Source organism: Sciurus vulgaris (assembly GCF_902686455.1).
Source record: "Sciurus vulgaris genome assembly, chromosome: 15".
In the NCBI taxonomy this organism is placed as follows: Eukaryota; Metazoa; Chordata; class Mammalia; order Rodentia; family Sciuridae; genus Sciurus; species Sciurus vulgaris.
In genome coordinates this window covers 63,565,958-63,835,151 of record NC_136476.1, presented here as the reverse complement: position 1 = coordinate 63,835,151, position 269,194 = coordinate 63,565,958, and the positions used below count along the sequence as shown (strand labels likewise).

Genomic DNA, 269,194 nt, shown 5'->3' with positions numbered 1-269,194 from the left:
GAGAGACACAATTCATGAAATAGAATCAACAGGACTTAGGGAGCAATTGTACCTGAACCAATTGCATCCGAGCCTAGAAGAAACTGGGAAGGGTGGCTCAGCAGTTGGCAGCTTGGAAAACTTCATCTCTCATGGCTTATCCACATGAGCCTCTGGACTACATAAGCCATCTTAAGGGAACAGCTTGAGCAGGAGGCAATTCTGTCAACAAATGTGGAATCATTTTCTGCTTAGCCTATGTGAGAGTCTGAACTAAGAGGTATCCAAAACCCATTTTGGGTCAGCAACCCATGTGGACTTTGACTCTCAGTTAGTCTCTCTGACGTGAGGTCTTTCTATCTCAAAATGTCAGAGGCTGAACTGTGTGGCTAGCTCTCATCTTCACAAGGAGAGTTTGTCTGCACAGCGGTGGCTTGCAACTTAATATTTTGCATAAAAATTCATGAGGTGCGGTATCCATTTCAGCTATGTTATAAAGTAGTAAAAGGGAGAGAGAGGGAGGAAAAGAGAGAGTTCAGCCCAGCACTCAGAGAGGGTTCATTCTGAGTGATGATTGCAAGCCATCCTTGGAAATTACAGATGCTACTTGGTTCACTATTATTTTGCAGCATCTCCAGTAATCTTCCGTGATCATTTATAACAGCATGTCTGATGACTTTCAAAACGTAACGGGAAAGGGTACTTCTGTGAAGCATGTCCACTCAAAGGGAAAATCAATCTTGGCTGCTGAGGGAGTGAACTTTGTACCACCACGATTAGACAGTTAGAGATTTCAACATATAAAAATAGGAATGGCAGGGGTCCAGTCTTCCAACGTATATGTGTGGATAATGTGTGTTGCAGTTGCTTGAACAGTTTAGGATTTCTCCTTTCATCCAAACAAAACACAACATGTGTCAAGAATCCAAATTGGCACACTCCAATAGAAAATAATCATGAACTCCATAGTAACTACTAATGTTTACATAATGCCTTTACAGTTTGCTAAGTACTTGTCACACACCTGAGCTGCTAATCATCAAAAATACCTCACACTTCCCAACCTTCTTTTCTTCTCTGACAATCATTCCTATTGCCTGCAATGTTCTCCCACAGCATCTGTGCTCCCAGCCTTCAAGGGCAAGCCCAAAGCTTTCCTCCCTGTAAAATTCTCTCTGGTTATTTTAACTCTTACAAGTGAGCAATAGGTTGCATTGTGCAAAGATCTCAGAAAGGCAGTAGAGTGTGGTAAAAAGTCAGCCATATTCAGAATCACAAGACTTGAGTTCAAATGCGAACTTCACAGCTTATTAGCCATCTGACCTAGGTCCTTCATTTAACCTCAAAATAAGAGTCAAGTGTTATCTAATGTATATGGTTTTCATTTAGATCAAAAGATGAAGTTGTGGCTTAGTGATAGAGTGCTTGCCTAGCATGTGGGAGGCTCTGGGTTCAATCCTCAGCACAATGGTAAAAGATTCATTGACAACTTAAAAATATTTAACAAAAAAGAGTTGATCTATATAAACCTGTTTTGTAATTCTAATGGATTAGATACATATCAAATGTTAGTATTTTACTATATTTACCTCAGAGGATTATTATAAAAGCTAAATAATTTATGTAAAACACTTAACTCGGTGCCTGGCATATGATAAATACCCAACTAATAAGAATCATTATATAAAATTATTAATTCAAAAGATACATGAATTAGGCACTATAGGCACAGCACTGTAATGTCTATGACACATCACTGATCTTCTGAATACTTCATTATGAAATTATTTTAAAATATTGGTATAACGTAGTACAACACAATGATTAGGAGCACTGGTTTGGAAATAAAAGTTAAGCCTAATCCTAATCTTTGTGTCCTGGGCAAGTAACTTAACCTGTCCTTGCCTCAGTTTTCTTTTCTACACAAAGACAAGAACAAAAGAACCTTAAATATGGGATCATCACAAACAGCAAATAAACTGACCTATGGAAAAAGCTAAGAGCAGTGTTTCCCATATAGAAATAGCTTAGTATAGGTTAAGTATTATTATAATATTTTAGTGTAACTTACCTCATAAATATTTTTCTTATGAACCAAGAAAAAAATGTAATAGAGATTAAATCAATTATTCTTTGAATGCCACTCCACTGCTTCTAATTGACCTCTGTGTCTCCATTCTTGTCACCTCCCAATGCACCCGCCACACTTCAGCCAGTCAGCTTTCTAAGGCATCAAGCTGATCATGTTAAAAACTTGCAAAGGATCCTTAACATGCTTTATGAGGCTTCTTATTACATGGCTTTAACTGCCTCTGCCTTGGCTGATTTTCCAGTCCATCTTGGGGCAGAGCCATGGAGGTGACCTGGGAGAGATTACCCCATTCTCTCCAATAACATCTAGGAGCCACACATTCACATTTTCAATGCAGTTAATGGATAGCTTATCAGTTTTACACCAAGGTTTTAGGCAAATTCAGCTTCAATCCAAGTTCTCTAGTTCTTTCTTCCAACTGGAATGCTGTCCAAAGATTTCTTCTATGTAGAAATTCTGAAGTCAGAACACTTAACTGCCTGCCCAATCAAAACAAGGCAATTCCTTTCATCTGTCCAAGAGAGTTTCTTTCCCTGGAATTTCACATGCCCCACCAACCACCACCAAAGCCATTTATCATTTTTAGATTCAACTCAATTTTCATCTCCTCTCAGAAGACCCTCGGGACTTACCAGGCAAATTCAGGCATCCACAATTGCTTTGCCCTTAGAGATGTACATACTGATGTGCTTCCCAAAGCAGGGTTTGACCCATGGTTGTTATGGCCTGGTGCAGTCCACTATCTGGTAAATAATAACCATTAGTCTCTGTTAATATTTGAATAGTTATAATATTCATAAGGAGACACTGACCAACAGAATCATGAAAATCAAAAGGTACTCAATGGCGTCAGCAATGATGAATTATTGGTCAATGCTAGATTCTGTGGTTTAGTTTCTTTCTAATAGTAGTGAAACTTTCCAAAAAGCAAAATAACCATTTTACAGTAACATTGTTAACACCCCTATTTTTAAAATGTTGAAGGTCTGTAAAATTCTCATCTCTGTGATGGGTGCTGGAGATACAGGAATTTTAAATAAATTGCCAGATTTATTTAAAGACAGAAGTGTCTTATGGTCTGAAAGAAGAGGAGGACAAGAAGATCATGTCTGATTTACTGAGTAACCAACCATGTTATCTCAGAACTATATCTGGCATAGTGTATAATATCTCATTTTTAATCTTACAACAGTTTAATATGTTAATTATTTTCACCTCCATTTTATAGATGAAGAAACCAAGTCTTAGGAAAGCTAAATAACTTGCCCAAAAGTCAGAACCTGGGAAATGAGGATTCAAATCCACATCTGACAATTTCCAGAACCTGCTGTAATATCAATTCCAGAAATAATGTTTACATTGCTGACATGTCATTTCTGGTCCTAGGGAGCTCTCAGTCTAGACACATATGAAAAGTACCAAGATAAAAGCAAGATGCATTTGAGGGCATTCTGAGCTTATTTCTTAGCCTCCAGTCCACTTCTTTTTAAGAAATACAAGCTTTATTCCTACGACTGCTCTTATGACACTTGTCCCAGATCCAAGTTATACATGTCCTCTTCCCTCAAGTCATCCTGTACATTGCTTCTACATAAATCACCTTAACACACCATGTAAATTTTGGTAAGGTTGGATAGATCAACTTGGGCAAAGTAGTGAAGGACCTTAAGAACTCAGATTAAGAAAATATCTTTCTATTCTGGTATTGCATAAAATGTTTCTAAGCACAAAAACAATATATGTGCATTAAGGTTTTAGAATCTAAATGTATCCGCAGTATAAAGTTAGAGACTAGCTTGAAGAGAATATTGTGTTATGACAGTGAAAGAAAGGAAGAAAGAAAGAAAGAAAGAAAGAAAGAAAGAAAGAAAGAAAGAAAGAAAGAAAGAAAGAAAGAAAGAAAGAAAGAAAGACTAGAGAATGGGTATTAGAAGTGGAAAGAGTAAGTACATTTAAAAGGAGGATAAAAAAAAATGTTGTAAATGTTGAGGTAATATGTAGAAAAGCAAAAATGGAAACCAAGACTGGTTTCTAGACTAAGGTGAATAATATGGCTTTTATTGCTTTTCCTAAGGTGATGGAAGACAGGTCGTTGGTCTGTCTGCACATAAATTGGCATCATAATAGGAAGCTGGAAGACAGGCCAGTGGAAACCAGTCAAGAGAGCAAGAGGGGGTCAGATCTTTAGGGTTGTCAGGGTAGGGTTCAAGGATAGAATTTAAGGATAAAGCCCTGAAACATTAACTCCATTCAGAAGATTCAGCGACTCTGTTACTAAACATCTGCTGAGCACCACCTAGGTGCCACATACTTTGCAGTGTCCATGGGGGTATAGCAGTGAGTAAAAATTCTAATCCTCCTGCAGTTCCCAAAAAGGCAGTCTGAGAAGGCATAGCCAGAGAGGTAGGAAAAGGCAGGATGCTACAATTAATCAGGAATTCAATTTTTAAAATTTCAAAAAAAGAATTGGCCAACCACATTGACTTACAATCTACCCTTCTTACAAGACACTCGAAAAAATTTTAAAAAGGTACAACAATGGGGAAAAAAATCTCTGGAGACCATACTTGGAATATTAGACCTACCCATCAGAAAGGCTGAAAGTGATTAAAAACAAAACAGCAGGTCTCTAAAATCACTCTAGGATGGATAATTATAGGGCTATTGAGGCCTCTCAAATGTCCCAAAAGTAGGATAGGACAATAGCCAGCAGGGAACAAAAGAGAGAGACTGAGGAAATCCACAGTGTGGCATATTTCAAGCAGGTTTTGAAAAAGGAATGTGTATATTCTAACAGGAATTTAATCCATATGTTCCAGATTCTTTTACATTCTATGAAATGTCAGCACATAAGAGCTCTTTGATGTCCAGAGATCTTTCCAATTCTTTTTATGAGACTTGTTAAGCTATATCACTTGCAAATTGGAAGTTGTGTTTCACCCAGAGTAAACAAGCTCATACACCAGCAACCCAGACTTTGGGTCAAGGAAGGAGACACAAACCCCTCAGTAAACATGTAGAATGGAAAAATGATTTCCTTCCTTTTCTTGTGTTGCCCACATGGGAGGGTATATGAACCAGTTAAGCAGAAAACAGAACTATAAAAAAAGGGCAGAGTCTTTAAGTCCAGCTGCTATATGCAGAGATGGTAAGGGGAGAGTAATCAGAAAAGGAAAAAAAAAAAAAATACCTGATAGGAGAACACATGAAGCAATAATACAGTGAATTATTTTTAACAAATATGAAGGAAAAATATTTTATCTAACATTTGGACCATAAATTGTTTCATCGTCAGAAAGTCAGGAAGAACTATAAAGACTCTCCCATCACAACAGTGCAGGAAAAGAGGCATTTTGTATTAAGAATTTTACAAAACAAGTTGTTCTGTAAGAATATTCTACCTCTAACATTTCCGTGGATTTGTGCAATAGCAAATAAGAACAGAAATCATTTAAGGAATAGAAATAACAAGAAGAAACCTTCACTATATAGATTGAACTTCAGCAATTCCATTCATAAGGATTAAGAACTGTGAAATCAGTATTGAGAATCTTCCAGGCAACTCCTGTTCCTTCTTTGTAACCAAAACAGAAACAAATAGATGCAGCTGCAAGATTGGCTCAGCCATCAACAGCATGAGGGTAGCAAGAAGCATTGGTGATGTATTATTTTGCATTATAATTTATCTAATTTCATTTAACCAAATTTTTCTTTCTACAGGACATTAGATGTTACTAAGCTCTTTCACAGGTCACTTCTGGGATTTTATGCTTTACTGGGAAGAAATATTTGTTATTTTTTAATGTTCCACTTTCATCCATGAAGGGTAGACCCTGACAAATAAAAGGCCCATTTCTTATCAAACAGATACCTAAATATACCAAAGAGCTAAGGCAGATCTAAACTGCTTAGCATAAGTGATGAGCATTGAGGATAGGAAATCTGGGAAAGGGAAGAGAAGAATCAGTGAGATTGGGGAAGAGGTGGATTTCGAAGAAACCTCTTTGATAACAAAGATGTATTTTGGGAACTTTACCTGATTTACCTACTGTGCACAATTTGGTGAGACCCTGTGATCCTATTTCAAGTAGAATCCAACAAAGAATAAATTTTGGTGTCAAAATGGGCAGAGAACAGACAAAGAGTCAGGTTAGGCAGATACTAGGGACTGAGACCATCTGGCTTGTATTTGGAAAGAAAAACATCTCTTCCTACCAATTATTCCTGACCCAATCCATAACTCTGATAGGTAGAAAGATGCACAGGAATTGTAAAAGTAGACATCACAACCCAGTGGGAGCTGTCTCACTGAAAAATGCTGAAACTCATATCAGTGATGTTGAAATTCTTGCCTAATCCAGAATATCACCAGGGAGATCTGGCACCTAACACAGGTCTTGATACATAATGACTTCATGAACGTTGAAACAAATGAGCCACAAAAATAATCAATCAGATGTGAACTGACAAGGGACAATGGGGTCCACAAAGAATCAGATCTACAGATGCAAGAGAACAAGATGAGAACAATAAAAAAGAACCCCATTGCCTTGCTTCTGAAAGTGCATTGGATGAGCAGTATATGTTACCTGGAAGCTGGTAAGAAATGGAGAAACCCAAACTCTACACCAGTCCCCAGAATTTGGATTTGTGTTTTAATGAAGTTCCCAAGTGATTAGTAAACCCATTGAAAGTTCAGGAAACACTGATCTAAACCAGAGCTGGTAAAGCAACACACTGGCCAAGCAGTATCGCCATCAAAGTGAGAAGGGATTGGTAATTATCTCAGACCACCCTGTGGAGATGCCTGTATTTTACTCATCTGTCACTCTGAAGGGTAAACTCTGCCTCCCACAAGTCTCCTTTTGTCTTCATAAATTTCTAAATAAAGAAGAATTTATTTGAATACTATATAAGATGATAACACAGAGATGTATAAATATCGATAAAGAAATGATATAGATAATATGTAGATATGGATAGGAATATGGATATAGAAATGAATAAATATGTTATTTCCCATTCTGTTAGATTCAATACATATTTGCAGTGGTCAGATTAGCAACTTAAAAGAATATACATGTCCATTTGCCCTACACTGGATATTTTGCACACCTTATCTTTTTTAACAGTGATAACAGAAATAACAATAAGAACTATGGGTGTTGAATGCTTATAGGCACAGTTCTCATGGTTTACACATTTGATCCTCTTAAGAGCCTTATAACATAGATTCTCTTCTTACTCTTATTTAATCCTCCAACTCTGTAACACGGGTTTTTTATGGCCACAATACAGTTACAGATATATGAGGAAAACAGCAAATAAACCACAAGCAGTTCTTGCATTCACACCAAGAATCCCTGTCTCCAATATCTACAGTCTCCACTATACTGCGTGGCCCAACAGTAACCAGTAAGAATGCAGATGTATACATCTCTCCTTGAGCAATGGCATTAGGTGCAGCCTATTGCTGATAGATGGGTCACACTAAAGCATCAACCCCAAATATTCTAAAATCAGATTCATTAAAGCTTGAAGTTGTTTTCCATGTTGGTGTGCAAGGTGATGGGAACAGAAGTTGCAGTGAAATGATTGTCTCAAGACAAAACAGAAAGTGGGCTATGCCTACTCCTCCTGGGTATGGGCCATCATCTGCAGATGGACACAATCTCTCTCACTGTCTCTGGGTGGTCTTCACTCAACTTGGGTACCAGTTCCCTATTTGCCCTCCCTGGAGTGTGTGATCAGCTCTCCCTCTAAGGATTATTATTTCTAAGAATGCATCTTCTTATAGCTGCTTTTTTGTCCCAGGTCCTCTGCTCAGATCCTGGAAGTGCAGAAGAGAAGGACATAACTCATGAAATCCTAGATTATTAAAGGCAGAAAATCTTATAAGAGGATACACCAGATGCAAAAGAGGTACAGGGTCCTGTAGCCTGGTGCTAGGTTCCTTCAGTGTTCCATATTCCTGTTCCCCTGTCTTTGAAATGGGGTATATTTTACCTTAGCTAAAAGTAGTGTTGAGTACATTAATCAGGGTAGAACCCAGAAAAGTGCCAAATACAGAAATTGTTTTTATTCAAACCTCATTGTTTTCCATTCTTTATGTCAGAAGCATTGATTCCTCAAGGAATGCACATCACTCTGAAAAGGAGTTGTGCAAACTACAACTCAAATGATTGTACAAGTGATTCTTGTACAATCACTAGCTTCGATAAAAGATTTTTTTAAAGAAAAAAATGATGAATGCATACTGGTTTTCCATGGATGTATAACAAAATGGGCACAAACTGGGTGACTTAAGAAAATATACAGTTATTGTCTAATGACTTTCGAGGCTAGAGGTCTAAAATCAAGGGTGGGACATGCATCCTCTGAAACCGGTAGAGGAAACCCTTCCTCCTGACTTCTGGTGGTTTTCTGGAAATCTCTGGCACTCCTTGGTTTGTAAGCGCATAACACCAGTCTCTGCCTTGGTCATTTGTCTCAAGGTGTTCCCTCTGTGCACCTCTGCTTGCACATGGCTATTTCACAAGGTCCCAGTCATCTAGGATTAGAGGTCTACCCTACTGCAGTATGACCTCTTCTCTTACCTAATTGCATCTGGCAATGATCTTATTTCCAGATACTGTTACATTCTAAGGTACTAGGTATTAGGACTTCAACAAGTTTTTGTTGGGGGAATACAGTTTTATTAGGGGTGATATCAAGTACTATGGAACAGAACAATTACACTATTTCAAAATGCCTACAATTCTCAAAAACCCATTCCCTCAAATGGGTTAGAGATCCCTGACTACATTCAGTTTGCACAGACCCAATAGTTGCTCTGCCACCCAATGATGGAAGGAAGGATGACACAGGAGTAAGAACAGTTCAGATGTTGGCATCAAAAGGACCTGAATTCTAATGCCATATTCAACATTTTACATACCCAAGATTTGGGGCATGTCCATCCATTTATCTCAGCTTCAGTTTCCTCATCCTTAAATATTGATCAACCATTAATCACAGCAAATATTGTGGGTACCCCACTCACATTCCTTTGAGTCCTCCTCCTACCAACACTGGCCCTCCTTTGCCTAAGCATTTGTCTGCAAGAGCTCACAGCAAATGATAAGCTACAAGTACCAGAGAATTTACATACTCCAGAGTATGTCCCAGTGAGTGATATAAAATACCTCAGTTCCCTCACATCTTGTATGGATGACTCAGAGATGCTTATTCTATACTAGCCCCCCGAGTTTCCCAACAAGATTAAGCCCTGGCTAACTACAGGGTTAACTTTCTTGATAGCATACCTTTAATTGGAAGATTTCCCTCCCCTGCTCACTACTCACCCATAAATGTCTCCTGGGATCATCTTCCAAATAAATGACTTGCATTTGAATCTTTCTCTCAGGGCCTGCCTCTAGGAAAGCCAAACGAGGATGATACAATATACCTTGCAGAATTATTTTAACGGTTAGAAATCATGAGGGTTAGAAAGGTGGTATGTGGTAGGCATCCACTAAATAAATAGTTTCCATGAAAATAAACAAAGGCATTTCTATTTAAGAGTGATTGTAATATTTGAGAAGAACAGTGATACAGCAAGCTATTTTATGCTACTGTACTCATACAGTATTATAATTAAACTGCTTTTCCATGAGGATTAAATTGAACTTTTCTTCTAGGGAAAAAGAAATGAGAAAATGAAAAGAAAGGAAAGAAAGGAAGAGAGTAGAGGAGAAGAGAGAAAAGTTGTTTTCTTTTTGCTTATACGAATTCTGCTTTCATCACTCACTAATTGTATGATATTGGACAAGTTTCTAAAGCTAATATTAACTACCATGGAAAGCTGTAAGTGGTGGATATATAAATTCTTGGAAACATACATATCTCTATGCCTCAGTGTCTTCATCTGACCAGTTCAGGGTCACATGTATATCTGTGATGGAGCCAGAAGTTGAACCCAAGCATCTAAAGCCAACATATTTAACCACGTGTTGCTGCTTCCCTCATATGAAGCACATTTAATCACCCAGCTGGGACCTGCATTTAAATCATTCAAACATGAAATTTTTAAGGAATAAGATGCCTTTGCATTGAAGTTAATGTAGTTTCTGAGGTTTCTATAGCAACAAAAATCTAAAATCACCTCTGGTGGTATTACTTACAACAGAAAAGAGACGTTCCCGCTGACCCTTTATCAAATAATTTGTTTTGTCAAGACAGGTCTAGCCACATGGAATAGTATCCAAGAATCATGCTATGGATTCTCAAAGATATGATTGCTCACTGGCTGTGGTGGTCTACATTGATACAGCAAATAACATTTTGAATGCTTATTATATGCTGGACCAAGACATTATAATATTATTGTTATTTTTTCCAAGGAACCTGAGGTCCAGTAGAAGAAACTTGGGAACTTCTAATGCTAGAATCCCACTGTATGTTCAGTGATAACTGACAGCTGAGCATCAAAGGCAATAGAAGCAAGAAGGTAAAACACAATGGCTGAAGAATCAAAGAAACTTCCCACAGGAGTAAAAACTATGCCTGGATTATCCCAATGGATGGCAAGCCAATCACTGACAAATACCACGTTGGTTTTTCTCCTTTCTTGTCTCTCATTCCTCATTGAGCTTCCCAGGATTACCTGTTAAATAAACCACCTGCACCTGGAGGGTTTGTCTGAGGGTCTGCTTACAAAGAAACCTACTCTATGACAACATCAATCAGGTTGATTCATTGAGTTCCTTGGGGACATAATTTATAGTTAACTCAAGTTGAGGGGCCCAGCAGGATCCATTAAAACAAGCTTACCTGCATTATAGGATTCAGGGTGAAAATTACCAGCAGAGTGAGAGACTACCCAAAAATCACCACAGATATCTCTAGTGGTCTTTCCTCCTTCTTCTAGGGTGAGAATTTGATTAGTTTTGAGTTTATAGTATATACAAGAGCAAAACTTAAATGTATGTCTCCTACATTCTTCTGCATCGCTCTGTAAGGACGCTCTCCTTCACTTTCACAAGCTGAGTTACCAGTCTCGGTGGTGTCCGGCTGCCTTCCCAGGTTGTGAGGAGGGACTGCCATTAAGCGCATTTGCAATGAATTGTTGCTAGAATCATGACTCCCCATCCCCTGTGCCTCTCATAGAGTTCTCCACAGCAAGTGTACCCCTTTCACAGTGTTAGGAAAGGTTTTGCATCCTGCAGGTGAGTGAAATACTCTTCTATTTGGGCCATAAGTTCCATGATGTGGATCATGTCTTCTTTTTCACTCTTGCCATCACAAGTTCAAGTTCAAACATGAGTTTATCTATGATTGAAATATGCTGGTTTTCACAGTGACTCAACTTGTGTTCTGTCATCAAACTTCATTTTTTACTCCTTTTAATTTTTTTGTTCTTACTTTGGTCCTTTATCTCTAGTTTATGACTTTTTTATGACAAGTGATCTTATAATCAACTAGCTTCAAATCTTTTGTGAAATCTAGTTTAAAAAATATATATATTGAGTCTGTAAATGCAATGGTATTTTCAACTGCAGGGACAGGACAATGAATAGACAGGCATAGTCCCTAGCACCATAGAACTTACTTTTGGAAACAATGTGATAGAACAGAAATAGATGCATTTATTATGTGGTCTACTTTATGTTGATGAAAGGGACTCATTTTCCTCCAACAGAGAAAAATGAATGATGTACTATATTTTTTCATTTTTATCTTTTCTATGAAGACCCTTGGATTGTGTTTAATGGTCAATTCCAATAATTTATCTCAGGATCCTAAGGCAATTAGGTATCCATTTTTTTCTGCATTATTTCTATTTTTTTTTTCCATTTTTCCAAATTGTATCCTATTCTATATGGTTTGAATTTGTAGTCCATCATACATTATTTTATGTAACTTCTTATATTAACAAATCAGGGCTTTAACAAAAGCCCTGAAATTTCATCCTTTACATTGTATGGTGTTTTTCAAATCAGTTTATTTTATTTTTGGTAAATTGATTCATTTTAGTCACAAATTGGTCTGATGGCCAGCAAATCAGAGCCAGGTCATAAGTATATTGAGGTAATAGGTAATGGAAAACAGAGGAAGATGGCAGCATCTCTTTCCTTCAAAGTAAGTGTCCCTTCAGATGGAGCACTTTATTCAAGTGTGGAATCCAGACCTTCAGTTGACTCAGATGACCAGACAAAGAGTAGCTGGAAAGGTGAAAATTCTCAAAACCAAGCCTTCAAAGGAACAGACAAAACAACTGGGGAAATTTCACTTAGAGAAAAAAATGCTTGGGAGAGATATTCAAGAAGAAGCAAAACATTTGTCATGCATGGCCTTGGAGGATCTAAGGAGGAACAAGGAATGGACGCTTCATCTGTGAACATGAACAAACTTCTGACCCATAGGTGTCATGGAACCACACAAGCCAACAAGTTGCAGCTCCCTGTGACCCAGCCTGGCTCCTATGCTGGCTTTTTGTTTCCTGCAACAAGTTTCAGAAAACCAGTCTGTTTTTTTATTATTTTATTTTATTTTTTAAAGCTTTGAGAGGTAATGAGTTTCCCATCCTTGAAATTATGCAAGCAAAAGTCAGGCAAGTACTGGGTGAGGATGTTGGAGACAAAATTTTGTGTCTTTCCCAGGTGTCTCTCAAAAATCTGGGATCTGAAAATAGGAGCGTCAAGAGGAGGAAGCTCCTCCCAGGATTCTCCGTCTGTGCCTCTCTGCTCACACCCTGCAGAAGCCTTCCCAGTTTTTGTAAGTACATTCCTCTCACCTCCATTTCCAGCGCATTTCTCACATGAGGTGGAACAGATGCTGGGGTAACACTAGCTAAAAATAAAAGCAACGATGGGGGGGAGAAAAAAAAAACTATATTATAACAAATATCTCAGCAAAAATTTTCTATCCTGAGTGGATTTGGCAGCAAAAGAACAGCTGCCACCTCTTTGGAGGTTCTTCCTTCTCTCACTTTTATAACCTGATTATTATGCCAATCAGATTTGTGTAATCAGGAGCAAGGGACATCAACCTCATAAAGCATATACAATGTAGCCTCTCAGAATAAAGAAGAATTTTGCGAATTGGTCTCTTTGCTCTTTTTTTAATTTCAATTGCATCGAGAATCCAGCTTGTCAAAGAGAACCAGAGATCCTTCCCATCTGTCAGCCCTTCAGGCCTGTAAGTAGCACACGGGTATTCTCGCCCTCACTCCAGTGGGCCAGCATCATCACAGGGGACTCTGTGCTAGGGGATGTGGTACCCACGGAAGTCTCTACAGACTCACCCCTGAAATGAGCACTGATACTCTCTGGTTTTCTCCAACCATTCAAACCAGAACTGACATACTGGAAAAGCAGGCCAGACCGGTCTCTGAATATTAATGAATCAGGCAACAATTATGGGGTCTTTGGACATTCACACAACAAACAGTAATAAAGTGCTGTTAGGTCCAAGCCAGTGCCTAAAAAATATCAAGGTCAATAAGGATAGCAGCTACTCTACAGAAGCTGAGAATCAGAAAGAAATGTTATACACACAAGTAAGAAAAAGGAAAAATAAAAAGTGGTAAGGACCCTGGATAATAAAATGACCAGGATCTCAGAGCATGGAAATAATATTTCCATACTGTGGGCCAGAGGAGACACACATTTAAAAGGAGGAGGTACATTTTGGAAGAAAGTGTCACTGGGGGCAGGTCTTAGAAAATGGACAAGATTTGAATAGATAGACAGGAAGCCAGTGGTGCTGAAGGGTGAGAGAGGAAAGGGGAAGCACAGAACATGTGCTCTGAGGGTTAATGAAGGAAACCAAATTAACTACAGCTAGGGAAGAGGGGAGGAAAGGGAAGAGGGGAGGCTGGAGCCAAAGAACAGAACAGAACTCCCAGCAACGACTTTTTGTGATTCCCTGATTCCATAACTGAATGGGAAACCCCAGAGCTAGCACTCTTCCCTGCTGGCTAATCAATGCTGTTCATTCCTATCTTCCCAATCCTGCCAAGGACAAAACAAAACAAGCAACAACAGAGCGGTCCTAAGGTCAGCTCTAGTGTATAGATGCTGTAATACTCTGTACCCTTTAAGCTTCTGCTACATGAAATCTGTAAAGTCCATCAAAATAGTTCAGCAAACAAATACAGGTACTTAGATGCACATGACAGAATGTGTGTATTGAGCACATCTGGACAAATGTTGACAGTTGTTGGGTCTAAGTGAGGGGTATACATATATGTTCATTAGTCTAGTCTTCCTGCTCTTTGCAATTATGAAAAAGGTCTTAGAATGGCAAAAATAAACAAATCCCGAGGTACCGACCTAAGAATCATCCAAGGACCTCTTGGTCAGCAGGGTCTGGCTGAGTTCTCACAAGCCTGAAATCTGTGTGTAAACCAACCCCACGTCCATGCTGCGCTCAGATTGGGAGTCGCTGGGATCCTTAGTCACCTCCCTGTGATGCCCGCGGTGCCACTGCAGACTTAATAGGCAACAAAACGTAAGCGTGTGTGGGAAGTGAAAAGAGCAGAGCAGTTTGCCATTTGTTCATTTTCACAAGTTTTAGGCGCTTTTAATGGCAAAAATATTCTTGGGGTTAAGAACCAGCTTGTTTGGTAAGCTGCAATTAGCGTGAACTGGGTCTCCTTGGCTTCTGGAAAAAGGATAAATATAGATGTCGATATTTTCTGTGGGAAGACAGAGTCCTAAGCTTTTATTTTAGAATCTCAAAGAAAAAAAAAAAATGCCCTTGTAAGGGGCAGCCCATCCAGAAAGGGTGGCCTTAGTCTGGATTCACTGTGAGCTCAGTGTGGAAATGCTGCTTGTTGTGGTCTGTGGGCTCAAGAGTCCAGGGCCCAGAAATGCACTCTATAATGCCCCTACAGGAACTCTGCTGGAGAAGAGGAAAGCAGACCAGATAGCTCAGGTTTGGTCCCTGCTCTGCTGCTTACTGGCTGGGGAGCTCTAGCCTCCCTGTCTGCACCTCAGTTTCTTCATCTGTAAAATAGAAATGATGATAAATATATGTGAAGCATGTAGTAGGATCAGGCACCAAGTATATGTATATATATATGGTAGCTTTTATATATGTAATTTATTTTATTTATAATATAATATACTTATATTATAAATAAGTATATATTTATATATATGGTAGTATATATATATATATATATATATATATATATATATATATATGGTAGCTTTTGTTCTTATTTCATGTTCTAAAAAATTAAAAGGCAAATTAAATCAACCTACAGTCAACCCTCAGTAAATACAGATTCCATATCTGTGATATCTATGGATTCAACCAAGCATGGATCAAAGATATTCCAAAACAAATGTTTCTATATTGAACATGTACAGACATATTTTATGATCATTATTGCCTCAACAATGCAGTTTAACAACTATTTACATAGCATTTACATTCAATTAGGCATTATATGTAATCTACAGATGATTTGAAGTGTATGGGAAGATGTCATAGATTGTTTATAAATATTTTACACAAGGGACACAGGCATCTGCAGATTTTGCTCTCATGGGTGATGGGTGGCCTGAAAGCAACCCCCTGTGGATATCAAGGGATGATGTACTATAAACTAGCCCACAGACCTTATTTGGATTTCACAAATTTCCTCACTGCTGCTCTTTTTTATGATCCTGGATCCTATTCAGGATCCCACACTGCATTAGGTTGTCATGTCTCCTTAGACTTCTCCAATCTGGGACAGTTCCTTGGTCTTTCTTTGTCTTTTATAACCTTGACATTTTTAAAGAAGACTGGCAGAATGTTCCTCAATTTCCATTTGTTCAATGTTTTTGATAAGTACATTAAGATTATGTATTTTAGGCAATAATATCACAGAAGTGATACTGTACCCTTCTCAGTACCTCATATCAGGAGATACATGAATCCAATATGTCTAAGTACTGGTGGTGTTAATTTTTATTACTAGGTTAAAGCAGTGTCTGCCACGTTGCTCCATTTGGAAAGCTACTAGTATTTTCCCATATGGTAATTAATAAGTATGTTATATGGAGATACTTTGAGACTTTGCAAATGTTCTGTTTCTTATCACACTTGAGCTAAGTGATTTTAAGATATATCAGTGATTCTTCCTTCCATAATTATTAATGTGGTATTTGCCTGATGGTGATCTATTCCCAGCATACCTACTACACTTACTAACAGGAATTCTACTTCAAGAGAGAGCTTTTTCTGTTTGTTTATTCAATTATTTATGTAAATATAACTCATGAAAACTAATTTTATTTTATGGGTTAAAAAACATTGCTTTATTTATTTGTTGTTGCTCAAAACCCCAAGATTTGGCCACTGAAGCTAGCTTGAGTTGGCTTCTGAATCCTTTTGGTAATTGTATTATGGTTAGGACAGATGTTCATGTCAGGGGAAAGAGAGTAAAGGGCTTATATTTTCTATACTACAACTTTTCTATAATCTAAAATTATTTCAATTTTTTTAAAAATTAAAGTTAAAAAGACTTAAAAGGACATTGAAGAGAGCTTCTGGCATGCTGGAATGCTCTGTCTTCATCAGAGTTCAGGCCACATAGGTGAGCTCCATTTGTGAAAATCCATCAAGCAGTATATTTGAATGAATTTTCATTCATTGTGTATATGTTTTGCTTTAGTAAAATGCTTATAAAAGGATGTAATAGAAATTTGAAAATGTTGTTTGAAGATAATTTAGCTGTAAAATATATGATAACAGGAAATAGTACACAGGAATTTCTATAAAAGGGCCTGGCAAGTTCCAGACCATCTTCACAAGCTTCAGGGAAATCCTCAGCCAAGAGCAGCTTCAATCGGCCCTCCCCTCTCAATCCTACTCAGACCCCTGCTTCTGCTGCATCTTCTGAGTTACTTGAATTTCCAAAACACTAAGAAACCTTGGTTTCATCCAGGTTGACCAGAGCTGAAATACTAATGATCAGGTCTCAGTCTGTTTCAATCTCTGTGTTCTATTTCCTTATTAACTATCCAAACAATCTCTTTTGCAGTATATCATCTTTCAAAAATGTGCATCATCTGCTCTGGTTATTGACCATCCTTACTGATAACTTCAGTTAATCGCTCCTTCTCCTATGTTGCCACAGCCCTCTGTACATGCCTCCATTCAAACACACATTGTATTTTTCCTATAGATTATGAAACTCCTCAAAAGAAGGAAATTAGTCTTCCCATATCTGTGTCTCCAGTACCATCCCTGGGCCTTTTCATGTAAGTACCAACTTCTCAGGGTAGGCAAACGAGAGGACCAGAAGAGGGTGTTGATGACATGATTGTCACAACCTTTCATCACATAACATTGAAATTGACATGGCATCATTTTGTCACATGCTATTGATTAGAAGCAAGGCACTAGGACTATCTCATATACTCATGAAGAGGGGAATATGTGAGGGTGTGACACTAAGAAGCAAGGATCACTGGGACCATGCCAGAAGATGCCTATCATGAATGAGACTAAGAGAAGGTGATAGAGTAGAGGTACCTTTAAAAATGCATTCTAGAAACTCTTGGTTTCTCTGCTTCTTCATTTGTATTGGCCCCTATGTACATTTAAATATGACTTATTGTTTTGTTCTGATAGAAGTAAATATGTGTTTGGGGGGTTCAGAATGATTGTGCTATATAACAAATTTCTCAAAAACTGTTTCTGTGAATTCCTTTCTTCTTATATGACACCATTTCTCAGAAGCACACATTTCACCTATTAATTATTAATAATCATGTCAACAAAAATAATAACATAATAGATAATAACTAAAATTCAGAATGTGTGTGTTTTGGTTTCTGTTCTGCTCCCTTGCTCTTAGCTGAAGGCCATTTTCTCCCTACTTTGTTTTCTCCAAAGCACAAATAAAAGTGCAAAAAAACCCACCTAAAATAAATATAAGATATAAATTTTTGTGTAGGTGCATTTATACTTCTGAAGACTGTACTTGCCTAGGGTTGGAGAAAAAGGAATGAGAAAATAGAAGAGAGACTGAAACTACAGTGGAAGGAGTGGACAAATGTAAGAGACAGGTAGAAGGAGGGCCTACAACTTGAGAGCCAAGTGGAACTCAGCACTAATTTCTTTCAGGCATGAAAACTCCTTGTCTATTGCCTGAGGCATTTGTAAGCTACCTAACCTAACCAGTCAACAACTAACTCTTTTTAGCTGGGGTGGCAGTTTTTTATAATTTTAATAGCACCAAAAGTCTTAACTAACATTTACGAAACATTTTCTTACCTTTTTTATCTGGATAGGATTATTTCATGCTCCTGTAAAGTTGGGTCAGTAGCCCTCTTCCATCCTATTGATACGCCATCTGGAAGACACGGTATTCAGATCAGCAGAGAAGGAGAAAGAGAGAAGAGGTGTATTGACTCCTAATGGTCTTAATCCAAAGGGGTTGACATCAGTTCTGCTCATAGTTCATTGTCCAGAAGTACTCAGGTGTTGGGGGCTGTGCCATGTTGGCGGTGCTGGGATGGTGCGTGATCACATCGGCAGTGATGAGGTTAATTGACATAAGCACACTCAGGTGATTTTCTTGTCCACGCACACAATGTATGAGCATGTGTTCTCCAGCACTAATTGCCTGCTCGGAGTGTCTTGCCTAATCTTTGCGTAAGAGGCGTGGCCCTGCTCTCGGCCTCCTGGAGGTGATATAAGCATAGGCGGAGTGAGACAGAGACACAGCAGCCATTAACAGAAGAGCAGTAGCAGAAGACTCGGGGCACGGCAGTAGCCATTAGCAAAAAAGCAGCTAGACGCAGGGCAGCAGCCAGAGGGAAAAACACACGGCAGTAGCTAGTAGGGACATACGCAACAGCAGCCATTAGCAGAAAAGCCAGAAGAAAGAACACAGAAGCGAGTAGGGGCAGCTGCGGAAGGCAGATCGCGGAACGGAGAACTGAGATGCATCACTAGGGCACCGTGGGTGGACGTACCCTTAGTTCACAGGATGCAGGACTTTAAGGCATAGCAACTCTCTTCCTCTGGGCTCTAAGCAGTCTGTCCTTCTCTCAAAGTCTCTCTTAAGCAAAGTCTCTCTCTCTCTCCTCTCAAAGCAAGTAAACCTCATTTCCTCTATCCTCTATAAATAAGCAAGAAAGCAGTGCACTAAAGAGAAAGGTAGAAGTGCCTCAGTTTCCACTCTACCACCCATAAGACCCGTGCAAGTTGTTGCTGCAGGCGGTGACAAATATCCATGGATTTTTGGAACCGCAAAGAGCCAGTGACACTCAGGTGGTCATAACCTGAGACTACAAAGTGGGTGTTGAATGCGGAAGAGGAACATGGATATGGATGGACGCCACCCCATCAGCCCATATGATCCTCAGAGCATTGTGGAGGTTCTAGCGGTTAAACAACATATCAGAAATCACACATTAATGAGTGATTTTTATGGCCGGTTATTTTTCCATATTCTGTACTTTTTAATATCTCAGATTTTTCTTTTATTTAGATTACCTTCTATTTCATAAATCTCTACATAAAAAAAAAAAAAAAGGTGCAGAGCCCAACATGGTGGCACAGCTACTCAGGAGACTGAGGCAGAAGGATGAGGAGCTCAAGGCCGGCCTGGGCAACTTAGCCAGACCCCATCTGGAAAAAAAAAAGTGCCCATCAACTCCACAGGTAATGTCATTCTTACCCAAGCTCACGGGGGCTGTTATTAGAAACCATTCTTGTGAGCCCAAAGGAACTTATTATGATCTAAATATGGTACCATTCATTTGCAGATAGTAAAAGGAATTCATAGCTGAAGACCCCAATCTATACAAGAAATAAAAATATCCAAGGTTTCAAAGAGAAGGAAATATTTTTTTATGAAAAAAAATTTAAAACATTTTCCTGGACCATCAATCACCATGACACAGGCTTTAATTATTCAAAAAGAAATTTTATTTCTGGAATCAAAGATTTGGCTCTTTCTTCACAAGGTACACGTTTTGAGACATTCCCCTTTATTGAGTGCTCTGTAAGATTTTTCTCTGATCCTATTAGAATTTAACAGTCACTGAGATAAATTGGTACCCAAGCCTCAGAATAGGAAGGCTCTTATAATCAATTTTTCAGCAAGACCATCCTAACCCACAAATCAGATCATGTCACTCCTCTGCTCAAAAAAAATCATCTTTGGTTTCCTTGGTGGGCATTGCTGGCAGACTACTCAGTCACCATTCTTTACCCATCTTCCTGAAAAACTGCCTGATTTTGTTCAGGCTTCAGGCAGATCTGTGTTCAGGAAAAGTACATCCCTCCCCAAATTCCAGGATATGATTCAAGATGTCCTTTTGTCAATTTTTCCCCATTCGGATGCTTGCTTTTCCCACCCCACTATATCCATCTAGGAGCGAACATGTTATATAGGTTTGATCAAGGATGTGTAAGGTGAAGTTTCTGGAGGAAACCTCCAGAAAAGCTGGCATGGACTCATAAGGAGAGTTTTCTGGAACTACCTCTTGCCCTTCCTTCCTCCCTTGAAAGTGGCTTTGTGGGAGTTGATATTTAAAGCTGCAACATCCATAATGTAACCTGTGGCAAAATTTGCTAACTAATCAGCAAATCTCATTCCTCTTCCTCCTAAGGTCACAATACTCTCCATTTCCCATTTTCCCTTGCAGTTAGATGTAACTGAATTCTATTCCATAGAGTACGGCAGAAAGTATTATATCAAGTTTGCAGGGCTAACATGGAAAAAGTTCTCATGTCTGATCCTCCCTATTCTTTCCCTTCCCAGCTGGATGAAAATCAGTAGTCTTGAAAGATGTATTGAAGCTGGTGGAGAAGAAGAAAACCATTTGAAGAAAAGCCACTTCCTTATCAGGAAAGCTGTGTGGATTTTACAGAAGGGAGATATAAACCGTAGTTATATTATGCCACTTAAAATTGAGGGAGTCATCTATTATAGCAGCTAACATTACATTAATTATACATGACCATAAGGCAAAAAGCCCAAGAATGTAAAGTCGGCATAATGAGAACACACAGAAAGAATGGGAAGATCTTGAGTCTTTGCAGACACTGTGTTGAGATGCTGCACCAACCTACAATGATCTAACTCTCTACTACACATCTTGCTCGATGAGAAAATGCAAATGTCTTTGTTGTTTAAGCCACCATCAGTTAGAAAGTCTATTACTTGCCCCCTTAATTATTCCTAGTTGATAAACTACACATATCTTAAGGAAAAAATATGAGCCAAGTTCTCTGTCAATATGACTCCGATCAATTTCAAACTCCCCTCAGCGATGCTCTGTATCTCAAGGATCCTTACCTCATATGGAACTAGAATCTGTTCCCTGATTTATCAAGGACCATCATGCTTCTTTGATAGTGTTCATCCCTGTCGGGATTGTTCTTCCTCCTTTCTCCACTGAAGTCCTTAAGAATCTCAGCTCAAACAGTCCTTCATGCACTCTCCCCTGACTCCAGCATACAGAATTAACTTACTTCTTCAACTGTGTTGCAAAGAACCTTGAAAGAACCTCTAGCATGTGCTCAGAGGCTTAACTACCTGCATATTCCCTTGCCTGCCTCCCTCACTAGATCCAAAGGGCAGAGAGCATAATTCTTCTGCTTACCCAGGTCTTAGTACATTCCCTAGTACGTGGAAGATTCTTGATAAATACTCACTGAATGGAAAAGAATCATCAAATGATAAATTGGTGATTTTTTTTCAGATTTGATAGAATCCTTGAAGATTAACCTGTCCATAGCCCTCATTTCTTAGATGAAAAAGAATGATACCCTGAAATCACCAAGAATTTAGTGCCAGAACTGGTATAGAACATAAACCTTCTGATTTTCAGGCCACTAAGATTTTTTTTTTTTCCATCTCCCAGTTTCTAGGCTGAAGCTATTTTTTAGTTTGACCGCTTCATTCAACTCTGGTGACATGACCTTCCCTCAGCTCTAGCTTTAACAGTCATAGAAATAATTTTCCATAAATCCTAGTATGAGCACCAGGAGGAAAAGAGAAATGTCAGAAAGTAAAAAGAATATATCCTAGCTTGGAAATCAATCATTCCTAGAATCACACTAACCTAGCAAACCTTGCCTCATCAAAGACAACCTGACTTGCAATCCAGGTCCCCTCATACTGGGCCCCCAAGCCATCCCTGACCTTCAGCCAGGAAAGCCGGTTCTTGATTCCTGCATGACCCTGACCAGTCTCCTGGAGGGAGATAATCGATCTCTGCTCTCTGGCCAACAACCACCCTCCGGTCTCCTATATCAGACTGAAAAGAATATACATAAACATAATAATGACACATAATCTAACCAAAATGTGCCTAAAGACTCCTGCTGACTCATCCATTCCAGATTGAAGCCCTGGAATACTAAGTTCAGCTACTAAGCTCAGTGCAGATGTTCTTTACCTCTCCAATCTGCCTGATATCAAATTCAAGTAGGAGGAACTCATTCAAGGTGGGGAAGGCAAGGGGTCGGTGGCAGTCTTCTGCAAGAGATTTGACCATACGTTCTACGAAAATTTATTGAGCCTCTGCAATGTGCTCCTGACATCAAAGGTGTGGTCCTACACAAGATAGACAAACTTTGGCCTCTTTGGATCCTCTGTTTTAGAAAGGGAGGCAGACATTTAATAAGTAATCAATTGATCACATAATACAATTTCAGGAAATATCGGGTACCATGAAGAAAAATACAGAATAGTCAGGGAAATCCAGGGCTAGAGATGGGCAAATGTCTACTCTAAATTGGGTGGCAAATAAAGACCTTTGACATAGACCTAAGATTAGTAAGGGAGCAGGCCATGAAAAATATCTTAGGGTGACCATTTATAACTGGGATGGTTTCCATTTACTAACACTTACTGACACAATTGTTAATAACAATTCATTATACACTTTAAATTACCCCCACTTAAAAATTAAACTATGAGTTTAGAAATAAATTATGCCATATTGCCCTAACACTCTGGGGGAATTGAATTTAAGGCAGAGAAAACGGTGAGCACAATGGCCCTGAAGTGGGAATAGGCTGGAGAGTTTGGAAAAGAGCAGAAGACTGACTGGGGTATGGTGAAATTATGGTGAAGAAAAGGGAATAAGAGATAAATAAATAATGGGCAAGTAAAACTAGTAGAGTTTTTCAGGTCATGGTAAGGAATTTTTGTGTTTTTCTAAACATATGGGAACGCTCTTATATGGGAAGTCTTTAGAGGGATTGGGGCCAGGGAGTCAGAAAAACTAATTAATATATTTAAAAGATCCACTCTGGGTTTTGTAGAAAGAACAGACTGTAGAAACAAGAGGGACAGAGAACCCAAATTGGAAGTTTCCTCATTACTCTGGCAGTCACTCAACACAATTCTTCTGACACCATCTGTTATGGTTCAGATGTGAGGTGTCCCCCAAGAGCTCACATGTGAGGCAATGCAGGAAGGTTCAGAGGAGAAAGGATTGGGTGGTAAGAGTCTTAACCCAATCAGTGAATCAATCCCTGATGGGGTTAATTGAAGTGGTAGAGTATGGCTAGAGGAGGTGGGAATTGGGACATGGCTATGAGGTATATATATGGAGACTGGAGTCTCTCTCTCTGCTTCCTGATCACCGTGATATGAGCTGCTTCCCTCTACCACCCTCACCTGCCACGATATTCAGCCTCACCTTGAGTCCTGAGGAATGGAGCCTTCTATGGACCAAGACCTCTGAAACCATGAGCCCCCAAATAAACCTTTCTCCTCTACAATTGTTCTGATCAGATCCTTTAGTCACAGCAGCAAAACAGCTGACTAAAACGCCATCTAGAAGATTCCTTTCCATACACCAAATAGTCACTTCTCCATCAGACAGTGACTAAAGGTCCTATAATTTAACTCAATCCTGACACTGTCAACTTGGAGATACAATCAGACCCTACCAGTCGAGGGCTCAGTCCCACAAAACTGTTCTCACTTCTGATGTCAATTTCAAGGCCCAGCTTATAACTTGTGTTTCTGACTGACCCGTTGTAAATTGGGTTTCCCACTACCCCCTCTTTGGGTTTAATTAATTTGCTGGAGTGGCTCACAGAACTCAAGAAAATATTTATGTTTACCCATTTGGTATAAAGAATATTACAAAGGATACAGATGTACAACCAAATGGAAGAGAGGCATAGGGCCATATCAGAGAAGGGGCATGGACGTACCATGCCCTTGCTGAACACATCATCCTCCAGAAATGGCCACATGCTTAGCAATCTGGAAGCTCTTCAGTTGTCCTTTTGGTGTGCCCTTTCTTCCTTGCGGTGCTGGTGATCAACCCCAGGGTTTTGCACATGCTAGACAAGAACTTTAGCACTGAGCTTTACCTCCAGCACTCTCCTTTCGAGTTTTCATGGAGGTCCCATTATAGAGCCATGATTGATTAAATCCTTGACCATTGGTGATCAACTAAATATTCAGCCCCTCTGCTTTCCCCAGAGCTCAGGGATAGGGCTGAAACTTCCAACTGACTAATCATATGTTTGGTTCCCCTGGCAACCAGCACCCATTTGAGGCTATCCAGGAGCCCACCAAGAGTTGCCTCATTAGAACTAAAGATCTACAGGAAAATCCCAGGGATTTAAGAGCTCTGTGTCAGATCCTCCTATCACTCCATAAATTACAAAGGCCTTGGGGCTCTGTGTCAGGAAGCAGGAGACAAAGACCAAATATTAGAACTGGGAGCAGAGAGCAAATATGCATTTCTTATTTTATCATAATATCACAGGCAGCTATTGCAGTTATCTGGGTGAAAAAAAAAAAGATGATGGTTTGGACTATGGTGGTGAAATGTGATCAGATATGGGGAAATTTAAAGGTAAAGCCAACTGGTAGATTAGGTATGGGGTGTGAGATATATAGAGGAATCAAAGATTCTCCAGGGCTTTGGACGTGAACAGTGGCAATAGGTACAGTTGAGAAAGAGCAGGTTGGGATGGGAGAAAGTGGAAAGTGTGAGTTCTGGATGTACTGTGTTAATCTAGAAAATTCCATCAGATTCTCCAATGGAGATGTTAGGTAACCACAGTCTATACTAGTCTTCAACTCATAGTCCAAAGAGATAAATGTGGGAGCTAATAGTATATAGATGGTATAAGTATACACTCACCTTATGGAAATTTTTCTCGTGAATTTTTTGTTTGCCATGCCCTTGTTGTCAATGATTATTATTTCTTTTCCACCTATTAGTTTCCTTCTGTAACATCATTTATTTGTATGTTAACTCTCTTGAATCTTTCCTCCAGCAACTCAGCTTTTCCTTCAAAATTTTCCTTTTTATCTTTCTGCTGAAATGTTGTTTAAAAAAACATGGCTAGTACCTTGCTTCACATACACTGGATCAACCTCAGATGTCAACTGCAAGAGCTATGGACAATTTCATGTGTGTGCTCAGACTTACTTTGTGATGACAACTGTCCACTTCAACCACTGATTCACATCTTGGAATGCAGAAGAGTCATTGACTTCAGGGACATCCCTCAATCCACGGGGAATGGGAGACTAATTCTTCAGCCTTCTGGACTTCAGGAGCTCCCTTATGGTGTTCCCTGGAAGCTCATGTGTGAAACAATGAAAGTTTAGAGGTGAAATGATTGAGTTATGAAAGCGGTAACCTAATCAGTGCATTAATCCCCTGATAGGGATTAACTGAGTGGTAACTATAAACAGGCATGGTGTGGCTGTAGAAGGAGGGTCATTGGGGGCATGCCTTTGGGTTTTATATTTGGTCTGTGGTAAGGAGTCAGTCTGTCTGTCTGTCTCTCTCTCTCTCTCTCTTTCTCTCTCTCTCTCTCTTTTTCCCTGCCTCTGCCCTGCCTTCCTGGTGCCATGTCCTGGTGCCACTTTCCTCCACCTCACTCTTCAGCCATGATGTTCTGCCTCACCTTGGGTTCTGAGGAAAAGAGTCAGCCATCTATGACCTGAGATCTTTGAAACCATGATCCCCAAAATAAACTTGTCCTCCTTTGAAATTGCTCAGGTTTTTTGGTCATAGAATTTCACTTCCGAGAACATTCTAGATACTCTCAGGAGGTCCCAGTGGTTTTGTTGCCCATAGCAATAATTTCAATCATGCATCCATACTTGGATCAGGTTTTACTTGTTCCCTGTCTTGTTCTCTTTACTCTTTCACTCTTGCTTCCTGGAGTCATCTCCAAAACACTCTGCCTGCACTTAAGTCTTTGTCTCAGGTTTTGATTTGGGATGACCATGGAGCAGGAAAAAACAAAACCAAGAAAATGTTCTAAGAGATTCTTGTGTTTACTTCTGCACATCAGTTAAATCACTAACTTGAACCTCAACAGTGATAATCCTCTCCTTTTAACTCAAATAGTGAAGGTTTTAGCTAAAAAAAAAAAAAAAAAAAAAAAAAAAAAAAAAACTCTCAAGGTCCAAGAAGAATACATTGTGTTTTGTACCCTCTCTTGTGTTCTCCCTCTCTCTCTCTCCCCTCTTCTCTCAAGATGATTATCTATCTTCTCAAGCATATCCATCTTCCCATTTGTGTCCTCGTTGTTTAACCTGACCCACTTCTCTGTTTTTAGGACCCATCAAACTGAAATTCTATGATATCCTGTGACAGGAACCAGTTTAAGGTCAGGATATCAGCCCCACCTGGTACTGCTAGGAAGCCTCTCTGCGCTCAGTTCTACTTGAACTCTTGCAACTAGAGAAAAGGGAAGACGTCTACCTCCCCCCACCCATAACACACACATCTTCACCTTCTTCTTAAGTCTTTTGTAGGTTAGGCAAATGAGCACACTCCCTAGCATTAGATTTCATTTTAATCCAAATATCTCTGAAAACCAGTGTCTTCCCAGACCCAAGACTTTACTGTTCTCATCTTTAATCTCTGAGGCTGCTCTCTGGGTGACTGCCCAGCACTGAGGAGAAGCTCCTTCCAGTTCCCATCCAGGGAACTTGGCAGAGCCTGAGGCTTACTGAAAGATCTGGGATCCCACTTGGCTCCAAAAGAGCAAATTTGCCTGCTATCAGAGTGGAGGGCAATAGAGTAATGCTTAACCTGCTTAACCACCATGTTACCAGAATTGCCTTCTCTTAGTTACAGGTGGTTAAACTTTGGACTGAAGAAATCATCAAGGAAGTGAATACACATAAAAAGGGTTCAGGGCAGGGTTCTGTGTCATGTAAGCCTTAGAGGGCAGGAGAAGTAGAGAACTGACCACTAATACAATTCAAATCAAGTTTTAAATAAAATGCCTCTAACGAAATTATATTTTGTTGATAACAATGCAGTGAGGCAGTACTGAGAATAGTGTGGGAAGAGAGAACATTGTTGATACGGATGTGACTCTTCAATTTTAGGTAGTACACGACAGAAAAGGAGAAAAACAAAACTGCTTACATCAGTGAAATTAATTCAAGTACTTTTCTTTGGCAGAAAGTGCAGATCAACTGCAGTATGGAGTCCCCCGAGGTTCAATAAGAGTACAGTGAAGGGCTGGGGTCGTGGTTCAGAGGTAGAGCACTTGCCTAGCATGTGTGAGGCACTGGGTTCCATTCTCAGCACCATATAAAAATAAATAAAATAAAGGTATTCTGTCCATCTACAACTAAAATAAATATTAAAAAATAAGAAAAGAAAATACTAAAAAGTATAGTGAAAGGAAATAGAGACCTGAATGGCAAAGATTTAAAAATCCAATTTTAGGTCTGGGGTTGAGGCTTAGTGGTAGAGCACTTGCCTAGCATGTGTGAGGCACAGGGTTCGATTCCCAGCACTGCATGTAAATAAGTAAAGGTCCATTAATGACTAAAAAATATTTTTAAATAAATAAAAATAAAAATCCATGTTTACTACTGATTTTTATTGTATTACAAGAGCTGGATAACAGAGTTTAATCAGTTGTTTAGCTCTGGTTGTTCAATAAACCACAACACTAACTCTTTTTATAACTTTCTCTGTGGACACAGATACAAACCAGTGACTTATGGATTACATACTGCTGAGGCTTAAATAAAGAGTGTATACAGCTCCAAATCTGTGGATATAATGATTTATAAAAATTGCCAACTTTTAATTTAAAATCTCTTATTTCAGTTTTCAAGCCCTGAAAACTCCCTATTAGCATATATAATAATTCCTATTAACCAGGTGTTCTATGATAGCTCAGTAACAACAAACAGAGGGACTTATCCTAACCAGACTTTTGAATTCTCTTTGATGTGTAACCTATGTGAAGCAGTAGGTTAAATATAGGTCTTATGAATAAAAAAAAAAAAAAAAAAAAAAAGTACAGCTAAATGAAGAGTACATTGGCCAAGCAACTGGGGAAATAGAGCCTGTGTCCTATGAAAGAGACGAAACACATCTCTTTCATAGCCATTTACAAGATTCTGTAAACACAAAGAAATCCCAGAAAACACAGGTAACTAAAGATAGGAATACAGGTACTCCCAATACTCCTGTGACTATCAGGAAGAGAGACCAAATATGTGGTTGCAGGGTAGAGAAACCAGAAGTTCATATGGAATTCAAACAGCTATAAAAGCCTACTTTTTAGACCAAACACTCTACTTATGGGATATCTACTATTTCATGTTTATTAAGCTTCTTAAAAGTCTTGTAAGGATGCTTACTCTGTATCTCTGATAATGACAGGGGAACTAGGAAAGGCGAATATGCTTCCCAAAAATGTCCCATGAAAATATTTGCTCAGAAGAATTCATTAAAATGGGAATGGCCAGGCATATTAGGTAATAATAATAAAAAAATCCTATGGAACTTGCCAGTTTAAAGTCATCTTCACATAGCTGGTTTAATGCATCTTTAAAACAGTTCTGTGTGAACGATAAGGCAGGTATCATTAATATTCCCATTTTATAAGTGAGGAAATTAAGGCTCAGAGAAGTTAAATGACTCATTCAAGGTTGCTTGCGAAGTGGAAGAACTGGGGCTAAAACCCAGGGCTGGCGGCTGCCTCTGCTGAGGAAGGCAGGGAAGGAAGGGTAATGACTTTTAATTGAAATGTCTACCAGGAGTGCCATGAGCTAAGCTGGGTAACGGCCGCCCCGACTCAGGCTGGGCCGGCATCAGGCCAAGAGCAGCCTGTTTCCCAAGCATTCCTTCACTTGTTCAAGAGATCATGAAAATTAAATTGGGCTATAACCAGGCCTTAATTCCCCACCCTTGATGTGAGGAGCCATATTTGTCTCATTAGCCAAGGTCATAAACTCCAGCAGGAGGGAGAAAAGGAGGCAGAGGATAAAAGTGAGGAAAGGAAGGGGAGAGCTCCATCTGAAGAAGCAGGAAGTCAGCAGAGAGGGTGAGAGGCCAGGCGCAGGACAAGTGCATCTCATTAGAGCAGGAGCACACCCCCCCTGGCATTACCATAATTACATTTTAAGCTTACATAGCTCTTCCTGGTCGTTTCCAAACAATCTGTATGCTCTCATTTGATCCTCATTACCTCCCTAGGAGGCAGGCAGTGCAGAGAGGATCAACCACATTTTGCTAGGGAAGGGATGAGGCTCTGAGACATTAAGAGACTTGTCCAATTGGCAGATCCAGGGCCAGTAAAATCTGTGGTTTTGACTCCTACTCCATAAACAGAAGGCCATTGTCCAAATCCCCCTGAGCCAGGCTGAGACAGAGAGCTCCAGTATTCTTTTGGACATAAGGTGCTGCCTCTCTCTCCTGCACCTTTTGATACACAGACACATTCAATGAAATTTTTTTTTTTTTTTCTGAAACATAGCAGGGGGTTGAGTCTGAAAGTTCTCTTACCAAATGTCAGAACTCCAGTGGACTGTTCCTCTTCTTTAGCTGTATTGAAGTATGAATTGAACTGATGGATTCATTGAGTAGGTCATCAGTAGGTATTTTGAGATCTGTACCATAATAGTATAGAAATTGGAGAAACTTGATCTAAATTGAGCAGGAAAGTCTTGGCTTCAAATTACATTTCTTGGACACTAGCCTTCCAGAGAAAAGAAATGTAGTAATTGACTATCTCCAAAGAATAAAGTTTCTCAAACTTTTGGAAACAAAATGAGATGCCATACAATGATCTGGACTATCAAATCAGGAAGTCTGCATTCAGACTTCCTGATGAAGTCAGGAATTGCTTATTACATTATATAGCACAGCACATTAATTAAGGGTGCAGATTTGGGCTGAGGTGTGGGGAGGATGGGAGGGAATAGGGAAGCACTGAGGAATGACAGCTAACCAATTATAACTATGTCCATTTATGAATATACCACAATGAATTGTGTGTGTGTATGTGTGCATATATATACACATACATTAATTGAAATAATAATAATAAAAGGAAGATCAGTAAAATAGAGCAAGCAGATCAGAGGGGAGAGAAGGGGAGGGAAAGAGAAGTTACCAGGGAACAAGACTGATTGAATGATGTTACATACATGTACAAATATGGCATAATAAATCTCACTATTATGTATAACTATAATGCAACAATAAACTTTAAAAAAATAAAGAGCGTAGATTTTGGATACAAATAGATCCAGGTCCACATTCTGTTCTTATCACCTTACAAAAGTTACAGTGAATTTCAAGACTTTAAATCCCATCATCTATGGAGTAAGGATGATGATGTCTGCCTTGTTGGATTGTGCTCAGCAAACGACAGCTATTGTTTTTAAGGAATATTTATTCTTCTATTTATTCCATTTTGTTGTATTGGTACTACTTTGACAAATGCTTCCAAATTTGCCCACTTAAGTTGTAAGTACAGACTATAATTTGTTCAATATACATGATACTAGGAAACTTCTGTATAATTATATTGGAAAACAATTGGATTTTATTAAAATAGGTTTCAAGAATTCAGAAGGAAAACAAACTAACAAATGTCTTTTAAAAGAAATACTTAAGAATATAGTTGCGATTTTTAGTTGTAGGCAAATCTTAAGCTATCCATGTTTAAGTAGTTCTTTATTCTATAATACAGCATTTTATAATCATAATATATAAAATTTTATTTGTTTGTAATAAGATTGGCCCATGTTCATATTTTTTAAATATTAGAAAAAAATGTCAGTTTGTCAACACATGATGAAGTACAGTTTTACATTTCCTTGGAGTGCGTTGGGGCAGAGGGGTCTTTCAATAGTTAGAGGGTAGACAACTTTCATGGTTGGCAGAATTTCCGTGTGTCTTCTAAGAAAATGCATTAAATGACTTCACATGGAGGAAATTATAATATGATCAGACCCCAAAGTCTCAATTCTTGGGGCAATTGTAAAGGAATAACAAGTGACTTTTACCTTTCTACACCTAGGTCATGAGATGTGATTGCATTGTCTAGGCAGAAACTAGATGTTAGAGCCAAGTCACCAAGTGTTCTTTGGAGATTCAGCTAAATATTACTGCTTCTTTCCCTGGGAAAATTATCTTTAAAGCATACAAATACAATGATTCTAGAGTAAGAGTGTCTGAATTTGAATCTCAAATATGACTAGTAGCCAACATTTATCCAAGGCAACTTTCTAAAAACTGTTATCAGCTTAACTACTCTTATCAGATACTCCTATTATTCCTACTTTCAAAGTGAGGGAACTGAGGTATGGAAAGTCAACCAACTTGCCCAGGGTCACATGGAAATTGTTGGAGCTGGAATCCAACCTGGCTCCACACTCATCTTTTCCTTTAAGGTCAACTGCTTACCACCAGTGTGGTTCTGGGCCAGTTACTCAGCCTCTATAGTCTTCATTTGCTACACGGAGATAATGATGCCTCATTAAAGTATAACAAACATGTAAAACTGTTAAATGATTAACAAAGATAATGCCTCTGTTTTTCCAAGCACAGTGTCTGGCACATAGTAAATGCTCAACTATTGTTACTTATTTACAATATTGTCTTCTTGGTAAGGGAGGGACCATATTTTATTTATTTATCCATATAAACCGCTAAGCGAGTCATCTAACTTTTCTGTTTTTTTGTTTGTTTGTTTTGTTTTTGCGGTGCTGGGGATTGAACCCAGAGCCCTGTGCTTGTAAGGCAAGCACTTTACCAACTGAGCTATCTCCCCAGTCCCAAGAGACTTCAATTCTTAAGCTGTGAAATGGGATAATAATACCAATGTCACAAATTTATTTTAGTCCATAAAAGACCCTCAAAAAACACTTGATGAATTAGTAGACTCTCTTTCTGTAGTACTCAGCACAGTTCCACATGGAAATAGGTACTACGATAAAAGCTTGATCATGGCAATCCATAATGTGAAAATGATAATATTGTCTTCTCCTCATCCCTTGGGATGAGATAATCTCAAGGAGTGAGATTGTTTATAAATCCAAGGGGTTGCTATTAATGATCATCATCACAATAAATCTGATGTTGGAGAAAGGGGAACTCACCATGCATGGCTCCATAAAGGAAGCCTCTCAAGACTCTTTCAATGACAAGTGGCAGCTAGTGCCTGCAGCTTTGAAGCCAAGGAACTATGGAAGGAGGAGAAAGAAATCAGAAACTACGGTCAGCTAGTCACTCAGACGGGGTCGTCTCTTCCATGGTCTCCTGCATCTCACACAGCTCACACCAGGTGCCCCTTCTGTATCAGCATCTCCTGAGCATCTGGGTACACCAGAGCTTGGGTTCTGATCACCAGTTTCACAGGTCCAGGGACTCAAACACTCCACATATCCAGAACTCATCTGCTGCTGGGAGGCACTCCCCTGCAGGAAAGTCTCAGAGAACCAGGCAAACTGGGAGCCCATTTCTCATGGTCACCTGAAACAAAGTCATCTGTTCAGGGAGCCACAGTTGCAGCCCCAAAGGGAAAAGTCTGGGAAAAGTCTTGTAAGGACAAAATTGACATCATCTCACAATGGCCAAGGACATACAGATCTGGATAGGAAGCCCATCTGCCTTGCTTAGATTTGGGGTAATAACATTTGTAATCTCCAATTCCAGTAAACAGAAGCATCTCAGAGAGGACCTTTAAGAGTTAAATGCCTGGCACAGCAACTGGCACACATGAAGCCTTCAGGTAATGACAGCAATCCTCATTGTGGCTATTGTGCTGTGAATGTTTTGATTTTGATTATTGCAAGAAAGAATGTGTGGCAGAGTCAGGTTAGTGTGAAGGAAAGGGAGCAGATGGGTCAACTGTTCAGATGAAGGTCCCCTCATATGTTCCAGAATTTGGTCATCAGTGTGCCAAGAGGGAATCTCAATTCTGGGTCCTCAACAGAATTGTATCAGGCTAGACAAACCTCCTCAACTCAGAAGATGCTGACACAGAAACCAGACACAAACATATTCATTTGCAGAGTTTTATTTTCATTTCTAGTGCACAGGAACCCAAGTTAGCCTTTGCAAGATGACTTGGTGGCATGAGATCACACAGAAGTGGAGGGGCCAACAGGGTATTTACCCAAGTGCATCCAAAAGTTAGCATTTGCCTGGTCTCTGTCTCTCTGTCTTTGTCTCTTATCATTTTCAATAGACTTCACAACCTAAGTGATCTGCTTACTTGATATTCGTGTCTACCAAAATAATGTCTCCTTCTAGTGCACAGGATTAAAGTCTCACTCCCCTTTTCCCAAAATCTGCATAGAACAGTTCCCTTTGTGTAGTAAAGATTTTAAAGGCCAACAAATCTGGATCAGATACCCTACTCTACCTCTGAAAAACTGGGTGATCTTGGAAGCTTCACTCATCTCTGAACTGCAGTTAGCTGAGTCTGTAAAATAGTGACAAGGATCTCTTCATCACAGACTGTCATAAGGCCTAATAAGAATGTATGTAAAACAAAATAGAGCATTGCTATAGTAGCTACTATTTCAGTTCTATTAAACCCACTCTTTCTTCCCTTTGTGTGAATCTAGAGCCATCCTATGTCCATTCCTGGGTTCTCTCTGTCACCCAGATACATAAGGTCTCAGAGGCTGGACATCTCAAAGATGGCTCAGTTCATTGATTTTTTTGCTAATTTGTATAGATTTTATCTTTAGAGGGTGACCTCATTACCTAGTTCTAAGAACACCTCACGGTAGCTGATTTCTGAAGGGAAAAAAATTCTAAAGGCCCAGAGGGTTGCCAAGGACTAAATATTCTGCAAATACCAAGCAGCTTTGGATTTCATAAAGTATAAACATTTCTATTTTTCTGCCCAGAGAATTTTCTTTTTCCCTGAGCCAGCCCCACTTTCAAGAGACAATTTCTTTCCATTGCTTCTCTTTGTCATGCAGCCAGCATTAATGAGAGCATTCATGGGCTTTACAGTGATGTCACATTTTACTTTGGGCCATTCTTCATCTGCTATAAAATCTTTGGATAAAATGTCTCCGATAGCATTTTTCTCAGTGTCTTTGAACAGTCACTTTCTTTTTATTTCCAAATGTGCAGATGAGTTCTGTTCAATGAGGAAACACATTAGCAGAAAACTTTCTATTCCCTCTAGGTCGCGTGCAACTCTTCCTATGTTTTTAATCTTCGCTGAGCTCCAAAACCAACTGTGTTGAGTGATGTGAATACCAGGTTTCTCATTTCAGTGAGATGACTGGATTGGAGTTGCAAAGATTAATAAAAAGAAAAAAATCCACACCGAAAAAAATCACCAGTTTGGGGGAAAAGAAAAGGAGATCATGATAAAGATTAAGAAGGTAATTCAAAAAAGGAAAAACATAAAGTATTTCCATCTTACCTAGAGTAGTGAAAAAACTACGGTATAAACAGGGCAATGCCAACCTGCTCTTTAATAACACTGGAGATAAGGAACACAGACTCCAAATGCAAAGTGTATCTGCAGAGAAATGCAAGGTTGGGGCTTGGGATTCAGATCAGACAGAGAGAAGGGTTGTTGATTTAAGTGGCATGGGAAAATGGAGATAGTATTGCTTAAAGCAGCAACCAATGTTGTTTGTTTGGGATACAAGCTAGAGAATATTATTATGGCAGAGAAAAGAAGTTATCTCTTGTGAATTGTCTTGAATTATGGGGGGAGCGAGAGAAGCTCACAGCATATGACATTCAGAATTGCAATTTCTAAGCAGAGCGCCATGTCTGATATATCATTTATTGTCTCTGTCTCCATCCTTCCAAAGCCGCATTAAGGACAGATGTGAACTTCACTTCCCTGGGTCTCCATTTTCACGTTGATTTGGAGGACATTTATTTTTCCTTCAGAACAGAATCATATTTTTCCCCCTCTCAGAAGGTTTAGTTCGTCACTAAATATTCAGGTCTGGGAAGCAATTTTCTTTTCTCTTTGTGCATGATTTGTCTCTCTCTGGAACTGAGTCCCTTTGGTTGAAAGTGAGAATCTATACAAATAAAGGGCACAGGTGAAGAGAGATAAATAAAGGGGTGTGTGAGTGGAGGGGAAGGTTTTTCAAGTTGTGATGGAAACTGGCACTTGAGTCTTCCCATTCTAGCTGATTTTACAGGAAGGGAGAGACAATGCTGGTATCTGATCCTGCTGGCTTAGAAGATTCAAAAGCAGATTCAATTACCACCCAGCACTCTCCTGCTTCCCGCTGGAAAACACTGTACATATGTGCAGATTCTCATGGTCGGTCTTTTCAGATGGGGTCTCCCCACCATTCTCACCACATTTGAGGTGGAAATGACATGGTATGCTGGACAGACCTTTCAAAGTCATGGATCCAATGACTTTTAGAACTGGAGCGGATCCACATACCTATTTATTTGGTAGATGGAGAAACTGGAGTCTCAGAAGTTAACCGACGGTCCAACTGACAGCCTTCTCACAAACAGCTGCATATGTGCACATATTTTCTATAGCAAACTGGAACTCTTCTTTTTTTCTGCATGGATGTGGGCATCACCCACTTAGCCTCTGGTCTTTGCCCTGGGTACTGGACACACCATGCTGTTCTTCCTTATTCAGGACTTACAACCTTCCAGAAGCACTCTAAGGGTGCAGGGGACAGTTGTGGTCACCCTCATAAGCCTGTTACACTGCAGCCACTGGTAATCTTAGGGAAAATGTCTTCTCTGTTCCAACTGCTGGGCATTCAGCACAAAGGCACAAGCCACTTCTCATAGTCTGAGGCTTTTACAAGCAAAGGCCAGAAATGTCTGTTGCCTTCAGATAATGTGCACTTTCAGTCCTGCAACTGAAGTTCTAGAGAAAAGAGATTACAAATCACAAATTAATATCTCAATAAAGAATTCCGCTGTACTCGCCAAGTATGTCCCTACTCCAGGGACCTGTTTGTGCTGTGCGTTCTCCCAGGGGTACTCTGCCCTTTCTCCAAAACCACCTTGCTGTTTCAAGTCTGCCGTCCTCCAGAAGCACTCCTTGACCACCTCACAGGACTCCTAAGTGTCTGGGTGTCTGCCACCGACTTCGTTATTAAAAACTTAGTTATTTCTTTCTCCAATGGTATCCTTAATCCCTTAGCGGTAGGCACTGCATCTTTGACTCTTTTGTATTCCTCAAATTATCTAATAAAATAGCTGTCACATAGCTCAGAGTAAAGTTGGGGTTTGAATCTTGAGCAAATTATTTCACCTCTTTGAAACATGGTAATAACCTCACATGTGGTCGGTTGTATTTTTTCTCAATAGCTTTTCATCATAATTTTATTGTTTTTCTTCTGATGGTATAAATGACACATTCTCATTGTAAAAAATTCAAGACCTACACGATACCATAAAAAGAGAAAGTAAAGGTCACATGAAATTCCACCTTCTTTATGTAAGCATCATTAGCATTTTCTTGGACATCTTTCACATTCTCTTTATGACTATATATATTATACACACATGACCCTATTTGTATAAAATGACTTCACATTTTATGCAATTATATGTAAAGTCATTTTCTATAAATAGGGTTATTGCATACATACCTTCTTTAAAAGTGGAGAATATTCAAGATTATTTGCTAAAGTAACAACTAACATTAGTTGAACAAAAAATATTAGGGTTGAACCTGAGCTTCAATAAATACTCTTAAATGAATGAATAATTTTTTTCCCATAGAACATGGAAAACAAAGCAAGAGATATCCCCTATACCATCTTCCTGTCTCTAGGCAAGACTCCAATAATACTACTCCATTTAATCTAGCCCGAGGCCCAAAATATGCGGCACAAAAGACAAATGAGCATTCTAATTGGAAATCCAATACCCTACACTAAGATTAGATTTCTTCGGCCCACTACTGCTTGTGGATGTGCGATGTATTCTCAGTTTACCGGCTGGAAGCAGTGAAAGGGATGAGCAAGCTATACACATTGGGTAAAATGTTTCCTGGAACTAAAGCTACATCTGACTGATGTGATTCCTCCCTGGAGATCTTATAGAGGAGACTCCAGCCTCCAGGACCCGGGAAGAACTCAGCTTTCCCTGAAATCATCCTGCTCTCATTTAGGCCTGCTTCCCCTTGTTCTAGCCCTGGTGGAGAGAGAACAGTCATTAAGTCAGCCTCCTTTCCTACTGCCTCCCCCGCCCTGGCCACACACACGCCTTTCTGCAGGCCTAATAATTTTGATTTCCCTTCCTCTGCAGGCCCTTTAATCACCTTTTGTGGCTGTGCTCTGAATACTCCCTACGCTACATCCCTTTTAAGGGTAGGTCAACCCCCCAGACTCCTCCTGCCTTCAGCCGTACTGAAAGAAGCAAATATTTTACCACCCAGCTCCCTCCTTAAACATGAGACATGGCCATATCTCATCCATTAGAAATGAAGTTAAAACCAACGGTAGGAAACAGAGTCGCCTTTTAAAAGTGCTCATTTTAAAACCAGACTCAGCTCTATGAGAAATTCTGTTTCCCTGATGAGCAGTTGTGATCATGGGATCTTTCCCATTCCATGACAACATCCACTGCCTGGCGCGCTCCTCCTGGCTTCACCCCCATCCCGCGCAGAGGCTGGAGTCCACGTGTGAGTTACCAGGATCCGGCACTGCTCATTTGTGATACCAGCAGCATGACTAATAGATTACAAACGTCTCTTCTTCCATGGACAAATCTGCTGGAATCGGATACCGCCTACAGCACATCACACCCCTGCTGTCCTGCTCACAGACACAAACATTGTGACCACCGCCTAGAAGGTGTGTGTTTGCATTGGAGACACTGATCATCCCGATGGCCCTGATTGGCAGTGACCTGGGCTTCCCTCACGGAAAGGCACAGGCACCCGAGGCTAGAACCATGAATTTTTCATGTTACCCTATTTTTCATTGGCATTTATCACTATTTGAAGTGAAATTATTTATTTTCTTACTTCTTGTCTGCCTCTCTTACTGGATAGTAAAAGGGAGGCCCCGTTGCACTCATTACTAAAATTAACCCCCTCACCTCCTCCCAGTCTCTGCCAATGTCTAACTTTCTCAGTGAGAAACATACCAAATTGCAAAGCCCCTGACAGACACTACCCCTGGCATTCCTGATCCTTTTTACCCTGCTTGATTTTTTCTTTTCATAGTTTCTATCAACTTTTAACATAGTATATAATTAACTATGTATAATAAATATCATTGCTTGTCTGTTTCCCCCTGTGAGCTGAAATTCTTGTCTGTTTTGTTCACAGATATATCATCGAAGCCTGGAAGAATGACTGGCACATAGAAGGTGTTTGATAAATATTTGTCAAATGACTGGGCATGTTGGCACATGCCTATAATACTAGGTACTCAGGAGACTAAAGCAGGAGGATTGCAAGTTTGAGGCCAGACTTGGCAACTTACCCCGTCTCAAAATTTAAAAATTTTATAAAGATCTGGGAAAGTGGCTCAGTGATAGTGTTTGCCTAGCATACCCAAGGTCCAAGATTCAACATGCACACACACTATTACCAAATGAACAAAAATTCACTTAATCCCTGGCTCCTACAATAGTTCTAGCATGTAATAGCTGCTCAATAAATAGTTCTTGGGTCTATGGTTCTGGCAGTAGGAACTTTTGCTTTTCCCCAGGTTTCAAAGCATTTTCTCTAATGTTGAAGCACTTGACCTTCTGATATCTTTCACCCATCTTCCTAATTCTCACATTAATGGCATATGTTAGGAACTAAACAAATGTTTGACACATTACTAACCAATTAATGAGTGATTGAATTGGTTTATTCATTGCTACATGAACAATGATTGGCACCCACATTTACCACTCTTATTTATTCCCCTATCATCATTGACACTAACTTATTCTATTTATAGTTCAATTCAGCAAAAATTTCCTGAATACCTTCTCTATTTCAATCACTGTACTAGATACTAAGGATGACCAACATCATCAACACTAACAAGTGTTATTGAATACTTATTCACTGCCTATTACTATGCTAAGCACCTCATATGAATGATCCCACTTAATTCTCATAATAAATATATGAGACAGAATTACTGTTATACCCATTTTATAGATAGAAACACTTAAGTCTTCACTGGTAACTTGTTCAAAGTCAGACAGACAGTAAACCATGACGATAAGTAGGCAAAGCCTGGATCCTTATCCAGGCAGCCTTAACACAGTGCCCAAACTACCCAAAGACAAAGAACAATCAGATGTTACTTTTTTTCCAAAGGAAGTTGGGTGTATTGGGGGACTAAAAACATTTTCAAAAGTTTTGAAATCATTCATCTTTTAGTCCCCAAAGCTAACATGGAATATAGTCTGGAATAAGTAAGGAATACATTTTTTTAAAAGAATAAATGATACCAAGCATTAAAAGAGGCAGAAGTACAAGAGGGAAACAGTTCTAACTGAAGGATGCAGGAAACAATCCAGGACAACCAGAGTATTTAAACGAGACCTGAAAGGCCATGCAGCAATCTAGAAGATAAGAGAGCCATTCTTAGCAGAGGATGTATTAGTTATCTCTTGCTGTGTAACAAATTACTTCCCACACTTGTAGGTTAAAGCAAAAACAGGCATTCACTATCCTTATATTTCTATGGAACTGGAATAGAGGAGCAAACTTGCTGGCAGTTTTAACTTGGGATCTCTTCTGAGGTCTCAGTTAAGACGCTGGCTGGGGCTGCAGTCATTTGAAGGCTTGACTGGCAAGAAGTTCCTCCTTCACGGTGACTCACCTATCTTGCTGGAAATATGGGCTGCTAATTGGGGAAGTTTCTCCCCACATGGGCCTGTCCGCAGGCTGCTGGCATGTCCTGATGGCATACTGATTGGCTTTCCCCAGCATAAACTATCAAAAAGAGAAAGAGAGGACCAGGCAGAAGCTATCTTCTCAATGACCTAGTCTGAGAAGCCATACAGCATCTCTTCTGCCACATTCCTTTCACTAGAGGCTACTTCATACGTCTGATTCACATTCAAGGGGCAGGAATTAGTCTCCACTCCTGAAGAGAGGAGTGTCAAGAATTTGCAGAAATATTTTAAAACTACCCCTAAGGTATCCTGTGAGAAAGCACAGGGCAAGTTATCCAATGTTCTAGTGAATGGACTTCTACAACCTGGTGACCTTTCATTTTCAGTTTTTCACATCACCCCATCTATCTCTTATACTTTGATCTTTTGATTTTTGTCATTTTGCAGAGGGACTCTTTCAATATTTCTTACTCAGTTCATCCATTTCTCTATTTTATTTAAATATAATTATATACTATATGTTTAGCACTGGAAATACAAAAATAAAAAAGACATGACTCTTGATTTCAAGCAGTTTGCAGTCTATTTGATAATCACATATGTAATCCCTATAATGATCAATGACCAATAAGAGTTACATACAAAGTGCTATGATAACATAGAAGAGACTACATTTCTTCATGAAAGGGACCTTGTTTGGTGCATTAAGGATCTTGGACTTCATTTTCTATGCAATAAAGTTTTTGAAAGAGGTGTGTGCCAAGATTCAGATCTATATCTTGTTTTGTTTTGCAGCACTAGGATTTGAACCCAGGGCCTCACATTTACTAGGCAAGCACTCTACCACTGAGTTACATCCCCAGCAAAATCTGTATCTTAAGAAGACAATTTTGATGTCAGTAGAGAGGATGGCATTGGTTGAAGCTATGTTAACTATAATATATGGAATGAAAAGAACAAAATACAAATAACAGATATGTCTTGAGTAGAATTGCCAGGACCTGGTTATTAATTACATAGGCAGAAAAGAGTTTGAGACTAACTTCTAGATTTCTGGAAGGTATATGATGGTCTCTTTAACTAAGATAGGAAATATTAGGAGGAGGATACAGTTTGAATTGTCTTTAGATACATAGTTGAAGGATGTGTCACACAGTTGGTTGGAAATATGCAACTGAAGTTCCAAAACAGTCTCAATTGGAAATACACATTTTGGAAATCTAAACTTCTACTATTGAAGGCAATTACTAAAGAGCTTATAAAGTGAAAAAGATGGCCAAAAAATGAGACCTGAAGGCCGACCAACACATAGACAGTGGTGAAGAAAGAGGAAGAAGAAAAAAGTGATAAAATGGCCAAAGGAGCAAGAAGACAGCTAGAAAAGATTGACACGTTCACCAAAAGTGAGCAAATGAAGTGCAGCAGAGATGGAGTGTTATTTTTATAGGGAGGAGAAGTGAAGCAGGATCCATATCATTCCATTCTAATAGAGTTATGTTCTCTGGATTGTATTCTGAGCCCAATTTAAAAAAAAAAAAAAAAAAGAAGAATTTTCACTTTCCCTTTAGGTTTTGCAGCTGCTTCCACCAGAGCATGTCAGAAAGGGAAAGCTGCTTTAAAGGGCCAGGGGGAGACCTAAAACAAACACAGCATGTCAACTTCAAGGTAGAATACCAGAGACCCTGAGGATCTGGTCTTACCTCTTGCTTATTACATTCAACGGACCAAATGGCCCTTTGATTCTCGATGGGGTAGCTGGTCAAAAATTCATAATGTTTTCAAGGTAAGAAAAGTCAACTAATTATTAATGAAGGCAACCAAAGAGGAATGGAGTGTATGTTTATTTTGGTTTATGGAAACCTTCACTTCATGACATAGCATGAAGCTATGAGTATAAAATCTTAGATTTATAATATTTTTCATCATGGCAATATTTTCATCATTTATCAAGACATACCTAAGGAGGATAAGAATCTAAACATAAATTTCCACATTGTAGACTAAAGGACAAACCTTGGAGTTCCAAAAGGCAGAGGCATACCATCAAATGGCTCTGTAATTAGCTCTCTAGTGGGTGAATCTGGGCATTTTAGCAGAGCTTTATCAATCAATCTCAGGGATCAGAAAGAACACAGAGTCATAAACAAACTCTAAAGAATATAAGATCCAGCACAAGGAGGTCTTACCAAGAGGCAATTCTTTTTCCCCCTTAGTGAAAATATGAAAAACATATAGAAAATTTGAAAAACAGAAAAGAATACTATCCCTGGTTCCAGTATCCTTACATAATAATCATTATCTATGTGGGTGCTTATTTTTAATACAAATGGAAAGCACAACAATTGATTACATTCTTTTATTTTGAAAATATTGACCAAGCATTTCTCCACGTGCCAGTCTTTTTTAGATGCTGGCAAATCAAACAAACTCCATCCTGGCCTTCTGTCCCTCACATTCTAAAGGGAGAACAGACATTGAACAACTAAGTACCTAATTATTTGGCCACAGCTGAGACTGATGTCATGAAAAATAAGCATAGGATATTAAAAAGGCACCCTGTAGGATCCTGATGGCTTGCTGAAGCCTTGGTACCCAAATGTCTCCAAGTTCCCTATATTTTGAAGGACCTCTTCCCTTTGCAACCTGAATAAAACTCAAGGTCCTTGTTAGACTAGACATCCTTTCTCCACATGAATATCCCAGAGAAGTTGTAGGGCAGATGCTTCCAAGTCACCTGTATGCTACTGGCCCAAGTTCCACCTAAATTACCTTGGGCTTCTCCATGGGTACTTCCATGCAGCTCCAGCTGGCTGTGTTGATTTCCCCGTCATCATAAGAGGGACCCTTATTCTCCAAGAGAGCCTTTATACAACATTTACTCTTAGTCATTTGTACAGCACTAAAATCTGGGGATGGGTGAGTGGAGGGAAGGAGAAAGAGGAAAAGCAAGGGGAATCTTGGACATTAGACACCATTGCATCAGCCACCACACACCTCGTTGGAGGGAATCTCCCACCAGGATGCTCCTTTCCATCTTCCTCGGTCCTCCATTTACACAAAACCAGGTCCTCACTTCCACTCCCTCTCCTCTTCCCAACACCAATGTTCTTTACAAACCACTGATCAGGGATGCTCAGTGGCCAAAAATGATTATGCAGCTGAAAAACCTCTAACATTCACACTGTCCTGAAGAAAAGCTTAGTTGCCTTAACACTGCCTTATCACACCATCTCACATTATCTTGAGCAGAAGCTCCATTAATATGGAGTCTCCTAAAAAAATATTGCATTTCTTCTTGAGAATCATTCCTCAACACCCCTAGGATGCAGAAGTGGATCCAACCAATTTTTATTATTGTTTAATAGTCTTTTCTCTTTCAGCTACAACAGTTCATCACTGGGGGACAATGAACTCTTTGACAGCTGGGGAGTGGTGTGATCAAGTTACAAATTCCAAATGTCCTTTTGTTCTAAACCCTGGGCAAAGACGGAGGCACAAATATTCCTGACCTAAAGTTACATTTGTATGTGGAAAATAAAATGAAAGCAACCTAAAGGCCTAGCAATAGAGAAAGGGCCAAATGAATTATAGTAAATAACTTGATGGAATATTATAAAGCCATTAAAATGATGTGCATTGGGACTTTGGGCAATAAAGGAAAATGGATAAGTTACAATATTAAGTCAAACAGTGCAGGATTCGAAGTTTAATATATAATTGAATATCAGTTGTTCGAATCATATGTAATTCTAAGTCCTGACAAACTAGAAAAGCAACTAGATCCACTGGCTCTCTCCTAGCCCCAAAAACAATCACAGAGAAACTAAATAAGAAAGAGGAAATTAAGTACCTGAGGAGCTATCTAATGCTTCCCCTAAGGAGCCAGAAGAACGTGATACCCTTAGTGGAAAAGGGGACGGGGAAGTGGTATGATTTTAGGCAACATATGCCAGATCTAGCTTAGGTAAGTTGGAAGATAACTTTTATACTGTGCTCCTACCTCCCCAGCCATGGTCTTGAAGAGATAGTGACGTATCCCATTACCCCTGTGAGAGAAAAATCATGGCATCAGAGAGACAATACCAAAGCCCTGCAGGAGTGAAGGGTCACAGAACAAAGGCAGATAAGGGTGAGCAGCCCTTCCTGATCCACTTTCAGGACTGAGGGGTTAAATTCAAGACTGGCTTCCAAAATGTTTGAGTTTTTAATCTACAATAAAAAAATATATTTTTCTCAATATACCCTTTGAGATGTTTATGTGTGTGTGTGTGGAGAAAGAGAGAGAGAGAGAGAGCTGAAACAAATGTTTCACCAAACAGTACCTAGATTTATGGACTATGATGTACTCTGGTAATCATGGTGGAAGATTTGGGAAATTTTAATACCTCCCCTCTAAAGCTAATAGATCAAAAAGGTTAAAAAGTAGTAAGATATATGGAATATTTAAATAACAATTTTTTAAAAAACCCTATTTTTCGATATGGAGAGACTTTTCAACATTATAAAGGATACATTTCCTTTTCAAACACATATACAACATTTACATAGAGCTACCACGCACTGGGCTACAAATAGTCAGTATCACACAGACCACAATGCAATAAAATCTTAAGTTCGAACCAAAGGAATCATATACAGAATTCTGTATCACCTTAGTCACAACTGCCTTCACAGTTTCCAGGATCCACAGACTACAGGAGAAAAGGATGATCAAAAATTAAGGGAAAAGATCAGCATAGTTCCCATCAGGGAACAGGAGGGGATTGACATGCTACCCTATCAAGTCACCTTGGCAGTTCTTCGCATGGCGAGCTGTACTTGCTTTCTGCCTACATGTGTGTGGTTTCAGTCCTGAGAACATCTATCTATCCCAACTCAGGATATTTCTATTCAAGTCACACACTCTTCCTCACATGTTATATAGCAGAGTCTTTGTCGCTCTGATATTTACATATGATGCATATGTTTGTGTGTGTGTGTGTGTGTGTGTGTGTGTGTGTGGCCTGCATCTAGAAATCTGCATATCTTCCAATGACCCCCCGCCATGCACCTCTTCCCTCTGAGTACCCATGGAGCCTGGAAGAAGACCTGGCTTAGGGAACGGCTGGGGGTCTTCAGAGTTCTAACCAACATATTCTGGATCTAACCCTACATATAGTTATAGGTATGGTGACCAAACATTTTTTTCAACCAATCCAGAAGCAGCTCCAGATGAGAAATCCACATTGCAGACATGGTCTAGAAACAATTCCAGGGAACTGGAAACTTTCCTCATCACCCTGGTCAGAGGCAAATGTGGCTGGAAAAAGCCACTGTGGGCAACATTTGATTGTTCCCTGAAAACATTTTTTTATGAATTTCAAGAATTTTTTCTGGCTACTTTTTTTTAATAATTTGATCATTTAAACAAGAATGGACTGAAATTACAATTTCCAGGCTGGCTTAGTGTGGTTATTGAGATTTTGTCAATATATTTTGATTAAAGGTAGAAGTGATTTCTCTGAATCCTGTTAGGAAAAAAAAGTGATATTATTTATGAGAAGAAAAAAAATAAAGGATATAAGTTTTTATTTGCATCAATAATAGAGCCAAGGGGATGCCAGGGAATTAGAGAAAGCATGGATCTCCTCTCCCATAGAGGCCTTGAGACCATGACTAAAATGATCTGGTACCTTGTAGGCTCAAATATGCTGCCTCGACCCAGAGGAAGAAAGAAAGAAAAGATTGCCTCACTGACTAGTACGTCCAGCAGAGAGGAACAAGACAGTCCCCTGCCAAGGCAGCAGGCTCAGCGAAGACCTCATGGTCACTGGTCCATGAAAGAGCTCATCTCTGATGGTAAGACTCAGGATAGGAGACATCAAGACTTCTAGGACATGCTTATGCCTGGCCTTTTGCTCTCTGGATCCCAATGGCAACACTTTAGTCTCTGGCCACCTTTCTGTGTCACTTGGAGTGTGTAAGGTTCCCACCAGGGGGGATCTTTGCAGCTCAGTCCCCCATAAACTCTCCTGCATCTGAAGTTGTTGCCTAATACGAAAGTGCCTCCACTGTGGGTAAAAGGTAAAGCTTCTACCTGAAGTTCATGTGCAGGCATAGGGCACCTACAGTCTCAGGGCTGCATATAGCCTTCCCACAAGAGCTATAGAACAGGACAAAAAAAATAGCAAGTTTCTTCCACTGTGTAAATGCTGCTTTCAAACATGGCTTGGAAAGTCACAAGAATGCAGACAGAGGGAGGGAACCCTGGGCCTTCACCCACAGTGGAGACTTTTTCAATACCCTGCACACTTAAGGGCCAAAGAACAAAAGGGTTGTCAGTAAATGTTTATTTAATAAGATCAAGAGATCAATTATAAAAAATCTGAAATTTAACAATTATCAAAATCAGTTTTCCAGGGTTTTTGTTAGTAGCCTACATAAGGATAAACTTCTTTTCCCCTTATGTTCCCCTCCTCTCTGGAAGGAGGTTTTTGGAATTGTTTGTATTTCATGTATCTAAATATATGTCAAATGCTCTAAGTATGAAAAGTTTATTGATTATAATATAACTCCTTCATTTAAAAAAAATAATCTCAAGCATCTCACGTATCTGAAAACTAAGCCACGTGGTACTAAATAGCCCTTGAGTTTAAAAGACACCAGAAGAGAAATGAGAAAATGCTTAGAACCACATAGCAATGAAATACAATATGCCAATATTTATGCACAGAGCTAAAGAAGTATTCAGAAGTTTACAGCTTGGGATCCACTTTGTCAGGAAGGAATGGATACATATAAAAAGGTAAGCTTTTAACTTGAGAAGTTAAAAACAAAAAAAGAAACCAGAACCTGTGGTCCAAGAAGCTGAGAAGAAATAAATAGTGAAAAGTGTGTGTATAAATCAATAAAACAGGTTAAGTAAAAGAGAAAACAAATCTGGTTCTTTGAAAAAATTTAATAAGATAGACTTTTAGAAGACAGACAAGGTAAAAAGAAGAGATTTTAAATAATCAAACAGAAGAATAATATCTACATGAAATTTTTTAAACATATATATTTCATATATGTGTATATGTATGTATAAATATATATTATTAGGTTGCTTAGGGCCTCACTAAATTGCTGAGGCTGACTTTGAACTTGCAATCTTCCTGTCTCAGCTTCTAAGCTCGGAAATTATAGGCGTGAGTCACTGTGCCGGGTCAATAAAAGTATCTCTAAAAGTTGTAAAGTAGTATTATGAATAATCATTGCTTAAGCAATTTGAAATGTAAACATAATGAATATACTTCTGCAAAAATAATCATGAAATGCCGAAGTTCTGCAACAAGAAATAGAAAATTTGACTCCACCAGTAAGCAAAAAGAACAGGCCAGTCACAATGGTGCATGCCTATAATCTTAGCTAATTGGGAACCTTAGGCAGGAGGGATCACAATTTAGAAAGGCTCTATCTTTACAAAAAAAATAAAGTTCTGAGGATGTAGTTCAGTGGTACAACAGCACTTCTGGGTTCAATTCCCAGTACTCAAATACAAACAAACAAACAATAAGCAAAAAGAAGATAAAATGACAAAGAAGTTAAAAAGATTTTACTGGAAAAAAAATCCAGGTTCACAAAAATTTATTGATTATTCCTACCACATTTTCAAGAAATAGATAATTCCTTACAAATTCTTCCACAAAATAGATTAAGTGAGCCAACTATCTAGACTACTTTAATAAGGTTAGTGTAATTAATGTTGATTACCAAAGAAAACTTGGTGACATGTTCAATTAAAACATTTAGACAGACTTTATCATGTGCCAGGTACTCTTCTAAATGCTTTCCATATTTTAGTGTATTTATTGTTCACATCATTCTACCAATTAGGCATCATTAAGATCAATTCCATTATAAACCTATAAAGATGAGGAAAGTTAAGCCAGAAAGGTATATTGCTTCCCTGGGTCATACAACTTATAAGTGGCCAAACGGGAAGTAAAATTCAGAGAATTCAATTCAAAAAAAAAAAAAAAAAATGCACTCTTAAGCACTGTGCCCTACTTACAAAGAAAGAAAATTGAGAGCCAGTTCACATCCTAGAAGCAAAAACACTAGCTAATCATACCCTACACTTTCCAAAACAAAATACATCGTGATCAGCAAGGTTCACCCCAAGTATGCAAAGATGGTTCACTATAAAAAAAATTTCAAGAAAATATAACACATAATAGACTAAGTGAGAAAAATATTGGCTGCAACAAACATAATAATGTTTATCACCAATTTATGACACAAAGTTCTCACCATACTACAGATAGAAAAAAATCATTAATTAACATTGAAAATATTTAATCTGAAAACACCATTTTTGTTTTTGTTATTAGAGAAAACTTAAGGGCAACAACAATACAAAAACAGCTGCGACTGTTTACAGCAATTGTATAGGTCATGACCAATGAAGTAAGAAAAGACATAAGAGGTGTGGGGACCAGAAGGAAAGTAATGAAATAGTCCATACTTAAAATGCTGTGATCATCTACACAGAACAAAAACAATGAAATCATTAAAATAAAATAATTGTAAGAGTCCAAGGAGGTTACTAAATACAAAGTGGACATATTAAAAATAAATAGCATATTTCTTCTCCAGAAATTGCCAAATAGAAAATGTAATCAAACATAAGATACTGTTTGATATAACAAGAAAACCATACTTATCAAAGAATGAGTTTAGGTGCACAAATGCCTTCATGGAGGTATTTTTAATGTGTGTTTTCAGGGATATTTACTAAGATCTGGATAAATAGAGAGAAAACCCATAATCTTGGATAATAATACTTTATGCAAAAATTACCAGTTTTTTCCTAAAATTTGCCTGAAAGTGAAAATGAAAAACTACTTTTAGTTAGGTGTTTGAGGAACCAAATTTATTCCAGAATTTTAGAGGAAAAATGCCTATGAGTAACTACTAAGTCAACTTTGAAAAAGTTGAGTAAAGAGTGGAGACTTGTTTTCCAGATATTAAGTTCAACTACAAAGCCATTGCAATAAAATCAGCACATAACAAGAACAAACAAACCAATGGAACAGATTAGAGAGCTCTGAAACAGAGCCATGGATTTACAGGCAACCTGATATATAATAAAGGTAGCTCTACAAATCCATATAGAAAGTCCTGGTGGAAAATATTTTATATGAAAACTCACTGTATATGTTTTCACTGGTATTTGCTATGGCATGACTATATGTGTCCCTCCAAAATTCATCTATTGAAACTTAAACTTCAAAGTGATGGTAATAAGAGTTGGGCTTCTTGGGAAGTAGATAAGTCAAGAGGATGGAGCCTCATGAATACATTAGTAGTCTTATAAAAGAGGTTGGAGGGAGTGCCCATGTGCCCCGGGTGTGCCCTTTACCCTTCTGCCAGGACACAGTTTTTGCCTGTCTAGAGTACATAGTATTCAAGGCGCCACCTTGGAAGCAGAGATTGGGCCCCTGCTGGATACTAAATCAACAGTACCTTGGTCTTGAATTTTCCAGCCTCCATAACTGTGAGTAGTAAATGCATGCCATTTATGAATTGCCCAGTCTATGATATTTTGTTATATTAGCAAGAATGGACTACATATTCAAAATAGCTAGTCCAATATATGAAGGGGAAATACAAACTGGATCTCTGCTTTACGTTGCAGAAGGATTAAAGATGTAGAAGAGAAAGATAGCTTATTACAAGATAATGTAGAATGCTTTTATGCCCAGGGGCAAGGACTTCTAAAACAAAACTCTGAACATTTAATTCATAAGAGAGGAGAAAAAAATGTTTGGATACCCTTGATAATATTAACAGACAGATAACAGTTGGGAGGAAATATTTTTGTTGTCTAAAAACAAGAAAAAAATAATAGCTAGTGTTCATAGGTTGGATATTGAAGGAATTCCTAAAATCAATTATGAAAGAAGAGGAACTCTAGCCAGAAAATGAGACAAAGATATGAACTAGCAATATCAGAAGAAGAAATCCAACAGGCAAACAAGTACATAAAAATATGCTCAAACTTGTTTGTATTTATAGAAATGTAAGTTAAAATAACAAGGAAGTATTACTGTAAACCCTCCAGATCAGCAGAAATTGGAAAGCTGGCTGGTACCAAATGTTGGAATGGATAAGACATCTACAAGGGAGCTGGGAGTATACATAAGGACAGACACTCTGGTGTGCAATCTGACAGGGCTTGGATTGAATGTACATATGTCCTTTGGCCCAGCAGTTCCACTCCTGGGTTTATATCTTATAAAACAATCACACATTGATAAAAGAACATGTTCAAGAATATACCATTGAATTGTTTGTAACAGCAATGAATTGGAAGCTATTTAGCTGCAAGAACATTCATCACTGCAAGAAGTTAAGTAAAATGTATAGGATGCATATTATAGAATACTAAGCATTATTTTGAAGCATCAAACTATATATACACAAAGCAACATGGACAGGTGTAAAGATACAGTAGTGAGTGAAAAGAGAGGATGCAGCAAGGATCATTGTTGATGAGGTGCTATGGATTAAGGAATCTGATTCATTAACGTTTTTGCATCAGAAAGCCTAAATGGTCAAGTGCATATTTTAAAACATACAGTTTTAACATTTGTGTGTTCTGATAAACACACAATTAAATACTATTTAACTGTACACAATTAAAAACAGTCATTGAAGAGTAGGCAGTTCTTACGTAATGATGAACGACCTCCGAAATACACAAAATGAAATAGACAAGATATAAAATGAAGCATATAGCATGCTACTTATGTGTTATGCATATCTATCTTTGCATATGTATATACTCATAAATATATACATGTATATTTAGGGAGAAAGAAAAGAAAAATAAGATCCTGGTATCAAGCGTTGCCTCTGGGATGGGAAATTGAGTTGCTAAGGGATAGATAGGAGAGAAATTTGCCTTTTATTCTATGCCCTTCGGTAACTTTTTAAAATATTTCTGTTTGCATATATTGCTTAATCAAAATAAACAAACAATATTTACAAGAATGAGGCTAAACTACATTTATACACTGAAACAAAATATTAGTCATTTGCCCAGATGTCTTCCCTTCCAGACTGAGGCTAAAGATTCCTTATAGTCATCTTTGTACCTTCTAAAACTGTTCCTGCCACATTATAGAGCTCACTAACTGTTGAAAGAGGGAAGGATGGGAAAGACAAAAGGAGGAAGGAAATAACAATATGCTGGGTGAGATACTGATTGGTACTAGTTTCTTCACATCTTTCTGTAATTTTCACATTTCCAAAAATCATCCATTTTTAATAAAATAAGTAACACAATAGAGGATGAGCAGACTGATAACCAGGAGGAAGTCCAGACAGGAAATGATGAGAAGCCTAACCAGGCTCTGCCCTGACCTTTTCTCTAATGCTTGCCTGAGGCTGCCCCTCCCATTATCTTGAATGTGCACCCTCATCTGAGTGGATGTAGGGAGCAGACCAGGTGCCACAAGAACACTAGTCTAAGTTGTCTGTGGTTTCTTCTTCGTCTCCCCTTTTTCAGCCAAAGTTTGGGTTGTTCTGATTACCTTCTAGAAGTAAAGAAAGGCAGGTGCCCAGCACCCATGCGGTCTGACACTGGGCTCCCCATCTGTCTCTCTAGCATCTCCCAGGCTGTTCTTAAAGGCTCCAGCCTTTAAACATCCATTTGACCTCCCTCTCCTCCAAGTCTTTTTCTTTCCATTTCTTGACCCTCCATTCCATCTTCACTTTCCAGCTGCTCTCCAAGGCTTCACCTTTTCGAGTACCTTTTATGTGTTAAATATTGGACTCTGTTGCTGGGTTCCAGTGAATGTTGCTTAAAACACAAAAGGTTAAGCAGAGAGCAACTTTATTGATTAAACATCCATTTTCTTTCCTTTTGTTTTTGTAAGAGCTCTTGATGTTGCCTCTGATTGACAGCCCCACCTGCACACCTCTGGCCCCAGATTCCCCTTGGTAATGTCACTGAGAGCTACAGAGCAGCTCACCCACTCCACACAAGCCACAGATCCTTCATGTACAGCTTTCAAAGGAAAGGATTAAAAAAAAAAAAAAAGAAAGAAAGAAAGAAAGAAATGTAGCTCTTCTCTCTTTATCTTTCTTTCTCCACTCCTTAGACAATATTTCCAGAAGTCCCTGTTGAATGAAGAAAAGTAAAATGGAGAGAGGAAGAAAAAGCTTTCAGCAATGACCCCTCCCTTTTATTTGCAATTCTTCAGCTAGCTAGCAAGCCTTTGAATATGCTTTCAAGAAGGTGACAACCTTGCTAAATTAGCTTTTCCTTCTCACCTCTCACAATGTGACCTAAAGATTCCGTATTGCAAGACTAACAAAATTACACCCATTAACAAGCTCGGCATGAGAGGCATGGTACCATGGAGGCTCTGCCCTGTTGCCGGCTCATGATAATGACTACATCAGCTGGCTTTGACTCTTTCCTGCTCTCCCCTAAAAGTGTAATATTGCAAATAATAGGGTACCACATTGCCATTAGAGAAGAGGATAAGCCTCCCAAGCAAAGAAGCCAAATGTCCAGTTACTAATACACAGCCAACAATAAATGAGGTCAAACAACTCAAAAAATTCATCTCCATCTCCCCAGAGCTCTATTCACACCGTCAAGGAAAGCCTGTGCGTAAGTATCAGGTCCTGAGATGATCACTAGAGCTAGCGGGACTAACCAGGTGTCCCCTGGTGCAGAGCACTGTTTCAGCAACATCCTCCATGTGGCTCCTTCTCCAGGTTTCACCCCCTCCCTCCACTCCCCTCAGCTAGAGCAGCCATCTTCGAACAAAGGTAACAAATACTTAAAACTCATCACTTCCTATTCTATTAAATTCTACTATTATCTATACCTTGTGCTTATTGTCATCTGTTGATTCTATGTGATGGAAATATTCTGAGGGCGTTACTGTGTATCTCTTCCAATTCAATATTAAATGATGACATGCTGGTAGCTCAAAATCAGCCATAGAACACTTACACCACAGAAATTGGCACATACCAGAGATCAAGGCTTGATTTATTGTTCTACTGATTATCAAGACCAGGGCTCAGCAACATATGGCTCAATGGATAAATCCAACTTTCAGTTTATTTTTGTATGATTCAAAAGCTGAAGGTAGACTTTTGGTTTTTAAAAGGTTATAAAAGGAGAAATATTTGAAGGAAGAAAGAAGAGGAGGGGGGTAAGAACAGTCTGCCTTTTCTGTAAAGGACCAGATAGCATATATTTTAGTCTTCATGGCCTCTATGTCACAACTGTATAACTTTGTCATGGTAGTGTCAAAGGCGTGACTTTGCTTCGATAAAATTTTACTTATAAGAATAGGTAGTGGGTCAAATTTTTTTTTTATTGTAAACAAATGGGATACATGTTGTTTCAGTTTGTACATGGAGTAACAGCATACCATTTGCATATTCATATATTTACATAGAGTAATGATGTTTGATTCGTTCCGTTATTTTTTTCCTTCCCCCCCACCCCTCCCACTTCTCTTTTCCCTCTATACAGTCCCTCCTTCCTCCATTCTTGTCCCCCTCCCACCCCCCCATTAAGTGTCATCATCCGTTTATCAGTGAGATCATTCCTCTTTTGGATTTTTGAGATTGGCTTATCTCCCTTAACATGATATTCTCCAATTTCATCCTGCAAATGCCATAATTTTATTATTCTTTATAGCTGAGTAATATTCCATTGTATATATATATACCACAGTTTCTTTATCCATTCATCAATTGAAGGGCATCTAGGTTGGTTCCACAGTCTGGCTATTGTGAATTGAGCTGCTATGAACATTGATGTGGCTGTATCTCTATAGTATGCTGATTTTAAGTCCTTTGGGTACAGGCCGAGGAGTGGGATAGCTGGGTCAAATGGTAGGTCCATTCCAAGTTTTCTAAGGAATCTCCACACTGCTTTCCAGAGTGGCTGCACTAATTTGCAACCCCACCAGCAATGTATGAGTGTACCTTTTTCCAGTAGTGGATCAAATTTGACTGAGAAGACATGATTTGCCAATCCCTGATCAAGAGTTAAGAAGCATTCTGAGAGAATCAATTGGCTAAATGGAATTGACAATTAACAGTATACTGCATTTCATTGTGATTTGTAAATCTGTGCTACAGATCCTTCAGATGAGTAAAATTTATAATAAAAAATCACATACAGATACATTTTCATTGGTTAACAGTGGTTAAATGTTTAACAGCAATGTGGTCATTGCTCAAAACCTCTTCCTTTACCAAGTCGGTAACTTGTACTACCCTCTCTTCTCAGAAAATCTTTGCTGAATGCTTACAACATGCAGACACAAGAGAGAAGAATTAGAGAGATGGGGTCCCTACTCGCCAAGAGCTCACAGTCCAGAACAAATCACCAGTGAGCACCAGATAATGGTGCAGTACAGAAAAACAAGTACAGAACACAAATGGCAAAGAGATTGAAGAAAACAGTGTTCATTTTTCCAGGAATTCCATAGAGAGAAGCTAAACCAACCCATACAGCAACCCCATGAAGCCGGTGTGATCTCCATATCACACATGGGCAAACGAGTTACAGAGGTTTAGCTAACTTGCCTGAGGTCAGAAAGCAGGCAAAAGCAGAATTAAGGTTCAAAGTCAAGGCTGTTTTGACACTAAAAATATTGTCCCTTCAACCCACTACCAATTAACCCCTTGATTATGAAAATAAGCTTATCGTATTCATATCTTCATATATTGCAAAATGTCTCTCCTGTGTTCTTTTCTTAATAGATTCCCTGCCTCTCTAGTATCTCTGCTTTTAAGTTTATTATTTCTCCAAAAGTCAACCAGTAAAAGTTAATTTTAAAAATTTTGAAGGACATATGTCTCTGAATGGAGCTTTAAAGTGGAAACAGTGGTGATTTTAAACTGTGACCAAACTAAAAACTCCAGCATTAAATAACATTAGCATATGCAGATGTTTGCTCCTTATGGAGACAGTTCTTTGAGAATCAGAGTCAATCACTGTGTCCCCAGTGTCTAGCGGAGGTCTGTGGGTCAAAGCATTTGAGGGACCGAACCTGAGTAGGGACTGCAGAGCCAAAGTCCAAGCACATTCACATGCCTATCGCCCACAGACCAGGCAGTGGAGCTGTCTTTAGAGACAGAGGAGCCCCAAAGCTCAGCTACCTGAATCTCCACACTAGCTTCAGTGGGAGACTGTGTGATGCAAAGTTGATACATTTATCTGTTCACAGAGATCTAAAGAAACTCAACATTTTCTTAAATATACAGAAAAGGAAATTTCATAATCTCCCTTGGAAATTTCTTCTAGAGCAGAAGCTCTTAAATTTTGATGTGAATCAGAATCACCTGGGGAACTTGTTAAAAGCATCTTTTCCTGGTCCACTCCCAGATGGTCTGATTTACTAGGTCTCCAACCAGAACTGAAACCCTTGGTGAAGAATCTTCTAGAGTTTCTCAGTTCCTGTGGTGAATAATTTCTTCCGTTGTGCCTAACAAATTGATATGCTACAGATCCACGAACTCCTTAATCTGCAATTCTGAAATCTAAACATCTTTACATAACTCATCCGGCAGCAAAACCTGTTGTGAACTTAACTTACTCGTTTGGAGATAAAACCTGACCTGAACTCACTAGAAACTTTAAGTCTTTGATTATCTAACTTTGTGTGAATATTCAAACACTTTACTATGGAAATATTGACATGATGATTTCAAGGTATCAATCTGTACCCCATGGGAGTGTCCCAAAATATATAATATGTGCTCTATGATTTCCTCAAATCAAAAATATTTGACTTCAGAAATGTATTTAGCTCCAATTCAGATACGGAACTGTGGACCTAAATGAAACTCCTTGTAATTTCAGTTATTCCTCAGGAGCAGGGGGCCTCTTAAGCATTTTTCCTTTGAGCTACCTCAGAAGGCAAGAGGCAGAAATTCAGCACATTGCAGTGAGTACAGGCACCCCTGACCACCTGTCATCTCCAGGACTACACCCTAGCCCAGGTAAGACCAGCTCTTGTTTTCTGAATCTCCACACGTTCATTACATGAAAACAATCAAGACCCCTCACGAGTCCATAGATGCTTTTGAGATTTCCTTTGGTGTAAGCCCTTACCACTCGGTCCCTTTTCAGCAGGCCCAGGGCAGAATTATCCAAGAATCTCAGGAAGTTTAATGGATAATAGGGTTGAACTGTGGAGACTGAACTATAAACAAGCTAGTAGCACTCTCAGGAAGGAAAAAAAAAAACAGAAAAGGCATGAGAGTCAAACCAGAAGATGTCTAGATTATCAGGTGCTGTATGATTTGGACGTGAGGTGTCCCCCAAAAGCTCACATGTGAGACAATGCAGGAAGATTCAGAGAGATTAACTGAAGTGCTAGGGTGTGGCTGGAGATTGGAATTGTGTGGCTGGAGATTGGAATTGGGGCGTGGCTGTGGGGTATATATTTTGTATCTGGAGAGTGGAGTCTCTCCCTCTCGCTCTGCTTCTTGATGATGTGAGCTGCTTCCCTCTGCCACACTCTTCCACCATGATGTTCTGCCTCACCTTGAGCCCCAAGGAATGGAGCCGGCCTTCTGTGAACTAAGACCACTAAAACTGTGAGCCCTCAAATAAACCTTTCCTCCTCTACAATTGTGCTGGTCAGATCATTTAGTCACAGCAGCCAAAAAGCTGACTTAAACAGGTGCTAAGTAAATTTCATACTAATGACTATGACTTTCAAAGTCCTCCGTTAACCTTGTCTCCACCTTCTTCTCCAATGCTCTGTCCCTCTTCTCTCCATTTACCTCTTCACTCCATTGTGCTTCACTTTCTTCAAACTGTTTTCGCTAACCCTTTTTGTTCATGCTGTTTTTTCTGCCTGGAATATCCCTCAAAGCCCTGCTTCCCCTTCGTCTCTCCACCTCTGTGCTATCCCTTACCACCCAGAGTTGTTCCCCTGTCTCTACCAGAGTCCACTGCTCAGCACTGTCTCTCCCAGAGGCCACATCTGCTGCATTTTCATCACACATACCACAAGCCTGTGGCCATCACTGAAGTCAGAAAACAAACCTTGTGTTCCACTCATGTGCCATGTTCCCAGCACAAGGCCTGGAAGTGATTCGATGCTCAACAGATGTGTGCTGAATGAATGAGTGACAAGTGAAAGAGGCAAGGAACGAAGCAGGAAGGCCAGGCATGGTCCAGAACCATCTCTGGAACACACTGGCACAGGGAAGCCTCTGGCTGGGTGGGCCTTGAGGGGTGGGTGCACTGAAAGTCTGCAGATGAAGCTGAGCAACAACCTGGACTCTGTCTCTCTTACTTCCTTTGCTCTTTTCCTGCGGAGTCCTCAACTACTTGCTTATTTTCTGTCTCTTCCCAGATAGTAGGGATCATATATCTGTCCCTTTCCCTACAACATAAACTCAGTCCCTAAAGAATGCATAAAGTGGTGAACACAGTACATATCCATTGAATGAACGACTGATTAGTGAATGGATGGGTCTATGGTGTTTAAACTCCCAGGTTCCAGAGAATCTATGTTTTGGAATCTCAAGGTTCCCAAGCTCCCTGAGATGTAAGCAAGAAATTATTAATTGGGAAGATAGAATGATATCTTATCATCTGTCCTACAGGAATCTATCTTACCCATCCTTCCCAAATTGTTCTTCGGATGAATTACTGCACTATACCAAACTCTTTAATAATTCCACTCTAAAATTCTACAATACTCCAACTGATGTTCTAGGGAAAGAAATCCCCTTTCTCTCTGCCCTTCTCACCCCTGTGTTCATTTCATCCTTCATTCCATGTAGTCCCAAGAGAGATTTCTCCAGAAGAGAAAAACAAATACACATGTTTTCAGAAAGTTTTCTGTAATGATGAAAAGCTTGTTGGCAAAGATTAGGAGGAAAAAGGAAGTGGTCTTCTCTGAACCCAACCTAAAAGAAAATGAGATGTACTTCCACTGAGAAAATCAAAGGACTTCAAGACACTGTCTCTCTTCAGCAAGGATTTGTCTTGTAAACTAAGTAACTGGTGGACAGAGCATCCATTTTTGTTCACATCATGATCACTGCAGATTCTAATGAAGATGAGAACTCAAGACATTTTCCACAGAACAAAGATCTCTCATAATTTGTACTATAATCTCCTAAACTTCTAGATTCCAAGTTCTCCTTACTTCCTCCAGTTAAAAATAAATATGTGAACAACCAAAGGAAGACAGTTTTTAAAAGGCTTCAACTCCAAAAGAATAAGCAATTCCCCAGAACTAATGCATACAATTCCAGAAACACAGTGGGGTGAAAATAGGTCTTTTGACATAAATTTAGTAGAAGTGGGCTATAATATGTCATGTAGCCTTTATATTTGAGAAGGATGGCCATGGCTTTTCTGAAGACCCTGATTTCTGACTACCTTACCTATACCTCTAGCATATACTTGGTCAAATTTTCTTCATCTATAAAATAGAGATACTATAATCCATATCGCTTTCTATGAATTTCTGTAAGAACTAAATAAGACTCCATAGTAAGCATAAACACCAAAAATCATATTAAAATATAGGTACTGGGCAGTCTTTGCAGTTCACACACTTGATTCAGATTGATGCTGTAGCAATTACAAGTGGTGACAGAGGCTGACTTCCAGTCATGGGTAAAAAGTAAAAACATCAATGGTAAATCCAAACATGGCAAGAGTTTCTCCATGATTTTCTCCATACCTTCAGCCCATCTCGACCAAAAATAATACATTTTGTATGTGTTCATGGCTGTTGTAAACTGGAGAGTAACTTTGACTAAAGGAACCTTGACTAACTTAGAACAAAGGATCCTTTCCAGCATGAAGAGGTATTGAGATGGATCAAAAAGAACCTGAGATCTGAAGATGTTTCTAGTAGCCTCACCATCGTAATCTCAAAAAGTAGGGGAGACAAAGATGTAGGAAGAATGAGGTAGAGAACAAACAGGAATGTTAAGCGGAATGAAATCTAGAAAAACCTCATGATCATTCATTTCTTGGGTGAGCACGGAGAAAGAGGTGGACAGCTGCGACACTTAGAATTACAATAGCAAACCCGTGTTTTTTTCTATAGTCAACTCTTCCAGGATTATAAAGATAAAAAAGTATGCACACAAATCATCATACTAGTTACTCAAACCGATAAACTTTAAAAATGTGTGTACACATGTATAAATAAAGGTATGGACAAAATAATATGCTGGTGGAAAATGATAAACAATTAGAGAAATGTATTTTAAATACTCAGAGTTCTAAATACCTGAGCAGACTCAATTCCATTTGAGTATCCCCATCATCATCAGCTGCTTAATCACCAAGCAAAGGCATGCTTGGCACTGGATGGCTTGCATTTAAGCCCTGCATTCTCTCCATGTTATCTTTGTGACTTTTGGCAAGATGCCCAACCTCTCTGGTCCTGAATTTCTAGTTGTAAAATAGGGGTAGTGATGACACTTACCTCATAGTGCTATTGCAAATAGCAAATGAAGCAACAGAGTAGTTCCAAAATACCAGAACCTAAGAACATTTTACATCCTGCTGCAAAATGGGAGGACAAATATATAGAGAGATTCCTGATAAAGCTATTTATTTAATTAAAGTTTGATCCTGTATTTGAATATTATGCTCTTCTACTTTTTCTACTGTTAAAATCCCCTGTTATTAAAGAACTGGCAAAGATCCAACTCTTTCTCTCTGTATGGATTTAGTAAATGGCTATTGTTTGGGTTTTGTTCTGTCTCATTATTTTCCTTTGTTGGCAAAATAAACAGTTGGTAATTCAGTGTCATTTCCACAAATTGTTTCTGAACTCTTACTGATCTTTGAAATCTGTAAGCCATGGTATCACTATGGCAGAGGTCCCAACATGGACCTATGCTATGGTCACCTCAATAGTCAGCTGTTTGAAGACAAGTAGGGGCCACCAGATGGTCGTCTCTTTCCAAACCTCAAGAGAAGAATAATGGCAAACACTAAGCCGGGACCGCCAGAAGGTAGCTTATTTGCTTGAGGGACTAAGGAAACTCGGAGGAAAAACTCATTGAAAGGTAAGGAACAGTTCGTCGAGCATATCAGCTAATGATCACTATTTGGAGTCTAGTTCATTCCAAGGTTGGTATGTTTGTTACCTATTACCTGGATTTGGCTTTTCCTTGATAAGTCCTCCCTGGAACTTTCGAGAAGGTCAAAGTAAACTAAAAGTACTGTTTCCTGACTTCCTTAAGCCACTGGAGTTGAGAATAGGGCAATACTGCTTTAAGGACTAAGGAAAGGAGCTTAGCACAGAAGACAGAGATGATTTCCACCTCTGGGGTGCACTCATCAGGGAAGCACCCTGAGCAGGATCACCAGGGCTTAGCCGGTATCCATGGTGAGCAGTGACTCTGAGAATTCAATGAGACCACCCCCTCCACATAAGCTCCTTTGATGGGGGGGACCAGTAGCCCTGGCAACAGGGCAGTACCTTCATGATACTTCCATTCAGGCAGCAGAATTCACTAAAATAAACCAAACCTGGAGAGGAGAGAAATGGTAAACACTAAGCGGCAGCTAAGAGTATTCATTTGTGAGAACTTAGGAGAGTCCTCAGGAAATCCTGGAAATACAAAGGGACCAGGAGAGCCAGCAAGGAGGTAGATTACAGAAGAGAGAAATAAGGTCAATCCCAGAAAAGCACTGTTTGCTATTGTTAGGTGCACTGGTGAAGCCCTGCCTTCCAGTTCTCTGACCTTGGCCAAGACCTGTAATTTTCAGGGACCCAATGACTTTGCCTGGGAAATGAAGTAACAACAGCTATGAATAACTGCTTCACAGAATAATTTTAAGAATTAAACAGAATGATATTTTTCAAGTATTTCTTAAAGTGCCATAGAAGCGCAGTCAGTCCTGCTTCATTATTCTGAGAAATAGCATCATCAGATGATGTTTTTGCTGTCCAAAAACATCACAGAGTATATTTACACAAACCGAGATGATGGACCCTACTAGGAACCTAGGCTGTATAATAGAACCATCACTATATTTTTGATTCATTGTTGACCAAAACATCATCATGCAGTAAATAACCATTTTAGTTTTAAGATTTAACAGTGGACTATTATGCAACTTTCAGCTCTGGGATCCCCGCAGGAGTAAACCTGTAGTACATCCACTTCAGATCTCCCAGCTGAAAGTATGCCTTCAAGGAGAAAGAATGAGGAGGGAATGAGCTAACTTGATTACGAAGTGGGAGGAAAAGAAAAACCCACCCAGTTACACCCAGAGGACCCATAAGCCGTCAATGTAGGGTGGAATTGTGAAGGGAGGGAAGAAATATGCTATGCATATTCTAGTTATATATAAAGCTCTATTAGGGAGGGATTATTATTCCTGTTGTTAGATAAGGGAAATGAGACTCAGAGAAGTTAAATAGCATATCAAGGTCATATAACAAATAAAGGGCAGGGCCGACATTTGTAACCGGATATTTCTAACTCTAAAATCAGATGCCATTTCTTTTTTTTTTTTTTTTCCCTGCATTTCTTCTTTTTCTCTTTCTTATTGTCGTCTGTCTACAAAAACTACATCATTTACAGGGACTCCAAGATCATAACAACCATTTTCCAAATAATATGACAATCAGTCACTAAGCAAGTCACCAAGCCCTGTGCCTCCACAGGGTTGCAAGCCGACTCCACATCTTTCTGCGCACCCAGTAGTTGGCTTTGGTTCCCCATAAAAGGCTCTTCCAGCTATGCTTGTACTTGAACACTTTCTAAAAATGCTCTTTTGGGTGGTAAAACATTTCATTTGTTTGCATGGGTGTATCCTGAAAGCACTAAAACAAGCTTACTCAGATGAAAAATAAACTCCCTTCCCTGGGTAAATGCAGCACATGTAGCCTGCCTGGAAAAGAACTTAAATTCAAGGCACGAAAGCAAAATGAGGATGAAACGAGCAGCGAGCAGGGATGGGAACACCACGCCGGGGAAGCCGCAGGCCTGTGGCTTCCTGCTCTAGGAGGCCCAAGCGCCAACGGGGTGTTGCGGGGCCGTATTCCTGGTGGGAAGCCTCTCCCCTTACCAGCTCTTCATAAAGTACTGTGTACGGGGAAGCACATGTGGTAGTAATAGGAAAGATGTGATTCCCCTTGGCTGCTTTTCAAGCATCACTATTTGGATAATTTGGGGACTTATTTTTTTTTAACTTTGAGAGTTCTCCCAGGACTGGGCTGATTATAAGATGAGGATATGTCCTGAACTCTGCCAACAGAGAAAACTTGGCTAAATTAGATGCTTTATTATTTTTTTTTTTTTTTCAAAGTAGTGCATACTTTTGCTAGGGACAGATCAGCTTCCTCTGGTCCACCCTTCCCTTTTCAGAGAACAAACTCAGATTTTTGCCTTGAAAGAGTTTAAATCTTTCTTTTTCAGGATGAAGGACTTCCAATGTTCTTCCCAAATAATATCCCCAGTGCTCATTATCAAGGAGTCAAATATTAAAGACAATCTCATTTCTGCAACCAAGAATGTCCTTAATTGATAGGCAACTTTCTCCCAGTGAGTTAAAACCCTACACAGTTCACTTGCTGTTTGAAGTTCATTAAATAGTGTCTGACTGGGGTGGTCCCAGGGTTCAAGACCAAAGGCAAAGAGTAACCAAAATGAAGAACCTACAGCTTGTTTTTACTGACGTCAGAAATCTCCAGGGAAGAAGAAAACCTAAAATGTAATTTAAATGAAGCCAAGTTCTCAACAAAAGAGGCTATGGGAGCATGGAGGACAGAAGGTGGAAGAGCAGAAGGGAGGTTTAGAATGGAGTGACTCTGTGATCTCAAGCACGTGACCAGTCACTAACCTTGGGCCACATCTGTAAAACAGCATTAGAAATGCTTCCAACCTGAGGTTAATGCACAAAAGAAATAACCATTGTAAAAATTCCTGGCTCAGCTCCAGGTACTAAGTAATGCTCAGTTATTGCTGGGTTCATTCCATGCTTCTTTATCTATCTATAGGATTGATGAGGAGATCCAATGAGATCATTGGGAATGGACTGGAAGACCATTTACATGTGGGATTGTTTTAAGTAAGAAAAAAATACAAGTGCCAAAATCTCAAAGGTCTTCCCATGTTTGTTGCAGCATTATTCACAATAGCCAAGATGTGGAAACTACCCAAGTATCCAGGGAGGGATGAATGGATAAAGAAAATATGATAGATGCACACAGGGAATATTACTTAGTCTTAAAAAGGAAAAAAATCCTGTCATGTGAGACATGGATGAAGTTGGAGAACATTGTGCTAAGTGAAATAAGCTAGACATAGAAGAAAAAGTACTACATTATAGTGATTATAACATGAATTTAAAATAGTCAAAAATGCATAGAAGCAGAGAGTGGACAAGTGGTTGTTGAAAGTTGAAAAGAGGAGGAAACTGGGAGATATTAGTCAAAGTGCACAAAGTTTCAATTATACAAGGTAAATATTGCCTATAGGTAATAATACCATGCTATGTACTTTAAAATGTGCTAAGAAAGTCAAAGTGTGATAGGTAGAGGAAAGGGACCAAAGGGTGAGAGGTTGAGAGGGAGAGGGGTAATGCTGGGGAGTGATATTGGCCAAATTATATTTTTATATTGTGTGTATATACAAATATGTAACAATGAATCCCATCGATTTGTACGACTATAATGCACCAATAAAAAAAGTGGAAACAAAAAGCTAACAGCAGGAAGATGTTGAGATTAAATTAGATAAAACATATAAGTAGAATATCCATCATTGTGTCTCAAAATGGAGAGCTGTATCTCAATAAAGCAGTGGAATAATTATTATTATTTAGAAAAAATGTGCTGAGACAATTGATCCTATGTTGAGTGTTCTTTCCATAAAATAATAATAATAATATGAGAGTGGGCAGAAACCCTCAGAGATGATGAATAGGTTCGTGGCATAGACTGTGGGAATAGTTTCATGTGTATATACTCATCTCCGAACTCATCAAGTTTAAACATTAAGATGCATACAGCTTTGTGTTTGTCAATCATACCTCAATAAAGTGGTTTTAAAACTAGATAAGGGATATACAGCAACTCTCTATACTGTCTTGCAATTTTCCTGTAAATCCAAAATTATTCCAAAATTAAAAGTTTATCTTTAAAAAAAAGAAACAAAAAACCAAGACCTAACCCAGAGAGCCCTCCAGGAATCACATCTGAGTATTGCCCCAGATCTCAGATCTGACAGATTCAGATTGCTGGCAGACTCCTCAAGGAGAGAAAGAAGCCAAACAACATACACCCAAGCCCTCAAATATAGTCCATTAGAGAATCCGGGGGAAATCAATGGAAAGAACATCAAAATTCTAGGCCATGCTGCTCACTCATTCAACAAATATTTATTGAGTGTCTACCACGTGTCAGACATAGTTCTGGATGCCGTGAATAAAGCAATGAACAAATAATAGTTTCTGCCCAACTTGAGCTTATATTTTAGCAGGGAAAAACAGAAAACATATTTAAATATTTAAATAATATCACAAATATTATGAAAGATGATGGAAAAGCCAAAGTAGAAAAGGGCTGGAAATGTTGGGGTTTGTCGTTTTGAAACACAGTGATCAGAGAACATCCCATAGAGAATAGAAAGGCCTGAGGAGGATTGAGCCCAAAGAGTACTGGAGGAAGAGATCCAGAAGACCTCAAAGACATGAGGGCAAGGGAATGCCGGTGGACGCAAGGAATGGGGTGGATCAAGGGGGAGAGAAAGACAAGGTCAAGTTGATTGGGACCACCAGGTCCTGGAGGCTCTGTGGGCTCTCTCAAGGAGCTTAGGTGTGACTTGGTAAGGAGTGGGAAGCCACAGAAGGGTGAGCAGAGGAGCATCACTTTGGTTTATAGATTTGAGAGAACAAAAACAGAAGCAAGAAGATACCCTCGAAGTTCATTACCATTTGCTACTGATAGGAAACCTATCAGCTCCATGAGGAATGATTTACTTATCCGACATAACAGCAGTGTCTGTAGAAGGAAAAATGATGTCTATAGTATGATCTTCTAAATTTATTTCACCATGAAAGTCTGCCATCATTCAAAAAAACTGGTGGGAGAAGGGTCGTTTGCACAGGTATGTATTAATTTCTAGGTGAGCATTTGCCTCAGAGATAGCACATATTCGCTATCTATAAGTAGATAATCTAGTCAACCTTCCAGATCTTTTGAAATAGATACACCATTGTAATGGCAGAAATTTACTCTCAAGTGTTTTGCTGCTGAGCACTGTATGATGTTTCTTAAACATCAAAGCATTGTAACAGAAAAAGAGAAGAAAAAAACAAAACCACTTCAATGATATGACCTTCTGATTTGTTTGTCAATTGACTAAATCCTCAAATGTGAACACAGCGGGTAGAGAAACCAAATTCGTCACTAGTGAAAATAAAACTTGGGCTGCCTAAGTAGCTGAACTATACTCCGTGTGGCAGGAAGGACACAGAGTGAAAGGAATTCTGCTTTAGAGAAATTGTGGCTGGGAGACAGAATGACTCTTTCCAGGCTGAAAGATCTCAGAGACAATTGAGATCCAGATGTGTTAAGGAGCTAGATGTAGAAGATGTGTATGTCAGAACAGACTTGGGTACAAGAACAGACACCACTGGAAAACGATTCAGGCAGGAAAAAGAAAGATTCAATAATGAGGATTTCTGTATGTGGAGACCAGGAAAGTTTCACAACTCAGGAGCATGAGGCTGCTCTGGGGGCAGTACAGTATGAACCTGTTGGTGGGGCTGGAGAATCTAGGAGGGAAGGAAGATCTTGTTTCCTCCTTGAGAAAGGTACACTTCCTGGGAAACATCTTTCATGGCTTTTGAAGTGATACCATGCCAATGGAGGATTATAATGCCTAATAGAACTCACCATTAAAAATGTCATATTTTTATCAAACTGACTTGAATATCTCAACTCCCTGTTCATACCAAGAATTTCTTTATCTGACCACAAAATCGGTTTTAGGCTACCAGTCACCAGCAAAGAAGGCACAACAGTTTTCTTTCTGTGGGAAAAAACATAGCAATGCGAAGAAATGCATAAGCCCTAGGGGCCAAGGGAATGGGAAGAGGTAGATGTGACAATGGAAACTTACTAATAATTAACAAGGACAAGTTCATGGAGAAAATAAAAGGGGAAAGAGGAAATAATTCAGACTCTACAGTTTGACCTCGATGGGTTGGAAACCCAGATGTGCCGCCATGTACTTTTTGCTTAGGTATGTTACTTATGTTCTCTGCATCTCTCTCCTCAATTGTACAATGGTAACAGTAGATTTTAGGATAGCTGTAATTATGATTATAAAGCATATAAGAGATAGTGCTCAATAAATCTTCACCTTCTTTTACCTTATTACATACAGAGATAATAAGGATTTAAATACACTACAGTTAAATATTAAAATTACAAAATTACAAATGACTATATAGTTTGGTTAATCACCCTAACAGATTTTATTAGCAATAACTTCACCTTGGGTCCCTATTCATCTTTAAATGAGCCACAAAGTTTCTTACTGTTCATTCATTAATTCAATAAACATTTATTGAATTTGCACTATAGGCTATGTATCAAATGAGATGCTATGGAAGATGAGAAGAACATTATTGTTTTTGTCTTCTGCAAGCCCACAACCTATAGACATATAATCAAAATAATCACATCATGATAATCATTATCATAGCGGAGTATACTATGCAAATCCAGAAGGAGTAACTCTGCGAGAGAAAAAAATGCTAGCCAATATTTATTAAACTCTTACAAAATACAAAGCAATATTTTAAATACTTTACATATGCCAAATATTAAGCATCACGACATCACTATGAAATAAAAACTATGATGATTTTCATTTTGCTTATCAGGAAGCTGAAGCGTGAGGTCAAGTCATTTGTCCAAGGTTACACAGCTAAGAAAAGACAGAGCCAGGATTTGAATCCGAGCATGGACTCCAGAACCCATACAGCAGTTGTCACGTTCCCTGGCCCCTTGTGCAAGGGCAGGGGCATAGGTTTCAGAAAGGCCAAAGTGCCCAGTGAGAAAGTTCACATGAGATGTCTGACTTACTAGGGAAAGCCTACGAGAGATCAGCAACCACTCCAAGAAGAGTTGAGTGGCGGAAGGCTGGGCAGAGAGCACCTCTGTCCCTAGTGCCTCACCACGAAGTGCCTCCTCTCCCTCACAGTGTATTGTCCAGTGGTGACCCCTGGATGAGTGACACATATCCTTTCCACAGTCCCCTCAGTTCCATGCCCATCCCTCAGAGAGGCATTCATATGTCAGGCTGCAAAGAGTGACATCACCAGCATAAGCTTACTAGGTTTGCTTCTATGACCAGCAACTGTCCTGACGTACATGCAAGAAAGTATCTTTCCACAGTAGCACTAACTTGCCTTTGCTTCCAGGGTGCATAAGAGAAAGCCAGCGTCCTTCAAGATACTATGTATCTGGACTTTGCAGCCCAACTTCCTCTCATTGTTCCCTTTATTTGGCTTGGTTTTGGGAGAAACAAAATGAGACATTCAAGAACATTGTGTTTCACTGTCCCCCTTTTCTTTAGGCATAATGCAACAGTGTACAACAGGTGTTGAGGAATGCTTTATAAAGAAGGTAACATTGGAAGTTGCACCTATACCATAAGCAGTTTTCAAATCAGAGTAGGGACAAGTTCAAAGGAAAGAGCATGAGCAGAGTATGGAAGTTCAGTGTTTGAAGACAACAGAGCAGTGTGTGTTGATCAGTTAGAGGAACAGTCCAAACACTGAAGAAGCAAAGACTGATAAAGTAGCCTGTTGGACTAGTCTGATATTCCCTTCTAGCTGTTCTGTGACAGTTGGGTTCTTCAAATGGCCCTTCGTATGCCTCCAAAGCCAATCTCTGGTCTTCCCCTGCAGTCTCCTTTAATTCAACAGCTAGCCTTGTTGGCTCATCAGAACAAATATCCTACAAGGGCTAATCATGGAACTACCCACTTTCAATAAACAAGCTGTTTTAAAATGCCAACTGTTTAATGTTATTTGGATGACCACTCAGTGCTGGGTATTTAAAAATATTCTAGGCATTTGGCCATGTGGTTAAGAAGGCTACATTTTCACCATATCAGAAGAGGCTACACTATAATTTATTCATTATCATAATGGAAAACATTACCTAATTTTCCATGCATTTTATGGGGGTGGGAGTGGAAGTAACAAGGAAAAAATGAAGATGCTTGGCTTAAAGAACTTCAGGAACCTAGATTCTAGGAGAGTCCTAGATTGTGAATTCCATGGAAGCAAACACTCACTCCCAATGTGCTTGTATCAGGTTTTGCCTTTTGAAAAGTCTCTACTAACAGAGGCCATGGTAATACAGCAAAGAAACCAAGTACGGCAAAGTGTTCTGAACTGTTGAATAAACCATATACCTACCTGGATAGAACTCAGGATAGCCCCACATCACCCTTTGCTCATGAGACATCAAGGTGAGAAGATCTATTCTAGGAACAATCATGAAGAGTATAGATCACTTGCTACAATGGCTTGCTTGAAAGGGATGTTGGGGGATTGCAGAAGCAACTCAAGAGATAACATTGAGAGAGGGGTTTATGCTTCAGAGTGGATACAACTTGAGTTTGTTGCATCTGAAGAAGGATACTAGGGAAGGAAGACTTGAAAATACACAACAGAAAGAGAGGGAGAGATCAAGTAGTACCATAAAGAAGACCGAAACATGGCTAAAGTTACATATTGGAAATGTTATATAGGAAGGAATAAGGAGATGGGAAAAAGCGAGAGGAAAGGGACACATGGTAGTTCAGGAGGCAAGAAAAAGAAAGCTCAGTGTCGAGGTGCTAGATGACCCCATCTGCTCAGTAAGAATGAGGACAGAGTTCCTGGTTTCTATTAGAAAGCTGAGGCTCATTCCTGTTTCTGCCCCTTCCATCACTCATCAGGTCCACCCATGACCTGGTCCTGTGGATCCTCCCTCCAAAGTATATCCACAAAAGAGCCACATGTCTCCATCCCCAGTGCCCCCACCGCAGTCCAACCCACATTGTCCCCAGACTGGATTTCTTGCAAAAGTTTTCCAGGTGTTTTCCCCACTTTCTCTTTTAACCCACAATCTATTCTCCACACATTTTCCAGAAAGAGATTCTGAAAGTGAAAACTGACTCCAACTCCCCATGCTATCTGAAGATAATAAAAATCCCTTAATCTACCCAAACTGTCTGAAGTCTGGCCTAGTCTGACTGTGTGTCATTCTCTCCCAGTATCTGTGGTGTGTCATGTCGACCTTCCTTCCATTTTTCAAATATACGTAGGCCTTTCTCCAGGCTACTTGCTCCACTGAAAGGCTTCTCCTGTCTGTTCCTTTATTTACATCTGTGCAGAGGGCCCTATCTCTGATGGGAAGCCTTCGGCTAAATGCCTTCTTTTCAAAGTCTCCCTCGATGACCTGCTTGTCTATGAAAACTCTCTGACAGCTACCCAAAGGCAGGAATTTAGTGATTAAGAGAATGGACTAAGGAAACTCACTATCTGATAGCACTTTCGCCTCAAACTGAGTTCCATCCTTTCATACCACCCACCCCAAATCTACCATTTATGCTACCCTCATGATGGTAAATTAAATTGTTCTGTACCTCAGCTCCCACTACAAAGTGGAAATAAAATGAAGAAGTTTTTCAGAGGCTGGGTGTGAGGATTCAATAAATCAGTAGGGTTAAAGAACTTATAATAGTGTCTGGTCCGTATAAATGTTCAATTGTTTATTATCATTGTAGCATTGTGTTCACCTTCCTCTAACACTTTACTTTGTATTTTTGTATTTATATTTATTGTCTTATTGATCCAGTATTTCATAAGCTCAAAGAGAGCAGGGAATTGATCCACACCCCCAGTATCTGTAAGATGCCAGCTGTCAGGTCAATATTTGATAAATGAATAAGTTCATAACATTCCCAATTCAGTTTGTAGGTTCTGAGAGATCCCAAGCTGTGTTGAAGGAAAGCTGAGCTCACTAACCATTATGACCCTACTAGGTAAGAATACCTGAGAGGCCAGGAAGTGTATGAGAGAGAAAACAGAATGATTCCCAAGCTTGAAGTCTTCATGAAGATCAAGAGAAAACTCACTGAGCATGAACATGTATCAGATGAAAGTAGCACAGTTTGGGGTGAAAGTAAAATCAAAATTCAGTTTTGTCTACCTTTAGTGATCCCAGTTAGAGGACAGATGGAAGCCATGAGGGTTGAAAAGGCCAAGGCAGGGAGAGAACCAATGTGCTAACAGAATTATTGGTGAGAAATCAAATTACTTGAGCATCAGGTAGGGTAGATGTCAGGTAGTAATACACCAAGCTAGATGCTAAGGTCACCAAAGAGTCGAAGAGGAGCCCAAAGGCCATCAACAGCCAGGAGGATGGGAAAGAAACGACCCAAGTGGCAACTCGAGTTTCTCAAGAACGAAGTTGGAATGAGCTCTTCTTTAAAGGTTTTGTAGAACTCGGCTGAGAACCCATCTGGTCCTGGACTTTTCTTTGTTGGTAGGCTTTTGATGACTTCTTCTATTTCATTGCTTGAAATTGGTCTATTTAAATTGTGTATGTCCTCCTCGTTCAGTTTAGGCAATTCATATGTCTCTAGAAACCTGTTGATGTCTTCAAAATTTTCTATTTTGTTGGAGTACAGATTTTCAAAATAGCTTCTAATTATGTTTTGTATTTCAATCCTGTCTGTTGTGATATTTCCTTGTTCATTCCGAATTTTAGTGATTTGGGTTTTCTCTCGTCTTCTCTTTGTTAGTGTGGCTAAAGGTTTATCAATTTTGTTTATTTTTTCAAAGAACCAACTATTTATTTTGTCAATTTTTTATATTGTTTCTTTTGTGTCAATTTCATTGATTTCAGCTCTGATTTTAACTATTTCCTGTCTTCTACTACTTTTGGTGCTGGTCTGTTCTTTTTCTAGGCCTTTGAGCTGAAGTGTTAGGTTGTTTATTTGTTGAGTTTTACTTCTTTTATTAAATGCGCTCCATGCAATAAATTTCCCTCTAAGTACTGCTTTCATAGTGTACCAGAGATTTTGATATGATGTTTCTTTGTTCTCATTTACCTCTAAAAATTTTTTAATTTCCTTCCTAATATCTTCTGTTATCCATTCACCATATAATAGCATATTGTTTAATCTCCAGGTGTTGGAATAGTTTGTTTTTTACTCTTTCATTTATTTCTAACTTCAATCCATTATGATCTGATAGAATACAAGGTAGTGTATCTATCTTCTTGTATTTGCTGACATTAGCTTTGTGGCATAATATATGGTCTATTTTAGAGAAGGATCCATGTGCTGCTGAGAAGAAAGTGTATTCGCCCCCTCCCAAACTCATTCTATGAAGCCAATATCACACTGATACCTAAACCAGACAGAGAAACATGGAGGAAAGAAAATTTCAGACCAATATCCTTAATGAACATCAACGCAAAAATTCTCAACAAAATTTTAGCAAATCGCATACAAAAACATATTAAAAAGATAGTGCACCATGATCAAGTGGGTTTCATCCCAGGGATGCAAGGTTGGTTCAACATCAGGAAATCAATAAATGTAATTCACCATATCAATAGACTTAAAGTCAAGAATCACATGATTATTTCAATAGATGCAGAAAAAGCATTTGATAAAATACAGCACCCCTTCATGCTCAAAACACTAGAAAAAATAGGGAGAGTGGGAACATTCCTTAACATTGTAAAGGCCATTTATGCTAAGCCCATGGCTAATATCATTCTAAATGGTGAAAAACTGAAAGCATTCCCCCTAAAAACTGGAACAAGGCAGGGATGCCCTCTTTCACCACTTCTATTCAATGTCATCCTTGAAACTCTAGCCAGAGCAATTAGAGAGACCAAAGAAATTAAAGGGATATGAATAGGAAAAGAAGAACTCAAACTATCCCTATTTGCTGATGATATGATTATATACTTAGAGGAACCAGGAAATTCCACCAGAAAACTTTTAGAACTCATAGGTGAATTCAGTAAAGTAGCAGGATATAAGATCAATGCACATAAATCTAATGCATTTTTATACATAAGTGATGAATCTTTGGAAAGAATAATCAGGAAAACTACCCCATTCACAATAGCCTTGAAAAAAATAAAATACTTGGGAATCAATCTCACAAAAGAGGTGAAAGACCTCTACAATGAGAACTACAGTACACTAAAGAAAGAAATTAAAGAACACCTTAGAAGATGGAAAGATCTCCCATGTTCTTGGATAGGAAGAACTAATATTGTCAAAATGGCCATACTACCTAAAGTGCTATACAGATTCAATGCAATTCCAATTAAAATCCCAATGGTGTACCTTACAGAAATAGAGCAAGCAATTATGAAATTAATCTGGAAGAATAAGAAACCCAGAATAGCTAAAGCAATCCTTAGCAGGACGAGTGAAACAGGGGGTATTGCAATACCAGATCTTCAATTCTACTACAAAGCAATAGTAACAAAAACGGCATGGTATTGGTACCAAAATAGAAAGGTAGATCAATGGTACAGAATAGAGGACACGGACACAAACCCAAATAAATACAATTTTCTCATACTAGACAAAGGGGCCAAGAATATGCAATGGAGAAAAGATAGCCTCTTCAACAAATGGTGCTGGGAGAATTGGAAATCCATATGCAACAGAATGAAACTAAACCCATATCTCTCACCATGCACAAAACTAAACTCAAAATGGATTAAGGACCTTGGAATCAGACCAGAGACCCTGCAAATTATAGAAGAAAAAGTAGGTCCAGATCTTGAACATGTCGGCTTAGGACCAGATGTCCTCAACAGGACTCCCATAGCACAAGAAATAAAAGCAAGAATCAATAACTGGGATAGATTCAAACTAAAAAGCTTTCTCTCAGCAAAGGAAACTATCAGCAATGCGAAGAAAGAGCCTACAGAGTGGGAGAAAATCTTTGCCAATCATACTTCAGATAGAGCACTAATCTCCAGAATCTATAAAGAACTCAAAAAACTCTACACCAAGAAGGCAAATAATCCAGTCAACAAATGGGCTAAGGAAATGAATAGACACTTCACAGAAGAAGATCTACAAGCAATCAACAAACATATGGAAAAATGTTCACCATCTCTAGTAATAAGAGAAATGCAAATCAAAACCACCCTCAGATTCCATCTCACCCCAATTAGAATGCCGATTATCAAGAATACAAGCAACAACAGGTGTTGGCGAGGATGTAGGGAGAAAGGCACACTCATACATTGCTGGTGGGGTTGCAAATTAGTGCAGCCACTCTGGAAAGCAGTGTGGAGATTCCCTAGAAAACTTGGAATGGAACCACCATTTGACCCAGCTATCCCACTCCTTGGCCTATACCCAAAGGACTTAAAATCAGCATACTACAGAGATACAGCCACATCAATGTTCATAGCTGCTCAATTCACAATAGCCAGATTGTGGAACCAACCAAGATGTCCTTCAATTGATGAATGGATAAAGAAACTGTGGTATATATATACAATGGAATATTACTCAGCCATAAAGAATGATAAAATTATGACATTTGCAGGCAAATGGATGAAATTGGAGAATATCATGGTAAGTGAGATAAGCCAATCTCAAAAAACCAAAGGTTGAATGATATTGCTAATAAGTGGGTGAGGACACATAATGGGGGGAGGGAGGGGTTAGTGTTAGGGTTAGAGTTAGGGTTAGGGAGGGGGGCAAGAATGGAGGAAGGAAGGACTGTATAGAGGGAAAAGAGGGGTGGGAGGGGTGGGGGAAGGGAAAAAATAACAGAATGAATCAAACAACATTACTCTATGTAAATTTATGATTACACAAATGGTATGCCTTTACGCCATGTACAGAGAAACAACATGTATCCCATTTGTTTACAATAAAAAATAAATAAATAAATAAATAAATAAAAGAAAAAAGTTGATAAATGTTGGTAGAAAAGTTGTTCAGAGTATTGGTGAAAATGAAGAAATTATCAGCACTCCTTCTTAGTCCCATGAATTAGAAGAATGGAAGCATCTTGAAATAAGATCAAGGACAGAATAGTTCCAAAGAATTTATTTGTGAAGGGGAAGGCAAAATGGGCAGCATCTGGGGGTCTTGGACCGTTCTCACCGATGTCAGGGTTGAGGAAACGCTGTGATATTGTGATAGTCATGATTCCCTGCCCTCTACAGCAACAGGGGAAGGAACAGCAGGCTGATTTTTAATGTGATCCAGATACCATTTCTGGTTGAATGTGATGCAACCACCTTAAACTCACTTAACATTTCTCTCTCAATCTCAATCTCTCTTCCCTTTTCCTCCAGCCCAGAGGGGGACACAAATGTTCCACCTCAAATCGACTGAGGCATCCTTCCTGTAGGCTTCCCCAGGAGACATCAGGAATGAAAGGGCAGAAATTAAGTCCGTTTTTAGGAAGGAGAAAGCACCGGAGGCTATTGACAGTATCATAATTCTGTAGGGAATATCTCAGGCTGGAATTTGTCTCAGCGGATTCAGGAGTTTTCCATGTTTCTCAGCCTTCCTCCCATGCCTGCCTGCACAGCATTTTCAGATCAGTGCCAAGACTTCAGCCTGCAACAGCCAGATCATGGGGAATACTGGGGAGGAATTCTAGCACTCAGTCCTCCCTCATTTTGAGCAGTAGGTCAGGTGAATTACTTCAAATACATGCAAGGCCCCTCTGTTTCCATGGTAACTGCTCTAAGAACCGTAACAATGTCAATCATAGAAACGGGGAAATCATAACTTGAACCCATCTTGCTGACAAAGATATCTTGAGAAGTAGCCACTGCTCAGTGTCAGACTTCTTCTTGCCTCTCATTCTGGGGAGAATGTTTTGTTTACGTCCAATCAGTTATGGGAATAAGGGGAAATTGTGGTTAGTCATTTTTCCTTCTGCTTCACTGGGCCTACCTCTGTCTGTATTTTGCTGATATGCTTGTAACTCATTTTCCCTGCTTGAAATTACAGATGGAACAATTCATTTTTCCACCTCTCTTTCCTGCATAGGTGTATAAGTACTCGAAGACAAAATATTGATTTTTTCCATATACTTAAAAAAAAAAAAGAAGAAGAAGAACAGCTTGTTCATTCTCAATACATCATGCCAGTTGTTTTAATTTCTTTGTGTCTGTTTTGACAAAGCCAACTCACAATATCTAGAGATGAAGTTCTAATCCAGGGGCCCTGGATTAAGATCCAATGTCTTTTATCTGTGCTGAGAAATAGGGTAAACATCTCGGTTGACAAACTCTTTACATAGAGAAGTTGAAGAATAATTCTTATTTCTTCTTTTCTTGTTCATGCAACATCTATACTCTGAATTCTAAAGTGATATTCCCAGTAAAATTGTGTGTTCGTAATATCTAGTGCCTAAATGAGAATTCTCACCAAAACAGTGATACAGACATATTTATCATTCAAAAATCTGTTGGTTATTTTATTTGCTTAGTTTTATTTTTTAATGTGAATTCTAGAGCACTCTTGCCCTGCATAATATTTTTATCTTTCCTTTATTCTCTAAAGAATCCCAAAGCAAAAACATTTCTGTGAGTTTATTAGAGTCTTCAGTTTGGATACCGAATTGTTATAAAACCAATATTTTTTACATTTTTCTTCTTAATAACATTCTTTGACCCAGAGAGAACTAAAAAATAAGCTATTTGATGTCTAAAATTGCAGAGATAAACTGACATTGTGTTCTGAAGGTGTCTCTTCAAGAGAAAAATGGAATTTTTAAAAAATGTAATCAAGTTATACAGAGCCTCTCACCCTCAGGTCATCAGTTCAGATTTGTCTGAGGTTGGAAAGTTACACAGAGTTGTAGTGGCTGCTGGGCTCTTGGTGCCCTCTGAGAAATGAGTTGGAGGTCTCATGGGAGGTCACTGCTTTGTAGTCACCACCCCATAATTGACACCCATGAGTTCTTCAGAGAATAACAATTCCAACAAGTCATAGAGTTGGCCTAAGAATCCTAAGTCAGCCCTAAGCACCCTTATGTTTGTAAATTCATGTTCTCAAATGTAAGGTCTATGGAGAATAGAAGTCCCTGTTGTTTTAAGTCACTTCAGAAAACCTGTGCCTGATGTCCTACTTAATTTATGCAGCTAAGGTCGTGAGAATCCTAAGGATGATGATGAACAAGGAGGCTAAGAAGAAGGAGGATAAATAAGAGAAGAAGAATGAAAACTAGCAAAACTAAGGAAAAGAAAGGTAGAAAAATGAGAAGAGACAGAGAAAGTAAAGGAAAGAGAGAAAAGAAAAAGGGCAAGAAGGAGAAAGGAAAAAGAAAGAAAGCAGGAGATGTGAAATTCCATCATGGCAGTAAGTGGAAATCTTTACATTTCAACAGGATTTTTGTTTGCTTGCTTCATAGTCCTCGTGTTCTCACAAAAATCTTTCTTGTATAGGATTTTCATTGTTTTTATAATTGGCAAATGTGCCCCCAAACCAAGATTTAATCTTCTTCCTCCAAAGAAAGGAAATTACTGGGAATGACATTGTTTTACCTTACACTCCTACATAGAAAGATTCCCAGTGAAGTCCCATCTAAGTATTGTGATCCCCAAGAAAGAAACCCCACATGGATAGAGAGAAGGTCAAATGTGTAATCCCTATGATCCAAATGGACCTCTGTGAACCTCACTTCTACCAGAGAAGTAGCAATGCAAACAGTGGTTCTTGGTTTGTCTGAAATCCATTATTTTTGGTAAATTTATATGAATGAATTACTTTTGTTATATATCATGTTTTTGCTACATATCTCAAGAACTAAATAACAAGCAGATAGACCATAGGCTACAGATATAACATAATTAGTTACAGAGAACTGAGAATTAGACAAAATAAACAATGTTCTGAAGATGACAGGAACATGGTCTTTATAATGTCACTAATTATTTCTCAAGAAAATCTTTATTTATCTGTCCTTATAATTGTGGGGATTTTTACTCCCCTTTATACGGGACAGATTTTTAAAGATCAATCTAGAGTTAACTTCTAGTTTCTCTTTTGTCCAATTGACTCATGTTACAGAAACAATTTGGTTGGTGACAGTCTACTGTCTAAGGGTCATATTTCTAGCAGAGTGTGGGGTCCGTGCACTAAAAAGGTCACCATTATCTGAGATATCTCTTCTCTCCTGCTGCCCCTTGGACTTGCCTGTGTTTAGATAGACTGTGTTCTATTTTCTGTTTTGGTCTCTAAAGATTCCTGGGTGGGAACTCTGTAGAGTTCAGAAGAAGCTAGCCACTTTCCAATCTTTCCACCTACTTGCAGATCCATGAAAGCATAACCCTAAGGTGGTTATGAGACCTATGCAGGAGGAAAAATGCAGGGAGGCTCCGGAATCTATGGTTCCCTGTACCTTCAAAAGCTGGAGTGAAGATGAACTGAAATAGGAGACTTAATTGAAATTCTGGATTAGAAGCTACAGCTGGATTATCTCTCCTCCTATTCCAGGAGAAGACAAGATGTGTATATTCCGATGTGAAAAAAGTTCAGATAAAAAAACAGTGCAAGAATCTTAAAGAAAAAATAAACAATGCAGGGAACAGAAGTAAACAGCTCCAAATACCTAACTTCTTCACAAAGAGAAAAAGGAATCTTCTAGGGATAAAGCAAGAGAAGGCATCCATTTTCAAAATATTAAATCTGAACAACATGAGAGTTTTGATATTAAAATTAAGTGAGCAAAAGTAAAATCGAGGGATGGGTTGAAAGATAAAGTTGAGAAAATCTCTCAGAATGTATAAAATAAAGAGAAAAAGCTAGGAACAGAGGAAGAGAAGAAAATCAGAGCCATAGACTGGATGTCCAATATTCAACAAGATTTCAAAAAGAAAAGAAAAATAATAGAGAAGAAAGTTCAGGGTCCTTCCTTCCCTTTCTTGAATAATAGCACCTGATCACAGCCAAATAGCTTCTCTGTCCTATCTTCTAGAATCTGAGCTGCAAAGCCTAATTTCATGGCACACATTCACTTCAGTTCAAAATGTCAGCACTTCTGCTAGCGTAAACCCACATCTTCTCCTGGCTTCCGTTGGGGGTACATCAAATGGTTGTTCAGCCATACCTTAGTATTTTCTTCAGAACAAGGATTTTTGCTTTGTTTTGTTTTGTTTTTGTAATATTCACAGACTTCGAATTTTTCAAATCAAGTTATGGTTCATTTTTTTTATTATTTTTTTTTATTTCTACAAACTGCATTTTGATTCATGGTACACAAATGGGGTACAACTTTTCATTTCTATGGGTGTACCATAGAAATGTAGATTTGCACCATTCATGTCATCATACATATACATAGGGTAATACTGTCTGTTTCATTCTGTTATCTTTCTGTCCCCACCCCCTCCCATCCCATTTTCCTCTACACCATCCAAAGTTCCTTCATTCTTCTCTTCCCTTCCTCACCACCCCTCTTCATTATATATTGTCATCCACTTATCAGAAAAAACATTTGGCCTTTGGTTTTCGGGGTTTGGCCTATTTCACTTAGCATGATATTTTCCAACTTCATTCATTTACCAGCAAATGCCATAATTTTATTCTTCTTTATGACTGAATAATATCCCATTGTGTATATATATACCACAGTTTCTTTATCCATTCATCAGCCACTCTGGAAAGCAGTATGAAGATTCCTCAGAAAACTTGGGATGAACCCACCATTTGACCCAGCTATCCCACTCCTCCATTTATACCCAAAGGACTTTAAATCAGCATACTACAGTGATGCAGCCACATCAATGTTCATAGCAGCTGAATTCACAATAGCTAAATTATGGAATCAACTGAGATGCCCTTCAATTGGTTCATTTTTCACTTAATTCCTTCTTCAGTTTGTCTCTTTCCTCTTTCATCTTACCAGAAGCAATTAGGACCTAGGACGGCCTTCTACATTTTGCTTAGAAATCTCCTCTGCTAACTATCCAACTTTTTTGCTCATAATTTATCCCTCCTTCAGAACACTAGAATGAAGTCAGGCAAGTTCTTTGCCACTTTATCACAAGGATCAACCTTCCTCTGATTTCCAATAACCTGTTCCTCGTTTTCATCCAATGCCTCACTAGAATGACCTTTAATATCCATATTTCCACCAGTATGATTATTCCATTTGTGAATATATAAGAAAATAGATATTTTCTTTCTAGTTCTTCTCTTTATGAGCCTTTACCATAATTTCCTTTAGTGTCCATATTCCTATTTAACAGTTCCTTTAACTGCTGTTATCTAGACTTTTTCTAACATGCACTACAAAACTCTGCCTGACTCCACCTCTTAGCCAGCTCTAAAGCCACTTCCACATTTTTAGGTATGCACTCGACTTGGGACCAAAATCTGTCTTAGTCTGTTTTGGCTACCATAACAAAATATGATGGACTTGAGGCATAAATAACAGAAATTTTCTCTTTTCACAGTTCTTGAGGTTAGAAGCCCTAAATTAAGCCCTAAATTAGGAAGGATTGGTTTCTGCTAGGGCAATCTTCCTGTTCTTTGGATGGCTTCCTCTCCCTGGTTCTTTACATGGCAGAGAATAAAAGAGGTCTCTTTCTCTTATTCTTCTTATAAGGCCACCAGTCCAACAAACCAGGGCTCCACCCTTCTGATCTCATTTAACCTTAATTACCTCCTACCTCCTGAAGAGCCATCTCCAAACACTGTCATAAAGAGTTAAGACTTCCGCATATGTTCATGGAGGACACAATCAGTCCACAGCAGATGATAAGAATGATGTCATCAAAACATGAAACTGATGTATTGAGAATCTGCATATAAAAGGAAAAGATATATATATCTTGCAAAGAGTTTAGGGATGAATTAGTGAAAGTGCACAGAACAAAATATATTGGATTATTCCCTCTAGGGAAGTGAAAAATATCTGTAACTCTAAGGAAAATGTAATCATACAACATGTAAATAATATTTACTTAGTCATAATTATGTAAATGCTGAATTTGTTTTTAGAGCTCAGGTGCAGATGGTTGAGTTAATCCTACACCTCAATCCCCAGCTCACTAGCAGTGGTCTTAGCACAGTTGCTCTCATTATTGATGTTTCCCCTTAAATTCCCACTTCCCCATATGCAAACACCCTGATACAGTTTAAGTATATCATTTCTATTTATATGGGCTCTTTTTAAGTGTGTACTATATTCTTTGCATACACTTTTAATGTTTACATGTACTATTTTGCTAGTGTCTTATTCTTTTTCCTATTTTTTCCACTCAGCACTGTCTATCCACAGTGCTCTTAGTTTACTTTGCACTACCATAACAGACCATGTAATTTAAAATGAATAGAAATCTATTTCTCATGGTTCTGGAGGCATGCAAGTCCAGGAAGGAGCGACAGGCAAGAGACTTCTTGCTGTATATGCTATAGTGGAAGGCAGAAGGGTAAAAAGGGGGCAAGAAAGAAGGAAGAGCAAGCTCATCCTTTTGTAGAGAATCCAGTGCAGTAAGAATGGCACTGATCCATTCACGAGGGCTGTCCCCCATGACTCCAACATTCCCCTAAGGCTCCGCATCAAGCAGATCAGACCACATTGGTGATCAAGCTTCTGATATGTGAGCTTTGGGAAACAGTCAAACCAAAGCATTGAGTACATATCTAATTCATTGTTTCCAACTCACAAGCGTTCCTTAATGTGAAAGCATCACAGGTACTTATCTGGTCCATTATTGAACAAGTTGATTGTCTCCAATTCTCAGCTACTAACCCAAAATTGGGAGTTCCTGCAGGATACATGTCCCAGCACGTGATGACTTGACTAAAGGATGATAAGGAGCTCTTCAGAACTGCTGCCTGGTCTACACTTCCATCAGTGACATTTTGTAGTTCCCATATTGCCACATGCCTGCCAACCACCATCCAGTTTTTCAATTGTCACTAATCTTAAAAAAGTAAAGTAATATTTAGATGTTTTCATTTTCCCAATCACCCATATGCTTGAGCATCTCATTCACTTGTAACCATGAGGATCTTTTTCTTTTTTGAATTACCTGTTCATACCTTGGCCCACATTTCTACTCATTTCTCATCTTTTCCTTTTTGACAAGCAGGAATTCCTTATGTAGTCTGGAATTTGGTTTCTTTTAACCTAGAAAAATAAGCAACCAAGAACACAACAACATTAATAATTCCATGAAAATCAAAAGTCACACAAGAAAGGAAATTTAATGGAACTTATTATGTGACTCAAATGTAAATAATAATTGCATAACCTTAATAAGGCAAACACTAAACCTTGATTGAACAGAAAAGTTATTACCAGAAATTGTGAAAGTAATAAAAGTGAATAGAAGGAAGACAGAGAATGAGAACTAAATTCTCATCTTTTATGGTAAGAAGACAATAGATAATAACTTTTAGGGGGGATTGGATTATACTCCCAGAAAAAGATGTGTTGGAGTCCTAACCCTCAATACTTCAGAATGTGACTTATTTAGAAAAGGATGATTTATACAGGAATGATCAAGTAAAAATTGTGTTATTAGGTTGGAAACTCATCCAATGTGACTGGTGTCCCTGTAAAAAGGGGGGACCCAGACAGATATGCACAGAGAGAAGACAACCATGGAGAAGACAAAAATGAATTCCATATGAAGTTGAAGGAAAAAATTGAGATGATAGAGCTATAAGCCAAGGAACACCAAAGAAAACCATCAGAAGCTAAGGAGGAGGCACAGAATAGATTCTTAGGCAAACTCTTACCTTGATCCTCTAGTTGATCTGCTATCATGGCAGTCACCCAATTTTGGGTATTTTTTTTTTTTTTTTTTACAAAAGTTCTAAAAAGTTAATATACTAGCTAAAAAATAAAAATTAAAAAATGATAGCAGACATATGATATTTTAAATATGGGGGAAACATAGATGTGGTTGCTTTTGGGAAGTGGGGATAGGAATAAGAACAGAGAAGTAATAGGAGGCCAGAGACAGCACTGTTTTCCATTATAAGTCATGTAAAATCACTTGGCTTTTTAAACTATGTGTTCTTGCAATGTTTATAAAAATGTATCTTTAAAAAGTCATCTTGCCATATTTTAAGTCCCTGCAGCATCTTAGGAAAGATAATTTCTGTATTATTACTTTCACAACATCAAAGAAGACATTTTTGTTCTGGTAAGAAAATGTTGGTATGCAGGGTTCAAAGTACATTGTTGTATGGCTTCCTGGCCTTACATATTGAACAAGTCTTGGACTTGGGCCTAAATTCCAGTTGTTATTAATGAGTAAAAGCATTTACATTTCAAGAGTTTGGACGGTGAGCAGCCAAGCAATATGGAAAGAGCACAAAGCAGATAGAAATAGATTTGAGTCCATATGCCCGGCTTATTAAGTTGTATGGCTTAAGGCAAGTCAATATAAGTCTCAGTACCTCAATTTCTTCATCTGTACAACTGGATGATCAGACAGTACTTCATGGGAATTTTGTGAGTCTTAATGAGAAATACTTTTCACAATGCCTGGATCCTGGTAAGCACTTGATGAATGATAGACATGTGATTTTGATATCCATATTCAGAAGCCTTTCCACTCTGCTGGCTCTATCTTCAACCACAGCTTGAAATTCTCCCTTGTACTCCCACATCCTTTGCTCTTGGTTCAAACCATTAGTCAGTTTTGCTCACTTTTAACATGATTATGTTAAAGAACAAAATCTCGAGTTTTAAGTCCTAGATCTGCAACTTACTAGACTGCTGGCATTGAGCAGTGCACTTAAACTCTCTGAGTCTCAGACTCTCACTTGTAAAGCAGGTCAAATAATATCTGTTGTGATGATTAAATGAAATGAAGAACATGGAAGTACCCACTACAATGGTGGATAAAGTATAGATTTTCAAAAGCTGATAGTCAAGCTCATTTCCCAATATATAAAATTAAATAATGTTAAATAAACATTTCATATCCCTTAGCTATGTCATAGAAACATTTTGTGAAGATTTAAGAGGTTGTCCCACCCTTCAAAAGGACACTTTAGAGATCCAAATATTATACTGGCTTATACATAAATTTTCAACCCCTTTGCTTCATAATATACCAAATAATTGGATTTACACAGTGCTTCAAGTAGAACAAACTGTCCAGGTTACCTTAATTAATTTCCAATGAAATCCAGAACTTTGCAATACCTGACAAAGTTTTTTATATTTGTCTAATTTGAGCAAACTGTAGTTTTTAAGACATCTGTAGTGAAGCTTAAAACAAGCACGTTTTGTTTGGTACTGACCACCTTTCAAAAACAACCCAACTCCTAAAACTTCAGATGTATAAAACACCTAAAACTGCCATCACAAAATGATTCTCAGGCTTATCAATGGGTTCTTTCAAAGGGTGATCTTCTCAAGCAGCTTTTAAATTATCTGATTTAGGAAAATCTGCCTTGCACACAAATCCTCAGGAATGTAGCCATCACCCAAATGAAGAAGACTCGCCGTCAGAACAACCCCCTGTGCGGATGTCCATTACCCACGTGAGCGGCGGCTGAGTTTAAATCACACACCCCCGCCTGAACAGTCTCATTTCTGCTCGTCCTCACCACTGCCATGGTGTCCTGTCGGGAAAAGACGTAGGGCTCTCTGAATAGTCGAGTTCAGCAGTCTTCTAAAACGCTGATGCAGCTCCCTCAGCTAAGTGAATGCAATATTTCTGTGACAACCTTCCATAATCCCAGGAGCAGCTCTCTTAGGTCAGCAGAGGTGAGAGTGGTTCCCTGTCAACTACGAGAGATTACTCCAAGTTTCATTTATAGCTAGGAAGGATGTCTCCTCTTTTTTGCTTGAATAAAATCCACAGCTAGCACAAAACTCTGAAAGACATCTCTGCATCCATCTTCTCAGTTCTTCCATGCCTGGGACTAACTGCACACATGTGCTTGATGACTATTGATACAACATGGTCAGTCACTCAAGCGCACTCAGAATTGTTTCGATGCTGTGGTCCATGGGACTGAACTCAACCTCAGGTTGTTACTATAAAACAACAAAGATATAGACATCCCTTTTTTATTTATAAGGCACCTTGATGTCTTTTTTTCTCTATCATGTGTTTTTTATAGAAATTATATAAAGTGGAGGTTATCTCATGATACAGACAGGAAAATAAGTTTCTGAATACAGTCCTCTTTGTTAATGCTACTTCGCAGAAGCTGCATCCAGACACCAATCAACATTTTGATGACATGTGAATAGAATTGAGCAGAGCTAGGTCATGTGCCCTCAGGTCCCAGTAGCTCCTGTGGGAGCAACTGCAGCCCAGTGGAGGTTTCCATCCTGCCCACACATGTCCACTTAGGACACATGTCCACTTAGGATGGAAGAAGGCAACATTCAAGCTGTCAGGACTCTGAAAGCTCAGGGCTATTCAGGCCTGCTGTGTGAAGATGAGGTTGCGCTTTAATTATGAGAACTGACATTTACTGAGCACTATGAACCAGACATTAAGTGTTTTCCATGCATTATCTAGTTTAATTCTCAAAACAAACTAGCGTGGTTGTTGCTATATTGTCTGCATTTCTCAAAACAGATTAAATTGCTTACCCAGGTAATCCCAGAACCTGGGCTTCAGATCTCTGTGTTCTGCTGTTCTCTGCTGTTCTACCACTGTCCACTCCACCATTTTTTATTTATTTATTTATTTATTTATTTATTTTTTTTTTTGTCTAAAACAAAATGTGCACAAATAGCTCTTGACAATCCCTTTAAACCTCCAGTCAGGTACTAAGGTGGGCTTAGACAATAACAGGAATATTTTTAGCTCTCAGAGGAAATTGGGAGCATCCCTCCATCACCATTTGATAGTCATAAAAGAAACAGGCTACTTCAACATTTTGCCTGGCATTTCATTTTTATTATCCATAGCACAAGACATCCCTGAGATCAAGAGGAATTTTGAGAAAATTCTGTACTCCACTCATGGGTGTCAAAATTCAACCTCTGCTTAGATTGTATTTTTTTTTTTTTTTTTCACATTTTGAAGCTAGATGTGCCTCCAATGTGCTATTGACTTAAAGAAGAACAAACAATTTTTGCATGGGGAAGCTGCACTGAGAGGTGTCAGGCAGAACAACCAGCTGCAGTAGACCAGGTGCAGTGTTAACGAACGTGGGCGAGTACTGACCATGGGCAGGGAAGAATTGGGGAACCCACAGTCAATGATGGGCTCTCCCCACTTCATCTGGTGACACCCAGAGAGGCTTTAAGACTGGGTAGGACTTACCTGTGGAAGCAAGGAGATGAGAAGGGCATCCAGGCAAAGGTGTGGCCAAGGAATGACTGGAACAAAAGAGGTGCAGGGTAAGTTGGAGGACCTGTAAAATAAGGTTACAAACAAATGCAGAAGAGAGCACAGAGTCCTGGCGCAGGACCACACGAAGATGAGACTTGCACAGTTTACATAAAATACTCCTGTAGGGTTGCTGTTTTATTTGCAAAAGGTCAGGGAGTTTAGGCCCAAGTCCTCCAAGTCGAAGCTACAAACTTTGGTCTTTGGCCTCTAAATTCCACGCTCCAACCAATATTTAAAAAAAAAAAAAAAAAAAAAAAAAACAGACTGCCATGGTAGGTTGGAAAACCCAGGGAGGAATCTAGGGGAAGCGCTCTCTGAAATGTCTAATTCTAGGCCCTTAGTCTTTGGAGCTCTGCACATAAGAACAGAGATCAGTAGCCACATGCTGAAGCCCACTGCTCTTAGCCCATTCCTGTCTCCATCCACATTGCCTTTCTCATCCACACGAGGGAAAAGCCTGAAGTCAATTTCAGGATTTCCTTCACTTGCTCATTCATTCCTTTAATTTGCTCACCCAAAGTTTTCTCCAGCAAGATTTATTTACATCTATTTTTATTTACTGACATATATATTTGTCATTGCACAAAGACTTGGAAGCCATTCATTCAACATGCAAAAAATGGTAAATTATTCATTTCTAAATCATAAAAACAAAAAATAAGTTGCATTAAAATAAAAAAGATGCCAGGGGAAAAACAGAGAATATGGTGAATCGTGTGATGGAGTCTCTACCACATTTGTCTGAGCTGTAAATTTTCCTTCCTGACTGACAAAGCAAACTCAGAAACTTGATTAGTGACTCGTTCTTTTTATCCGTGAAGAAAACCTGAATTCCTCAGAAGATGCAAGTACTTCCTAGTATACGTAACTCTACACTAATTTTTTCTCAGAAAGCGTGCTATGGGGGGACTCTGGAAGGTGCAGTGATTACTATGAACGGTGAGATTTGTTTGGGCCTCAAATGCAATGGAGGGTTGCATCCAGCAGGCCTCGCTGTTACTCAGCGGCATGTAGTCTTAGCATCCGTCAGTCCATCCTCCTTCCTGCTCCCCTTGCCTCGGTCATTCTGGGAACATGCAGCTCTGTCTCCTCCCGCCTCTCTCTTTCCTCTATCTCTGGGAGCTCCTCTGTGCCCCAGAGGGCATTTCACATTGAATGCCTGCTTTTCTCCCACTTGTCGGTGACATATTTTTCAAATTAGCACTTGGTAGCTTTGAGGGAAACCCAGACATTATAGGGAAGAGAGTGAGAGGCCAATCGGGGAAAAAAAAAAAAAAAAAAAGGTCTGCTCTTTTCTCAGCTTGTTATTAATTTGCAATACAAGCAAAGAAAAATAAACACTCAGATTCTGCAAGTGATATAAAAGTTCCCTAGCTTGATGAGGTACCAAAACTTGGTCTTCCCCCAGATCCTCTGCTAGTTACAAGCAGGGAGCTGTTTCTCATTCAGAAGAGGCATGGCATAGCAGCTTCCTCCTCCTCCTCCCTGTCTTCAGGACCATGTGGACCGACAGGAGCTGGACAGACAACAGTGAATGGAATGCTCAGCCCAGAAGACCAGGGCTCCATCTGCACAGGCCACATCAGTTCCTGGGCTTTAAGAGAGGTCTGCTTCTGAGGCTGCACTTTTAACTCCACGAGATACCTCCCTGCTCCTGGCAGCAGGAGAAGCCTCGGGAGGCCCAGCTGATCTTCATTAGCAAACGGGAAGATCTGCACTCTTGCCAAGACCTTCCCATGGCCTCTTTCCTACCCTTCATGAGGCCTGCTCTGGTCATGACTGAAACTAAAATGGGGAAAGAGCAAAAGGGAAGATTTTCTCTGAATAAACTTTGGGAATAGATGGAGAAAAGCAATGTCTCCACTTGTCGTTAGGGCAGCTGCATTTAGAGTCCAGCAGGATACTTTGGAGAAAGGAGTCTGGATTTTATAGTCAGAGGACCCCAGTTTGAGTTCTGGGTCAGGCAATTGCTCAAATGTCCTTGAGCAAGTTCTTTTATCTTCTTAAACCCTAGTTTCCTCCTCTCTGTAAATGGGGATAGTGTCTCTGTAGCTGGTAAAAATTAATGGAGTTAGTATTTGTGTTTTTTGTTTGTTTTTATACCAGGGATTAAACCCAGGGGTTCTCAATCACTGAGCCACATCCCCAGCCCTATTTTGTATTTTATTTAGAAACAGGGTTTCACTGAATGACTTAGCACTTTGCCATTGCTGAGGCTGGCTTTGAACTCGAGATCCTCCTGCCTCAGTCTCCCAAGCTGCTGGGATTACAGGTGTGCACCACTGCACCCAGCTTGCATATATGCTTTTAACGAAGCACTTTGCAAATTCCAGTTGCTATTAGTATAGGGACAACGTTCTTCCCCATAAATGCTGGGTTCCAGACCCCGTCAGAGATTCCAGCTCTAACATTCACTTAGTATCTGGACTATTTTAAGCCAAATCTTTATCTGAGCCTCAGTTTCCTGCAGTGAAATTGTTGACAAAGGAAGTCACCTCAGAGCATGGGGCTGTTGTAAGAATCAAGTGAAATTTAACATTAGGAAGTACTTTGACAACTGTAAGATGCGAAACAAATATTAGTTGCTAATGCTATTAAGCAGCAGCCTAAAGGCCTGCACTCTGACGCCAGCTCAACACGTGTCTTGGCCCTTGGTGCTTCTCGGCTGAATTTATCACGTTCTCCTACAAGCTGTCTCTTCCCCCTGACAATTACTTAATTCCTTTCTCAGTAACCAAGTTCCCTGAGTGGAGCCCCAGAATACACAGGGAAAACGAATCTATTCCTGTCTATGGGGACCTTTTGGGGACTAGTCAAGGCAAAGAACAAATAACTGAAATGGCTGAAGGAAGACAAAACCTAATGGAAAGAATGTAGCTCTTGAGTTGAATGATCTGTGCTGATGTCAGTGCTGGCTGTGTGACTTGAGTATCTCAGCTCCCCTGAGCTTCAGCTTCTTTTTCTGTAAAATGGGCCTGATTATAATACCTGCTTCCATACATTCGAAGTAAAGATCAAATAAAGCAATATTTACCCATGGTGTTGCATAAATGCTGCTATTATCATTGTTACCTAAAGTGAACTGGTCCCTTAACCACAGATGACTACTGCTTACTGAATGCTGCTATGCGCCTGGTCTGCATGTGACACTTTATATTCCTAAAGTTCAGCAAGCCTAGGAAAGTAAGTTGTAGAGAAATTGCTGGATCCCAGATTTGTCTGATTCTTGTCTGATTCAAAGCCTATATTCTTTCCACTATTTAATTTATTTTTATAAACTGATATAAAATGATATAACTTCTCAGGGTTCACTTACTATGGTGAGAGTGGACTTTCTGAAGGTGCTCTCTGCTCAGTAGCCTCTCAATACATGTTTTCTTACTTGGCTTCCCAAAAGCAGATCCCAACACATAGATTGAGAGTGATTCTAAGAAATACGAGTAGAGAAGCAGAGATAGGAGATCGTCAATGAAGGGTTTCTTGCCAAACAAGAAGTTGGGGAACTATAGGGTCACCATAGGAGATACACCTCAGAATTATATATTTCCTTTAAGTGAGAAAACTAATATTTATAATATTTGTACACAAATCTCTGACAATCTTTCAGTTCTTCTGCCTTGCCATACACAAAAGCATCTCTCTCTCTCTCTCTCTCTCTCTCTCTCTCTCTCTCTCTCTCTCTCTCTCTCTCTCTCTCTCCCTCCCTCCCTCCCTCCCTCTTGCTCCCCCTCTCCTCTCAGGAGAAGGGAGGTCTTCCATGCAAGATATGCAGATATTCTGGAAACTATAGCTCACAGAATACACAAATGAACCAAAACCAAGTTAATGAGAAGAAATAGTAGAGTTGAGGGTGAAAGAAGAGTGAGAGAACCAAGGAAAGAAAGAAAGAGGAAAACAAGGTAAAAAAAAAAAATTACACAAGTTCTTGCTTAAGGATTTAGTAGGCTCCATTCTGCTTATGATATGATGTCATACACATTAAGACACCTGGGGCAATCTAGATTATTGTTGCAATTTTTGTTGTTTTCTATCCAACACTAGCATTGCAAATCTATACCTCTTGCCATGTAACTTTGCAATGTCCTCCTGATTTGAGTGGGGTGTACTTCACCCTGGAACTTGGGGTTTGACCATGTGGCTTACTTTGGTCAATGGGATGGTAGCAAATACAACACAAGCGAAGACTTAGAAAGGTTTGCTTAATAAGGCTTGCACTGTTACACATTATGCCAGAGTTGTCCTGGTTGCAAGACAGATGAGTTACTCCAACCAAGCCCAGCAGGCATGAGCTAACCCTAGGCAGTCATGGTCACAGGAGAGAACCTACCTCAATCACACAGCTAAGACCAGCCTGGATCAAGCTAAATACACATGAGCTAAAACTAAATGCTATTGTTGTACGATACTGAGATTTTTTTAATTGACATTAAATGCTCTGAAATCATGGGGAACTTCTACAAAAGCTGTACTTATTTCTTTTCTGATAGTACCAAATATTCCTCAAAAAGAATATACTTCAAACAGTGTATGTGTTTTCCTTGAGTCACTTCTTGAAATTATTTGTTTACTTGTCATCTATTATCCTAACACTGATCTGTGAGCTTCATGAGTCAAGAAACCATGACTGTCTCATAGTCCCCTCTATCCCAAGTGTTTAGTACAATATTTGTTATATGGTGGCAGTTGAATAAGGTTTGTTGATTGAATGAATCAGTAATTGTACTATGTTCTGCATACAATCAAAATGGCACTGCAGTTACACTCAATATATTGCAGAGACAAATATCCACACACAAATATAATTAAGTCCTCTTATTATTTTATAAAAACAGAGGAACAAATAATTCTAAGTGGAAAAATATTGGAAGATTTTGCTGAAATAATGGAAGATTCTGCCAAAATAAAATCAACTATTTGTTGATTCAGAATGAGCAAAGATTTCCCTGATGGAGATGGGAAGAGAGAACATTCCAATCTGAAGGGACAGCATGAATAGAAGTATGGTATGTGCAAGAATACCCAGTGTTTGAAGCATGACACTATGAGTAGAGAAATGGGTTCCTCACCAACTGTGAAGAACCATAAATGGCATCCTAAAAAATTTGCCCCTTGTCCTCTAGAAAAGGGGGAACTACAGAAGTTTTTAAATGATATTATTAACACAACCCTATACTTTTTACAAAGTTCTTTAAATAAAAAGTGGAAGAATAATTGTAATCATTATATCTTCAAAGAAAATTTGCCTATTTGTGTTAGCCTTTTTGTTACAGTGATCAAAATACATGACAAGAACAACTTAGAAGAGGAGAAGTTTATTTTGGCTCACAGTTTCAGAGGTTTAGCCCATTATGGGCCAGTTTCATTGCTCTGGATTCCAGGTGAGGTAGATCCAAGGTGAGGACATCATGGCAGAAAGACACAGCAGAGGAAAACTTCTCAGCTCAGCTCATGGTGGCCAGGAAGTAGAGAGAGCAAGTGGAAGTGGTCACAGGAAAGATGAACCCTCCCAAGGAATGCCCTCAGTGACACGCTTCCTCCAGCCACATCCCATCTGCCTAGTTACCACCCAGTTATAATGTCCATTCAAACTACCATGACTAATTGGGTTACAGGTCTCCTTATCTAGTCATCTCATATCTGAATATTCCTGCATTAAGGCAAGAGTTTTGGGGGGACATCTCATATCTAACTCATAACACTAAGGTTACCATTTTTCCAGAAATCTTCTTTATTCTAGTAGATAAATGAACACTGTGAATTCCAAGATCCAAGTTACATATGTTGCTTTAAGTCTCCTCACCCTCTTTCCCCTGATCCCTGCACCCTGAGATTTCTACACCCCTACCCAATACCTAGCACATGGTCCTCACCCTAGGTTAAATCAGATACCTACTCAAATTCAATGTTGAATGCACATACTTCAGAATCTTGTAGTACAGTTAAGATTGAGAATCCTTAAAGGTGAATGAGGCAAGCTCACTTGCAAGACACTGGGGAGAAATACCCATGTGTAGAAGTCAAAAGATTAATAATCTCTCCCACTGAGCATCTATTTCCTGATCTTAGCATCCTCTGGCTGTTAGACCAAGGAGACCTAGTACACACCAAAGAATGTAAAAGCCATAAATCATAAGTGCAAAGGCTTAATTAAAGTCATATGTGGCAGAAAAGGTCTCCTTTATATAATCAATATCATTATCATCAATAAGGTTTCTCTCAAAATGACTTGAAAGCTGGAAAATATAATATTTTTTGTGGTCACTTATTTACAGTTTAACAATCTAAGTCTCTGTTTTATGGACTGTGTGAGTCATCCATTGCATCTTCGGAGGGAAGTCCTACTAGTGAATATAGGCATCATACACTGAAAATAGTCATTCTTTATGTACTCCATTAACCCACAGAATCAGAGAACCAGGTTGTTGTATAGAAGATGATCTCACATCAGCCTGTACCATTGGAGGTTGGTAGAAATAGCAATATCCTCCAGCATTTGGACAAGACTATGTTCTCTATAATGAGCCCCAGTTCTAGATGTGAGAAATAGTTTAACTATATATACACAAGAAGACAATGGAATCAAAGTCAATCCATGTCATTTGCCAGTGCAAATACAGTCTACAAAGATATACCCTTCTTTGCAGAAAAATAGAAGATAAATCCAATAGCATGAAAAACAAATTTGCAACCAAAGGAAAGGATAGCATCAGCACAAATACTCAGAGAAGACATCTTTAAAAAAAAAAAAAATTCTATGAACCAAAAGGGACTTTTAGTAAATTACAATGAATTTCCAATGGAATTCAAGATGGTATGACTTCTATAAAACAAAAACAATAACTATAATAATAAATACAAGAATAAAGGAAAGGACAAAAAAAGAAAAATAAATGGATAATAGGAAGTGCAAGACAGTTAACTAAGATTAAAGTAGGAGCCAGGCAAGATTAGAAAGTGAAAATGGAAATGAGAGCTCAGAAATAAAATTGATAATGTGAAAAATTAAGACAAACTGACTTCCTTAAGAACTCAAAAGGAGAATAGCAAAAGTTTTTAAATAATAAACAGATAAATGATTATACATCTAAGAATAAATGATTCCAGAAATCTTGAATAGAGAAAAAATGATCCAAGACGTAACTGAAAAAACTTTATAGTGCAAAAAGAAATTTCACAGAAAAAAAAATAGGTATTTAAAAGCTCAAACCCAGTTATCTGGAATTTTTGTTAATTATTTAAGTAAGAAGGAAAAACTCTAAAAACATCCAGGAGAAAAATAGTAGTCATCTTGAAACACACAAAATTCAGATTGACCTTAGAATTTTACTCTGTAACACTAAAATATCAGAAGATAATAGAGCAATATCTATAAAGCTTTGAGGAGAAGATACTGTGAAATGAGGCTTTTGAGCCCAGGGAAATCACTTTTCATCTGTGATCCTTATCCTGCGTTATATATAATATTGAAAGAGCCCCCTAATTGGCAACCTTTCCACCCACCTCTCTACCTTCAGTCCGTCTTCCATATCCTTTGCATTCTGATCCCGCTCCCTTGCTGAAAATCTTTCAGAGCTGTGTGACTTTTTAAAAGTATGGTAAAGAAAAAAAAAAAGTATGGTAAAAATATAAATGATAGAGTCTAGGTAGATTCTAGATGGTGTGTCTATAGTTCTTCACTGTATAACTTTTTTCAATTTGACTGTATGTAAGAACTTTTAATTTTTATAATTTTTAAAAAGAAAAAGAAAATCTGTCAGGTCAACCTTCTGCATAGTTCCAAATTCCTTGTGCCGTATGCAAACCTCTTCATAGTCTTAATCTATCTCTCCAGTGGCACCTTCTGCCCATTATTTTTACCCATCTCCTGTTCGAGTCCCGTGAGTTTCTTACTCTTCCTCATGTGTACTCTGTTCTTTCACTGTCCTTGTACCCATGTTCTTCCCTAGCCTGGGATCACCTTTCCCCAGTTTTTCCTTAGTTTGCTACTATTTATCTTCAAAGATCAGAACAAACATTTTATCTTCATGAAAAGTAGTGGATGGTTCCTCTAATACCCCCAGGGTTTTTACTTTACACTCTTCTTAGAACACACATCACCCTGTGCTGTATTTGAGTTCTTAGCATCCACAGCAACACAAGTGAACACCTGGAAGACAAGAACTGTTTTCTTCAGCTCTCTCTCTCTCTGCAATTGTAGACCAGAATTTGACACTGAATAGGTGTCCAGAAAGGATCTATGGTTTCTACAGGAGTAGAAGAGAAGAAAGGGAATTCCAGAAGAATGTTAATTGAGGTAACTCTAAAATGAATTCATCCTGCAGCAGCTGAGTTTGAGGACAACGCTCTGATATCTCGTACAAGTTAGGTTCTGCTGAAGCAGCAGCACAGCTACAACACTTAGGAGGTACAGTACATAATGAGAAATCAGGGATCCTTGTCCAAATATTAAGGTTTCCGTGATGGCGGCAGCACAGCATTAAACTAAGTGTGGGATCCTTTTAACGTGGGTAATGGTGTGGCTACAAGCTGTGGTTTGAATATGGTGTTTCTTCCCCAGGGTCCACTGTGATTAAAGGTATGGTCCACTTCCACAGTACTCAGAAGTGTTGTGAGACCTTTAAAAGACAGGGCATATTGGGAGTCCTTGAGTCTTTGTGGGTGTCCCCAAACATCATAGGACCTGTCCTCCACTCTCTGATTCTGACTAGAGATGCAACTGCTTTCTCCTGCACATATGCCTTCCATGATGTGTTGCCATTTGCCACACTCACTAGAGGCCAAACCAGTAGGGCCACCTGATCTTGAACTCTGAAGCTCCAAAGCTATCAGCTAAATAAAAACTTTATTCTCTATAAATTTAGTTGCCTCAAGTATTTCATTGTAGTAATTCAAAGCTGACTAACATAAAAGCTAGGTGACACACCCATGGAACCAGTCCTAGTTCCCAATGATATCAAGCTTACTGAGGCTTCCCAATTCTCTACCAGTTTCCCTGAGTGGCAGTAGTGGTTATCTGCCTATCGGTGGTGATATCCTACTGACAGGGAATGGGAACACCTAAGTGGAAATTTACCAAATCTCTTATATCTCCCTACCAAATCACTCTGAGACTTAATATGTTTTCAAACACTGTCTTTAGTAAGCCACTGTTCAATCCAATGCTGAGATCCTGAGTACATTACCTATTCTCCCAGAGTCAGTGTTATCCACACGTGATAGCACGTGTATTGCAACAAAGCCACAATGGTCATCCATGATCAGACCCCATCTCTCATCTCATACTGGATAAGGATTAGAAATAACCGAGCGCAGTATCTTCATAGAGGATAACACACTTTCATGCCAATTGGTCTTCTCATTCAAGAATATTGAACATGCTATGTCATTCTAGTAATCCAAAGACTCTTTGTATTGCTCTGTGTAATCTTTTTTAAATAGTCCCTTCATGCTTTAAAATCATTATTTTCATTATCGTTTTGTTAGTTTTTCTCTATCATACCACCTAATATTTCATTACATAGATAAAATCTAGCAATGTTTATGTGTTTATTATGTATGAATATTTTACTGAACTCCTTAGTTCTAAGAGCTTTAGAATTAATATTCTCAGGCTTTCTAGGAATATAAACATGCAAATAGTCATGGCTTTGTTTCTTCCTCTGCTATAGTCATGTTTCTCATTTCTGTTTGATGTCCTCTTCTATGGCCCAGAACTTTTAGAAAAAAGTTATACAAAAATATCTTGTTCCTGATTTTGATGGCAGTGAGCCCAATGTTTCACTATGAAGCATCACCATGTTTATTTTTAAATAGTGCATTTATAGCACATTGAAAACATCCTACTCTTAGTTTAAGAATTATTTTACAAAATCTGGAATAGCATGTTATAAAATGCCTTTGCACTATCTGCTAAGATTATCATATAACTCTTTGTTTTGCCTAGAATTATGGATGTATTATGCTAATCAATTTTCTTCCATTTTAAAATAAAGAAAATATCTTCATATTCCCAGAACAAACCATACTTAGTCATGACAGCTAATTCTTTTGATGTACTTATATTCAGACTGTTACCATTTTTTGGATCAAATTTATACTGAAAATGTTCTATAGTTTTTTTGTGTGTAAACATATCAATATTATGCTGCTCCAAAACATTTATAAGATCTGTTTATATTGTGCATTAACCATGCTGGAGAATTAAGTGTGAGATTGTAGGAATTACCATCCCCACATTATTCACTTCTTTGATGGGAGCACTAATCACTGCAAATTTTCCTAAAGACAAAATACTGCTTTGATTTTATTTTCTTAGCAGTAAAGAAAAATTGCAGTTGTTTCCACTTGGCCTCTTATACCATTTCATCCCTTTCTTCAAGAATCACAGAGCCAAAATGAGAATTCTCCTAGTCCCTGGGGTTGTATAATCCAACTATATAGTCAGGAAATAGAAAAACACCTATGGAATCAAGAGTCCCACTCAGCTCTCTGTGAGGTTGACTTGAAACAGAACTCTATCTCCTGAGCCCAATAAATATCCACTCTGAATAGTTGAATGCAGTAGTATTCTGGCCTCCCAAGAATTAATGCAAGCTCAGGGTACTTATCTAATAATCCTGGAAGAGCCTGGATATTCTTCATCCCCTAGTGCATAGTTACCTTGTAAGGTATGGTAGGGCCATTTGAGGAAGATTAAGAGGAAGAATTTGCAGTGTATAGCTGTGATTTTATGGTAGGGTTGTGCAGTATGTACACAGACTCCCTTTAGTCAAGGCATGTCATGACCTGCCTTAGGTCTGGGAATTTGGTTAGTGGCAATGTTCTTTTCAGTAGTTCATGTCAGGCCATAGTTCATCAGATTGCCGTAGATTTTTTCTTCCTTTTTACGGTCCTACAAGTCAAGAATAACTTCAGTGTGCTACCTTCCATTTTGATCCTAGCCACTAACCAAAGATCTGCAGATTTTGATAATGGGTATAACCTCTGACCTTGCTCCCCATACTTGTTAAGTGCCATGAAAGGGTCTCTTTACCTCTGAATCATCTCACACTGTGTTCACCACCAGTAAATACCGGTTTATCCCAGCAGTACCTTCTGCCTATATAGAATAGTCCAGGGGTGCTCTTGTTTGCATTAAGGAGATTTTGTATCTGAACTTCATTTGATATAGGACAAAATCATAAAATAATACCCTAGTTTCAGTCAGCCAACCATCCAAATAAGAACTATTCCCAGTTGCTAAATATGGCTCACTGAATCTAGAATTTCTGATAAATACATCCATATCAAGCATTCAGCCATATCTAAAGTTATGTTTTTCCTCCTTTGATTGAGCACCCAAACAAGCATTCTCACACACATTTTTCAGAGCTTTGCCAACATAAATTGGCAAAGCTCTACAATTCTTTTGGTGTTGAAGTCTTCTTCTGGGTTAAGTCCCCTGAGACATACTGGATTCTAACTTTAAGTTTTTTAGAAATAAGGAAGGATAGAAGTAGAAAATAAGGGAAATTAGCTTACCCTATAAAGTAATTCCCTCAGATGATGATGTTATAGTATCATTAAGATATGACCAGCACTAGCATGCAGGAGGGAGGGGGCTATTTGGTTGACAAGGAGAGCAGAGAGGTGGGATCTCCATTTCATGTCTTAGAGTTTTCACTGCTTTCCAAACAATGCACTATCTTTTGCCAGTAACTTGTTTAGACTGTGCTTTGAGATGACATGGTGCCTTAGTAAGCCACATTTTGTTTGGCCTAGTAAGAGTGCAGACACTATAGTTTCCTGGGTTTTCGTTCAATCATTGAGCCAACACATTTAAACAGGTCTTTTTCTTTAAGCTTCCCAAAGCCATTATAAGCACATACTCTCCCTGACCACTCTTGCATTTCGCTTCTTCTCCATGCCTGGCTATTTTATGGTGATGGCTACTCGACTTCCTGCGGCCTCCACTGGGGACTTCATTCTAGGTAACCACGGGTGGCACGGTAATTTGCTGCTTTATAAATGCATTCCAGGCACTGCCAGTTTCCCTGCTATCTTGAGCTTCACCACTTCATTCCCATTTACAGCAGATAAACATGTCCATGGGCATGCACATGCAGATCCTTCCATGCACAGGGACACACACTTCCCTACTTTCTGAGGTTCATTTGCTTGCAATTCTCTCCTTTGACAATTTCTGCACCAGTTAGAGTTCTTGGTTGAAAACAACAGAAATATTTCCAGATGAGAGTAACTAGCAAGAAAAATGAATTCAAATCTATGGTACAAAAAGAACAACTGAAGAAACCAATACAAGATTTGAGTACATTTGAGAAGTTTTGTCAAACAGAATTTAACAACAGAAACCAACCCTGGAAAACTTAATCAAAGATTGGTTTGATTAAAAGGATCATGGATACATTATAGGATTAATAACCTAGCTAGAAGACCCAGCCCATAAACTAAGGGAAACTAGGTGTTCCAGAACACAGCCAGTATGTCATCATGGACACTGGCACTGTCATCTTTGGACCCTGAGATGCCACTCCCACCATGCCAGAATATTCCAGAATATTCATTTTAAACTGCATCTGCTTCTTTTCCTGATTCATTACTAATCAAAGCTCTAAGATGATAGCTTGCACAAGGCCTAGTTTCTGGGTCCAAGAAGAGCAATTACAAGGCCATCAACTTATATTATGGGACATAGTTCCTATCTCCTGGGAGAACTCACACAAACACAGGACAGGAGCCCAGAAAAGGAGCCACCTGCTTCACTACCACCACAGCAAAATGCTTCCTGCATGAAAAATTCCTTTATTTTCTGTGTTACAGAAAAGAATTTATGTAAGTGCCTATATTTGGTATATTCAAGGATGAGTAAAACATGGCTATTGCCCTCAAAGAACTTACAGCCAATATTGATATGGTAATATTTTTCCTTCTACTCTAATATCAAGCAGAATGCTGGGCACGGACTGGGCTCTAAGAAAAACTTCCTAAAAAACAGAAATAGAAATTCTCATTTAAAGGTTCATTTAAAATATGGTTTTATTTGTTGGTGGTTGTCCTGATTTAGTGACTACATTGTTAAGATTCTTCTAAGGAAACTAAACCCAAAATTAAAGACTGGGCTTCAAGAATGATCCATGCATAGGGAAATAAGTCCAGGAAATCTACCGATTATAGAGGAATTAGAGAAGTCAAGTGCTCCTATCAATGGTCTTCCTCAAAAATGGGTAATTTGAATATAACAAAGGGTCAAAAATAGTGAAAAATTAACCATTGTTATACACAATCGTTATACAGAAATTGTTTTTACATTTCCTAAGCATTGTTAATGGGAACCCCAGTAGGAAACTGGTATATTCAAAATTGAGCTAAACTACTTAATTTTACAATCATAGGAGTGCCTGCTAAGGGCAAGTTCATTTACCATTTGTCAGAACATGTTGAGATTTGGAACCATCAAAAACTAAACCATCCAATTCAGCCAATCCTTGAGATGAAAATTATAAATACTCTGGTAATCATAAGAATCCCTTTGATAGTGAGCATATGTTTATACAAGATACCATTATGGCCCTGTTTTCTTAACCAGAGATTCTCAATCCAGGCACCTGAATAAGAATGCAAGGCCAGAATTAGGCAGGAAGTGACCATTTCAGAAATCTCTGGGTAACTGGGGGACATGGAAGTGTTTTCTTAAGGCTTTCTTTTACTACTGCTTTTTAAACTTCTTTTTTTTTTTTTCACTAACTGGTCCAGAAGGAAAATTATAAGGTGGAATGAAAAAGAGATGAAAACTCCCAGCAAAATGATGACATGTCAGTCCTTTTAAAAGATGTTTGGAAGACTCTTTACAATGGCCCCTGTTGATTTTTAAGCACCAAAAATGTGCAAATGGTTGCATTATTTTTCATCATGCCAGAAAGTGTTTGCATTTTTATTTTTGTGGGGCAGGAGCAGATGAATTCCTAGAAAAGAAGCTGGCACCACGCCATGTTTCAGAAGCCAACGTGGGTGAGTGAGAATCCAGAAGGTGACTAGCAAGTGCATTGTGTTACCATTTGCAAATAACTTCGTTGACATCCAACATCCCACCACAACCCTATAAGGTAAATAATTAAGATCTCAATTTAACAAGAGAATTCTGAAATAATAAGTGATTTTTCCAAGAACCAGCTCTGTGTAACAAGATTTGACCTCAACACTGATACCAGAATTGCTTTGTCCAACATGACCACCTAAGCAGGTGTCACTTCCCCCATCACTGTTCTTTCCATGAATGGTTAAATTTTCCCAGCCAAAAGACCACACTTTAGAGGAAAAGAAAAGATAGCTATATCTCCCATAGAAAACTCCAAATAAGCTTTGAGAGTTCCCTTGAATGTAGACAGGAACTGTGACTTGCCTCTAACCCACAGAATATGGAAAAGGGAACAGGATGTCACTCCAGTGATTATATTATTTTATGTAAGATTCCATTCACCCTGTTAGTACACCCAGTCTGGCTCTCCTGCTGACCTAAGGAATTAAGCTGCTCTGTTGTAAGAACGCCTAAGGAGAGAGTCACATGGTAGGGAACTGAAGATGACCTCCAGGACTTGTGGTGGCATTCAACCAACAGCCAGTGAGAAACCAAGACCCTAATCTCCTATAGGCTTGAAGAAATGAATTCTGCCAACAAGCTGAACAGGCTTCTCCAGTCAAACCTCCAGATGAGAATGCAACCAGGCATGCACAATAATTGGCAACCTTTGAGATCCTGAGCAGAGAGCCTAACTCAGCTGTGCCAGGAAACCTGACCCATAAATACTACAATCTAATAAATCTGCATTGGCATAAGCCGCTGTTTAGTTAGCTTTTCATCATTGTAACCAAAATACCTGACAAGAACAACTTAGAGGAGGAAAATTTTATTTTGGCTCATGGTTTCAGAGGTTTAGGCCATGGTTAGCTGAATCCATAGCTCTGGACCCAAGATGAAGCAGAACATCCTGGCGGAAGGGTGTGTCAGAGGGAAGCTGCTCAGGACATGGCACCCAGGAAGAAAAGAGAAAGAGCTGCACTCATCAAGAATAAATCCCCAAAGTCACACCCCCAGTGACATACTTCCTCCAGCCTCACTCTACCTGCCTACAGTCACCACCCAGTTAATCCATGTCAGTGGATTAATCCAAAGATTAGTTTACAGCTCTAAACCTGGACTTGAATCCAGGTTATCCAATCACAAACCTTTATTTCTTCAGTTGCATGAGTAATATCTGAGCTATGTATGTGTAGCTTATAAAATGCGAACCTAACTGAGGTGGGACTAGCAGCCTCAGTGAGATGACTGTGCTTCACTAAGGCAACTCTGCTCATTGATACCTCTCATGAGCATGAGAGACATACTGTGAATAGGACCAGACTCATCTGGGCTCCTCCCTCCATCTGGAGATATCCTAGCGTCATGGAAGGAGCTGCAGAAGCCAATTTCCTGTCTCTTCTTTCAGCTGATTTAGACACCTCCCATCTTTTTCCTCAGCCTCTATCTTTCTCGTCTTTAAAACAGCGGACATTAAACAAACTTTGCAGGAAAACAAAGGAATTTAGATCTAAAATACACACTGCCACATATTAACAATGAATGAAAGCTGTCACTATTATCTTATCAATACTCTTTTCCCCATTTTATAAATGCAAAACCAGAATGACTTTTCCAAGACCATACTCTAATCTCATGAGGCCCGGAGAGGAGCCCAGATCCTCCAATTCCAATTCTACAGCTTTTCCTACTACATTACCCCTTAATTTTTGAAAAATGTTCAAAACACATTTAGTTTAATTTATGCTAATTTGAAAAATAAATATATTCCATTCAGCTCTTTGAGGAAAAGGGTTGCTGTGTAATGAAACAAAATATTTGAGCTGCCTCAAATCTTTTGTGGAAGAGGTCAGAACAGAAATTCATTTCCAAAGAAGATGGGAATCCCTGGTTTAAATAATTACACCTAAAATAACCATCACAATTAAGCAGCTCCTTAGTATCAAGTTTCTGGATTTTGGCAGAGACAATTGAGTTTCCCTTGAATTTTTCCATCCTAGTTACAAAACAGGATTAATTGAATCACTATGACCAAGTTCCTCCTGCAGCTCTGGGAAAGACTGCCACCGAGGGCAGGCACACATCTGTAACAGAGTATTAAGGCTTTATCCACAAATCCTCAAGGGACCTCCAATTGTCACGGACTCATATAGTCAACACATTCTAATTTAACAGCAAAAACTAAAAAGTCTGCTGTTCCAACATTAACACAACCACAGATGTATCTGCCAAAATGAAAACTGCCTGCTGAATTCAGTACCACACTCATCTCTTTTATATTCCAGCCTGTCCAATACATCTCAGGCAGGTGAGAGGTTCTGATGTCTCTGCGTTGCCTAAGACACCAAGCAAAGCATCATATAGGGATTTGGGCTAGACCTCTTTTTGTCCCGTGTAAAATTCAAGTATGTATTTTACTATTCCAGGATTCAAACCATGAGTCTATGGGGGAAACAGGATTGATAAGAAAATGCATAGGTTCTATTCAAGTGCTGCTACTTTGAATCACACAGCTAGAGAAGTTTGCTAAAGGCACTTATGCATCATCTAACTACAGGCACACAAGCATCTTATTTTCCACCTTAACAAGAAAGGCAAGAAGAGGAGAGCCACCAAATCAGGGAGAAATAGAGGTGACATTCAAAGGCAGGCTAAAAGCATTTTCAAGGTTTAAACTAATCGAGAAATGGGGAACCAGGCCATTAAATAACGAACATCAGATGAAACAGCAACAAATAGCAGATTTTAAAAATTCATGAATATTAATTAATATGATACCTCGATTAGCAATAAATTGCATTATTAGAATATATTCCCAGGAGAGAAATGGTAAGGGAAACAATCAGGCCTCCTGGGAAAGCTGGCATGGAAGTAGAAATGGAGAGAAAGAAGAGGAGGAAAGATATGGAACAATTATGCTGCATCTGTTTCTTACACATCAGTGGGGGGCACTTTTCCCTAAATCAGTTGAACAGTCAGTGATGTGAAAGATGAGGGCTCGTTAGGCAGCCTGCAGACAGCACCTGAAATGGTTTGTCAAACAGTCGCGCCTCTGAAAATCAACACGGAACCAGGAGGTGATGCTTCACTTACAGGGGGAAAAGACAAAAACAATCCAGACCCAAAGACAGGACGACCAGGCTTAACACAGGCTCATTATGCCCAGCTCTGGGAAAAAAAAAAAAAAATGACAAAGGAATAGAATGGCAGAGCAGAAGCAAAAATTAAAGCAGCAACAAGGAAAGAAGGGGCAGAAAATTTTCAGATACCTATCTGATGCCCGGGGCTGCACCTCAACTCCTCGGTTCATAGCAAATCAACAAGGTAATGTTATTTCCACTTTTAGAGACAGTAAAACTCACAAAGGATCATTTGCTCAAAGCTACTCATCCCTAGATTCAAAGACAGGTATGTTTGTCTCCCTGGCCAAGCCTCTCAAACACAGCAAGGCAGCTTTCCAGAAGGTACAACATAGTAAGGCTAATATCCATCCATCAGTCAAAGAGCTTAAGAAAGAGTTTTGGAAGATCAGTTAAAAAAAAAAAAAAAAAAACTATAGATCTATGAATTAAAATCTGATCATGTGCTAACACACAATAAGGGGGGATAGAAATTCATTGGATTAAACAAAGGGAAATAAAGGGAAAGGAGGGGAGATGGAAATAGGAAAGACAGTAGAATTAATTGGACATAACTTCCCTTTGTTTTTATATGAATACATGACCAGCGAAACTCCACACATCATGTACAACCACAAAAATGGAAATTTATGCTCCATATATGTTTAATATGTCAAAATACACTCTACCAGCCAGGCACAATGGTGCATGCCTGTAATCCCAGCAGCTCGGGAGGCTGAAGCAAGAGGATTGTGAGTTCAAAGCCAACCTCAGCAAAAGCAAAGTGCTAAGAAACTCATCGAGACCCTATCTCTAAATAAAATACAAAATACAGCTGGGGATATGCCTCAGTGGTTGAGGGCCCCTAAATTCAATCCCTGGTACCCCGCAACCAAAAGAAAAAAAGAAAAGAAATACACTCTACTACTGTCATGTGTAACTAAAAAAAGAATAAAAAAATAAAACTAAAAACTGATCATGGATTCAGAGTATGCTTCTCACATGTCAGAAAGCTTGAGGATCTACTGTTCATCCAGGAATGAAGGGGACACAGGGTCAACCTTTGTGGACACCATTTTTGTGAGTCTTGTTTTCTCTGTAATAGGAATTCTGCTGACGTTCTTGTCCAAACAGTGTTAGGTAGTCCCTCCAAGTGCTTACCAAGTATCCCTGCTTACAGGGAGAACACTGCAGATGCCCTTCCCAGCCAGAAGCCCAGCTTCTCACACTGTGTGAATTGTCTGCTGGAGGGATTTGGGGGTCTCTGTTGCCTAGAAAAGGCTGAATGTAAGGAAGAGTGCGTAAACGAGTAAACTCTCAAAGCCCCTTTTGACCTTGATTTTATAATTCAGCATCCAGCCAGGAAAAGGGCTTTTTACTCAACAAATATTTAGCAAGTCCCTATTATATGTGCCGTTAGGTTTTATTTCATTCATTCACTGTCCTCCATCTCAGAAAAATCTACAGAATCCCTCACGTCATCTTATCCAACTCCTATGTGAAAAGGAAGTCTACCCTTAAGTCAACAAACATTGACCAAGCAGTTAAGACACCATGAAAAATACCAAGAAGCACAAAACATGGCTTCTCTTCTCTGAGGAGCTTAAGATGACACAGCAGGTCAATGTGGGACCCTTTTGCTCATTGATAAAAGGGAAGTCATACTGAAGCCAGAATTGGAGACAGGCAGTTAGTGTAGAAATAGGGATCCGGTGGGATCCAGGAAATGGAGGCCATGAAAGCCATCTGCCTCAGGAAGTTGGAGACTGCCTCTGGGAGAATGGAAGGTCAAGGATCTCAGGAGCCCATTGATGACCAAATTTACCTGCACTTGTCAGGGACTAAAGGCAAGGAGCTGCTAATTAATGTCCCCTGGGTTCTTACCTGACTGAATCACTTTGGCCCTCCCCCTGCCCATCCGCTTCTCAGCTTCTCACTCTTTGCATCTCACCTGCAAAACCGGGCCTAGTCAAGTAGGCAGGAAGGAAAGAAATAAGGGAAAAAGAACAGGAGAATAAAACCTATGAAAAAGGACAAGATTTGCTCATCCCATGGATTCTGCCTTTGGGTCCCCTTTCTTCCACCCCGGAGAAGTCTGCTTTTACTTTTCTTTAATAAAGTTTCTTACTTTCTACTCTGCTTGCCTGGGTGCTTCCCTGGCGTTATACTTCAACACCTGAGGAAGCAGGACTCTTCACCAGGTGAGCAGCAGTATCAACATCTCAGTTTCTGCCTTCCCTAGCATGTCCATTACCAACCACCTCCATCCAAAATGATGACCTCCCTGGGGTTCCAGAAAAACAGGAAGAAGAACAAAGACTAGCTGGCCCATGGGCTTTTGGAATTCTTATTCACGTTTGGATTCTCCTGCATGAGCCATGGCAGTCACATCAGACCTCCTTCCAGGTTTCAAGGAACAGATTAAACAAAGGGTTTCAATGCCCTTTTTCCCACCACATCACACACATCACATCACATTATTTTTATAATTTTCATTCAACATCATGACAGTCAAACGTGACAAGAGTAAGACACATTTTGAGAGACAGACTAACTCTGGGAGAATCTAACTCTAAATGCAGAGATATCTGTCCTCAGTTGTATCACCTAGTGATTTTAGCATTTTCTAAAGATACTTAGCATCTTCTCTTTTTTTAGATGTTGACAGACCTTTATTTTTTATTTGTTCAAATTAGTTGTACGTGACAGTAGAATGCATTCATACATTTTAATAGATCATACATAAATGGAGTGTAATTTCTCATTTTTCTGATTGTACATATTGCAGGATCACATCAGTCATGCAGTCATACATGAGGTAATAATGTCTGTTTCACTCTACCATCATTCCTACCCCCATACCCCTGCCCCTCCCTTCTCCCCTCTACCTAAAGTAACTCTATTCTTCCCTACCCCTCCCCCAGCTACTGTGAATTAGCTTCCGCATATCAGAGAAAACATTCACCCTTTGATTTTTTGGTTTTGGCTTATTCACTTAGCATGATATTCTCTAACTCCACTCATTTACCAGCAAATGCCAGAATTTCATTCTTCTTGAAATCTGAGAATATTCCATTGCATATGGTTCTTAGCATCTTACAACAAAGTAATTGTACTCTTACAAGACCCCTGAAAAAATCCCAGACTAAACTGAAGAATTTACTGAAGAAGGCACTGAAGTAGCATTCTAATTCCAAAGATATTGCAATCTATGAGTGCCCTCCTCAATATCCAGTCACTGCCTTAGACAATAACCACATTTACATAAATTCTCCTTAATACAAATGCAAAAAAAAAATCCAGATATCTGGACAGTACTATTGCAAATATTTTAAAGTTAAAGAGAGTGCAGATTGTAATTAGGTGACTCCATCTTCAGAGAAGAAAATGGAGGATACTAAATGCCGGAATAGCAAACCTGGAAAAGAAGATGGATAGAAATACTGAACACAGCAGTTTTATATTCAGACTCTCCCTAAGCCCCCCCACCCAGTGTGCTTTACTGTGCTTCCCATTCAGAATGATCCTCCCCCAACAACCAGCTCTGCCCAGGCTCAAAGTTCTCCACCTGCCTGAATTCTAATCAGAAGGGTAGATTAGAACTTTTAGCTCTAAAGTCTAGAGACAGAGTCTGTTTCTCCAGGTGGGCTGTTTCTCCAATGTGAGCTCCCAGTCCTAGCTTTCCTACCTGGTGACCTCAGGGTTAGTTAACCTATTTCTCTGCATCTTTACCGTGAGGATGTAATTCTGTGAATAAACTAGTTAATGTATGATCAATGTTTAGAACAGTGTTCAGTTCATTGTAAAGAATTGTGTAAGTACTTGTCATTATCATTATTATTCTTTTCCTTCCCATCGCCATGCTCACTTGTCACAGGCACATGATGGGCTTCTGACTTAGTTTCCCTCCTAAGCCCAGTTTCTTACCTAAAATACTAGTATATCTGACTAGGTCCTAGACCTGAAAAGGGTCTCCTCAGCTCCTTTTCCCAGGAAGGTGAAACTCATTCTTTATTCCCAGCCCTGGAAGAATTCTGCTGTGAACGACAGCCAAGTGATGGGCCCTGCTCAGCTCCCCAGCTCTCCAGTTTGGCCATGTATAGCGGAAACAATCCCAGTGAGGTCTGGCACCCAGAGGCACATGTGAAGACAACAGGTCCCAGCCTCTGATCAAGCAGAAAAAATATTTTTTCAAGACCCATACATACAGCCAGAGAAAGAGTCTGGGTCATGTCAATGACCCCAGAGAAGTCATCTGCGGTCCCTGCTCTATGGTTAAGCTGAAGCAATAAACAAGCAAAGAACCAAGTGATCAGAAGCACACAATACTGGACAGAGGTCAGAGCAAGGTGTAAAGTGGCCTAAAGCAAGCAGGTCAGGTTAAAGACATGAGACATGATGGCATTTCCAAGAGGACAGAGGGGTTTGGTTGGTTTTTTGTTTCACGCTGTTTTGTTTTCCTTTTATTTCCTGTATAACCCACACTGAGAAGGCTCCAACATTCACTGATGAATGAATGAATGGCCAGCAATGTGCAGAGTTCTTCTTCTCAGGGTACCAGTGGTATGGCAGGAAAACACAAAAGAGCGCAGACCTTAAAATGCAAAGGAGTAAAAAACTCGGGACACCGATCCCAGGGGATCAAGCCCAAATGCCATCCACCTGGATGCTGACCTGCCAGCCTGCCCCCCTGGTCCACATGGTTTGGTTTTGCTTCCTGCTCTTTGAGCCTCCATGGCACACTGATGGCACTGCAGTGTGATCTTCCTCTTCTCCTCCTTCCCGACTAAGCATGACACAGCGCCTCGTACAGAATAAGAATTCAAGATGCTAAGTGACACAGAGACACCTGAGCAAAGAAAGAGACAACAATATGATTGGGTGGTTCGAGCCTTACGTTTTCTTGGAAAATGGGAATGATTTCACCAAAAGGCATTAAGATAAATTCAAAAGCAAAAAGGAAATAAATGAGAATTTGATTATCTCTAGACTAACCAGAACAGCAAGGGGATTTAAACTGAATTTTAAAAGGAATAATAAGAATATAATGGCTGATGTGAAGGGAATTAGCTGAGGAGGAGCAGGATTTGAATCTGCAGTCATGTGACCAGCTAATATGACCCTCGGTCAATGATGGCAGACTTATACCAAGATCAAGAGACAAACAGCCCTTCTTTTCTCTGCCTGACTCAGACCACACCCTGAGTGTTGGCTACTCTCAACTCTGGATTGAATGAAAAAACCCAGATGTGTTCAGTAGAATGTACCCACAGGGCACAAAGACATAAGAGAACATGTCAAAGAAGTTCTTTGCCCAGGAGATGGTTTGCAAAGTCTCAAGGGCTACAGTCAATTTCAAAAGAGCTATTAGACTAGAAACTCAAGGAGGTTTAGCTACTTCATCAAAATCAGGCCTTGACTTTGATAGATCTGGGAGTCAAACCCAAGTCTATAATTCTAATCCCAAATCAAGTTTAGAATCATTGTGCTTAAAATGGATAGGCCTTGATATGTTGGAAAAACCCTCTGGGTCTCAAGTTTCCAGCTATACAAGGACACAAGTGAAGGAAAAAGAGGAGCAAATGCTCCTAGCAAACAGACCCCAGATCTTCTCACAGGATCAGAGAGCTGACATCTGCATGCAGAAACAGTACCTTTAGCTGTCTTAGGCTAAAGTGTACAATAATGGAGACTGGATATTCTGTCACATTTACCAAAGTTGATTCAAGGCAATGACTGAAACCCTGTACTCATTCAACAAGTATGTTTGGGTACCTGTTCAAACCAAGCCCTGGGCCAACGTGGTTAATAAAATGGCAGTCTAATGAAAAAATTGCACATCAATCAGTAAACCACAAACAAATTGCACGTGATTACAGAGTGTGATAAATATAATGAAGACAAATTTATAAGAGACAATAACAGATATGTGGGACTTATTCAGCAGTGCAAATATTGCCTAACTGCTAGGTTTGTTCTCTCTGGGAACAGCTATGTTTGACAACAAAGTTTGCCCTATGGATGAGGAAACAGAGGTCCAGAGAAGAGGTGCTACAAAAACTAGATCTGGTTGACCCCTGATCTGGTTCTACCTTCATGCTACCCTGTGACCCTGCACCTGCTGCTTGCTGATGTGTAGGAGAAATGAGAGAAGAACAGCACTCATTGTTCTGCCAGGTAAAAAGCAGTGAGTACCACAGAGATGTTCTGATTGAACAATGTTGGTATCTCAGGACATGAGTGAGCTGAGCCATCTGCCTCTCCAGCCTCTGCCCATCTGTCAGTGCCACTGCAGACCATGGGCACCCAGAGAAGTCTTTCAAATGCATTTTCTGAGCATTATGTTAAGTATCCAGTTTGAAAAGAAAACTAACTATGAAAACTGAGCTGTAGATAATTCCCTAAGCCCTTTTCCCCTAATTATGGTGCACACAGACAGCCAGAGAAACAAAGACTTGGGCCCTCTGTAACATCAACTGAAGTCTAGGAATTTATTTTATTTCAGGATTTGGTTCCTTCTAAAGGAAAATCTGAGTCCCTGAAGAGATACTCCTACTAAGATTTCAATCTCCATTTCCTCCAAAATGGATGTCAAAGGCAGAAACCCCAGGATTCTTATGACAGTCCACTTTGAGTTTCTAATTTTGACAAGGAAACCATAATTCGACTGTCTAACCCCTGATGAAGAATGCAAGGAGGAATGAAAATCAAATTGAGGAATCGATCAAATAAAAAAAAAGATCTGGCAAAACAACATTCAGGGAAATAAAATCTCCTGAGGCTCTGAGCTAATAGGAGCAGCTGGTGAAGACCACCAAAGACAAGAGGGTGAGAAAGGGCTTCCAGTGAGAAAAAGCAGAGGGGCTTCCCAGGGACAATGGAGCAGAAATTAGCATTCCAAAGGATGCACACAAAGGGACCCTGGCCAAGGCTGCCAAGGAGGCCCCTCTCCTCCTGGCCCCTTCTGCAGCTCCCCACACAAAATGGGTTGGTTTCCTATGTGTTATCTTCTAGTGTATTTTTTAATAGAAACTAGCTCTTGGGGTTTTTTTTTTTGTTGTTGTTGTTGTTGTTTTTTCCTTCTTCTTTCTTCATTTAGCTAAAAATAAACTGCTCCTCTGCTTGGTATTTGGGCAGAATATGGCCCTGACATCTAAGCACACACTTGTTGTCAGAACTTCGTGGTTCTCCCTCTCCCTTTCTTTTAATAAAAGTTTGGATTCCACTGAGTGTTCTTCCACTCTTAAGCTCCAAACATTTCAAACAGCACAAAAGATATGACAAGATGAAAGGAAGTGTCCACAAATAGACAGCTAGACAACTAGTTAGCAGCTTTCTGCTTTTCTTCAGGGTTTTTTTTTTCCCCCTTGCAAGAGAAGAAAAGTTTATTTTTCATTCTTGAAGGAGACTATGATCCTTTCTCTCTCTCTCTCTCTCTCTCTCTCTCTCTCTCTCTCTCTCTCTCTCCTTCCCCCTCCCCTCCATTTTTCAAGAGTATTTAATGTTGGAAGGGAAAAAAACACTTACCATGCCATGTGTAACCCTGACCTTTAGAACTCATTGTCCTTCTGGGCAACGTGTGGAGAGCTGCAGTTTAAGTGCAATTGCTCATTCTCCATCTTTTATAGTCTGGTGTTTGCAATTTAATGAGGTTTTGGTGTTCCATCAAGTAAGGGCATTTCTTTAACAAAAGGAATCTGAAACACAGGTTTTGATTAAAAAACCTGCCCAGGCTTTGGGGAGCTGGTTTAAATCTATTTCAGATTGGGATCAACTGAGGTTGGAGTTGAAGTTATTCCTCTTGTCCCCCGACAGGTCTGGCAAGGGCATTTTTTTTTTTTTTTTTAATTCTTAAGTTTAATCGCTGTGATGTAGCAAGCTCCTCCCCTCCTTCCAGTCTCCTCATTGCCTGAGTGTCCCTTAAGCTCTTGAAATGAAGGTCCCATTGGGCACAGCTGAGAACAACTCCAGCTCCAGCTCCTAGTTCTCCCCTACCCTCCTCTTCCCAGGTGCTGATCCAGATTCCCTCTCAGGTTGATCTCTCTGGATGAAAGGGGGGAAGAGGCCTAGAGCCCTTCCCAGGGAGAGTTCCTCAGGGCTAGAAGGCCACACCTCTGATGGATCACTATTCCCTCTGGCCCATTAAACACCACTGATCCCTGACGTACCTAGCCAAACGAGATCCATACCCCATGCCCACAACCTGCTTCTCCCCCAGGGTTTTCCTCTACTTGTCGAGGAATGAGAGATTGAACCTATTTTTCCTTCTCCAACATCACCATATCCACTCCATCTCCACCAGCATCAGTTCTCCCTCCTGACCACCTCACAAATGTATCCCTTAAGCTCAGGAGAGAGGGTCCCTCTTCCCCAGACTATCGTGGGTGCTCAGGTCCAGGCCTTCTTCACCCCCTCTAACTGATGTTATAGTGTCAAGTTTTATTTCCCTATAAGTCATCGTCTCTACCACAGCAAGGATGATATTTTTTAAAACACTGTTATCATTACCGTCCTCCAGTGACCACCCCCCTCAACAATAAAGTCCAGACCTACTCTAGGTTCTGGGGCCCCACAGTGTCTGATCTCTGTCTGTTTCCATGGCTCTTCTCCCTTTCCTTGCCCTGTAAATTTGATACCAGTCACCAGATACAAATGAGTTTTATAAAAAAAAAAAAATCATGAGCCTACTCACTGTCAGGCCCCCAGCTGATCCCTGGGCTGGAATGTCTTTCCCCGACTCTGGCCTGACTCACATCTCAGTTCATTACATGAAAATGTTCCCTGACCTGGGTTTTGGCTCACGCTCACCTCTGACTGCCCACACCTGCATCACCGCACACAGCTGTACCCCACTCACTTGCCGTAGGCTTCATCCTCCTCACAAGAGAGCAAAGGACACCCCCCTTTCCCCCCAGTCTGGCCCAGGACTAGGCATGAACAAAAAGTTGATGGGTAGATCAACCAATTGCTTAAATACTGACCTAAGAAACCAGTCAGAGTTTTCAGCAACCCCATAAGCCAGGATAGGAAAGGTCCAGAGGTCCCCATGAAAAACGGTCACTCAAGGAAACTGGTCCATCCAAACTCATTGTACCTAGAATGCAGGATTGTGTGTCAGGGCCTTCCTGACCCTAGGTAGTCTCCTAGGCAGAGACTCTTCAGTGACAGTGTTGACCTTTCCAAGTCAAGGAGAGGTGGGCTGGGGATAAAAGCAGGAGACTTGGACTGGATTCCAAAGGCCTGGATCCTAAAGACCAAGGTCCTCTGATGTTTACTCCCTTTGCAGGTGTGTGGGAGTCACATGACCCCTCTGAGCTTCATCTCTTACACAAGAAAACACTGACCATCCTGCCTGTTTCACAGGCTGGGTATGAAGATAACATCACACATAAAATCACTTAACCAACTAAACAAGGGTTCATCTTTATTTCATATGGTTAAGACCAGCTTAACAATTATGCCTGAATCTTTTAAAAGTCTACTCCCTAGAGATGTTCTGTTCAACACATTTGCAACCAAGTAGGATAAAGCAACATAAACCCATGTGGTATAAAACAATATTTTGAAGCAGTAGCCAGGGTGCTCTTTCTTTATATCTTGCTGTCATGAAGTTTCTTCACTATTACTCCAAGGACATCCTCCTTCTGTCCAGGCACTGGATATGCATTGTCTCCTGCTTGAAGGTAAAGCAGAACCAGAAGAACCAGAAAAACAGGTACCTCATGTACACGTATGACTGCATGACCAATGCGATCCTGCAATGTGTATAATCAGAAAAATAGGATTACACTCCATTTATGTATGATGTATCAAATGCATAAATGCAGTCTACTGTCATGTACAACAAATTAAAACAAATAAAAAATTTTTAAACAGGGGGATGCTTTTAAATATTGAGCTAAAAGCCACTGGTCTAGGTATAAAGCAGAAAGGCTGAGAACAGACTTCATCATTGCAACTAGACTAGGTAAAGACTCCATGGGCTGATAGAGAGGACGATGCACCACCTGGAGAGAAGCAGAGTGACGTGGAAAGACAGTGGGCAGCTGCTTCAGCAGCTGCTGCCATTATGGTCAACTGGGAGTGGTAGCCTGGTTCCCTGCATCTCCTGACAATCACCGGCCATAGCAACCAGCACATCACCCATGAGTTTCATCTCACCTCTGTCCCAAGAGTTAGCCCATCCCTCATCCAGTCTTCTCCATGTCAAGAATGCCTCCTTCATTGGTCATACACACAAATACACACACATGCGTTCACACCCTGAAAAGAAAACAGGGCCTGGAGCCTCTGGGGCTGGGGAGCTATTTCTACATTTGTCCAAGGTGAGACTAGATGGAACCAGCAACCTGGCACTGGGACACACACACACAAACACACTAATACAACCCTAATGCTTCCCCTTTCATAGGTGTAAAGTACCTCACAAGGTATGGAGCATCCGAAATTATCCTGATAAATCAAGGATAAATTTTTAAAGAGAAAAAAAAAAATGTGGCCTCTAAACAAACACAATAGAATATTAACTCTGGAGAATCGACTTAGAATAATATCACGGTCTTACCTGAAGTAGTTATTGTAATAAAACTTCTCTGTGAGTGCATTTTCCTTATTTATCAGAAGTGTTTTGTTCCTGTCACTGAATACTGAGGAGCATGCATGGAGCCAGATGACCCTGAGTACAGTATGGTAAACGTTAACACCCACGGAGTGGGAGGGGGCTGGTATTGAATGGTCTTACACAGAAAGCGTCAAAGCATCTGTGACTCTGCTCCAGGGATGTGCTCTGATCTTTCTGGCAAGGGAGGAGCAGGATTCAACTCCCTCACGTGTGGTTAGAGCAGAACACAATGGTAGTAGTCCAAAGCCTGGAGTGTGAAGAGGAGGGAAAGCCCAGGGGGCAGAACCCTGCAAAGGAATGAAGAGCTTAATTCCTAAGGAAGTAGGGAAAGTGCAACAAGCTCTCACCCTGCTGTGGGAGAGTCCAGCCATCCCTCTGCCCTCCCGCGAATTTCTAAGCACCCATGACACTCCAGGCCAACTGCCCTGGGAGGACAGAAGTCAACAAGGGGACAGAGCGGCTGAGCACGTGGCGGTCATATGAACCCAGGGACAGACATCATTACCTAGCCAATTACAATACAGAGGAATGAGTGCCATGAGGGGGGGATGCTTTCCTGTTATGGAAAAAACCTGGAGGGGAATTTGACACAGTCAAGGGCTGCTCACAGTGGTTTAAAAACCTTAAGGTCAGAAGTACCTGTAAAAAATTCTTAGAACTGACAAACAGTAATTGCATCTATTTATGGGGTACGAGGTGATGTTTCAACACGTTGAAGGATGAGTAAGAAGACCGCAGGTAAACTGGCTGTACTTGAGTGAGCCAGACAGATGGAGCAGAGTTCTCATACAAGGCCCAAGAGAAAAAGCAAAGCTGTAGGTATGTTTTGTCTGATTCACAGAGTTTTGCAGGGTTGGCGTTGTTATTGTTTTGTTTTGTTTTGTTTTGATTTTCATTACTGTCAGTGAGGAAAGCTGTTTGCTACCTTAAAATTCAGGTTTCTGATTTGTCTTGAAATTCATTCATGGTAACCACTGACTGGAATTGAGTAGCGATGACCCCTTTAAATGGGGCCTGATCTGCTGCTGTTCCCATCACTCCTTCTGGTGTCCTGCTGTGGTCTAAATGTATTCCCCAAAATGCATATTGATGAAGTTGAAACTTATCATCAATGTGAGGCTTTTCGGAGGTGAGTAAGTCATGAGGGTGGAACCCTAGTGAATGGGATTAGGGCCTTTATAAAAGAATTCTTATGTTTTAGTCAGCTTTTTCACTGCTGTGACTAAAAGTCCTGACAAGAACTATTTTACAGGGGAAAAGTTAATATATGGGCTCCCGGTTTCAGAAATCTCATCCATAGATGGCCAGCTCCATTCCTTGAGGCTCAAGATGAGGCAGAACATCAGAGCAGAAGACTATGGTTCAGGAAGCAGAGATTCTACTTGCCAGATACAAATATATACCCCAAAGGCACTCCCTCAATGACCCATCTCCTCCAGCCACACCCTACCCACCTTCAGTTATCACTCAATCCTATCATGGAATAAATTCACTGATTGTATTAAAACTCCCATAACCCAGTCATTTGTCCTCAAAACCTTTTTGCATTGTCTCACACATGAGCTTTTTGCAGACACATCACATCCAAACCATAACATCTTGTGAGGATACAGTGTTTGTCCCCTCTGCCATGTAAGGAAACAAGAAGACTCCATCTATGAGAAACAGATCAATGCCAGACACCAAATCTGGCACCTTAGTCTAGGAATTTCTAGCCTCCAAAACTGTAAGCAATAAATTCCTGTTGTTTATACATTATCCAGTCTAAGGTACTTTGTTATAGCAGCCAAAATGGACTAAGACATGCCACCAGATGTGAGGTCAGTTCTCATTTATCATTAAGCTTGTGCTAGTGTACACTTATAGCACAGTTTAAGGAAGAGTAAAATGTTTCTTACATCTACGTTTCTACAAAAGATAGTAAAGTGATTCAAGAATGTCAGTTTGAATAAAATTATGGCATTTACAAATAAACAAATGGAATTGGAGAATATCATGCTAAGTGAAATAAGCCAATCCCAAAATACCAAAAGCTGAATGTTCTCCCGAGAGAAGAATGGAGGAACTTTAGATTATGTAGAAGGAAATGAGAGGAAGGTGGGTATGAAAAATCGTGGCATGAGAGACATCATTACCCTATGCACATGTATGATTATGTGAATGGTATGAATCTATAATGTGCACAACCATAGAAACAAAATGATATACCCCATTTGTGTACAATGAATCAAAATGCAGTCTGTAAAAATAAAAAAATAAGCATTTGAAAAAAAAAAAAAAAAAAAAAAAAAAAAAACCAGTTTTACCTGCTTCTTGCCCCTGGATGAGAGGCAATGGGAGGGTCCAGCCCCTGGATGTCTTTGAGTGCTGAGACCCTGGTCCACGCTTCCATAGGACAGGAATCACATCTTTTAACCTCAGTGGATTCAGCACCAGGCACAGCTCTTGGAACTTGGAAGGGAAGAAATATATGATTTTTTAGTGAATCTTTAAAAGTATCCAATGGCTAGGATGTGAGAAGAGTACATCTACTTCAGAGAATTTGGGGCTAAATTAGGGTGAATGCAAAGAATGGGAAGGTGACTGACATGCATTTGGAGAAGAGGGCAGAAGTTCTATCAGGAAGGTCAGGCCAGATTTTCTAGAATTGAGACTTAATCCTAAAGGCAGCGAGAACTTCTTGAAAGGCTTTAAGCAAGGGGACTAGACTAGACTTGTGATTAGAAAGAACTCTCTTGGCAAGAGAACCCAGTAAGAGCTGAGATGGAGGAGAATATAACAGAGGCAAAGAAACATCGCAGTGGTCCAGATGACCACCAGCGAAGGCTGAGCGGTGGTGTGGGGATGGTAGATAAAGAGGTTTTAGGTGACAGAATCACCAGGATGGGTGACCATCTGAAGGTAGAGAGAGGAGGGAGCAGGTCATACTTCAGTCCAGGATCTGGGTCCACCTAGTACTGAACATGAACAGGCTCCAATGAATCTTCTGAAGCAAGAGGAGTCTACCTTCTTGTCTTTTGTTTAGAATCCTTTCTTTCCAAAGGTTCACTACAGTTTCAGCTAGACTATACCAAATAAAATGCAAGATGCTCTGTTCATTTGAATTTCAGATCAAAATTTTTTAAGGATCTTATAAGATATCTAAGCTTCTTATATCTTTATTGCTAAGTGTGACCACACTAGTTTCAGCTCCACTCCTTCCTCCGGGGCTCTCCACTGTTGCTCACTCCCATCTTCTAGGAGGAATTGAGGGAAACATTATCTTACTAGAGTGATCATCCACAGACACTGTTCCAAGGCAACTCTCTCCAGGCAAATCCATGGAGTCATTTTCCTGTAATGCTTCTGTGGCCCAATAAGTTTTGGTGTAAAGAAAGTATGGCCCTATTGCTCCATAGTCAATGAACCAAAATCATAGACAAGGGAGACAGGGAAGAGGGAAGAAAGGCATCTGCAAAGAGAGAAGAGAAGGAGAAAGGTCAAACAAAGGAAGCCACACCTATTATGGGTCAGGGGAAGACTCCAAGGTCCTTGGGAAGCCCTAACAGGCTTCCACACATGGGTGATGGAATTATTGATAATATTCTATTCCTTAATCTTCACACTTCTCCATATTTCTAAAAGTGCCACATTGAGTATGTGCTACTTTTATTTTAAAAATAGCAAATGTTATTTCAAAAAGGAAAAATAGGCAGACTATTCAAAATTTTTGCTATGAAAATTTTAGGATCTGTCTTTAAACCTGTGATAGCGGGTAGCACCATTTACATTTATGGGGCAGAAGCATTTGCAGCAAATTGGTAGAGGAGGTTACGTGGTCTGATGACTCTGCATACGCGGTAATAAACCTGAAGCAGTCACATTCAGGAGCAGCACTAACTAACAGAGAAGGTATTCAGACTAATATGTCTAAAACCTTAGGGGAACTCTATCAACACGCCACATCTTCTTAGTAGAACCTTCACAATCTGATGCCGCTATGCACCCAAAGCATCGACCCAGAAAAGCAGAAGATAAAATGATAAGGAAAAAATAAAATGATATGTTTTCTTTGTTACAATGCCAATTTGCTTTTCTCCCCTCCTACACATGAATTCCAATGGGTGCAAGCTATTCCCTCTAGGGAGGAGGGGGGAAAGAGGTAATCATGACGAATTATCCTTTTTCCAAGTTATCATCATCTTGCTCTGTCTCTGTCAAATTGTTCCTCCAACACAGCAGTCTGCAAGCCCCGCTTCTGCCTCCCCCCTCCAGTGCTATTTATACCTTTTGGATCAAACCAGCACTTTTGCATATCTCAGCCATTCCAGGGGCCGCTGTGATGAACTGCACTGTTTTCAGTCATTTCCATCAGAGTTGTTCGTGGTCACGTCCCTGAATATCTTTAAGGACAATGCGTTCCACAATCACTTCAATCTAAATCTGTCGATAATTATGATAGAAGGGGATAGTCTCAATTTCACCCACAAAGGAATGGTTCATTTTTCAAGCCTATGTGTAGCTTCCAAATTATCTGCACGCAGCAACACAACCTTGATCTGCAACTTTGCAAAGAAGTGGATGTGAGCTGCTTCTGCAGCTTCTTCTTCTTCTTTTAAATTCCCCCAGGAAACAGATCACTATTTGTCCTAAAACAAGATTGTGTTTTTTCTTCTTAAGCAATTTTCTTTCTTTCATAGATGTTTGGTAGGTCTTGGCTTAGACACTCATGAAAAAGGAACTAAATATCCTAAATGGGGGAAAGGTGCTAAAAGAAGGAAAGAAAGGAGTGTTGCAAAGAAAGGAGAGAAGGATGGAAAGGCTGAAATTAAAGAGATGCTCTTTTGTCCTAGAACTATCAGCCTAGCAGGACATTGCTGCTCTTTCTTTCCAGCTATTTTTCTGGCTGGAAAGTATACTGAGTGGCTGCAGATTCTTGAAGCTTCCCTGGGAGGATTTACAGACTCTTCTCACCATGATTCCCACCCCCACACCAGACTCAGCATCCTAGTAGTTTATATCTAAGGTATTTAAAATACTAGATATGGTTATAATCGAATCAGATGATCCATGCTGAACATCGGGAGGTTTAAAAGTGAAAATGATACTGTTGTGAAGCTTAAAGGGAATATGGGTTCAGGGGTAGAAGGAAAGGAAAAAAATTTAAGACCTCTAAGTCTACTTCTTTCAACCTGCCAGAAGTCTACGTGTTTGGAAACTTTGAGAAACCTTATGGTGTTACTGGAAACTTCTTGGATTCTAACAATAATTAGTCTGTTTCACCCACTTGGGTTTAGGAATATGTATAGGAAGGAGCTTCACACTGGCCAGAATTTCCCTTAACTCTCAAACAAGGAATGCAGTAAGCAACTTGTGCTCCATGCCCTCAAAGGAAATCTCGACTTCCCCGTTTGCTTCCTACCCAACAGGGAAAGCAGGAAGAGTACAGGAGGTGGAATCAGACGATCTGGGTCAAGTCCTGTCCATTTGAGGATGTGAATTAAGCCTCAGTTTTCTCACACTGAAAATCAGAATGATGATTAAAAATCCATGAGCATCAAAAGACACATGGGTAAACTAAAAAGCTCCAAGTTCATTGTTTATCACCATTAGCAGTCCTGGCTCAAGGGGAAGATAGACCCCCACCTCATCTTGGTCATTTGACTGTGCCATCTATTTCCAGAATTTTAACCTCAGAGGTTCCTGCTTACCCTGTGAGCGTGACAAGTTCTATAAAGGGGCAGATGGAAGCTGAAGAGACGACCCTTTCCTGCATGATGAAAATGTGTCTCTAGATCAAAATGTTCACATTCGAACAGCATTTAAAGTAATTTCTGTGTGTTCCTTACCATGCGGACAAGGTAATTTTCAAAAACAGAAAAGAAAGCAAGACAAAAACAAATTAATTTGTTTTAAATGAATAATAACATCAAACATACAGTGTTTTTACCATTTATCCCTCATGCTAGCCCTGTGATGTTGGTACTAGTTGTATCCCATTGTACAGATATGAAAACTGAGGCAGAAGGCATAGACATAACATATGCCCCAAGACTCACAGCAAGTAAAATGGTTCGGGTTAATTTGAGCAATCAATCTAGACTCAAAGTGATGTAAGGTTGGCAATGCAGAGAAGAGATATGTCTTCATGAGTTCTCTTTGCCTTCAGTATAAAATTAAAACCCTTCAGCAGTACCACAAAGCTCTCTCTGCCCTGGCCTTTGAAGAACTCTCCAGCTTCATGTCCCACCATATCTTCCCACACTCCAGCCCACCCCCTTCTCTATTTCTTTTGGTGTCATGCCTAGCTGGCCCCCTTCCTTTCCTAACCCACATATATGCTTCCCATTTCCATTCCCCTTGTCTATTGCTATGACTTACTTATGTAGGAAATCTCCACTCAGGTGTCACCTCCAACTGCCAAACCCAATTAGGTCCACATCACCTGCACCCTTCCCTCTGTTCACAGTATGCCTGCAGCTTACCTAATGATGACATAACGCAGAGGATCCAGTTTCCCCGCCCTCTACCCAAACAGACTGCAGACTCCTTAAGAGGACTTCCTTCTTTTCAGTTATAATATGAAACTGCCTATAAGGAGGTCGTTGCCAACAAATGCTGTTGACTGAGTGCATGGCCAGAAACAGAAAAGTGCAGAAAAAAGCACTTGCAAAAATTATGCCAATGCTCCACAAGAGAATCTTCAGCATTTTTAAAACATTGTCATAGATTTTCTTGTTTCACCTTCAGAAAATTTTATAAAAGTCAACTGCTTTATCATGGAAACACAGATGTGCAAATAATTTTCCCATCCCAAACCAACAAAATTTCTACAAAACTCTTTATGTCCATTCATAGAAACTCCCTTCTGTAAACCCTCCATGGTTTGCCCGTCTCTTCTTCCTTCCTTCTATCCATAACAAGCTTCATAGGGGTCACATTGATACATTTATTTTTAGGTTGGTTTCTCTGAAGTCCTAGACAGTCCATGTCCTCCACTTGAGGACCTTTGTTCTTTTTCTTCCCCTTTCTTTTCAGTCAGATGCCATAAACTCTCTCTGGTTGACAATTGCTGGCCAGTCTTTTCTTTTCACCTTACAATGAGCCCTCTGGTTCTGAAGTCTTTTGCTACAGGGCTTAAGAAGTCAGGAACTTTCTACAGTCTTCTAGTAACAGTCTCTCATAATATTTAGTAACTTTCTCTTTCATTCCTGTTCTGCTCTTTTCTTCACCTTTTCGCAGTGATTTTTGCCTCTTTATCCTCTATTCTCTAATTTTTCAATTGGTGTTCTGAGGATCACTGGGGATTCCTGAGAGCCCCACAGAGGCCATGGAGGGCGCCGTTGGGGGCTGTCCCAGCCCAGACTCCAACTCAGACAACTCATTGGGCACTTCCTGGTCTCCAACTAAGCTATAGGTGAAGAAAGAATTCTGAATCTGAGGCTTCAATAAGTTTGAAAATCACTTCTTTTTAAAACACAGCCTTTATCACTTTTTCAAAGGGTTCTCAATTTTCTTTGCATCAATGTTATTATGAGTTCAATATATATATATGGTCCCAAAAACTTTGGAGTAAGCCTTGAGTCCACCCTCTTCTCCATTCTGAATCACCAAGAGTTCTTGGTTCTGCCTCAGAAGCACTCCTTAAATCTGATTCGTCTTCACTATTCACACTACCTGGATTGGGTGTCTCCCTCTCTCCCTCTCCCTCTCCCCCTCCCCCTACCTCCCCCCACAAGAATAATCTTCCTAACACATCTATATTCCTGAAGTCCCTGCTCCCTGCTCTCCAGTTCCTCGATCCCAGGCCTGTATCTCTCTTTCACTCCATATCAATCCAAACGTAGGGCTGAAACCTCTTCAGGGTCCTTCAAAGGAATTTACTTCAAAGAACCACCAATGGGCAGCTCCTTTTCCTCATGCCTTGTAGGCAACCAGCTACACCAAGATGAAGCTGAGTATCTTCTTCCCAGCCACTGGCTGCCAGAAACTCATTGAAGTGGACAATGAACGCAAACTTTGCATTTTATATGAGAAGCATATGGCCACAGAAGTTGCTGCTGATGCTCTAGGTGAAGAATGGAAGGGTTTTGTGGTTTGAATCAGTGACAGGAATGACAAACAAGGTTTACTCAGGAAGAAGGGTGTCTTGACCCATGACCACGTTTGCCTGCTACTGAGTAAGGAGAATTCCTGTTAGAGATCTAGGCGAACTGGAGGAAGAAAGTGCAAATCTGTTCGAGGTTGCATTGTGAATGACAATCTAAGTGTTCTCAACTTGGTTTATTGTAAAAAAAAAAAAAAAAAAAAAAAAAAAAAAGAGAGAGAGAGAGAGAGAGAGAGAAGGATATTCCTGGAGTTATGGCTATACCTCGTCAACTGGAACCCAAAAGAGCTAGTAGAATCAGCAAACTTTTCAATCTCTCTAAAGAAGATGATGTCCACCAATATGTTGTCAGAAAATCCTTAAAGAAGGAAGTTAAGAAACCCAGGACCAAAGCACCGAAGATTCAGTGTCTCATTATTGCACATGTCCTGCAAAACAAGTGCCAGCTTATTGCTCTGAAGAAACAGAGTGCTAAGAAGAATAAGGAAGAGCCTGTAAAATATGCCAAACTTTTGGCCAAGAGAATTAAAGAAGTCAAAGAAATATGCCAGGAACGGATTGCCAAGCAACACAGGCTGTCCTGAGAGCTGTCTGAGTTCAGTCAAAAATAAGAATTTTTAAGAGTAATAAATAAGATCAGACCTTCAAAACAAAAAAATCAATAAGCAAGGTCAGCCTTACTAAAGATCTGTGGAGAAGATGGCAGAACAGACTGATAGCTTCTTCCTCATAGCAAACTACTTAAGAATTCAGAATAGACACATCTCTCTTCCTCCAGTGTCTTCTCTGTCCAGGCCATCCCTGGGGTATTCCCTTGCTGCACCTGCCCATGAACAATGCCTTACATCCCTGGCTACTCTCTCTTCTACTTGCTACAGACCCACCTCAAAACTTCTCATTCCTCCAACAGATCTTAAACCTGGGGCCCATATGTGAAAGGACATGAATTTGAAGTCAACCATTACTGATCAGAATCCTAATTCTGCCACCTACTTGTTCAGTGACCTTGATGGTTATTTTATGGCTCCAAGTCTCATTTTTTCCACATCTGTAAAATGGTATAGCAATACTTCTTTCAACGAGATTTATATAAGGTTAACAATAATATATTTAAATCCTAGAATACATAATAGACACCTAATAAATGGAATTAAAATTAAGTTTGTTGTTCTTGTTCATCTTGCTACCCATCTCACCCTTATAAGGAAACAAGCTCCTCTTGTGTGAATCTTGTTCTAGGACCGTTGGGATCACTCTACTATAAGTTGTTACCATTATCTGATTGAGATCTACAAAGAAAGCAGCTCACCTGTGACTAAGAACAGGCTATCCCTGAAGCCAAAGTCACCCAGAGAAGAAAGTAGTCACTCAGAAAAGTACGATGAGAGTGGGTCCTAGGTATGCAGGAAACAGAGATCCACTTCTCTCTCTAGATCAAATATGAAGAACTAGAGATATCCACAGCTGTTCCCCTGAAAGGTGGAAGGTCACAGGGTGTCTCCTCTGTGGAGGGGTGAAAAAGCAAGGAAGGCAGGCCCCCCTCAGGCACCTCAAGTTAGCGATGTGTAACCTACATAAGATCCAGAGTCACAAGCCCTCCATTTTCCCCTTGGTGTCTTCAAGCAAGCTTTGCTCATGACTCAGCTGAACAAGTGGGTGAGTTCTTGAGCCATACGTTCACCCCAAATGGTAAAGGCAGAAAATGTTCTTCAGCAGATAGAGTCATGGTGGCAAGAGCTGGACATGAGAAACATCAAGAAGGGGAAGACTCAGCGAGAGGCTGACTCATTTGCTTTTCCCTTTCACAAAATTCTTCTTATGGTGCCAACTTAGAGGTTTCTGAGACTTATTTTTATTAGGAATGTGGCATTTCCTATGTAAGTACTAATCAACTTCTGTGGCTTCTTGGGGAATTCAGGGAATTTCTTGTTATCTTTTGTCCTGATTTATAGAACCAAAAAGCATTTTGGAATAGCTGGACCAAGAGATGAACTGAGAATCAAATGTTTAGACAATAACATCAACCAGACCCTAACCCAAACACAAGTCTATAGACACCCCCCATCAGAACAAGGTATCTCCTCGACCGAAACACCACCCAAGATGTAGTCCAAGGAGGCACCAGAGCTCTTCAGGTGAAGAAGAAGTTTGAGCTCTTTAATGTGAACTGAACTCTCAAGGAGAGTCTTTGTCCAGTGCCTTCTCCATCCCCCTCAAAGAGTCCTCCAAACCTCAGCCGCCTCCCCTCAAGCTGCCTCTGTCATCCTTGTCCTTCATACACCGAGAAAATTATTTCACGGATAAAGAGGTGACCCGCCCTGAATTTTCTTATCTTCTTTCCTTTACACCAACAATTGTGCTGCATCTATACTACCATAACCTTCTCCTTCCAATATCCAAGGAAAAGATGTTCCTCTTTCCAGAGGAAATGACTCTTTTCAGAGTCTATCATTCTTTGTCTTATCCTTTCCCACTGATGATCCCTTCCACTTTGGATGGTTCAAATCCTCCCTCTCTATTGGATCCCTCTCACTACAAATCACATCACAAGTGACTCCTAACTTTAACATTCTTGCCCTTTCCTATATCCCTAAGTAGCTACTATCCTCTCCTTCCCTCTTTTGTCAAAACCAAGTATGCATGTGCATGATCATGCAGTGATCCCATCCTGTGTGCACATCACAGAGTGTACTTCAGCACCATGCTTAAGGTGGTATTGGTCAGTCATGCCCTATGGCCCCTAGATGCAATCAGTAACATGATAAACACATGAAGCTCCTGCTGACACAGCATATCATTTTGTGGTAAACTTTTTTCTTATATCTGGAAAGCATATACTCCAAAATAATGATAAAAAGTATAGAAGAGTAATACAAAATCAGTAACAGTTGTTTATTATCATTATCAAGCATTATGCACTACACGTGGTTGGATGCACTATAGTTTTCTATGACTGGAGGCACAGTAACTTTGTTTATACCAGCATCACTGTAAACAAATGAGAAATGTGTTGTGCCATGCCTTCAGTAAGTGACAGGGATTTTTCAGCTCCATTAGAACTTTAAGGACCACTGTAATATATGTGATTGGTCATTGACCAAAATTGTCTTCATGGCCAGGTGTGGTGGTACATGCCTATAATCCCAGTGACTCAGGAGGCTATGGCAGGAGGATTGGAAGTTCAAAGCCAGCCTCAGGAAATCAGCAAGACCCTGTCTCAAAATAAAAAAATAAAAGGAGTGGTGATGTGTCTCAGTGGTTGAACACCTGAGTTTAATCCTTAGTACCAAAAACAGAACAAAACAAAAGTGTCATTATGTGGCACATAGCTGTATTTAGAAGGAGTTAATTTTCATGGTACTTAAAATCCATCATTCACTTCTCAAGTCAGCCCCTAGATGTTTTCCTCAAGAACACCCGTGAGCTCCACATTTCTGAAGTCAGTGAACACTTTTTAATCTTTGCCTCTGTGACTTTTACCTCTTGTACCTTCAGCACCACCAACAGCTCCATTATCTGGAAAATATACCTACCTTGAGATTCCACTTAAGAGTCACCTTCTCAATGACCTTTCCCAGGCCTCTTTGGGCAAGGGAGGCTTCATGCTAGACTTCATGTGGTACCATGACACCTCTTCTCACCTTGAACTGCATTTAATTCTGTACATCTCTCCCTCTCCTGACCCCTAAGTTCCTTAAAAACACATGTGCTGTGCTTTCATCGCCAGGCATGTAGGCCTCCAAGAAATATTATTTTTTAATTTACCTGAATTCATTCTAGTATTTTATCATTAAAGAACATATTGAAGCAAGTTTGTCTGTATATCTATTCAAGAAAATCTTGTGACCTAATTTTTTTTTATTTTTTGACTTATTCTAATTTGTTGTACATGACAGTAGAATGCATTTATACATTTTGATAGATTATACATAGAGTATAATTTCTCATTTTTCTGATTATACATATTGTAGGATCACATTGGTCATGCAGTAATATATGTATATGAGATAATAATGTTTGACTCTACTATCCTTCCTGCTCCCATGCCCCTTCCCCTACCTTTGCTTCCCTCTACCTAACATAAAGTAACTCTATTCTTCTCTATAACCCCCTTACTGTGAATTAGCATCCACATGTCAGAGAAAACTTTCTGCCTTTGGTTTTTTTGGGTTTGGCTTATTTCGCTTAGCATGATATTCTCTAACTCCATCCATTTACCAGCAAATGTCATAATTTCATTCTTCTTTAAAGCTGAGTAGTTTTCCATTGTATATATATATGTATACCACATTTTCTTTATCCATTCATCTGTTGAAGGGCATCTGGATTGGTTCCGTATTTTAGCTATAGTGATTTGAGTTTCTAAAAACATTGCTGTGACTGCGTCACTGTAATAATTGATTTTAAGTCCTTTGGGTATAAATAGAGGAGTGGGATAACTGGGTCAAATGGTGATTCCATTCCAAGCTTTCTGAGGAATCTCCATACTGCTTTACATAGTGATTGTATCAGTTTGCATCCCCATCAGCAATGTATGAGTGTACCTTTTTCCCCACATCCTCACCAACATTTATTGTTGCTTGCATTCTTGATAGTTTCCATTCTGATTGGAGTGAAAAAACTAGAATCAAGTCTCTGTGGTTTTAGCTTTTTATTTTTTCTATTTTTTAAGAAAAAAAATTTAGCTATGAAAATACTCTCCATATTGAAACTGTACCTCATGCTTTGATTCAAGTTCACAGTGGTAATACTATCAGCATACACATTCACCATGGTTACACACTAACACTGATGATAAGCCAAGAGTGAAAGAGGCTATCTGGAATGCACAGTAGTAGAACTGAAAGAATCTGGACTCAGAGGAAAACACTTGGGTTCTAGTCTCAGTTCTGCTCATAATTCACTCGGTCAATCTCTCCTCCAGTTCCCATATCTAAAAAATTGAATTGAATGATCATTAAGAGCAGTTCCTGTTCTTGATGGCTAAATTTTTTTTTTAACTAAAGCTTAAAAAATTTGATGTATGGAGTACAGATGAAGGTCACAGATCTCAAGAGGCAGAGGAGCGGTGAAACCAGCCTCTAAGAAGAGACAGCAGGATATTGAAGTCCCTAAGAAAGTTAACCATGGGTGAAATCTAAGGTAATGTCCCCATCTGTAAAATGGGGACAGTGAAGGTCATCTAAATTAATCTGTGTGGTGACTGTGAGGACCAATTTACCTGAGTCATGACATCAGCTGTTAAGTTCTTCAGGAAGTGTTTTGTAATAAATTATTAATAGTAGTAGTCAACTATAAGATAGGAAGTACAGTAGACATTTCTCTAGAATTTAAACATATAAACAAATACACTATAAGAGCAGATTCTCTTATCTTCACCAATAAAAAATATCAGATCCCGAAACCTCTAAGAGCCATCTAAACTCACCACAATCATGGTCAGAAAGAAAATTTGATAAATACTACACTGACATTTGAAATACATCCAGATTGTGTCATGAATAAGAACAACAGCCATAAATGTGTTCAGGATGCACTTCAGTGTTTGTAACACCAATGATAACACTGAGTCTGAGAGATTAAGCAACTTGCCTACTGCTCCACAGTCCAGTAAGGCAGGGATACTTAGGTTAGAGTTATGTAAACCAGGTTTCTCAGTTTCCCATGGAACTAGTGAGAAAACTTCTAAAATGCACATATAAATACATAGACAAAGTGATGCATGTGATAAATAAAACTGAAACTCCCTGTGTTACCAAGCTCATGAAAAGGATTAGTGTGTGTATATAAAATTTTCATTGTTTTAGAATGGAAAATCTGACAAAAAGACCAGAGAAATGCAGCCCCAATAATAAAGCAGTATCTGAAAAACTGAATATAACTTTGCAATTAGGAGATGTCCTTTTAGGCAGAAGGCAAATATGGTTTCATTTCCCAAGTGGGCACAGGGAGAGACACAGGCACTTTAGTACAAACACACACACATACACACACATGAAAGATCTCTCAATCCCCTAAGTCCCTAATTGTATAAACACATAGGCAAAGTTGGCACAAATCTAAGGAAGTGGTCCTTGCCTGGAGATATTTCCTAGGATATGCAGTGTACCTTGAATACACCACTTGTAAAATTGTAACATATGTGAGGTTCCTGACTCTATGTGAGTCCAAAAACTTGCAAGAAGGTGGAAATCTTTCAGTTGCTGCTTTTCATAGATGGTAGGGTCCAGGGTTACTAGGTGGCAGACAGAAAGCTAAAGCTAGGAGCAAGAGTCAAAAGAAATCCTCCCTCTCTGACCTCCCACTTGATTATAAAAAGGGTTTGAGGGATTTGCTCTGGGATTTTCACATCTACTCTGTCACTTTAATCAAGAACCTGACTTCTTTTTATTTCCTAAACCAAGACACTAACATCCTAAATAGAATCTGAGCCCCCAAACTCAGTCCTTTCCAATCCATCTCTAAAATGATAGAGTGATCTTCGTAAAATGGCAACCTGACCATGTTACACTCTTTAATGAAAAATTTAAAATTTTTTTTTTAAATCTTCCAATAAACTATAGTTGCTCACAGAATAAAGGCTGAATCCTCAGTGCTGAATCTGAAGCTTTGTGTCCTTCAGTTCCATTTTCTGTCTCGCCCTCAACCCTGCAATTTAGGCTTACCAAGTTAACTTCAGGACATAACCCCATGGGTACCATATTCTGAATGTCCCCATGCTTTTATTCAAGCCAGCCTTTCTGCTTGAAATGCCCTTTTTCTTTGTCCATTAGACAAACTCCTATAATGCTTCAGAGCTTCAGCTCAAATGCCACCCGATGTCAACGTCACCACCCCATCCCCAACGCCAAGAAAATTAGTTGCTATCTCTGCAATGTGCTTTTACAGCCCGATGCTGACCTTTTCATAGCATTGTCCTCAATATATTACAATTGCCTGTTTTCCTGTTTGTCACCCCCAACCAGACTGTGATGGCAGGGTTCTTTTATATACCTATATAGGCCCAATTTGGTGGAAGAGGAATAGGGAATAGATGTTCATGAAGGTTTATTGGGGAAAAAAATAACCATGAAATGCTTATGAAACTACATAAGTACATCGTAAACTATTTTGGGAACTGCATATATCATATATTAGAATCTCTTCCTAACTATGTTAAATTCCAGGGAAACAGATTGCTGGACTGGTAAAATTAACTCACCCATTTGCTCCCAAATGCTGGCCCAAAAACCACATCTGATTTCTGATAAAATTTTTACTAGGGAATAAAGTAATACAGTGAGATTTTTCTACAATTCTCCTTCTCCTCGTCCTCCTGTGTGTATGTCTGTCTATCTTAAGATATCTTTGTTTTAATAAGATAAATGGAACATAGTCGACAGCAGTTCTATTTTGATTTTGCTTATTTGTTTATGTCCTTACTTAGCAATCTAAAAATAAGCAAGTCAATATTGGTCTTTGGAACAGTCAGGGTCTCAGCAGGAAACAGAATTCACCCCAGATGGTTCAAATAAAGAGACTTTAATAAAGGGACCACTCACAGAGTTGGGAGGATGGGGAGAATAAAAAGTGTAGTGAGATGTCCAGGATGGTGGAGGGGAAGAAGTGTGTCATTAGAGCCTGGTGAGAGCTGAAGCCATGGAGCTGGGGCTGCCCAGTAGAAGCCATGGGTTAAAGGACTGCACATTACCTGACATGCCTCTCTCCTGCCATTCCTCAGTCCCAGGCCACTGATGCCCATTGGTCAAAAACAAGATCCCACGGGCATAGCCCATAGGGGCCAGCCTCCTAGGCACAGGGGATGGACAGCTTCCTCCAGCATTTCAATTGGTCTGTGAACACTAAATCTTGGTACCACTTATCCAGTGACCTCAACACCCAAAAGGGAAACGAAATTCTGAATTATAGATTAATTGCTGCCTGTAATTAACTGGGTGACCATAAGCAGGTCCTTTAACTTCTCAGTACTACACTTTCTTTACCTGTTAAGGGGGAATAATAATCAATGTCCCGTGAACCCTCAAGACTGTTGCAAAAGTTAAAAAAGGCAACATATACTAAAGGGATTATAAACTGCAGAGTGCTGCAGTCTAATTTAATCAACACTCACATGTTCTAGCCTTAACATAATATAATTCAGGAAATCCTTCTTGAAGCTTTTCCCCTTACATAGTAGGACATGTCTTTTCCTTGGTGAGGAAAAAAAAAAAAAAAGATTAGCAGGATGGATGCTATCCTTGTTTTTATTGTCAATGTTAAAACAGATAAACTTCATTTATTCTGAAATAAGAATGCTAAACTAACATTTTCACACCATGCTAAGGTGATTTAGGATATCTTGATAATTTTATTCAAAATAAAACTAAAATTTACCTTATTTTCATGTATTTTACTACTTGAAGAAAATAAGAACCATGGACATTTACTCTTGCTGTTATTGTTATTAATATTATATTGTCAACCAAAACTGAGACATTCAATGGTCTATAGCTAAAAGCTAAACAGGGCATTCTTCTGAGAACATAACACATTTTTATGGCTTTTCTTCAGCTTGGTTTTCCAAACACTCCAAAAAAGCAATAATCACGGGCACCATAACTGGTTCCATCAACAGCCAGTGATCAATGTGGTCCACCGTCACTGGTTGCTGTGCCAGCTGACTAACTGTGACCACCTGCAGATTTGGGCTAGTTGGAGGTACCAGAAGAGCTGTTTGGGCCAAGCCTGTTCCAAACAGCCTTCCTTGTACCTTTAGCCTTGATAAAACTTAATCACGAATCATCACGGAATTTCCAGTGGGGATTCTAGCAGCCATGACTGGAGGTCAGAAGTCTTTGAGTTCAATTGTATATTGTCCTAGAGATACACAATCCCAAGAAGCAATAAGGGAGCAGGAAGAAGATAGGTAAAGTCAGGAAGATTAGACTTAAAACCCCAACTCCCCAGCTTATTAGGTGGGTGACTATGGACACGTCACTAAATGTGACCGAGCCTCGACCAAGTAGGAGAATAATATCTACCTTATAGTAATATTGTAGAAATAATGATGCCGAGCAGATACCAGATGCTCACAAAATAAACATACATATTGGTGCTAATTATGAGAATAAACTACAATGTCCCAAACCAGAAGGGGTGACTGTGGGTAAAGACATCTAAAGCGGATGAATTTAATACTTGGCTTTCTTTTCAGACAGCAATCAATGTTGATCAATGTTCCCTGGCTGTAGTAGATGGTTACTGTTTGTCTGTCTACCATGCCTTCGTCTTTCTGAGAATTGCACTGTCCTCCTTATATCTCATCCAGCTTTACTGGAGTTTAACAGTCATACATCCCATACTTCTCTGTTCCACCTCAGGGACAATGTGATCCAGTCAAACTAATCAGAGTTCTACCCCATAATTTTCCAAACTGGAACCAAGAGAAAAGAGCCTTTACCAGCCAGGTGTCAAAGCTAAGATGTGGCCTCTCACCTACCTGTGCCCAAAGCTGAAGTCCCTTGGTTAAAACAGACCTTAGAAAAAGGAACTAATGCAGGGTGAAGCGAAAAGTCAGTACGTGAGAGAGAGCCGAGAGGGAGAGAGATGTGGTAGAAATTGAGTCCTTGATTCCAGGCATCCCTGGGCCAGCTGTACTCCTGCCCCATCCATCCTACCATTTGGTTACCAGAGATATTATATTTCCTTTCTGCTTATGCCAGTTAAATTGGTTTCTGTCATGCCCAATGATGCTGAGTAATACAGTAGCCATGTCAATAAAAGACAACCTAAATTCAAGACCACTTTTCTCCACCTCTTCAGAACAGAGTATAAGGGAAATACCCATGAGAAGACACCTTGGCGAAGGGAACAAGGGTAGCAGAATTTCTTCCTTCCCTTGGTCAGTCATCAACAACCATTGAATGGCAACAACCATGTGGCAACCACATGGCAAGCTTACCATGTGCATGAATTTAAGATGATTCAACACCATCCCTATCTTCATAGTCTAGAGGTCAACATGAAAATTAGAAATTGTAAAATAAAATAATTTCATTAATAAAGATATGAACCAAGTGCACAAAGCATAAAAGTTATCTTTAAGACTTTCACAGGAGAACTTAAAAGTTGAGCAGTTTTCCAAAACAATGCTTTCTCAAACTCGCTATAGCAAAAGGCCAGTTTTATGATGGGTGTGTGTGTTTGCATACACATGTGTCTTTTTTCCAATCCTTTGCAGACTGGTTTATGGCCCGTTGCACTTGAATTTGACCAGTACAGAGTTTGTACCACTTGTGCTTCACCACATAAGTTCAACAACTCCTGAATTGGTCTCTATCCCATTCAATGAGACAAATTCAAGTCTTGGCTGTTGCAGCAATATCAAGTTGATATAAAAGTTTCTAAATATTTACTGTCTGTTTCTGTGATTCTCTTGTCACAAACTAATACTTAACAGTTCATGGCCAGCAGTGATTCTATAAAGCACACTGTGACAGAGCATCTCAGACATGGTCATCAAGGCTGGAAAGGATTCAATGATAAGGAAAATGAAGTTCCTTCTGGGAGGTAAAACACAAAACAAACGTGTTTCCAGTCACCTTCACCATGCTGGCTGGTTCCCGAATGAGAGCAAGACTTTCCTTTACTTTATTGATATTACACTCTTGAGGAAAGAAGCAGAGATCAGAAAGTGATATGGTCAGCAGGGTGAAAGAAAGAAGAGAGAGAGAGAGAGAGAGAGAGAGAGAGAGAGAGAGAGAGAGAAAGAAAGAAAGAGAGAGAGAAAGAGAGAAAGAAAGAGAGAGAGAGAGAGAGAGAGAGAGAGAGAAAGAAAGAAAGAAAGAAAGAAAGAAAGAAAGAAAGAAAGAAAGAAAGAAAGAAAGAAAGAAAGAAAGAAAGAAAGAAAGAAAGAAAGAAAGAAAGAAAGGCCTTATCTCCAGAGTTTGCCCCAGTCCAGGCGTTAGCATTCTAGATCTCTGTCTTTATGTACTTTTCTCTTTCTAACCTGAGACTCTAGGTAATATAATGATCTGACTTGGAATTCTACAGCTGTGACAACTGAACTTTCCACCTACCTATCTACAGAGATGAGTGCACCTGAATTGAAGACCATCAAACACTGGAATCTTCCCACCCAGTTCCTCCCTTTATTCTCAGCCCTGACTCAGGTGACCCTTGTCCTGGAGCACTCCAGGAGTACTCTGGTTAAGCCAGGAAACATGAGTCAGTTGGCATTAACAGCTGAGTTTTCTCCGAACATAGATGAAGAACTGAAAATTCAAATGTGTAAGCTGGTTATCTTAACAACTACTCCCAAACTTGGTAGCCTAAAACAAGACCAACTCATTATTGCACCCAAGTCAACAGGTCAGCTGGGTGCTTCTGCTATTCTGCTCCAGGCATCTTTTGCCTGGGCTTGCTCATGTGGTTTGCAGTCTGCTGATGGATCAACTGAGCACTGCTTTGTCCAGGAGAGCCTAGTACACATGGCTGTTGGTTGGCTGGTTCCTGGCAATTGGTTGACTGCTGGTCCTGCTACAGGAGTTACTCATAATTCAGTAAGCTGTGGAGGCCCATTCTCATGACAGTAGCCAGGTCTCTTGAGGACTTGAAATGGAACACCACCAGGGCTACCTTAATCAATGTGCAAATCACAAGATCATCCAAATTCTAGGGAAATTCAACCCTTGGTAGAAGCAGCTATGGAGTAAGTTTCCTAAGGGCTTGAGTTTGGGGAGCTGACAACTGAAGCTGTTTCTGCAATTCATCTTCCCTGTCTGGCTTCCTCTTTGCCTTTGAGGTATTTCTTCTGGATGTGTTACCCTCTGAGCACTAAGCATCCATCCCAGTACCATAGAGAATTTCCCAAGATAAGTATCACTTTCTGCTGCCTTTCTAAGCAAGGACCACATCTCACTATGTACTTTCTTGAAAACTTCAAGTAATATTGAGGGGAACATCCTTTATTTGGGGGTGAGTATTTACCAAAGAGTTCATGAGAACATGTTATCCTTAACACATTAGAGAAAAGCATGCAAAAATATGGGAATATAAGATTCAAATTTTAGTTCATTTAGTTTTTTATTTACTAAATGCTAATTAATACCCACTAAATGCATGATATACCTAAGATGTTCAGGGACACATCATTTAGACCTCCATGGTACCTTTAAGAAAACATGATCTCCATAGTAAATGTTTAATTGTTTGGCATCCCAGTTGTCCTAACAAGCACAATCATTTACTTCTTTGTTTTTCAGTAGCCCATGAGCACCTCAAAATGTATATCTCATTCTATCTACATTTAACACATATTAAGTGCTCAGTGACTGCTGAAATAAAATTAAGTAAACATCTAGAACAAAAGAAAACTATTAACATTTCATATAAACTCACTCTTCACAGACAGAATGGTTTGATTTACCTTTACCCTCCATTTACTAGAATAAAGACATGGGGGAAAGACTTAATGAGTTTATAAGTCAATAAAAAGGGCATTTTTCTCTTTCCCCTCCCCTTTTCAGAAGCGTCTCCTTGGTTGGAAGAGGCAAGGAGATAAAAAGCAGACTTGAGCGCTTTTGAAGCTGGACTATCAACAAAAGATCTTCTAAATCAATTCACCACCAGAAATGGGATGCAGGCACTTCTCAGAAATGTCTCACAAAGAAGCTCAGAGAAGGACTCTGAGGGCGGAAGTAGGAGATGCTTCCATCTGGAGATGGAAAGTGGGTAAGGCCATGAGGACTGTGCCTGCCTATGATTTTTATCACGGGTCAGAAGACAGTCTGTGGCCATTTATTTCAGCACAGGCCATTCATAGGGGATCAAAACATTCTACAGGTCACCAGAGGAGTTTTTCCTTTCAGGCCAGAAAGCCAGATTCCCATTTCCTCTCCCCAAGCTCTCAGCCCTCTCTGCCAGCCCCAGGCCTGACATGCAGTGGCCGCCAGCAGAGGAACAAGCAGCTTTGAGGAGAAGCACCAACTTGAGCATGTGCCAGCACCATCTGCAAATTCCACAGACTGAGGGGACAGAGGCGGCCTCAAACCCCATTGAATTTTAAAAACAGGGATGTCAAATGAGGGAACCTGACATCAGCCAGACCTCACTGGCCCCTGTACCTAAGGAGACAGGCAGTCATGCCCCCAAATATTTTGCATATGCACCCTGAGTTCCTAAAAACTGATGTTCCAACTAATCTCATTTTCAATGGCCTTTAAAAAAAAAAGAGTTATTTTTTAAAGCAATTTCAGGTTCATAGCAAAATTAAGCAGAACTAAATGACCTTAAATTTTATAATTGGGGTCAATAAATATGCTTTGAGCCATGTGCCGGATGAAAATGTTGCAAATAAGACTGCATTGTCCCAAGGCCAACTTGCTCACAGTGGGTGAGAGAGAAAAATAAACAGATGATTGCAGGATGGGATAATCATCATTAGGATCAAGGTAAGCAGAGAATGTTAGAGTAACCCTGTAGAGAGGCTCTTAAGGCATACCAGGGGGTCATGGAATTCATCCGGGATATGTAATGCTTGAGTTGGGCCTCAAAGAATGCATGGAATTTTATTGAGGTGAGGACACGCCATCCAGTCCAGAAAAAGTTGATATCCTTGTGGTTTCCCCCTCCCCAAACCCAAGGCCAAAGGAGCCTTAGCAAAAGTCCTACAGTTACCATATATGAATTCTGGAAGTTCCCCATGTCCATGGGGGGCTTTTTGCTATAATTCTTCACTTTCTTCCCATTTCTCCTGTTTTCTCTGTGAATTCACCCTCTCTTCACAGTCCCTTCAGATGAATGACTCACTGATGATTTCAAACTTCAGTTTCATGTCTGCCCCTGGCTCAGTAGGGAATGGGAAGATGAAACCATTGCAGCAGTGGGGACAGATATACAAAGGGAAAATCCCCTTCAAGAGTGCTCTACCCCACCAGGATTCCAGTGTCCCCAAATCAGCCAGAATCAAGTGTTTGAATGACATGTGCTCCAAGTCCAGAGAATCCTAACAGTTAAGTCCTCCAGTTGTAACCAAAGTATAACCTTATCTCAAATAAAAAGGTGATTGAAGAATGGATTCTCCACACACCTAAGGTCATGAACAGATCTTAATTTGAATATTTCTAATGGACATTAAGTGGACAGATCTAAGAACCATCCTTCAATTCTTAGGAAGATGGCAAGCCTCAGCAATTCTGCACTAATGTACAGCTATACCTCTCAAAAATAGACCTTCTTATAAATGTCCAGGGGTTGCCATTACTAGACCTTATTTCTTGCTCCAATTAAAATGATGCATTTTGCTAACAATCTCCATATTCCCCTCCCCATTTCTTCTTCTATAGGTAAGTACTTTCTCAAAGCCAACCTGAACCTCAGTCCACCATTAAATCCATCTATAAACACCAACTCAATTGTTCCATGAAGAAAAATCTCTCCCATCTGGGTTGTGAGCTCTAACAGGGCAGGACATCTTAAGACATTTGTGTGTGTGTGAATAGTGACCACAGACATGGCACTAAGCAACATGGGGAGAGTCATATAACCTCTCTGTAAAACATAGGAAACAGAATGGACCTTAGTGGGTTACTAGAAGCATTACAGAAATGATGTATGAAAAATCCCCAGCATGGAAAGTAAGTACTCAAAGCATGTTTGCTATTGTTTTTTATTATCATTATTTTCATTAATTATCTCTTAGTTTCTTCATCAACAATAAGGTAGGTACCTCATTTTGTTATTATAGTAAATAAGCCAGACAATGCATATAAGAACCCAGCAGAACACTTGGTACACACTTGTCTCTTTGTAAATTGAGGAATTAATACTAATGCACTGAGTACTTGCTCCTTGGCTTAAACTCCAAAGCAAGTGAATCAATCCATACTTTAAAGGAGTAAGACCTGAAACAAATCATCAGTCTTTTGATTTCATGAAAATTCACTCTTCAAAGTTGTTAGTGAGGGGGCAGAGAGGGAGTTGGAAAGCTATGCCCTGTGAGTTGAATCTTTATTCAATCTTTCTTTGATTCACTAGGAAGCTCCTGAGCACCTTCGGAGCACCAAGGTACGAGTGGTCTATACGGTATGTTTTCTCATGGCAACTTGAAATATCATCTGCCTTATTTCTCTCCAGATCATCTTTCAACCCAGATCATCAAAGGTTACACTTTGCCATTATGGACACACTCACATCAAAGTACCAAAAGAAGTGACTAATTCTCCATATCCTGACATAAAGCAAGGAAGAGGCATAAGGAGAGTATATTTTTCTAAGGAAACGGGAACAAATTAATACATACCAAGAGACTTAAAGCAGTAGAAAAGCATTCTTTCATGGCACCAGACTCTATAAGCCTAAAACCTAGGTGTTGGCATGATCATGCTTCCTCCGGAGGCTCTAGGAAAGAATCCCTCCTTGCCTCTTCTAGATCCCAGGGGATCCCAGCAATCCTTGCCAGTCTATAGCCTGTAGCTCCAGTCTGTGTCTTCAAATGCACTTCTTCCCTGTGTGTCTGTGTATTCTCTCCTCTTCCTGTAAGGACACCAGTCATTGGTAGGGTTCACCCTAACCCAGTATGACTTCATCTTAACATGTGCAAAGAAAAGACCCTGCTTCCAAATAAAATCTCCTTCACAGATTATCAGGGATTAGGACTTGAACATATCTTTTGGGGCAGACACCATTCATCCCATGACAGAGTTTGATGATTCAGGAGAGCAGATCTGGAATTTGGTCCTTCCCCTTCTATTTCCACCTATGGAGAGGGTGCTTGACCTGCTCCTTCTGAATTTGAGTGACACTAGAAGACTTAACATACTTGACGTACAGGATGCTCCTCTTCTCTGGAGTTCCTGGGCATTCTCAGAAGTGCCCTGTTCAGAGCTGCCATAAAGAGCAATGGTAGGACTCACTTTGGTCCCCAGAGGCATCCACAGCCTGTCCCAACAGGGATATGTGTTTGAGCAAGGGGACCCACACTGCACCCTGAGTATAGTGCTACCACTGGTGAGGACCACGGAAGGATGCCATAGCCCTCTCCCCTGGGTCTTATGGATTTTAGAGCCAGGGCAAAGAAAACAGTGCTTGAGAGCCTACTGAAAGTCACTCATTCATCCATCTGTTCATTTATAGTATAGAAGCTCTGGAGATACATTTCCTGCATTGATCCCTGACTAAATGCACTCTCTTCTAAAAAAAAAAAAAAAAAAAAAAAAAAAAAAAAAAAGGGAACTAATGGTAATTGCCCCAAAAGTTAACTTCATGGAAGAAACCATCCTGGCATATAGTGTGTGACACAGACTCTAAGCACCAATACATGTTACCAGCTATTATGATGAAGGTGCTGCTCTGATGAGATATTGATGATGATGATGATAAAAGTCTGCACAGAGGTGGAAGGTGGAGATGCATAGACCAAACTGCTGTAGACAGAGTGCAGACAGACAAGAGCATCAAAGCCTAAACAATTGGAGCTGGGGCTGCTGGTTCTGTTATTGGGATGTTTTAAGGTCTGTTTGGGTTTTCAAAGGGAAGAAGATAGACGCCCATCTGCCTTGCTCTTTCCAGTTTACACGGGTCAGCTGCACAACTTCAATTAAACCTTGAAGGGATTGCAGGAGGCCCATGTTCAGCAGCTTTTTTTTTTTTTTTTTTTTTTTTTGTAACCATCCTTTCCCAGTCTTGTTCCCTCAGTCACTTGTCAACGTGTCACTTCCCTTCTACCTTCCTTCTAATGCATTTGCTAAAAAACAATTTCCAAACTCTGCTTGTTACCAAGAGAGACAATGAGAAAGAGCAGAGAGCTAGTGAGTGCTCTTTGAAGAGTCAAAGATTCTAGTGTTTCCCCTTTTCAAGGCTCTGCTTTTGACTGACAGTGAGGCCTGTTTATAAATCTTTAAGTGGAAGCCAGTGATCCTTTTCCAAAATCTGAAACTGCAGACCAAAATCAGCTTTGAATTGATTACAGTGGATGTGGATTTGTTTGGGTTGTGCATTTCTCCAGAGTTTTAACAAGCAACCTTTTGAGGATCGCTGGCAGGAGGGAAGGGTGATGTGAAAGCAAGGTACTAGAGGACAGGGCTCCCCGCCCTCACAGCCACCACTGCCTTCCTAGAGGGGTTGTTTTCTTCTCTCTGCTACTTTCTGAGTCCACCAGTTTACTCTCTTCTCTATTCTCTGCCCAGGTCCAGCACTGTTTCTGTTCATGCCAGGTGACATTCAAGTTGCAAAATTAAGGAAGGGTAGTGGGAAGAAAGATAGACTCAAAATCCTCAATAAGTGAGTTTCAATGATTCTGTTTTTCAAAACTACCAGAGCATGAGGCTATGCACATAAATTGGGTGCGGTGGTGCACACCTGTAATCCCAGCTACTCAGGAGGCTAAAGCAGGAGAATAAGTTTAAGGTTAGCCTGGGCAATGTAGCAAGACCCTAACTCAAAATTTAAAAAAAAAAAATGTAAAGGACTGAGGAGGTAGCTCATGTTAGAGCACTCACTTAGCGTGCACAAGACCCTGGGATCCATCCTCAGGGTGAGGGAAAAAAAGATGTGCACATGGAAAAAAATATGGAAAGACAAATCATTTATATTGATGATCTACACGTGGTGTGGATGCATGGGATGACCCTTTGTGTCACATTGGAAGCCACTGATGACTTCAGGTGCTAAATTATTAAGGTAACAAAAATTTAAGATGGCCACAGTCCCTCCCAGGGTCCAATACCAACTAACTATCTCTAACAAGATGCATCCTTAGGCTTCATGCCTGGAGCCTGCTGAGGCTCTCTGCAGCTCATTTCACTCACCAAAGCCCTCGCAGCTTAAAGGTGACAGAGTCTACACCTGCAAGGGCACGGTCACCCCAGCAGTCATCCTGGTCCCTCCAATCAGTTAATTTCAGACCTGACCTCTTTCCATGGAGACAAGAAACTACACAAATCTTTCCACTTGGTCACACCCAGGGGATGGTACCTGGTAAATGAACATGCTCAGAGACATGCCAGCCGGACGAATTAACTCACAGGCCTGGAGAGCAGAGGCCAGGGCCACCTGGGCAGGCAACCTGCCATTAGGCAGGTTCCTGACTTATCAGAGCAAAGGGACCATGACTCAAGGAGCAGGATCACAAGCCCTGACTGGCCCCAATTTGCCCTGTCAGCCTGGAGCCTGGAGCCTGGGCGAGGCCTCTGCTCCCACCAGCTTAAGCAAGCTAAGAGGAATCGTAGGCACCTTCGCCACTGCTGAGCGTAATTGAGCAATAGCCTCCCAGCAGGCTGAATCGCAATGTGCTCCTTGGGAAATTATATACTTTTAACCTCTAAAACAATATAATTTGAAGGTGAATGTATTTTTCCTCAATAGTTACAGGGCCTCTTATTTCCTCTAAAGATCTAAGGTAGGAGATTATTTTGCTGTCCCTGCATATATATTTAAAGACATACCTACAATGAATTCACCTCCAAATGTAAGTTTTGGCAGAGAGGTATTTAGAAAGTCTCTGAAAGTAACTCTCCTGTGCAGAATTCCATTTGAGATTAACCCAGTTTAATAACCAAAGTATACACTCATCCTATTTCTCTTAATGATCTTTCCAGACCCTAAATCTGACTCACCATTCTTTTCATTCCTCATATCATCATTCCATCAGCAAGTTAGTGAACCATGTGATATGGCCTATTTTCCATGGAGACGGCTTTTGGGTCCATTCCTACGTGAATCCAGTATCTCTACGCTAAGCGAAACTCTCCCATCTTCATGCTGGGATCACTCAGTCCTCATTACGACGCCTCCTAGATTCCAGCAGCAGCTCACATTATGCATTCCTGCACACAGCAGCAGGACCATCTTCTTTCAACGATACCCTTGCCAGGTCACTTCTCCGCTCAAAAACCTTCAATGCCTTTGACCTACCACGATACACAGAGCCGACATTCTCCGTAACCCCTTCCAGACAACCCCACAGCCAGCTCTGTCCTGCCTCTCCTGCTGCATACCTGACACTCTCCAACATGTACTCTTCTAGTCTTTTGGGCCACAAACACACCACACTCACTCACGTCTTGGACCTCCTTGACTTTGCTCATCCCGCTACCATCATTTGGAATTCTCTTTCATCTTCTAACTTCCTGATTCAATTCCAACCATCCTCCAATGTTCACCTCTTCTTTGATGATTGTCTTAATTATACCACGACCTTCTGTTCTCCCACAAGCACACAGGGTCTGTGCCAAACAATTTGTGCTTCATTATAGATTGTTTGTAACCAGGTCACTCTTGCATGTTTTTTTTCCAGTGTGTCCCATTTCCTTCAAAAATTGCAAGAATTTGGATGTCACAAGTCATCTGTATCACTTTGGAACAAATTCTAGAACATATTAAATATGCAGTTTATACAGACTTTGGGGAAAAAAAATGAAAAGATGCTAACCTGAGCTCATTGAGAACAAGTTACACAAAACTAGCTAAATTCCTTTTGGTTCCAGGATTTTAGGGAGTTAAAATAGGAAAGTGGAATAAATGTAATGTTCTGTGTTTTACAAAGTATTCAACCAAGTCATTCCTTGCCACAAATTTAAAAGCAACAGTATGCTTGATGAACCTTCTTGATAATCAAATGACTATACCATTACATGGTTGTCAGTCAATGAAGAGAGCTCTAGTGGTGTGCTCACAAGTCCATCTCAAGAACATTTTCTGTCAATGTTGGGATGGTAAAATTTATGGCATTTGGGGAAAATATGTACTTGGAGGAAAATAACCAATACTAAATGAACAAGGAAAGTTAGAAAACTTTCTGCACTGACTGAAAAAAGAGACAAAGCTGGTAATGTGGAATTCAATAGGGACAAATTAAAAAAGAGTTTTACCCAGGCTCATTCATCCAATATGACACGTGGGGAATCCCTGTCACTGAAGATTTTCTAATGGAAGCTATTTTCTTATTCTTATAATATCATATAAAATATCCAACATCCAGGATAGAACTGAACTATATGATATCAAAAAACCTTCCTGATTTTGTGATTGCAGTATCTTATTATTTCATAGATTTTCATCTTGTTCCCTACTAAGTTATAAATCTATTGTCACAAACATCGTGGTATAGTAGTGAAAAGCACATGGAATTTGGAGTCAGGGGACATGGGTTCCAGTAATAGTTCCTCCACTTACTAAGATAACTTCTGTTTCTTTATCTACAAACTAGATATTGTGCAAAGTTTGAGAGCTGACTCAGATAATACTCCATATGTAAGACCTACTCCAACGCCTGGCATAGAGTGGCTGTTAATGGCGCATCTTTCTCTCTATCCTACCGAATTAACAGAGCATTAGGAAGGTAGCAGGATTTTGATAAGAAATCATTCCATGCTTTCACTTTGAGGGCTACCTTGGAGAGGTTACTTGCTCACTGGAAAAGATTTAGAGATGGAAAGAAACCATAAATGTAGGCATTCCAAGCAGAGAAAAGGCAGGAGGAAAGGTGCGTGGCTTATGCGGAAAAGGGTGATGATCTGACCCGCCAGATATGGGCTCTGGAGACAAGGGTTAACAGGCCAGATGGCATAGAACATGGAGTGCCACTCAGCCCATTCGTGTGAGACATCTTATGCTACTAATATGATAACCACAGCCCTTACACCCTCTCTTTGGCATAGTTTTAAAACATTAGACAATGATTGGAATCAAGACATTTTTCTCTTTGTCTGAGAGCAATGGCATGACAACTACAAGTCACAAGAGATGCCTCTTCTAGCAGCAACCAAATTATTTCATTCTCTTTTTTCTGGTTTTCTTTCAAAAGTTAAGACTTGCTGATTTGATCCAGGTGCCCTATTGTACCCATGCAGCCTCGCGAGTTGGCAGAGAGTTTGAAGGCCTATTTTACCAGTTCTATTCTTCCTTTTTTAACACTAACATATTTGACAGGAATGCGAGTAGGTGGAAAACATAATGTTTCCAATTGAAGTTCACTATCAAGCCTCCAGTAGAGTCATTTTAGAGATTAAAGAAAGGATCATTTGGACACATGAATTTGAATATGATTTATAGATTACTTCCAGAGACATACAGTTGCTTATCTCTCAGACAGCTGTGAGAATAGTCAGTTAGAAGTCATGCAGGAGGTATGCAGTCCCTAGAAAGGGAAAAATATTAAATCTTAAAGTGGTTGATGCAGCAATTAATATTTCAACCTTCTTCATGCAAGGAAAAAAAGGAGTAAGATTACAGAGATGTAGGATTGCCATGAATATGTGATTTCAGACTTACTGGGGGGATGTCTAATTACACATTACAGACCTACACCCCTTAGGCACTAATGGGCTATTTTAAAATGCTAAAAAAAAATCAATGAGACTAAAAATCTTGGTTTCATCAAAGTTTCAACGGCACAATTGTAGTATATTCCTAAGTTATGGAAAAGAAACAATGCACCTTCTTATGAAACCATATTTTTCACTTTTTAATTTAGCAACAAATGTTCAGTAACCATGGTCTATAAGGCTGGTAAACCACACCTTTTGGCCCATACACCTCATCCTCTCCCCAGTGCATGCACACTCATGTTCCCACACATACACGTATACACACAAGTACACCAGAAAAATAACAAACGGTTCCATCCTGAAGGGATTTTACCATCATTTTAGGGATAGAGAGTCAACAGATAAACCTATAATATGTCTTATCCATTTACCTCTTTGGCCCTCACTGGACATGCTTCTGCTGTACCAGAAATAAAGACTTTAGGTGAGCCAGAGAAGTCACGAGAAGTTTCAGAGAGAAAGTGCAAAGGCTTCTGGGCCTTCTTATGGACGGCAAAGGAGGACAGGTCAAAAAGAAATGAAGAAGCTGTGTGTTCAGCCAAAGGAAATAAGTCATTTAATGAAGCACAGGAGTTTTTAAGCCCATCATGACCCTACCATCACCGTATACACCATCTCAGATATTTTATTCTGCTTTGCATTTCTAACTGATAGATCTAGCACATGAGTCACCTTCCCATCTACTGAGGTCACACTGATGTATATTTGTATGATAGAAAAAAATTTATGAAATCAAGTATAGAGGAAACCAACTGTCACCAGAAATATTGAGGGAATACTGTAATATGGAAGGCTATGATAAGATCAATGAAGAATGAGACAAACTATCAAAGCAGTCTCTAAAGAGAGGATGACAGAACCTGCCCAGAGGGCTCATCATCTTCAGAGTAGTCAACTACAGAACTACAATAGGAAGAGTGGTAACAGCCAGACCTTTGCTGGCCTGCCCCGACTTCCTGGGCCTGTGAGACTGGCCAGCATTTTTGGCCCTCAAGATAAAGCATGACAGCTTCTTTCTAGGAATGTTGGAGATATGACTAGAAAGGGAGTTAGATAAGAGATAGGGCCTGAAAGAATTTGAATAAATGACTGTAGCCTTCCACAATAGATAAACAGAAAGTGGGAGGAGTTAGCACCATTTAAGACTAAAATGCTCCAATCCTCGAATAAAATTTAGAGACTGAGGAAGTGTCCCCAATCTATTCCTTGTTCATGCATGCTAGGTGGAAATCTGCCCTTCCATTTGGCTTTCCAGAGCCCTGGTAAGACCCCCCCCCCTCAAGGAAGAAACTATTGAGAAGAAACTTTTTAAACAACAGAGAAGATGCCACATAAGCTACCTATATGAATCAAATCACCCCTTAATTTATAATTGGGATCACAATACATCTGAGAAAATCAATTGTCATATAAAAGATGAACCAAATATGGCATCTGAAGAAACAAATGATACAGGAGAGTGAAAAAAATTTTTAAGTTTTAACATACATCTTAGAGATATGAGTGAATGATGAATACATCAAAACAAATAAATGAATAAAAAGATAATACCAGCTGAGAAATAAGATAAAGCATAAGAAAAATTTCTGGAAATTAAAAATATGATTGCCATTTTTTTTGAAAAATCAATGTAGAGAATATAGAATTGCAATGATAGTGAGAGAAAGTAAATTTCTCAAGAAAAAGAGAAGAAAATATGATATTGTGGAGGATAGAACCAGAAATCCAATATTTATCTATTATAAGTTCTAGAGAGAGAAGAAAACAATCAAAGAAATATGGGGGGGGGGGACAATCCCAGAGACAAAGAGATAACTGTTCATAATGAAAAGTTCTACTATGTACTTAAAAGCAAAGTGGATAGAAATAGCTCACATCCAAACATATCTTGGTGAAATTTTAAGAATACCAAAAAATATCAAATGACAGGAAGGTTATCTAGAAAGTAACATAAGAAGAATGACTGCATACTCTGGTTAGTAATAAAGAATGTTTAAGAATATTCCCGTTCAGAATAAGGGAATGTTTGAAATCTATACCCAGCCAAACTATCAATCAAAAGTGAAGTCAAAATAAAGATGTTTTTAGTTATAAAATAAATATACATATTTTAAATGTTTTTTTCCCCCTTATACTCTGAAAAAAAAAAAAGTTCTGACACAGGAATCCAGTAAAATAAAATTGAATATAAGAGGAAAAATTAAATAATTAACAAAGTAACATCAGAGCATGACTCAGAAGGAGAATTTGTAAAGGCATAAATCTAGCTACTAGAATTACTAAAGGTAATAATAAATAAAAATCTCAGGAAGTAGACAAGAGGAGGAGAAGGTGAACAATACTGAAAATAACCAAATACCTCAAATTTTTATAACAGAATGTCAAAATATACTCTCAGATATAAGGTAAATAAAAACATAAAATTCTACTAGTTAGGATTTTAATTATAATCACCAAAAATCTAAAAGCAAACACTTCAATTTCAGAGGAATTAAATTGTGATTAAAAGAGAATGCAGACAGAATTTTATTTTTCATTCTAGGCTTGTCAGTGGTTTGAAGGATTTTTTTCCTGTTCATCATATAATGTTTAACTTTTAAATTAGTATATAAAAGTTTATGGAAAAAAAATTCATACTGTCCCAACGTATCAAATAGTGAAAGATGCCCCCAAGTAAGCTGGATCATTTTGGCAGCTGAAATTGAGACCTAGGACTAGGGATCTGACATCTGAGCTCAAGAACACTTGATATATGAAAGATCACCAATAGGGTCTAACCAAGACTAAAAATGCATACAGTTTATTAATAGACACAGAAGAATAATTAATTCACTTATATTCATTCACTCACTCATTTATTCTTTTATCCCCTCTGATTCATCTCCCTACTTACAAATCCTTCATTTACTTATTCTTGCATTCAATACTCGGAAAATATAAGACAGGCTGTTATGGTTTGGATATTAGCGTCCCCATAAGCTCCTGTGTTAGTACATGAATGTTCAGAGGTGAAATGGTTACATTATGAGAGCTATAACGTAATCCATCTATCCCAATTCAAATGGACTAACTAGATGATAACTAGTTACCATCCAAGTGGGACATGGCTGGAGGAAGTCGGTCACTGGGGGTGCCCTGAAAGGGTGCGTCTTCCCTGTGGCCCCTTATTCACCTGCCTCTCTGCTTCCTGGATGCCATGAGTAGAGCAGAGCTCCTCCACTACCTTTCTGCCATGGTATTTTGCCTCACCTTGGGCCCAGAGCAATGGAGTTGGTCCACCATGAACTAAATGTCTGAAATCATGAGCCAGAGTAAACCTTTCTTCTTCTGAGTTGTTCTGGCTAGGGATTTTGAGTCACAGCACTGACAAGCTAACACACAGGCTCTCTGCCTTCAAGGAGTTTTAAAAAATCTAGCAGGAGCCAAAGCAATACCCTAATGTATTGCCCCCTGAAAGCTCAGAATCACTCTAAGAACAGAAAGAAAATGACCATAAACTACATGAATGGGATAACAAGTGTTCTGGGCTATGGAGAATATGAGTAAATTCCAGCTCAGAAGAAGGAATGTGTACTTACTCCATCTGCATCTTCATGTTTCTAACATTTTGTGCTAACCCTTGAAGGAAGGGATAGGAAGTAAACCTTCTCCAAACCAGAGTTAGGAATGCATACATGGAAAAGAGGGTATAATGAGTCCACTAAAGAAAACGAGACTTCCTTCAATCACACAGAAAATTCTGTTCCCCACTTTGTTCTTGTTATAAGCTGATTCTGGGTCCTCCAATGGGAATGAATGACCCTGAGTGGGATAACAAACCATCCCAGGGTTTTCCTGGGACTACCCTGGTTTAATCACTGTAAACTATGACCCCAGCAACCCATCATTCCCAGGCAAACTAAGATAGCTAGGCACTCTATAATCAGCTCTCCATTTCCAATACTTCACAGACTTACATCATTTGAATCACACAATAAGTCTGTGGTGATTCAAGACCTGGGCATTTCCTATTTTCAGATGGCAAAATTGGGGCACCAAGAGATCCATATTTGTTAAAAGTCTCATACACAAAGAAAGTGGCAGAGTTCCAGATCTGACTGCTTTTATCCACAGCCACCTCCACTAACCCCACTCTATGCCTGTGTTTCTCTGCATCAAAAGGCTTAAGAACAGAGGTAGAGAATCAAGCATAGTGAGACTTTCTGATTCTTGGTGTACAGAAGTGACTAAAGAGAGAACCGAGACTTGACCAGGCAGCCCACCTAGGAGAGCAAGTTAAGGCAGTAACTACATCTGGTATATGAGATTGACAAAATTGCTTGCAGGTTCTGATGAAATTTCATTTAATTAGACAGCTCCTCAACAATTTTCTTCTAAATTGGGAACATTGGTATGGTCCCTATTTTTGACAGCATATATAGTAGATCATTCCTGGATAGTAAAAACATTAATAATAGTCATAACAATATACCAATTTCATCACTACAGATTTTTTATCAAAAACTTTGCAATGTCTTGTTGAGGATGTTAAAGATTATTTATCTATCCACTACAAAATGGAAATTTCTGAGGTCCTTTCCAACTTTAAAAGATGGCTGTTCTCAGACTCAGAAGAAATGAACCCAACCAATGAAATAAAACTTTAAAAGAGAAAAAGAAATGGACCCATATTCCTGGAAAACATATTTGCCTATGTGTATCTTACTAGATGTTTTTTGTTTTTTTTTAAAAAGGATAGATCCAATTAGAGAGAGAGAAAAGATCTAGGAGAAAATGAGACAAGAGGGAAAGAAGAGTGACAATGAAAGAAGATAAAGGAAGGGGGGAAAGAAGGAAAGAAAGAAAAAGAAGAGTCAGACCTGCGTGGTAAGAAAGTAGAACAGATAAATGAAAAACGACAGCACGGAAAGTCATGGAGAGCTCAATTAATTAGTTATTGTCCATTTCCTTGAGAGACCTCTAACAAATCCGTCCTTGTCACTGACAGGAAATCTTTTTGAATTCTTTGTAAAAGGATATTAATGGCCATCGCAAGCTTCAGCACCCCCTCCACTGTGCTGCTGTGATGCAGGGAGGTGGCAGGAGTCGCTGTAGATCATACCAGAAGCCAGCCTGGGCTCAGGAGGGATTCTCCTCCCCTGCAAGCCAGCAGTACTCCTCCAGCCCACAGATTGTCAACCCTCTCTCCTTGACTGGTACATCGGAGGCTGACATTTAATACCCTAAGGATATAGATGTTTGAAAGCTGGTTATTGTAACAAAGGAAGCCATCCAAACTCTGCAAGACCAAATGGATCAGATAAAGCTGACACACAGATAAATCTGTTTTACATCCATTCTTGCACAAGTTTTGCTAATCTATGTAGTTATAGCTTTCCCACTGAAAGGGGAAAAAAAATAACCCACCACATGTCGGCAAGTCCACATCGCGTCCCTATTTTTAATCTCCAAGGTATAACATTCTAGGCAAAAGACCATTTTTATGCTGACTTTTGCATGAACTCTATTAACGTAGGATGACACAGAAAGAAAATGAGAACGGTGGATGAAGGAGTAGGGCGGGGGAAGGAAAGGGAGAAGGGGAGAGGTTTCTTCTTGAATGGCTGCATAAATGCAGATTTTTTTTAAATGAATGAATTCTGCTCCATCATTGACAGAGGATCGCTTCTCTTCCAGTCAGTCAGACACCTACTCTTCATTAGCCAGTATTTATGCTGCCAGATTGGACTTTCATATGGAAGCCTGAAGCAGCAATGGTACAGATGGCAGGAAAGCTCTCATGAGATTGATAACGATGAAGAAAGATGCCACATTAAGTCAGAAGGTGCCACTGTTAACATCCCAGCTCAGAGGAGAGTATTTCTAGCTAGCACTCCCCTCCAAGGGCTGTTTTTCTTCTGGCTTCAACTAAAATTCATTCCCCTCCCCAAAAGCTCTCCACACCCCCACTCCCCCACTCCCACCCCCGCATCTTTCTGGCAAGTGACTGATACATTTGCTTTCCTCGCTTTTGTGTGTCAACTGATTTTTCCATAGGTGCTGAACCTTTGCTTTCTGAAGGTGGTTGAGATCCTAGCTGTGAGGGAGACCAGGCATCTCAGTCCACGTTTCCTTTAACAAAGGCACCACTATGGGAAGGCCTGCAGGAAACCTGAATGGCGTTTATTGTTTCGGGGCAGGCCCTCATTGCATCTGCCGCCTTTCAAGACAAACACTGTGTTCATAAACCCAGAGCCCTGGATCCAAAGCCTTCCAGAAGGGCCAGTCTCAGGGTGCAGGACTGAGGGTTTGGCAGAGTCCATACCAGTGGAGTCTCTCCAGTGTGAGACCTTTGCTGCAGTGATGAAGCTTCCTAATCCCTACCCACCTCTTATTGTGCCTTCAGTGACTGGCTGAGCTAGTAGGTTCTTTATTCAAGGAAGACATCAGTCCTCATCTGTGAAGTTTGAGCTTTTCCAGTGCAGAAGAACAAAAGAATTCAATATATTTCAAAAGATAAAATAAAATAAAATAAAAATCTAAAAGCTAGAAAGAACAACATTTTGTCCTGATTTTTAGTCTCTTTGGTCCTGGACAATGGTTTTATCTAGCCAGAAACTAAATCTCTCTCCATCATCCAAACTAACCTCCTTTGAGTCTTTTCTGACTAGACCTAACCTTGGACTTCCCTCCCTGTCCTTGGAGAATCCACTTTGAGCTAGGTCAGTTCAGTGAATTGTGACTGCCCTCCATACATATCTTGTCACCCTGGTCTGCCTGCAGCAAGAATCCCCCTTGCTTAATAATTTTCCATCCACTGACCTCCTCCCTGCTCCTTGGTTATGGATCCCCCCCACTTGTTCTTGTTGGAATCAGTGGAGCCCAGTCTCCCTCCCCCACCACGAGAATCCAATGTCCTGGGGCCTGCACCTGTGATCATGTCCCCCACCTTGAAGAAAGTCTGCCTTCCTTTACATTTAACAAGTCATGAATATCTTTTCTTTCACACAAAAACCTATCTTTGGCATTAAAGCAGGGAGTAAGCTCTCTGGTTGCTCCTGAAACTCTGGTCTCCTTGGATGAAAACCTGACACCAGGCCAGGAAATGAGACCGGCAAAAGTTCTCAAGCCCCCAGTGCCATCGGATAGGGGAAATGTTTCCCTTGTTCAGAAAGAGTCACCCAGAAACCAAAGCAACAGACAAAACATGACATAATGGGACTTGCAAACTTGGCAGGTTTGGAACACTTGGCCGCTGTTGTCCGACGTGAGTGATGTATTGTCAGAGTCCCTCCTAGAAAATGCAAGGTAGGAACACAGGGAGACCACATCAAGGGCCCCTGTGCAGCGATCACAAATTCATGTCAGCGTGTAAGCATTTAATTAGCTTCCCAAGTTTGCCGGAACTCCAGTCAATTTAAGGCACTCTAGGTAGCCCCTCCTGGACCAGGCCAACCTTCCTGGAGCCTGGACATAGAATGCCCACCACCGGGGACAGGTATTTGGAGAGACTTAATTGAAGAAAATTCCTATTTTTATGTCTATATGATGTACCATCAGCATTTCCTCCCCCACAAAAATACACAGAGGGGCAACTAGTCCAAATAACTGGTTTAAATCTGTAAATTACAGCACTGCTTCAAGGAATTTTTAAGGTCGTTTTGTGTCTATGGATAAGTTAGATGGCATCATAAAATTTTTAGAGCTAATGTAATCTTTATACAGTGGATTCGTCTCGTCAGTAGAGATGTGTTTGAGGTTCCCCTTCTCTCCCTTTCTTTTGACTGTCCTTGAATCCTGAGAGAGAATTATCGCTCCAGTAGCAATCATGCCATGACTACACAAAAGCATCACCCCCCCCTTCAGGATGCAAGTTCTCAGAACCTGGGTCTGGAGAGAATGGATTGCTAAATGTGGCTAATTTACTGATTTGGTTGCATTTCTGCTGTGGAGTATAATCTTCTCCTACATCTCCTGTGTGTATTTCTTCTGGAAGCTTTGGTCTTTAGTGACCTTCTCTTAGTGTTCCATTAAATGCCCTCCGCCTTAGTAAATTACAGTACTTTGAAGCCTTGGAGTTTAGCATATAAAAAAGCAAGCACCTCTGTATACTGCCCTGGGATAAGGTGTGATGAAAATCCCATACAAGCTGAACTGTACTTCCTAATCAAATGGGTGTAACAGATGGCTGCTGGAGCAAACCATCACAATGGAAATATCTGCAGTTCTCATGGTAACGGAATCTGCCAGGTCTGAGGGATTTGCTGTTTTTCAGGACATCTGAGCTGCAATCTCTTTCGAGCTGTCTAGCAGTCTCCGTCTCGCTCTCTCTCACTCTCTCAGCATGATGGAGATAGAGTTGAAAGGTGGAGTCCGATTTTGCATTCCAGCTGTGATTAAAGACACAGGCACACATCCTGGGAGATAATGCGCTGCATATTCATTATGCTATCTAGAACCTCTTTAGCTACTGGGACACGACTGTCACACAATTACAATATGCCTTCTTCAGGAGTTAGGGGGGGTTGGGATGCAGAAGATCAGAGAACGACAGCCAGGGAGAATATGAGGAATTAAGATGCATGAGACGTACCTTGTAATAAAGATATGGAGCAATATTAAAACTAGCAGTTGTTTCCATTCTGTGGCAACATGTCAAGATGACTTAACATAGCAGGATAAAACATCTGGCCTGAGGAAAAAAATACACGATGTCGAATTTCCAAATCATAATATAGACTATGTAGAAGAAAAACAACAGATAAGCAACTGTGTACCTTCCCAATGAGTGAAAGCTGTGGAAGATTTCTTTATACTCCATGATCAGAAAGAAGATCCATCTTCTAAGGTGAAGGTTGGTATATAGACACTGAGCTTTCATTATAAATCTAAGGTTTGGGTTTAAACCCACAGGACTACATTAGAAAAGGGGTATTTTTTTCCTATTCTTTTTTCCTCATTCTATTCATAACCTTCTGATTTTTACAGCAGTGCTCAGAAAGGGGAAAATAATCAGTCACAATTCTATTTTATTAAAGTCTTTTCCTCCAAATCCCTATCGATTTAAAGAAATAAGGAAGAGTATACTGCCTCCTTTGCTATAGTACCTGCTAGCAAACACACACGCACAGACACACAGAGTTGATTCACAGCTGCCTGGTCCCTTGGGTCTTTGAGCTTGAAGATCAGACAACATATAAGAATTCAGCCATGACTCAAAATGGAAACAAAGACGACCATTCTTAGCAAACCCGGCAACGTGAAATGAAAAACTACAGGCTGGAGGCTGGAGCCCCCTAGCACGCTTACCCACCCCATTGTCCTTGAGGGCACTACTGTTAAATACACATGACAGGCAAAGAGATGAGGAGAATGGTTTCCAGAAAGCAATGATGGGATCTCCCTTTTCATGAGGTAGAGTAGGCAGGACTCTGTAAGCCGGTAAAGTAGCACTTGAGGACGGGCCCTGGGAGGCAGCATTGTCTCCCTCTCATATGGAGCCTGAAGAACATATTATATTATATAACCTTTCTCCCAAGCCCTCCCTGCTTTGACTGGGACCCTCTTCCCTTAGAAGCCTGCAAATAACAACTTGTGGATGACAATCTCCTTCTTAACAAGCCGGATTAGTTAGTTTAAAGCAATGAACTGAGGCCATTTGTGCAGATGCTAATCAAAAAAGAAAAAGGAGAAAAATTATAAAAGACCCATGTGCCTCCGTCCCTTGTAAGTACAATATAGATAAAGAGGAGCGTGTCCTAGGGCCACATCTGTGAGCTGACCTCTAAGGCACACAAAGGTCTTTGGGGCTGTGGGGTTAGAAAAGGAGGGAAGAAGGTTTGTCTGAGGCCAGTGGCAGACAACAGAGGGTCTGAAAGGGCAGCTATTGGAGGACTATCTGAAGCTCTTTATTTCTTGGAAATTTTTCTTTCTTTCTTTCTTTTTTTTTTTTTTTTTTTAAACAGATACTTCCCAGCTCCTAGCACAGAGCTTTGGCCCTTAGAGGGGTATACATTGAATATGTGTTGGATGGAGGCATGATGGTTGGAGGACTAGACACATAAGAAAAGATTCAAAAAATGTCAAAATGTCAGAAAAATCCCACATCTATATGACTGGCCTCTTTTTCCTCTCCAATCAAGAACAAAAATAAAATGGCATTAAGCATAACAGTCAGCACATTTAGAAAGATAGTCTGTGGCTTTAGAGATCAATGGTCAAATTGATCATTAACATTCAACCATGACTGGCACTTTAAATACACACACACACAAAGAAAGCTATTCCACTGATGATTCTGACTTCAACTATTGCAAAAAATGTAAGATCATTTAAAAAATAATAATCTGTCATTTCATCAGCTTCTCTGAGAGGTCACTTCTTTCTACACCACAACTAGGAAACTGACTCATGAAGGAAGGAATGTTTAGTTTCCTTTTAACATATTCTGCGGGCAACATCCTATCCACACTATTACACGTTGAATCCGAGTGTGCAATCAGCATGAGAGCAGAGCGCATTGCTAGAGAAAACACGGGCTCTCACGTTCCCCAGGTGTAACACGTGTGCACGCTCACAGACGACTTCTGTTGGCATCTTCAATTTTAACTGCCTTCAGACTACATGTTGTTTTAAGAATTCTCTAAGCCAAATGTTTACTGGAATGCTAACCTCCTAAGAAGCTCAGGATGTCCTGCTGGGATAATTCAGTTAGCAGCCATTCAAGTGCCCAAGGAGTTAGAGAAGGGAAAGTTTGAGAATTGGAAAGATTCTTAAAGAGCAAAGCATACAAAGCTGATTCTCTGATCAACACTCATAACAAAGGGTATTTGTGTACAGGAAGGTTGTAGTCAACCTTAAAAAGATACAGATGTAACTTTAAAATGGCCCTCCTATAATTTATAGGTATTTCAAATTTTAAAAAGATTAAGCTCTTTTCAGCCCATATTACCACTCAGTCACAGAGACTTTTTGGTTTACTGTCAACGATAGTCTCATTTTCTCCTATTCCTGTCACCTAGAGTTGAGAAATAAGATTTTCTAAACATGTTGTTGCTATTCCCAATAAGTTTTAGGATCAAGTTTGTTTCAAACCTTGCCTTTTCTTTCAAGAGTTTCTTGATTGTCAACCTTCTCTAGAATAGAGTCTCAAGAACTGAAGTGTTAAACGTTGATGCAATTGAATTCATCTAGCCTGGGTGGAAACTATCACTCACAATGTACTCTTGCAGGTGCTAAGTCAGTAGCTGTCTTGCCCTCAAAGAGATTGAAATCAAGCCACAACAGTTAGTACAAGATTACAATGGTTATAATGTAAGGCAAGACAACACAAAAGAAGTATAATCCAAGTGCTCTGCAGAGTCAGAGTTTCTAAAATGTTCTATAAAAATATAACATTTAATGAACTTTGAAGGATTATATATGCAAGTTGTCAACAAACTGGGCATGGGCAGAGACATTCCGAATGGAAGAAATAACACAGATAGAAATAACACAGATAGTGGGCACACTACAGACACTTGTTTGGGGAGAGGAAGAAAGTAGAGGGATAAGGCTCAGGTCACATTAGAGGAAATAGTATTTAATCCCATGAGCATTTAGGAGCCACTAACCATTATCAAGCACAGGCACTTCATAATTGGAAACCACAGGCTAAGTTCACAGAACACATGCTTTGTGAGGTTTCCAAGGCTGCCCCAGGCAAGTGAAGTCCCAAGGGTGCATTACCACCAGGAAATCATCAAGGGGGCTGGTATGCATCAGGTACCCTTTTTCCTTCTGAAAGTTTGACCCTTCAAGAGTCGAAACAGCACATTGTAAAACCTATCCTGTTCTGCATGTTTTTTTGGAAATAAACCTTTCTATTTCAATATTTGGCATCATGACAAGACCTAAGAGGAACTAGAGAGATAATTAATAAGGGCATGAGGGGAAAGTGCAATTAAAAATGGCAAAGACTACTCCATAAATAAGTGCTTCATACTGAGAATGATTATTACTGCGATCTCCAGCTTCAAACTGAAATCAAATCACTCGGAATGGATAATTTGAACATGATGCGGTGGGGGGGGGGGGGGGCGGCCCCCATGGTTTCTAGCCTCTAAACTACAGAAGAAACAGATTTTGTTCTGACCTCACCTTTCTGTCATTTTTAAATCAACAAAATCGTCTCAGTTTAGTCCTGGATGGCATAACTCTCCATCACCGGAGTTTTAATGTTGTCCCTCAGTTTCCAAACTGGAAGAAGGACTTAGATTGAGGATGCTTCCAGAAGAATCTTTACTAGGGAACTTAAAAACAAAACAAAACTCAAAAGAAATCTCCTTGGAAACAGGAAAAACAAACTCTTTATCTGAATAAAGGCCTTTGTTGGAAATAAAATCTTGCTGGAACATATCTGAAAGCACAGCCCCACCAGGCCTGGAGATGTCTGAACCTCTGGTTCAGTTCAGAGCCCACTTACAGTGCTGATGTTTCCCATCTAAGAAGCAGTTCACATGTTTGCCACTCTTGGAAGAACTTTTTGTCTCTGTCTTTTTGAATGAAATGATTCAAAATTGAATCATTTCCTGCAATTTAATTTCATAACTGAATGCAAAGTATGGGAAGATTAGGTCGCAGGGACATGGATCTTATCTACAGAAAGTGATCATACTCCCTAGGCTGCCATAAGCAGAGATTTAATTGGACACAGTAGGCTTTGCTATTGTTACAACATGGAAATAAGTCATTTTTAAAATGGCCAAATGACCACTGCCAGCTCAGCAGGCAGAGTGACCAGAGAAGAGTTTAATTCCAATTATTACTGAAGATAGAATTGCTTACATCAATTTCAGATGGTTATGGGTCACATTATTTTATCATCATTATCATCATCATCATCATCATCCTCCTCCTCTTATGTTTTCTCATGCATCTTAGAAAGGGACAATGACCAGAAAGGAATATTATATATTGCCTAAGCTTTCTTTACCTTAGGTTAAGGATGTCCACTGAAATAAAAATGGGAAAAACAGCTCCTATCATTCCTCCTCAAAATGTTTGACTTACTGTCTTTAAATCCAAGGTCATCTTTTTCTTCCTTTTTTTTTTAATTTTTTACAGACTGCATTTTGATTCATTGTACACAAATGGGGTCCATCTTTCCATTTCTATGGTTGTGCACATTGTAGATTCACACCATTCGTGCAATCATACATGTACATAGGGTAATAATGTCTGTCTCAGTCCACCATTTTTCATACCCTCCCTCATTTCCCTCTATGTAATCGAAAGTTCCTCCATTCTTCTCTCATCCCACCCCTACCCCCATTATATATCATCATCCACTTATCAGGGAAAACATTCAGCCTTTTGTTTTTTGGGATTGGCTTATTTCACTTAGCATGATATTCTCCAATTCCATTCATTTATCTGCAAATGCCATAATATTATTCTAGGTGGTAAGTATTGTTAGCTGTTAGGGAAATGAAAATCAAATCCACAAAGAGATAACACTATACACTTACTACAATTGGTAAAAATTTAAAAATCTGATAATACCAAATGATGACAAAGATACATTATAATTAAAACTCTCATTCCTTGCTAGTGGGCATGTGAATTGATACAGACATACTGAGACAAACATTGTATAAAAAATAGTTTGGCAGTTTTATTAGAGTTACCATACATTCAATGATAGAACATAGAGATCCCATTCCCCGGTATTTACCTTTGAGAAATAAAAGTTTATATTCATTAAAAAAAAAAAAAAAATCCAAGGTCAGCAAATTACATCTCCAATCCAAATCCAGTACTCCATCTGTTTTAAATAAAGCTTTATTGTAACACAGCTAGTCACTTTATGGATTGTCTACAGCTGCTTTCACTACAGTGACAGTTCAGAAGTTAGTGACAGATATCAATTTCAAGCCTGCAAAGTTTAAAATTTACTATGTAGCTCCTTACTTTACAACCCATTCTTTAAATCATCGTCATACTTATCTCGGTTATCCCATCCATTGACAGAAGGCACAGAGTGTCTGAGGGTTTTACTGTTTCATTCCATAACACCTTTCTGACACTTAAAGGAAACAAGTGTAATGACCAGAGACACCTCAGACCAGTGTCGCTTCTTCATGGGAAATCCAGACGTGGTCCTGTCTTCATCATGACACAGACATCCAAAGTAAAGATAGCACTTTGTGTGTAGAGTAAGGACTAGTTCCTGATTGTCACCAAGAGTCAGGGGATTTGGGAGTGACCCATGGACCTGGGCGATTGAATGGGAAATGACAGGGAAGATTGTTCGGGTTTGGAGATTGCTTATTAAAACAACTATTATAATACATTTTTAACTACATATATTCTCATCTACTGGAATGGAAATATATAAATGGACAAACATCAAAGTTTGATATTAACCTGATTGGACTCTTGGACATTGCAGTATTAGATAATATATTGAAAATAATTTAGTGGAGTTCAAATCCTGAAACCCATTATCTGTGTGTCTTTGGGCAAATTTCTTATCCTCCTCAAGCTCTGGTCACTTCATCTGCAAAATAGAAATGCCAATAGATAACACTTGCTGTTCAGGGTTGTTTTAGAAATTAAATGAGGTAATTCCTTCCTAGTATCTGGCACAATGCAGTAGATGCTCAAAAAATGACAATGGTAATGACAATCAGTGTGCTCAGATTCAAGTACAAAGGCAGGAGGTCCTTTTTAAGAAAGACTAAATTAAGTGTTCTTCACAAGAGAGTTAATACTTGCTTTTAATATTGTGCTTAAAAATATTATAGCTTGTATTTTTGTATCACTTTCTATCCCCAAAACTTTTTCAAATGAACTCAACAACTCTCGTGTGAAGAATGGTATAAGGGCCAAGCATTTGCCCATTTCGCGGATGAAGTAAGTTCCAAGTGTAGTCCTGTGATTAGCATAGTAAGTTGAAACTCTGGCTCTAGTACCTCCTGAATCAGAGCACTTGGTACCATCTTGGACTTTAGGTAATGGTCTTTTAAAAGTCATCACTGATATTCCAGGGAAGGCAGAAGGAATAAGAGCAGATGAAAAGACCCTGAGCAAGAAAGCAAGACACTCAAGGAAGCAAGAATCTAATAGGATGATGCTTCAGAATTCAGACAAATGTGGTATGCCTTTAAAAAGAACCATGTCTACACTTCTATATTGCTTACTATCTGAAGCTAAGCCAGAGGGATGTACATAGTGAGATCTTTGTCTCATTTCAGGAAGGATACAGGATAAAGATTCTGTGCCAGTAATCTTCCTTGGATTAATGGTTTCTCTTTTATCTGCAGTATTTCTGCTCAGATGTCTTTTCTCTGAATGAGTCAGAGGAATGCAAATGCTGGGTGCAGTCCGCCTGAAATATTTAAATCTAGTTTTGCAATGTTTTGCAGGTTTGGAAGGGAAAATTATACACACACACACACATGCACACACACACACTGAAGAAATGGCAGATGAGAATTACAGATACATCAGCCAGCAATACAGAAACGTGGTATTTCAATTTGACAACAAACTCATTTTTCTTTTTCCATTTCTTTGTTTCTCCAGATCAACATTCAGATGCTTGATGTGAGTGGAAAGAATCTGCAACATTCTTTTGTGAGACTCGGAATCTCATCTAGAATGTATCTGACTACATGGGAAACTGATTTTATTTTGGCTCCTAAGTGACAAGCCTTCGTTATGCAATGAGCACGTCTCTCCAGAAAGCACTCTCTGCACTCTGATAGAGAGAAGGTGAGACCAGTCGGGTGGTTGGGCATGATTTGTGTTCATTTTCCTGAGTTCTCCTTTTACTGATACAACTCCAAGCTCTTTATTCTTATGTTCAGTTGTAGACTCAGAGACAGTGTCTCACTATTATGGTTAAGAGGGCTTCCTCTAAAAGGAAGCCCAAATGGCATTAATATTCAAATCCTCTGGCTTGGGCAGCAATAGCCTGATGGAGCTTTTGCTCAGAGCTGTGCTGCAAGGGAAGAGATCTTGGGAAATGCAGCTGAGTAAATTGGGATTTAGCTTCTGTCCCCATGTGCAGTACTTAACATGAAACTCTTATAATGAAAGGTCTCTTCCAAAGGCTTTTATTGCTGCAAGAAAGAGTTCCTACAATGTGAACCCAAGGACAGAGCAGGCTTTCTTATTTTCCTTTCCACCTCATGTGAAAGAATAATCTCATGCCTTCAGGACAAAGCCTTCTTTAAACAACAAAGTGAAATGCTTTCAACGTCCATGAACATCTCCCAACATCAATGGGATTGCTGTTCACAGATGAAAAAGGAGAGGAAAAAAAGGTTGGGCATGAACAATTGGTCAATACGGCATTGCCCTCAAAAACCAGAAAGCCAGAATTTGAAACGTGAAACATCTCTCATTCCTATTAAATTAGGATTGATGAGTTCTCAGGGATGTTCAACATCCTTTGACTTTACTTAAATAATTTATAACCCTTCCCCATGCCATGGTTTCTGAATTTTCTCCAAGCACACACCTGAATTAAGCCTGAGAAAGACTCAGCACAAGAACACAAAATCACACTTATTTTTCTCAAAGACTTTTCACAAATTGGTGTTCTAAAATCTGCTCAGCATTCACTGACACCTAGAATGTGCTGGGTATGGTGCTGGACACTGGGGTGCAGAAATGAGCAAGACCCCATCCTTGTCCTCAGAAATCTAAAGTCTACTTGAGAGAGAGAACTCTATTCCTAGAATGTAGTACAATAAATGCTAGAGAAGAGGTTGGTGTAAAGCAGGAAACACCCAGGAGAACAGGTATCAGTGAAAAAAATAAATAGCCAGTTGAGTTGTAACCTTAAAGAGATGAACTATTGGAGAAATGGGCAAAAGAAGAGCAAGTAAAGGAACCTAGAAATAAGTCTTAAATCTCTAGACAATGGAATAAGTACACTTTGAAATATGACAACTTCCTAGAACACAAAAATTTATTGACTTTGCCAGGTCATATTTGTTGGGTTTCTATCATCCATACTCTCTATTGATCAAGAATTGATTTATGTCACCCCAGGGACTGTCTCAGAGGGTTACATATGTGAATGATCAGGCTTCAGTCTCTCCAAGTAAGATTTTAGTGGCTCCAGCTTCTGCCTGGTCATCTCTCCAACTCATTCCATCTCCAGAAAACCACTCAAATAATAAACTCGTCTCTGGTTTCTGGCAGATAAAGACATGAATGCAGGTCCTCCTTGGACCCCAATCTGTCAGTAAACTATCAATTGTAGGCATCTAAATGAGAAGAAGGAAGCAGAGCAGGGAACCCAGGCCATGGGATGCTAAGGCCTTTTATAAAGATTCAATGAAATTTGGGAATACATCCTGTTGGTGCAAAAACACAACCCTTATTGAGAAGCAACTAGCCATTGAAGCCCCTTTGGAAGGGCTCTGTGGTCCTCTGTATGTTCTCCAGTTCTGAAGAATGATCAAGACACATAGCACAGTCACAATTTGAGGGACAAGGACTTACCTACTGAGTCCTCATAGGGAATCAAAACATGGTATACCAAAATGCCTTTTCTCCCTTGACCAGAATTCAAATCATCTATTCTACAAAGAGGAAAATTTTACATCTACGAACACATCCCCGCCCACCAAATTTCCCTTCTTTCATTCAAGCAGCCTGTCTCCAAGAAGGGTTTTTAGGATGCTCATTTAAATTAGATGGAGACTCATTTATTCTCTGAAACAATCTTGAGACTCTGCATCATGCAGGGTGAAAAATGACCAAGTCCACTCATGCATCAGACAGGATAATTCTGGCAAAGTTGGTGCTGACAGCGTTAAAAAACAATGATGGAGGAGCCTGGCCTTGTTGTCATTTTAATTGTCACAATGAGTGACGAAAAATGCATTTCCTTCTCCAGCAGCTTATCCTTCAGCTCTGTAATACCTTAACACAATCCATGTTACTTTCAAGTGTGAAAGAAAAAAACATGAAGGGAAGTGTCCATGCAAACACGTGAGAAAGAAAGCAGGAAGAGATGGGAAGAGGAAAGGGGTGTAAGGAGAGAAAGAAAGGAACAAGTGAACAATAGAATCAGAGACAGATAATGACACAGGGTAGAGAAAAGAATGATAGACACAGGAGGATTATTTTGGATGATTCTTCCTGAATATCAAAGAATGTATTAGTACTCTCATGGAAAAGGCTAGTTTTTGTACCAAATGAAGAAACCTGCAATGTTTCCAAGATCCACTCAGTTTTCAGGCAAGACAGCCCAGAATTTCTTGTTAAAAGCTTAAAGGCTCAATTTATGCTGAGCATTCAAGGAAATGTCTCATCCAAACAGGATATCATTTTTCATATTAAAGAAGCAAACCCATCTCAGCGCATAAATGTTATTATTCAGTCACAAAGAAAAACTAAGGAGGAAGGAGGTTCTCCTATCTTTGGGGCCAGAAGAGGACTCAAGAAATTCTGTTTCTACTCGTGAAAGAACATAACTTCCCCCCCACCTCAATTCCATTAGATGAGACCACAAGCCTCCTCCACAGCATCAGCTGTTCTGACGGGTCAGTGTACAGAATGTACATGTTGCTTTTAAACATATGTTTGGTGGAAAGAATCAAAGCTAATTTCAGTGTGTGAAAAGCTAGCAGATTCCATTAGTGATTGTGACTTCACTTCAAATTGATAAGGCTGCTGGATGTAGGTTCTCAGAACTGGACGTCCAAATGGGAATTTATGATGTAGAACTTCAGTTTTATCAACCATTGGTGTCAATACACACCATACATACAAAAAAGGAAGACATATTTCCCCTCAAAGAAATTTTAGAGTTAATCCAGTGAACCAGGCATGCTTTCTCATTCCCACAATAGTTGCTTCTTCCTGAAAATGTGTTACCATGGAGGTAGGTAGGACCTCGGGATTGCTGTGTCTTATTTTCATATTGATGAGTCAGAAAGAACACATTGTCTTTTCTACTGAAGACCACAGGAAAATTCCAGAAGCAATTCCAACAAAACTGGACTACAGCTCATTTCTCTGAACTGTCCTCATAACACTGACATCCGGTGTTATTTTTAATTATCTTGGTATCAAACCCCAGGAAGTCATCTCCCACCTTTAGGGAAAATAACCCCAACTATGACTTTGAAGAGGACTTGGTCACTGAAACCTAAAGTAAAACTAAAACCTATTCAAAATGCACCAAATCCATAAATCCATAGATGATTCATCTGTCCAAAGGCAGAAGGAGGAAGGTCTATACTGCTAAATCCTACAAAGTGGAGTACATTGTATTTATTATAAAACAACATTTGGTGTTTCCACCTATAAAACCAGGGTAGTTGTCATTTAATGATACATGATTTTTTTTACAAGGCAAAATTTATTTACTCGTGATATAAAGACTCAATAAATGGCCCCACCAGTTTCATTTAAAAAAAAAAAAAAAAAAGTCAGGATTCATGCCAACATAACATCATGTCAGGCAGAGTAATAATACCCTTCCCTGTTCGATTTCAGGAAAAGGAAAACAGAGTCATTGAGAGTGATATGGGAGTCCTTCTTTGTTTTCTTTGGCCATGAATTCCTTGAAGCTATTGTTCACTGTGTGTTCAAGCACAAGATTCTATCATCAGTGGAAGAAAATATAAAGGCACACAGCAAAGTGAAATAGAGCTAAGTTTTACTGAGTGCCTTTTATATTATCTCTCTTAGTTCTCAGAGATATCCTGTGAGGCAGATATTTTAAAAGACCCATTTTACAGATGATGAGACTGGAACTCTAAGATTTACCCATGATGTTTTGTTGATGAAACTGGAAATAAACGCAGACCCATCCCATCCGATTTCCAAGTCATGATCCAGAAGCCTGCAGAGCGATGGTTTTCAAGACCGTGTTCCAGTAGTTTCGGGGTTCCTCAAGTGTTTTATTAGAATTTTTTCCTCAAAATATATTTTAAGATTTTTTTAAACTCATACAAAATATTAATAGGTACATTAGAGTGTTCTATATTCTATGTTAACCTATTGTAAACTGCTGGTATAATAACTTGTTATTTCATTAGCTAATTAAAACACTGCTTTTTATCAATTTTATATATTTCATGTTGTAAAGGATTCCTATAAGTTATTTTAAAAGACTTGAAGAAAACCACTGCTGTAGGGCATATATTCTCAATGGAGGGCAATATAACCCATCAACAGGTAAAAGTTGGCTCTTGAGGGCCAAAAAATCTTGGATATTACAATGGTTTGTTCCCCTCTTTCTAAAGGCCAGAGAACATAATCAGGTATCTAGTATTTCTGTGGTATTAAATTTTCATGGGGCTGGGAGATTAGGGGGAAAAAATGCTTTAAAAGGTTCTTTATGAGGAAAGATAATGAAAAAAAGGCTGAGAAACATTGCTCTAGGGTCTTAGGAATTTCAGAAAATTCAAAGCAAAGAGAGATAGCTTGGTCCTCACTCAGCCCAAGTAGCCCACCTCCCTGAATCGGCACCCTGCAGAAAACTCTCCTTGGACACCATCCCATCGCTATTGAATGAACCTGGTTCATTTGCAACCTTAGAATTTTCTATCCATAAAAGACATTGACAAGCTTCAAACCCTTTGTTTTTGAGAGGAGATTAGGCTATCTAAGCAAGCTCCCTCACTTTGTAGAAGAAAAACCTGAGATCCAGAGAAGCCAAGGCTCAGCCCAAGGTCATAGAACTATTTGTGGAAGTCAGGGTTCAACCCCAGAACAGCACACTACACAGATGGGTGCTCGAAAAGCATGGAATGAGCAACAAGACAAGTTACTTTGACAGAGAGATGTAATTGGAAAAATTAGATACAAGAATTTTTTTAAACCAACAATATACCCATTGCCATCTCCAAGCCACCTACTGAAAGGAGAAAGAATTTTAAAAAAAAAAAAAAAAAAAAATCACCTAAATAAATTTCCCCTGGACTTGAGAACTTTAGGAGTCACTTCCCACCTCACAGCCCAGCTGAAACGGAACAGTGTTGGGAGACAATGTAGTGAGTTCTTCCTCTAGCTGACCCAACTGCACATCTTCCCTTTGTTTGTTTGTTTTCCTTTCTTTAAAGCTCTTACAATACTCCTAGCGTAGTACCATCTGCTGAAGCGGGATGAACAGGTAGCTTTAAAATGATGATAGCTCTGGGAAATGATAATCACTAGGTCATAGAAAGCTGCACTGCAGTGTATAAATAAGATAAGTAAAAGTGCTGAGGACTGCATGTTTGCTTTAATAAAATGTGTTTTCCCTTTTTGTAGAGAATGCCTTTCTCAAATGCCTGGGGAGAGAAACTGAACTATAGACCAGAAACACGCAGACGGTTCCAGAATCTGGCAATGAGGGTGGGATCAGAGGGGAGAGGGATGAAATATTACTTACTGAGACACAAAAGGGAAAGGGTTGGACCGAAGCCTTTGTGTGGAATTGCTGAAGCAATGGAATGAGATCAGAACTTCCAGGTCTAATTCCAAAGCTCCCTTGGTAGAGGCGACATGCTGTAGTGAAAAGAGCAAGAGCTTAGGTTACAGCACAGCTCTCAACTAACCGTGTGACCTAGGAAACTCGATCTCTCAGAATCTTGATTTTCTCATATGCAAAACGGAAATAACAGCTCACAGGGATATTGTAAGGTTTAAATTAGAGAATGTATGCAAAGCATCAACCGTGACATATGAATGCCTTTGGTGTTTAATCAATGGTAGTGGTAATGAGGCTGTAGATACACAAGATGATGGTGACTCACAGGCCTTCTCTAGAAAATGCATGTACCCACTGAATCCTGAACATCTTCAGTAGCCTAGAAGTCACCATGTGCTAGGAGCTACTGCCACTGGAAAATATAATTCATCAAAGTATTTCAGTGAATAAGAACCAAGTCTGAAAATGTGGACAGCTTCTGAATTTTTGCAAATACAGCGAATTATGCACACTTCCTGTATATACAAACTATTTTCACAGCAATGTGCAGTTGCCAAGGCAGGTACTAGGGGCTCATTAGGCAGATGAGAAAACCTAGGACCTCAGGAAACTTAAGACTCTTAGTTACTAGCCCATGATTGTACAAGAAGAGGGGGTACCTGGAGGGAAAGTCTAGTTATCTGCTTTCTATTCTAATAGTGCACTGTGCTGACAGCTTAAAATTTTCTACCTGGAAATATATGTGGAATTCATGGTACAGGTCTGGTACAGCTGCATATGTACCCTCTCAGAATATGTCCCTAATATGTGGACATCCATCCTTCACCTGGTGAGTTCCAAAGACAGCATGCATTTTCCTACTCTGGGTCCTCCACTCCTGACCCAAAGTAGAAAATCCAGGAGAGTCTAATGAAAAAGACTCTTCCTCTTGGGAACTAAAACAGCGAGATGTCTATCAAGCCAGTGCATAAATTGCATCATCCAACCATTGTGTAACTGCTAGGGAAGCAAGGCCAAGAAAACTCTGGAGGACTTTGCTGTACCCCAGTGAACAGAGTACAGCTGACATTGTTCTGCAAGATGTCAACCCTATAGATGACTCTCTTTTCCTCTACCCTCAACAGAACTGAGCATATAAATAATATATCTTCTTCCTTACAACCGTCCTATGAAGAATATGGAGCTGAGTCTTTTCTTCAACTCGGCAAACAAGAACCACAATTTGGTTATCATATGCAGGAATAAGAAACTAATTATTTGGAAAACCAGGTCTTAAAACACAAATGTCCTTACTCCAGTCCTATCTTCTTTGTACTATGACAGATTACCACCTCTATCAAAATCTTTCTGAGGCAAGCAACAGAAAATCCAAAATTTGTTTAAACAAAAAAGCAATTTTTTTTTATTCTCATAACTAAACAGTTCAGGGAATAAATTTGGTTTCAGGTCCCAGGGTAAAGTCTAGGTAGTTTCATCTTCAAGTTCCACATGGTATCATCTGGAAACTACAGGCTCTCCCCTCATCTTCACATGACTACCATCCATGTAAAAGAGAGCATTTATGCATTCCCATCCAGGAGATGAGTTTCACTCTGATTGGACTAGCTTAAGTCATGTGCCCATCTCTAAACCAATCATAATGGGCTAAAGGACAGTACACTTTGGTGAGCTAATCAGAGTCCACCACTGGAGTCCAGGTAAGGTCAACCCACTCAGACTATAGTGGATAGGTACTTTCTCAGTGGAAATTCAAGGTGCTACTATCAGGAAGACTGGGTAATGGGAATTGGTTAGAAGCCCACAGTGACATTCAATCTTTTACAAAGACTCTTTGAATTCCCTATTGTGTGCCAATTGTACTACCAGGCTGGAGGTCAATTTTTAAAAAGGAAAAATCGATGTCTGCCAAGCAGAGTTCAGTCTAAGATACCTACATCCAATGTCTTAGGCAGTTGGGGCTGATAAAACAGAACACACAGACCAGGTGGTTTAAATGACAGACATGTACTTTTCCCAGTCTGGAGATTGGTAAGTCCAAAATCCACGTGCCACCCGCAGACCCACTGTCTGATGAGGGCACTCTACCTGGCTGGCAAATAACCAACTTCACGTATCCCCACATAGCTATGCCAAAGAGAAAGTAAGCGTTCTTATTTTTTATAAGAGCTTCAATACCATTAATGAGAGCTCCACACCTGCAGTCTAATTGCCTCCTAAAGTCCCCACCTCCAAATGCCATCACATTAAGAGTTAGGACCTCAACACACACGTTTTAAGAGTACACAAACATTCACTCCATGGCAGGTGCCTTCATGGCCAGTGTTCCTCATTACCCTCTCACTCACCCAAATTGCTCTTCTGTCCAGACAGATTCCGAGCCAGGAAGGTGAACAACACAGCAGAGTGATGAGTCAAGTAGTTTTCTATTTGCCAGACAACCAGCACCATGTCTTATACCGTAAGAGGAGCAGTATGGTGTAGCGGTTGAGAGCACAGGCTCCGGGTCACAACCGTTAGTCAGCCATTCCCAATAATGTGACTTGGCACAAGCTATTTAACCTATCTGTGCTCCAGATTCTGTACTTACAGAAGTGGGGTGATTACAGTCACCGAAGGATGTTTTGAGATCTAGATGAGTCAATACAGGGGTTGCCTAACCTTTTCTATAAACAGCCCGATAGTAAATATTCCAGGCATCATAGGCCATACAGTCCCCTGTGGCAACTCTGCCATTATAACATGAAAGGAGTCATAGATGGTACTTGAACACATCCATGTTACTGTGCTCCACTCAAACTTTATTTACAAAAAAAGGCAGCAGGCTCAATTTGCCTGGCACCAAAACTCAATATGGTCAGCTGTTGGTATAAATTTATAGCAAATAACATTTAGCACTTGACTTTGATTAATATGCTCTTCCCCATGTAGTTCCTCTCTCTTAAGACATCCCACTACCACCCTGGTTGACCATGCTGGCGACAGATTTATTATTTCACATATATAGAGCATGACTGTCTTACCCTACTGACTTGGTAGCATAGAAGATCAAGAACACTCCCCACTCCTCTAGTTGGATTATCTTGGACATATTTAAATTATAGTCTTGTTCATGACTTAAGAAGGAAATACTCAGCAAAAAGCTTGGTTCATCGTACACTTACCCCCAGTGCTGGGATGATACATAGCAAGAAAAGAATAATCACTATAATTATTTGCTATAAATAAAAGCTCAGCCTCATTAATGAATACTCACTTGTAGACATTTACTCGCATCAAAACGATTTCCTTATGTTACAAGATACCCCTCAAGTTTCCTTTTCTACGACCACACTCCAGGCCCAGAAATCACAACCCAAATTTCATGGTGCTCAGTCATGCTGGGATGTCTCAAGAGACCCAAAACAAGGCTGGAGTTAAAAGTTAATTCTTCCCACTGGGTTAATAATTAGGTAAAACCAGTTTGAAGCAAGGAAAAAAAAAATCAGTATGTCTGGAGTTCTGAATGAATTAGTGAGCAAAGAGGCAAAATGAGGAATTGCAGAGTAGGATTATGACTGCCAAGAGCTCAGCCCTCAAGTGGTGGGCTGGGTGGGAAAGGAGGATGACAAGGAGGCCCATTCAGGAGCCTGAGCTTACAACCAGCAAAGAGTCCCCAAACTCAGAATCAGATCCTTGTCTGTGAGGGGGCTTTTTAGCACATCAAAATGAATAACACTTCTGTTTATTGGTGAGACAGAGACAGAAATGTTAAACTTAATAAATTTGAAAATGTCTCCCTTTAGGACTTCAGCTGGCAGCCTAACTTACTTTAACTTTTACTTCGTACCAAAGCATCCTCTCCATAATTTATTCAGCATCTCCCCCCCAAATTTGTATAATAAAAGAGAAACTTCACATCTCAGTCATTCATTTTGTAGGGTATCTGCAACCCCAATCAATAGGCACCACTCAATATGCACATTACCCAGAATGCCAAGCAAGAACCCTGGGAAAAAACAAGAATAAGGAGAGGCTGACAATCTCTCTGCTTATTGGTAGAAAAACCTGACACACTTTATGCCTTTCAATAGAAAGGTACGTGGTCGAGCCCACGAATGGCCCATAATTTTGTTAAGAGAAAAATCACTGATTTTTACAAAGAATTTAACTTTTTAAAGTATTAAATTTTTTGAAATGCTTTTGTGGACTTTTCTTCAGTGCCAGATACTAATCTGGATATTCACTCTTGCTAATGTATAAGTATTATTGTATGGTTATTCATGTGATGTTTTTCATAATAAAATAAGGTAAAAACATATTGTAAAAAAGAAACCAGGGCTGGGGATGTAGCTCAGTTGGTAGAGTGCTTGCCTCACATGCACAGGCCCTGGATTCAATCCCCACAACCACACAAAAATAAAAGAAAGAAAAAGAAAAAGAAAAGAAAAGAAAAAAGAAACCAGTGGATGTAGGAATATTCCATGTATTTGGGCAAAACAGTTTCAATATCATTCAAAATAAAGATGCTCTTATCCATTATACTGTTTGTACACACAGTCAAAGGCACCTACCTAACCCCAGGTATACCAAGGCCAAGGTTAAATTTCAAAGGACTGAAATGCCACCAATTTGCTGTTCATGCTACCGGTGCCAACTACAGCCTGTTAGCCTGGCAGATCAGCACTGAGTCAGTCACACAAAACTTAACCTCTTACTCCTCTTTCTATGAGGAGAGCTCCTGACATCATCCAAGCATCCTTTTGCCCAGGACTAGGGTTGAGAACTTTTGTGGAAGGAGCTAGAAAATTATAAAAATCCCAACAACAGAGAAAACACTGCATGGACTTTGAAGTCAATGGAGTTTGAGATTCAACCATTGCTGCAAGGATTAGATAAATATTTTCAAGTGTCTAACCTATATTAAGTGCTTAATAAGTTTTTCTTTTTTCCTGGAAAGATAAGATATATGCACCTAAAGTGTAATGTCTCCACCTTGGCTCTCTGACTCCTATATTAATACTCTTATATTAGTACTCTTTTGATCATCTCAGGGGCCATAACAAAAGCTAGGATCCAGAAGACATAAAAATAGAAGAAAGAGAAGGACAAGAAGGAAGAGAGGAAGAAGAAATGCAGAAGTAGTTTAGATGCCTTCAACTGTTCATATATATTAACCTAGTCTTCATGGCAAACTATAAGGTTGGGATTACAATTACCCCACTGTATAGTTAAGAGAAGTGAAGCAGAGAAGGAAGAACAGTGACTTTCCCAAGATCATACCACTAGTAAGTACCGTATGCAAACCCAGGTGGAACAGCGTCAGGGCTCACATTGACTACTGCGATGGGACCCAAAGAAGCAAATGGAATCTACTCAATTGAAGGCATCAGAGAGCTTTGGGGATAGACTCTTCTCCGTTTTCTGGGATTACTACATTTTAATTTTGAATATAAAAGAGTAAACCGTGGGTTTGAGAATGTTCTCTTGACATGAATAATGCAGAAAAAACTGTGCTGATAATCTACTAGTTCAAAAAGGTAAAAAAGTAAATTTGTCTTACTTTATAGACTGTCTCTTCAGGTCAACTGATTCTAAATCATTGGGGAAACTGAGGAAGCATAGTAGCTCATAGGTTCCTATCCTCTTTATCAGCAATTAGACATATCACCAAGGGCTCGTTGCTTGAGTGGCACCTCTTAGATATGAAAGGAGATTTATGGAAGGAACAGGTCAAGATATCTTCGTTGCCTAATCCTTGAGAGTGAAAATATGGGCAAATATCCTGGCCAACCTTGGTTTATATGTCAGGTAAGTAGCTAGACGGAGTATCAAATGGAAGTGAAATCTCAAAAATACCTTGACTGGAAGACCATGACTACACAGTTATCTACCAGGGGAAAGACCAAGGTTAATGGGCACAGTTACTATTCTCCTTCATTTACTTAACACAAACCCCAGTTTTCCAAAAGCATTCTCATGATTACTCCATACTCCAGCAAAATAAGATCTATTAGATCCATATGAAACATTCGAAGGACCAGAACATACTAAATTCTTTTCAGAACCATTTCCACATACAATGGGGGCAATGCCATTGAAAGATTCAAAGAGTTCTGCAGGTTCCCTCAGAGAAAACGTTCCCATTTTTGCTGCTGCTGCTGTTACCGGTGCAGGAGGTTAAAAGCAAGCATATTTCTACATGTTGACAACCTTCCAATATGAAATCCCCATGGAATTAAGATACACTCTGAGGTTCCCAGTTATAAGCAAACTGCTAGCTTCTGTACTAAGTCTACAAAACAAACAATATAGGCCAAACAAAATAGGACACTCCAGAGACAGCATAGAAGAAAGATCATGTTGCTGGGGACAGCCAGGGTAACCTCACAGGAGTTGACAATTAGAACTCAATTCTTCCTCCTTGGAAATAAGAAAGAAATGGATGGAAATGGGTTGGCTACAGCATGAAAAAAGGCAGAATGCAAGTCTACCTGCTGTATCACAGAAGGAGAGGGAAAGGGCTCCTGCCGACTGAAAGAAGCACTGGAATAAGCCCACCTGTTTCCCTCTTAACCTCTCATCCTGCCATGCCCTCTGAAGTCTTCCAAAAAGTCCAACATGGACTCTCGGGACATCAGATATCACTATGTCAAAGTATTTTGCTCAGGATTCTTTTGTATTTGCAAATCTATCTTTATCTCAGGTTGAAGATTTAGGAAATGTGCTGGAACATTTTCAAAGCGTCAATGTGATCATGGGCTTTGGAAGCCACTATAAGCAAACCATCCTTTTAGCAATTTGATTCCAAACAACTCAAAGCCAATTACTAAGGACAATGTAAGAACGGGGTTTGATTATGTAAATTAAGTGTTATCTTCCTTCTCCTTCTCCCCTCCCCATTCCCACCCCATATCACTTACACTCTGGGAACCATGTTATAGGAATCCCTACAAAGAAGTCCATATAGCAAGAACCTGATGCCTTCTGTCAGCGTCTCTTGCCAACAGTGAGTAAGTTTAGAAATAGATTTCCCAGTCTGGTCAAGACTTAAGCATTGTAACCTTATCTGACAACCTGATTGCAACCTCATAAGAGATTCTGAGACAAAACTATCTAAACAGCTGCCAAATTCCTGATCCTCAAAATCCATGTGAGATAATAAATGTTTCTGGTATTAAGTTACTGTTTTCAAATGATTTGTCATACAACAATATAAAACTAACACAACCACTTGCTTATATTATGTAACTCAAATATAGTGGTATGTCTGTTTCCCAAACCTATGACTTTGCCACTACACCATCCTATAAAGTAGATACTAGTCCTGGATGTCATAAGAAATGATTTCTGTTATGGTTTTGTAAGAAACAGAAAACCAATCAAGCCAGCTCAAGTAAAATACAAATTAATGAAGAAAAACTACAAAGACTTGAGATCTCCAGAAAGTGAAAAAAGTAGGCAAATTTTGAAGCACATTTGAACTTGTAGCAAGACACCATCACATGAATGAATTCCAATTTCTATAAGTATGCTCTGAAGGCAACCAGAATCATGGCCAAAGTGGCACAGCTGAAATTCCAAGAAAACAGTCTGCTACTTTTCTGGCTGGAGGAACCAGGAGGAAAGCCCCAGTAATACTAGACAGAGTGAGGAAAGAAGAAAAGCAGGTACAAAGAAGATCAAATTCAGTGCTAAAACTCAGCGCAAATTCCTGACTGACACCTGAACTATATTTGAGTGGGTCAAATAGAAAGCAGCTAACAGTTAAGGCTGATAGATCTAAATTCAGTTTCAAACTTTCCCTCACCAAAGGCATTAGGTTTTCCATTTAAGTCAAACTAAATGAGTTGCCAGCTGAAATAAAACTCCAACACTCTTTAGAGATATATAACAAAATTCAGAGTCTCTACACTATAGCATTCAAAGTAAATGATATTAATGTAAACCTGCTAAACATATGAAGAGCAAAAAAAAAAAAAAAAACAAAAAAAAACGGAATAAAAAAATGTGACCCAATCACAAGGGAAAATGCATACACCAGATGTCAACTTCAAGATGACCCATAGGTTGGAATTATCCAGGATATAATTTTTAAATAAGTATAATCAGTTAGGTGAAGAAAAATACATATATAATGAAAAGATAAGAAACCTTAATAGAAAATAGAAAAAACAAAACATGTATTTCAAAAAGTAACACATCTGAAATTAAAAATTCAAATGGATGAACCTACTAAAATAGTGAATTTGAAGATTAATAAAAATTATCTGATTCAAATAAGATAAACTTAAAACATCAAAAAATAAATAAATTATAATACACTCATTTAAACAACAATAGCAATAATAAAAGGGAGATCAGTAGAGTAGAGGAAGCGGAGGGAGAAGGAAGGAAAAGAGAAGGCACAGGAGAACATTGATCAAATTATGATGTGTGCATATACAACTGTTTGCATAATGAATTCCACTATGTTTAATTATAATGCATCAATAAAAAATTTTAAGTATGAAGAATAAAATAGTAACCTAAATTCATCAATATTAATAATTACATTAAATGTTAATGGGCTGATCACTCCAATTAAAAGGTGTAGATCATGGGGGTGATTTTTTTTAAAGATCAAATTAATTGCTATGTACAAGAGATATACCTTAAGTATAAATTTAAAAGATTGAAAGCAAGTAGAAGAAGATATGCCATGTAAAGAGTGGTCATAATCTGGCTGAAGCGGCTATAAGAGTATCCTGTAAAACTGATGGAAGCTAGAAGGAAAAAAGGAACTTAATGAAATTGGAAGGGAGAACAGTAGGGTAGAAAAAGAGAATTAGAGAGAGAGAGGAGGTAAAAGTATGGGAAATGAAATTGTATTGTTTTATGTATGCATGAATGTGTCACAATGAAACATACCATTCTATATAAATAAAAGATACCAATAATTTTTATTTTTAAAAATTAAGTAAAATAAAATAGATCAAGAGTATCACCAAAATAAGGAACATTTCATAATAGAAGAATTCATCAGAAAGGCATTTCAATCTTAAATATATATGTGCCTAAAAACAGAGCCTTAAAACACATGAACTAAAATTGACAAAATTAAAGGGAGCAATAGTTGATTCTACAACAAGAGAATTTAATAGTCCTCTTGCATAAAAGTATAAAAAACTAGGCAAAGACAAGTAAATGATACTATTAAATAGCTGAATATATTATTCATCTTTTTTCCATGTGTATTTATAGAACTTTAAACTCAGCAACTGCACAATATGCATTTTCAAGTGCATGTAGTAAATTCACCAAGATGCCAGTTGCAATTTCCACAGGATTAAAGTTACATAATGTATGTTCTTTAACCACTAAAAGAATGGATTAGAAATCAAAAACACAAATATAGTTAGGACACAAATGTTTAGAAATTAGACAATAAACTTCTCAATAATCCATGCATAAAAATAGGAAATCACTGAAGGATTAGAAAGTACTTGGAACCAAATAATAATACATAAATGTTTGTGAAATGCAGCTAAAGCAGTGTTCAGAGGGAAATTTATGGTTTTAGATGTCTATAGTAGCATGGAAACAAACAACAAAAAAAAGATCTACAATCAGTTACTTTAAGAAGCAAGACAAAAGAGTGCAAAATGAACCCAAGCAAGGAAGGAAGGGAATAAAATTAAGAGAAAAAAAGTTAATGAAATAGAAATCAATAGAATTAACAAAGCCAAAAGCTGACTCACTGCTTTCTGATCATCATGTGAGCCGCCTTCCTCCACTATACTCCTCAGTCATTATGTTCTGCCTTACCTTGAGTCCCAAGGAACGGAGCTGTCTATGGACTGAGACCTCTGAAACTGTGAAGCCCCCAAATAAACTTTCTCCTCTGAAATTGTTCTTGTCAGATCTTTTAGTCACATCAGTGAAAAAGCTGACTGAAATAAATTGGTATCAATCATTGGGGTTGTTGCTGTGACTAACCTGACCAATGTGGTTCAGAAGCTTTTTGGAATTGTTGGGAGGGATTGTATGATGTTTAGCAGTTCAAGGTGGAAATGCTTTAGATTGTTTTAAGTGGAACTTAATGGCTGATTCTGGTGGGAGCTCAGAAGACCAGAATGCCAGTAGAACCATGGACAGTGAAGACAGGGCTCATGGTTTAGAGGAAGAGGAGGGCATTATTGATAATGGGACTAGAGGCAATTTGTGTTGTGTTCTGACTAAGAAGTTGTCTGCATTTTGCCTGTGTCCTGAGACTTTCTATGAGGCTGATTTTAAAAGAGATGGACTTCTTAATCTTAATCTTAATTTCTAGAAGAAATTTCTAGATAGCATAACATTTAGGCAGTAGCACAGATATTGCTGGTAGCTTTTAGTCAAATTTATTGTGATAATCAGGAGCAGAAAGCAGAGTAGAAAAATTTTAAAAACATGCACTTGAAAGGTGGGAGTAAAACTGAGGCTAAGGAGTTGTAGTTATTAAAGACATTACCACTACTAAGGAAATTCTAAAGATGGCCCAAAGACAATAAGAAAGATGACTTGAGGGCATCTCAGGTGTTGGCAAGACCACACCCATCTCAGGCTCAAGTAAAAATTCTCTTAAGAGTCTAGTAAGGCACTTTTCTTGCACCAAGGGGTCTAGAAAGTTTTTTCAACATGCTCAGCTATCCAGGCACTCAGGGGCTGCTGCAGCCACGGTCCCTGGAGACTTGGCTACTGCTCAAGAAGGCAGCAGACTTTAGTGTCAACCACATAATGCTGGTTCTATGGGAATACAGCATACTTGAGTTAGGGGATCATGGGGGCTTCCACCAATATTTCAAAGGAAGTCCTGGGAGGTAGATTTCAGTCATGCTTTGGTCCCATCCCTTCTTTCTATGCCCCTATTTTTCTGAATGGAAATGTTTACTCTGTACCTTTATATATTGGATACTTGTAGATTGCTTTTGATTCTTCCAGGAGCTCACACTGTGAGATTGCCTTGAGCCTCAGAAGACTTTGGACTTGAACTTTGAGCAATATTGGAACTGTTGAGATTATGGAGACTCTTGGAAATGGACTAAATGTATTTTGCATTGTGACATGAGCGTGAGCTTTTGAGGGCTGGGGAGGTCATGGTTCAGATTTGAGGTGTCCCCTAAAAGCTCTCATGTAAAATGATGCAAGAAGATTCAGAGGAGAAATGATTGGGTTTTGAGAGTCTTAACCTAATCAGTGACTTAATCCCTGTTAAGGATTAACTGAGTGGTAACTGAAGGAGGATAGGGTGTGGCTAGAGGAGGTGGATCCTTGGAGGCATGCCTTTGGAGTATATATATTTTTATCTGGCTAGTGGAGTGTTTCTCTGCTGCCTGATCATCATGTAAGTTTCTTCCCTCTGCCATACTCTTCCAGGTTGTCCTGTCTCATCTAGAGCCTCAAGGAATGGAACCAGTCTTCTATGGACTGAGACCTCAAACTGTGAACCCCTAAATAAACTTTTCCTTCCCTAAAAAATATAAAAATAAAAAATAAAGTCCAAACCTGGTTCTTTGACAAAGGCAACAACAAAATTTCCAAATCTGTAGGTGGATTGAGTTAGAAATGATAGAGGAGAAGACACAAATGACCAATATAAAGAATGTAAAAAGGGTTATAACTATAGATACTACAGATGATTTAAAAATAAGAAAAATCATGAAAAGTTTATGTCAAAACAATTGATAAGTTAAGTAAAATATATTTTATGAAAACTAGTAAAACATAAGCAAGAAGAAATAGATAACCCAATGTCCATTAAAGAAATGCAATTTCTTTTAAATACGCTTCCTACAAGTTTTGTTGTTTTTTTTTTAATTTTAAATTCTAGGCCAAGTTGTCTTTACTGGTGAATTCTATCAGACTTATAAAGAAAAAAAAATTCTACACAAAAAACATAGAGCAACATTATGTTGATGCTAAACTATATGAGATATTATAATTAAAATACTACAGATCCATATCCCTCATGAACATAGACACAAAACTCTTAAACTTTGAGTAAATCATATCCAGTAATATATCAGCAGTAATAAATACATCGTGACTAAGTGGAGTTAATCCCAGTAATGCATGGTTGACTAACAATTAAAAAGAAACAAAAAAAATTTTTTTCACTCTGAAAACCAAGTGTGGTAGTTAAATTCTGCTCATCAAAAAACAAATTTAAAAATGAAGAGAGAAGCAGCATAAAGGGAGTAAATATTTCCTGACAAAGGACTTGTATTTAAACTACATAAAGAACTACTACAACTCAATAAGAAGGAAAATGACAGCGTATTAGACAAAACACTCAGACTTTACACAAGAACACAAAGAATGTCTAATAAACACACAGGGAATGTTGTCAATGGGAAAATCCAGATTCAAGCCACTTGTACTTGTCCTACCCTAAGAATAAGTACCTTGTCCTACCCTAAGAATAAGTACCTACTTAATTTTGTACCTAGGTACCTCTCCTTCCTCACCCTTGTTGTGCACTACTGTTGCGCATCCATATTCTAGGCCCTTCATGCATAATGTGTGACTTGAAGATGGGAATTATTATCACTTTAGTGAGTATGAGACTAATTCTAGTCTAAATGTGCCTAAGACCATACTGATAGTACATGGTTGGGCCAGATACTATTCCCTCTGATTTTATGACCTGGTGCTTACTCACTGTTTTTTTCCAACAGGCTGTATCCCCTACAGAGTTGTCTATGTGCTCTATGATGGATTGGGGGAAATTACCCTTCACCCATGTTTCCCAAGACTGAGACACCCTTCTTCTCCTGCCCTTGGACATCAGAGTTCCTGGTTCTTCTCTGAAGAGGCTTGGACTGAACGAACCACTGACATTTTTGGTTCTACAACTTACAGACAGAGGATGGTAGGATTTCTTGGCAACTCACATAATAAACACATACCATGACAAAATATGTATACATGTATATCACAGTTACTAAAATGGGGACCCACTCCGAAAAACCAGGAAGACAAGATATTCTCTGACAAGGAAAGAACTTATAAAGGTTACAGCCAGGTACACTTCTTCAGAAAAAGTACCTGAAGATAGATTCTAACTGATCAAGAGTTAACTTAGAGCAAGAAATCAAAAAAACAAGACTTTTAGTCTGCAAAACACTTACACTTTTCATAGTAAGTCAACATAGATCCCAAGTTTTAATAATTTACCTAGGAAACAGAAAACTTTCTTGAAAGAAAATAAATGCAAAAGGAAAAAGATGATTTAATAATAGCTATGTTTCTACAAATCATAGACTGTGTTATCAAATCCAGGAAGTAGGTAGGATAAAGATAAGAGTAGTAAAAACATGCTTATTTCATTATAGCATGTAAAAAAATTTCTAAAGAAATTACATTACTTTACCATTGATTTGTAGAACTATATAGATAAAAGTAGAATTATTGAAAACATGAAGAAATCAATGTTCATACTGTAAAAATTAGAATTCAGGAAAATAACAAATATAAAAATAAATGATAGACATTTTAGCAAAATTTATCTAATTTAGACTTCCATATTATAAAAAAGAAAAACTCTTCATACTAGGTAAGAGACTAAATCATGTTCTTAGCAAGGACATTCATTAAAAATATTGAGAGATTTGAATATTATTGGTCAAAAACAAGAGAAAACTTAAAAGGGCAGAGATGGCAATATTAACATAAGAAAGCTAGAATTTAAGGAAAAATTGCAACATGACAAAATGAGTAATTACACTGATACTGATCACAATGTAATATATACACATAATCATGATTATATAAGTGGTGAGGAATATAACACCAAATGAAACTTGTAAATAAATATACGAAGAGAAATAGAGACTTCATGCTAAAATTTCAAAAGTAATAGAAGAACTGAAAAGATTCATTGAATGCACAGTGCAAGGGTGTTCGTTTTCACCTTCCGGAGCTCAGAGCCAATTAATATTACTCACAATTGATGAAACATTGGTAGCACAGGCACACTCTAGAGGTGTGGAGACAACCTTCAAACACTAAGACGTAAGATGGAAAGACAGTGGACAAAAAGACAAGAGACAGAGAAGAAACAAAAGAGGGAGAGGGCTGCTGAGTAGCTTCCTTGGTAAAGCACCTACCTAGCATGTGCCAGGCCCTGGGTTTGTCCCCAGTACCACAAAAGGAAAAGTAGAATAGTGAAAGGTTGAACAGAGACTCAACTTTTGAAACAAACCCCACTGTGCTATTTGATATTTCCCAATTGTTTAAACTTCCTTGAAATTTAAATAAATAAGCATCGAAAAAATTTTTGACAACACACACACACCAAAAGAATAGAGGCATGCAAAAAAATTTTTGATCATGAAAAACCACATGAATCCCTAAAAGTATCAATTATACATCTTTCTTTGACTATAACACATGAAAATGGAAGCAAAATATTTATAAAGAAAAAATAGTTTGAAGTCTAAAAATAGTCTTAAATAATCAAAGGTAGAAAAATCCAAATTATAATTACTGTATAATTTGAATATAGGGACAATGTGCATATTACGTTACAAAATTTATTCATTGAAGCCAGATCTATAATCTAAATTCAGAGCCTTACAAACTTGATTAATCAAGAAGACAGAGAAAACCACCAAGCATTTAGCAGAAGTAGTTAGAAATGAAGAAGAGCAAAGTAAACCTAAAGAAGGGGAAAAATAAAAAGGCAAAGATTAATTGATTTGAAAACAAATACCAGCACTCAACATGCCTAAAATTAAGGTTAACTCGCACTACCAGATATCAAGATGTACCATAAAGGTATAATGCCCCAAAACCATAGAGACACACTACCTATTAGTATCATTTGAAAATGAATACACAAAACCCAAGTTTAAGTATTGAATATTCAACCAAGTTCGAAAAAGAATCAGTGGAAATAGAATTAAACATGTATTAGTTTGAGGAAGTTTTTACTTAGAAAAAAAAAAGAAAATCATACAGACTAATGAACGTCACACATTCCTAGATAGAACATTAAAAGGTGTAAAGATGAGAAGTCTGTCAATGCAGTGTGAGATGTTAGTTAATAAAATCCTAGTCGATTACTAAATTAGGTTTTTATTGAAATTTGTCAAAATAACTCTAGAGTCCATCCAAAAGATGAAATTGGAAGAAAGAAATGAAATTTTTGGAAAAAGGAGGAAGTTAAGGGGTAGCATCTGCCATACCAATCCTAAAGTGCACTGTAGAGCTAAAATAACCAAAACAGGATGACACTGCTTTAAAATCAGGGAAAATTAATAGAAATTCCAAAAGTAATATTCTGTATGTAAAAAGAAGTTAGGGAGTGATAAGACTAGCAATGCAAATAAAAAGGAAAATAAAAGATTCTTCCAGAAAATGACTCTATTTGGAAAAATTCCATTTTGATCTGTACCCCATACCTTACAGTTTTATAAAGTATTATAAATTTACCTATAATAACAAAGCCAGCCTCAGCAAAAGCAAAGCACTAAGCAACTCAGTGAAACCCTGTCTCTAAATGAAATACAAAATAGGGCTGGGGATGTGATTCAGTGGTCAAGTGCCCATGAGTTCAAACGCTGGTATCAAAAAAAAAAAAAAAAAAAAATTGGAAGAAAAATACTTAAATATGTTTGCTTTTGGATTGGAGAAAACTTGTGTGCTTTTCTCATAAAATCAATGAAGGAAGTTTCAAGGGAGATGAAATAAAATTGCCTATATAAAAATTAAAATCTTATATGTATATTTTTAAAGAAAAAGTAAAATCACAAGGTAGGTAAAAAAACTAAAAGATTTCACACATTAATAAACCAAAGCCCTTACAAGTTAACATAAAAAACATTCCCCCAAGAGAAATATAGACAAAAGACACATACAATTACCAAAAGACAAAAACTGTCATTAATAAAAATATAAAACATGGTATCACAACATATCAAAGAAATATAAATTTAAAACAATGAAACATTATTACACCAGTTTGACCTTATTCTTTCCTAGCAATTATTACAACATATAATTGTTTGTTTGTTTGTTTATTGTCTATCTTTGCCAACTGAACACTAAACTCCTTGAGAGTCGGGGCCATTGTCTTTCTTTACAACTATGTCCTTAGCACTTAAAGCAATACCTGGCACAAGAGGGTGCTCATTAAATGTTTATGCAATATGTAAATTAACAGGTTTCTCTTCTCATTATTAGCAAACTCTTTTATAGCTCTAAATGCCTGGCATGGTTCTAATTACCACACAAATATCAAAACATTTCATTCTTAAAACCACCCACATAAGCAGGCATGGTAGCACATGCTACCAGTGACTCAGGAGGCTAAGGCAAGAGGACCATGGGTTTGAAGCCAGTGTCAGCATCTTAGGTCTCTCAGCAACTTCACAAGACCCTGTCTCAAAATAACAAGTAAAAAAGAGCAGGGATGTAGTTCAGTGACAAAGTGACCCTGGGTTCAATCCCCAGTACAAAATAAAACCCACTCAACTCTATTTTTATCACCAGTTTAGAGACTGACAAACTAAGGCACAGATCCATGAGGTAACTAACCCAAGATCATACAACTGACGAACAGAATAATAGAAGCAGGGTTTTGACCAAGGTGTTCTGATTCCAAACTCTATGCTTTCCAGCACAATACTTTGAATTGAACATAATATAATCATAGTATTCATATATGATCCTGTTCAGTAACTTCATCTGTGATTTTTCATTTCTAGAAAACTTCAGAAAGCACAAGTGATTCAAAGTAAGTACAGACAAGTAATTTTAGCCAATTTTTAAAACATAGTTATCTATTCAGTTCGTTATCTATTCAATTCATTATTTATTTCTAACGAACTTCTTTTATAACAGCTTTAAACTTATAGAAAATATATCCCACACTGTTTTCCCTTAGTATGGTAAATTTAATTCCATTGGTTAACCAATATTGATACACTGTTATTAAAGTTCCTGCTATATTCAAATTTCCTTCGTTTTTCCAATGCTCATTTTTCTGTTCTCAGATCCCAGTCAGGATACCACATTACACTTAGTCATCTTGTCTCCTTAGGCTCTCTTGGCTGTGACAGTTTCTCAGATTTTCCTTGTTTTTGATAATTTTGACAGTCTTGATGGGTTCTGGTCAGGTACCTTATAAAGTGTCTATTGGATTTTCCTGATGCATGATTATGCTGGGTTTATGGGCTTGAGGGAACAGATTTATTTTTAATGATCACACTCAAGACTGGCAAAGGTACAGTAAGAAGAGCGCTCTCATAGATCATGAGAGTAAAAATTGGTACACTTTTCCTAGAAGTAATTTTAGTAATAAGACCATCCTTAATGTAAGCCAGTGATTCCATCTCTAAGGCTCCTAAAAAACAGTCAAAGATGAGGGGAAGGATTGAGCTCTCTGGTTCAGACAAGAGAGGAACTGGAAGCACGCCACTGTGTGAGCACAAGCCTAGGAGAAAAGATCAAGGTCCAGGAAGTTCCTCAAATGCTCTGCAGGGTTTCTCCCCAGATGGCGTATTAATAGATGGTTGTACCTTTTCTGTTGCTGTTGTTTCTTGTATTTTTTAAGTTTCTTACAATGATGCACGTTATGTTTAGCATAAGAGAAAATAATAGGACTTTAAAAAGAATTACTAGGTACCCACATAGGTATGTATTTTACCTCCCACTGCCCCTTGCGGCCAGGGCTCATGATAAGACCAAGGTAACTTCCTACATTCAGGAGTTTCAAACCCTCTGCCACACTCCAGCCCAGAGAGCTGGACTTACAGCCCCTCAAGACACTCAGGGTCTTCCTACCAGAGTTTCTGCTTAATAGTCAACATTAGAACTGTTTCCTCCTTAATTCTGAGACCTGACTGACAGAATCCTTACGTTATCATCTTGGAGCTTTTGTTTTTGTGGATTTTTTTTTTCCTTAGCCTCAATAGAATTAAGCCCAAACTCGTCATTCTGACAGTTCTCCCACTATTTAAGGTCAACCAGTAAGTACCCCACCTCATTATGGCTATTTATATGTCCACAGGAGTTTTTTGAGGGCCAGGTCAAATCTAATTTGTCTTTGTTTTTACCTTCGGTACTTAGTAAGGCTTCATTAATTTTATGCTGAATAAATTTTAAAAGCATTTGTCCAGTATGATTAGGCTATGATAACCATTACTGTGAGCATAACTCACTCATTCCTGCCTCTCCACCTATCCTGGCACCATTACCCCTGCTTGGGTTTCTCTGTGGCCATTCACATCCTCGCCAGTCCTTGTGGTTGCAGCTAGTTCTGTGTCCCTGTGTTTTTCTTCCCTACTAACTTCATCTCTCTTGGCCTCTGCCTCTTCTGATTTCCAAGGTTCTATGTATATATTGGTTCACACTGTCTTACAGTGTTTGCACTAACATCAAACCTCACCCAGCATCAATTAGGGCAAAATCTCCAGGATCTGCTATGAGAAAGAGAGTCCAAGGGTTGTACACCAGCATTGCACTACCATCTACAAGATTGTCATCAAGTTATTCGTGTTATTTGGACCTCAGTTTACCACCTGTAAAATGAGGGTAATAGCTCAAAGCAACTCTGCCAAGATAAAAAGAAATTATATTTTTAAAAAGGAACTCAGCCCCCCAAAAATTTCTAGAATTCATAAATGAATTCAGCGAAGTAGCAGACTACAAAATTAACACCCATAAATCAATCATAGCCCTATACTACAATGATAAATCAGTAAAAGAAAATTAGGGAAACTATTCCACTATTCCATTCACAATAGCCTTTAAAAAAAAAAAATCTGGGAATCAATCTAACAAAAGAGGTGAAGGATTTCTATAAAGAAAACTACAGACCACTTAAAGAAATTGACTAGAAGATAGAAAGACCTCCCATGTTCTTGGACAGGCAGAATTAATATTGTCAAAATGACCACACTACCAGAAGCACTATACAAATTCAATGCAAATCCATTAAAATTCCAACTATGTTCTTCATAGAAATAGAAAAAATGGTCATGTCATTTGGAAAAATAAAAGGCCCGGAATAGCCAAAGCAATCCTTAGCAAGAAAAGCAAAGCAGGAAGTGTTATAATACTGGACTGTAGACCTTAAATTATGCTACAGAGCTACAGTAAAAAAAAAGAGCATGGTATTGGTACCAAAATAGGCATGAAGACCAATGCACATTAATACAGTTATCTGACTAGACAAAGGGGCCAAAAACATACATTGGAGAAAAAATAGCCTCTTCAACAAATGCTGCTAGGAAAACTGAAAATCCATATGTAGTAGAATTAAATTCAACCCATATCTCTTATCCTGTACAAAACTCAGTGGACCAAAGACCTAGGAATGAGACCAGAAATACCCTATTCCAAATAAAAGAAAATATAGACCCAACACTCCAACATGTTGGCTCAGGAACTGACTGCCCAAACAAGATTCCTAAAGCACAAGAAGTAAAATCAAAAATCAATAAATGGGATGGCATCAAACTAAAAAACTTCTTCACAGCAAAGGAAACAATCAAGAACTTGAGGAGAGAGCCTATAGAATGGGGAAAATCTTTGCCACCTATACCAGATAGGGTGTTAATTTCCAGGATATATAAAGAACTCAAAAAACTTAACACCAAAAAACAAACAAACAAATAACTCAATTAGTAATTGAACAAAGGAACTAAACAGAAATATGAACAGTCAACAAATATACGAAAGAATGTTTAACATCTATAGCACTTAGAGAAACAAATCAAAACTACACTGAGATTTCATCTTGCTCCAATCAGAATGGGGATTATCAAGAATACAAGTAACAATAAATGGAGAGAATGTGGGAAAAAGGGTACACTCACACATTGTTGGTAGGATTGCAAGCTGGTACAACCACTCTAGAAAGCAGTATGGAGATTCCTCAAAAAACTAGGACTAGAACTACCATAGGACCCAGTTATCCCACTCTTTGGTATATATCCAAAGGATTTAAAAGTCAGTATACTACAGTGACACAGTCACATCAATGTTTATAAAAGCACAATTCACAATAGGTAAATATGGAGCCAACATAAGCGTTCTTCAACAAATGAATGGATAAAAGAAATTGTGGTATATATGTGCAATGGAGTATTACTAAGCCTTTAAGAAGAATAACTTATGACATTTGCCAGTAAATGGATGGATCTGAAGACTATCATGCTAAGTGAAAAAAGACAGTCACAAAAAGCCAAAAGTTGAATGTTTTCTCTGATATATGGAAGCTAACACCCAATAAGGGAGGATAGAATTCAGTGGATTAGACAGAGGGGCATGAAGGGAAGGGAGGAGAGATGGGAAAAGGAAAGACAGTGGAATGAATCCAACCTAACTTTCCTGTGCACATATATGAATACACCACAGTGAATCTCACTATAAATCCCCAAGAAATTAATTTTTAAAAAGTAATAACAATAAGTAAATGGCAGAAAGATCAATAGGAGGAAGGGAGGAGGGGGACGGGAGAGGGACGGGGAAGGAGCAGTCCTGGGGTCTGAATTAGAATAAGATATATTCCATGCTTATATAATTATGTCAAAATGGATTCTACTGTTAGATATAACTAAAAAGAACCAATAAAAATAAAGAAAGCAAGAAGAAAATTGTCTGTACCATTATTGTAACCATTATTAAATCTCCCCTTTTCCCATCCACACCCCCCTGCAGCAAAGACTCTGTGATTTCTTCAGAGCATGAGCATAGCACTTATCTGTCTCTTCTAGTAAATTCTAATATTTCCAGCACAGTACCCTGGCATGGCAGTCAGAAGACATACTGTATAACCTGGAACCAGTGACTTACTTCTCTGAGCCTCCTTGTCTGTTAAATAGGAGTCAGGTTATCCTAATATCTTCCCCGCCTATCTCACACTGTCATTACTGGCAACAGATGATGCACAAGAGTTTCATAATCTATGAAGAACCTATACTGGGTAAAATGTGACTGTGTGTTCCTTATCAGCGGATGTGCTCAGTACATGCACATTGACCTGCAGTACTCTTAGCTTCTTTTCAAAGTTTGTTTAATTCACTTTATCATAAGTTTTCCTCTGGGTGCAACAAAAGTCTCCCTCCCTGAGCCATACTTATACCAACTCTGATCTATCACATCCAAAGTCAGACGCAGACTCTGGCTTCCTTCTTTCTCACAGACTCCATAGTTGACAATAGCTTGCTCCTCTCTGTCTGTTGGGTGGTAGGAGCCCAGATGCAAATGTGTAGCCCACCTCTGCACAGGAAACCTGAGTCCACATTCTTACACTATGCCCTAACTTCATCTTTTCCTCCTACTTTTGTTTTCCCTTTTCCTACTACATATAACTTTCAGAGTTACCCCAAATTCCCTCTGAAATGCAAAAGGACAAAAATCTGCAAAGCTCCATTTAGTCACTGGAAATAATGTCCTATTTTCTGTAGCAGGGTGCTATTATTCGGTACCAAGTATAACAATTTATATGGTCATTCATTAGCTCCCATCAATAGGAATGGCCATGGTGGACTGTTCACAAAAATTAACACAGTAGAGCTCTTTCCCTTTTGAAATGTAACTTTACAATTCTTGGCATCAAAAGGTAGAAGCTCTCCCAACCTGCTGAATCTGGGGGAGGATTTGTGACTTGTTTGAGCAAACAGAATGCAGCAGAAGTAAGGGCAGTTTTGACTCAGGAGAATTTGAGCAGTTCTTCTATCTTGGAATCCTGTTTAGCTATCAGTTGAACAAGCCCAAACTATCCTGTTGGATGATGAAGACATATGACCCAGTTGCCCCATCTCTCCAACTGACAACCAGACAACCCAGCTGATTGACCATAGATGCAAGACTGAGGCAATTGAAAACCACCCCACTGAATCCACCCATGGAATCATACTCTAAATACATTTGCTGTTTTAAGCCTACATCTGGGGAGGGTTTGTAAGCAGCAAAAGCTAACTGATACAGTAGCTGACATCATTCATAAGGTTGGAAAATAATGATTCGACCAAAATAAACTAATCGGAGAGTTGTAATGGTTAATTTGAATTGTCAACTTCATTGGATTAAAAAATCAGAAGTTGAAGAGGCTTCTGGATATGTCAATGAAGGTGTCTAGGAATTATTGGCTTGTGGGATAGTGAACTAAAGTGAAGACCCTCCCTAAGCATGGGCAGCACCATCCAATGACTGGAGGCTTGGATGGAATCAAAGTCAGAAGAAGGAAGCAGAGCAGATGCAAGCTCGATCCTTCTTGAACAGGTCCTTGATTGCTGCTGTGATCACCTGAGGATGTCAGACTCCTGCTCCTTCGCTCTTCTAAAGCTGACTCTGCACATGATTCTCCAAAGAGTCTCCAGAAGCCATCAGCCATGGACTTTTGTAGCACTATTGATCCCTTTTGTTCTGAGGGGTCAGCATCTTGGACTGCACAGCTACTGGTTCTTCTGGCTCTCCAGCCTGCAGAGGACACCCAGCTTCTGGTCCTGTAAGCCAATCTAATAAATTTCATTTTTATAATCATACTTCCTGTTGATTCTGTTCCTCTAGAGAACCCTAATACACTTGTGGATACTACATAGGTATGTAGTATAATCAGAGTCCTTTTAGGAAAATCTTCCTGGAATGTACAGCTTCATTGTACATAGGAACAGATCAAAGCAACTTATTTTCATGAAAATTGGAGTTCACTTGAAGCAATGAAGGGCAATATCATCACTAACCAACAGTCTGGCCGCGTGCAGTCTGCTAACCACAATGCTCCATGTCCTCTAGAGTTGCATTCCCAGACTCTTCCACACTGTGTAACTGTGGGCAAGTCTTGCCTTCAACATCCACAGCCTCACAATCTTGAACTTCAAGCATCCTAGATTGAACCCAGGGTCTCAAGCCTGCTAAGCAAGAGCTACATCTCAACCCTTTTTAAATTTGATTTTGAGTCAGGGCCAGGCTGGCCTCAAACTTGCAATTGGGATTATAGGCAAGTGCCACCATGCCCACTTATTCTATTTTTTGAACAAGTTATTTAACCCAATTGACCTTCAGTAGCTCACCTTGAAAATGGGTTTAGCAATATCCACCCTATCGTGTTGATCTTTGCATAAATCACAAAGCACAGAGCTGACACATAAAGGACATTCATTAAAGAGAGAGTTGGAAAAATGTTTGACTTTGCTGTGCAGAACATATTTTTCTCCTAGAATCCTACTGACAGCTTATTATAAAGAATTCTTAAATTTTCTACTACTCTAATGAGTCCTTTTATTGAGAGTACATAGAAGTCAGGAATCTATCTTCTTTTATTATATGTAAACAACAGAAGCAAAAAAATAGCGTAGAATGTTTAAAAAAAATAGAATGTACTTTAACAAATCTCTACTCTCGAAATTACTAATTTTCAAGACTGTAAAGAACAAAGAGCCTCATTTTGGAAATGATGAAAATGAGGCCCAGTGACAAGTGGAAAGTGCAGAGGCAAGCCCAGGCTGTCTAACTCCAACTCCACTTCTCCAATTCAGAACAGGACCCTATCACCCCAGGAATCTTAATAAATGTTTGACCCTGGTGATAGCGGCATATATATATAAACGTTTCCAAGTCATTTCTCATCCATGCTTTTGGCCAGAAATCCAGATGAGCTTTTGTCACTGCAATGTCATCAGGCCCGCTTCACTCAAGACCCACTTATTGTCTGCAAATGTTGCTATAATTAAATCCAAGTGGCCGCTGCGAGTTATCATCACTTACCCTCTCCAGCCATTAGTCAGATTTCCAGGGCTGCAACTACTTCAAAAGAGGTCACTCACTCTTCTCTTTCCCCTTGGCCATCCCAGCAGGGATTTTTTTTTTTTTTTTTTTTTTTTTTTTTTTTTTTTTTTTTTCCTTCCCTGTCTTGGGCAAGGAACTTTTAAGCCAAACTCACTTTCAGGCAATCAGCCAACCTTCCCATTTATCCCAGCGACTTTACAGCAATGAAAAAGCGTCTTGCCAACATTGCTGCTGAGCTGTAGGGAAGTGAGGGCAGGAGTACAGAAGCGACATCTGAGAGCAACGAAGACTGTTTTGGAGTGCAGGGTTGCTGTCAGTATGATCACCATTGATGTGAGAATCAGAAACTCCTAGTTTGGGTTACCCCTTACTATATTTCACCTACTTGGAGGTCCTGGCTAAAGAAAACTATACAATCTTTGAGCTGAATGGCATTATCAGAATCACCTTGCCCAAACTCTTCACCTAACAAATAAGGAATTTGAAACCCAATGAGGGTAAGTGACAATAAACAATCATTAAGGGATAGAATGGCAGAATGGGTCTAGCCACAGATGTCCATCTGAATCTCAGTTCAGGAAGCTCCTACTCTGTGCTCCCAGATTCCAGATCCCAGAAGATTAATAGGCAACTATGATGGAAAAGTCTTGGGCTCTCCAGCCAAGAACCACCCTGCCACTATCTTTAATCCACATGGCTTACTTGCAGTTGACCTTACTTCCCAGTTCCATGGGTAAGCACATGGCCCAGACCTGGATAATTATAACACACTCTCCTTCTGGCCACAGCTAAATTGTGGATAATTATACGACCTAAACAAGGCCAATGAGAATCACCTACGGGATTCATACTGAAGTTTAAAAGAAAAAAAAAAAAAAAAGAAGCTACTGAATTCTCTGAGATTTTAAATTGTAAGGATTATAAAAAGTCTTGAGTTGCTAGTGGCCATCCATTTGTAAAAAGATTTCCATAGAATTACTCCAACATAGTACCGTGATTTGAGTACCTGGTTCCAACTATACCTAAAGATCTAGACCTTTCAATTACTATGTCAGTAAGTTTCTTAAGATAGTGTGAGTTGTGTTATCATTTATAACCAAATGAATTCTGCCTAAAACACCAATTTTACTTGATTACTTTCAACCATGAATTAAATTTTAAGACTCCCTTAGGGGAACATAGATTTTAACATGATCACCGACAATATGAGCACCCCTAACCACTTACACACCTACACCCACTGGAGCACCTAAATGGAATTGCTCCCAAGTCTTCCCTAGTACTAGACGCATTGATAAATTATAACTGGGCACTACTTTGTGCATTATCTCTGACTATACTGCCATGAAATTCTTTAAATCCCCATCAGGAAAAAGTACACGTATAAATGAAACAAGAAGGCTTTCAGGACTCCTCTCTACCTGGTATAAAATGGTCTATTTGTGAGAAAGTAAGTATCCAGTTCATCATCCAATTGCCTTGGCATATATCCAACTCCCAGCCAAGGGGTCATGTTAATGATAGGCATTCAGATGGGACAAACCCTTTAAAAGAGACTCCTAAAAAATCTTAGCAACATTTTTCATCCACATTGAAGTGCTGTTCTGAAGAAAACAAAATACTGTTAGTAAAGCCATGCAGAAGGATATTGATAAACTACTCTAAAAGTCACATCTGCTTAACTTTTTCCAAAAGACCTACCATCTAAAAGAAGGAAGAGATTCTCAGATAAGTTAAAGAGCTTTAGGGGTCTAAAGTGTTTACCATATGCTGTGGTAGGGAAAGGTAAAATTGCAACCAAACAAAATAATAATTATAATAATTAGAACTTATGACAGTCAAAAATATACAATGGAGAAAAGACAGTCTTTTTAAAAACAGTGCTGGGAAAACTGTCTATCCATATGTAGAAGGAAAGGGTGAGAACCTCTCACCCTGCACAAAAATTGATTCAAAATGAATAAAGGCCTAGGAGCTAGACCAGAAATTATACAACTCTTAGGGAAAAAATGTAGGTCAATAATCCAGTACATAGGCACAGACAACAACTTTCTCAATAGGACCCCTCCAGCTCAAAAAATAATTCCAAGAATTAATAAATGAGATGACATCAAATTAAAAAGCTTCCACACAACAAAGGAAACAATTAGGAATGCGAAGAGAGAACCTAGAGAATGGGAGAAAAATCTTTGCCAGCTACTGTTATGACAAGGTTAATATCTAGAATATATAAAGAACTCAAAAAACTTAACACCAAAAAAATCAAATAATCCAATTAATAAATGGGCAAATGAATTAAATAGATATTCCTCAAAAGAAGAAACACAAATGGCAAACAAATACATGAAAAAAATGTTTAACATCATTAGCGATTAGGGAAATGCAAATTAAAACTTTAAAACTACACTGAGATTTCATCTCACATCAGTCATAAAGGCAATATCAGAGTATACAAATAATGATAAATGTTGGTGAGGATGTGGAAGAAAAGGAACACTTTTGCACTCTTGGTGGAATTGTAAACAAGTATAGCCATGATGGAAATCATTATGGAAGTTCCTCAAAAGACTAGGCATGGAACCACCATGTGACCTACCTATACCACTACTCAGAATTTATCTTAAAGAATAAAGTCACGGGCTGGGGAGATAGCTCAGTCGGTAAAGTGCTTGCCTTGCAAGCACAAGGCCATGGGTTCGATTCCCAGCACCACAAAAAATAAAAATAAAAAAATAAAGTCATCTTACTAAAGTGATACATGCATTCCCATGATTATAATAGCACAATTCACAATAGCCAAACTATGGAACTAGCTAGGTGTACATCAGTGGATGAATAGATAAAGAAATGTGGTATGTATACACAATGGAGTTTTATTCAGCCATAAAGAAAAATGAAATTATGTCATTTACAGTAAAATGAATAGAACTAGAGACCATTATATTAAGTGAAATAAGCCAAGGGTCATATGTTACCTCTCATATATGGACACTATAGATGAAAAAGGAAAAGAAGGTGGAGGTGGCAGGAAATTCATGAAAATCAAAGGGAGATCAGTAGACAAAAGAGACCAGAGAGTAGGAGGTGGGGACGGAGGGGTGAAGTGCTGGGGAATGATATTGGCCAAATAATATTGTTACAATATTTTTTTGTACCAATATGCAACAACAAATCCCATCATTTATGGATAACTACCAATTTTTAAAAAAATGTAGAGAGAAAAAAAATTCATGGTACGGATATGGAATTATGTATTGAAAAGACAAAACACCTAGTGCTAGCATTCCTCTTTTTAATGAACATTCTATGGGTTACAAATTGTGGACACTAAGGAAGGCAGAAGCTTGGCTGTTGGAGTCAGATGCGGAACCATCCTTCCCGCTATACACATATTTCTGGGTGCACAGGGTGGTATCAGATGCCAATAAGCCCAAGAATTAATGATTTTTCAAACTTTGAATCTCGGCCCAAACTCTGATTTGTTAGATAGATAACTGATTGATAGGTTGATAGAGATAGATTATGGATAGACCGTTGATTGAAAGACAAACACAGAGATAGAAAGATAGAAGCATTGCTGAATTCCAGACTCAGATGATGCTCACCATTTTGCCATCGCCCCTCAGAGAAAACTTGGTATGTGTCTTCGAAAAAAGTACATAACCCAAACTGAAACAAAAACCATCCTTAGCTTCAGAATATCATGTGCAAATACAGCAGAAGAGTTTTAGTATCAGAACACAGACACTCAATCAGAGGAAAACCACTGAGAAGAAGATCCACACCTGGGTTTTGGCTAACTCCTCTGTTCAACTTGTGACATGACACTTCCATTCATTCTTACATACCTATTGAGCTCTTGCTGTATGCCAAGGCTAGACTAAGCATTCGAGTCCACAGAAATGAACAAAATAGGTATAATCCCTGTTGTCCTCATGGTGCATATGGTCTAAAGGAGAAAATAATAACTATTTAAAATTAATAATTATAAAAAATTAGCAAACATTTTCCAGTTGTCTGCATAACAAACTACTCTACAATGGAATGGCTTAAAGCATCAACTATTTTATTATATCTCACCATTTTGAGGGTCAGAAATCCAGGCCAAGTTCAGGTAGGCAGTTCTGTTCTACCTGGTGTTAATGGAAGTCACGTAATAGCACATGACTGCAGACATGGTATAGCCTGGATGATCCAAAGCAGTGCACTAGCACCTTATATGTCTTAGCAGGAAGGCAGAGCTCACTGAGGATAGAATGCCTACATGGGAACTCCCCAGGGTGATAGGATCAGGGTAATCAGCTTCTTGCTTAGTGGCCCAGGTCTCCAGAAAGTCTTTCAAGAGATAGAAAGCAGGAGTAACCCATGCATTAAGGCCCGAGTCTGGAAACTCTCACATCATAATTTCTGCCATGTCCTATTGTCTTGTCAGTTAGAGAGCCTGCGCAGACCCAAGGGAAGAGCACACAGACTTGGCATCTTTCTAATGGAAGATGAAAGAATCGGCAGCCACATTCAATCTACCACAAATATGTAAGCCACCATTGTGATAAATACCGTGAACAATGAGAACAGGATGCCAGGAGAAGGTCTAAGGGGAAAATCTAATTTAAACTTGGTGGGCAGGCAACTCCCTAGCTGAAGGACAAGTCATCATAAACCTCAACACGCAGCACAGCCTATCGCCAACATCATCTTTCCCAGGAAAAGAAACCTATCTTTATTGGTGGGGGAGAAAAAAAAAATCACAACAAAGGTATTTTGTTTTTTTAAACTCCCTAGAAAACAGGCACATGCTTCAGAGCTACTGAACTCCTTCTATTCTCTGAGGAGCCGAACAAATTATATCCCTGAGAATTTATTTAATGACATGGAACAGCAAATTCCACTCTAAGATCAAATACAATATCTGTAATAGTACAACAAAATAAGCAATCAAGCAGAAAACTTTGTTACTAAATATGAATTATTTGGAAAGAACAATTTGTCATCATAATGTACGAAGCATTAGATGCTTCAAAATTGCCATAATTTGCATTCTCTTTCTGTTATGAAAGTAAATATTTTAACTTAAAATTCCCAGGTATATATATAAATAAAAATTATATAGCTAGTATATGTGAGTGTGTATCTCTAACATATGCCTAATATGATCCATCTATAACACTCAGCTTTTATTCATACATTGAACATCTATTTTGTACCATTATACCATCTTAATATAAGAACTTGGCAAATTATAAAATTCTTTAGGTGTTGAAATCTGTCTTCTTTCCTATACTACCACTGCCCAAGTTTAAGACTGCCTCAGTCTCACCTGGACTATTAGAGCAGCTTCCCTCCCGTCTATTCCAGAGCTCGCATACAAAACCCTTCACAGTCAACTTACAAGGGATGGCTGCAGCCTCCCTTCCTACTGCCTCAGACACCTCTTGTATCCATTAGCTCCAAAGCTTTGCTCACACTGGTCCCTCCACCCTTCTGCCATTTTTGCTGTCTTGTCCTTTAAGGCCCATCTCAAAATTCACTTCCTCCGCAGAACCTTCTCTCCCCTATTCCCACAGGCTCCTGTTCTCAGCTCTGTCACTGCCTGAACCACAGCTTACTAAATTGCCCACTTACTGGTCTGCCCTGACCTCCACCCTCAGCCTGATATCTCTAGGACAAGGGCTGGGTCTTCATCACATGTCTCTAGCCACCAGCAGGGCCTGGCCCAACATTGGCCTTCTGTAAATACAGCCCGATGTCTCTTCCTTCTGGTTCTCAGATACCTTCTAGAAGTGTGACTGGCTGGCTTGGGAAATGTTCAGTTTTCTAGAAATACCCAAGAGCCATGATGTCAATAGGGATACAAAGAAGAGTGTTTTTTACTATTTTAAAGTTCTCCCTACTGTTTTTGTTTTTCCTATGAGGCAGAGGATCCTTCTCCACACTCCTTCCCTTATCTTCATCGTGACATCTGATGTAATTTGCCTAATTTTACCTTTTAAATTACAAGGCTTGGTTGTTGGGAATTTGACAAATCTAACCTTAGCATGCTGGCTTTCCAAACAGTCCTTGAGAACAGCTCCTTCTGCAGAGTTCAGGGTCCCCTATGACACCAGGGACTGACCACGAAGGTGTGACAAAGGTAGAGTGTGCAGAGTGAGCACCCTAGGCCGTTGCTACTTCCTAACACTGGGACTTCAAGTAATCTACTTAATCTCTCCATGTGCCTCAACTTCCCCATCTGGAAAATAGAGACATTATGAAAATAAGGGCCCTATGGTATTCAGTGACCTAACGCATGAGAGCATCTAGCAGAGCAAAGAGCACACATTATACTCTTCTTCTCCATCCCCAGACAGACCTTGCAGAAGAAAGCTGTGTCTTACAAGTGGAGACACCATAAGGTGGCCACCTGGGCCCTGCCACACAGTCCAGATCCAGCCCACACACTGGAATTTGCCTGTTCGGCCCCGATCACCTTTCTCAGACCAGAATTCCTACCAGGAACTCCCACTCCTGAGCTGATAAGGATGAGAAGCTGAGGACACTCTGTTATCAAGTGCTGGTCTCTCCTCAGGATCTGTGTGACCTGGCTGATGTGATACAAAAGGCACACAGGTTCCCTGACCACCATAGCTGCAACAAAACCCACCCGCCTGGCTGGGGAGCAATATTTGAAGGCTGCCTTCTACCCAGAAATCGTCACCCAGGACACTCCTTCAACACCACCCAAGAATCCCCAACAGAAGGGAAATGCTGGGCCCAGAGAGACAAGCTGCATTTCCATGCAAAGACTTTGTTCAAACCAAGCCTCTTCTTCGAAGGTTACTCAAGGGGAGAGCTTCAGGGAAACTGGAAGCAATCAGAAGTTGGGGCTGGGAGGGAATTTAGAGAACCTGGCAGAAGAGGAATTTGAAGATCAGAGAGGAGCAATGCCTTGCTCAAGGTTACATAGCAAATTAATGGTTGAGATGGGAGCAGAGAGACCAGAGTTCCTGAAGCCAACTCCAGTATTTTTTACCCAATATGATATTGAAAAAATGAAGGACTATTTAATAGATTCTGTGATTTGAGATTTTGGGAGTTTTAAGAGCAGAAAGACCATCCAAGTATAGACTAATTTATTGATCAAAGGTTCACTGAATGCCTACCTGGTGCTGGGCAGTCAAGCAAACAGTGGGATACACAGGTTTCCAGCTCTCAAAATCACAGGCTGAGCAGGGTAAGGAGTGGGGACAGATAACAAGTAAGCAAATAATGACGAATAATGACAGCGTGTGACAAGGACCATGAAGGTCTCGAAACAGGTGATGCAATGGCAGATAACACAATGGAGGTGGCATCTTTAAATAGGTTGGCCAGGGAAGACCTCACAGAAGAACTGGCCTTTAAACCAAGACCTGAAGGGCAAGAATCCAGCCACATGAAGAGCCAGGGGAAGAATACACTGAGGTGAGAAGAAAAGTGTGGAACAAAGGCAGAAAAGAGATTGCTCTTTTCCAGAAATAGTCAGATGTCAGTGGGAGGTGGAGCTTGAAGAGCAGAGAGTGGAGGAGAGGAAAGGAGAACAGGGCTGGGGCAGATTGTGCAGACTTACAGGCCAAGGCAAAGGATTCTAATTTTGTTCCAGGTACAATAGAAAAATCAGCAGAGTTCCAAGCAGGGGAGGAATGCCTTGTACCTTATTTCTTGGAAGGTCATTTTGGCTTCCCCCGGGGGGGACAAGGACAGGAGAGTGAGTCCAGAAGCACAGAATACATTAGAAGAAACCAGGGCAGAGGGGCAGGTGAAAGAGTGTCTCGAACCCACTAATGATGCTGGTGATGGTAGAAGGAAGCCATGCATTGGAGATGCAGTCAAGAAAACCAAGAGGATTTGTCAATAGATTAGATTTCACTGGAAGATATGTCCCCTAAGCCTGTCCCGTAAGGAGTGGGCTGATTATCTGGACATTCAGTGATGGTAAGTGACAAACTTGAGGTTTCTTCCAGGTAAGCTGAAGTCAAGGCAAGTTGCTAGACCCAAGTCTTGGTTTCCTTATGTGTAAAAATGGGACACAGATACCCTGTCCAGTGATCAAATGGATTTAATGTGAATGATTCCTGGTGCCTGTGGACCCATGATAAATATTTGTTTCACTCTTCCTAAAATAACAACTTTTATTTGGGATGAGATACAGTGTTCTGAAGATTTTTTTTAACTCAGCCCACTTTAAAGCATAAAGTTTTCAATATTCTAAATAAGTATTTTTCCAATAAAAATTAGTAGAGTGCATCATTATTTTATTATTAGAAAAAGCAAAGCCTTTTAGGATATTTCTTCCTTTTTTTTTTTTTTTTTTTTTTTTTTTTTTGGTAGTCATCTCCATCTCTCAAAGTTAATCTCAGCTGGTGTTGTTATGATCTAGTATAGAGAAAGTTTTTGCCTCATAAGTATGCCAACTTGATTAAGTGCAACTCAGGGTTTGTCATCTCTTACAGTTTCAGTTCTGGGTCCTCCAAACAATATTTTCAAAGCTACTTTCTTAACAGAAAGGGAAAAAAGTATCCCATTTGAGGATTCCTGGAAAGAAACCACACAGAAGGAATAGTGGAAAATGGTGGAATAGCTTGCATTCCCTCAGTCCTTGGGAAACACAGCATCTTTCCATACCAAGCTCTGGAAGAGCAGGAAGCAGATCCAGGCTGTGGCCGAGAGACTCTGATACTAGGGGAGGGCCCTGATTCTCATTCTGCTACAAATGCTTTTCATGTAGGGACACTTGAGAATGAGCATTTAAGACAGAAATATCTTTTTATGATATCACCTGAGATTTTCTCCAAATATACATAAACGCATATGGGATGTGTATAAGCTTCTATATAAAATCTTTGCTGAGTTTCTTGTTTGCCAGAAAAGCCAAATTTATATTATCTATGTAATTTTCTGGCCTAACACACTCATTGCAGAATCACAATAATGCCTGGGGCGGGGATGTTTTTCCCTCAAGGCAAGTAATTTGGAGGCTATCATGAGGGTTTGTTTCACCTGTGCTTAAATAGCAATTTCTTATTCAATCTTCCTAAATAAAAACAAAGACAACATGTACAACTCATGGAAAAGTATGAAATGCAATGTGGGACACACCCGCAAAGCCACAGATACATACTTGCTTCACTTCTGAGCATACTTTTGAAAAAGAAGAACAATATTCAACTGCTGATAACCAAAGAACTTGCTATTCTAAGAGAAGGTGGCAGTAGAATGTTTCTAAGGCTAAATATCTCCTCTCACAGTGACTGTCATTTAAATTCCTGCCTAGCAAAGGGATTTTTATGGAAGGTTAATGCCTCCTATAACATTTATCCTGGATGGTGGAGCTTTTCGCATAATTTTCTGGGCTTTATTCCTGCAGTGTTATAGAACCTTATCTTCCCTCTAATAGCTTGCCAGTAAAGAGCCGATGCATACAAAGACAGTCGTTATTTCTCAGTTCCCAAACCCTGATTTAATGAAATTCCAGATCTCTAGTGGAGGAGGGCTGGGGGTTATGCCATGAAGAAAGGAGGGTATGTCCAAGACAAGCCGCAGTGTCCCTGCCTGGGCTACCTAGCAAAGGTGACACAGCACAGAACTCTGGTCAGTGGAGGCTGTCCACAGCAGACGAAGAGCATAAGTAAGGTCAGTGGCCCAAGTCAAGGGTGACATCACCACTTTTTTTTTGAAAGGATCACTTTTTTTTTTAAAGGCTTTTTTGAAAGCCTTTTCAAATACTCCCCATTTGCTTTGCTATAATTTTCCCAATACCCTTTCCCTACTTTGACATTTACTAGCGTTTCAGTCGGTTTGTTCACCACTGTAACCAAAAGGCTCAACAAGAACAATTTTAGAGGTGGAAGAGTTTATTTGTGGCTCATGGTTTCAGAGGTCTCAGTTCACAGATGGCTGGCTCCATGGCTCTGGGTCGGAGGTGAGGCAGAACAGCCTGGCAGAGGGCATGGTAAAGAAAAGAAGCTCGAGACATGGCAATCAGAAAGCAGAGAGTGTTCTGTCCGCCAGGGACAAAATATATAGCCCAAAGTCATGCCCCCAGTGACCGACTTCTTCTAGTAGTTACCACCTAGTTACCAGCCAGTTAATCCATGTCAGTGGACTAAGCCATAATCTATTCATTTCCCTTCTGAATTTTTTTGCATTGTCTCACATATAAGCTCTGATGGACATATCCTATCTAAAACATAACAGAGACCATGGCATTTCATTAAAACATTGATAATGACTGTCAGCAATTATATATTCCAAAAATGACAACAGTATTTATGGTCCCACATGCTCTCCTAAAACCAGGACATTTCCCATAAAAAGCCAGTCTATTTCACTTCCCCTTCATGCTAGAGAGGACATCGTAACCACCTTGCTGAACACCCCATCTGCAGCACGTGTGAGAGTGCTGGAGCAAAGCAGCGGTAAGCAACCCGACTCCCGGCTGGTTCTAGCTTTTGCAACCCAGTCATCCTGAGGAAGCTGAAGCCAGGCCACATGGAGAGGCTTCAGGTGTCTCGATACCCAGCCTCAATCAGCAGTTACCCAGACGAACGAGCTTTCAGATCATTCCAGTTCTCCACTCTCAAGTCTTCCAACTGAGACCTCACGTGATGTAGAGCAGACTACCCTGAGCAAACTCCTGATCCAAGGGATTGTGAGCATGAGAAGGGCTTGGTGTATGCCACTGCAGTAATTTGGTTTGCTGAGACAGAAACAGGAACAATGATGCCCTATAACCGTATCTTTTTTAAGAAACCATAGGATTCACTGCAAGGATCTCTTGCTCTCTGGCAGTCTTCTCAGGTATACTGACTGGTTCCCTGAGTCAGTCCCTAGCCACCTACTAATCAAGGGTAACTCTGAAACAATGAAAAGTTAAGGACTTTGGAGTCTCTCAGACCTGGGTTCTTTATGCCTTGGTCAAGGTACTTAAAATCTCAGCTTCACTATTTCATCTATAAGACAAGGCTAATAATACCAGCCTGTGAAGATCTCACACACAGGATTTTGATGGCCCTAATTATCACTACTGAGATATCTCTGCATGTGCCTCCTCTGGGAGGTCACTGCTAGTACAGGACTTCTTACTCTCCACCCTTCTACCTCATTCCCATCCACTCCTCCAAACGTCACTTCCAAAAGCACATCATTGTTGCTATGTAACAACACTTCAGCTGGACCAATGTCTGAAGTTCAGACACTCTGGCCATTGTCAAGAGTCATCCATTCCTCGTCATCTCCTTGTGCTCTTGGGTTACATATTCCCACACATCTCTTTCTATCCTCAAATTCACCTAGGAGCAGAGGAGCATCAGGGGAGGAACACACTTGAAATTTGGATTTTCTTGACTCCTCCATATTGATGTCCAAAGATTAAAAATATTTTTATCTGATAGATCAGGAGTATGGGAATCAAAGAAAGAAAACAGAGACCACTGAAAGGAAGCTCACAGAAAGAGAAATAGAGTACAGTTTGATAAATTAAACACAGTTCTAGGTTTAATAGACCAACTCGAGACTCTGCATATAGAAAAATCCTGACCCTTAAAGACCCAGGCAACCTGGACCCAGAAGGGGGGTTTTCAGGAAAATTAGTTATGCATGGGTATGAAGACCTATACTCCTGGAGAGTTGTACCACATGGAGCCCAGGGAGATTTGCTTAGAACTGGGCTGTCTATAAAGTAGCCACCAGTCACACATGGCTACTGAGCACTTCAAATGTGGCTAGTCAAACTTGAGATGTGCTGCAAGAATTAAACATACACCAGATTTGGAAGATTTGAAGACTTTATAGGAAAAAAATCATATCAATCATTCCACTGATAATTTTACATAGCTTACATGTTGAAGTAATATTGTGTATATACTATGTTGAGTTAAATAACACATTATTGAAATTAATTTTATCTAATTAGATAGATTTTATATAGACATACAAATATAGAGATAGAGATATATAGTCTACTAAACAACTTGGACTTGGGCCCATTTCTCAATACCTGCTCTCCTTCACTGGCCATGTGGCACTAGAGGCGTGAAGAGAAGCAGACAGTAGCTGCCTGGAAATCTTTAGTTCAAGAACTTCATCGCAAGGGATATACCTTTGGTCTGCCCTCTCTTTTCAGGAAGGAGATAGAAGGTGAGCATCAAGGAGAACAAATGTTTCATGGTTCTGAATGTTCTCAAGGTTAGTGGGAAAAGCAAAACTTCAGAAATGCAACAGCTCTAAATAGTAGACTGAAGAGTGTCCCAAACCATGGTAACTTGAGAGTTAAAAATTGCATACTAGCCAGGCATGGTAGCATAACCCTGTAATCACAGCAGCTCAGGAGGCTGATGAAGAAGGATCGTAAGTTCAAGGTCAGCCTCAGGAATTTAGGAGGACCTAATCTCAAAATTAAAAATGAAAAAAGGACTTGGGATACAGCTCAGTGGTTGAGCCCCCTGAGTTCAATTCCCAGTACCAAAAAAAAAAAAAAAAAAGAAAAAGGTACATACTAAGCCCCCTAATTTTTATAACAATTATTTTTCCCTTCTACTTACATATTAATCTCACATAGTAGTAACTATTGAATTGCTCTGCAAAACATTTTGTGTATATGTTGAATCATCCCTGAACCCCTAAAACTGAGATATTATAGTCCAAAACTTACAGGGAGCAAAACAGACTCAGAGACAAATTCTAGTAAGTTTAACGGAAGCAGATTTTAAATCCAGGCCTATTTCATTCCAAATCTTAGTTTTTCATTTTTAAGAACTAAAGCATTCTAGCCAACAAAACAAATGTTGTATGTATTTATATTGATTAAATGTATATTATGTACATAAATTGTTTTGAAAAGATTATGATACTAAAATAGATGATACTATACATAGAAAGCTATAAATAGGTTTCTGCTGTAAGTACTTATTATGGTTTAGATGTGAGGTGTCCCCCAAAAGTTCATGTGAGAGACAATGCAAGAGGGTTTAGAAGTGAAATGATTGGTTTATGAGATCCTTAACCTAATCAGTACATTATATCCTGATAGGGATTAACTGGGTGGTATCTGTAGGCAGGGAGGAGATGGGCCATTGGGGGTGTGCCTTTGGGGTATATTTTTGTATCTGGAGAGTTGGGTCTCTCTCTCTGCTTCCTAATGCCATATCCTGGGCTGCTTCCCTCCATCACATCCTTCTTCCATGATGTTCTGCCTCACCTCAGGCCCAGAGCAATGAAGCCTGCATCTATGAACTGAGACCTCTGAAACCATGATCCCCAGATAAACTTTTCCTCCTCTAATTTCTTATCAGGTTTTTTGATCATAGCAGCAAAAAAGCTGAGTAAAACAGTACTGTGCCCTGAACACCCATTTACTCTTATATGATCACGATACCTACATTGAAGGATGACATGGTAGCCTCTGAACCTTCCCAGTCTTACCTCCTCACTAGATTCCATGATCCTGGGATGTGGGGTCTTATCAAACTAAGGTAGTCTTTTAGTTATCCAAAAGTTATGTAGCAGACACGGTTATGTCTTACATAGTTCAGTCTTTATTGCGAAGGTAACAGATCACTTTTAAACTGGACATGGCATAATCAGATTCACATTTTAGAAGGATCCCTGTGGGATGGTCTCACACACTCTGGTAGGAGTGTAAATTGATATGATCCTTTTGGAAGTCAATTTGGCAAAGCATACTAAGAGCTCTAAAATGTTTGACACAGTAGTATCACTTTTGTGACTACTCTAAGGAAATAATCCTAAAACCAGAGAAAGCTTTATACATAAAGCATTTATTGTAGCATTATTCATAATGATAGAAAAATGGCAATGACTTCACTACCCAACAATAGAGGAACGGTCATGCAAGCGTCAGTGCATCTACTGGGTGACATATTACTCAGCCATCTAAATTATATTCATGACAAGTTACCAAGAGCATCAAAAAATGAAGATTTACTGATGTTAACATTAGCAACACATTTGTGGTAAATTATAAAAATGTCCACAAATTCTCTCCATAACCATGCCCTTTCAAGATGATGTATGACTTCCTTTATGTGGTGGAATCCATTTCTTCACTTCTTGAGGGTAGACTGACCCTGTGACTTGCATTGGCCAATAAAATCTTAGGAAATGAAATAGAAGCAGGGCTCAAATAGCCCTTGCCCTTCTGCTTGGCTAGAAGCTTTTCATCACCAGTGAAGAAGCCTGAGACAGCCTGCTAGATGATGCGTTACCCAGTCTGACCTGCCAAATGAGATGTCACCCAGCCAATCCCAGAAGGAGAGCCACCTAAGTGGCAGCAAAACACAGATGTATGAATGAGGTCAGTCAACATTAACAAAAGAACCACACAGCTGAGCCCAGTCCAAATCACTGCTCCAGAGAATTATGAACTAAATAAACAATTGTTTTAGGTCACTAGATGTGAAGCAATCTGTTTCACATCAAAAGCTCACTGCTACAATTTTGATAAGTTTTGAAGCTAGGTACTGATATGTTGTAGGAGTGGAGGAACATTATATTATCTCTGCTTTTGTGTATGTTTTCAACTGCCCATAATAAAACTAAATACATAGATATATGCATTTTCACTAAAGGAAAAATAAATGTTAAGCAAAATATTTGGATGTAAAAATAAACATGTATGCAGCTTGATCACAACTATAAAATGTATTTTCCATAAAAAAACTAGGAAAAAAATATACCATTGGTTGCTGCTGGATGCTGAGACTATGAATTTATTTTAATTTATATGTGCTTTCCAAAGTATCTATAAGAAGCCTTATTTACTTTATTCTGGAAATAAATTTCTACAATTTTATTTATTTTTGTCTCATGACTTCCTCCAATCTAATAACATTTCTTTCTACAGAGTATATGGAGAACTGATTTGGAGCAGGAGGAAGCTAAAGGCAGAGAAAAAAATTCAGAAGAAATTTAAATTGCCTAACTGATGAGAGTCCAAAATCAAGGCAATGACAGTAGAAAAGAAGAGGAGGGGAATATCTGGGGGTGCTGGGTAGATACTGAGACACTGAGTGAGAACCCGTAGTCTTCAGCACAGGACATTAGCTGGCAAGGGAAGGACACAATCAGGGACCATGGGTGAGTTTCATGGAGACCCAAAACCCAAACCTAAAAATGCACTCAAATTTGTATTTAAATGTGCAAATTCATCTCTCTAAACAGAAAAAACAAAGGCCTCATTTGATTCTCAAATAATGAATATAACCCTCAAAGCTGAAGACCCCTGTAGACAGGAGAGAATCCAGTTTGGTCTTTCAACCCTATTTACATCCTACCAGTCACAAGACATCCAAGGGGCCATTGCAATGATCAGCCCACTATGAGACTTTGGTCCTTAAAGCATGACCTGAATGCTCAATGGTTCAGGTGATATCAACCCTTCTGGGCCACAACTTAGGAACTAGTTCCTGCTGGGTTTTACCATAAAGAAAGCCAATGTCTTGTCAATCATCACCATAGGGTGTCAGAGCCATGAATGTAACTGGAATCCTGATCTCCAGAAGACACTATAAAACAGTTTATCTTAGTCCTTTTACTGTTGCTATAAACAAAATGCCCAAGACTGGATAATTTATAATGGAAGTTTATTTGACTCACAGTTCTGGAAGCTAACATGTCTAAGAGTATGGTGCCAACATGTGTTCAGCACCAGAAAGGGCCTTCTTGCTGTATTATAACTTGTTGGAGGGCATCTGTGTCATCTTTAAATAAAAAGGGGACAGGAAAACACCATGTCCCTGAATGTTCCCCAAAACTTTGCCAACTTAAAGGAACAATGAGAGCAAGTCTGGGCTGGAAGGTCCAAATACATATTATCTTGAAGAATACTGGCTTTCTCTTATGCACACTGGGAACTAGGGCAAGTTAGCACTATCAATAGAACACTACTTTCTTGCAGGTACATCAGGACAGTTGCTCCTTGGGATGCTGATCATACAAGCAAGCTAATGCTGATAATGTCACTGCTTCTGCAGACTAACATATAAAACCCCTCTCTCCGTGGCAACTGGGGTAGAGCTGAGGGCACTGTGAATACAAGTCACTCGTTCAGCCAGACACCACTGTACAAAACACCATGAGGAAGAGGAGGTGCTGCTTAGCACATCTGTCTGTCAAGCCATTTGCCATCTGTCCAGTCTATCACCACTGAACCTTTCCTACAAGCATTTTGCAATAAAGCCTCTTATCTCATATGCCATCTCTGGGCATTTTCTTTGATCTTTCATCAACCTCTCCTACTGCCCTGGCACAACTGGGCTATGAATATAATGTCATCTTAACAAAGCCACTCCCATGATAACCTGTTAGTTCATGAACAGACTCATCCACTAACCCATGAGTGAACTTATCCATTCAAGACCCCAATGCCCCACAAAGGTGCCACCTTTCAACACTGCAACACTGGGGGCCACGTTCCCGGCACAGGAAATTGGAGGAGACATCCAAACCAGAGCCCAATTTTTTCATATCCCAGACAGAGGGTCCACGCGGACCTGGTCCTTGTCCTCCTCCCCAAACCTGCATCTCACCATGTTTCTGTTCCTTTTTGCCATGGCCTACTTTAAATTCCTAGAAATCTGCTTCTTCTACCACCAGGGCTTTTCATATGCTGTTTCCCCCACCTAAGACTCTGTTCTACTCTTCTTCCAACCAGTGAATTTATCCTTCAAATCCAACCTCGATCCCTACTTTCCAGGCCAATGAAATCCTTCTAAGAGCACCTATCGCAATTGAAATACTTCATTTTTATGTGATCATAAGGATTATAATGATTACAATAAAAGCTAACATCATTTGAATGTTTATAAGGTGCCAGCACTATAGAAGTCCTTTGACACGTATTCACTAATTTTTTTAGCGTAACATGAAAAAACGAGGCACAAGAGGAAAACAAATGGCCTGATTCTCTTGCCAGTAAGAGGTACTGTTGGGACATATTCTCTGGACTTTGAACTGCACTGGCCTGACACTCCACATCTCTATTTTTGCTGTGTAGGCACAGGCCCAGCAAAAGAATCTGATGCTGAGCAGGGATTCCAGCAATGTTGACTAAGTTGACTCGTGTTGCCTGGCCTTGAGCTGCTGTGACACATGGTACCACAGTTTAAATCTGAAGTGTCTGTCAAAGGCTGATATGTTGAAGGTTTTAGATCTCAGCCTGTGGCACTGTGGAACCTATAGGAGGTGGAGCCTAGGGAAATCTGAGGTCACTGGGAGCATGCACCTCAAAGGGGATTGTAGGATGTTGGTCTCTTCCTCTCACTCTCTTTCACTTCCTTACCATGAGGAGAGAATTTGTTCTGCTACAAGCTCCCACCATGATGTGCTACCTCACCACAGGCCCAAAAGCAACAAAACTAACCATACATAGACTGGAACCTCTGAAACTATAAGCCAAGAAAACTTTTCCTCTTTTTAAGTGAATTTCTTTTAAGTATTTGTTATGGCAACAGAAAGCTAACTAAAACATACAGTATCCAGATTTGGAGACAACCTTACAAATCACAGTCACCAACCCCAACGGAGGAGGGATAGGGAACCCAGAGAGGCAGTGTACTTTTCTCAAAATCACGCAAACAGGAGTAGGAACCAGGTCTCCCAACACAGCCCAGTGTTCTTTCCACATCATTGAGTGAAAATTCAAGTGCCCACCACTGTAAAAATACTTACTATTTTTAACCCAATGAATGAGTATCCCTTCCTTCCCCCGTTCTAACGTTGCTACAGAATCAGAAAAAATGGGCAGGTAAGAAAACAAAACTATTTCTTTTCTGATTTGCACTCGGAGAAAATGCAAGAATTATAGAACATTGTTACTAATGTAAATTGCTCCTTAAAAAAATTTTTTTCAGTTTCTTACTACAGATGAACATTTTTTTTTTTTCTCAAAATAACTTTATCTTAGCCAGTCCTATACCTTTAACTTAGAATGCTCTCCATGTGATCCTCTGTAGTCGATTTCATTAGGTCAATGGCAGCCTACTGGTAGCTTGCACTGACCTTAATTTATACAGAGTTGTCCCATGACGGGCATCCCTGTAGGCCTGCAGTGAGCATCCTGGACATCAGAACGATCCTTGTTGTAGACCGGGAGGCACAAATATAAACTCTAACTAAACAGTGTTCTCCAGGGACAGGCCAGGCCAGGGACTGCCTGCCTCTAGCATTGAGGCATCAGTACTCGGAGATTCCTGGGTGTAAAATGATGCTCATTTACCAGCAGCATAGAGGCAGCACCTGGTTGGGCTGAGTGCCTTGAGCCCAAAGCCCAGCCCAACCACTGACCAACCATGTAACCTTGAGCAAAATACTTCCTTTTCCTGTGCCTCAGTTTCCTCAGGGGTAGCAATAGTTGTAGGTATCAACTAAGACTCCTACAAGTTCTGAACAAGCTAACATACCTCTGAAGCTAGAATGTGTATAAAATGCTCAGTAAAATTTATTTATTTCCTCTATGATGGACTAGAATTTGGGGTTAGCTATACTGCTAAGCCCTGCAAGACTTCCACAGGATGATTACAAACCAATTCAACTAACTTTTACGAAGCTGGTCTCTGTTAATTCGTTTAACTTCTCCCATACCCTGTTAAGAAGGCTTACTTGTCTTTACTTTACAAATGAGGACACTTAAGCCCAGAGAGGTAAACTGTTTTGCCCAAGGTAACACAGCAAACCCCAGGTTGCCTGGTGCTGAATCGGAACTCACTCAGTAAGAAATAAGACACTAGGTCATCAGTAGAATGATCACCTTTCACAAGCTGGGAAGTTGATGCAGGGAGAATGTGGTGCCATGATAGTGAACTTCAGAGAACCCAGGTCAGCGACTGCTGAATGGATCCCCTCTTTGCCACAGAGGGCCATGCAGAACCCCCTCTAATGCACTGCAAGAAGCGCTCCTGTTCTTTACTCTGTCATTGTCTTTCCCACCAGCAATGACATTGAAGCTCAACCCTGGCTTATTTTAATGCTCTGGATTGTTTAAATGCCTTCTCCCTGCAAAGGGCTGTGGAAAAAGTTCACCATGTGCTCTTTGGAAGGTCTCCCTCAGCACCCAGAATAGATGCCTTCAGGTTAGATGTCACCAACAAAGTCCACTGTCTCCAATATCAGAGGCCAAAATTTATAAAGTCTCTTCAAAATGTTCAATAAATAAATGAAACATTTTAAGAAAAACATTGGTAAATTGGACTGGTCTACAGAACAAACTGGGATAAAGAGGAATGTTTTGCTTGGATTTTTTTTTTTTTTTTTTTTTTTAATCTGGGAGACTTGGAAGAAGACAAGAAAACTGCCTCATATAGTTGAAGAGCTATCATGCAAAAGAGAAGCAAGGTGTGTACCCAATGTCTCCAAAGGCCAGAAAAGTACCAGTCTGGGCCACTAAGGATGTGTCAGGTTGGAGGAATGATGTAGGGTTGGGAACACAGGTACTGTAGCCTCAAGGGCTTAAATCCTCTCTCTGCAACATATAAAGCTTCAGTTTCCCCATCTGTGAAATGGAACAATGATAGTACCGACCTCACAGGGTCGTTTTACACATTAAATAAGATCATAAGTCTCCAGAACTGATAGCAAGTCCTCCATACTATGTCACCTGTTGTCCTTGTTATTGGAAGGAATCGAGTTCTTTGTCCTTGGAGGTATTCAAGCAGCAACTGATGACCAGTGAGCTGCAAAGCTGTGCCGGGAAAGAGATTGGGGCATGAGACAAAGGACTGGCTTAGGTGATCTCGAATTTCCTCCCACACTTGGGTTTCAAAATTCTTTGTTCCATTGAAACCGAGGTTAACGTGAAGCCCTCTACCAGACTACCCTCCTGGGCCCCAGTTTGGGGTTTTGTTGTTTCCACTTTTGTGCTTACAGATCCTTGCTGTGGAGCAGAGTCTGAAGAGTGAGTCTTCTTTTGCTTGGCAGCTGCATTCCTGGGATTCCCAAGATTCCAGTCTCCTTTCCTCTCCACATTGTAAACATTAGGTTCTTGTGGAGGAGGACAAAAAGGTCACTTTCCAAACAGCCCTTGCTCCCAGGCTGATCTGAATAATTCCACTGAACTTCAGTGTGAGCACCAAGCTTGGGGCCAATCTCCAGCCCCTCTGTGGCTAGGGTGCTGATTTCTGCTAACAAGGAGTCGTTGTTTGAGCTGGAGAATGGCATCCTCGTTTCTGTGTGACAAGAGCCAGGTATGGGAGCATAAATGAGCCCAACAGATTGGACCCATCGCAGCCAAACCAGTGGCAGCCAAGTGCTTTTCCAAATTCCCTTCTTAGTAGAACCAAGCTCTTGAAGAGGAGGAGGCATTTATTGGAGGTTGCTACAAATTCGCCTTTACTGCCACTTCCTTTATAACCACAATATAAAGCAACTCCCACAACACACTGAAGATAAGCTCTTTAAAGAAAATATAAAAGTATTAGCTTGGCAATTCACCCAAACCTCATCATGCACCATAGACATTTTTGAAGTTTAACAAAGAAAAGCACATCATTAAAGAATACTGCTCTATCACCATTCTTATGCAAATCCTTCCAGATAGTTGGGTGGAAAATTCCATCTAACACGCAGCAAGAAATAAATGTTTCAGGGTGGAAATTTCAGCTATACTGAGTGCATCTATCACTTGTATAATCCAAACTACTGTATGTGCGCTGACTACAGAATTAGTATTGATCCATTCACCATGTAAACATCAAGTACTTTCTATTATTACTTGAAATAGCATGCTATCACAATTTCTATTTCCTCCTTCTATCTTAAATAGAAGTATTGCACATTAGCCCTTTCCTTCATGGACTTTTTTGCACAGCTATCTAACTGCAGTGTTCAGTGCGGTGCTGAGTTTCCTGCAGACATCTGCAGTATTAGCATTAAAGCACTTTATTTTCAAGTCATCTCTGATGGAAGACAATACAACTTTCATTTACCCAGAAACCTGTTACCAGGGCTTCTCTTAGAAACAGGCACATTCTCTCCCAATCTCTTCTCTCTCCTCTCTTACACACACACACACCCTTTGTTTGACTCTTCACCACGCTGACTCCACCACTATCATCGGTATGTCCTTCCAGCCCTACCCCCACATAGGACAGGACCACCGGGTCTCTGCAGCTCTGAGATAATGGAAAAACTATTTGCCAAGCCTGAGAATGGTATTTCATTGCAGGATGACTACTGCAAGCTCAAGACTTGACTCTGTTGCATTCGTTGTTCAAATGCCCGGATGCATGAAGAAAAATTACTTGGGAGAATCTGTTCTGATGTTTTGAAAGCATACAAAAGCATAGCAAGGGGTGAGCCTTCTCTCTTCCCCTTCCTGCATTCCGCAGCATAACAGCATGAGGAAATTTGGACCTGGTTCCAGACCCTGGAGGGTCAATTTAGCTCAAATAGCTGGGAGGTACAAATCGCATAATTCATGTTCTCCATGCCAGTGAGACTCTCTGCATGCTTCCTGACCCAAGACACAGCATTTCTCGTTACCCTTGCCATGCCATGAACAGTACACACTGCATGTGACAACTAGATTTCCAGTGTCTTCGGAGCCCAGCAGGTCTAGTCAGAACATATACAGTTTCATTTCTGTCAATGGGAATCTATACCTTGCAACCTCAACCTGCCACATAGCCAACTGTCAGGGATGGAAGTAAAATATCTCTAGCACAAACTAAGACATTCACCACTGTTCTCTTTGGCCAACATGCAGAACCAGCAAATTTTCATCTGGAGGGGAAAAAAAAAAAAAAAAAAGCTGTGACGTCATTTAATGGCAAGAAAATATCTGGAACCGGCTCTGCACAATTTAGACATTCTCATGTCCAAGCTCCTCTCAACCAATCTAAGCAAATTAAAATTAATTAATTAATTCAAACTCTTGTTAATAGATGGCAATATTGTTGCCAAACTAGATGCATGCAAATTCAAACAGATGAAATTCTAAAATTGGATGGAGTGTGTTAGATATTCAAAGAGAAAATGAGTAAATTATAAAAGAACTGTACATGTAGTTCTGCATCGAATATATCTCCAATTTTCTTTCTTGACACCAACTACTCCATCTTGAACATTTAGTTGTGTTGGTGAGAGCAAAGTTCTGTTCTCTTCTACTCAACGCCCTTCCAGGAGAATTGGACTTAAGATTTGCACATACACACTTTCTTACCTACAGTCATTTGAAATGAACTATAAAACCTCAAAATTTGGGCCAAATTGTCTCAACAATAAGCATGTTAATTTTTAGAGAAGCAGCATCCTAACAACCAGCATTGGTTACCTGCCCGTTCCCCTTCCTCGCTAGCAATACCCTTCTTGGTTTTGACCAGTTCGCCACCACTCAAGGGAAGGTGGCTCTTTCCACAGCTCCAGGTAGAATCTTGAACAGACAGTGATTGGACTAATCCTGTTCCCTTAGAAGGAACTGGTTTGACAGTGGACTTGTATCTCAAGTCTGAGAGATGAGATATGAGGGAATCAATGGGGGAGAGAAGATTTCCTCACTCTTAAAGAGACCCTGTGGAGGACCCATACACTGTTGGATCTGCATATGCCCTGTGAACCCCAGAGGCTGTGTTGTACAAGATGCCAAGACTCTCAGTCCCTACTGAGCTGCTGAAATAACCAAGCCTGAAGCAGCCCTGCCTCGGGCTTCTTGTCAAAAGGAGATCAGTTTTGTCCTAATAGTTGGGGTTCCTGGTGGCACAGCCCAAAACATCATGACTTCTACAGGTAGTTATTTGTCCTTGCAGATGAATATGTTAAAAAATGATCCTCAACACACTTCTTCTCCTTCTGTACCCTTCTGCAGATGAACTTCTTGCTTGAGAGGGAAACATTCACAGATTTGAGCAGACATGGAAAAATGTTGCTCAAGAAATAAAAGATACTGATAAATCTCACCACCGAGTACCTTCATCAAAAAAAAAAAAAAAAGAAATATTTCATAATGACCTAATAACCAAAATCTGCTTAGTGATACCTATAAGCATCCAGCTGTTGTGTTAACACAGAGCTTCAAGACAGACCTCATTCCCAGCTACTCAGAAGAGTGAGGCAGGAAAATTCCAAATTCTAAGTCAGTCCAGGTAACTGAGAAAGACTCTCAGAATTTAAAAGATAAAATGGGGACCGAAGATGTATCTCGATGGTAGAACACTTGCCTGGCGTGTGCAAGGCCCTGGGTCCAATTCCCAATGCAGCAGAATAGAAGGAAAAACAAAAAGGATAGGTCTCATACTAAGAAGGGAGAGATTGTAAGATGAAGAGAACATACTCTTTGAATCTCTTGGAATGCCCCCAAACCTCACAGCTTTTAGAAAATAAAGACCTTGCTCAACCATAGCAGTCTCCAAGATGGCTAAGGCACAGAAATGACCAGTGTCTTCAGATGGAATCATGCAACAAGCCTATGGCAGCTCTTCAAACTGGAGAGGGCGGAGACCTCAGCCCATCTCTTCATCCCCACCCACTGATGCCCCTGAGTCACTTGCACTGAATCACCAGGACTCCCTGGTAAAGCTGTTAAAATAATCTAAACCGAGGTTGAGGGGACATCAGTTGTTCTTGTGTGATATAACTTTTTAAGCAAGAAAAAGACACAAAGCCCTAACAGTTTGAACAACAAAACAGAATGCTTCCATTTGTTGGAAAACATGCAAATCAATAACGAAGTACCAGGAAAATGACAGCAGCAAGACCAGTGACTTGTCTCAAGGACAGGAAGCTTCCAGAGTCGTCTGAGAATTTTGGTTGGAAAAAGAAAAAAGAAAACCACCTAAACAAAGGTTCCAACACCTACAGGAAAATGTTAGAGAAATGTGAAATGTGTTCTAAATGGAAATCACCATGCTCTTCTCTATTGAAAAGGTGGGTACTGCCATAAACATGAAAAGATAAAGGACAGTTTGGAAGAAAATATTTGCAACACATATAACAGACAAGGCCTGACTATCCACACAAGATAGAATTTAAAATCAATTCGAAATTTTTTTAAAGACAAAAAACTTGATATAAAAAATAGGGAAAGAATGTGGACAATTCACAAAAAAATACAGGTGACCAATGAGCACACAGAAAAATCTTCAATCTCGCTGCTAACTAGAGAACTGCAAAATAAAACAATGAAGTGCCATCCTCTGCCTATTATGTTTGCAAAAAATTAAGACCGATAATCTCCAGTCTTGCAAATAAAGTAGAGAAATGGGCGCTCTCACACATTTGATGGGAGTGTGAATTGGAACAGTTTTGGAGGACAATTTGGCAATGTCTATCAAACTTAAAATGCAATTCCATTTTAGGAGTCTGTGCTACGGATATATTTGCACATGCTTGCAAAGATAGAGCTACAGGATATTCACTATGGTCTCGTTTGTAATTGCAAACACACAGAAAACAATGTAAATGCCCATCAGTAAGGACTGCACTAAATATTTTCTGTTATATGCATACAAAACAATAATGAATAAACATTTTAAAAATGAAGTAGTTATGTATATGCTAGTATGGAAGCCTCTGGATTGAAAAAAATACAGAATATGTTCCTCCAAAACTAAAAAGGATGATATTTATATATTCCCTTTTTGTATACCTGGTACAAAGCTAGGAACATATTAGATACCCAATAAATATATATTGAAAGTAGAAATGGCTTGTAAATATTTGCTAGAGGGATGAATGACTGATGAATGATGAATGAATGTGCATGTAAGCATATGAAAATTTTTGGAAAATATTACACAAATTTACCTCAGTGTAATGGGAAGGAGAATCACTTTTCATTGAACAGCTTTTTATAGACTTTTAAAATTTTTACAAGTACACATGCTGTTTTCACGATCATTTAAATAGAAAAGTTAAGGATTCACCTCTATTTTTTAGAGTATGTAATATCTTAAGCAATATTGAAAAATAAAGGAAAAACAGAATTTTGACAATATATACAGCAAAGTTAACTACAGAGAACAAAGAGTTCTCATCAATCAATAAAATGGAAATAAACAGCTGGAATATATGTATATGCATAGATACATATGTATGCATGTGGGTCCAAATACTATGTGGTACATGCTGGTAATTGTTTACCTATTCCCTATTCTTTCTTACAAATGACCATATTAGGGAATAGAATCACGAATGTGCTTTTTATCCAAAAGAAAAAATACAAATGATCAAAAAGCATATGAAAAGATATTTAACTTCATATAATTAGGGAAATACAAATTAAAATGAAATAAAATACTTGGGGTTTTTTTGTTTGTTTGCTTATACTATAAGTCAAAAAGAAGGGAAAGATGTCTATTACCCTGAGTTGACAAGGATGTAGATAGAGAAAGGCGTGCTTGTTCAAAGTTGATGGCAGTATAAAGTGACATAGACACTTGGACAGTAATTGGACAATATCTATCAAATTTTAAAATGTGCAGGGCCAGGGTGTGGCTCAGTGCTAGAATGCATGCCTTGCATGCCTGAGGCCCTGGGTTCAACCCCCAACACCACAAACAAGTAAAATGTAGCATCTTGGACCTAGAAATTCCACTTCTTAGAATCTGTTCCACAGAAACCCTCATGCGATTACCCCAAAATACAGGTACCAGAATGCTGACTGTGGCCTTCTCCTTGTTCACTAGCAACAACCCGGAAGCATTCCTATGCATTTGTCAATAGGACCAGGAACAAGGATCTCTCCTGCTGGAGCCTGCGTCCCAGTGGAGCAGGGGGATAGACAATAAGCAGAGAAACAAATAAGCAAGACAAACTCTGTTAATCCAAAAACTGTAAAATGAATAAAACAGGGAATCAAACAAGGTGGCAGGGGTGAAGGGAGAAGCAGAAGGGAAATGAGTCTGCTGTACATGGAGCCATTAGGGGACCTTGAGGGTGACATGGATTGGAATGAAAGAACCAGCCCAGCACATTCAAGGTGCCCAAACAGGACAGGAAGGAGAAGAGACGAAAGCCCCGTGTGGATAAAGGCTGATAAATAAGAGGAGAAAGGAACGAGATGAGATTGAAGAGGAAGACAGGGCCTGATCCCTTAGACCCTGAATTTTAGCCTCGGGATGAAGGGCTTGGGTTTTGTTCCTGAGGGAAATGAGAAACCACTTGGGGTAATCAGCAAGGAGGGACATGACCTGTTCTGCCATGTTTTAAACATCACACTCGTTGGGTGGATGAGCTGTAGAAAATAAAACCAGGAGGGTGAAGAGCAATTGGGAGGTCCTGGCAAGAGGGGGTGATGGCTTCGACGGGGCTGGAGGCTGTGGAGGGAGCGAGGAGGGCCTGAAGATGCGGGGTGGGGGGTTGTTATTTTGGAGGTAATGCCTGAAGGACTGGTTAAGGGCTCGTACTTGTGCTCTGACCACAAAGAAGGAATTGAGGATGTCTCCTAGCCCTGAGGCCTGGGCAACTGTGTGGCACAGTTGTGCCAGCGAGAGGAAGAGGCTTATTGGGAGGAATCCAGAGTCCCATTTTGGAGTTGTTAAACTTGAATGTCCTAGGAGACCAGCAACTAAAGATAAAGTCAGTAATTAGAATATATATTTGCAAATGAACAGGGAAAAACCGGGGAGGTTGCCTACCTACTGATAAAGGGATTCTCCCCAGGAAGTGGAATTGGGGGTCGGGGGAGGGGAGATGAAGGGGAAAGGACTGCTTGTACATGTTGCCTCATATACATTAATAAGGTCTGAAATTTTTACAATGAATATGTATTACTTTTGAAATTTAAATAAATGAATACAAATAAAAGAAGACTAACTGGGTGATTTACACATTTTTTTCCTCAGAGCCTTTTCTTCAAACAAAACCTTATCCAGAATGCTCTTCCCACCGTCATCACAGGCCCAACTGTCACCTCCTCAGAGAGCCCATCCCTGGCCACCTGATCTAAGGAGCTCCACCTCTGCCTCCCCCAAGTCATTCATCCCACTCTTTATTGTTGTTGTTGGTTTTTTTTTTTTTTTTTTTGGGGGGGGGTTGTTCTTTTCGTTATACATGACAACAGAGTGTATTTTGACAGAGCATACACACATGGAATGCAGCTTCCCATCCGATGGCTGTACATGATGTGGAGTTTCAATGGTCACGTATTCCTATAGGGAAGTGATGTCCTATTCATTCTACTGTCTTTCCTGTTCCCATCTCCCTACATTCCCCTTTTGTCTTATCCAATGAACTTCTATTCTTCCCTCCCCACCCCCTTATTGTGTGTTAGCATCTGCATATCAGAACATTCGGCCTTTGGTCTTTGGGGATTGAATTATTTCACTTATCATGAGAGTCTCCAGTTCCATCCATTTACCAGCAAACACCACAATTTCATTTTTCCTTATGGCTGAGTAATATTCCATTGTTGGACTATGACTTAGCACCCAAAGTCAACTCATTTATTTGTTTATTTGTCTGCCTACTAAAAGGTAACAAGAGAGCAAGGACCTTGTGTCATGTTCAGACTTAAAGCCAGGGACTGCAAACAGTAGGTACTCAATACTCTTGATTGAAAATGAACTCTGGCTTATCCTCAAGATGAAAAACTGAGCTGCTACCTTTGAACTGAGGCGGGGCTCAAAGACTTGCCCAAGCCCCTCTCACCACTCCCTTTCCACCATCACGGCTGCCCTGGGAGAAAGTAAAGACACAGGACTGATGGCTCAGGGTTTTCCAAGTCAGATAGGCCACCAGGTTCTAAGCTGAGCCCTGCTTCTAAGAAGCCCCACCTCCCTCAGACGCCCCCCAACCCAGCTAGAACAGGTCTGGTCCCGAATGGGCTGCTGGCTCCACCCCTCCCTTCCGCTCCCCAGAAGCCCTCACCAGGCACCCTCCTCCCAGGAACCCCACCCCAACCCATAAGGTCACTCCAGGCGCTCACCATGGCTCAGCCCTCTGATGGGAACAAAAGATCCAGACAAGCTGACCTGGACCCTGTGTGCTCACAGGGCACCGGGGACCAACCCAGGACAGTTGGTTTCCACGGAGTAGGCTGTGGGAGCTCTCTGACATTGTGGGGACCCTCACAGGCATGTGGTCTGTCCAGCCAAGTCCCTGGTTTCCTTCTCAAGCCTTCCTGACTGTCCTAAGACCATAATCATGATTAAATAAAGACTATCTCCATTCGCTGGGTTGCTATCTTTATAAGAAGGGATGATGGTGCTGCCCCTCCTTCCAAGAAGGAGAAATACCTTGCTTGGCCCCAGTGCCACACGAGCAGGGATTAGCGGGCATACCTGAGCACTCTCTTGTTTCTCTTTGTGGCCCAAGCCAGGGCTTGCCTGTGTGCCCACTGCCTGCTGGTCTGGTCAGCATGTTTCTGGGATAGCTTGGCACACAGCCAGGAGTACCGCAAGTGTCCAGTGGCCCCTCAAAGGCAGGCCCTGCCACTCTCAGGACCTTTACACAGATGAGAATTGTCTTCCTCGGGTCTGATATGCCCCCAGCTACTGGATTCGCCTCTCCTCTGTGTGAGTCGAGAGTGAAACCAGGATAGACAGAGCCCCGGGCAAAGCCCCAGAGGCCAAGCAGTGGCCAGGGGCCTTGTAGTCTTGACACAGTGAATCTCTCAGGAAGGAGAGGCCTGGAGGAACACAGCGACCCCTTCCCCAGAGCCCAGCACACGGTGTTCAGGGGCCACCTGCTGGCAGCCAGGGGCATGTGTGACTCTGGGGGCGGGGCTGCTATTAGGCCCAGGGCTCCTGCAGGGACACATACAGAGGCACCCAGATGCACAGTGTACGTGCACACACACATCCCACACACCCAGTTACACACATGCACGCTCAACCAGGTATGCACATACACTCATGTGCAGACCTGAACCCCAGCATGCAAGCACATGAACACCACACAATCACATGCACACTGGCAAGTATGAGCCTGTACACACCCTTTGGTGCACAGGAACATGCATGCAAGAGCGTATACACATAAGCATGGCCCTTTCTTGAGCCCCTTCCTCACCCATGGCCCCTTTTGCAAACTTCTTCCTGCCAGATTTGACCTAGGGAGAGACAGAAGCCATGTGCCCTCTGCCCCTCCACCCTCCTGCTCTGAGGTGGCAGGTGCTGCTCACTCCACAGCTCCAATACCACACAGCCCCCTCACAGGATTTCACCTCAGCAGTAGATTTACCACCTGTACACAGCTTCTCCTCACCTGTGGCCTTGGTTTTAGATGAGCGTATGGTGGCAGAGGGGCACCTGAGCACATGACAAAGACTGGAAGGGCCTTGGTTGACAGGGTTGGCAGTAATTTCAATACAGGGAAGTATCGTCAGCTAGTCAGCTTTTTGTAACTGTGACCAAAATAGCTGACAAGGACAACTTAGAGGAAGAAAAGTTTATTCTGATTCATAATTTCAGAGATTCAGTTTACTGTCCACCAATTCCATTCCTCTGGACCCAAGGCAAGGCAGAATATCATGGTGCAAGGGCAGCAGTGTTGGGAAGCTACTCAGCCAAGAAGCAGAGAGAGATGTAGGGGGAGGCTACAGGGAAGATGAACCCTTCCAAGGCATGCCTCAGTGACCCACCTCCTCCAGCCACACCCCACCTGCCTACAGTTACCTGCCTCCCAGTTGGTCCATTCAAACCAGGATGGACTGATTAAGCTACAGCTCTCAATCTTTTTTTATGTTTTTTTATTTTTATTTTTATTTTTTTTACTTTTACAGACTGCATTTTGATTCATTGTACACAAATGGGGTACAACTTTTCATTTCTATGGTTGTACATGATGTAGATTCACACCATTCATGTAATCATACATGTACATAGGGTAATGATGTCTGTCTTAGTTCACTATCTTTCCTTCTCCCACCCCCTCCTGCCCCATTTCCTTCTACACAATCCAAAGTAACTCCATTCTTCTCTTACGCCCCTGCCACCCCCCCCATCCCATTACATATCATTATCCACTTATCAGAGAAAACATTCGGCCTTTGGTTTTTTGGGATGGGCTTATTTCACTTAGCATGATATTCTCCAACTCCATGCATTTACCAGCAAGTGCCAGAATTTTATTCTTCTTTATGGCTGAGTAATATTCCATAGTTTCTTTATCCATTCATCAATTGAAGGGCATCTTGTGTTGGCTCCACACTCTCAGCTCCCACAATTTCATTTCACCTCTGAATATTCATTCCTGCACTAACACAGGAGCTTTTAGGGGACACCTCCTATCCAAACCATAACAGGAAGGAATGGCCCACTAAGTGCCATAACAAGATCCACACCAGGAACAAAGTCATGGGATCTGGAAAAGTGGAAGGCGATGCTCCTGAACTCTGTGCACAGCTGGAGCTCAACATCTTCAAGGGGACGCACGGGGCTGACAGAGCCTCAGAAACCCAGGTTCAAGGACAAAAAGGAAGTTAGTATTTACTGAGTGCACACTAGGCCCAGGCAGGGCCTCATTCCATCCTTCCTCCACAGCTTCCAGAACAATTCCATCATCAATTCCATTCTTTTCCTTCTTAATGTCCCTCAGAGTTTTCCACTGATGTACAACCAACTCCAAACTTCCTTTACCTCTCGCTTGGCTCACCAGCACAGCCTCCTCACTGTATCCCTTTTCCACTTCTTGTCCCAATCTACCCTCTAGAATTCAGACAGAACTGTTTTAACAACACAAAATTTAAAGCCTTTTAATGATTCCAAAGAATTCGTTCTAAGGACCAAGACCAAAATCCTAATCTCCGCCTTGCTCCCTCTTTTCTCTCTCCAGGATTGTTGAACACCCCTAACTCTGTTTTCATCCCTCAAACAGCTATGTCTCCTCCCATCTCAAGGGCTTTGTACCTGCAGGCCCCTATTGCCAGTCCCTTGCCTGATAAACTCCTCTTTGCCCTCTCTCCTCTCTCAAATGTCACCTCCTCTGGATACCTTTTTGACCCTCAGATCCTCTCTCCTTGTGGTTTCCTATCACAACCCGCAACAGTGCTTGTGATTACTATTTGTGCTGTTACGTGATTCACCTCTGCCTGCTCCATCCCTTAAGTTCTAAGGCCCATGAGGGCAGAGACCTTGTTCCTTGCTCATCTTTTTATGTCATGTTCCTACAAATAGTGCACGCAGGAAAAGGCGATATCCAGACCAGGTCCCTGTTCCTCCAAACTGCATCCCTGTTTCAGCAAATTTCTCGCTATTCCAGAGGGACAGGCATGACAGAGGAATGAGGACTAGTCCTTGACCTGCTAGCCGAATCCCTGGCCTGCATTCAATCCAGCCTATCACTCAGCAGATCAGACTGTGCATCTGTTTCACCTTCACAGACCTGTACTCTTCTCTTTCTTGAGCAAAATAATAACTGTCTGATTGGCAAAAGGCAGGACTGAGCTGCAATCTGTTTGGTGAGCAAACGAAACTAGACCCTATAGCTAAAGAAAAGGCCCATCGGATTCTCGCATCATCTTGAGTAGGGAGGAGGAGACTTTCTGATCATGGCAACAAGGGAATAAATAATACAGAGGACTGACCCAGTGAAAATGCTCAACATTCACACCCCTGTCTGGATACGCACCATCTAAAGGACAGACCAGGCCTCTGGAGCTCCCAGGGCTTTGCCTTTGGCTGGCAAACTTCCCAGGAATAGCTACATGATTTGCAGGACCCCTTATTTAAAACCTATTGAGAATTTCAAAGGAAAGCATCAGAGCTTAAGTCAAACTCAGGCCTCCCTAAGTGTGGGCCCCTGTGTAATGACATAGGCCACTGGTGGATGAGCTCCGGAAAGCTATGTGGGCCGGAACTGGAGAGAACCCACTACACAGAACTAAGGAAACATGATTCACCAAGATCTTGCCAGGGCCCAGTCTTGAACTCAAGAAGTTCAGAGCCTCATAGTGGAAGAGCCGATGACACACAGCTAAGAAGATAATGGCCCTGTGCATCTTCACTTCTTGGAGGCAGCTGGGTGCCTCCAAGCTGCATTTTGAATCCAGTGTCCCAGAAGCTAACAAGATATCAAAATGCAAACTTGAGCTGAAGGATTTTGTTGTGCACAGTGCTTAGGAATTTCTCTACTCAAACTGTGAAGAGACCTGGATGCCACGTTTGTTGAGCATTTACAGGGAAGGGAGCTAGAGAAAATCAGAACTAGCCAGGTGCTCTATAGAGGTGAGATGTTCGGAGAGCAGATATCCCGTTGAGGTCCTCTGGAGTCTGCACGGTGGGAGAATTAACAGCAGAAGAAGTTTCCAAAGGAAAAAAGGAAGTTGATATGCCTGGCTTAGCCTCCTTCCAGCACTGATAGGGAATTGTATAGAAAATGGACTCCAAAGGTCCCATCTGTGATCATGATTCTGCAGCTCCCTGGTAGTATGTCCTGGTAAGTAACTTCCCTGGCCCTCAATTTTCTTATCTGTAAAATGGGGATATCAGTAAATCATTATGAGAATTAAGTTAAATTATAAAGGTTGGAAAATAGGTCTATAATATAGACCTATCCAAATTTTAGATGCTATCATTTCTTACAATATTTGCATAAGACCTAGTAGCAAATGCTTGGGGATCCAGGTTAAGAATTAGAGAAAAAAAAATAAAGAACAAAAGTGGAAAAAAATGAAATGAAACTTTCACTCATCCTAGACTCACATTCACCGTTATTTCTGTGACACAGCAGTCTTTGAGATGTCACTTTTTTCTGAAGATGCTTCTCCAAGAGGCCTGGATAGCTGTCACTTAACTATTTTTTCCCTTCCCTGCATTATCAGGAAATCTGTCCATTAGTCATGAGGTTTCTAGTCATGACATCCCAGGAAGACCAGAGATGAGGTGGTGTCAACTGGCCACTCAATCCTATCATTAAAAAGGTGCAGACAGTAGCTTCTTACCACTAAACTATACTCCTATAACAGGAATTCTCTTAGCCTCCCTGAAAATCACCCAAGACAGCTCCGCATCTCTGTGCCCTTTGGGGTGGGAATTTTGTGGATCTTCATTTCTAGAGTTCTGAGCTGCAATGTTCTTGCTGGAGAAGGGAAAGGGAGGAAATCAAGACAGTTTCCCACCTACAACAAAAATGACCACAATTTGTTATCTACTAAACTAAGCTAGGCCCTAAGGTATGCTATTTTGAGAATCTAGAAAGATTCTGGGATTTTTTTTTTTTTTTTTTTTTTTTTTTTCCTTTTGGTACGAGGGATTGATCTCACTCTGCTGAGCCACATCCCCATTCTTTTTTTCTTTTTCTTTTTCTTTTAAAGACAGGGCCTCACTAAGTCTGGCCTCAAACTTGTGATCCTCCTGCCTCAGTCTCCCAAGTCACTTGGGTGACAGGTGTGCACCACTTTCCCAGCTATCAAGAATGATTTTTTTCTCACATTTACCAATTACCATGTGCCAAACACTTTTCTAAACCATATAAATATTATCTCACCTAATCACCCTACAGATAGGCACTGTGAGTCTCATAGTACCTGTAGGAAACAGGCCAGAGGGTAAAGTCACTTGCCCAGCAACTGGTAGAATATGGATTCAAAGCCAGTAGGGCTCCAGAATCCAGGCTCTGCAGTTATGTTGTATCACTTCCTTACACTCAAAACACGGGCAGACTAGGGTGAAAGCGGACCTCCACAGCCTGGCCTGGTAATGTGTGTGCCCCTGGGGTTTTAACTCCCCAGATACTAGCAAATGTCAAGGTAGCACACCATCCTTTCAAGGAGCAGCGAGCCTGTATTAGGACTTCAGGTTTTGGATTGAGATAGACATGGGTTCAAATCCTAGCTCTGCTGTGTGCCAAGTTGGGAACCTTATGCAGCTAATCTTAGCTCTCTGTGCCTCAGTTTCTTCAACTGCAAAATGGACATTATCATAGCGTCTACCATTTAGCGTTATGGTGATAATGAAATGAGGTAACAAATAAAACTCTTGGCCCAGGGTCAGGCCCAGAGTGAGTATTTAATGCAGTTTCACATTTACACTTCTCAACACTGTGTTATCTTCATCTATGCAGATTGAGAGTCAGTAAAGAAGGCTATGAACATGAAATTTGGAAACAGGAAAAAAGCCTGTATTAAAATGTAGCTATATATTTTTTTTCAAGAAGCATATATAATGGCCACCGTTTATGCTACATAAAATAGTCTATAGTGGGCTGGATAGTAACCCCTGAAACATCCATCCACATCCCCATTACTTTAGGGACTGAATGTGAACTTAATTTGGAAAAAGAAGTCTTGGCAGATATAATCTCAGTATGAGATCATCCTCTGTTATCTTTTTGGGCCTTAAATCCAGTGACAATTTTTCTTATACATGATAGGAGAAAACATGAGGGAGGAGGAGAAGTCACGTGAAGATGGAGGCAGAGATTGGAGTATTGCTGTCAAAGCCAGAGGTACCTGGAAGGCCCCAAAATGGAAAGAGGCGGGGAAGTGTCCTCTACATCCTGGAGGGGCGGGCGACCTGCTGGCAGCTCGATTTTGGACTTCCGGCCTCTGGCACTATGAATGATGAATATCTGTGGTTTTAAGCCCCCAAGTTTAGGTGATTTGTTAGGACAGTCCTGGTAAACTAACCAATACACTTCCCTTGGAAGAGAACACGGTGAGGCCGCTGCATTAGCCTCCATTGGCCACCATAACAAAATGCCATGGACTGCTTTAAACAACCACCATTTATTTTCTCACTGTTCTGAGGGCTGCACATCCAGTGAAGTGCCAAGCAACTTCAGTTCTGGTGAGGGCCCTCTTCCTGGCTTGTGGATGGCCTCTGCTCTCGATGAACATGAGAATAAAAAGCTCTGGATGTTTCTTCCTCTTCTTAAGGATGCCAACTCTATGGGATCAGGGCCCCACCCTTATGACCAGTTGACCTTACATACCTCCATAAAGGCTCCATCTCCAACGATAGTTACACTGGGGATGGGGGTTTCGATATATGAAATCGAAGGTGGTAGTTGAAGATACAACTTAGTCCATAATGGGCCCTGTGAAGAATGTGTTAAGTCCAGAGCAAATAGATTCAGCTCTGCTCTGGCAAGTCAAAGTGTTCTGAAGAACAAGACGGTTTTCTGGATGGGGCCTCCAGGGTTTTACTCGATGAAGGCCGGAGAACACTGAGCAGCAAGCCGTCGGCCTGGAGGGAAGCTTCCTGCACCCCCTTCCACCTTCCTGAGTCAGACTCGCATTCAGTTATGCCTGGACACAGGAATTCTCCCTTTTGATTCCTTAAGTGGTTCATTTCCCAACAGAAAAACAACCACAAATGTTCATTTTTGAGAAGTGAGGTCTTAGATTGTAAATAGCTCCAAAGAGCATCTGAATCCCTTCAAACCATGTGCAGGAGGTGTACTTATAAATAAAAATCTGAATAGATTCAGGCGTTGAATAGCAGAAATGGCTAAAGTCCTTTTATTACAGAATTATTAAAAAGTCATTTATCCCCAAGTGCCTGAGAAGATGCATCAAATCCAGATGACAGAAATGCGAACAGGATTTGAATTGATATATCAAGAGTGTCTGGGGCGACTGTCCTGAAAGCTGAAGTGCTTCAGCGTGTTAAATTAAGTCCTCTGGCACCTTTTAAAATCCAACAAAACCAGCGCCATGTTTCTCTAACAGGTGAGGTGGAGGTGAAAATAAACCATGAAACTTTTAAAATCATCCTAGCTCTGAAAAAAAATAACTGACCATCATCCATTCCTGCAACACCCATCACCCTTAAATGGTTCCAATTTATTTGTTCAATAAATATTTATTCAGTTTCTACTCTGTACCAGGTATAATACTAGACCTGAAGGATTTCATCGTAAATGAAATTAGACCATACCTATTCAGAAGCGAGGGTCAACTGTTGACATCTGGGACCTGACCAAGGGGCCTGGAGCTGGGGAAGAGGAAGCCAGCCTTACACACAGGGAGGCGCTGGGTTTGGAACTTAGAAGGGGGAACCAGGCCAGTTACGTGGGCTAAGTCCCATCGAGTTTTGCCAAGACTCACGAAAGGCAAATCTACTCTCTGAAGTGGGCCTTCTGATACAGGGAGGGAGAAGCACTGGGTGGGGCCACATTACAGCCACAGTAGTAGGTCCCAGTGTCCAGTATTGGGGATGCCTTCCCATCTATAATGAGACTGATGCCACTCTGGGCCCACCACCTGCCATGGGGAGAGGTACCCACAGCAGGTACCCATGCCCTACGACAAGACAAACACCTGTGAAGGGACATCAGTGCATCCAGCTAGAAGTTGACCAAGAGGCAAAGAGCCCCCAAAGTGAAACTGGGGCTGGCTCAAACTCACCTGGCACGAACAGTGTGGGCAGGGACTCCCTCACCCTCAGGGATTTTTAAAGCCCAAAACCCAAACATGCACCACAGGGTCCAAGCACATGGTGGGTTTGGAACGGGGCCTTTCCATTTCCCAGACCCATCATCCTCTTGTGAAAGAGATTTCTCCCATTGGTGCCTGTTCTCCAACACATAGGAGAAAATCAAAGGAGAGAACACATGAAGAGATGGGAGCTGGCTGGGCACTGCTCATCAGATACATTTAAACTCAATTTCTGTCCTTGTTGGAGTTTGCCCAGCTGGGTGGTGGTGTTTTTGTTTTGTTTTGTTTTGTTTTCTGGTTTTTTTGTTCATTTGTTTTTCTGGAAGCTTGCAACTGTATATATTATAAAAAGTAGGGAACAAATAAAAATATTTATCTGCCCTACATGAAGAGGTCACGGAATCATCTGTGGCCTCTGATACAGTCACATCAATGTTCATTGCTGCTCAATTCACCATAGCCAGATTGTGGAACCAACCTAGATGCCCTTCAGTTGATGAATGGATAAAGAAACTGTGGCATATATATACAATGGAATATTACTCCGCCATGAAGAATGATAAAATTATGGCATTTGCAGGCAAATGGATGAAATTGGAGAATATCATGCTAAGTGAGATAAGCCAATCTCAAAAAACTAAAGGACGAATGATCTCACTGATAAGCAGATGAGGACATATAATGGGGGATAGGAGGGGTTAGCGTTAGGGTTAGGGTTTGGTTTAGGGTTAGGGATAAGGAGGGTGGTAAGAATGGAGGAAGGAAGGACTGTATAGAGGGAAAAGGGGTGGGAGGGGTGGGGGCAAGGGAAAAAAATAACAGAATGAATCAAACAACATTACCCTATGTGAATTTATGATTACACAAATGGTATGCCTTTACGCCATGTACAGAGAAACAACATGTATCCCATTTGTTTACAATCAAAAAAATAAATAAATAAATAAATAAATAAATCCCCAATTAAAAAAAAAAAAATCTGTGGCCTCTGGAAGCTTCAGTTCTCACCTTTGAGCAATGGGAATATGTGAGGATAAAAATGGAGCTCACAGAGCTGAAGTGAGGATTAAAGAATCTCCTATGACTTGTTCACATATGCACGTTAATATTTATTGTTACAGACACGCATGTTCACAAGGTAGAAGAGGCCTGGAAGTTCCCTCTGCTGGGTCCTCTTTCTCCCTTCTCATTACCCAAGTGTCCCCTGTAATGGCCCCAGGAGGTGGTCACCCCAAACACCCTCAAACCCCACTACAGGTAAGGAATCCACTGAGAACAATACCTGGCACGTACTGAGCACACACTCACATCTGGCACTGTGCTAAACGTTCCCCCTGCAGGATCTTGTTTTATCTTCAAAATTAGTCAGTGATGTGGCAGGGGAGGTACAGCTCCATGAATATACTAAAAGCCACTCAACTGTGCTCTTTAAACAGGATGAATTTTATGGTCTGGAAGTTGTGTCTCAACAAAGCAGTGATTTAAAAAATATGACCAAAATGGCTTATTCTCCCCATTTTACAGATGAAGTAATGGTGGCTTGGAGAGATGTAGTAATGTGCCTCAAGTCCCACAGCCAGCAGGGAGCAGAGAAGACACCAGCCTCGCAGGCTCACGGGTGTAAGATCTTGCTGCCTCTTACACAGGCAGCTTCTGGTTCTGTGGGAGCCCAGGCCAGCCCTTTCTGTGTCTGACTGACTGATCCTCGCCACAGCTCACCAGGCAGCTACTCCTGTGCTGGTTAATGTGAGTCTTTAGCAAATTTCCGCATCTGCTGAGCCCAAAGCTGCCTCTGTGGAGTTACTACCCGCACCTGCTGCTTCTCCCTCTGGAGCTACAGGGAAAAAGAATGTTCTTTGCTCTACAAAGTGCTGCAGGCATCAGAAGACAGCAAGAGATTTCCCCTTTTTCCTTTTCTCCAGGTCCCAAGTACCTGGGTCCCACAGAAGCTCATAAACCATGGAGCTGGGAGGCCCACTGGTTCCCAAGGTCAGTCTGTGAATTTGACTAAATTGGCTGCACCTAGTCACCTGGAATTTTAGGAAAATCCCTGTTCCATTGAGAGAACACAGATCAGTAGATTTAAGCCCAGGAGTCCATATTTTTTATAAAGTTACCAAGTGGTGCCAGTTCGGGACAAAGTAAAGAAGCCTATCATTTTAAAGAAAGAAAACAGAAGCTCACAGAGTAACAAAAAGATCTCCAAATCATACTGTCGTTTTCCTGCCAAGTTCCATTTGGACACCCCCACTTCCATGTTACTGATCCTGAGAAATTTGATTTTAGACCATAGGTTATTGAACAAAGGTAAGGACAGGAATATATAATCCATAAAAGAAGCTATTAATCAGCAATGCACATGGGAAAGTGTTTAATCTATAAAATGAAATCAAAACAAAAATACAGAGGATTTTATAGCTATCAAAGACTAACAATACCCAACTTTAGTGAGGGTGTAATGAAATTTGCTCATTTGCATGTCTCTTGTAACAATTTCAATTGATAAACCATTGCAGCATCATAAATCAAGAGGCTCAGGCTGGGTTCTGCAAAAGTGCCTGGTCTATGCCAGGCACCGTGTGGACCCCAAAGGACTGGCTGTTCGGGGGAAGTGAAGGCACGTCTCATCACCGTTTTAGTCAGCTTGCTCACTACTGTGACCTGAAGACCTGAAAAGAACAATTATAGAGGAGAAAAAGGTTATTTGGGACTCACAGTTTCAGAGGCCTCAGTCCATAGATGCAGGCTTCATTGCTCTGGGCCCTTGGTGAAGCAGAACATCATGGAGGAAGTTGTGATGGAGGAAAGCAGCCCAGGACATGGCATCAGGAAGCAGAGAGAGACTCCACTGCCCAGTTACAAAATATATACACCAAAGTCACGTCCCCAATGCCCCCCCCCCTCCAGCCACACCCTATGTGTCTACAATTACCACCTGGTTAATCCCTATCAGGGAATTAAAGCACTGATTGGGTGAAGGTGCTCATAACCCAATCATTCCGCCTCTAAAGGGAGACATCCATATCCTAACCATAAGAAATGTTCACGTTTTGTGGTGGCCATGCGGATTTCTATGATCATCTAATGAGGGTCTCTTCACCCCCACCATTTCAGAAAAAGCATTCCTGGCAAGGTTGATAACTGACCTGAATCTGGAAGGATGAGCAAGAGTTCACCAGGTGAAGAAAGTTGGTAATCACATCCCAGGCAGAGGGACTGGCCTGAGCAAAAGCGTGGGAGCTTGCAGGAGTTTTCAGTTACTCAGGAAACCAGAGGCAAGTCCAGAGTGACAGGAGCTGCTGTAGAGGGAGGTGGGTCTTCTGCTAAGAGTCTAGGCTTTGTCCAGGAAGTTATAAGGACCGCTTGAAGTGTTTTAGGCAAGGGAATGACATGAGCAAATGTGAGCTTTGGAATGGTTCCCCTGGCTTCGGTGAGGGAGATACGAGCGCACAAACTGGTCAGTTAGGAGACCATAGCTGTAGTCCAAGTGGGGACAGACAATGGAGGTCCCACCGAGTAGTGACAATGGGGAAGAAAGGAAGATATGGTGACCAAGAAGGAAGGAATATGCTCTTTACATGTGTTCCCATCACCCAGTCACCAGAACTGGGTGATTCTTTGACTATGGAATTTGAATTCATCTCCATAGTGAGATGAATTAAAAACAATCTCAGAAGAAGAGCTGGAAACTAGCCTGGCCAGGGGGCAGTGATGCCATGACCGTAGCTGAGGGCAGCATTGCAGCTCAAGGGGACGGCATCCACCTCCCAGACAGTGGCCCAGGGAGGGGAGGACACCCCACCTGTGTCACCGGCTAGCTACCCCAAGAGTTGAGGACACAGGGGAGCCACCAGCATGGTGCTGTAGTTTGGATTTCTCAAGAAGCAGACTCTGAGGCAGAAATTAGGATACAGGAATTTTATTAAGGCGTGTTTTTTGATCAATGCCTAAGGAAAAGAGGAGGGAGGGATGCAGGATTGAGTAGAGGGAGAAGCTGGTCTGTAGTCCAGCCTTGGTGGAGGCCCTGCAGAGTCATCCCGGACTGGAGAGAGAGGATCAGGCCTCTATGTCACCACATGAGTCATGGAGGCGGTTCAGAGGAGAGGCTGAGGCCTTGGTGAGGTGGTCATCTTCAATGGAGGCAATCCCTGTAGAACTGTCCCCAGCAGCTGGGGAACCACACACGCTTCATTTGCAAAGGATGTCAGTGACCATTGTCACATCCATCACAGGCAAAAATCTGGCAACAGCTCACCTGCCCAACCTGAGGTTAAATCTTTCCTGTGCCACTAAAACAATTCAGAAGCTGGGCATGGTGGCACATGCCTGTAATTCCAGCTACTCAGGAGATTGAGGCAGGATTATAGGCTGAGCCAGCGTGGGCCACTAAGCAAGATCCCCTCTCAAATTAAGATAAAAAAGGTCTGGAGATGTAGTCAAGTGGTAGAGCACTTGCCTGACATGTGAGGCCCCGTGTTCAATCCCCAGTACTACAAAAATTAATAAGAACAACAATAGTTCAGGCAACTTTTAAATGACACACACAAAAAAATCATCAAATGGTTACATTCAGTAGAGAAAAGCACATGAAATTTTCACCTTATCAGTGGAACTATATAAATAAGCTCTGCATGTGGACAGACATTAGCAGCAAATGCAGAAAGTAAAACCATCAATTTTTATGATGGAGGGAACGTGGTAGGTCTTCATTCCTGTCATCAGAATTTGTTAAAAAAAAAAAAAGATACTCTTTTCCAGCTTTGACCATCTACAGATGTTCCTATTGGCGTGCGGCTGGCGGACGCTATGTGCTGCTTCACACCTGCAGTGACAGCTGTGTGCACAGCCCACACTGCAGGTGGACCCCCAAGCCTGCTTAGGGGCAGCCGTTAGCTGTGTCTGTGAGCAAAAGAAGTTCAACAGTTGGCAGCAAGCCAAACAGTTTGGGGAGGGAAGAAAAGGAGGCTTTCCACCTCCCACACACTACGGTTAGCAATGGGACATTAACAGACTTTAGATCAATATTTAGGGAGAGTCATTCTAATAACAACTGATAGGCTGTTTCTAGAAGAGTTAGCCCCTAGATTCAAGCAGATACTAAAAGATTATTGGTCAAGGACACTGTCGAAGAGTTTCAGGAAGTCAAAGACACTAATGAGAAGACTCTGGGTGGTAATTAAAATAACTCCAGAGCTGGGGTTGTAGCTCAGGGGTAAAGCACTTGCCTGGCAGGTGCGATGCACTGGGTTCAATTCTCAGAACTGCATATAAATAAGTAAAATAAAGATCCCTTGACAACTAAAATATATTTTAAAAAATAAAAATAAAATAAAATAACTCAAAACTAGCTCAGTGGGTATAGTTCAGTGGTAGAGAGTTTGCCAAGCATGCACAAGATCCTGGGTTTGATCCCCAGCATCAAAAAAGAAAAATAAATAAAAACTCAAAACTTAAGGGAGGTCGGCTGGGTCCAATCTGCATGGGTTCCTGGAGGGACAAGAGAGATAATAATCTGGAGTAACCAACAGAGAAGGGACACTGAGCACTCTCTCCCCCAGCACCTCTTGCTGTGGTCAACTAATCTGCATTTGGACAGGAAAACCACCCAGACCTTCCATGGCCTGAGTAACACAAGAAGCCACAAGCTTCCTTCTCTTCCTGATGCTCAAAAGAGTTTCTGAAAATATGATGGAAAAAAAATCCCAAGGTTAGCCAAGTGTCCCTTATTTCAACCACCTTTCCCCTAAAAGTATTTATTAAAGAAAATACATTGACTTGAACACCCTGACCATTGGCATCTGAATATACGCTTACTATGAGTGTTTATTACAAATTGTCAAGTAGCCCTGAACCCCGTCAACTGTATCACATCGACTTCGATTCTGCCCATGACTCCTGCAGGCATTTCTTTTACCTTTCCTGGAGCATTGAGCAAATATTAGTGAACTCATTGTGCCCTAGGAACAGTGTTAGGCATTGGAGACCCAGAGATGAACTCAGCCAGGAGTGAGAGAGAAGGGAGAGGGGGAGAAAGGTGCTCAAAGCAAAATTACAGTTCATAAAACAAGAAACAGGCATCAAGGGTTAGAGTCAGAAACCCCTGAGAGAGAGCTGCTCTCTCCCCTGGAGTGGGAAGGAGTGTTGTATCACTCCAAAATAGAGGGGGTGGCACAGGTGTGACAGGAGATGATGTTTAGGGGGAAAGAGGAAAAGGGTGAATTTCCTGAAGTGGCAGTAGGTACAGAGAGAGAGGGGCCTGAAGAGGTAAATATGGTCTGGATGATGAAGGATTTTGCATTCCAAGCCTAAGAGTTTGTATTTTATCTGAGAGTCCTGGGGAAACCTGGGGTTCTTCAAGCAAGAATCCAACAGAATTTGTGGGTTTTTTTGGTTTTTTTTTTTTTAATCTTTCTGGGACAATGAGAGGATGGATCAGAGAAGAGAAGGACAAGGAAGTTAAAACTACCCATCATAATTTAATTTGTTTCATTTAATTCTTATATCATCACAATGATTACCTGCACTTTACCTGACAGATACTCTGCTGTGCTGTGTACCCAGTTCTGGGCTAGAAAGATTCCATCTTGCTGCTGAGCACACACAGGGCCTGAAGGTAGAAACCCGACTTTCCAGACCATATTTCTTTGTTTCCTTTACTGACCAGCTGGGCAACCTTGGACAAGTCACTTAACCTTCCTGATTTCTGGCTCTCTCGACTATGAAGAAGGGACAGCTGCCTCTCAGAGATGTTCTGAAGATCCTGAGACAAAGATGTGAAAGCTCTTGGGAAATCACAGAGCTCCGTGAAAACAGTAATCCCATTGTCTCTCTTGCCACTCCGGGATAAACAGAGGTTATCATCTCTCCTGGCATTAACTTTGCAATGAGGGTAAACACAGATTTAAATTCCATTTGTGCATTATATAAAGCAGTCTCAATAATGTATAATAGATGAAATTGTACTGCGTGAAAGTAAACGTCTTTCTGTATTTACCTGTGTCCCAAGGCACCTGAGGTTGCACCAACCACACTCTGCCACTAGAGGGAGCTCATTCTTCAACATCAAGAAGTCATTTCAGTCCAAACTGTCACACTAGAGGTCACCTCTTAGGGAAGACAGCTGGAAAGGGCCAGTTGGGGTGTGTGCGTGCGTGTGTGCGTGCGTTCCAATCATTGTTACAATGCAAGAGCAGTATGTGGTAAGACCATAGTTCAATCCCAGTGCTGCCATTTCCTAGAGTATGAACTTGAGCAAGTGACTTGGTTTCTATGATCCTAAATTTTTCATCAGTAAAATGGGACTGCTCATGCTTACCCCACAGTGACTATGACATAAGAAATTAGAGTGTCCAGCAGGTACGTAACACATATGGGAGTTCCCTAAATTCGAGCCCACTTTCTGTTTTCCATTTTGTTACAAATAGCAATAATTGAGAACTATCGTTAAGTGAAATTGAAAGGCAAAGAGGAGAAGGCACTGCAGAAAGAGGCGCTGAGGGATGGTGAGGGCACTTGGTGTGAGCCTCGGACACACAGCTGTTGAGCGACGGCTCCACGTACGCGGATGCGGTTTTATAAGCCCCATGGCTAGGCGCGGCAGTGACGAACAGATGGGCAGCTAAGAGGAACTGCAGAGCGCGGCGGGCATATGGACCGCAGACTATGGCTCCCTCTCCTTCTGTTGGAGCCATTCCCCTCAATTCTGGAGTCATTACCCTAGGTGGGGGGGGGAGAAATGTAATTTAATCGATTGCATGTCGCCCTGTCTTATATTTCTAAAATTACCATATCGATTCTGCTTCCAGAGCTGCCTTCTCTTAGTGTCCTAGCAAGTGGCTATGAGCAAGGTTATGGAGAAGTTGTGCCAACACAACTAGGGTTTGGGGGGGAAGGAGATTCAAGTCAGTCAGGTTCCCTTGACCAAATACCAGATGGGATGATTCTTCCTCTCTGAATTAACCATTTTCTGATTAAACCTATAGTCAATCAGATCTTTTGGTTTCTCTTAAGCAAAATCAAAGGGGAAGGGAATTTACATCTGCTTAGCGCTGTTGTGTGCCCAACTCGGTGCTAGGCACTTTGCTAGCACTCTCACATCATGCTCACAGACCATAAAGGTGGCATGTGTGTCTCTGCTTCACTGAAGAGACCTGTGGCTCAGAGAGGTTGAGTAACTTACTTGAAGTCTCACAGGTGTGGAAGAAGTGGATTATCTGTTAGTGTGCTGGTGAGCTAGGCCTGGACCTCTCATTTGCTGGGTACCAAAGTCTGAGTTTTTCCTAGAAAAACTAAATACAATAAAACCCTGCTGCCAGCTCTGTCTTCAAAATGCCCATGTGCTATGCCCCCTCTTTAGATCTCTGCCAACTCAATTTCCAAATCTGTTTTGAGTTTTCCCTGTTATAACTTTTCTCACTGAATCCCCCCTCAAAGGATCTCAGCATACTTAGTCACTATAACAGTGCCCCACCGAAGATAGGAACATCCTATTTCACGATCAGAGAAACCGAGGCTAAAAGTGACTTACCTGAGGTCACTCTGTTGGCAAGTGAGAGATCAGGCATAGAAAACCTACTTCTCATACAGAAACTCTGCCTCTGGAGTGAGCTGGAAGCACTCCATAGGGTCCCAGCCACCAAAGGGACAGAGCCTGGGAGTGCAGCTTGGAATTGGAGCCTCATCCTTATCGTTTCAACTTTCAACGGATCTTGAACTAGACACCTCATCTCTGCCCTCACAACCAGGGTCCCCGGTTAGGCTCAGGTCCCTGCTGACCAACCTCCAGTCCCTTCTCATAACCCACCATCAACAGTCTTCACAAAACTGGATTCCACCAGGTGCCTGATGAAAATGTTAGTGACCCCTCCCCCTCAACTTCCAAACAAAGCCAGATGCTCTTCACCTTCAGAACACCCCTTTATTTTCTGACCCAGACTACCTCTCCAGCCTCATCTCTTCCCTGTGCCAAACCCTGCTCAGCTGCTCGATCCCGTGGCGCAGTGTTGTGGCTGCAGCTAGTGTAAACCCACCCTCCACCTCCTCCTTTCCATAACGGAGCTCTTGAGTTGGCTGAGCACAAGGGCTCCCTTGCAGCTAAGTCAGGCCATGTGCCAGGTGCTGGCTGATGGGAGGAAGGGACACTGGTGTATGCTATTTCTGGGTTGTGTTATTAGAAAGAAGCTTCTTGTACTCCACTTTTTATTTGTTCCCAGAGGTGAGGATGTACTTGTTGGTGACAAGCCAGTTTTGACCCAGGATGATGAGGACACACCCTAGAGAAACGTGGGTCCCAAGGGCTTTGTGGCATGCACCACTGTGTGGCTTCACTGGGGCTTCCCTGGAGACAAGGATTCCAGTGCATTTATTTCACAGGTGATTCCAGAAAACACCCAGAGGGGTGTGAGGAAGTGAAACAGAAAGGAGAGAAGCCAAAGAAGTATACATGAGCAAGCCATAACACTCTGGGCAGCTGGCAGGCATCCCCAGGGGAATGCAGGGAGAGAGTGCAGAGCAGGACTTGATCATCCGCCCCAGGGGCCAAAAGAAGCTGGCCCCTGCTGAACACCTGCTGAAACCGATTGAGGGATATTGAGGAAGGGGACACTCCTTCCTGGCTTATTCGGCCTGTTCCCCCAATGCGCGCGCGCACGCGCACACACACACACACAAAGCACGGAGTGCCCTGGGGGAAATGGGAGAGCCCTCAGGCAGACACAGGTGCTAGAAGGTAAAAGTAAGTCTGGTATATGGAAATGGTGAGTGTTGCGGGAACTTGGGGTGGGGTACCTGCAGTCTGCCTTCAGAGCACATTTCTGTCACCTGCTAGATGCCAGGATCTGAGCCCGTCTGAGCCTCAGTTACTTCTTCTAGAAAATGGGTCAACTTGTAACATTTCCTCATAGGGCCATTTTTGTGGGTACTTGGAATAATATGTGCAAACACCCTGATTGAAAACGAATGAGCTGCTGCTTTTGTTCCTCCTCTAGGAGTCCTTCTCCAAAGTTGCTCTTTCATGTGTCCTCATTGTCTATATGATCTTCAGGTCCCATCCCTCCAAAGGCAGACACCATGGGAAGTCCCCAAGCAGTGCCCAACAGAGTATCTTTAGCAAAGTCTCAATCTGCAAAGAGACTGTTCCAAAGCCAAAAAGAAATTAGGACCAGTAGCCAGAGCCAAAGGTCAAAACCAAACTTAGGTCCCAAACTAGGATGTGTAACCAGAGTCAAACTTCCTAGAAAAGCAGCCCACCTAGGAAGAAAATGACCAGAAATGAAACAGACCACGGGGAAGTCTAAGGGAAAGAGGAAGATGCCAGCTCTTCAGGAGCTCACCTCAGAGGTTCCCTCGGGTCCAGTCAAGCCAGGCAGCAGGCAGCAATGCCCATAGTATTTGTGAAATGAGCAGCTGGTGCCCCGGCTGCCTGCAACCTGGCTCTGTTCCCTGCTCTGCTCAGTAAGCGACAGGACAGAAAGCAGCCCTCCCAGCCTTTCAAAGACCCGGTCAACAGGAAAAATGAATCATTAACAACTGCAACGTGTTGCCCAGAGTAAATATTTGTTGACTCCTGGTGGATAGCAAGTGCTCAGTTAGGAAGATTACTTATCATGGACCTGGGGGTATTGTTTTAACCCGGGCTCTCCAGCTGTGCTATCACCCAGGCAGAACTGCTCCATGATTAATCAGTCCTTATCTGGGTGGGGTCTGTACTGGCCTGGCGTCTTAAAGAAAGGAGACGCTCAAGCCTCCAAGTCCAAGGCTAAATCAGCGTCTGGAGCTGGGAGACAAGACAAGCAACAATGTAACTTTCAGTGTTGATCAGCTGGTGATCTTTACTCCTGAGGGATCTGAATCACCTGAATCACAGCTTCCCGGGCTCCACTCCCAACCACTTAATCCAGGATCTGCATTTTTTTAAAAATAGATTTTATTCATAATTTTTCCACATGACAACAGTAGAGAGTTTCCATATATATCCTCAGCTACTTTCCCCTATTACCACATCTTACATTAGAAAAGAACATTTGTTAAAATGTATGAACCAATACTGATACATTTTTTATGTCTTTTTCTGTTCCAGGATCCCATTCAGGATAGCACATTGTACTTAATTGTCATGTCCTTAGGCTCCTCTTGGCTATGACAGCTCCTCAGATTCTCCTGGTTTTTGAGGACCTTGACAATTTTGAAGACTACTGGTCAGGTGTTTCACAGGATGCCCCTCTACTGGAATTTGTCTAAAGTTTCTCTCGTGATAACAGCTGAGGTTATTAAAGTGCCATTTTGGGTGCCCCGTATCAAGGGTATCTAGCATCAAGCCCGATTTCTCACTGTGGATATTGACCTTGGTGGTACTTGTCAGCTTTCTGCACTGTGAAGCCACTTTTCATAACCAAGTCCACACTATCCTCTCAGGAAGAATGTCACTGGGTGCAGCCCACCTGTAAGGAACAGGACGACGTCCTGGCCCTCCTTGAGGGCAGAGGATCTGCGTTCATTATTTGGAATTCCTCTGCCCAGGAAATTTCTCTCTTCTTTCCACCTATTTGTTTAATCATTGTTTGCATCAGGATAGACTAATAGCTATTTATTTTGTACTCGAGTCTATGACCTAACCCTCCTTTATTCTGTTGAACTGATCATTCCATCTTGCCCCCTGGGTTGGCCTGTGTCTCTTTGCCACACCCGTCAATTCAGTTCCTTGGTTTTCAACACTGCCTCACCTTCCGGCACTACAGCTGCCTCAGGTTCACCCTATATTTTTCCTATTGCAGTCCTAGAATCAGCCTTGCTTCAAGGATCCGGGTTTTTTATTGGAGAAACCAAGATCTGAGTGCTGGGTGCAGGACCTCTATTTTATTTAACTCCTTATTTGAAAATAATTTGAAAAGTTGCAATATAGCACATAGAACATCCACTTATTCTTTATCCAGACCCATCTGTTGCATTTTGTGCCATTTCCTATATCATTTTCTCTCTTTTCCTCTGTATCTAATTTTTATAAACCATTTGAAACATGATGACCCTTTACTTTTAAACACTTCAGTGTGCATTTGCTAAAAAGAATAAGGGCCCTGTTACTGAGCTGCTCATTTCTGTCAATTTAGCATAGAGATAATTCTTTCCTCTAATCTACAGTCCATTTTCCATCTTTACTGATGGATTCAAAGACCTCTTATGGATTTTTATTTCCTCCAGTACAGAATCCAGTCCCCACTTAGGTATGCCCTTAGTTGTCCTGTGTCTTTAGTCTCCTTTAACCTGGAACAGGTCCTCAACCTTGCTTGTCTTTGGTGACATTCAAATGTTTTAATACTATCCACTCTTTCTAACAGAAAGCTCCTCTTGCAGAGTTTTCTAATTGCCCAGAGTTAACCAAACTTTGGGGGCACGGTCCTCCAGGCCCTTGCATCCAAAGGCAACTACAAATTCAGGGTTTTCCAAAACTCCTGAAGTTTTAAGTATTTGCAAGAAGGACTCACAGAACTCAGCAGAAGCTATTATAATCATACTCACAGTTTATTACAGTTTAAGATCCACCAATGGACGTTCCAGATGCACAGTCTCTGAAGTCCTCTTCCATTGGTGTTACCATACATGCAAGTTGGGTAATAGAAACTCACTCAAGCCTCGGTGCTCAGTTTGCTTTGGAGCACCATCAGATAGGCTTGATTGATCGCCTGGCTGACATTGATTGATTGCCTCCATGATTGAACTCAGTCCCCAGATTAACAGGTATCATGTGACCCAAAGCCCCCACACTCTCCACATGGTTGATCTTTCTGGTTTGGCCAGCCCCCACCATAAGACTGCAGGGTGTGGACAGCCTCCACCCTGAACAAAGACACTCCTATCAGATATGACACAGATTACTGCCCAGAAGCTGAGAGCACGAGGCCAAGTTCTTTTCCATGTGCTGGTGTTTTCTCATGAGTAGATCCAGGTTATGCATTTCCCACTGTGACACAGGCAATGCTGGGTCTTTCTCAAAGCATATCTAAAGGCACATACTGTCTGCCGCTCCCTGGTGATACCTGTTATAAACACCCAGTCAAGGTGTTGTTCAATCTCTCCTCTGTCTAGAAACTACATTTCCCCTTTGCTTCTAGTAAATCATTAAAAGAATAGTAAAAAATTAAGATCAAGCAAATATCCTGTCTATAATCAAAATCCCCCTACATTGAACATCTATTGATGTGCGCTGCCTAAACCAGTCTTCACTGTGACTGTTACAAAATGATGTTCATCCCTAACACTTCCTTCAGTCTTACCAGGCAACACTTGCCATTGACCGTAAAGGAGAGACTGCAGTTTTAACAACCATCTCCCAGTGATTCTGGTGCATGTCTCCACCACCTCCTCTGAGAAACACTGATAAGCCAGTCTTTCACAAAAACATCCCAATGAGCATAAGTTTCAAGCTAGTTTTTCTCACTGCGGATGGGCACGACCTACCAGCATGACCCTCACATCCAAAGAACCCAAACATAAAGCTTCATCAGCCACCTGGGGGCCATGTGTCCTTATTACTGGTAAGATTCCTGGGGAATGAGCAGCCTCTGGGAGTGCTGGATTTGCCAACTTCAAAAGGGAAAAGAAAGAAAGGAGTTCAACTGAGCTTTTAAGGTGAAAAGGACAGGACCATCCCACTTTGGCACAGGACAAATTCAGCCTGGCAACCAGGTAGATATCGAAGGGTAAGATGATCAAGAAAGTGTATCATAAAGAAATGGCCTCATTCACAGAAGATGCTAAATTGCATTCATTCATACCTTCCTTCCATACATGTATCAAGTTCCTCCTGCTATTAGCCAGGCATCATGTAGGACCAGTGACCCTGAGATGAAAGAAGCAGACAAGGCCCCTCCCTCAGAAGACTTACAGTCTGGTGGTGTCCCTAACAACCCATATGCTGCCTCTGAGTGACAGCTGAAGAGAACGTGTCTCTGCAGGAACTCATGTCTCAGACTGAGTGTGGCAACCATCAAGCCTGGTCCTCTACTGGCAGCGTGAACCCAAATCATTTCAGCCCATGTCCTCCTTTGCAAATGAGAATGCCTTCCTCGCGGCCTGGGAGCCATTCCCTCATTTAATAAACCTGACTGAATGTCTAATGTGTGCAGGAACTGGGACATAAACACAGAAAACACAGAACCTGGCCTTCAGGAGTTCATTGCAGGAGAGAGAGACACATAATTTACTGAGAAATTCTCTGTTCTATTTCCAGGGCCTGTCTAGTATATAGTAGGTACACACAAAAAATATTTGAACAAATGTAAAAAACAATAAAAACACCATAAGGTTATGTGCTGAGTGTAGCACAGTCATGAAGTTATTTATCCATTCAAAATTATTTATTGAGCACCTACTGTGTGCCAATCATTATGCTAGACCCAAAGGACGCAGCAGTGGCCAAAGCAAAGACTTTATGGTAGCTTTGCCTTGATGGAGTTTCCATTCTAATGGAGGAAAATAGACAATGAGCAAATGAGTCAATCAACATTTAATTTAGTATTCAGTAATATTGAAGAAATTAATGAAGAAAAAATAGAGTAGACTAAAAAAATCAGAAAATGGCAGGGGGAGGAACTGTTGAGCCAGTCGGGATACATTTAGCTTGCACTGAAGAAACAAGCAATGCCAACATCTCAGGGGCTTGGCACAAGTATGTTTTGGCCTCGAGAAGTCTGTGTGGGCAAGAATTAGGAGGTAGGTTGCTGGTTCCTGCTCAGGTTCCTGCACTGAGCCTACTTCTCATTTCCTCTGAAGTTCCCTGGTTCCACCAACCAGGTAGAAGCCCTGCTGAGCTACGCCCCAGCCCCTCATTAGGCATATATTTAAATATTATTATTAAGAATCCTTCCGCAGTTGGGAAGGGTTTGGCAGGAAGTTTGAGAAGAAAGTGTATAAGGACGGACAGACATTTAAATTTCAACTACAAGGAAAAAGAAAGAATTCGCCTTTACTAAGTACTGACCATGTCATGGACACTCAGACCCCTTACCTCGTTTGTTTCATTCATTTCTCACAACCCTCTCTGAAGAGCAAATGGGACACAGCTGTTTTCATTTTTCAGACTGTGGTTCAAAAAAGTTGAGTCACTTGCCCAAGGTCACATGCCTCCTAAGGGATTCTTTTTCTCCCCTTCACTACAAAACCCCATTGTTTGAGTCAGCTTTTTCATTGCTGTGAAGAAAGGATCCAACCTGAACAACTGTAGAGGGGGAAAAGTTTATTCGGGGGCTCTCAGTTTCAGAGGTCTTAGTCCAGAAGGCTGGCTCCATTCCTCAGGGCTTGGGGTGAGGACGAACATCATGGTGGCAGAGTGTGGCAGAGGGAAGCAGCTCACATGAAGATCAGAAAGCAGAGAGGGAGTCCATTTGCCAGATACAAACATATACCCAAAGCTGTGCCCCAGTTCCCACCTCCTCCAGCCACACCTACCACTTCAGTTACCACTCAGTTAATCCCTATCAGGGGATTAATTCATTGATTGGGTTAAGACTCACAATCCAATCAGTTCTCCTCTGAACCTTCCTGCATGGTCTCACACGTGAGCTTTTGGGGACACCACATCTAAACCATAACACCCATCCTTTTCCCATCTCAGCAAAAGTGTTCCTGCATGTCACCACACTTCTCTATACAGAAGTTAATTGTTAAATTCTCAAAAAAGCAGATCCAAAGTCAACTCTTGAGATCCACTAGTACTTCATTTCAAAAATAAGGGTATTTTTTGTTGTTGTTGTTTGGTTGATTTTGGTACTAGGAATTGAACCGAGGGGTACTTGACCACTGAGTTACATCCCCAGCCCTTTTTTATATTTTTATTTTGAGACAGGGTCTTGCTAACTTGCTCAGGGCCTTGCTAAATTACTGAGGCTGGCTTTGAACTTGCAATCCTCCTGCTTCAGTCTCCCAAACCACTGTGATTACAGACATGTGCCACCACGCTCAGCATAGGGATGCTTCTTACTAAGAGGTTTCAAGAAATCCACAGCACTTGATGGCAACGAGCTGTATAAACTCCAGACCCTTTATTTGCTCATCTGCAGAATGGTGATAATGATTCCCCACAAAATTGCTATGAAGATTAAATGAGATTATTTATGGGAAAACAGCTGGCAGAGTGCCTGTTTTTCGGTCTGAATCTTCAAATCAACTGTTCTGAAATATTTTGGAAATCCCTTAATGTCAGAAAGCATTGAAGTGATAATCTAACTTCTAATAGTCATGGTTTCTTTTGTAGATATAAGGAAATATTTCTTTGAGCAAATTCTTTGGGGGAATTAAAAAAAAAACAACAAGGGAGTTCATCTTTCTTTTTCTAGGTGAAGAATAAACAGGAAGACCATAGAGACTGAATTAACTTCGTAACCCAATATCCTAAATTTCTTATATTGACCTACAGGGGAACGCGTTTTGCTTTCCTGGTTTGCTCGTGAGTGGATGTGCACACACACTAGGTTTGTTCAACTGATATATGTACCGAGTTTGTTAGTTTTAAGACCAACTGTTATTTGGAATAAGGCAGGAATCCTCATACAGATATCAAAAATATCTCCCAGAGGTACAAAAGCAGTGCTTTCCAAAGTTGCCTGATAAGAATCAACCTGAGGAGCTCATTCATTCACTGTGGGTGGGTGCAAGAAATTTGTGTTTTCACTAGTGCTGCAAGGTCATTCTTAACAGCAAGCAAAACTGGAAAATTCTACTTAGACCCAACTTGCTAATTTCAAGATGTTTCACCTCTCAGTGAGTCTACTAATTTTGGCCTCAAGTATTTTTGACCAATGCAACTATCAAGTCATTAGACAATTCCCTAATGTGACTGACAATTTACTTTTTAAAAAAGAAAGTACCAATGTGATATTTCTTTTTCAAAAAAGAGTATTACAAATTGGAACTTTCCTGTCTCTGTGAGCCCTGAGGAAAGTATTCTGATAATAGTAGAAGGGAGAACCTCACAGGGAGGAGTGAAGAGGACACAGAGGGTCGCCTGGGCCAGGTGACGTAAACCAGGCCCTCCCTGATGTCTAGGAGGGTGATCTGCCTTTTGGTAACTCCTGTGATGGAGCATTGCCATAAAGCCAGAGAGAGGCCCCCACAAGAACAGAAGGGGTAACAGAGGTGAGAAGACTGGAGTAGCAGGACCCAGTGAAGCCAATGACCATTGACGTAATGACCTAGGGTTGGCAGAGTCCCTTTCACAAACACCTCACTTACGCTCCAGAACCACTCTGTGAGGTAAATCATGCCCACTTGACGGACAAGGAAACAGAGGCCCAAACTCATGATCACTCAAAGGCCCAAGTCATGGACACTTGGATTTTCAGATCCCAGGTTCTGGCACTTCTCAACACGGAGCTGCATTGGCTAAAGGGAAGGAATTTCTGGGGTGGAATGAACTGGAATGGAATGGGAAGGGCAGTTGGTATGAATCAATTGGAACAAAACAGAAGTCGAGGATGAAGATTCTTGACAGAAATTAAGAGAGAGGGTGTTAAACACTTCAGAAAGGAAAATACGATCCACAGGGCAAACCTAAATCCCACGAATTCAGAAAGTGGCACCAGAGTAAGAACAGGAAGGGGTAGATCCGACCCCAAGGCGCTTAATGAAAAAGAACATTGCCCTTACTCGTCTCCAGATGCCAGCCCCCAGAGCAGCAAGGGACCACAGCAGCCCGCAAGGTCTCCAAAGGGTCAAGGGAGGTGCCCTTAGGTCTGAAAACCACAAACCAAAGCAGACACCTATTGCTGCAGGGCAGGAAGGTGGGTCTGGGGTCTCTAGACCCCCTGACCATTGTCCTGACCTAGGCCTCTTCAACCACCACCCCAACGGCCTCCCTGCCTCCACCCTTTTCCAAGGTCCACAAAGTGTCACTTCAAATTGTAACCTGAGGGTTCAACCTGATTCCTCCAGTTAAAAAATATTAACTCACAATATACCTAAGACGAGGGCAAGTGTCACGGTAACTCCAGTGCTAGCTTAGGGCCTATGTTCAAATCCCAGGGTCCCTTCCCACTAGCTCTGGGTCCTTAAGAGAGTTACTTGTCCTCTCCGAGCTTGCTTTATAAAATATGAAGAATAATGCCCACAGTGCCAGCCTCACAGCCTCTAGCAAAAGGAGGGGCAGGCCAGAGGGACAAAGAGTGACCCCCGAGGTCTGTCTTCTAGTCTCCTTACTCAGGAGAAACCTCTGCATCCACATTACAAGTTCCTTTCTGGACATCAGAAAGGTCCAGCAAATTTGTGTTTATATGTATCCCACTAGAAAAAAAAAAAATCTATGCATGGATTCAGGGATTGTCACAGGTGGGACTCAAGCTACAGTTAACCAACCTTCTGATAGCCCTATAGCTATGTCAAATATGTCATCTCCTTTAATCCTGGACACAATTATAGCAAGTAGGAACTTTCAGGCCCATTTTATAAGTGTGGAAACTGAGGCTTCCAGAGGTAGCAAATATTTCCAGCTAGTAAGTAGGAGAGAGGCAATTTGAACCCAAGTATATCTGGCTCCAAACCTGTGCTTTTAACATTCTATTATTTTATCTGAAAGCACATCATCGGTCCTGATTTAACAGTCAAAGTGCTCACGACTCCTTGCCTACCTCAACCTGGAGTGTTTTCATTTGCACCCACTCGTTTCCAAACACTGTCTCTGGCTGTAGGAGCTACAGAGATGAACTGGACATAGGTCAGCACCACAGAATTGCCAGTCTACAGGGACATATTCACCACGATAATATCCTTCCGGTCCCAGTGGCGTGTTTCTCGCTGTGGTCACAAACCCACGCAGGCCTGGAACGTTCTTCATGCCAGGATCCTTCCATCAAGTAGTTCCAGAGACCTTCATTTCTCATTGCCCAGACAAACCAGGAAAAGGCAGCTAGAAATATCATGCAGAAATTGTAACAGCCAGGCCTGCAGATGGAAAACAATCATTTCCAACCCCAGGATTCTCAGGAAGAGCAAATAAAACCATCCAGCCACGCTCTGCTAGAGAAGTGATCAGAAAACAAAATAGGAGTCCCTTCCCTAAGAGTTAGTAAAGAGCAATGTGACATCTGCCTATGATGGCCAACCCGAGCATTCCAGAGCAGTGACGAGCTCTCTGCCCACAAGGGACAGAGGGCAGAGTGGGACACCATCTGTGTCCAGCGGAAGCCCATCTTGCCCAAAGGATTTACCACACATCACACAGTCCCCAGAGTCACAGCTGCTGCTAGAGGGTGATTCTGTACACTTGCTTGTTGTCCTGTGCCCTGACTTCCTGCCGCAGGGGCAGCTGCTACAGAGTAGGAGTGATCATCTTCAGAACCAGAGTGACAGGGAGAAGGGCCTCACGCAAAGACTCAGCCAGAACCAATAGTGACAACCATTTGACAAGCGAACCTGCCGCCCTCCCCCTTGTGGATTCTGGAATCCTCTCTGGCCCCTCTCACGTTCCAGGCCTCACTCTCACCTCTTCTGCTGGATTACCTGCATCTGAGCAGGACAGCATCCTCGAGCAAGACTCCCAAACTCGACTGCTGCTGTGGTTGCTCTGGACACTTGCTAGCTAACTGTCAGCCTTCCCCTGCAAATTCTGACAAGCAGTCAAGCAGCCTGTGGTTTCTAACAAGGGTTCCAGGTTATTCCGATCTTCAGGAAAGGTTGTAAAACACTGATAAGGTGTATAGGGACGTTGAAAATAATTTGCAAAAGTTTCTTAGCTTGCAGACATAATTCCATGTGATTTTTAACACCTTGTCTTAGACATTTGTGCATTTACTTAACAGTGACTTCGTTTCAGTCCTAGGATCACCATGGGGCTAAGTGGAAGCTGGACTCAGAAGTTTGGTGATTTGCACAGGAGGAAATGATAGCATTGAGATCTGACCCCAGAGCACTGCTCTTGCCCCTTCATTGTCCTCCATTTCTTCATTCCATGAGTCTTCATGGGACAGGAGGCATCTACCTGCCGGGGCGTGAGCAGGTGGGAAGGCAGGTCGCGCTGACTAAAGAGGAATTCCACCCCAGTGGGGCAGGTGGGGGAGGGGGAAGCCAAGATGCCACAGGGAGGTTGGCTGGGGGCTGCTTGGAAACTTGGGGGCCCAGGAAATGACAGTGAGTCCCTCTAGTCAGGGCCACAGGAGACTACAGGGGGGCTAGGACCTGGACTCCAACAAAACAGGTGGCCCGGAAATTATTAAAGGTCAAAGAAGGCGAGGGACCAAGTCCAGAGCAGCCAAAGTCCCTGTGACCCCTGCCCCAGGGCCAGGTTGTTGGCCTCCGCCCTGACTCCTCTGCAGCCTGGTGTGAGGGTCTGGCTCCAGTGCTGCTCCGATAGTGCTCTGCATGTCCCCTGGAGCAATTAGCCTTGAGCCCCTCATAGTAAGTGCTCTGCAGGACACAGTACGAGCCCTGTGAGGGTGGGCAGGAGGCCAGGTACGGCTCTGAGCTGTGCCACTGGACGAGCCACCCAAGTGGCACAAATAGGCCCTCAACACCCATGCCACCCACTGGTTCTGCGGGCTTCCCCGCCAGCCCCGCTCTGGCCAGAGCCCTGGCTCCACCTGCTTTTTGGCTCTTCCTGGAATTTACATTCTTTTCTTTCCCCAAAGCGAGCGCGCGCGCGCGCACACACACACACACACACACACACACACACACACACACACACAGCTGTCCCCTTTCTCTTTCTCTTTCACTTTTCCCTTCTTTTCTTCTTCTTCCCTTTTCTCCCTCTTTCCTTTCTCTTTTCCTCTTTTCCTTTCTCTTCCTCCTTCCCCTTCTGATTTCTTTCTCTTTCTCTTTCCTTTCCTCCCACTTTCCTTTCTCTTTTTCTTTCTCTTTATCCCCCTTCCCCTTTCTTGTTCTCTCTCTTTTGCTTCCTCTCTACCTTCTGCCTGCCCTGACCCTCACACGCACATATACACCTCAAAGAATCCAGTTCTTCTCCAGTGAGGGGTCTCTTTCTTAGAATAAAAAAACAAAGGCTGGGGATACAGCTCAGTTGGTAGAGTACTTGCCTTGCAAGCACCAGGCCCTGGGTTCAATCCCCAGCACCACAAAAAAAAAAAAGAAAAAAAATTCATAACATTCTCGGAAGCACACAGCACACTAGCTCTCTCAGACACATCCAACTCTCCTCTCCCCCTATTTGCACGCATATGCTCGCACATCCTTTATCAGCACAGGTTGAAGCTCAGGTACAGGAGCAGTGAGTGTCACTCTTGGATGTCCTGCTTCCTGGTGGCACTCAGGTTGTCTGTCACAGCGACCAGCGCTGGTCAGTAAGGCTGTTTCCTCTTTGTCGCATTGTATGGCCCTCAGCGGGCAGCGGGTGTTGCCTGCATCCACCCAACAGCCTTCACATTCCACCCCCGCTCCTGCTGCTTTCCCTCCAGCTCCTATGGCTCCACACCTGTTGGGAAACTCACACCAGCAGGGGAAGCAGGACCTGGGACAGCTGTGCAGGCTTCACTGAGACACAAGAGCCTCTCGTGTCCTGAATCTCTACAAGTCAAGTTCAAGCTTCTCCAAGGCTGGACAGTTCCCCTCTAGCACCTCTTCTCCATAAAACACCCAGCATGTCTCTGCTAAATGGTAATTTTGCTGATGCCTCAGAATTCTGACTCATGCTCAAAGATGAAAGATGTCCCTTAGTTCACCGCCACCTTTCAGAGAGGCAGAGTAAAGTGTTTCTTTGAAGGAAGGTGTCGGCAGCCCAGGACATGCCTGACATCCTGCTTCCCTCTCCATGGTCGGGGGATGAGGTGTGTTCTTAGTCCATCTCAACCCAAAGGGCTGCCTGGGACAGCAGAGTGGAGAGCGACAGCCACCAGGGGGCAAGCTCCATCTCCTCAGTGGGTGAGGCAAGGGTGTGGGTTTCCCTATAGGTGGGTGGACCTCACTACATGTGGCTAAACTGGAGTCATCTTGAAAGGACCCCTCAGGAGGCCTGCCTGCAGGCTGAAGAGATCCCAGCAAGAAGTCCAAAGGCATTCCCTGGAGCAGGAGCTGAGGGCGGTGTTGCTGGTGGCCAGCCAAGGAACGCATCATCCATGCCTGGCTGTGCAGTGTCAGAGATTCCGGGGCTTGAAGGACTCCTAGAATCTCCTTGAACATCTGGACAACTGCCACGCAGACAGCCTCAGGCCCAGTTAGGCCAGCAGCTGTCAAAGGAGATTTCCCTCCTTCTCCTTCTCCCCACCCATCCAGAGGCAGAAGCTGCTGGGGAGGAGGGAGCAGGAACAGGAGGCAGAGTGAAAGCACAGGCTGTCTCTCCTCCCCAAGGCAGGAAGCAGAACCGCTCTGCCCTAAGCTGGGGATTAGGGGACAAACTTAGCATTGGGTGAGAAGGTGAAGTTTTAATTTAAATCAAATTGAACTTTTTAATACTCAAAAACTGAGTCTGTTATGATACTTAAAATTACCAGAAAAGTACTATTTCCGCTTGAGATATTATCTAGGAACAGAACAGGGGTTTCCAACAGAGCCCATCGAAGAGTGACGGGGAAAACAAACTTCTTTTTGGATCACTCTCTACCAACTTCATTCAACACACAAGCGGGTTATATTCCTAGCTCAGATGTGCTTAGATGTAAGGCCTGCTACAAACTTAGAGGAGGGACGGAGTTGTTCCATGTGGACTCTGAGCTGCGAGGGCAAGCCAGAAGTGGAGCCGAGAAGAGGGTTAGCACCAGCCCGGCTCCCAAAGTCCGCTTCTCCACATACCTGTGTCAGGCAGGCCTCAAGAGGATGATGCAGTGGTGAGAGTCCAAGGCTCGGAGGGGAAAGAGCTTAGCTGTCAGTCAAAGGCTGACCCAGGTCCCAGGCAATGGGCCGAGGACCCAGGGAGGGCCAAAGGGAGTTAAGTAATTTCAATCCAACTTGAAGTGGGTACTAAAACATTAGAAGGACGACCAGTAAAGTAAAAGGTGGAAGCCAATCCTGGAGTCTAGAAGGAAGCAGAAGGGCTGGTTAAGTGGACAGACTCAGCTCCATGAGTCTGCTTCCCAGGAAACATTCCCCTACAGCCTCCCTCTTCTCTTTGCTTAGCCCTGGGTTAAAATCCCTTCTATGTTTTCATAGTACTCTTCGCTTTGTTCTAATTTAGCCTAAATATCACTATAGTGTCCTTGTCCTCTTAACTTTTCTATCCAATGGAAAGTTGCTGAGGAAGGCAGAAGTCAGAGAAGCAAGATGCCAGCTGAGAGCGTGCCCTTTCTACAGTGTTTCACAACTAACCTTGGAGTGTGTGAAGCATAGAGTCCACCCCAATGCAAATACACCTATATTCGATAACTCAAGGGTAACCGTTCATTACTGGATTCTGGCACTGTGGCACCATGACTTCCGGGTAGAGGATTCACAATCAAGAGGCCTAGGATCCAGCTCTTATTGAATCCATTCCCACTGAATTACAGCTACAGGAGAATAATGTCATTCAGGAACATGTGCTAAGAATACCTTCCCAATAAAATTCTTTAAATTAAAAGGCAATGTTTAAATCAGAGTGAGGATATCAATATCAATGAGATGCCATTGATTTCAACTACCAGAGGAACAAATCTAAACCTGTACTTCTGTGCACATCCATATTAGCGTGGAAAATAAAGCAGGACAGACAAGGGGAGAATGGTCAGACATAGTTTGCCCGACATAGTTTCAGATCTCTGAGCCCCATGCCAAGATTCTGCCAAACCGTATGGCATCCAAGAGATGGGAATTAGATAGAAAAAAGCATATGGCGAGGGTGGGAGGGGGTTGGGAGGAACTGCACAAGAAACAGACTTGCTTTTCCAGAGGGGGTCTGCTTCAGCTTCAGACTGTTGAGGCAGAAATAAGCTGTTTGGAGACAACAACAAAAAGATGTCCTTGGTGTTGCGTTTTGACACCAATAATTGTGTACTACAGGGTGGGCCACATCCATTCTAGACCCTGAACACATGCAAAGAGCATACATGAGAAGGGTACAACCAGGAAGGGAACCCCAGGGGTCCAGGCCTCCTTGGGTGCTGTCAGAGGCATCTGGCAGAAGTAACTTGATTACTTGATTCAAGCCCCACACTACATGTTTTGCAAGTATAATTTTTTTATTATTTCTTTGGGGGTAAAAAAAAAAAGTATACACATAAAATTAAGTTTTAGCATATTTTTAGTGTTTTTGCCAACTGTTACATGGGGGAGGGGTGTCAGATTTGGTTCTTTAAATTATGTATTTTGAAAATGGTCATGGTAATTTCAAAAGAAAAGTAGAAAGCTATCACAGAAAACTAAAAAGCTATTACTACCAGGTGAGGAAAAGTTAATCTAGGAATGTCAGATGAGGATGAAGATGGAGGTCAGAGAGGACTGGATCAAACACTGCATATCCAAGCCACAGCCTGTCTTTCCATATTTAACATAAGACTAGACCATAAATCTATCAGTCGTTAGATACACTGAGAGTCCAAGGGCATTCCTTGATTCAATAAGATACATGACATTGAGCAAGTCACCTCCTCTCAAAATTAATCAAGAGTTTTGGAGAACCTTCAATCTGCCTGCCACTGTGCTAAATTTCTTAATGTGCACCTTTGAAAATTCTCATGGCATCCGTAAGGACATATTCCCAAATTCCAAGTGAAGAACCAATGACTCAGAAAAGTTTTGTAACCTCCCCAGGATCACATGCTGTCCTGGAACATCAGGAGTGGTCAGGGGGTGGAGAGGCCCAAATTAGGGAGAAGAGAGTGTTGTCAAGAAACCAGGAGAGGAAGAGGGCTGGGAAGATATAGCTCAGTTGGTAGAGTGTTTGCCTTGCAAGCACAAGGCCCTGGGTTCAATCCCCAGCACCGCAAAAAAAAAAAAAAAAAAAAAAAAAAAAGGAAGAAACTAGGAAAGGAAAAACTGGGCAGGGCAGAGCAACACTGGAACATGTGACACCCGACTCCATCTGGAAGCCCAGATGCCCATCCACCTATGAGACTGACCTCCTCCAAGGCACCTAGAAGATTCCAAAAAGGTCGAGAAAGGCGGTTCAGGATTCAAACGCAGGCGGCAATGATGGTGACGATGGTGGTAGTGCAGTGGCAGTGTGGTGGTAATGAGGGGTGGAGATGGTGAGGAGAAAGGGCGCTGACAGCAATGCCTGATGGGATGGTGGGGATGGTGAGGACGTAGCGCCATCTACTGAGCTCCTTCTATTTGCCAGGCCTCGTGAGAAGATTCAGAACTTCATCCCGTGTCTCATCTTACCCCTATGACCTTGTGAGGTTGAGATTGACATGAGTCTCCACGCTGCATGTAAAGAAACTGAGGGTCAGAAGGGACTGAGCTCCTCAAGGTAACACAGCTAGGAGGTAGTAACGCTGAAGCCAAACCCAGGCTGGAACCCAAAAGCCTGCACTCTTAACCAGAACATTTGATGGCCTCTCCATAGCAAGTTGGCCACAAGTCCAGTGTGGATCTAATGTCCCTCAGGGGTCCTCGGGAGGAATTTGACCGAAGTGATTCCTAAGGTTCCATGAAGGTATAAAGTGCTATGACCACAACTTTGTCATTTTCACTACAAATACATTTGAACTATGTTTGCCTTTTGAATTTGTGTTACCTTTATTATTGGGCAGATGTTCATTTTGTGGGCCTGAAACTTTTCTTCTACAATGATTTTTTTCTGTAACTTCAATACTTGGTAAAATATTCTGCTAGCTGGGGAGAAAAAAACTTTTATTTTACTTAACTGTTTTCTGACCGTACACTTTTTTAACTCTTGAATGCATCTGAAGTTCATCTTGATGCATGGTAGTAATCAGATTTTTGAGCCAACTGGCAGAGCTAACATGGCTCACACAGGCCTCCTCGGTGCCTCCTGCTGTAATCACTATCACAAGATAACACGATCACTTCTCAAGACCGAAGTTTTCCAAAATGGTTTTCCTATTACAAATGGTTCCCAACTTATGTTGATTCAACTTAAGATTTTTCAACTCTACATTGATGTGAAAGTGATATATATTCAGTAGAAACCACACTGAATTTTGTTCTCCTCCTGGTCCAATAATAAGCACTAAGATCCTTTCATGATGCTGAGTGGTAGCATCAAGCCCCAGAAACCAGTTAACCAAGAAATCATGGATGTAAAGTGATGAAATTCTACAATGTACTATGTTACTGACCTATGATGTTTGGTAGGTTAGGTGAAATGAAAGCGTTCTCAACTTATGATGGGTTTATTGGCAGGTAATCCATCATAAGTCAAGGATCCTCTGTAGTGGAATTCCTACCATATATTTATGCCAATCTTCTTAAAGCTATAAGTAATTCTACATTAAACTATTTAACGAATAACATTTTACCAGGGGATAATTGGCTGAGATGGTGACTTCTAGCAGACATTTGATGTCTCCACCTCCAATTTCCATTTAAACAGTTAAAACTCATTTGCAGAGTAACCCAACTGAAGACCACTAAGATTGGCACAACCCCTGAGCCCTTGCTAATTGCTGGTACTTGGAAAGACAGGCAAAGTGCCCATCCTGAGAACTAGGAGGCCCCAATGAGGAAACAGTAAAATCGTCATATGTAGGAGACTGGATGTAGCACAAGTCACAGGAAGGAGAGGAAATCATTTTTAAAAATTGATTTTATGAAATACGTTTGTTTTCAAAGAGCAGAACAAAGTTTGAAGCAATCATGAGCCTTGGCCTCAGCAAGATTCAAGAATATATATTCCATCTATGAAACTGGAGATGCTGTGGAAAATCAGGTTACCAAAGTGGAAGAAGTTGAACAGGGAAGTCAAACTTCTAAGTAGAAAGAGAAACACGTTTTTTAATGTAAGAAAAGGAGAGGGGCATTGAAGAGACTCAATCTATGTAGGACCCCAGTGTTCAAAATAGTCTAGCCTTTTTTATAACAGTTTTATTGAGATACAATTCATAAACCACACAATTAAGATGTGCAACCTTTATTACTATCAATTTTAGAATATTTTCATCACCCCAAGAGAAATCCCAGACCCTTTAGCTCCTAAACTCCTCATCCCCTACCAACCCTAGGCAAACTGACTGAACTTGTCTGTTCTAGACAAAAGTAGAAATGCATTCTACTGTCATGTATAACTAAACAGAACAAATTTTAAAAGTAAATAAATAAATAATAAATTTTAGAAAGTGGGGGTTTGGCCTGAGGATATAGCTCAGTTGGTAGAGTGCTTGTCTCACAAACACAAGGCCCTGGGTTCAATCCCCAGCAATACAAAATAAAAAATTAAAAATAAAAAGTGGGGGTTTTATGGGAGTTGGAGATTAACTCTCAGAACCTTGTGCCCATGCTAAGCGCACACTCTACTGAGTTCACCCCAGTCCAGAGTTCTGTGTCTGGATTCTTTGACTTGCATGATATTTTAAAGATTCATATACAGGGATAGTTTGAGTTCTTCTTTTCCTATTCGTATCCCTTTAATTTCTTTGGTTTGTCTAATTGCTCTGGCTGGAGTTTCAAGGACGATGTTGAATAGAAGTGGTGAAAGAGGGCATCCCTGCCTTGTTCCAGTTTTTAGGGGGAATGCTTTCAGTTTTTCACCATTTCAAATGATATTGGCCATGGGCTTAGCATAGATGGCCTTTACAATGTTAAGGAATGTTCCCACTATCCCTATTTTTTCTAGTGTTTTGAGCATGAAGGGATGCTGTATTTTATCAAATGCTTTTTCTGCATCTATTGAAATAATCATGTGATTCCTAACTTTATGTTGATATGGTAAATGACATTTATTGATTTCCGGATGTTAAACCAACCTTGCATCCCTGGGATAAAACCCACTTGATCATGGTGCACTATCTTTTTAATATATTTTTGTATGCGATTTGCTAAAATTTTGTTGAGAATTTTTGCGTCGATGTTCATTAAGGATATTGGTCTGAAATTTTCTTTCCTCGATGTGTCTCTGTCTGGTTTAGGTATCAGGGTGATATTGGCTTCATAGAATGAGTTTGGGAGGGTTCCCTCCTCTTCTATTTCATGGAATACTTTGAGGAGTATTGGAATGAGCTCTTCTTTAAAGGTTTTGTAGAACTAGGCTGAGAACCCATCTGGTCCCAGATTTTTCTTTGTTGGCAGGCTTTTGATGACCTCTATTTCATTGCTTGAAATTGATTTATTTAAGTTGTGTATGTCCTCCTTGTTCAGTTTAGGTAATTCATATGTCTCTAGAAACTATCCCTCTTCGCTAATGACATGATTACATATTTAGAGGAACCCAGAAATTCCACCAGAAAACTCTTAGAACTCATACATGAATTCAGTAAAGTAGCAGGTTACAAGATCAATGCTCATAAATCCAATGCATTTTTATACATAAGTGATGAATCTTCAGAAAGAGAAGTTAGGAAAACTACCCCATTCACAATAGCCTTGAAAAAAATAAAATACTTGGGAATCAATCTCACAAAAGAACTGAAAGACCTCTACAATGAGAACTACAGAACACTAAAGAAAGAAATTAAAGAAAACCTTAGAAGATGGAACTATCTCCCATGTTCTTGGATAGGCAGAATTAATATTGTCAAAGTGGCCATACTACCAAAAGTGCTATACAGATTCAGTGCAATTCCAATTAAAATCCCAAAGGTGTACCTTACAGAAATAGAGCAAGCAATTATGAAATTCATCTGGAAGAATAAGAAACCCAGAATAGCTAAAGCAATCCTTAGCAGGAAGAGTGAAGCAGGGTGTATCGCAATACCAGATCTTCAACTCTACTACAAAGCAATAGTAACAAAAACGGCATGGTATTGGTACCAAAATAGGTAAATCAATGGTACAGAATAGAGGACATGGACACAAACCCAAATAAATACAATTTTCTCATACTAGACAAAGGTGCCAAAAATATGCAATGGAGAAAAGATAGCCTCTTCAACAAATGGTGCTGGAAAAACTGGAAATCCATATGCAACAGAATGAAATTAAACCCCTATCTCTCACCCTGCCCAAAACTCAACTCAAAATGGATCAAGGACCTCGGAATCAGACAGAGACCCTCCATCTTATAGAAGAAAAAGTAGGTCCAAATCTTCAACATGTCAGCTTAGGATCAGACTTCCTTAACAGGACTCCCATAGCACAAGAAATAAAAGCAAGAATCAACAACTGGGATAGATTCAAACTGAAAAGCTTTCTCTCAGCAAAGGAAACTATCAGTAATGTGTAGAGAGAGCCTACAGAGTGGGAGAAAATCTTTGCCACTCATACTTCAGATAGAGCGCTAATTTCCAGAATCTATAAAGAACTCAAAAAACTCTACACCAAGAATACAAATAACCCAATCAACAAATGGGCTAAGGAAATGAACAGACACTTCACAGAAGAAGATCTACAAGCAATCAACAGATATATGAAAAAATGTTCAACATCTCTAGTAATAAGAGAAATGCAAATCAAAACTACCCTAAGATTCCATCTCACCCCAATTAGAATGGTGATTATCAAGAACACAAGCAACAATAGGTATTGGCAAGGATATGGGGGAAAAGGTACACTCATACATTGCTGGTGGGGTTGCAAATTAGTGCAGCCACTCTGGAAAGCAGTGTGGAGATTCCTCAGAAAGCTTGGAATGGAACCACCATTTGACCCAGCTATCCCACTCCTCGGCCTATACCCAAAGGAAGAATAATAAAATTATGGCATTTGCAGGCAAATAGATGAAATTGGAGAATATCGTGGTAAGTGAGATAAACCAATCTCAAAAAACCAAAGGACGAATGATCTCGGTGATAAGCAGATGATGACACATAATGGGGGATGGAAGGGGGGCAAGAATGGAGGAAAGAAGGTCTGTATAGAGGGAAAAGAGGGGTGGGGGAGGAAGGGAAAAAATAACAGAATGAATCAAACAACATTACCCTATGTAAATTTATGATTACACAAATGGTATGCCTTTACTCCATGTACAAACAGAGAAACAACATGTATCCCATTTGTTTACAATAAAAAAAAGGAAAAAAAAAGATTCATATACATAGCATGCACCAGTATTTAATTCTTTTTTATGACCAAATAATGTTTTATTGTATAGATATACTACATTTTGATTATTCATCAATTGATAAATACTTCAGTTGTTTCTACCTTGTGGCTGTGATGGATGATGTTGCTGTGAGCATCATGGATGTACAAGTTTTCTTGTGGTTTGATTTGTGTGTGTGTGTGTGTGTGTGTGTGTGTGTGTGTGTTTTAGTAAATTTTTTGGCTGCTGTGACTAAATAACCTGACCGACCAAGCACAACTAACTGTAGAGGAGGAAAGGTTTATTTGAGGGCTCACAAACAGAGGTCTTAATCCATAAAAGGTTGGCTCCATTCCTCAGGGCTCAAGGTGAGGTCGAACATCATGGCGGGAGAGGGTGGTGGAGGGAAGCAGCTGATATCACCGTGATCAGGAAACAGGGCATCTCTACTCAACAGATACAAATATATACCTAAGGCCACACCCTAATTCCCACCTCCTCCAGCCACACTCTACCACATCAGTTACCACACAATTAATCCCTATCAGGGGATTAATTCACTGATTGGATTAAGACTCCAACAACCCAATCAGCTCTCCTCTGAACCTTCTTGCATTGTCTCACGCATGAGCTTTTGGGGGACAGCTCACATCCAAACCATAACAGTGTGTGTGTATGTGTGTAGACATATGTTTTCTTTCTTCTTGGGCATATATGCAGAAGTAGACTTGATGGTCATATGGGAACTCTACGTTTCCATGTTTAGATTTTTGAAGAGTTGAAAGACTGTTTTCCAAAGTGGCCACCCGCTTTTACATTCCTTCCTGCAGTGTATGAGAATTCCAGTGTCTTTACTCCTTTGCCAATACTTTGTACTATTTTTTTATATAGCTGTTCTAGTAGGTAGGAAGTGGTACTTCACTGTGGCTTTGATTTCCCAGATGACTAATGACACTGAGCATCTTTTCATGTGCTTATTGGCCATTTATATATCTTCTTTGGAGAAATATCCAATTAGCTCCAATATTGATTTTTAATTATGTTATTTGTCTTTTATTCACTGTGCCGTAGAGTTTGTTAAATATTTGAGATACAAATACCTTACTAGATAAATGGTTTGCAAATATTTTCTTCAATTCCGTGGATTATCTTTTCACTTTGTTGATGGTATTCTTTGAAAACTTCTGAAGCACAAAAGCCGGACTACAGGCAGGTGCCATGTGCCCTGCTCCTGATGCTTGTGCTTTTGGTGCTTAAAGAAACCACTGCCAAATTCAAGACCATGAAGATTTATACCCATCTTTTCTTTAAGAATGGTGTATATTAACTCTTGCAAAAGGGGTTCCTGGTCCATTTTGAGTTGATTTTGCGTATCTGCGTGCAGTAGGGATTCAAGGTCAATCTTTTGCATTTAGACAGCCAAACATCACATCTAGCCTTTTTGAGTCACTGTGTTCTTTAACAGCCAAGGGAAATAACTCAAAGCCTCAAGCGCCAAAGCTGCAGGAAGTGCTGTGCGGTTACCAGTGTTCCCGCGGTGGGGAAGGGTGTTCATACCGCGTCATCTCTCATTCTGAACTCTGCCTCCTGCATTTCCTTTATCACAGATGCTGTTTGGCTCAGAATGTGGCGCCCATGAACCGCACATGTTACAAAAAGAGTCCAAGAAATGCCTTCTGGTTCACTTTTCTCCTGAGAAAAGGGATCCCAGGCAGGTCTTTCCCATACATGAACTAACTGCTTGAGCCTCAGCAGATGGCACCAGGGAACAGGTGCAAAGGTATAAAGGAGGCAGGAAACTTTAAGGTGCTTGATACACACACTACGCACGAGGCACAGTCCAAGTAAGTGGGACAAACTTATCTAACCCAACCCTCTCCTTTGTCAGTGCTCCCACTAATTCCGTGAGACTAATGGGGATTCTAGATCATTGTAATTGATGACCACCAAGTGTGATTTTGGCTGAGCTTTCTTGTAAAATGGGCATAATATTTTATACATTTTTATCACACGCTTTTTCAGCATTTATTAAAGCAATAATGTTGACCTCTCCCTTTCTTAGAGAAATTCTAATTCACTGCTGCAAGTGGCCACATTGTTGACTGATAATTTAATAATAGTCTGCATAGCTATCATTAGATTATTGTTATGACTATACTTCTATACTTTTCTTCACTTTTATCTTAAAATTTTTGTTTATGTTTTATAAGAACTGGTTCCCATAATTATTTATAGATTCCATGGGTTTCTATTTTTAACATATTTTTTATAATTTCCTTGTAATTACCGTATTTTTACTTTTTCTAAGTTTGGTTTTCATTTTTTTTTCTAGTTCCAAAGTGCATATGATACACACACACACACACGAGTCTATCATATTTTTCTGCCTTGATCTTTATAAACAGGTATTTTAAAAGGTAAATTAAAATAGACAAATATGTGATTAAACACAAATATTCCATGGGTACTTGAAAAGCTATCTTTTCTATTTGTATAGTATTACTATAATTATACTCATTAAAACATTTAGGCAATTCTACCTGTTATTATATTACTATTTAATATTAATATTGTATTGAAACTTGTTCTTCTATTTTACACTTCCAATGGTTTTGATGTTATTCCTCAGCACAAAAAATGTCATTACTATTAAATACCCCATTGATATCCCTCAGTATTTAGTCCTTGGTTTAGCAGCATTAGCCTCCCCTGAGAACTTACTAGAAAGGCAAATTCCCAGGCCCCACTGCAGGTGTGAAGAATTGGGAACTCTGCTGGCAAGGCCCAGAAATCTGTCTACTCAGAGAGCTCCATGTGATTCCCACGTGCCTTGCAACAAGAGAACTATGATCTATCTCAGAACTTCTAATATATAAAATTATCCTAAATAGTTCATTTAATTATTAAGCACTCTGTTTTCTTTTTTCTGTCTTTCTAATATACCTTGCCTTTTAGTTGATTGTTGACTGTTTCTGTAATTTTTGTTCAGGTATACCTCAGCATATTGTAAACCACTAAATTTCATTTTATGATGAATTTGACAATGTTTAACTTATTTTAAGTGGAAACATTTACCCTCTTCACATGTATTCTCATATTTGCTACGTCTGGTCATCCTAATGCCATTTTATGTTTTCTGGGTTTTGTTATTCTATTTCCTTTCTATTCTAATGTTCCTTTAGGCTACTGTATGTCTTAGCCTTCTGAAAATATTTAGAATTCTAGGAGTAACTTGCATCTAAAACTTTTAAGAATCTGTATTTATCAAATATAAAGATTCTCACTGAATTTAATCTACTGAAAATGTGGAAATCAGCACATGCATTTTCTCTTACTCTTTGGTCTTTTTCTTCTGTCCTTCATTTTGAATTTAGATACTATTAATTTCTCTTTTAAATACATAATATGAGCAATTTCTTTACATATAGTCTTTTGCCTTCTATGTTACTACAACTACCACTATTGAATTATATCTCTGTGCTTAATATATCCAGAGCTCACTGCAGTACAGTTTACATCTCAGTGATGTGACCATTTATTTCTTGATGACTTCGTTAAGCCATATCAGGTAAATGGTATATTTCTCCAGACACCAAACATGCGTACTGTGTCTTTTTAGTGCCTGCACATAGGAACAGCAACTTTCTCCAGAAAGTTCTATGTACATCATTTAGCATTGCCAATCTGTTCATCTTTGTACAGAATGCTTTTTTTCATTCTCTGAAATTTAAATTCTTTTTATTTTTAAGACTGCTTTAAAATCCAGAGAGGCTCTTCATACCTCTTCCTTTGTTACCAGACTCAATTCATTCTGAATACTTTTTCTAGAACACCTATTGATCCCAAAGTGAGTTTCTGCTCACTATGGCTTATTCTTCCCTCTTCTTTGACACTGCTTTAGTATCTTTGCCCTTTACCTCCACATTCTGAGAACTTCTAAAGTTTGTCTTCTAACTTGCTTGACTACTTTTCTATGGTATCATGTCTCCACTTTTTTGATCCCTGTGTGGATTTATTTTAGATACCATGTTTTTTCACTTCTTTACATCCTAGTATTTTATTATTCCCTTCTCTCCCTATAACAGCCTGGTAAGTTTAATGGAAGAAAGTAACCTCATGTATCTTATGGGGAATTGATATATTTGTTTAATGTGCTCAGTTTCTTGGAAGAAATCTATTTCAGAAGAAAATAAATTTGCTTAGTCACAATATATTACCATACTTCTCTTGGGCTACAGAATGTTTCCATAAACCTCATATTGATTTTTCCGTATTTTCATCTTTATGAAGGAGCTATATACTGTTCAGTAGTGAAGCACTGCCAAGAAAGAATTGCTCTGGAACTAGTCAGAAAATTGGGTGAGGAGGTAGTGGAAGAAAGTGCTCTCCAACTCCTTCAGATGCCCATCTTCAGATCCAAAAGAGAAAAAAGTTGAAACGGGTCATAAACGAAGAATTAAATGACCTAGAGAGTTGCAGGGCACCTGTGGGGGTCTCTGAACATCTAAAATAATCAAAGACAGGAAGAAATTCCTGCTGTGCCTTCCCTGAATACTGTCCTGGTCTCACAATATTTTAGAGACAGAAGGAAAGTGAGGCCCAGGGAGGCCAAGCCATCTCTCCTCCTGTTGCATAAACTGCCCTCGAATCCGGAGTCCCAGCCTCCACACTTAAGCGCTCACTGTGGCCACACCAGCAGCGCTTGGCACCCTCCAGGGAGCTTCGTTCACATGGCTGCAGACAGATGGCGCTCTAGAGCTGTGCACTTAATTTAAGAGTGTAAATCTCCGTGGAATTTTCCTTGTTCACTGATTGCCTCTTTATTATAATACACTCTTTTCATCTTATGAGTACAAAATCATCTCGAATAATTCACGTCTTTAACAGTCCTTTTCAAGTTCCCTCCTTTTCCCTGAATTGTCCCCGGGTTCTCTAAGGTTACTTGGTTGGCTCACTCATTTCTTGCAGCCCAAGCTCTTCATGAGTCTGGTGATCACTGGTTACCACGCACATCTTGAAGAGAAGTCTATGTGGATTAGTGGAGAACAATGGGTTTATGTCTCTTCGGCCGCCAGCATCTCCCGTGCAAGGGAATATCATTTCTTAAAGGTGTGAGAATGGCAAGCAGGTAGCAGAACCATCCCAGTGCCCACTGACTCCCTTGCCTGTGGAAAGAAGACTGGATTCTACATCCCCACCATCCGTGTTGTGAGGCCCCACCTCTTGTGTACAGAACGTTCCTAGGAGACCCTTGCCCAGGGGGAACCCAGAGTGAAAATCAGGAGGGGAGTTTGGAAAGGGAACAAAACAGTCATCCTCCAAGACGGTTTGCTCAGCACCTCCAGGCTGGCCTCCCAGCTTCTGCTATTCTGCAGACTGTGGACTTGGGGAGGTGGGAGGCGCCCCCTCTCTCCTCCCCGCTGCTTTCTCAAGGCAGGACTGAGCCCTGGCACTCTGCAGTCTGGTATACCGGCACTACTTTTTTTTTTTTTTTTTTTTTTTTTTTTTTTTTTTTTTTTAGTTGGACCTTTATTTTATGTATTTATATGTGGTACTAAGAATCGAACCCAGTGCCTCGCACATGCTAGGCAAGCTCTGCCACTGAGCCACAACCCCAGCCCCATGCCGGCACTTCTTTCCATCCTTGTATTTTATTAACTCTTCCCTCCCTATAACAGTTTAATAGAAAAAAATATCCTCATGTATCTTGTATCTCAAATACAATATGCCACGACTAGAAACTCTTCAAAACTTTTGATCTAATGCTAAACCCATCCTCACTTTTTAGTGAATTCATTTATTTTTTCAGACCTTTTTTTTAACATTGAATTAACTTATTCATATTGATACTTTCAAGGGTGGAAGAATTTGAATGCTTGGGCTCAGTCTGCCATGTTGAACTAAAACCAAAGAAGAAAATTTCCAACAGTTAAAGTAAAAGGTACAGAGCAGTTTGGAATGTTAAGAATTTAACATTAAATTTCTTTTAATGTTAAAGCATTTCTTTTTTTAATTCTAAATTTTAAATATATGTTTATGTATACCATATTCTGTAGTCTATACAAATTCTATATTTTATGCTATAAATTCTATAAATGGTATAATATATATTTATATGCATTTTATATATTTATAACTTATATTTTATATGAGTACTTAAAATTCTATATTTTAACAAATTAGTTTATTTTTTTACAATGATAAAGGCATATTTGTTAAAGAGTGTTAGGAAAATACAATTAGAAGAGTGGTTCAAACTGTCCCGTGAAGCCCTAAAGTTCAGCGGAGGTGGCTCAAGGATAAAGGTAGAAGATGCAGGAATGATCTCCCAGAGACCTTGCCAAACACTTCAGAAAAAATAAAGCCACTTTTATCTATTTTCTGTATTTGGGGTTCTGTGTAAGATTTCAGTTGAAAAGTGAGCACCATAAGCTGAAAACTTTTACAATACATTGTGTTAGGAGCTTTATGTTTGGTTGATTCAGGGATGCTGTGATTTATAAATACACTTTGTTGCTTATTTAATAACCACTAAGACCTTAGCTGCATTTAACAATCAGCATTCATTTTATTTTATTAATTTTCGGTAGTGGAACATTTGTCTCCTTGATTGGATCACAGGTTTCTCCTGCCACCTGGTGGCAACATATGTCTATTGCAGGGGCAATTTCTAAATGCACCTGGTATCTGCTGAAGTTGCAAATACAACTCACAAAGCAATGATGATTTGTAGGGGACATTTTTTTTTTTTAAACACTCATGATAAGTTACAGGGCCCATCTACATCCCCTATCTGGTTTGATCTTCCCATCAACCCCTCAGGGGTATTCATATTAAGCAGAGGAGATAGCAGGTCAAAAGCTAAATAACATACCTTAGGGTAAGAGTAAGATAATTACAGGACTGGAACTCAATCCCAACCTTGTAACAATTATAAGAGACTTGCAGCTTTATAACAGTCTGAATGGATCTTAAATCTGGAGAGATATTTGGGCCCAAGTTACAAAATTGGTAGCCATCAGATTAGACATGCTATTTGAAGTCAGAAGTGAATCAAAACTTGGACCCATGGGAAATAACACAAAATTCCACATAAGAAACCAAGGTGTCATGACCTGGTGGAGGCACGTAGGAGATAGATAAGCGTTTGGTTAAGCAAGAAGTTCACATTACTGGCACCCTGAAATCACAATCTGAAGAATGAAAATCTTTGTCTTTGGCATTAAAATACAGAGTTATAAGGAGAAGGGCTGTAGACGGCCCAGATCAAACCTAACACTCAGAGCTCTGCTTGTTATGAGAAACACAGATGTGGCCAAGAAAAAATAATAAAGCATTAATGTTCACGGCCTCTTTCCTCCTTCTGCTCACTCCCAGAAGTATTCTTTCTTGCTCAATTTTCCCATCAGTCCTTTCTAGGCATTTTTGTGAATCATGGGCTAATCATAAGAGAGACAATACAAGAAAAGGAAGATGATGCCAGGATTTAAAAAAAAAAAAGTGTGAGAACTATGGACAAGAAGAAAAGAATTTATGCAGAAAGGGGGAAGAGAGCCAAAGATAAAGACAGACCTTATGGGCTGGGATTAGAAGAAATATTTTGCAGCTTGGAGTAGGAAAGAAATGAGACTCTGGTGGTGGTGTTTCATACCGGAGATGGATAGATGGAGACAGGAAAAAAAACTGGACACAGCCACAAATGGGTCACCAGGTAGAGATGAGCAGGTCACCAGAGCAGGAGATTGGAGTAGGGAGCGAGTCACGGATCCAGGCCGATGACAAGAAGTGCTAAACAAGGGCCATAGGCCAAAAAGTCCTGGGGAAAAGTCCAAGACCCGCTTGATTCCCAGGCAAAATCTGTGCCTTCCATGGTTTTCCTACTGAGACAGAAATCAGACCCTCAGGATAGATGGGTTCTGGCCAATAGAGGCCAGAGAAAAAGGCCCCATTCCCCTGAGTAAAGGAGAGAAAGGAGAAGCTGGGGAAAAAATCAGTTCTGGACACTTGCCCCTGCTCCGTCCTCTGCCACATGGCATGACCCGTCAAACATTCACTCTTTATGCTTCTCAATCAGTTCCTGAGAGAAAGGTGCCTCTGTTTCGAGGCTACTTAGAACTCCTGAACTGGATGAGCTTATGATCATTAACTATTTGTCTTCCGTTTCAGACTGCAGTCTCTGCAAGGGCTCAATAAAGACTGAACCACTTATCAGATGACCTTAAACAACAGATGAATGAATAATGTTAGCAAATTCAGCCCCTCCTCACTGTCTTCACTGCCACCCTCTTCGTCCACCACCTGGATTTCTGTAATAATTCTTGACAGGTCTCCTCATATCTGTCTCCCCTTCCACCGTTCCTCCTTTTAAGTTTTTTGTTGAATTTCCCTCTCCTCTGCTCAGAGCTCTCTCCAGAGGAAAAGCAGAGGCTTTGGAGTGGTCTACAAAGTCCCGCAGGATCAGGTCTCTGTACCTCTCTGATCTCATCTCCTTACACTCTGCACTCCACTCCAGCCACGCTGGCCACACTGGCTGGTCCACAGCATGCCCAGCCCCAGCTCTTCCAGGGCTTTACTCCAGATCTCTACCTGTCTTAGCTCCTCATAGCCTCAAATCTTTGTTCATATGTTACTTTCTCTCAAAAGTGTTCTCTGGCTGCCGTGTTTGAAATTTGTAGCATGTTCCTCCCCTGAAATTCCCTATTGCCCTCTTTTGACTTTACTTTTTAAATAGTACATATCACTTTTTGCTCTGTGACATGCTTTACTCTTTTACTTACTGCTTCTTCCAGCAAGACCCTGGGGAAGAGGCTTGGGTCTGCTTTGTTCACCACCATATCCCCAGTGTTGGGCACTCAGTATTCGCTGAATGAAATCCCTGGTTCCCAAGTGCTTCAGTTCAAGCCTGGGTCTCAGTCAGATGAACTAGTTCAGCAGCCAACAATAATCTGAACCTTTTGTCTTTTAAAAACCCTAAAAGAAATAATAATCATAACCTAAGTAACGGTCTTAAAATTTCCTTTCCAACCCCTTGTTATTCTTCAGTTCCAGCCTCTGCTTCCTCTAAAACCCTTGCTCCCATCTCTCCCACCTGGGAACCTTCCAGAATCCAGTAGCAGTTCTTTACTTTTCCTTCCCTGGGGCCATTGCCCTATCCCTCACCAAAAATTACTGCCAGGACTTGGGTTCCACCACTGCTGAGCCACACTAGCATGGCCAGAATTCCCCTTCCCTCCCCATGGAGGGAAGAGGCAGTTCTCTCAGAAGTGAGTTTCTCTCACCCCAAGAGCTTTTCCCAAAGTAATTGTAATAAAGAATATTTTGAAACCAGGGGCCCTGGTTTCGTCCCAAGGAGTCACTCCATGTGCTGTTAGTTAAGGAACTTGAGCCGTTGTCAACTTACCTGTGACATGTTAGGTGGAGGTTAGAGACTGCCCTTCCATCTAAACTCCAGCTTAAGAACCTTGACTTTGAAAGAATAGAAGTTCAGTGGATTGGACAAAGGGGAATGAAGGGAAGAGAAGGGGGGATAGGAAAAGGAGAGATAGTGGAATGAATCTGACCTAACTTTCCTATGTACATATATGAACACACCACAGGGAATCTCAACATCACAAGACTGGGGTCCTAATTAGAATAAGGTATATCCCATACTTGTATAAATATGTCAAAATAGGTTCTACTGTCATGTGTAACTAAAAGGGACAAATTAAAGGAAAAAAATTAACCTTGACTTTTCTGAGGAGTTTGAGGATAAGCAGTTTAGAGCATTATGGGTCACTCCAGGACACACACACACACCATGTCCCCCATACCTGGGACTCAGCTCTCTGGGGCAGAGGTCTCCCTAGGTAGAGAAGCACAATCCAGGCAATAGCCAGCCTGCACAGCTTTCAGCTCCAGGGACCTAGTCATCACAGCTGGTGGCTAAGACTCTGAAGTTAAAAAGCTAGGCAAACATCTAGAGAAAACTCCAAGGGTGACAGGACCCCAGAACTCCTGCCCCTGAATTAGGGAGTCACTGGAGGGGAAAGCAAAGAGTTAAAACCATGCACCCAGGAACTCCTTTGGGAGCAGGTCTTGTGCAGCTAAAGAGATATGGGAGCAAGATGAGGTCAACCAATGGACCATGAGGGGGTCACCTGGCCCCAATCAGTCCTGACTGTAAGTATACAAGTCAGGTACAGTAGAGTTGCTGTGCAGTTGCTACTTTGGTCAAAAGGCACAAGCTCTGGGGCAGAACTAACCTGCAGGAGTATACAGCAGCCAAAAAACTCATTTGTTCATTCAACAGCTACTTATTGACTGCCTACTATTTCCAGGCACCGTCTCCTTGGATCTGACATTGTAGTCAAATAGACACATCCCTATTTGGGACAAGTCCCTATCAGGGAATGTCCTCGGTGACTGTTCTCATCAGTATCCTCTGAACCTTCTCTTTCCATACTCGTGGAAAACTTTAAAAACAAACTTCAGGGAGTATAGTCTGCTTGCACTAGATATGTATTTTAACCCCAGAGAAAGTTTAACAACCAAACCAAAATCATAGTGTCTTGAAAAATAAAAGACTGTCCATGGCCAGCCTTATTATTGTTATTTCCTAGAACTCTTGGCAGCCTACTCAGGATTCCAGGATTCCACAGAGCACAATTTAAAATCCTTTGTCCTCAGTCAGTCTGACCTTCCAAAAAAGAGGTGGGCACACTCTCCATCCCCTGGGCAGCAGTAGCGGTGAGATATATCATAGTGGAGTGAGCCAGGCTTCATTATAGGAGCTCTGAGCCCGAATTGGGCTTCCCAGAGGGTCCATGTGGACTTGTAAATAGATGCAGTAAAAGAGTAAATAATGAATTTTTGCAATTGGAGGAAAAGACTCCAAAGCAGTTCTGGTGACGGGGAGACAGGCATTTTAGAAAGAGCCTGTGCATGCACCTCACCCGGCAGATGTAATGGCTTCATATACATTCATGAGCTTCGGTCTCCCCACTCTTCCTCTTTTTCATCACGATCATAAAAGACAAAGGAAAAGTGAGAGGGGAGAGGAAGATAGATAAACTTTAAGGGTCCGAATTGCAAACACAACCTGCAGTTTGTAAATTGCTTGGAGACCTTTGGAAGGAGAATCAAGAAAATGAAAAGTAGAACATACAGGAATATTGCTGTTTAGGGGAAAGTCTCTGCTCTGGGCATAAAATCTTGTCTGGAGAATGGTTGAGAGGCACAATACTGACGAAATGTGAGATTGCTTTGTATAAAGGACGTGCCTGGTTCTCCACTCTGCATTCTTCCGCCTGTCTCCTGTGGCCGTCTCCAAGGTCATTTATTTGCAGAAGCTCCAAGGCTCTAAAGCTTCAGTTATATTAAAAATCAGGAGACTCAGGAGTCCCTGCTATGTTTGCTGGCCTCTGCTGCCCGCAACCCTTCCCAGGTAGATCCTCAGGGACCCCAATCTGCAGCGCAGACCCTGGAGTCACACTTCCTGAGTTGAAGTCCCAGGTAGCCACTTTTTATGTAACCTGCATTTTCTTCCAGAAAGGATTTACGGTCAGCTGCAAAAAGGTTTTTCAATTTTCTGCATTTGTGCATGGGTTGCTTTGTAACTTGGATAGGGAGATTTATTGTTTTTGAAAATAAACATAAAGGCACACACACACACATGAAAGGTGAGGAAACTGGCTGCCAGTAATGTAATGTCAAGTTATCGTCACCTGCTGGGGTCATTGTCCTGGAAAGGGCTGCTCAGACCAAAAAGAATGAGAGAAACATCACCGGCTGGCTGGCTTTCCCGCACCAGGCTGTGTGTTTTGACTAAAGGGAATGCAGGGCCACACAGCTGCTCAGCCAGGTCACAGGGCCCGGCTGCCTCTTTCCGGTGAGTGACCTCAGGCCCCAGCAAGCTGTTAGGGGGCTCCACGTTGCCAGAGGAGCCACTCTTCAGAAGGGAGGCAAGATGAAGGTCATACCCATTGTGTTTAGCCCTGGCCTCACGGTGGCTCTGCGGATCCTTGGCTCAGAGCCAGTGTGGATAATTACATTTCACCTGCCCAAGCTCTCCCGTGGTTTCCCTCAGAGACCTATTCCTCTTCCGTGGCTGCTGTGAGCCAGAACATAAATGCTCTCTCAAGGCAGTACGCGGTGCCCGGGCGGCTGAGGGTTCATTCCTGACAAGGAAAATTCTCTCACACACTCTCATTTCTTCAGCAAACATTTATTAAGCACCTACTTAATAAGCGCTAAGCACTGTGTTGGAGATGCCAAGATGAATGACAGCTCATTTTTGGCCCTGAGACGCTCACAGTCTAGTAGGAAAGCCATCAGTATGAACAGTAAAGGCCTTTCAAAATTGAGTACAGCTGGAAAACTCTGAGATTCTAAGTTTCCTTAGAAGAGCAAGGAAGGCTTCCAGGATTAGTGATAATAAAGCTGACCTGTTAAACAGAACTCACAGGAGGATAAGGAGGGACACAGAAGGCAGAGCAAGGGACTAAGAGAGCATGGCATTGGTAGAGTAAAAGATGGAGTGGAAGAAACACATGGTGTGGTAGAAAGGGGGCCTGGAAACCCCATCTGAGGTTGCAGCACATCCAGACATCATGATAAGGACGGTGTCTGTAGCATGGGAAGGTTTTTGAGCAGTGGAACTACTGATCTTCTACTGTCCATCCACCTAGCCACTGTCACCGTGTGTGGTGTGGAGAGAAGAGCAGGGAAATTAACTAAAGAAACAAAAATCAGAAGACCCAACAAAAAAATCATCCCAAACCCAGTGAGAGGGAACCTGAATGTAGGTGGAGGCTGCAGGGAGGGAGGAGCAGACACCTTCCACAGGAAATGGAATCAGCAGGCTCTTAGTGCCTGGTTGGATAAAAAGCGAGAGGTGAGAATCTAGGAGAGCAGCTGGTGGGACGAGCCCAAAACACCCAGGAGGAGATAGAGTGGAGGGAAGGATGGTTCTGGTGGAGACTCCAGCAGGCAGCTGAAATTCAGGACTAGGATCATAAACCTCCTCAAGCATTCTGCAATGACTACAGGTTGCTATTTATCAATGCTGTATCTCCATGTCTGATGGCTCTAGGCCAGTGGCCCTCTAATCTGACCTTAGACATCTACCAGATGATTTGTTAAAATACAGAACGATGAGCTCTACCCCCAGAGTTTCTGATTCAGTGAGTCTGGGGTATTCCTAAAAAGTTCCTTGGGATGCTGAAGAACTAACCTCTGCTCTAGACTTTTGTTTGGGTCATTTTCCCCAGGCAAGCTAAGTTTTCTCACTGAAAGGACTAATACAGGCAGAGATGATGAAAGATGTTTCCTTTTTTACCAGCAGAATTCTAAGGATTCAATTCTAACCACTAAGAACAAGCATTTGAATTTGCTTTAATGTCAGACTTTTAAAGAAATCCTTATTCTATAATAATAGGTTAAATCTTTGACGGTCTACTATAGGCCAGGTACTCTGCTAAGCACTTTTCTTCCATTGTCTCACTTATCTTATTCACAACCCTATGGAAGTGAGGACTGTTATAATCCCCACTTCACAGATGAGGAAACTGAGGCACTAAGTAGATAAAATAAGTCCAAGGTCAAGCTGCCATTCAAGGATAACTTCATCCCAGATTTTGCTCTATAAAATAGGCTAGCTTCCTCCAAGACTGAAATCTTCCTGATTCTATTATATCATTAACCTACAGTGATTTCCTGAATCTGTTTTCAGAAATCTGCCAGCACATTGCTGGCAGCCACAATGGAGTGTAATAATCATCTTTCAGCTTCTTAATAACCCTTGTGCATTGAACAATCAAGAGAACGGAAGGGTCAAGTGGAAGGCAATGCCCTGTAGTGCTATGAATGTGTTTGAGGATTTTCTGTGATAATGCCTGGGGGATACATGGGCATTCTTGGCATATGAGAGTGTAAGAGCCTCTCACAACATCTGTTCCAACAACATCTCTAGACAGTACATGAGGTATCATCCTTAAAAGACAATTTTCAGAAAGCCCTAAACAATTGTTAAGATTTTTTTTTTTTTTTTTTTGGCCATCTTCAAGAGGAAAGCAAACAAAGCAAGCAATTCATGTTCCAGCTCTCTATATAGAATCTATTGGTAGTTATTTAGCCCTTAGTTACATGCTAAAGTGTGATACAGAATGTGTCTAGGAGATCACAGAACATCAGGAATTTTTGACCTGAATCCCAACATGGTTTTAATGTAAATTTCTAAAACTGGGAAGTATGATTAAGGCTGCTTGAAGACCCCCAGGTACAGGACCTACCGCCTACCACCCCTTCTTCTGAGAGATTAAGCTCTTTGAAGGGCATAAGTGAGGCCCTTTTAAGAGGCCTTTTTAAGAAAAGACAATGCAGAAAGACCATTCTCAAACTATTCCAGAACCATGCCTGGTCCAAACAGTCCTAGACCCACCAGCAAAGAGTACCTGGAATTAAGTCTGGATCCCAAGGCATGTAAACCCTCACATGTAAGGCTATATTACTGACCTCTTTTGCTTTTCTAGAGATTTTTTTAACTGATTCTTGTGAGATGTGGAAATTGCCTTCTTTATAAGTAATTAGGAACTCCTGGAACTGGATAGAACCTGTTAACCCAGTTTAAAAATGTTGTAAAGGACCAGAAAACTCTTAGAACTCATAAGTGAATTCAGTAAAGTAGCAGGTTACAAGATCAATGCCCATAAATCCAACGCATTTTCATACATAAGTGATGAATCTTCAGAAAGAGAAATTAGGAAAACTACCCCATTCAAAATAGCCTCGAAAAAAATAAAATACTTGGGAATCAATCTCACAAAAGAGGTGAAAGACCTCTACAATGAGAACTACAGTACACTAAAGAAAGAAATTAAAGAACACCTTAGAAGATGGAAAGATCTTCCATGTTCTTGGATAGGAAGAATTAATATTGTCAAAATGGCTATACTACCAAAAGTGCTATACAAATTCAATGCAATTCCAATTAAAATCCCAATGACATACCTTACAGAAATAGAGCAAGCAATTATGAAATTCATCTGGAAGAATAAGAAACCCAGAATAGCTAAAGCAATCCTTAGCAGGAAGAGTGAAACAGGGGGTATTGCAATACCAGATCTTCAACTCTACTACAAAG

The 269,194-nt window shown here is 40.4% G+C and overlaps 1 protein-coding gene and 1 pseudogene across 5 annotated transcripts; one reads left to right on the top strand and one right to left on the bottom strand.

Moving 5' to 3' along the window:
* Positions 1-29,308: 29,308 nt before the first annotated feature.
* Positions 29,309-187,874, bottom strand: LOC306644691 (uncharacterized protein). 4 transcript variants are annotated; one of them, XR_013759441.1, is made up of 4 exons: positions 85,395-85,555; positions 81,177-81,274; positions 79,802-79,940; positions 29,309-29,930 (listed from the first exon to the last, which is right to left on the bottom strand). XR_013759441.1 is itself a non-coding variant. In XM_079111840.1 (4 exons), the coding sequence occupies exons 1-4, from the start codon at positions 187,794-187,796 to the stop codon at positions 36,144-36,146; spliced, it is 264 nt and encodes an 87-aa protein (XP_078967966.1). In that variant the 5' UTR covers positions 187,797-187,874; the 3' UTR covers positions 32,136-36,143. The 4 variants fall into 4 exon arrangements, 1 of the variants encoding a protein (XP_078967966.1); XR_013759442.1 differs by lacking the exon at positions 29,309-29,930 and adding an exon at positions 32,136-36,163; XM_079111840.1 differs by lacking the exons at positions 29,309-29,930; positions 79,802-79,940; positions 81,177-81,274 and adding exons at positions 32,136-36,163; positions 107,331-107,505; positions 187,784-187,874 and having other exon boundaries at positions 85,395-85,450.
* LOC306644800 (small ribosomal subunit protein eS6-like) lies at positions 121,205-122,021 on the top strand (annotated as a pseudogene). Its single transcript has 2 exons — positions 121,205-121,544; positions 121,586-122,021. The product of its transcript is annotated as a small ribosomal subunit protein eS6-like (transcript).
* Positions 187,875-269,194: the final 81,320 nt, after the last annotated feature.

What these genes read in the sequence shown, in the direction of transcription:
- LOC306644691 (XM_079111840.1), bottom strand. An exon ending in CCAGGGGGGCAGGCTGGCAG is followed by an intron (nt 85,451 to 107,330) that starts GTCAGCATCCAG and finishes CTTTTGTTCCAG; the next exon opens with TCATTCCTTGGCCACACCTT. An exon ending in TCATCTCCTTGCTTCCACAG is followed by an intron (nt 36,164 to 85,394) that starts GTAAGTCCTACC and finishes TCTTTTCTCTAG; the next exon opens with AACTTCAGTTGCAGGACTGA.